General features: G+C 41.5%; 4 protein-coding genes and 1 pseudogene across 10 annotated transcripts in view; 4 read left to right on the forward strand and 1 right to left on the reverse strand.

Moving 5' to 3' along the window:
- Positions 1–9,579: 9,579 nt before the first annotated feature.
- UBAC2 (UBA domain containing 2) lies at positions 9,580–195,407 on the reverse strand. The gene is made up of 9 exons (XM_079779148.1): positions 195,252–195,407; positions 164,590–164,717; positions 160,716–160,835; positions 159,682–159,791; positions 85,474–85,597; positions 81,808–81,855; positions 61,119–61,364; positions 28,052–28,174; positions 9,580–10,780 (listed from the first exon to the last, which is right to left on the reverse strand). Exons 1-9 carry the CDS (start codon positions 195,280–195,282, stop codon positions 10,673–10,675), a joined length of 1,038 nt encoding a protein of 345 aa, XP_079635274.1. The 5' UTR covers positions 195,283–195,407; the 3' UTR covers positions 9,580–10,672.
- GPR183 (G protein-coupled receptor 183) lies at positions 91,064–103,829 on the forward strand. 2 transcript variants are annotated; one of them, XM_079778971.1, is made up of 3 exons: positions 91,064–91,229; positions 94,379–94,541; positions 102,100–103,829. In XM_079778971.1, exon 3 carries the CDS (start codon positions 102,118–102,120, stop codon positions 103,201–103,203), a length of 1,086 nt encoding a protein of 361 aa, XP_079635097.1. In that variant the 5' UTR covers positions 91,064–91,229; positions 94,379–94,541; positions 102,100–102,117; the 3' UTR covers positions 103,204–103,829. The 2 variants fall into 2 exon arrangements, with proteins under 2 accessions (XP_079635097.1, XP_079635098.1); XM_079778972.1 differs by lacking the exon at positions 91,064–91,229 and having other exon boundaries at positions 94,306–94,541.
- On the forward strand, positions 146,215–155,855 carry GPR18 (G protein-coupled receptor 18). Its single transcript, XM_079779147.1, has 2 exons — positions 146,215–151,070; positions 153,495–155,855. The coding sequence occupies exon 2, from the start codon at positions 153,507–153,509 to the stop codon at positions 154,521–154,523; it is 1,017 nt and encodes a 338-aa protein (XP_079635273.1). The 5' UTR covers positions 146,215–151,070; positions 153,495–153,506; the 3' UTR covers positions 154,524–155,855.
- On the forward strand, positions 188,576–189,597 carry LOC307104300 (protein SET-like; annotated as a pseudogene). Its single transcript has one exon. The product of its transcript is annotated as a protein SET-like (transcript).
- Positions 195,408–242,473: 47,066 nt separating the features above from the next.
- Positions 242,474–288,358, forward strand: part of DOCK9 (dedicator of cytokinesis 9) — a 286,418-nt gene continuing 240,533 nt past the window's right edge. For 4 of the 5 annotated variants that reach the window (XM_079779189.1, XM_079779191.1, XM_079779192.1 and 1 more), the window contains exon 1: positions 270,944–271,382. In XM_079779189.1, coding sequence (XP_079635315.1) covers positions 271,254–271,382 — 129 coding nt within the window. In that variant the 5' untranslated portion in view covers positions 270,944–271,253. Of the gene's footprint in view, positions 242,654–270,943; positions 271,383–288,358 lie in introns of those variants that run through there. The other variant, XM_079779188.1, reaches the window with a different exon arrangement.

Below are 288,358 nucleotides of genomic sequence, written 5' to 3' on the forward strand. Positions count from 1 at the left end.
GAGGCAGTGAGGGGGGAGGCCATGCGGGGGAGTCTGCCCCAGGCCTCTCCCAGCGTCCGCGGCTTTGTGGCAACCCTTGGAGTTCCTTGGCTCCTGGGTGCATCACGGGCTCTGCCTTCGTCTTCACCGCGTTCTCCCTGTGTCTGCTCCACACGGCGTTTCTGTCTTTCTGCAAGGACGCCAGCCATCTTGGATAGGTCCACCCTCAGGCCCTCATCTTAAGGTCATTAAACTTCATTAAACCCGAAAAGACCCTAGTTCAGGGCGTATGTGCAGGCACTGGGGGTTAGGACTTCAGCCTACATTTTGGGAGGACAACATTCAACCCATAACACCGACCTGTTTCTGAGCAGCCCTCCTTCCAGACACTCTTCCTGGAGTCTCAGCCCATCCCTGACCTCCCAGCCCTAGCCCCCACCCTGCCTCGGAACCCCCTGGGAAGGCGAGGCTTGGGAGAGGGAGTGAGAGGGGTCGGCTTTAAACACTAGTTGGTAAAAAAAAAAAAAGGTTACATGTCATGGTTCGTCTTTCAGATCCTATCCAAATAACCCCACGCCACCACGGAGGCCCCGCCAAAGGGTGTCCTCACCCTCCCTGTGCGAGCTCCGTCCAGAGGGAAGTCCACGGGCCCAGGGCAGCCCTGAGGTCAGGACTCTGTGCCCAGGGCTCCCAGTCCCACCCTGGGGGTGCACAAAGGGCGCCCCACCCGAAGAGGAGTGCGGGGATTCTGCCATTGGGTGGAGGGTCTCCTGATGACTTCTAAGAATTTTAATCACTTGACATTTTAAGGGGGAAGAACAGAGAGTTTCGTAAGCCAAGTTCGTGGATACCCAAATGTTCCCGGGCGCTCGGCTTTCTCCAGAAGGCACATCTCCACCGAGAACCACCGCTCCTCCCGCATCGCCGCACACCACAGGCGAGCCGCTGCCCAGCTTCCTCTGCAGTTTGCTTTCTCACTTCACCCGGTGGCTGTGTCGGGGACAGACAGCGCCTGAGAAGCTCCCCTGGCCTCTGTGGGTCCCGGCCCGGGGTGCACGGGTCCGATCGCACGTGGGCAGCACGGCGCTCTCCTGGCTCAGGTGCCTGCTGCCTCCCGTGGGAGCCTTTGCCTAAGGCCAGCCGTCCTGCAGACACTGCGATTCCAAGGAGCCGGGGCCTACTCGGCTCTGTCGCCGCCAGCAGCTCCGCAATGGCACAGGCAGCGGAGGTGGCTAACGCCTGGTCCACCCATCCCCTTGGGCAGGTTGCGATGAGGTGCCATGCGCCGAGGTAGGCACAGGGCAGAAATGCAGTCCGAGTCAGCACTCACCAGCTCAATCCATAAGCGTGAAGGGCTGCTGCCCCTAAAACCGGGAGGCCCAGAGAGACCGAGTTGTCTCACACACACTGTCCCCGGGCCCCCGGGGGCTGCCTTAGCCACCGGCCCCCTTCCTGCCCCAGCAGCGTCACCATGGTGGAGTGGTGTGTCCCTTCGTCAGCAGTAGTTCCTTCATTCCACCCCCAAGGGATTTGTTAGGGGATGTGTGTGTCTCCCCGAAGTTCACGTGGTCCCAACCCGAGTGCCTCTGAATGTGACTGTAGAGCAGGCGTCCTCACACTGCGGCCCGCGGGCCACATGCGGGTGTTTTTGCCGTTTTGTTTTTTTTACTTCAAAATAACATATGTGCAGTGTGCATAGGAATTTGTTCATAGTTGTTTTTTTTTTAAACTATAGTCCGGCCCTTCTGGAAGGTTTGCGACGCAGGAAACAAGACACAGAGTCCAGGTGATGGAAAAAGGGGGGAGGTTTTAATCTTGCGCTCCCGGGCGAAACTCACCGGTCGACCAGGGAAGTTCGCGCCAAAATGGGGCTTAGGTACTTCCTTTATACAGCTGTTTCATGAGGGCAGGGTGGAGGGCATGAGAGGTGTGGAATTCCTGCCTCGGGCAGGGGTCTGGGAAGGCGCCAGTTATCTTTGTCACCATCTACCTTGTGGATGCTTGCATGGCTGTGGTCTTTCCCCCCTGCCTCGACCTAACACCTCCAACGGGTCTGAGGGAGGACCCCTGCTGTAGAGGGTCTTTAAAAGAGGTCCTTAGGGCGGGACTGGCATCCTTACCACAGGAGGGCCCTAGGACACAGAGGCAAGACCACGTGAAGACAGAGAGAAGGCACCATCTGCAAGCCAAGGAGAAGCCTCCCAGGAACCCAGCCCTGCTGCCATCCTGGCCTGACTTCCAGCCTCCAGAGCTGTGAGGAAATAAACTTCCGTTGATTAAGTCCCCCCATCTGTGGGATTTAGTGACGGCAGCCCCGGCCCACTAGTACAGTATTCTTACTCTCCCTCCCCCATTTGGGTAAAATAAATGGATCCCGCTCTCTCCTTTGAAACACCGCACTTCCCACAACCCGTTGGGAGACTGACAGAAGCCCAGGTGGAGCGAATGTTGTCTTTCCCCCCTGTTTTCTCAGGCACCTCTGGAGTGAGCGTGGGGGGATGCTGGAGAGTGAGCCCGCGGTCCGGTCTCCTCGGTCAGGGAACACCCACGGGAAGGCTGAGCGGCGGCTGGGGCTGCAGGCGGAGCGCGGGGCCTGCGTGGTCCTGCCGGGTCACCGCGTCACCGCGTCACCGCGCACTCAGTACAGTTCTGCTCTGCCTTTCCCCCAGGCCAAGGTGATGACAGATTCGGGGAGCAGCTTTCATGCCCAGACCGCCCGTCCTTCGGCCTGAAGAGGATTTCCCCAAGTGTTAGGTACTTCTGCAGAAGTCTGCTAATCTGATCTCTAGTTTATCCACATGCTGGTCTTTCATATTCACAGAGTGCTGCCACGTGTGGCTGGTGACTGAGAAGACCAGCGATAAGCACCGGGCTTTCCGTTGCCTCCCTGAGGTCCCCTGCTCAGGCACAGCTGTGAATGCAGCCACTTCCAGCCCGATCCAGGGAACACGAAGACGGGGAAGGAGGTGAGAGGTCACGTACTGGAAGCTCCTCCCCGAGAGCGCTGCCTCTTTCCTCAGTTTTACAAAGTAAGCCCACCCCGGCACGTGGGCTCCAGGCCTGGGGGAGAGGGGGGTATTGGCCCCGGTGAGTCACTGGCGGTTCCAGACCGCTCTGAGCGTTGTGATTTCTTCCTGTGAGACCGGTTAGTGGAGCCTGGTTTTCCATGAGTTCATGGGCTTCCCCACTATCTGTCCTGTATCTTTCCTGGCTTTCTTTTCGTGTTCGGTGTGGGTGGCCTAACTGCGATCTCCTGTTTTGCCTCTGGCTGGCGTTCACTCTCCTATCTAGTAAAACACCATGTTGGAGGCAGAAACCCGAAAAGAGAGGGGAAGGCCCTAGCCGGTTTGGCTCAGTGGCTAGAGCATGGACCTGTGGACTGAGGGGACGAGGGTTTGATTCCAGTCAAGGGAATGTACCTCGGTTGCAGGCTTGAGTGTATACTCAAGGTTGCAGGGAGTTAAGCAATCGATGTGTCTCTCTCACATCAATGTTTCTCTCTGCCTCTCCTCCTCCCTTTCACTCTCTTTAAAAATCAATGTAAAATATATCCCCAGGTGAGAATTATAAATAAATAAATAAATAAATAAATAAATAAATAAATAAATAAATAGGGAAGGAAAGAAAGGAGCAGAGCCAGGGAGAGCAACATGAGGAATACTGGCTCAGGGGCTCCCAGTCAACTGTCCTGTGCACCTGGATTCATGTCCTTCCTTTTAAAAAAATCCTCACCCAAGGATGTGTTTTTATTGATTGTTTTTTTAGAAAGAGAGGGAGGGAGAGAGAGAAAGAGAGAGAAACATGGATGTGAGAAACAGATTGGTTGCCTGCCGTAGGCACCCCAACCTTGGATGGAGCCACAATCTCGGTATGTGCCCTGACCGGGAATCGAGCCCACAACCTTTTTGGTGTCCGGCACAACGCTCCAATTCACCGAGCCACCAGGGCAGGGCATGGATGTCCTCCCTGACACTCACTGTGTGAGGCAGGGGTGCTGGGAGCTGGGAGAAGAGGCTTGGTTCCTGGGGGGCTGAGCAAGAACCACTGTCCTGAGATGCTGGGACCAGAGCCAGTGACGTGCTGTTCCTCATTTGTTCCTGCCCAGGGAGGTTAGGGGCCTATCTAGGAAGTGGGCTAAGTCAGGGGCAGAGGTCCCCAAACGCTGCCCTTGGGAGACCTCCTTGGCGGGTCTCCCACCCTGAGACTCCACGGTCTGACGATTGTAGTTCTGAGAGCACTTCAATGAGCGGCTCTGCTCAGCCAGCTCAGGGGACCCGCGGGTCCCAGGTCGCCCCCAGCGCTCAGCCTGCTGGCAAGCAGCTGCTGGCGGCTCCCCGCCCGCCCTGTCCTTCGGTCCCCACCAGGAAGTGCCGGGCTCACCCACAGACAGCTGTGTTTGCTCCCAAAGCTTCCCTGCCAGTGTCCAGATTAAGCAATTTAACCATTTGTTATGTAAACCGATAAAGCATACATTTGAAAAGAAGGAGTGGTTTTAATGCTTTCGAAAGTCCAATAAAGGTGAATTGCTAACGAAAAGCAAACCTGCTGTTAAAATAGGTGTGAGTGTCATGGTTACATTGAGGAAAAACATAAAAATCCAGGATGGCATGTGCTCTTGATTACTCTGTTCTCAGCTAACCTTAATAAAGAAATCCAAACTGGAACTCATAATAAGGGCGTGGATAATGAAAGACACAAAATTCTAATCAGGACAACTATGATTTTTTTAAGAAGACCTTGGCTACAGTGATACCAGCAGATTGGTGAATTAATTATTGTCATGTTTTAACTTCAAATATTTAGATTTAATAATATATTAATATTTAATGTAGTTGATATAGTTAACAATATATTTACTAAATAAATTCTGCCCTTTATCCAGTTTTTAATATGAATTGACTAATGACCAGTCCCCAACCTAGGAAAAAGAGGCTTCTGTGCCATTTGTATCAAAGATCGTGGCCATTCCCAGAGGCAGGGATCAGATTTTGTTAGTATTGTGTACCTACTCCCTCACCCACTCACTCACCCACCCACTCACCTACTCCCTCACCCACTCCTTTACCCACTCACCCACCCACTCCCCCACTCACTCCCTCACCCATTCACTTACTCCCTTACCCACCCACTCCCCCACTCCCTCACCCACTCACCCACCCACTCCCTCACCTACTCACCCACCCACTCACTCACTCACTCACCCCCCCCACTCCCTCACCCACTCCTTTACCCACTCACTCACACACACCCCCACCCACTCCCCCACTCCCCCGCTCACGCACTCCCTCACCCACTCACTCACCCATTCACTTACTCCCTTACCCACCCACTCACCCACTCCCTCACCCACTCACTCACATACACCCCCACCCATTCCCCCACTCCCCCACTCATGCACTCCCTCACCCATTCACTTACTCCCTTACCTACCCACTCTCCCACTCCCTCACCCACTCCCTCACCCACTCCTTTACCCACTCCCTCACATACACTCCCACCCACTCCCCCACTCCCTCACCCACTCAGCCACTCACTCACTGCCTCACCCACTCACTTACCTACTCATTCACCCACTCACTCACCCACTTATCCACCCACCCACTCCCTCACTCCCTCACCCACTCACTCACCTACTCACTCACCCACCCACTCCCTCACCCACTCACTCATCCATTCACTTACTCTCTCTTCAGCCGCAGGGACCATACATGAGGGAAGCCGGGGTGGAGTTGGTGGTGCAACACTTGCCCACAGGGGCCTATGGTGTGTTCAGAGGCAGCCAGCAGAGAATCACTGGCATTGGCCGAATTGCTGCTTACCTGTCAGGTTCACTCAGCTGGGTTCTGGAGGGTCCCTGGAGGGCTGGGGCTGGTTCCTGCCCATCAGGCGCTGGCCCCGGGACCAGCCTCTCCCTCAGCCCCAGCCCATCTGTACCCTGCACCCACCTGAGGCGGTGCTTGACCCCCTCGTGGCTAAGCTGGGAGCATCAGACATCGGGACTGAAGTGGATCAATTCTCACCCAAATCACAAACCAGGCAAGACAGCACAGTCCAGGGGTGGCCCAGGTCTGCTGCTCTTTGGGCAAGAAAACGCCTCATCCATGGTGCATCCTAAGCAATGCAGTGCTCTCCGCAGGCCCAGCAGGGCTCTGCCAAAGTGTCTTCCCTGTGGAAGGAGAGGAGTGGGGTGAGAAGTTCCCCGAGGCACGTCTACCCCTGGTTCCAGCACCCCTGGGCTGTAGTCACATTCAGCTAGGGGGCGTGGGGTGCTCCCAACAGAGGGTGCACAAGGGCACTCCGGGCTGAATCTCCAGAAGACGTTGGCAAGCCCTTAAGAGGGGAGGTGAGATTTCTTTGAAAGGTTTCAAAACTTTTTATTTAATATCTATGTCAGATATTAAAAACAACAGTAAAGCAGACACTCAATACGCCCGTGCCCTCCCCGACCCTATTCACTTCCTTCTTCTGCCCCAAAGCAATCTGATCCCCACACTTGTGTTTATCGTTTTGGAGTGGGTTTGAGCTCTCAACTTAGAGATTTCCTAAATATTCTGAAATGGTCCCTTTCACCGGCCATCAGCAAGAAGGCTGGGCGGGGGCGGGACGTGGCCTTCCCTCCATTCTGCTCCCATCTCAGGCAGAGGGTCTGCTGCTCCGCGGAGGGGACTGGCTCTTCCCAAGACGTGCCTGACTCACTCTGTTACTGAAACAAAGTGAGTGCACCGCCCCCCCCCCCCCCCCCCATTTAAACAGGTCCCTCAGGCAGCAGCAGCCGCTGGCGTCACATTCCTCTTTGTGCAGGTCTAACTACCACATGGCCCTGCCAGCTGAGGAGGCCACACTTACCGGACACCTGCTCTTTCCAAGGTGCAGACTCTGCCTGGTTTACAGACCTCTGTGACCCTGGCAGCTCTGTGCGTAGGAGAGGCTGGGGTCAGTCACAGGTCACAGAAATAAGGGGGTTACAACATCTGCATAGATATGCTAGGCCGAGCCGTTTCCAGATACAATGCAGGACCGCTGTTGTACATCATTACATAATCTTATAAGGTAAACTCCATGCACAAAACCGCCAAGACGGCAGAAGAGCAAAACTGACTGAAAAGAAATGAAATGGCAATCTTAAGACAGAAAAGTCAGCCACCTGGGCTTCTGGACTGGGCTTCCCCCACTGGGGGGCGGGCACAGCACTTCTCTGAAGGGGGGAGGGGCACCAGAAGAGACCAAGTGATGCCAGGAGTTGGGACCCGCTTTCCCCACACAAACCGCTTTGCCTGAAATCCCAGCTCTACTAGAGGCCCCAGCATGTACTCACGGGGTTCTCCATCAGATACTACTGTACCCAGCAGGCTCACACAGTCACAGGATGTTGTCAAATGTTCTTACACACAGACTGCAGTTTCAGAACTCAAGTTTTAGTCTGAGCCAGAAAGCTGGTTTTGACATTTCTGGTCCCTCCCTTGATATGGACTAGGGCAGTGGCCGGCAAACTCATTAGTCAACAGAGCCAAATATCAACAGTACAACGATTGAAATTTCTTTTGAGAGCCAAATTTTTAAACTTAGACTATATAGGTAAGTACATTGTTATTAACTTAATTAGGGTCCTCCTAACCTGGCCTTTGCTAAAAACTCAAGGGGCCAAAGAGCCGCATGTGGCTCGCGAGCCGCAGTTTGCCAACCACTGGACTAGGGGACTTCGAAGAAAATAACCTTCTGATTCTCACAAATTAAATATCACTTAAGCTGCCTGATTAAAAGAAAACACTTAAGTTTATGGTTTATACATTTTCATTTCTATTCAGAACAACTGTTGTAGGAACATAAACCCAGGGATTCAGAAAACATTCTAAGGGACACTGGAATGTGTTCACAATTTTGTGTCCATTTCCCTAAAATTTTTTTCCTTTCTAACCCCAAACTCAGTCTAGGTTTATGACTCAGGACTTCAGAGTCAGGTTTTCCTTTATTTGGGGAGGCGGGGTGTCACTATAGACAATGTTTTCCTTCTTCCTCTTTCTATTTCACAACTTGGAATCTGCTCACTTGAAAATTAGGCCCAACCTGCTACCATTTGCACAAAATCAAAAGCCTAAAGGATCTTTTCTAGACCTTAGGAAACCAGACTAAATGGCTCGTCGATGCACGCCTCTGGCATGCGTCACTATGCGTGAAATACAAGGGTTTCCTTTAGGGGTCCCATCAGCCTGAAAGGTTTCTGGGTGTCTTGACCAGAGGTGTGGGTGTTCTCGGGCATTCAAACTCCTGCGGTGGGTGGCTGCAGCGTGCCTCAAAATCTGCAGGAGGCAAGAGTGGATCAGGCCCTGGCTTGTGTGCTCAGTGGTTAGAGCGTCAGTCTGCAGATTAAAGGGTTGCGGGTTCGATTCCCGGTCAAGGGCACATACCTGGGTTTTGGATTTGATCCCCAGCTCCAGTCAGGGTGTGTGCAGGAGGTGACCAATCGATGTGTCTCTCTCACATTGATGTTTCTCTCTCTCTCTCTCTCCCTCCCTCCCTAAAAAAATCAATGGAAAAATATCCTCAGATGAGAATTAACAAAAAACAAAACAAAAAAAATTGGACCAGGGCTGGGAACTCCAGTAAGGCAAAGAAACGTGCCCAGGAGTGAGACGCCTGACACGTGGCGAGTGTGTGTATGTGGGGCAATAAGGATGTTCTAGAATAGCAGTCGCCAAACAGTGGTCCGCGGGCCACTGATGGTCCCTGAGGTCCGAAAGGTTGGTGACCGCTACTCTAGAGGGTGTGACTGATGAAGGGGAGAATGAAGGAAAGTAGGGCTCCCCACTGGGGAACTGAGAAGGAGGCTGAAAGAAACCAGGGAGAGCCTGAGGGTGCCCCGCTACTGTTGGGGGCATGTCCTGTGGCCGCACCCCGTGCTGACCTCTGCTCCTGTTCTCTAGTCAGAGGGCTGATGTGGAGGCTCACCAAGGCTCTTCGGCAGGACCAGGATCTCTGAAAGGGAATCCCACTGAGGAGGGAATCCTGCCCAGAAAGCAGTCCTCTCAATGCAGGGCTCACACTGTGCTCCCCGCAGCGGGCTCTCCGCGCTCCCTTCCTGGGGGGAGCAGCAGTGAAGCGCGGTCAGCGAGCATTTCGCCCCTGCTTTGGCTGTACTGTGCTGGGTGCCGTTCGAGGTGAGAAGGAACCTAGAGGTGGCACGTTTTTGGTTGTGGTTGTTCTTCCCTGAGACCTTCTGCATGGGAGACGCCTCACAGGTCACATGACCACAGGTCACACACTCAGGCTGTCTGGTTCCTGCCCTTGGTCAGTGAGTGCCGTGGAGGACAGCCCCACTATTGCCGACTGTCCCTGCAGCCTGTGCTTGGGACCAGCGGGGCTCCCAGTCACCTCAGCCCCCATTCTCAGCAGCCAATGGCCCCAATAAGCCTAAGAATGAGGCCTCTCGGGCCAGTACTATTGGCAGAAACAAAGAGCTTCTCTCACTTCAGAACAGCACCCAAATCTTCTGAAGGAAGACGAGCAGTCAGGCAATTTTTTTAGGGGAGTGAGTGAGGTGGCATGTAGTATAGCCTAGAACCAAGTTTCATTTAGGTAAGTCTAATAAAAAATACCAAAAAGTAATGCACATTAAAAACTTTATTGTAAGTATCATACATGTCCAAATTTACATCAATTTGATACATTTCTGCTCATTTTGCAGAACACAATCGTTGAACACTTTCCTTAAACCTTGAGTCACCTGTGTTAGGTCTCTTCAGCCTCGCCCGCCTCCGGCCTCCCCACCATCTCCACGCGATGACATCCCCCTCAGGTGACTGCCTCGTGCCCAGGTCCCAGTCCGCCCTGGGCCAGGAGCGCCTGCCTACTGCCCCCGCCTGGCCACCGTTCTCTGTTCTCTCTGACCCACTTCCCCCCTAACCTGAGTGGATAACTGTGGATACTCTAAGCAAAGTTCACTCCAGGTAAGTGTCATGGAGTATTCCAGAACCTAGAATCAGTAACTGATTTTCATTACTTTTTAATGGAGGTGGGGAGAAGGAGTTGGGAAAAATTCCCTGGACAGGAAAGGGCTGGACCAGGGTAGGAGTTAGTTCTCCGTCTCTCCCTCATCACCTAGGCCTGGCCAATACTGCGGGCAGCAGATAGGTACCCCCTAGGAAGTGTGGCCAATGAACAGCCACTAGGGCTTGAAAACAAATTTGAGGGGAAAAAAATGGCGATGAAAAAAGTCCCTAAGGGATAACCTGACATGTCCTTTCTGAATAGCATTCCCCTTTCTCCTTTCAGGCATTTATGATGAGACATAACGTAGGATGATGCATTACAAGAAAAAGGATAATATTACCATAGCAGTAATTTCCCATCTGGAGTGCTATTCAACTGCTTGCAGACAGCTGCAATTTTAACGCATTTTAAACACATGAGGAATGAGTGATGATTCTCCGAACTAGGGAAAACACACAATAAAAAAGTAAAGACAGAAAATACATGCTAATTTAATGGCAAACTTACTTTAGAGTACGGAAACTGATTTTCGATACCCGAACAGTAACGACCTTGGAATCAGGGAGGGAGCAGCGGGACCCACCCTTTGCCCGAGAAGATACCGAGAACATCCCTGGGCGCAGGAGCCTGGGGCTGACCCGGGAGCAGGGGTGGCGCCCGCTGCGGTCAGCGGCTCGGCCAGTCCCAGTGCTGTCCGCGGGGACCGTCAGTGCTGCAGCAGGAAGTTGGTGGCCACATTAAGGTCATTATTCGAAGCTCTCAGGGCTTCCAAAGCATCACCTCTGGAAAATCCCATCTCCATGAGCCGGGCAACCTGGGCAGAAACAAGACCAGAGACCGGATGAGGCTGACGGCACTGTCCCTGGCCCACCAGCCCCAAGTGCTCTTCATGTGAAGGACACAGTAAAAAAAACACACACAAAAAAAACCAAAACGCCCAAAAAACTAATTTTCATTTCAGTGTGAAATCTGATGTTCAACAAACCATAACAGGCACAACATTTTAAAGTGCTTAGTACACAGAGCCGATAGATAGGCATTCTCCCACGTAGGCCTCCTTTTAGAGATGAGGAATGGGGCACCCACGGGTCCAGCGACCTGCCAGAATGAGCAGCGGGCGGCTGGGCCCGGGGGCTGGAGAGCAGGTCTGTGGAAGCAGCCGCCCGCTCCCCACGCTCCCCAGGGTCAGATCTGACTCGGGAGGAATGACGGCTCCGCTGCACTTCCTTATGCAGGTGAACAACTGTTTAGCTAGAGACTCATTCCCGATGCTGGCGGACGCCGACCATGAAAATGCCTTTACATTCTCGGGGTCACCCTGTGGAGCACGTCCTGTGCGTGCCCACACCGTGTCAGCATTTCACACCAGTCACAGGTTTTGCTGAGTCCGGCCGGGCTCCGCAGGCAGCAGCAGCCCTGTGCGCGGAGGAGGTGGGTAAAGCCACAGGGTAGGGAGGACGAGGCTTGCATTTTTTAAACCACAAATCCTGAACCTGTGAATATATGGGTTTCCTGTTCTTTTACCTACAGGCAGTCTCCAATGTCAAAACTGGCAGAGATATTAAAGATTATTCGTAATGGAGTTTCCCATTTTAAAACGCATGATAAAAATGTCTATGACGCTGGGGAGCCACGAGCATCTGCTTTTTTGTACTGATATTAACATGTACCACATTTGCAATAATATGTAGCAGAAAACGGTACTCTTACAAATGCTGAGATTTTCAATGTGCTCATTAAAGCGGCTTCTGTGGGCCGAGTGACGTAGTCACCACTGTGATCCTCTTTCCTGTAGAAAACTGGGTGCTGGGCGCTGCCCAGTGGAAAGAGAACGCCGACCCTGCCTCTTTCCCTCCCTCCCCTGCCGAGGGGAGTCAGTGTGTGGGAGCGTGGGGTGGGCGGGGTGGTGGTGGAGAGAGCAGGGTGTGGGAGGCCTAAGCGATGGGGGAGAGGGAGAAGGTGCAGAGTGCGGAGTGAAGTGGGCAGCTGGCAGGGGAGAGGAGGGGGTGGGGGGAGGGAGAGGGGTAAAGTGGGGGCACTTCCTCAGGAGCCCTGGGAGGGCACACAGGGGAGGCTTCTCACATGGTTGGCCAGATGTGAGTTCCTCCTCAACGGGTTCTGGCCAGCGTTTTTCAAAATGAGACTGCGACCCCTTGTTAGTGGGTCATGAACAGTGAGTCGGTTAAGACTAGGGTTAAAGGTTGCATGCAGTGAGGGACTTCCATAAGCTTCATTTCAGCCCCTTTTTCACACACGTGAGCAGTGTGTGCGGGTCCCCTGGGGGCTGTGGTCATGGCGGCCCCTTATTCACACACGTGAGCAGTGTGTGCGGGTCCCCTGGGGGCCGTGGTCATGGCGGCCCCTTATTCACACACGTGAGCAGTGTGTGCGGGTCCCCTGGGGGCCGTGGTCAGAAGCCTTGGACAGCTATCTTCTAAAGGAACGGCCGGCCTGCAGGCACGTCCAGCTCAGCTGCCCAGGGCGATGGACAGTGCGGACGGAACAGAATGGCCGGGGTCTCTGAGCTTCATTCCCACTCCAGGAAAGAAGCAGCTTTGCAGAGGATCAGGCACAGTCTCCCCTCATTGGCCAGATGTGAGTTCCTCCTCAACGGGGCAGCACCTGCCGCTCACTAGTGTCACTCGTGGGGCAGCAACAGTATTTGCCCTTTGGAGGAACAGAAAGCAACCCATTCCCTTTTCTGCGCGAAGCCCTTGGAGCGTCTGAGGGCGGCCCACCTCCTCCCCTGAACCCCCTGGCGTCTCTAGGCCAGCACCCCACTCCCGGGGTGTCGCAGGCACGCGCGCCGTCTCCCACAGTCACTGGAGGTGTTTCCTGCTGGAAGGCTCTTCCCTGCGCCTCTGGCCTGGTTACCTCCTCCTCATCCACAGGATCTAGGGGTGCTTGGCCCTTTTCCATGTCTCCAGACGGGGAGGAACCCAAGTAGAAGTCTCGTGGTCCCACTGACCTATCCTCTCTCATGACTGTGTCTGTCCCCTGTATTTACAGGGTCGACTGCCTCTCCCCACACTGCCTCTTCTCACGCCTGCTGAGAAGAGTCCTGGCTGTGTTTGTTCACCCCTGTGCCTCAGTGTCCAGCACCCTCCAGGCCAGCCTCCCTGTAAATGCTGCCCATTTATGCTTTCTCAGAACAAAGTATCCAACCCGAGTACAGGACCCAGCATGACCTGATGGGGCAAAGGGCAACTAGACTGCTGTCTTCCTTTGACCACAGCCCTTGCTATAGTAGAGGAATGCTTTAGTAGTATGCGTACGTATGTGTATTTGTATGTACTCATGCCCTTTTATATGTAGCTACATCATACTATAGTGGCCAGTTAAGGTGGGGCCTACTAAAAACCCTCCGGTATCTACATTAAATAAGAGTAAGATGCAAATTGACCATACCTTTGCGACACCCACCAGCCAACCAGGAGTGAGTATGCAAATTAACCCAATAAAGATGGCGGGTTAATTTGCATACACAGGCATTGAGCGGCTGGGGGCGGGGTGGGACGCTTGCGTCGTCGCTATGGTGACAACACAGGCGTTCCGCACCACCCCAGCCGCTCCGGGCCTCTGGGCAGCGTGGGACGGCGGAAAGGCGGCTCTGGCAGGAGCGAAGGCAGTGCCAACAGCCAGGGTAAGGAAGGCCCATTCTTGCACGAATCTTCATGCATCGGGCCTCTAGTTTTCACATAAAATGTTCTCAAGCCAGGCCTCTCACACCCCACCTGTGAGTTTATACTTGATCTTCCAGGTTCAGGAGCATACACTACTGTTACATTTCCTCTGACCACTGAGTAGCCAACTCAAACTACCTCCAGTTTAAAGTCTGTGCCTACTATGTGAATCAGCCCCTCAAGCTGGAGCATCCCCAGATTTGATTAGCAAACCTCTACAATGGCACTCCAGTTATTGCTGATGAAAATGCCAAGCAGGTCAGATCAAAGGTAGGGCCAGAGCTCACCAGAGACCTCCCTTTCCAGTCAAGGGGCCAATCAACGTCTTGTTAGAGATTTTTAATGTTTCAAACCCACTCTGTATTATCACCCATTGCGCGGGTCACCGACATATCTCTTAGGGTGAGGAGATACTGTCAAATGTCTTGGCGACATCCTGTGTCAACAGGATCAGATTGGTGCCTTCAGACCACAACGCTCTCTTTAACGCTCACAAGCTATCTGTTTGATAATCTATCTTAGACTTCTGCCAGACATGAAACATCCCTTTTTCCTGTCAATTCTCAGAATCCACACTTTCCTCTTTCCTTGGGGCATTTCAAACGGAGTGCCACCTTGCTTTCTCCACCCTGATCAGGACTTGTGCTGAACACATGTCACCGGGGAAGAAACCACCTCACTGGTCCAGGTACTCGGAAATAACCCTGCATGATGCTTGTTCTGGTTACTTCAGTTAAGGATTGCCCTTTGTGGAGTCGATGAGCGGGGTGAGGAGGTGGGCAGCTCCACCTGGCCTCCCTCTGTTACCCAAGGCGGGGCAGCGGCAGGCCCTCAGGTCTGGGCGTGTCCCAGGTCGGGGAGTGATGTGTGGGTGAGGAGAAAAGCTTTCTCTGTGTGTGAGGTTTCTCCTGAGCTCCCCTCCCTCTCACACAAACAACCACACGTGCCGGCCGCTGGCTCTCCCCAGGTCTTTCGGACACTTTCTCAGAGTCTGTGCAGTTAGAAGCCAAAGCGCTGGCTGCTGGTTCGAAGCTGGTGATCAGGCCCCATTAGCCACAGCTGGCCTCGGAGCCTGCTGAGCTTTTCAGGGGTGAGAAGACAAGTGTGATTACAAAATTTTATTGCTGGTACTTGGACCAGATGAAGAAACGTATGAAGTAGAAACAGTGTTAACACAGTGCTTCTTTTCGAACACTGAATAATTACACTAAGAAAGGGTGTCTGTGAGTTTCCCCTGGTGTCCGATGCTGTGAACATCATGGAAAAATGAAACTGCACGTACGGGCTGGGGTGTGTGGATAATCATTCGCCAGAAAAGAGGAGAAGTAAAGAATGAGTAGTGTTTTCCGACTGCCCCAGCCAACAGGGCAGGGCACCACCCTCCGTGGTGGTTTGGCGGTTCACGGGCCGATGACAAGGACCGGCATAACCCACAGCACCGAGAGCAGGTCGGCAGCTCTCCTGGCCGATGCTAACCATCACTGCTGCGGACCTCACTGTTTATCTGTGCTGAGAGGCCCATCCTGCCCAATCCGAGTGCAATTCGTTACTGTCTGTGAAATGCTTAGCTCGAGTTTCTGTGCTCAAACAGCAGAGAGAGGAAAATCAAGACCCTTGCAGATCTGTGGTCAGGTAGGCAAAATAGAGACAAGATTCCAGAAGTTTACAATTCCTTAAAATAAAAACACAGGCTAGACTGGCAGCTGGTTGGATCTGACCCAAGTGCAAAAGGCTCATCCCGGCCACGGCCGTTGGAAGGTGGAGATGCGGCCGATCAGTGGCAGCGCTCCAGTGGCCTCACGTTGACAGTGTGACCCCAGCTAGGGGACCAACACCTCAGCTCCCAGCTTCCTCAGGAGTGTGAGAGGCCCAGAGCAGTGACTGGCGTAGCAGGTGCTCAGTGAGCAGGACCTCTTCCGATAATTAGTACCCTACTGGACAGCGACTGGGCCACGTGTGAACAGCCCGCCCTCTGAACCTCTCAGGCCTCAGTCAGAGACTGACAAAACCACCCTCAGGTTTTGTTTTCGGCATTCACTTTAACTGCTTCCACTTCACTAGTTTTATATCCTTCGTTAGTCAAAGAACTGACGTGTCTTTTACGAAGGATCAAACACAGGCTGTTCTTGGGGAGGGCGTGGCTGGCGCGGGGAGGCTGGGAGGAGGCTCAGAACAGAGAGCCGCCCCTTCTGGGCCTGGGTCACTGCCACGGAGGGAGCACCCACGGTCCCCCAGGTGACAAGGACCTGCGTAAACGTGGCTGCACCGCCAAAGGCGCCCACAGGTGCACCCACCGCCTCGGCTAAACGCAGTCACGCTTAAAAACAGATGCAAGCGAATTCTGCGACCTATTTCTAGGGCTTAATAGCACACAAGAATGGGCCTAATGTGACCAACGAACAAAGTCAGAAGGATAGGAAAAACCTTCTTTTTAAAGGGTGAGCATAACATCCTAAACAAAAAGCCCGAATTATTTTAGTGACTCTTACAAACACCTTACTTTATATCTGTATACATTCTAGGAAACTGTCAATTTGAATAATTATATAAATAATGGTGTTTATAGATACTCAGTTTACCATCCTCCCCATCCAAAGCACATATATTATTAAATATGTTAATTCACACTGAAAACCTAACCTGTTTTCTCTGCAGGCTGTTTCCTGTCATTTTAGTTCATCTATTGTAACGAGAACCACCTGCTACCGACCTGATCAGATCTAACATCCAAAGGAAGAGAAAGTTTCAATGTAAAATCTCTTGGCATTATTTGACCAGAAGATAAAAATACATCCTGATGGGTTTAAATAAAGTTGCGAAAGTATAGGAATGTCATTAATTCAACGACTATTCACAGACTATCTCCACTGCTCTAAGTCCTGCCCTAAGTAACCACAGTCGGTTGGGTTTTGTGACTTGTGGGTTATTTTCCCTGGCAGACGTGAGCTCCGTGAGGGCTGGTACCACGTGTGCCTGGTTTCCCACCCAACAGAGCGTGGCACAGAGAAGGTGCGTGGGCAGCAGTCAGAGAAGGTGTGTAAGTTTAGTGATGTAAGTTCTTTAAGGAACTGACAGTTGTTGGGGGACGATGACCAATAAACATCTTGGGGACAAAATGAGAAAGCTAGTAAAACTCTTAGGACTCTGGAGAAGATGCTAAGATAGAGACACTGTCTAATTTAAGGGAGTCAAGAGCAAGGCAAACACATCTCCATCAGCCCTGACGGGCGGGGTTTGCAGAGGTCTTGCAGCCTAAGCCCAGCAGCTGTTTTTTCCTTTCTATAACGCAAGTGCCCAGGCGCCCGCCCCAGCGATGGCTATCTGGAGTAACCGCACTGCCGGCCACACGACCAGATAGAGAGCCAGGCTGCCTTCCGCCAACTGAAGCCCCTTTGTCTAGACTCAGAGATCTGGGTTGATTTCAATAATTGACTATTTGGGCCACATGTTTTCCTCCCCCGCACTTTAAATTCCCACTTTTACGTTTTAAATTCACCAATAAAGAGTGAGACTGTAAAACCCCAGACCCCTACCCTTGACCTCCATAAAAATGAACCCCAGGCCCAAGCCCGAGCCCTTTTCTCCTCCAACCCCACCCCCACCTCTTCCTCTTTTGCTCTCTATGTAGGTCCAGGTGTGCTGTGTAATTCCCAGGTCTTGTAAGTAATAAACTTTTATTTTTTCAAAGTTTCCTGATGATTATTGCTGAGCTGAGACCAGCACAGAACAAGTCTGTTTAGAAAACTTTAAAAATGCCCCACAGGAATTTTCTGAAAAGCATTTCCGTCCACATTCCTTCTGTTTTAAAGCACAGCAAGTACCTTCCTCCTTTGCTTATGTGTCCAGAATATTTGTCTAAACATTCTCACCACAAAACAGCAGAACAGAGTTCATCTTGGTTTCTAGTCTAAAAACCTAAACCACCCTTTTCTCCAATTGCTTTAGAAACCAGGTGTAGTTGAATTAATAGCCAAAACGTGTTAATGCTTTTCCTGTCTTCCACATTAACTTTCTTCCCCGAATGTACCCTCTCCAATGCCTGTTTGCTCTCCCTGAACACGTGAGTTCCTGGAGACAAGGATCAGAGTGAATCAGACTGAAGGGATAGTAAAGGAGAGCTGGGTACGGAGATTCCAGCTCCGCCTTGTCACTGGGATGGAGGCACATCTGTGACGGCCCCTCCTCATGACCTGCAGCTGTATCCGCTGCCTCCCGAGGCCCCCGTGCCACCCCCCCCCCCCGAGGTGGCCAGCCCGAGGTGGAGGTATGGGCCCTTGGACAGGAGTGGGCACCCCGGACAGCTCTGTTGCTGGCATCTGACAGTGTTCCCAAGATAATACGCTTTTCAAAAAGAGGTCACGCTGAATGAGAAAAGAAACCTATAGAGATGGAGATAAATCTGTATTAGTTCATTCCTTTTTTTTTTTTTTTTTAAATAAAAAAGAGAACATCCTCTGTGATTCGGACATGTGTTCCCTACTATCTCAAGATAATTCGCACTTTGGCACTCTATTTGCACATCAACTACCCTTTGAGACAAGTGCAATAGGAGTCATTCCAGTGAGATTTACAGCGATTCCTCTTAGTGATACTCCTCGGCCTGTTTTGTCAAACAAGACTGTGGTTTTAACTTCCCTTTAGCTAAGGGCGTCAAAAACAAATGTGTTTTTTTTTTGGTTCTTCCTTCCCAAATTTTGACTCTTGCAACAAAGTGATGCCCACCTAGAAGGTGGCCCAATCCACTCCCACACCGGGTGGCCCATTGGGGACACATGCGCTCACCCTGTGAGCTCACCCTTCCCTCCCCTTCGGTTAACTGTTACGTGTTACCCCTCAGGGCCCAGCTCCTCTCTCACCCCACTGCTGACACGAGCTCACCGTCAGATCTCTGCGGTCAGAGCGCTCTTCCCCGTCACCTGACCGCTCTCCTCAGACTGCTGAGCCCCGCGACTGCATCAGCCGAGCCCACTGTTTCTGGTTGTGCCCGGCCCGGCCACAGGCTGCCCTTCCCTTTGCTCTCTCCTGCCTGGCTCAGGGTTTGGTACTGAGAAGGCCCTGGCTGCAGGCAGACGAGTGCCTTTGCTTACAGCTTGCACAGTGTCCAGCAGAATTAGGCACCCCCAAAGTTGGTTGCCACCCAATGTTCCCTTCTAAAACATGTAAACTTTGGTATTTTCTTAGAAAACAACATTGCCAGTCTACAAGCAGTGGAGACGGAGAGGCCTGACATGGTACCGCTCTGTAGCCCACTGAGAGAGAAGTCCACTGCCACCCCTTCTCCACCTGCCGCCGGGCACCGTCTCTGTGTCGGGCTCTGGGCTGGGGGGGACAGGAGAAATGGTGTCAGCCCTCACGGAGCTCACTGTTTATCAGGGAAAACACACAATGTGCCTGCCGGTCACCAGACCAAAACCCAAGTGACTGCAGTTAGAAGTATTCAGAGCAGAAGCACAGCATCCCTCAAACACGCACACGTCAGTGAGGAGACTGCTTTATCCTGGAGTCCAGTGGGCTCTTCGGAGACCGTGGGAAGAGAACCTTGCTGAGGGTTAGATTCTCTCATACTAAATACATTTTGCTGTTCATCAGCTAAGATAGAAAGTGTCTTGTGTGCTTTGCAGTCATTCTCTCTCACTTGGGCCAATGGATACTGCAGAGGACACTACTGGTGTGCACACGACGGGTCTCATGTATTATAAACTTACTCAGAGGTAACAAGTCTCCTCTGGGCAAGCGTCTCGTAAGCACCCGCACTGTAACCTGGGCAGGGAAGGGGAAAATTACATACTAGTACGTGGTTATGCTTAGAATATGTCCCTTCCTCCATGTCTAGTTCATCCTCCAGGGAAACTCGGTGATGTAATTCCCTGTTTAAAACCCTGCCACGGTTCCTAAGGCATAAAGCAGAAGTCACACACCACCTAGGGCCACTGGGGAGCCTGTCCTGCCCCCTCCCCAGGCAGTGCTCTGTCCCCCTCGTTACCCTCCATTACACTCTCACCCACCTGTGCTGCCCCAAATTGGGTGCACTTTTCAGCATGCCTGTCTTCCTGTCTTTGAATTATCTCTGTATTTCAGAAACCTAGCCCAGTGGTTAGCCCGTGACAAGCAGATAGTAGATAATTGTTGGCTAACTAAAAGGCAGGGCAGATGTGAATGGAAGAGAGGGAGTCAACATTTGTAACAGCCCATGTATCTTCCTTTTGTGAAGTCTCAGCTTTGGTTTAATCTTGTTTAACTTCCTTGTCCAGTCCCTTAAGCATAAACTAAAAGGTCACTTTCTAGGCTTGGGGAGAAGTTGAGAGAGACCAACTTGGTAAATCCCCCGCCCCGCCTTGATTAAAAATAAAAAGTAAAGCCAGTATGACAACATTTCATTATTTGTTAATTTTGAGTATGGGTATAGTATAAAAATCTCTCGTTGAAAAGAAAAAAGACAAGGAGAAGGAAAAATAGAATGAATAAACGTGTGTGTGTGTGTGTGTGTGTATATATATACACACACACACACACAAACAAATATTTATTTTCAAGATAATAGAAATATGACTACATTTAATTATTTTTAAAATAAATCTTTATTGTTCAGATTATTACAGGTGTTCCTCTTTCTCCCCCCCCCCCCATAGCTCCCCTCCACCTGATTCCCCACCCCACCCCATGCCCTTACCCCCCGCCACTGTCTTCATCCATAGGTGTAAGATTTTTGTCTAATCTCTTCCCGCACCCCTCACACCCCCTTCCCCCTGAGAATTGGCAGTCCACTCCCTTTCTATGTCCCTGATTCTATTATATTCACCAGTCCATTCTGTTCTTCAGATTTTTTTATTCACTTGATTTTTAGATTCACTTGTTGGTAGGTATGTATTTGATGTCTTTTTGTTGTTCACAATTTTTATCTTTACCTTTTTCTTCTTCTTCCTCTTCTTAAAGAATACCCTTCAGCATCATTTCATGTAATCCTGGTTTGGTGGTGATGAACTCCTTTAGCTTTTTCTTGTCTTTGAAGCTCTTTATCTGACCTTCAATTCTGAATGATAGCTTTGCTGGGTAGAGTAATCTTGGTTGTAGGTTCTTGCTGTTCATCACTTTGAATATTTCTTGCCACTCCCTTCTGGCCTGCATAGTTTCTGTTGAGAAATCAGCTGAGAGTCGTATGGGTACTCCCTTGTAGGTAACTGTTTTTCTCTTGCTGCTTTCAAGATTTTTTCTTTGTCTTTTGCCCTTGGCATTTTAATTATGATGTGTCTTGGTGTGGTCCTCTTTGGATTCCTCTTGTTTGGGGTTCTGTGCACTTCCTGAACTTGTAAGTCTATTTCTTTCACCAAGTAGGGAAAGTTTCCTGTCATTATTTCTTCTAATAGGTTTTCAATATTTTGCTCTCTCTCTTCTTCTGGCACCCCAAAAATTCAGATGTTGGTACGCTTAAAGTTGTCCCAGAGGCTCCTTACACTATCCTCATATTTTGGATTCTTTTTTCTTTTTGTTTTTCTGGTTGGGTGTTTTTTGTTTCCTCATATTTCAGATCTTTGGTTTGATTCTTGGGGTACGTTGATCTACAGTTGAGTTTCTTTATATTCTTTATTTCAGACAGTGTATGCTTAATTTCTGACTGGTCCTTTTCCATTTTTTTGGCATTCTCATTAAGGTCCTTGAAGGTCTCATCAAGTTTCTCAGTGGTTTTTAGAAGATTCTTGAGTAACCTTATAAATGTGGTTTTGAACTCTATGTCGTCCCATAGTTTGCTTTCCTCCATTTCTTTCATTCATGACATGTTTCTGTGTCTCCTCATTTTGGCTGCTTCCCTGTGTTGATGGAGTGGCTTTGTGTGGTAGGTGACCTATAGGGGCCAGTAGCTCAGCCTCCCCAATCACCTGAGGTGGACGCTCTTGGTACAACCCTTTGTGGGCTGAGTGCAAAGTCTTGGTGTAGTTAAGCCTTGATTGCTGTTGGTACACTGGGAGGAATTGACCTCCAGGCCAATTGGCTGTGAGGACCCGCTGTGTTTATAATGGAAGAATTGGTGCGCTAGAGACATGCTTATGGTGCAGGACTTGTTTCAGTGGGGCTTTGGTGCTCACTGAGTCTGCTTCTTGAATGTGTCACTTATGGATGTGAGCAGTTGAAATCTGGTGTCTCACACTGACCACTAGGTACACTGGCTTCTGGATCTCCAATGGGGTGCAGGTCAGCTACTGTCTGAGGCCACCCAGCAGGAGCTACAGCGAGAACTACAGCTTTCTCCTCTTTGCGTGGGTTTTGGAGGTTTTGGAGCTGTCTGAACAGGGTTGCAGTTTGCTAGTTTAAGCTGTGATAGGGAAGGCCATTCATATGCAAAAGCCGCTGCTTGAAGCTTGGGTGGGTTTGTAGGTTGTGTGGGGTGGGGTCTCAGGGTGTCACCAGGCTAGGGCGTGGCAAACAGCGATGGCTGCCAGCCAGCCGTCTCCGCGCCTCCGACCGTGTCCCCGTGTCCCGCGCCCCAGCGCAGCAAGCAATTATTCCTGTATGCAGCTCTGCAAGCAAGTCACTCTCACTTTCCGACCCGATGGCAGACAGTCCAGCTTCTCCCCGTAGGAGTTTGGGTCCTGCGCATCTCCCCAGAAACTGGATTTCAGAGAAATTGGGAGCTTGTCTCCCTTCGGGTTGAAGAAAGCAACGCCCGCCGCCAGCCTGGATTGCACGCACCTCCGTACCTCAGCTTTTCAGCGTTTGTGCACTGAATGCTCTTTTCTCTTTCCTTCTAGTTGTAGAACTTCCACTCAGCCAGCTTTCCCATGGTTCTGGGTGATAGACGTTTTGTCTTTTAGTTGTAGTTTTGAAACTGTTGTGCAAGGCAGCAGTTTAGGTGTTACCTACGCCGCCATCTTGGATCCTCCTCCCCTACATTTAATTATTAAAAAATTTTATTGCATGGCACTTGAGTTTGGCATATTCGTAAAAGGGGCTGGAATATCATCTGCAAGGGGTGCTGAGCAGGCAAAGGGGCTGGGGTCTGCTGAAAAACAGTAGGACTGGACAGTGAAGAACTAAAAATCCAGAAACTGAACAACAGCAAAAATACAAAAAGTGACAAAAAATTTTTGTGGCTATTACTAGATTTAATAAGGGATGCACATTCTTTCTTAGAATTTTTTTTGTTTTCAAAACATATCTTGAAATTCTTGAAGTATTTATTTACATCAGAAAAAAATCATTTATATTTTTCTTGGTTTAGAAAATTACCAAATTTCTTAATGTATTAAAATTATGGCTCTGATATTAAATACAGAATACGTAGCACATTTAATTGAAAAATTAAGCATAAAAACGTTTTGCTAATTCGAGCTATCTTAATGTTACCAACAACTATTATTTTAGATAATGTCTAGCCTAACAAAAAATTTAGAAAGTCAATGAATAAGGAAGCATATGTTAAAAACAAGCTTTCATGTAGTTACAGCTTTTCACAGTAGATCAAGGAAGAAGTAAATGCTGTTTTAAACGGTTATTCACAACATGTTAACCTCACTGTTATCATTCTGGGAGGATCAAGGAAAATGATTCATTAAAGAACCTTAAAGACTTCAATTTCACAGCCTTGTGTTATCACCTTTTGACACTTTTTTTTTTTACAAAGTGACAAAACTAAGAACTATCTCACCTTTAAATGCCTCACATTTAATGGCTGCTCTGTGAAGAATGGGACTTGAGGTTATATGAGGTAAACAGTACTAGAGCAGAACTCTATTTCTTTTTACCTGAATTTGAGAGCATTAGCTTACTTTTTGTTGTTGTTTTAATGTTTTTATTGATTTTTAGAGAAAGACGGGAAGGGAGAGAGAGAAACATCCATCAGCTGCCTCCTGCACATCCCACAACCTGGGCATGTGCAATCGAACCTGCAATCTTTTGGTGCATGGGACGAAGCTCAACCAACTGAGCCACACCAGCCAGAGCTTAGCTTTCTTTTTAATGTTACCATAAATATCTTACAAATGCTGTGTTATTGGATTTTATTTTCTTAACGTGTGGATAACCTCAATTCCCATTCTTCACAGAGCAGCTGTTAACGATATGAGGTATTTAAAGGTGAGATAGTTCTTAGTTTTGTCACTTTGTAAAAAAAAAAAAAAAAAAAAAGTGCCAAAAAGTGATAAACTGTGTGGAATTGAAGTCTTGAAGGTTCTTTAATGAATCAATTTCCTTGATCCTCCCAGAATGACAACAGTGAGGTTAACATGTTGTGAATAATCGTTTAAAACAGCATTTACTTCTTCCTTGCTCTGCTGTGATGCTGTGAAAAGCTGTAACTACACGAAAGCTTGTTTTTAACATATGTGGATATCATTTTTCTAGAAACTGTCTAATGGCAGTGAAATAGGACTATGAATTAGTCCACCTCTCAATCTTAAAGAGTTGCCGAAATTATTAGTTTGAACGGAGAAGCTGCCAGGGCAAGGGGAGGCTGGATCAATTCATCAGGCACAGTCAACTGGTTTCTTTCAGAAGCATTTTTCGTGGCCTCGTCCAGGGTGGCAGTGGGAGCCCTGCCCAGGGGCCCCTCCTGGGCTCCAGAGAAAGTCAGGACACAGCTTTGCCCCAGAGACTGGGTGACTTTGGTCTGAATGGTGTTTTACTTTGGGGCAGGGATGGAGGAGGTGATGCCCTGGAGGTGTGACCAGTTATGAAATGCTGACCTTGATTTGCATTCATAAGAAAGCATCGTATGCGGAAGGAAATGTAAAAGTGTTATTATTGTAATACTGAAAGCTTAAATTGTTATAGATTTAAAAAAACTCTAATTTGAAATAATTTCAAACTCACAGAAATTTTTCAATAATAGGACCGAAAACCTCTGATGCCTTTTCATCCGGACTTAGCCACTTGTTATTTTGCCACCGTTGCTCTCTGTCTGCACACACACATTGTCACACTGTTTTCTGAGCCCTTTGAGACTAAGTTGCACACATCATGTCCCTCGACCCCTTAGTACTTCAGTGTGTATTTCATTTTCTAAGAACAAGGATATTCTTTTTCCTAACCACAGTAGTATAGATACCAAATCCTAGAAACTCAACTTTAATAGACAACTATTAACTAATCCACAGTCCAATTTCATCAGCTAACCCCCCATTTTCCAGCACAGACTTCATTCCAGGATGGATCACGTATGCATTTAGTTCCCACACCTCCCTGGTCTCCTTCAATATGGGCAGTCTGTGACGTCAGCATTGCCGAAGAACTCAGGCCCCGTATTTATGGAATGTCTCTTAGACGGGGGTTGTCTGCTTTTCCTTTATGAGCAAGGTTATGTAGTTTTGTAACACACGACGGATGTGTCCTTTCCGGCTATGCCCACAATGCTCTTTGTTCCATTACTGGTAATGTTAATTCTGATAAGGTGGTTAAGCTAGGGTCCAATTTCTCCACTGGATAGTTACTATTTTCTTTTGTATTAGTAAATAATGAGTAACATGTGGGGAGAGATTTGAGATTATATAAATAGCCTGTTCTTCATGCACTGATGGTTCTTCCCTGAATAGAGTTTAATTCTGATTATTCAAAACTGTGATTTTCCCATACCATTATTTTTTCTATTTATTACTTTATATTTTACTGAAAGGAAAAGCATTTCCCTAGCCTTTGTGTATATATATACAGTAGGTCCTTGGGTTATGTCAGAGATCTGTTCCTATGGCGCAACGTAACGTGATTTTCGCTGTAAGTTTGAACCTACCTACATAAGCACCTACTTCACTCACATGGAGCACATACACAGCAGTAATGAAGTGAAACAGTAAAAAAATTTAAAAGAAAGCTAACAATTCCTGGCCTTTACTTGTGGTAAATAAATAATAAAAAACATAAAGCACATATGCACATACGTCAAAATGGCAGCACTTTTTTTTTTTTAATAAATAAATGGGAGATGGCGATGTAACCATGAAACGATGTAGGACAAGTCCGACGTAACCCCAGGACTGCCTGTATGTATATATCCTATCTAATAATAGAGTAACATGTAAATTACCATCACTCCGCTACGCCCACAATTGGGCGGCAGGAGGCTGGGGGGCGGGACACGGGGTGGCCTATCTGGCCATTGAGAGGCACGGATTCGCTGCCACTGAGGGGGGCTACCCTGCTGTTGAGAGGCGCAGGGGGCGGGAGTCCCGCCCCCTGCGCCTCTCAATGGCCAGATCCGAGGCCGCTAAGGAGGCCTGCCGTGGACACCCAGCTGCGCCTCTCAATGGCAGGGTAGCCAGGTGTCCGCGGCAGCCCCCCTCAGCGGCCGTTGAGAGGCGCAGGGGGCAGGAGTCCCACCCCCTGTGCCTCTCAACAGCAGGATAGCCTCCCTCAGCGGCCACAGACCATCAAAAGTGGGGGAGCTGGGTGCCTGTCTGCTCCGGCACCAGGTCTTTCAGAAGCCTCCGCCGAGCCGGAGGCTTCTGAAAGGCCTGGTGCACCAGTGGACAGGCACCCAACTCTACCGCGAAAAGCAAAAGCGTGTAGGGGACCCTACACGTGCATGATTCAATCATGCACTGGGCCTCTAGTTTATATATATTTATATAAATATTTAGTTATCCATTAATATCACTATGAACTGATAGATTTCCCCCATCTCCCCCATGAATGGATTCTATTACAGTGCTGTCCTTATTTAATTTGGTGCTCAAATCTGATGTCTCAGGTTTGATCAGTGGGACTGCCTCAAGCTGGCTCTAGTATCGCTGTGGCATGCCCTTCCAATCCAACCCCCCCAGGGTTCTTCCTTGTCTTCCCCTTGTACTGTAGTTTTATTTTCCTTCTTCAACAGTAAGATCAAGCTATTTCCTCATTTGCTCAAATATACAATACATACAACATAATTTCAGAATTGCTGTACATGTACCATTACTGAAAAATAAATCCACAAAGAGTTTAAGATTTCTTTGCAGTTCTTTTTTTCTTTTCTATTTATTATTATTATTTTTAAAAATCCTCACCCAAGGCTATTTTTCCCATTGATTTTTTTTTTTTAGAGTGTGTGTGGGGGGGGGGAGGGGGAAGGGGAGAAAGAGGAGAGAGAGAGAGAGTGAGAGAGAGAGAGAGAGAGAGAGGAAGGGAGGGAGAGAAACATCAATGCGAGAGAGACACATTGATTGATTGCCTCCCTCACATACCCCGATCAGTGCTGAGGACTGAATCTGTAACCCAGGCATGTGCCCTTGACAAGGAACTGAACCTGTGACTCTTTGGTCCATGGGCTGACACTCCAACCACTGAGCCACACCAAACAGGGCAGTTCTATTTTTCTTTAGACAGAGGGCATATTATGTTCAAAAGTTACTGTAATTAATTCTCCCCTCCCCTATGATTATGTTATTCATTTAAAATACAGTTGGATCATTCATTTCTGTTTCTTTTTAGTTTTACTGTTGTCCCAATCCATTTGCTTTTTGAATAGGTAATACATTCACCTGACTCTAAAATCAAAACCATACAAAAGGGGTACTCAGAAAAGCACCACTCCCTCCCCATCCATCCGCCTTCTTCTCTCCCTCTTTCCCCTTGCAGGGAACCAACTGCAATGGTTTCTTGTATATATGAAGTATTATAGATCTTAAAATAAATGATCATAATGTATTTGTTTTCAAATCATGCCTTCCTCAAACTCATAAGACCCAGAGTGGACAATAAAAGCCCAAAGTATCTATCACTGCTATAGGTGGCAGGTTAACTGCTATCAAAAAATCTCTGTATTTATATGCGACTAGAGGCCCGAAGCACGAAATTCGTGCAAGGGGTGGGGGGTGTTGGTGGTGGTGGTGGTGGTGTCCCCTCAGCCCTCTCCAATCCGGGACTCCTTGGGGGATGTCCAACTGCCGGTTTAAGCCCGATCCCAGGGCAATTGGACATCCCTCTCACAATCCTGGACCGCTGGCTCCCAATCGCTCACCTGCCTGCCTGCCTGGTTGCCCCTGTCCCCCCCTGCTGGCCTGGTCCCTCCCAATTGCCCCCCCTGCCATCCTAGTTGCCCCTCACTGCCCCCCCCGCCAGCCTAATCACCCCCAATTTTCCCCCCTGCCCGCCTGGTTGACTCCAACTGCCCCCCCACCGGCCTGGTCGCCCCCAAATGCCCCCTCCTCCCCGCCCTGCTGGCCTGGTCACCCCACGCAGCCTGCTGTTCAGTCATTTGGTCATCCCTCACTAACCCCCTTGCCAGCCTGGTTGCCCCATGCAGCCTGATGTTCAGTCGTTTGGTCATCCCTCATTAACCCCCTTGCGGGCCTGGTCGTAGGCAGCCATCTTGTGAGGGTGTGAGGGTCAATTTGCATATTACCTCTTTATTATATAGGATTTCTTTCAAGTGTAGTTCACTTAAATTGCTTGAAGTTTGAAGCATTGGTTTAGGATAAGTCCCAGGTGTTACTGATTACCTGTTCCTCAGAAACCTCTAGAGGAGGGGATGCTTGTTGTTCAGACCGCCGACCTTCCTGATAGTTTATATTTCGTCGCTGACGTAAAGGAGGGAAAAGTCGATTCCAATTGATCATTCCTCCCTAAAAAGAGATCAATACACAATGGTCAGACACAGAGGGGCAGAACTGTCACAACGCTTGGGAGACCTTTCTCTTGCAATGCTGTCACATAAATAGACTGAGAAAAAAAATGTCATTCTGATCTGCTGTATGCAAGCAATCTACATCCTAAAGTATCGCACCATCCTTCAATCAATAGGGTAAAATCAATAGAATGCAGGAGTACAGAGAGAAAAGAAGGTAACGAGTCCCGCCAACGTTAATTGTGCAATTTGGCTCCAGAAGGCAGAGACGTTCCCAACTTCAGCCCCACTGTGTCCCTTCTGCCTCAGTCCCACCTGCTGGCCCACCTTCACCGACCCTGAGGAGCTCAGGGGCTTTCTGGGTGTGATGGAAAAGAAGGCCTGGAGAGGAGTTGAATTCACTGCAGGCAACCAGAAACTGGACTTCCTTCAGCAGCTCTTCAAAATGCTCCTCTTCCTTTTATTCAAGTAAATTCTGTGCATGCTCAGTGGAGGGAGACTGCAGGTGGAGATAAAACCCAGGTTGAGGGACAGGCTAGGGAATGTGAAGGTAGCCCTCACACACAAGGACAAGAGGCTCAGATGCCGGATCAGAGCTGTCCCCCTGAGTGGCTCCATGGATAATTTAAGATGGATGGCAATGTCACTTCTTGCTTATTCTATGTTATCAATTAAAAGAAAACCACCATGTGAAGGAAAGCATTATATGATGCTTTTTAAAAAATTCACATTTTTAGCTAAATGCCAATATTTTAATTTATCAAATTAAATATCTATTTCTAGATTTAGGAAAAAATACAGATCGAGACAACCTGAAATTTTACAACAAGAATAAGTAAACTAAAAAATATTTCCCATGTATTGCTGGCCGTAAAATGAAGCAATAGAGGCCTGAGGTGCCAGAAACAAGCTCTGGGAAACAGCAGCAGCAGGCAGGCAAGCTACCAAGGACAGGGGTGTAAGAGTGAGCACCTCCTGCCAACCCAGAGCCTCCTGGGTTGTACCACCTATTTGGGTCTGAAAGAGGTAGTGATTTTGAGCTCACTACCTAGTTACAGGCACAACCCTCAAATGGCAGCGCCCTCAGTGAAAGAGAGGACAAGAAAAACTAACCAAAGGCTGACCTTCCACAGCGAGAGAGCAGGAATCGTGGCCTGTGTGAAACTTGAGAAATGAGGAATTTGGGGTTCCAGTTGCACTACACATGTGCTCTAAAAACCCATAAAATTGGTCCTGGGATGGAGATGGATATAAATAAGGAGCCAAGCAGAAGCAAATATAAAATTACTCTGGAGACACACCCTCCTACCCCAGGACTACATGTGCTTTACAGATATAACTCCAGTGGGGAAAGATTCAGAATTCAAAACCCATCACAAGCAAGAGTCAGTGTGTACAATAAGTAAGAGGATTAGACCCTCAAGAACCTAAATTTAGAACAATCTTAAAACAACTATAAAATCAGAAACAACCTAAGTGCCCATCAACAGATGAGTGGATACAAGATACAGAGGAAGACTAAGATACAGAGGAAGACTTAAAAAATACATTATAAATTTTTTTTTGAAAAAAAAATTAAGGAAATGAAAAAAATAAATATATTATACAAAAAATTTCTGGAGAAATACTTACAGAATTAAATTCAAATATATTAGTGATCACAATAAATATACATGGACAAACTCACCAACTCAAAGACTGAGATTCTCAATTTTGAAATCTCTCCTATCCTATCCCCAACCCCAACAAAAGACAAACTAAAATATAAAGACACAGACAAGTTGGTGTAAAGAGATGGAAAAAGGAATATCAGGAAGGTACTAACCAAAGCAAGCTGATGTTGCTATATTCATGCCAAATAAACAGACCTCATGGATAAAAAAGGCATTGTTAGGGATAAAATCAGTAGAATACATTGATTTTTAAAATTTTATTCATTGTCTAAAGTTTTACATATGTCTTTTTCCCTGATTGACACCCCCTCCCCCCGCCCAGCCATTCCCACCCTGGGCAAGCCCCCACCACCCCAGTGTCTGTGTCCATTGGTTATACTAATATGCATGCATACAAGTCCTTTGGTTGCTTTCTAACCCCTCCCCCCACCTCACCTGCCACTTGTCTCTGGATCTATTTTTGTTCATCAAATTATGTTGATCATTATATCCCACATGAGTGAGATCATGTGATATTTATCTTTCTCTGACAGGCTTATTTTGCTTAGCATAATGCTCTCCAGTTCCATCCATGCTGTTGCAAATGGTAAAAGTTCCTTCTTTTTTATAGCGGTGTAGTATTCCATTGTGTAGATGTACCATTGTTTTTTAATCCACTCATCTGCTGATGGGCACTTAGGTTGTTTCCAAATCTTAGCTATTGTAAATTGTGCTGATATGAACATAGGGGTGCATATATACTTTTTGATTGATGTTTCTGGTTTCTTGGGGTATGTCCTAGAAGTGGGATTACTGGGTCAAATGGCAGTTCCATTTTTAATTTTTTGAGGAAACTCCATACTGTCTTCCACAGTGGCTGAACCAGTTTGCATTCCCACCAGCAGAGCACGAGAGTTCCTTTTTCTCCACATCCTCTCCAGCACTTGTCATTTGTTGATTTGTTGATGATAGCCATTCTGACAGGTATGAGATGGTATCTCATTGTTGTTTTGATTTCATCTCTCGGATGATTAGTGACTTTGAGCATGTTTTCATATGTCTCTTGGCCTTCTGTATGTCCTCTTTTGATAAGTGTCTATTTAGATCCTTTGCCCATTTTTTTTGATTGGATCGTTTATCTTCCTTTTGTTAAGATGTATGAGTTCTCTGTAAATTTTGGAGATTAAACCCTTATCTGAAATAGCATTGGCAAATATGTTCTCCTATCAGTGGGCATTCTTGTTGTTTTGTTGATGGTTTCTTTTGCTGTGCAGAAGCTTATGTGGTCCCATTTGTTTTTCTCCTTAGTCTCCACTGCCCTAGGAGCTGTATTGATAAAGATATTGCTACGACATATGTCTGCTATTTTGCTGCCTATGAAGTCTTGTAGGAGTTTTATGGTTTCCTGCTAGGGCCTTTCTGCAGCTAGGGTTCAGGAATCTGGAGAAGGGGCTGCGCATAAATGAATTAGACTAGATATGAAATATAAATTTGGGAGGCATGGGTGAGCCAGGGGAGGTTCCACTTTCTAGTGAAGTGGGCTCTCCGAATGTCTGGACCCACAGCTTTTTATCCCCACATTTTTCCCTTTAGCAAAGCAGATATACATATAAAAGGTAAGGTTTGGTAAACAATAAAGGACCATCAGGTTGGGAGAACTGCCCTCAGCTGTCTGGCAGCAGGCAATAATATGCAGATCTTCAGCCCTGCTGAAGGTGTCCATCAGCCTTCTGATGAACTTCTCGCATAATTATGACCTGCTGGAATTTGCTTCCAGCAGTTTTATGTCTTACATTTAAGTACTTTAGCCATTTTGAGTTTGTTTTTGTGTATGGTGTAAGTTGGTGATCTAGTTTCATTTTTTTGGATGTATCTGACAAATTACCCAGCACCATTTATTGAAGAGACTGTCTTGACTCCATTGTATGCTCTTGCCTCCTTTGTCAAATATTAATTGAGCATTAATGGCTTGGATCAATTTCTGGGTTCTCTGTTCTGTTCCATTGTTCACCAGTACCAGGCAGTTTTGAGAATGATGGCTTGGTAATATAGCTTGATACCTGGTATTGTGATCCCTCCAACTTTGTTCTTCTTTCTCAGGATTACTGTGGCTATTCGGGGTCTTTTTTTATTCCAGATGAATTTTTGGAGAGTTTGTTCTAAATCTTTGAAATATGCCATTGGTATTTTAATGGGGATTGCATTGAATCTGTAGATTGCTTTGAGTAGTATGGACATTTTAATGATGGTGATTCTACCAATCCACCAACATGGTATGTTCTTCCATTTGTTTATGTTTTCCTCTATCTCTTTTTTCAATGTCCTGTAGTTTTCCGAGTACAGGTCTTTCACCTCCTTAGTTAAGTTTATTCCTAGGTATCTTATTTTTTTGGTGCAATGGTAAATGGGATTGCTTTTTTAGTTTCTCTTTCTGTGAGTTCATTATTGGTGTATAAAAAGGCCATAGATTTCTGGGTGTTAATTTTGTATCCTGCTACATTGCCAAATTCATTTATTAGGTCTAGTAGTTTTTTGATGGAGTCTTTGGGGTTTTCTACGTACAGTATCATGTCATCTGCGGATAAGGGCAGTTTTTCTTCTTCTTTTCCAATTTAGATGCCTTTTATTTATTCTTCTTGTCTGATCACTATGGCTAGCACTTCCAGTACTATATCGAATAGGAGTGGTGAAAGTGGGCATCCCTGTCTTGTTCCCATTCTTAGGGGAAATGAGTTTAGTTTTTGCCCATTGAGTATGATGTTGGCTTTGGGTTTGTCATATAAGGCTTTTATTATGTTGAGGTATGATCCCTCTATTCCCACTTTGCTGAGAGTTTTTATCAAGAAAGGGTGTTGGATTTTGTCAAATGCTTTTTCTGCATTGATATGATTATGTGATTTTTGTCTTTCAATTTGTTTATGTGATGTATCACATTTATTGATTTGGGATATTGTACCATCCTTGCATCCCCGGAATAAATCCCACTTGGTCATGGTGTATGATCTTTCTAATGTAATGCTGGATCCGATTTGCTAGAATTTTGTTGAGGATTTTAGCATCTATATGTTCATCAAGGATATTGGCCTGTAGTTCTTTTTTTTGTGTGTGGTATTTTTATCTGGTTTTGGAATTAGGGTAATGCTGGCTTCATAGAAAGAGCTTGGAAGTGTGCCTTCCTCTTGAATTTTTTTTGAATAGTCTGAGGAGGATAGGTTTTAGTTCTTTTTTGAATGTTTGGTAGAACTCCCCTGTAAAGCCATCCAGACCAGGGCTTTTGTTTGCTGGAAGATTTTTGATCACTGCTTCAATTTCTTTGGTAGTTATCAGCCTATTCATGTTTTTTTATTCTTCCTGATTGAGTTTTAGGAACTTGTATTTTTCTAAGAATATGTCCATTTCATCTAGGTTGTCCATTTTGTTGGAAGAGAATTGTTCATAGTATTTTTTCATAATCCTTTGTATTTCTGTGGGATTGGTTGTTACTTCACCTCTTTCATTTCTGATTTTGTTTATTTGGGTCCTCTGCTTCTTGGTGAGCCTGGCTAGAGGTTTATCTATCTTGTTTATCCTTTAAAAGAACCAGCACTTGGTTTTGTTGGTCTTTTGTATTTTTTTTTGGTCTCTATGTCGTTTATTTTTGCCCTGATCTTTATTATTTCCTTCTGTCTGGTTACACTGGGCTTTTGTTGCTCTCTTTGATTTGCAGGATTAGATAATTTATTACCATTTTTTTTCTTGTTTTTTTGAGGTAGACCTATAGAGCTATAAACTTCCCTCTCAAGACTGCTTTCACTGTGTCCCATAGATTTTGTATTGTGTTTTCATTGTCACTTGTTGCCTTGATATTTTTTTATTTATTCTTTGATCTCTTTGGTAACCCAATCATTGTTTAATAGCATGCTATTTAGCCTCCAGGTGTTTGATTTTTCCCCCATTGTTTTTATTGTAGTTGATTTCTAGTTTTATGCCATTGTGATCTGAGAAGATGCTTGATATGATTTCTATCTTCTTGAATTTGAAGAGACTTTGCCTGTGTCCCAATATGTGGTCATCTTTGAAAATGACCTGTGTGCATTTGAGAAGAATGTATATTCTGTGGCTTTGGGGTGGAATGTTCTGAAGATGTCAATTAATTCCATCTGATCTAGTGAGTCATTTAGGATTGATGTTTCTTTGCTGATTTTTTGTTTAGAGGATTTGTCCATTGGAGTTAGTGGGGTATTAAAGTCCCCTACTATGACTGTATTGTTGTCAATCTCTCCCTTGATATTTTCCAGAAGTTTTTTTTATGCATTTGGGTGCTCCTGTATTGGGTGCATATATGTTTACCAGAGTTATATCTTCTTGTGAATTGCCCCCTTTAGTATTATGAAGTGGCCTTCCTTATCTCTTGTTATGTCCTTCATTTTGAGGTCTAATTTGTCAGATATAAGTATTGCTACCCCAGCTTTTTTTTTTTTTTCATTTCCATTCACCTGAAAAACCTTTTTCCATCCCTTTACCATCAGTCAGTGTGAGTCCTTTGTTCTGAAGTGGGTCTCCTGTAGACAGCAGATACATGGGTCAAGTTTCCTTATCCATTCAGCTACCCTATGTCTTTTGGGGCATTTAATCGATTTATATTTAAAGTTATTATTGATAGGTACTTGTTTGTCGCCATTTTTATTCTTTATGTCTGTGTTCCTTTTTCCCTTCCTATTTCTTCTTTTTATAGCAGACCCTTTAGCATTTTTTGCATTGCTGGTTTGGTGGTAATAAGCTCCCTTAGTCCTTTTTTGTCGGTGAAGCTCCTGATTTCACCCTCAACTTTGATTGATAGCCTTGCTGGGTACAGTATTCTTGGATTCAGTCCCTTGCTTTGCATGATTTTGTATATTTCATTCCATTCCCTTCTGGCCTGATGTGTTTCTGTTGAGAAATCAGTTGATATTCTGATGGGAGATCCCTTTTAGGTAACTTTCTATCTCTCTCTGGCAGCCTTTAAGATTCTTGCTTTGTCATTCGTGTTTGCCAATTTAATTATAATGTGTCTTGGTGTCGGCTTTATTGGGTTCATCTTGTTTGGGACTCTGTGAGCCTCTTGGACTTGTGTGAGTTTTTTCTTCCCAATATTAGGGAAGTTTTCCGTCATTATTTCTTCAAACAGGTTTTCTAATCCTTGCTCAGTTTCCTCTCCTTCTGGCACCCTATTATTGGGATGTTGTTTCATTTTGTGTTGTCCCAAAGTTCCCTTAGGCTCTCCTCCTATTTTTTAAGTTTTCTTTCCAGTTGCTGCTTTGCTTGGGTATTTTTTCCTACCTTGTCTTCTAGCTCACTGATGCGGTCCTCCGCTTCTTCTAGTCTACTGTTGATGCTTTCTATTGTGTTCTTTATTGCAGTTCTGCCAATGTTCTGGTAGTAGGGCATGTGAAACCCAGGAGAGGCCTTAAAGCAGGCGTGCATCCTTCCTTACCCCTTCCTCCCTCCTGGAGCTCAGGCAGCCAGCCTGGGCAGAGGTGGGAGCTTCAGGCTGAGGACAAAGCAGCAGCCAGAGAAAAGGATCCTGGGGCTCAGTAACCTCATGCTGCCACCCTGCCAGCCAGGGGCTGTCAATGTCTGTACCTCTTTACATGAGAAGCACACTTCTACATGTTTAAGATTTGTTATTTTGTATTTTCTGTCATACGGAACTAACCTATTCCCAAGTGCTATATATTCAAAATTCAAACATGTGTGTGTTTTGGTAGACTAGGTAACTTGAAGTTAAGGGTCAAAACTAGACATGAATATTTTGAAGAAGTATAATAAGGGAGGATTTTTCTCTACCACTTATTAGGACACACTGTTAAACTGTAGTAATTAAGGTAGAGTGGTATTAGCACATGGTAGATAAACAGTGCAAAGAAACAGGAAGGAGTCAAGGAATCAGAAGTAATAACACTTGGTACACGATGGAGGAGGCATCACAAGTCATCAGGACAAGGACAGACCACCTAATGAATAGTACTAGGATAACTGGATATAGATATGGAAAAAGATAAAATTAGACCTTTACTTTATGCCACATACAAAAATAAGTTTATTTAAAAATAAACTCCATAAAGACTTAAGTATGGAAAGCTAAATTGTTAAAAATTGTAGAAGACATAAGAGAATATTCTTTATGTCACTAAGATAGGAAAGAATTTCTGTAACAAAAATATAACAAATAAATCATAAAAATTATTACAAGTAAGAACTTTTATATGACTAAATAATAAAGTTGGAAGACAAAGTACAGATTAAGAAAAAATGTTTGCAACATATAACTGACAAAGAATAGTATCTATAACATATAAAGAACACTTAAAAATAATGAGAAAAAAATGATTCAAGAGAAAAATGGATAATGTATATGAAGAGACACTTTCCTATACATTAGAAGAGGAAACCCCAAGTCAATAAACATAAAGATGTTGAACCTCACTAGTAGTAGGAATGTACATTAAAACAGCAATAAGTTATATCATACCTAAAGGACTGGCAAAAATAAAGAGTCTAACAATACCAAGTTATGGGGATGAAGAAAATTGGAACTCTACATATTGTTGATGAGACTATACACTGGAACAAAATTTTGGACAGCAATGTATCAAGATCTAGTAAAATTATGACCCAGCAATTTCATCTCCAGGTAGCTATGAGTTCCTAATGGGGCAAGTCCATAAGTAGGGAAACAAACAAGTGGTTTCTATTATATAAAAGATTATTATATGAACAGCAAGAATCTAGATGCACATGGATAAATATAAAAAATACTATGTTGAACAAAGAAAGTTGTACATGAATATGTATATACAATAACATTTATATAAATTAAAAAATACTTAGAACAATAGTGTACTTTTTAAACTATTTAATGGATATACATTAGTAATGATTTGCCCTTCCCCAGGGGATACTTGACATTTTTGGTTTTCTTGTGTGTGTGTGGGGGAGGGAGGTGTAGGTGGGGAACCGGATGGTGATGCTGCTGGTATCTGTGAGTAGAGCCAGGGATGCTGCTCAGCATCCTATAAAACACAGGATAGACCCCAAAACAAAGAATGGCCTGGACCAAAATGTCCACAGTGTCTAGGTTGAGAAACCCTGACACATATGCATGTGGTAAGATGCAAAGGTGCGTAGGCATTAAACATGACACACCTGCTACAGGACAGTGAGAAGGGGAAGGAACCTTTGAATCTGTAACATTTCATTTCTTCAAAGGGAGTGAGAGTGAAAGAATAGGCAAAACAAAACCCCAATTTCTCTACTCCTGTGATAGTAAAAAACTGCTGAAAAGGCAGAAAGGCACAGGAGCTCTAGGATGTTTTGACACTAACCTGCTCTTTAGGGTTAAATGTGAGCCTCTACAAACAGGAAACGTTTCCTTCACTTTGTCTTCTTCAAAAGCAATAACCACATATTTAAAAGAGGAAAAAGGAAATAGCTTGCATTTTGAACAGTCGTTTTATGAAATATCTATTAGTTGGTAAAAAAGATTTTCAAATGAAAGAAATCTTTGTGTGAAAATAAACGGCTGGTTTTCCAACATTTGTAACACTTTATCAAGCAGAAGTTACTGGAACTCCATCACTAAAGGCTTTGGCAGCTGTGGGAGGATCGGGCAGTGTCTACACTGAGAAGTGTCTGCACCACGAAGCTGGGACAGAAGAGCTCTCTAGTGGCTTTCTGGGGGCTCGCAGCTCCCACAGGAGGGTAGGAGCAAGGTGCACGGTCTAGTCTTGCTCACATGGGGCTCCTGATCTCCTGGGGAGAAGGCAATACATGCAGAAACAGAACAGTCTGCACATGGTAAGATGGTATATAATGAAAAAGGAAGCTGTGCGGCATCAGGTAAAGAGCTAGAAAGGCTCAGAGTGGGAATTGACCAATTGCAGCCAAAGCACAGGGATAAAACTGCAAAAGATGGGCGCTGAGCTGAATTTTAGAGGATGAGGATGATTTCAACAATGGAGAGGAGAACCAGGCATTTTTCTCAAACTGTTAAGACAGGGTACTGAGAATGGGTCACTTTAAAGGTCAAAGCAATGTTAAAGAGTAATGAGAGAGGGACACAGTGGTAGAGGAGACAGAATGAGAACAGTCTCTAGAGCCAGAAGACCTGGGTTCAAATCCCAGCTCTGCCACTTACTGTGTGTCCTTAGGCCTCAGTGCTTTAAAAACTTCTCTTGAGCCTTGGTTTTCTCATCTGTAAGATGGTTATAATAACTACACTCACCTCATAAGGATATTATGATAAATAAAAAAAAAAGTAAAGCATTTAAAACTGAGCTTGAAAACTTCTAAAAGCTTATTCTATATTAACTATTATTATCATCTAATATTTGCATTATGCCTTACAGTGTCATTTCTTGTCTTCCCAACTGGACTCCAGGATCCTGGAGGGCTGCAATGGGCATAAAATTTGTACGCACTGCCCAGGTGGCCTGGGCGGATTCCCAGCCAAGGAGCTGTTCTGTCCAAGAGTGAGACGAAGAACCATCACAGAGTACGCACATGGATGTGAGGGTTTAGAGCAATTAACACTTTTTTTTCTCAGAGCATCCTTCCCCTATTTTTAAAAAGTTAGTCACTGGAAAAGAATTCATCTCTGATTTTCAGTCTCTGGCTATTTGAAAGCCTTTATCAGGGTGCTAGGTTTTGAAGCGTAAGGCACGTAGGCAGGCTACCTCCACTGCACTGTCTGTCTGTGGTTGCCTGCGGACCAGGCTGGGGAGATTCTGGGGGAGGGTGTGGGTTCATTACAAATGGAGTGAGACTACTGTTTGGTAATACCTGCCTTTGGCACAGAGGAAGCGAGGCGACAACTAAACAAGGAATTATGAACCCTGCTATAGATCATGGTTTTGCAATGTCCTTCCCATCATGGCACAAGCAGAAAGATACACTTGTATGACACACAGGACAACCTAAACTACATGCTATCAGCCTGGCAGCTTCAGGCTCTTCCCAGCTGCCCCAGGGGCCTCAAGGATCAGTATCTAAGCTCAACTGTCACCATGAGACAGTAGTTGGGAAATTCTATCCAGACCCTAAGGAAACACCTATATCTACAATGTGAGCAGTTTACAATGGGGATGACACACTGCAGAGTTCAGGGGCAGAAAAAACTGATTGTTTCAGTTTCATCAGTTAAGGTAAAATCGGCAGAATTATTGAGTGACTACTAATTTACCTGGTGGTTCCTTAAGCAATGAAGCTAGAATGAGGATTAAGACATCTCCCTGCCTTCTGGAAGCTCAAGGTCTGGTAGTCTAACAGTTTTCTTCCAGGTTACCAACAACACCCTTTGCTTGATGCGATGGAGCCCCCTCAGCTCTCTGCCTGACCTCTGGGGGCACTGGGCTCCACTGACCACTCCCTCCCTGACACCCTGTCTGCATTTCCGTGGTCACACACCTTCTTGGTCTCTCAAGCCCTCTGGCCATGCCTTCTCAGTGCCCCTCAGCACTCCCTTCTCCTACTTGTCTCTAAATACTGGTGCTCGTGAGGTTCTGTTTCGGATTGTTCCTCTTCTGTGTCCACCTTCTGTTCCCGGGTGCTCCTGCATTCCCAGGGCTTTAGTTTCCACGCATACGCTGTAGACGCCTAAACCCTCTCTCCCATCCAGGTGCTACACTGCAGAGCCGCATACCCACTGTCTCCTGGACACTTCTTAGTTTTCTAGACTTAGTTTTCTAAACAGAACATGTCCCAAACAAAACTCATCTGCATCCCATATCTCTCCCTGTGTGTCCAATCTTGGGGAATGACATGAACACCCATCCACTGCCTAAGCCGTATTGCCAGGCTCTGTTAATTAGAACTCCATCCATTTCTCTCTACCCTCACTCTCACCAGCAAGGGTGGGGGTGGCTTCAGAGTGAATTTCCCAAGATATTCTGTCACTCCTCTACTTAAAAACCCTTCAATGGTTCCCCATTTCCTTTTAATTATCTTAAGATATTTAGTAATTTATTAATAGCGGTCACCAACTCATTACTTGCTAATGGTACCTTCCAAAACAGAAAAGAGTTATGAGAAGAATATTATTGTTTTCTATTTTTGACAATCTCTTTAATGTCCGCCTTAATAAAAGATAGTGGGATTCTCATATCTGCTTCTGCATTAGTTTCTGTTAGATGTTATTTTGGCTTGTGAAGTACAGAAAAAAAAAATCTAGCCACACACAAATATAAAGTTAGGGGGGAAAAAGTGGAGTACATTAAGAGCCGTTTCAGATAATTGCAGATATTCTTTTTTTAAAAATATGCTTTTATTGATTTTTAGGGAGAAGAAGGGACAGGAAGAGAGAGAGAGAGAAACATGGATCAGCTGCCTCCTGCATGCCCCCTACTGGGGATCGAGCTCATAACCTGGGCACATGACCTGATGGAAGAACTGAACTGGGAAACTCTTGGTTCATGGGTTGACACTCAACCACTGAGCCACACCAGCCGGGCTGCAGATATTCGTTGATACTACACAAGTCCCCATTTCAGATATAATTTGAATTTCATACCATATCCTGCAGCCTCCTGTTTACCACTCTCATGGTCTCTCTCATCACTCCCCCCTCACAGTCCAGACCCTTCCTGGCAGCCTTCTCTAACCCCGAGTCTGGGGCTTCATGCTCCTCTTCTGTGCTGTCATGTCTCACTGTACCTCTCTAGGAGAGAACTTGGTACATACACTTCAATTATGTGTTGGCTGGTTGGGATATCACAGCAGGCTATAAGCTCCACAGGGGCCAAGACTAACTATCTTGCCCTTATCTGTAGAGTCAGCTTCACGTGCCACCTGGCATATGTAAGTACTTAAGAAATATGCAACGAACAACTCAATAATGGACAAATGCACAGTAAAGCATAAGGCCGAGTTAACTTCTATGAAATTTTCTTCAGCAAGGATCTCATAGTTAGTTGTAAGATGGGGACCTAGGTGGTAGGTTAATAATGAATGCTGGGGTGGAAGGGGTGGGAGGCAAGGAGGCTCAGAGAACAAAGCACATGGTTTATACATTCTTTAAGGACACGAGACACCATCTCTCTCTAACACAGGAACCAGTAGTTACAAAGAACCACTGCTGGGAGACCATGGTGGTGCCAGAGAAACGACAAATGGTAACTCGTCCTAAAGAGGGTATTTGTGATCCTCTGTACTGCTTCCCAGCGCTCTTGGGAAGCTCAGCTTGCAGTGTGAAAATAAATATGCTTAGTGTCACTCATTTGTCCTCTGCGTGCAGTGCGCTACACTGGGGCCAGGTGAAGAGGGCTGTGACAGGCAGAGAGTGACTAATTTCCCACGGCCCGGAAAGAGCTTAGCTGAGTTGACAGTACAAAGGTACATTAAAAAACTAAACATGCACTTGTCACACATACTAAAAAACTGGAACGATACAGAGAAGATTAGCAAAAACTAAACAAAAGCACTGAGGATGCTGCATGTGCTTAAGGACTGAGACGTATCTTATTAGACTTAGAACTAATAATAAGCACTACTAATATAGAGGAAAGAAATACCACTGGAGGTGGCTGTCATCACCAAAAACTTCATGGCAAAACTGGAAAAAGAAAAAAAGAACAAAACAAACGAACCCCACTGTCACTGCCACACATACAAACAATAATCTGTTCATTTATCATTTAGGTAAAAGAAGGAAGGTGCAATTATGAGGCTCCGAATAAGTCCTAGTACATATTTGGAAAACAATTCATTGGTAATGCCTTGTGAAGAAATCAGCAGAGAAATGCAAATTAAAACACAATGAGTTATCACCTCAGATGACAGTCAGAATGGCTATCATCAATAAATCAACAAATAACAAGTGGTGAGGATGTGGAGAAAAGGGAACCTTCATGCACTGTTTGTGGGAATGCAGACAGATGCAGCCACTATGGAAAGCAGTATGGAGTTCCCTCAAAAAATTAAAAATGGAACTGCTTTATGACTCAGCAATACAATTTCTGGGACTATATCCAAAGAAACACAAAACACTAATTCAAAAGAATAGATATACCCCCCGCCCCTCATGTTCATTGCAATGTTATTTACAATAGCCACGGTTTGAAAGCAGCCCAAGTGCCCATCAGCAGATGAGATAAAAAAGTGTGGTACACACAATGGAATACTACTTAGCTGTAAAAAAAGAAGGAAATCTTACCCTTTGCAACAGCATGGAGAGTATTATACTGAGTGAAATAAGCCAGTTAGAGAAATACAAATACCATATGATTTCACTTACATGTGGAATCGAATGAACAAAATTAACTAACAAACAAAATAGTAACAGACTCATAGACAGAGAAAACAGACTGACAGCTGTCAGAGGGGACGGGGATTTTGGGGCTGGGTGAAAAAGGTGAAGGGATTAAGCAAAAAAACCCCAAAAACCTCATAGACAGACAACAGTATAGTGATTCTGAGAGGGAAAGGGGGGTGGGGAGATGGAAGAGGATAAAGGGGGGATAAATGGTGATGGAAGGAGACTTGACTTGGGTTGGTGAAAACACAATACAATATACAGATGATGTACGACAGACTTGTACACCTGAAACCTATATAATTTTATTAATCAATGCCACTCCAATAAACTCAATAAAAAAGAAAAAAATATGAAGACTGGAAGCACAGAGGAGCCTGAATCCAATCATGTCTTGTGAAGGGTCACACACCCTTACATTCGTACAGCGTTATAAAAACAGTATATTACATCTTTTTTTGGGGCTGCTCAGCAGCAAGCAGTCTTAGTAGGACTTAAACAAAAATCTCAGGCTAGATTTATAGCTCTGTTTCACTTTTTCTTCGTGGTTTACCCTGCAGACCAGTTTTGGGGGCTTGGGAACTGTATACCATACCACTTTTCTCAGCAGACAGAAAGCAGTTTCCACAGTAGTGAGGTCAGGAGGTGAAACACACCATTTTGCTGTTTTTAGAGCCGTTGGCATGGGAGGTAAGAGTTTCCGTTGGCACTACTGCTCTCTGCCCCACCTCTTCTTCCTTTTTCTTGCTCTGGTGGCTAGAGTTCTGAAGGCCATGGCTTTGCCTGTCCATTCCCTTCTTGAGTTGGGAAGTCCAAGTCTAAGGGTGCTGGTCTGAGATGGCAGCGAGGAGAGGTGCGAGGAGGCATCTAGAGCCTATGTCAGGAGGCTATGAAATGGCCTAGGATGCAGGTCAGCTGCATGGCTCCTGCTGCCCCCCACGAGGAACACTTCACCTGTGTGGGAGCCAACGGATGTGTGTCCTGAGTGTCGTGTGTCTGAGTGACACCGTCTCTCGAGAGGCCTGTGACTCCTACCACAGCTGATCTTACTTCTCCTGAGATAAGGTACAATTCTAACAACAGGCTGAATTAGTTTCCACTTTAGCTGCAAACTCAAGAGACATTTTCCCTTTGCTTCAACAAAGCACATGGTGAATCCCTGTTGGGGCCGTCACAGTGGGGCAGGGGAAACACTGTAAAAAGAACAACAGGATTCAAGTTTGGCCTTACTCTTCACGCTGGCGACAGGCTCTGGGTAAACTGTTTCAGCTCCCTGTGCTTTGGTGGGTGAGGACCAAGTATGCTGAGATTGCCGTGCTGAGCCATGGAGTGAACACTCACACCTGCTGTTTAGGAAAGGCTGGTGGATGAACCACTCTTTGAATGTTGGCCCTTCCATCCAGAGAGAGGATTTAAGACGTCTTCACCTTTTTTTTTTGGGGGGGGGGGGACTTGTCTTTTATTTTGGTAGAGAATGGGACCACTCAATCTTTTTTTGTGAGGAGGAGGTGAGGGGTGGAATGAGGGAGACAGTAGGCTCCCTACATGCCCAGCCTGAGGTTGGGGACATCTGGCATAGGAAGATGAGACTTATCTCTTGCTTTAGGCCCTTTTACTCTTACAAGTTATGGTAAGGATTGCATATGGTAAGAATTTCAATATGGTTTCCTTGAAATACGAATAAAAAAGCATCTTTCAGTATGGGGATTATTGATTTCTGTATTATATCTTTTGTTTCTCCCCTCCTTTATCTGACAATTTTTTGGTAATTTATTTTTCCTTCTTAACTTTATTTTTTATTTTATTTATTATTTTTTATTTCCTCACTTGAGGATTTTTAAAAAATTTTATTTTAGAGAGAGGAAGGAAATGGGGGTGGGGGGAGAGAAATATTGATTGGTTGCTTCCCACATGTATGCTGATCGGGGATCGAACCACAACCTAGGTATGTGCCCTGACCAGGAATTGAACCTGGGACCTCTCAGTGTATCAGATGATGCTTCAAACAATTGAGACACATCAACCAGGGCAGTTTCCTCCTTGACTTCAGCTCTGCACAAAAATTATTAAATAAAGTAAAAATTAAAATTAGTTCTGGTACTTGTTTCCAGTATGTGTTCTGACTAAAGAGGTGAAATTTGTTATTAAAAATGAGATTGGAGATTAGTCAAGGTTTCCGCTCTCTTTTTACATCTCCTTCCCCACAGAGGTCATCCATTTTCACGTCTTCGGTGATCACCTCTCATTCCCCTACTTGTGCTTCAACAAGCCGGTGCCGGGCGGACTGCGACTTTCCTGTCAATATTAGGTCAGCATTGCCCGAAAGCCTGGAGACTCTTTTGGTCTCAACACACCACTCACTGTCACTTAAAATGTATAATTTTTAAAAATCTCAGTACCGATAATCTGTGCTCTTATCTAGGGCAATTCTGAAGAGCCACTGATTCTTCCTGTGAAGGGTGTCTGTCACTGTATGTCCTTGTCCCACTTTGAGATTAAGCTGACAGCCGCTCGAATGACATCACTACCACTAATATTGCCCCAATTCAATCTGCACACCACTGCAGGCGCGTCTTCATTATGAGCCCTTCCACAAAGCCACGGCCTCAGCTGAAAATCGTACTGCATCACATCGATTCTATACTGTTTTGAAGGTCCTCCCAAACCAGCCCCGTCGTAAATTGTTTCTGACCTCTCCCCTTCCTGCTCCTTCCACTCACTGTGTCCCTCATGTATTGTGGACAGCGTCTGCTCAAACTGTGCCTGTCACCCAAAATACCCTCCTTCCCTATTTCTTCTGACCAGCCGCCCCTTGCCAGTTTGAACAGGGACCAGCTCTTGTTCTGTATCTGTAATTGGCTTCTTTCTGGACAATCCAAATCCTATTGCTCTCCTCCCTACCCGAGCTCAGTCAAACTGTAAAACGGGAAGCTGGACTAGATGATCCTTAAACTAATGATGATCTGCCTCTTCCTAATCAATATATTAAAGAATCTCCTAAAGCCAAGCAGTTCTCTCTCAAAAACAGATCTTTACTGTTCCAGCAGGAACCCTGTGGCCACCACCAGAGCTCCTGTGGGAGGGATTCGTAGGCAGACACTGGTCTGGACCACCTCTATTTTATACTCTCTGTACTACTCACTAGTGTTACCTGCATTGACTAAGGTCTTCTAAGGAGCCTGGAGCTCCCTGAGCAACCATCCTACTAGAACTGCAGCACTGGGAAGTTTATAAATTTGGAAGGCCGATAAGGAGAAGTGAGATGCTGTGCAGTGGCCTCTCAGCTCAAAGCCCCAGACTGTGCCTGTACCTGCCACTCCCTGAGCTGGAATCCAGTTTCAACATGTGCACAACACACCACTCACTGTCACTTAAAATGTATAATTTTTAAAAATCTCAGTACCAATAATCTGTGCTCTTATCTAGGACAGGAGATCATGACTCACTACTTCAGAAATTCCTGGGCTCCTGCTGCTTTATTCACAAACCACGTCTGTAACCCACAGCCTCAGGCTGCAGTGTCTGCACCTGGGGTTGTTCCCTGAAAATCATGGATTCTCAAGATGATCAGAAGAATTTTCCTGAGAAACTCAGGGGTACCCCAAGTCTCTATCCTGCACTAGAATTGTTTTCAAAACCCATAGGAATGGTTCTTTTGGGGTCAGAAAACTTGTAACATAATTACGAGGACAATTTTTCTTATATACCCTGGTTTAACATTTTATCTGCTTCAGGTACATTTCTAAATTCATTCATAGTTTTAAAAAGTGATAAGGGAAAAAATTATAAAAGGCATTAGGATTGCTTACACCTTCTAACGTCTCCAAAAACCAAGCCCATCATCACTTACTTGCTTTCTTAAATACCATGAGATTGTACCACACTCTTCTTTCTCATGAAGACACCCAGGTAGGATGGAAAATAGAAATGATTTTCACGAGGTCACTTAATGAGTCAGTCTTGGAAAGGGATTAGAATTTAGACTGATCCTATCTTTGTCAAAAAGGTCACTATGATCAACTACAAGAACACCAAAAAGGTAACTGTAGCTTCTGCAAGGAGGTACCGATTGAGATAAACAGCTCACCTTTAATTTCACTTGAAAATAGAGTCCTAGCACCTGATTTTCATTTAGTTTGCAGATTTTTATCAACTAAGCACTATTATTCCACACATGATACTATGCACTTCATATTTATAAGAGAAAAGAGTCATAAAAGAGCTAGCTCTAACTGATTAGATTGCTTTGTTGACAAGGCAGCACAACAACTTGACGATAACTGTTTTTAAATCAAATTGCACCAAAAAGTGAAAGAGCAGACAAAGCTAAAAAGGAAAAGTGCTGAGAAGTGTGCCACATGTTCGCATGCTGTTCTTAAAGCAGCTGGGATTCATCTAGACTGAGAACATGTTCCTCTGGATTCAAGGTGGACTCCTTTGCTTCTCTCCCTCTCTCTCTCTCCCTCTTCCTCTCCTTCTCTCCTTCTCTCCCTCCCTCTCTCCCTCTCCCCCCCCCCCTCTCTCTCTCTCTCTCTCTCACACACACACACACACACACACACACACACACATATGTAGGTATATGCATAGTTTTCAGGTTCCACTTGGAATGTACTTCCTCCAGATACGATTTCTTGACCCTCATGGCTGGGTCAGGTGCTTCTTCTGGAGCAACACTTGTAATATTTTACTGTAACTGCCTCCTTGAGAGAAAGGATCACACTGTCTTGTTCATTGTGGTGCTCCCAAGAGTCTGGCCGGACATTAAATATCTTTTGTGAAAAGGGTGTTAATGGAAATTATTTGTTGGCAAGGTCAAGAGGTAAGAAGCTTACTCAGAGATCTAGCTGGATGAAGTGGCAATGACAGAAACTGGTTCGACGGGTTGGCACCTACTGCATAAAGGTCTACTAGGTGGGCCTTGCTATTTAAACACATTGAGGGACAATCATGCATGCTGCAGCATGGATGGACCTCAAAAGTACGATGCTAAGTGACAGAAGCCGGTCAGAAAGAACAAGATAGCGTATGATTCCATTTATTTGAAATATCCACAATAGGCAAATCTATATAACAGAAAATAGATTAGTGGTTGCCCAGTGCTAGAGAGGTGGAAGTATTGGGGAGTGGTTGCTAATGGGTACAGTTTCTTTTTTGGTAGAAAAAGGTTCTAAAATTGAATGCAGTGGTGGTTGTACAATTCTGTGCCTATACTAAGAATCACCGAATTATATTCTTTAAGTAGGTGAATTATATGTTATGTGAATTCTATCTCAAGAAAGCTATTTAGGAACCTAAAAATCACACTGAGTACCTGAGAGAACTTTTCATATACTAAAAATATTTTACTAAATTAAAAATACCTAACTAAAAACATTTGATTAATAATAGGAACTCTCATGATTTAGAAGGCAGATATGACTCATAATAATGCATATGTTAGATGTTACCTAACAACTGTTACTGGGGTGGATAAAGAGAGAAACAATTTTCACAGCCACAAAATGTTACTAAGAGAGGGTGAGAGAATATAGCTAACTCAGTTCAACCCAATACAGAGAAAATAACTGAAATACACGTATGAATAACGGTGAGCAGGTCAAACAGACGGCTCAGTGATGATCATTCAGGAAACTCTGGGCCACCCAGGAAGTGAAGAGGTAACGCAAAAATTAGCACCAACTGACTTCATGGCTTTGACAAAATTCCCATTGGCTCGTACCAAGCATGGTACATTCATAGTGGGCTTCAGCTTAATTCTACTTCTAAAGTAAATGGGTATTTTACAGACATACCTTATGGGGAGTTTTATCACCAAGTTTCTGTTGTCGTGTATACAGGCATATCTCGCAGATATTGCCGGTTCAGTTCTAGAGCACTGTATAGTAAAGCCAGTATCGCAATAAAGAGAGTCATTATCTTTTTGCCAGTGGAGGGTCATGCCTTCAATTTGTAAAAAATGCAACATCTGAGAAGTGCAATAAAGCGAAGCTCAATAAAATGAGGTATGCCTGTAACGCCATTATCACTGTCAACCAACAGAGAAGATGGTGATCACACAGAGAGAATTCAGACTTCTTGGTAAAAAGCTGCTGGCTACATAATGTCCTAGAGCAGGGGGTTGGCAAAGTTTTTCTGTATAAGGTCAGATGGTAAATGTTTTAGATTTTGAAAACCAAGTGGCATAATCAAAGCTATTATGTACGACTTGAAGAACCACTGAAAATGTAAAAACCATTCTTAGCTTTGGGTTTGGCACACAGCCCACAGCCAACTGACCCTGGTTCTAAAGGTTGTAAGTTTTTAAGTGCAATAACCATCCGGTTAGCTTCTAAATCAGGATTCTCTCAAACTCCCTGACAGCCAGAACTCAGATGCCCAATGGGATCATAATAACTAATATTTAACAGATCTTTCTGGTATATAAAGTAATTATGAAAACCCTATTAGCCTTTTGCACTCGGATGTCGAGTGTGACTCGACACGGTTAGCATTAGAATAAAAGAATTGAGAAAAAAGCAAGCGAGTGCAAAGGGTTAAATAGTATAAAGATCTCTCTCGCAACCCAGGGTTGATCTCATAACGACAAATTCCTTGCCTTTTCATTTTCATATCCTGCCACATTTCTGCTGTGAGCATATGGGTTTCTACCATGTGACTAGCAAAAGAGGCAAACATGTGCTGAGAAGCTGTGGAGACTCATGCAGCAACCATTGCTCAGATGGTCATTATTCTAGGTGATTCCAAGGACTGCTCTGGAGGTCAAATGCGCAGAGACTCTGCAAAGCTTGACTGTGGCCATTTACTATCACTCAGTGAGTAAGCAGGTGCCACCTCATCACCATGAATGTCTTGAAAACACCGGGAATCCTCAGCATCTTCTAACTGGTCTTCTTTCTCCAGTATCATCTTTTCAACTGATTGTTCAGATTATGGTCAAAGTAATCTTTCTTAAAAACAAATCTAACTCTCTTGCATAAAAGGTTTCAGTGACTTACTGGTTTTTGCAGGACAAAGGGAAAAAGAACTCTCTGTGGCATAAGAACCCCATGTCCTGACCTCGGCTTTCTCCCCAGTTTCATCTTTCTCTGCCTCTTCCGTAAGAAAACCCTGAGCTTAGGCAAATGTGTTTGAAGCCCCTGTGCTTTTCCCTCAAGGTTCCCTGGGCCTGAAATGCCTACCACAACGTGGGCCTCTTCAGGATTCCCCTCAACCACACAGGGCTTCGCGAGTCCCTCGGGGACAGCTAGAGCTCTCTTTTTGCTGTATACAAACGCCCATAGAAACCTAGCACTGAGTACTGACTCATCTACCCTCCCCTGGTGGCTGCAAACTGCCTGAAGGTCAGGGCAGTGTCACTCTCTCAGCCTGTACACTGAAGCAGAACTAAGAGAGACATAAATAAGTAAAACACACAGCTCCTGTCCTTCAAGAGGTCATATATTACTTGATGAATGAATAAAACACAAACTCTGCAAAGTTATGTAACGGCCCCGGCAATGGAAAAATAACCTGCAGCTGCTGCAAATACCCAAATGACTCTGAGATGTCACCAACCATGGAGCCAGTAACCCAGTTAGTGAAGGAGGACTGACTCTGAGAGCAAGGAGCTGTTGAGAGCAGAGTTAAAATATATCCAACACACTGCCCCACATGAATTTACAGAAGAATGGGAGAACTAGGGGTGTGAACAGAGATGAGAAATAGAAGAAACTCAGATTTTGTCACCATGAGTGCATGAGACAATCACCCAAGAGCTCCTGGGTAGTTAACTACTGTGTTCAGAAAGATCACATCACTGTGCTTGAGGACGAACTTAAGGACCCCGCACGCTGACCCTGTCAGCGCTCTGCCCTCAAGCTCTGGATGAAGCAAGATCTATGGAGTCTCACACTGTTCATTGTCCTTTAGAGCCATGCACTTTGTACTAAGGTATATGCTACCGAGCATATTAAAAATGTTTTCAGTGGTGCAACATCATAGTTGACTTTAAAGAACGTAGAAGTGACTACATATAGCTGATCAGAAGAGAAGTCGTGCTTATTCTTGCTCCACTTCCATACCATTACTTCTTAATGTGTTGTATTCCCACTGAATTGTTGGGAGCAATTCAGTTGTATTCCCACTGTATTCCCACTGAAACTCCCCTTCAAAAGTGAACCAATTCTTGCCCTGGCTGGTGTTGCTCAGTTGGTTGGAACGTCATCCCATGCACCAGACGCTGTGGGTTTTATTCCTGGTCAGGGCACATGCCTAGGTTGTGGGTTTGATCCCCGGTTGGGACACATACAGGAGGCACCCAATGGATGTTTCTCACTCGCATTGATGTTTCTCTTTCTCTCTCCCCCTTCCTCCCTTTCTAAAATCAATTAAAAAAATTTTTTTTAAAGTGAACCAATTCTGAGTCTACTGGTCTTTTCCTAGTCATTGTCTCATCTTGGTTTTTCTGTGCATCTGAATCTGTTGAACACTCATTCTTCCACTCTTCCTGAAACATTTGACTCTCCAGGCTCCCTTGCCACTGATCTTCCTGGTTTTCTCCTCCCCCACCTCCCCAGAATTCCTTTTCTTCCTCCTCTTTGTACTCTCTAAACACGGGTCTCGGGCTGTCTTTAACAGTTCACTTTATACTTGTTCCCTCAAAGGATATCTATATACTTTCCAGCCCGGACTGTTTACCTGTATCCAGCCAGCCTCAGTATATTAATTGTGTAAATATTTATTGTACACATACTTAGTCATTAATTCCTCAAATATGTGAGTTCCTACTATGTGCCAGGCATTGTTCACATACTGGCAGTACAAAGCAAAAAGTCTCCAACCACCCCAGGACACACTACTGGTCAAGGGGCAGGAACAGTGAGTGCCATGAAAGAGACACCCAGGGGCTGTAAGAACAGAGAGGAACAGATCTGACTGGAAGACTGGAGAAGGCTTCCCAGACGAGATGATATTTGATGTGAATACTGAAAAGTGAACAGGAGTTAGGCAAGCAAAAATTGCGTGTGTGTGTGTGTGTGTGTGTGTGTGTGTGTGTGTGATGGGGAAGTTGGGATGAGGAAGTTTGTTTTAGACAAAGAAAAGGGCAGATGTGAAGGCAAGAAGTGACAAACAAAGAGCTATGAAAAACTGCAAATAGTTGGCACGGTTAGCCTGAGGGCTGCACATGGGGCCAGAAATGTGGCTAAAAAGAAGGAAGGAGGAGAAACCAAGATGGTGGCATAGGTAAACCCCTGAACTACTGCCTTGCACAACAATTTCAAAACTACAACTAAAAGACAAAATGGACATCATCCAGAACCACAGGAAGGCTGGCTGAGTGGAAATTCTACAACTAGAAGGAAAGAGACTCACAGGAGCTGCGGAAGGCAGAGGTACGGAGGCACGCGTGGAGAGGACTGGCAACTGAGTACGCGGCTGGCTTTCTCAAGCGGGAGGGAGACAAAAGCTCCCGATTGCTCTGAACTCCAGTTCCGGGCGAGACTCTGGGGACCCAGACTCATACAGGGAGAAAATGGACTGTTCGGCAGCGGGCGAAACTTGAGGGCGGCTTTCTCTCAGAGGTGCTTGCAGCGATTACCGTGGGACACTGAGACCCAGGGGCCTCGTAGGGCAGGCTGATGGGAAGCCATTGCAGTTTGCTCCACCCTGAAATCCCGCCCCACAAAGCCATTGCTGCTTGCTCCGCCTTGAGACTCCATCCCATCCAAGCTGAGCGCAGAGGCTTTTGCATATGAATGGCCCGGTCCTTTGAATTCTAAACTTACCTAACAAACTGCAGCTGAGTCAGTGAGACGCAGAACATCCAAAAGAAGGCCCAAGGCCCCGCAGCAGCTTGCATTGCTTCACAGCTGGGCCTCATCTGGGCACCTCCAAAACCCAAACAAAGAAGAGGAATCTGCAGATCTCTCTGTAGCTCCTGCTGGGTGGCCTCAGGGAGAGGCTAAATTAGCACCTCCTTGGAGATCCAAGAGCCAGTGTACCCAGGGATCAGAGTGAGACCATCCAGATTGCAACTCCTCAGATCCATAAGGGACACACTCAGGGGGCAGACTCAGTGAGCACCAATGCCCCACTGAAGCAAGTCTTGTCTCATAAGGGTGTCTCCAGCACAGAAGTTCTCCCATCATAGACACAGCTGATTCTCACAGCCAATTGGCCTGGAGGTCAATTCCTCCCAGTGATACCAACAAAAATCAAGGCTTAACTACAACAAGACTGTGCACACAGCCCACAAAGGGGTGCACCAAGAGTGTCCACCTCAGGTAACTGGGGAGGCTGAGCCACTGGGCCCTATAGGACACCTAGCACACAAAGCCACTCTATCAACTCAGGGAAGCAGCCAAAATGCGGAGACAAAGAAACAGCTCACAAATGAAAGAAATGGAGGAAAGCAAACTACTGGATATAGAGTTCAAAACCACAATTATAAGGTTTTTCAAAAATTTTCTAGAAAAAGCCGATAAATTTAGCGAGACCCTTGAGGATATGAAAAAGGACCGACTAGAAATTAAGCATACACTGACTGAAATAAAAAATAATATACAGAGATCCAACAGCAGACTAGAGGATCGCAAGAATCAAGTCAAAGATTTGAAATACAAAGAAGCAAAAAACACCCAACCAGAAAAGCAAAAAGAAAAAAGAATCCCAAAATATGAAGATAGTGTAAGGAGCCTCTGGGACAACTTCAAGCGTACAAACATCCGAATTATGGGGGTGCCAGAAGAAGAGAGAGAGCAAGATACTGAAAACCTATTTGAAGAAATAATGACAGAAAACTTCTCCCACTTGGTGAAAGAAATAGACTTACAAGTCCAGGAAGCGCAGAGAACCCCAAACAAAAGGAATCCAAAGAGGACTACACCAACACACATCATAATTAAAATGCCAAGAGCAAAAGACAAAGAGAGAATATTAACCCTACCAGACCGCTGTACCGATTTTTCGGTACTTTGCCTAGTATGTGAAAAAATGCGTCACAAACTAAAAATAACCAACCAATCGTGGTCAAACCTCATGGTTAGCCATTGCAAATGTCTGCCCCCAGGTGTCTGAATTGACTTTGTGTGGTTTGACATAAAATAATTCTGAAAATTCACAATGAAATGAGCGGCTGATGAACCAAGCACTTCAACAGGAAAGCGAAGTAGGTCTAGGCTTATCATAGTCCAACAGGTGATCAATACTTTGGTTGATTCAGACTCTGAGGTGGAATATTGGCGCTAGATGAAAGGTAGACCTATTTTCTACAATGTCTCCAAGTTCCATCTTATTCTAACCACTTGTTTGCATGTAACTAACATTTTTCTATATCATGTTGATTTTTTCTCTTTAATGCTCAGGAGCCCAGGTATAGGGGACAGTTAGGTTCAGGGCCTCAGGTCTGGCAGGGTTAAAAGCAGCAAGAGAAAAACAGTTACCTACAAGGGAGCACCCATACGACTGTCAGCTGATTTCTCAACAGAAACTATGCAGGCCAGAAGGGAGTGGCAAGAAATACTCAAAGTGATGAATAGCAAGAACCTACAACCAAGATTACTCTACCCAGTAAAGCTATCATTCAGAATTGAAGGGCAGATAAAGAGCTTCACAGATAAGAAAAAGCTAAAGGAGTTCATCACCGCCAAACCAGTATTATATGAAATGCTGAAAGGTATTCTTTAAGAAGAGGAAGAAGAAGAAAAAGGTAAAGATAAAAATTATGAACAACAAATACATATCAACAAGTGAATCTAAAAATCAAGTGAATAAAAAAATCTGATGAACAGAATAAACTGGTGAATATAATAGAATCAGGGGCATGAAAGGGAGTGGACTGACAGTTCTCGGGGGGAAAGGGTGTGGGGGGTGCGGGAAGAGACTGGACAAAAATCGTACACCTATGGATGAGGACAGTGGGGGGAGTAAGGGCAGAGGGTGGGGTGGGAACCAAGTGGAGGGGAGCTATGGGGGGAAAAAGAGAAACAATTGTAATAATCTGAACAATAAGGATTTATTTTAAAAATAAAAAAAGAAGGAAGGGGCCTGTGTAATGAGTTGTAACTACCTTGAAAGCTAAGAGGGCTTCTGAAGGATTCTAGTAGATGTGAACAATCAGATTTGGGTTTTCAATGAGATCACTCTGTGGGCTGAACTATAGAGAGAGGGAGACAGTTGTGACAATATGGTAGTAGAAATCTGGTAAGTAGTGAGATGGTCTGAACTAAGGCAGTGGGATGAAGAGAAGGAAATGGCAGATTTACATCAAGAAGGAAGACTCTATGGTACTTAATCAGGGGAGGGGGAAAGAGGGTTATGAATGCATAAGGAAAAAGTCTAAGATTTTATGGTTGGGCCTTTGGGTAGATAGTGGTGCTTCTCACCAGGGTAGGAAGTGAGGAGAAGCAAATTTAGCAAAGAAATGGGAAATTTCAAGTGCCTGTGGAACACAAGTGGAGATGTCCAGTAGGCAGTGGGATATGAAGATCGGGAGCCAGGAGGGAGGGAGGTCTAGTTCATAGACCTAAATCTGGGAGCCATGAGCCTGTTACCAGTGCTGACAGTGATGGACTGGGCGGGTCACCTGCTGGGAGGTCGAGGGCAGAAAGCTCAGGAGGCTGAGGAAGGTGTGGAGCTTGGGAAACAACACCGTTGAGAAGCCAACAAAGGAGCTAAGTGAAGAGACTGCCGTTACCCTAGCCAAGGCTTTCGTACTGCTGACAGCTGGATTTAAAAACGATCTTCTACTTGTCTCTTACTCTTGCTCTCTCCTTTTTCCTATCCATCTTATACGGCAATATGATGGATTTATCTGAGATAACTGTCCTGACTTTATTAGTAACTAAATCATTCTTCACTGCTTCTAGTGTCAACACCTAAATCGATTGAGAGGCCTAAAAATACCTCCCTCTATTACATTTTCTGAGTTATTTCCCATTTCTCACTTAAAAAAAATTAAATTCTTTATTGTTTAAAGTATTACATATGTCTCATTTTTCCCCCATTTACCTCTCCCCAGCCGTTCCCACCCCCCAGCACATGCCCTCACCCCCTTACTGTTTGTGTCCATTGGTTATGCTTATATGCATGCATACAAGTCCTTTGGTTGATCTCTTACCTCCCCTCCTCCCTCCAGAGACACAGAAGCATTGAACAGACAGTCAAACCATTTCTCACTTTGTATCCTAGCATTCTTCAGTCAGACAGGTCTCCCTGAGTTCTTTCCTTTCCAGGGCTGCCTTCTCACCTCCATGCCTCCCTCACTCTTGCTGCTCCTCTCCTCTGGGATAATTTGCTTCATTCTCTCTGCCCATCCAAATCCTGCCCATCCTTCTAGTCCTAGAAACCTCTTTTCAGGATATGGGTCCACACTGAGGGTGCTTTTCTTGGATATCTTCCTGCTCTGGGTACTCCGGTCAATATTTCAGTGTTCTCAGATGCTTATCCAATTCAAGTATATCTGCCCCACCTTCCTGAGGTTAAGAAAAGGACATGTTTTTCACTCTTTTGTGCCCACAGAGTACCCACCAGTCTTGGTCAGAGTCTCAAGTATCAACCGACAGACTGGATGTGACACCAGAGCCAAGTGAGGACCACAGGAGGTGGGTGACAGAGAGCGCGAAGCACCTTCCAGGCTGAGAGATGAAATATGATAGAAAGCAGTAAAAAGAAATAGAAAGAAATACATTGAAACAACACTTTAGCATTACTTTAGAATACTTAAAATTACAAACTGCAGACAGATTAATCTAATGTAAGTAATTAATAACTGTAAGACTTTCTGATCAAATAAACTCAGGGTTCTATGAAAAACATCTGAAAATCAACAGTATTTATTAATTAATTATTTATCCTCACCTGAGGATATGTCTATTGAATTGAGAGGAAAAGTGAGAGCAAGGGCAAGAGCAAGAGAGAGAAAGAGAGAGAGAGGGAGAGAGGGAGGGAGGGAGGAAGAGAGAGAGAGAGAGAGAGAGAGAGAGAGAGAGAGAGAGAGAGAGAAAGAAACATCAACTGGTTGCCTCCCATATGCACCTGACCAGGGACTGAAACCCAAAACCTAGGTATGTGTCCTGACCTGGACTCAACCCCGAACCTTCTGGTGTACAGGACGACGCTCTAACCAACTGATCCACCAGGCAGGGCTGAAAATAAACAGTTTTTAAACAAATAACAGATTTATTTTAAATATAATAACAGAATTTGAGGTTGCCTACAATAAAAGATACAAGGACATTAAAAAACATAGAGAGATATTTTAAAAAACATATAGAAGATGGAAGCAGAAGTTCTAACTTTGGGTTAAACCGTTAATTTGATTGAACATTAAAATAAACTTGGCACTGAGTTTTTTGCCAGCCAAAGCAAAAAAGGAAAGAAAAGAAAATCACTAAGGAGCTCTCCTAACTGGGAGGCAGCCTAATGAAGCATCAGGGGCAGAGGCCTTGTGGTTGGACGCACTGAGTCCCAACCCTGCACTACAATTGGCAGGTGTGTGTCCCTGGGCAAGCCAGCACCCCAGGCCTCTGGGACACGAAGGAACTAGCTATTATATCTCAAGGCCGATGTTTGGAATAAATGAGGGGGGACCGAAGAAACAGTGTGCTCTTCACTCTCAGCAGACCAGTCAACTCCTTCCTCTGGCAGTTAGGAGTCCAGGTGTAGGATTCTGAACCCCAGACCTGGTGGGGGCAAGACCCACCTTGGAAAGTGGAGGAGCCTGACAAGCAGAGGGCAGAGCCACAGACCAGAGGGCATCACTGCATAGTTACCTGATCACATGTACTCTCTAGGGATTTTGATCTGATTTATTTGCTCTATTTCATGGATTACTGTGCTGTACAACCTGGCAGATCCTGTGGTATTCAAAGCGTCTGTGGTGGGGAAAGACACTGTGGAATTTGCAGCAAGCCACAAGGGGAAAACCATGGGCTAGATCTTGGAGCAGGAGTGTGCAGAGAATGATACACTTTTGAAAACCTGCTGCTAGACCCTGGGGACAGGGTGTGCTTGATCCTGGGCATAAAGGAAATGTGGTCAGAAGTACGAGACCTACCAAGGTCAGATGGACCCAAAGAAATCCATCCTCAGATGGAAGTGGCACAGGTGAGCTGCAGAGGCAGGTATGCCAGACCATCATGTCAGTCACCTCTGTTGCACCAAAACCTCTTTCTCAGTTCACACCTCCTACTGCATGGGGGTGGGGCCCTTATGACCAAGTGACAGAGAGGAAAATGGCCAAATTTGGTTCATAGAAGGGTTGGCTCAGTAGACGAGTGAAAGCTGAAAATGGACTGTGGCCGGCACTACAGCTCCACTCAGGGGTGATTTTGAAAGACAGTGATGAGGGGAAATCCTCCCAATGGGCAGAGTATTTATTTGGTCATCCACTTGAGTGGAAAGAGAAGTAGTCTGAGGTAATGACATATATGGATTCACTGGACATGGTAAATGACTTGGTTGACTGTTCAGGGGACTGGAAGGCGGAGGACAAAGAGACCTGAGGAAGAGGCATGTGGACCCGGTTAAAGGAATGGACATGAAGCGTGACATCTGTATGAGTGGTCAATGTCTACCATGGATGTGCAGTACAGAAGAAAAGGACCGAACGACTCAGCTGGTGGACACTGGCCAGCCATCGGCCACCATGGTGCTGGCACATGAACAGAGAACCATGGTGGCAGGGGTGGAGGCTCTGCACAGGCCCCACTCTCTAAGGAGAATGTAGCTACTGACAGCAACAGAGACCAATGCTGAGCCCCAGTACACCACCATCCCTCAAAGAGAATGAGCACCACTATCTGTGCGTTTGCAGAATGCTTGCTCTACTGACCAGGGTGCTAAATCACATCACATCAGACCACAAGGCCCACTTACAGCGAAGTGGGTGCAGCAGTGGCAAGACTGTGGAATACAGAAACCCTCTCACGTACCAAACGACTAAGGAACTGCCAGCTTGCCACACTAGTGAGACAGCCATTTGAATGTGTCAGTGAAATACCAACTTGGAGATGACCCTACAAGATGGCACTCCAGGCTCTAGCATTCAGTATAAACCCTAAAAACCCTGCTAGGTCCCCAAGAGTAAGAACATGCGGATCTTGGAAATAAGGACTGGAAGGAGAAGTGACCCTGAGTACCCTCTCTCTCAGTGCCGTTTGGGAATCTAGGCTTCTTACCCCTGCAGCTCTAAATTCCACAGGTTTACGGAGCTTGGCTCACAGGAAGGGAGCCCTTCCATCGGGAGAAAAAGCAAGAATACCGTTACACTTGAAGTTATAGCTGTTAACCAGTTATTCTGGGCTCTTGTGCCAAATACCAGCAGGTAAGAAAAGAAGTCATCATCCTGGCAGCAGTAATTAACCCTGATCAACAAGAAAAGGTGTGGCTAGGGGCACAAAAACAGAGAGGGAAGACTATGTGTGGCACCCCGGTGATACACTAGGGCCGTGGTCGGCAAACTGCAGCTCGCGAGCCACATGCGGCTCTTTGGCCCCTTGAGTGTGGCTCTTCCACAAAATACCACGACCTGGGCGAGTCTATTTTGAAGAAGTGGTGTTAGAAGAAGTTTAAGTTTTAAAAATTTGGCTCTCAAAAGAAATTTCAATCGTAGTTCTGTTGATATTTGGCTCTGTTGACTAATGAGTTTGCCGACCACTGGCCTAGGGTGTCTGTTGTTACTTACTCCCTTGCTCAGTTTTACGGTAATTGGACAAGGGCAGCAGAACCAGAATGAGAAGGGCCTGGTGACCAGGAACTCAGATCCCACAGGGTATGTGTGGGTATGTGTGACTTTCAGCAACTAAGCCTTCCAGCCAAGAGTGAGGGGACTCTCCGATGAACAGTAGAGGAATGAGTTGATGATCAGTGTGATCGTGAGACCTGCTGAGGCAGAAGGGGATGTAGTTTATCCTACTAACCTTCCTCTTGAAGTTTTCTCCAGGAAAGAGTGCCTCTGGAATCTTGGAAGAGCTGCTCCAAGAACTTAGGTAAACCAAGAAGATCCGAGAAGCACAGGGGGTGGGTGCTGTGGTCTGCTGTCCCGATCCCCCACCTCCCTTGCAACTGAAGTGCTCAATCTTCCTGCTTCTGGGGGTGCTAGAATGCCACAGTTCTCAAGGGACATGCCCCCTGGGGATGGTGTGCATTCAAGGAGAGCCAGTCAGCCCAAGGTTTGCAATCTGCACCCAATGACTGCTTGGTGGAGGTTTAGTTTCAGCTCCTGTCTGAATTTGAGATAACCTGTAGGGGCTCTCCCAACTCCACAGCTTTCCATAAAATTATCTCAGGCCTTTTTTGTAACTGTCGTTCAAAGTCCACCTCTGTCCTCACCACCCCTGCCCCAGAGACTCCGATCTTGATAGTGTTCTCAATAAACTTCATGCATAAAAAATCTGCCTGGGGACTCCAATCTGAGAAATACCACTTTCCTGCCTTGTTCATGAGCACAAGAGCCATAACTATCTAATGGGGGAGCTCCTCCCAGATATTCTCAAGGTAGCTCAGTCATACATTCCCCCAAATCTGCTCTTCTGATGTTGGTGAAATGGTGCTGTCACCGATTTATCCAGTTATCTAAACAAGGAATCTATGCTACTAAACAAGAATCATATGGTACTTTGTTCTCTCCTTCATAGCTCTAGGTTCACTCTACCTGGAAAATATTTATACTCACCATTACTCAGTTTTTCAGACACTGATCATTCCAAGTTCTCATACTTTTCATTCTTCCCTGTTTCCTTGAAGGATCTACCTTTTCCTGCTAAATATAAGACTTAGTCTATAGCCTATGTTCACCTTGGATGTAATTCTCTTACAGAACTCACCCAGCAACTTGCTTTCATCTCTCAACCCTACAAAGTTGACTCCATGATCTACACCTCCAGCTTTGACCTAAGAGAGATGACTGTGCTCCATATTTAACTACATCATGGGTATCTTTATTGTAACGTTCCAGATTCACCAAATTCAAATACATCTGTAGGGAATAACCTTCCCTTCCCTTTCACCTGTAGACTCAGCCAATTGATAAGGGGCTCCCTTCTTCCTACCCCAGACATGAACTCTGAGACCTACATCTCCAGTGGGACACCAGGAGTGTCACAACGGACTTCACTTCTGCAGACCACTGTGAGGTCTGCAGACCTACATCTCACACCCAAGGAAGGAAGGAGACAGGGAGATGGTAAGTGAGAAGACTATGCCCTCTCATATCCCAGAGGACAAAGAAGACAGGGACAAGAAATAAAGAGCCCAGCATACTGTATCATAGAAGTGTCCAAGAAAGATCAGGTTTGAAGTCTGAGCCTGACATAGAGTGTGGGGTAAAAGTAGGTTTACAGTTGTGAGTACATGAAACACAGGATTCACTCTTATATTATTATTTACTAATTATTGTATTATTTCCCATACAAACAACTGTCAACCTATGTTTGCCTCACCCAGTATAGTAACCCTTGAAAGGGAAGTGTGGTATCGGATTGCTTGGATACAGCAGTTTATTGTAGACAGTGCTCAATATTTCCTAATGATTGATGACAAGGCTAAGAAAACACAGCATTTATTTGATTAATTCATGGGTTGTTCCCTTGAAAATTTTCTTACCTTCATAGTCTCTCTATTTCAACCAAAGAAAATTAAGAAGTTTTATATTTGCTCTTCACTCTAGAGCACATGATAATAAGCATTTTAACAGGAAGACACTGTGGCTTTTACAAGATTTTAAAAACAGATAAATATCACGTCTTGTTAACTAGGTTGGTGTTTCTCTAAGAAATAGTGCTTATCTAATAGAAGCGGAACAAGAATGTCCAGTTTGACCAGTCTTTTGGCTGCAATTTACTCTTTCACCTTAAAAAACAACAAACACATCACTAAGAATAGGCACTAACAGAGACCTACATTCTATTTGGAAACTTGTCAAATACCTACACTGCAATGCACAGGAATAAAATGTAGTCTCTACCAGACATACAGTCACAGAGAAGAAGTTTACTTAGGCCATTGAGTATTTCTGAATTTTTAATGATTATTATTATGCTTACCTGCTGCTGTCTTTGTCGCCTCGCTTGTGCAAACTGCGAAAGCATCAGCTGCCGATCGAGCAGTTCCATTCTTTGCTGCCTCTGGATGTCTACTGTGGCCCCCATCCCGACTCTGGCTTCGGTGGTAGGTTCTGAAGATGAGAAGATGGGCTCAAGCGTCCAAGAACAGAACTTTGCCATCCAGCTTGGGATGTACAGCACCTGATGAACTTGTAGTATTTTGCTGTTGTAGCAGATACCGGAAATCTAAAAGAAAAAAGTCCAACTAGATTGTTTAAGTGTAATAAAAATTTAAAGAACACATTTAACATAGAAATCAATAACCACAAAATACTTCAGATGGTATTTTTCTTCATTTTAGCCATTAGGTGATAACCAAAACTCCTACCAAGTTGCAGAATAGCTGTACAAATCAACAAATAATTTCATTTGCTGAGTAAACAAGTTTGTTTGTTTGTTTATTTATTTAGGAGAGGTAGCAAAATCCTAACCATTAACACTCAAAGTATTGGTGAAATGTTTTTAAAACAATGTTTTCATTTTTTAAAAAACCACAAAAGATCTGATTATCAAAATACTTTCACACTAACTCTGTGGTTACTCTTATTGGCATATGGCCATCAGAGAGAGATATTGGCAGAAAACAACTTTGATGATCAATGATGTGACCCAGCCATATAATAAATTTATCAGAAAATAAAGGCAATGTAAAATTTACATAGTGTTTTAATAAAATTTTCTGTTGATTTTTAAAAAATCCTTGCCAATAGTTAGCAATTAACAATCCTATTTGCAAACAAGTCTATTTTCATCTTTAAGGTAATATATGTGGCAAAAGAAGTCTAAAGATGGTCTATGGTTTTCTAGGTGAAAATGAATGAGTATGGCTATTCCTACTTTGTAAAATCTTCAATTTTGTGAATTTGATTCTTAGATAAGAAGTTATTCATACCAAATTAGAACATATTTGACAACTTTCTATCTAGAGAAAAGTACACTTTAAAGTTTTATTGATAAAATTAATTAATTAGGAAATAATTTATTGAGCATCTGCAATATACCAGGCATTGTTCTAGATACTTAGAATACAGCAGAAGACAAGATCAAGGTCCAACTCTTATAGAGTTAATAGTGGTCAATATGGAGAACAGACAGTAAACAAGCAAGCACACAAAACAACTCCAAGCAATCTCTATGAAGGAAAGAGAAGAAAGTGACTTGGAGCAAGGACTTTCTTTAGGTAGGGTGGTCAGGGAAGCTTCAGAGGAAGTGACACTTGAGTGGAGATCTTAAGGATAAAGGGGTGCCAGTCATTTGAAGAATCGGAAGAAGACCATTTCAGTCAGCAAAATAATAAATGCAATGCAGAAATGAGTTTCGAAGAATTTATTAGAAATCTTAGTGGAGATATCAAATGAGTAGCTGAATATACAAATCTGGAACTCAAGAGAAAAATTAGCAGAGATAAAAATTTGGGAGTCACTGGTATTTGATGGCATTAAAAGCAATGAGAACCTATAACAGAAGAGAGAAGAGGCCCTGGCTGGGTGGCTCAGTTGGTTGGAGCATTGTGCATACATCAAAAGGTTGCACGTTCTATTCCCAGTCAGGGCACACGCCTAGGTTGCAGGTTGGATCCCTGGTCGGGCAGTGTATGGGCGGCACTCCATTGATGTTTCTCTCTCTTTCTTACTCTCTCTCTCTAAATCAATATAAACATATCCTCAGGTGACGATTGAAAAAAGAAAAAGAAGAGAGGACTTCACCTTGAATCCAGGGTACACCAATATTTTGGGGATGAACAGAGTAGGAGAAGCCAGTAAAGAACCTAAGAAGAAACAGAAGGAAAACTAGGACAGTTTAGTATCAATGAAGCTAAGAGAACAGTGTTTTAAGATGGGAATACTAGTTATCTATGTTTAATGCAGCTCAGAGTTCAAGTGAGACAGAGAGGAAAAGGACCATGGCATTTGGCAAAATGGAAGCTTTGATGACCTTGTTAGAACACTTTTGGTGCAGTGGTGGGAGCAGAGGACACACTGGAGTACGCTAAAGAGTGACTGCAGAGGACTTTTGGTACAAAACAAAGAAATCGAAAACAGAAACAAACTTCACATTTGATGAAACTAAAAAGCATCTGTAATCCCGACCCACATTAACAAAATGGAAAACACATTGTGTAACTGGAAACCACTTAGTATATGGGAAGAAGGGTAAATCCAAATGCCAGCAAGAGGATCCCCTGGAGCTCAGACAAGGCTCAGGCATTAGAAGCACCAGGTACTGTGGAAGGCCAGAGCGAAGTGGAGGGTTCTTAACTCTGTAAGGAGCAACCCCATTTCCTCCCCATACTCAGCACAGTCCATATCTACCCTCTGTTTCCTCTACAGCAAGAAGATAAAACCTCTGAAGGGCATGGATCAAGGAGGCTCTGAGGAGGGTAGAGCAGGCCCAGAGTCTAGGGCTCTGGGGAGGTCTAGGGATCTCCACAGGTGAATTCCATAAAGCAAGAACTATAGAATACTTAGGAATAAATCTAACAAAAATATGTAAGTCCTTCATAGAGAAAACTACAAAACTGTGTGAGACATTAAAAACACACAAAACAACCCAATTCTAGAAATAAATATAGGAATCACATCCATGAATGGGAAGGAGCAAAATTGTTAAAATACCAATTTTCACCAAATTAATATGTAAATTCAATATAATTAAAAGTAAAATATTAACAGAGTTTTTATTGGTGTTGTTATTGGAATTAAAATGCCAATCCTAAAATTCATATGGCATATTTAAGGATTAAATTTTTAAAAACATACTGCTGTGAGAAAGAAGCCACGCATGAAGACTGCATACACTATAATTCCCCTTCTGTAAGTGAATGGATCTGAACTGTATATTGAGTGGGAAAACCATGAAGCCAAGCATGAAGGTAACTACATGTCCCAGGAGAGCTGCCATGGGAGGGATGGGGCCTTGGGGGCGGGAAGTTCTTTGATCCTATGTGGGATTACATGGAGTGTTCACTTTATAGTGATTTGTTTGGCTTCATGACACTTGTAGTTTATGAACATTTTGGTATGGGTTACATACTACAATAAAAAGATTTAAAAATAAGGAATAAAGGATACAGAAGAGCCAAGGTAATTTTAAAGAAGCATAATAAGGCCTATTAGATTTCAAGATATGCTATAAAGTTTAAGTACTTAAAATAGTGTGAATAGCTCTCTGTAGAGCTACTCAAACAGACCTAAAGGGCAAGAACACAGAAGCAGACTCTTAAGTACAAGGACACTTGGTACACAGCAGAAATGGGTAAACCAGAGGGAAAAGGATACACGAGCTACACATAAGGATAGAAACAAGGCTCCCTTCCTGACACCATACATGTGAAATCCCAATGGATTAGGGACACAAATACAGTGTAATTTACAAAACTGTAAATGTTTCTGCACAAAACACAGGAGGAACATCTTTTTGGCAACGGGATGGGGAAGGATTATTAAATAAAACACAGAAAGCACAAACTAAAAAAGAAAACATACTTTCATTTACTTTACAATTTAAAAGCTACAGTATGCCAAACATTACCATAAATGAAGTGAAAAGACAAGCAAGAGTCTGGGATAAGGTACTTAGAATTTCTGTAGTCTACAAAGGTAGTGTTCAGAACATATAACTCTGTTCATTTATAAGAAAAAGACAATCAACCCAATTTAAAAAGCAGACAAAATGGCAATTCCAGTAGAGGAAACTCAAGTGGCCAACAAATACATGAAAAGATGTTTGTTCTCAGCTGTTTTTAGGGAAATAGAATATAAAATGAATAATGTTAAATATAATAATATACAACATGTCAGTAAATAATGTTTGGTGAGGATGAGAACTGAGAACTCACACAGTCCTCGGGGAAGGGGAGTGGTACAGCCACTGGAGAGCAACTTGGCAACACAGTCCTCCCTCTGCTCCTGCAGGAGGACTGGGTCCAGGACCCCTGCGGATTGCAAAATCTGAGAATGCTCAAGTCCTACAGAAATAATGGTGTAGGATTGGCACATGACCTATATTTGCATACAGGCCACGTTGGGTATGCCTACACATCATTTCATTCTTGTGGATTCAGTGTAGTACTCAACATGTGGCAAATTCAATTTGTGATTTTCAGAACATTCTAAGACTTCCCTTCCTCCCTCCCTCCCTTCCTCCCCTCTCCCTTACTTCCTTTCCTCCTCCTTCTTCCCCCCCCTCCCTCTCGCTCTACTTATTTATATTTTTGATCTGTGGTTGGTTAGATCTGCAGATGCAAAACCCATGGATACAGAGGGCTGAGGGCTGACTGCACCTAGCAAAGCTGGAAGAATGCTTTAGGGAATATTCAATTGCAATGCTATCTGTAATAGCTAAGAAATGGAAATGTGTCCCCAGTAGCGAAATGGCTAAACAGTAGTTTAGTCATCTAATGGAAGACTAAATAGGACTTAAAATAAATAAACTCAGTGTACATGTACTAATAAGTTTTTAGAAAGGTACCATCCTATATAATAAAAGGGTATTATGCAAATTGACCCTAACGGCAGAACGACCAGAACGACTGCTCAACTAGTACTATGAGGCTCACTGACCACCTCTCGGTTCCTCCCTCCGGCCAGCAGGCTCCAATCGCCCGATAGCAAACAGGGAACCGGGGGTGGGTAGCAGCAATGGGTGGGGCAGGCTGCGGGCAGCCAGGGAAGATGGCCCTGATCACAGGCCAGGCCTAGGGACCGGACCTGCGCATGAATTTCGTGCACTGGGCCTCTAGTATATTATATTCATCTTTTTACAAAATTTCAAACACAAAATCTAGTATTTACTGTTTATGGGCACATACTTAAGTAGTAAGTACAGATCCAAGGACAATGGTTTCTTCAACAGCAGGATGAGGGGGGAGAGGGAAGAGGAGGTGTGTGTGAGGTAGGACTACCTGTAACAAATATACCTTTTTTAAAAAAAGAGAGAGGAAGTAAATATGGCCAAAAAAAGTATAAATAAACTGGAGGTGAGAAAGTAGAAATTCCTTTTCTGAAGTTCTGGGTAGGGAGAAAAACAGAAAATGAGGCTGTAAAATGGCAACAAAATACAAAAAAAAAAAAAATGATCAGAACAGTGAGATTTGAATTAAATAAAAAATTAAATGTTTTCATTTTCACCTCAAGGTATGAATGTAACCATGATTGTGAACTTGTCCATTTCTCCCTTTAGTTCTGTTTGTTTTAACTTCATGTATTTGGAAACTGTTCACGTATGTGGAAGCTATTAGCATATATACCATTATAATTGACCCTTTTATTGTAACAAAATATATCTCTATTTTTATAATACTCATATAAAAATCTATTCTAGTCTGATATTAACATGGCTATTTAAGCTGTTTCCATGATTTATCTTTCTTCATCCTTTTACTTTCAACCCTTCTGTCTGTGTTCAAAGTGTGTCTTATAGATAGCACATAACAGTTTCATGTTTTAAAATCTAGTCTGACAATCGCTATCATTTGATTGAAGTGATTAGCTATTTATATTTAAAGTACTTATCTTGATATAGTTGGTTTTGCTATTTGATTTCTATTTGTCTTACCTGTTTTTTATTCTTCGTTCCTCCTCTTCTATTTTAAAAAGTCTTTTGTGTTAAATAAATATAAAAAAAAATTTTTTTAGTAATATCGAGGCACTTTTTTTCTTGTGTTTGCTCTAGGGAATTACAAAATGCATCTTTAATTTATCACAACGTGCCCAGAGTTGATACTGAATTACTTCAAGTAAAATATATTGTAAGAATATAATTCCATTTAACTGATGTGCTACTATTTAGCCTTACATATTATACTTATACATAATAAATCCATCAATACGGTGCTATTTTTTGCTTTATGCAATTATGTCTTTTAAATAAATTGGGAAAAAAATAACTAAAAAGCATGTTGCTTGTACTTACGGAGTTCACAATTTAGCCCTGGCCAGTGTACACCAAAAGGTGGTGGGTTTGATTCCTGGTCAGGATGTGAGCAGGAAGCAACCAATTGATGTTTCTCTCTCTCTCTCTCTCCCTTCCTCTCTCTAAAATAAATTTTTTAAAAAAGTGTTCACAATTTAGTAGAGGTTCTTAATTTTTTTTGGGGGGGCAGGATAGGTTATAGATTTCCTCAAGAAACTGATGAAGGTTAAAAATTGTCCCTTCCCTGCCCATATCTACCCCTGCCCCCACCATCATCTATATGCTTACAAAATGTGAATTCAATTTTAGTCAGACGATATCCGATGAAGAATTAGAATATCCTATCCAGTAATAAACAAATACATTACTGCAAGTTCTGGAAGGGATAATACAGGGCTTTTGTGCTCATTTGCTTACATTTTGATCCTAAAAGCTGCTTCCTATTTGAATGTACACTCTGGAAGGGGAAGAATTTTGGTCGGTTTTGATCACTATTTGGCCTCTGTGCCTAGAACAGCAGAACAGCACCTGGCACATACTAACTCCCCCATGTGTATTTGCTGGGAAAACAGCAAGTGAATAAATGCTCCACAAAGATAAATATGTTATCTTAGATATTTTAAAGGGAAATTGGAAAGTTGCCAGGAGACATACTTTTTTGATCCTACATTTATACTTTCCCATATGACAAAAAGGTAGTGTTCACCTGTCTATGCCTCTGGTACCCCAGCAGGACCTCAAGTTGTGAAATAAATGAACTGCTATTGTAAAATGTTTTAGGTACTAACAAAGTATTAAAGTAGAAAGAGCTTAAAGAGTTTAGCTTTCCATAAATATTTGATAATCACACCACCTTACTCAATGAGAAGATGGGATAAGAATAAGAATATTAAATTTTACCTATTATATCTCATTACTACCAAAAGCTTCGAGATAGTATCAATTACCATATACTACCTTACATTTACACATTACTTTTTACTTTCATTTCCATTATTTCATAAACCCTTCTCATAGTGGGAGTTCTGAATGAGAGTTTTCTAGAAACTCAAAGTTTGTGAAAAAAGAGGCTTTAAATATAGACCATCTGCTCCGATTTGCATGTCATGCTAGGAGGAGCTCTCACCAAGGGGGTCTGGCAGGCCTTCAGTGCCGGGAAGCCCACGATCCAGCTGAGAGGCCAGGACAAGGGAAGCAGCAGTGGCAGTGGCCGGTGACAGGCAGGAGTCAGGTTCAGGACGACGAGACACAATGAAAAGGAACAAGTGGCATGTGCCTGGGAAGGCCGGCTAGCCCTGGAATCAGAACATCTAGCAGCAGGGATCAGGAACCCCCCCAGAGGGCGGGCAACCAGGACTAGAAAGTGTCATGCGCCATGTGCAGTTGAAAGCCTGGGCCAAAGAGCCAGGCCACAGCTCTGGGTTAGAGCTAGGCGCTCCCCATAAGCCAACAGGAGAAGCTATAACCTCACAAATCTCACTGAGAATGTAAAACAACAGGGAATTGTTTTCGTTTAGGCCATTAATAAAAGTGGACATCAATTACACACTTACTCCAGATTATCAGTCCTTTTAGACAGGGAATCATGAAATATGGCTCATTACGCAAACAAAGAATTTAATTTGCTGGGTAGAAAACATGCAAAACACCCTTAATTATAGACAGTAAACCTCACTATCCTCTCATCTTGTTCAGTATTAGTGTGAAACCACAGCAAGCAAAGATGAGAAATCATGACCTGACAATGACTCCAGGTGTTTGTTGATCTCTTTCTCCAGCCAAGTGTGGCTGAACAAAAGCCACAGAGCAAACTGCACTGCCAGGGTCCTTGAGTGCCATGGCTCCAGCACTCAAGAAACCTATCATCTAATGGCCTATTAGGACACACACAAGAGGTTGTTTTCCCAAGGGGCAAAGTAATGCCTTCTCAAGACAGGGAGGAGCCAAGAGAATAAATGGCCCCTCACACCTGGACCCTTTTATACAGATTTCATTTTGCACTCAAGTCCTGAGGAAACCAGATCCACTGAGGCCTCATTTATTTATTCAACACATACTTACTGAACATCTTGCATGTGCCAGGTTGTGTTCTAAACACTGGGATGCAGCAGGAGCAAAAGAAAGAAAATCCCTGCTCTTATGGACCTTACATTTTCCTATCACTCTTCTTCACTGGAAATGCTAAGAAAGAAGAAAGGAACATTGGAACATGTAGGCAAACTAGGAATGCCTGAAGTTATTTCTGCCATTTGCGATGAATTTTGAAATGATTCCGTTCATGGCAAACAGAATCATATGGCTTTAGCACTTATTGAAAGAGTCTTACTATCTTGTTCTTTGTCAAGTTCAAAAGTGACTCAGATGAACTCCCTATAGCTCTCTTATCTCTTTCAATAAAATTTGAAGTATCCAATTAAAACACTGGATATCCTTCTGATTCTTGGGTACCTGAGTTGGAATAGGGACAGAAGTTAGAATAATCACACACTATTTTTTCCTAACACATGGTCTTAGAAAGCTGCTGTAAGCTTTCCTTTTTGTAAAATTATATACCAGGAGGATTTGGTTAACTGCATAAAGCAGAAAACTGCAAATAACAGTGGCTTATATACAACAGAAACTTATTTCTCCCTCATGTTAAAAAAAGCTCCAACTACCTTAATTGCATTCCAGGCAGTAGGAAGAAAATAAGGAAGGAGAAAAGAATAAAAGGCTACTACTTTAAGAGGCCTCCCCAGAAGCTCACCAATATGGAAGTTTACAGCTTAATGGATGCCAATATTTAGTGTGATGGCTATACCTAGATGCACAGAAAACTCGGAAATAAGATGACGGTTTTGTTTCTAAGAAAAAACACACAGGGAGACAACTCAAATCTCTAGCATATAGATTAAGCCTTGATTGGGTATTTAAAATATATATATATATATATAATATTGGTGTTTTTACAGAGCGGAAGGGAGAGGGATCGAGAGTTAGAAACATGGATGAGAAACACCGATCAGCTGCCTCCTGCACACCCTCTACTGGATGCCCGCAACCAAGGTACATGCCTTTGACTGGAATAGAACCCGGGACCCTTCAGTCAGCAGGCCGACGCTCTATCCACTGAGCCAAATTGGTTAGGGTTTAATTGGATACTTTTAAATATCTCTTTTATCAAGGAGACGATCCCCCTTTAAAATTATATTCATTTTAATAAGCTGATTCAACAAACTAAAGAGGAAAATATGTTTATGTTGAAACCTGCTTCTTACATTAGACTAAAAAATGATAAACTAAAAATGAATGTGAAGATCTAAAAAAACTTGCATTTATAAGAATAAATTCAGTGGTGAAAAACTCAATGCTTTCTAAGACAAGTATCAAGGCAAGGATGTTCATTTACCATTTTTATTTAACACTGTACTACAGACCTTACCTAGTGCAATAAGGCAAGAAAAATAAAAGGCACAGATTAGAAAGGAAGGAATAAACATATGAACAAAACATTTCCTGATGATGTGGTATGTAGAAAACCCTAAGGAATTCACAGAAAAGCTATCAGAAATAATAAAATTTAGCAAATTACAGGATATAACAGCACTATACAGATAAACTTAATTGTTATATGCTAGCAACAAACAACTGGAACAAAAATTATATAAACAAGTTCCACTTAAAATAGTATCAAGTCCACAAACCCTTTGGAATACATTTAATGAAAGAGTGCCAAAGGTAATTAAGCTCCAATTAAGTTTAAAGCAATTTGTGGTCATATTTTAAAGTCATCACAATGGCAATCCTTCCTAACTGATCTATAGTTTCAATGCAATCGCAAGCAAAGTCTTAACTGTTTTTTTTCCCTTTTCTGAAGAAATTACAAGCTGATTTAAAAATGCACATGGAGCCCTAGCCAGTTTGGCTCAGTGGATAGAGTGTCAGCCTGCGAACTGAAGGGTCCCAGGTTCAATTCTGGCCAAGGCCACATGCCTGGGTTTCGGGCTCGATCCCCAGTGGGGGGCGTGCAGGAGGCAGCCGATCAATGACTCTCTCTCATCATTGATGTTTCTACCTTTCTTTCCCTCTCCCTTCCTCTCTGAAACCAATAAAGAAATATATTTTCAAAAAAATTAAAATGCACATGGAAAGTCAATGTTCCTAAAATAGCTAAACCAGTTCTGAAAGAGAGAAACAAAGTTGGAAGACTTATATACCTGAAGACTTACCATAAAGCAAAAGTATTCACGACAGTATGATACTGGCGTAAGGATAGACATATAAGTCACTAGGATAGAAAAGAAAGTCAAGAAACGGATCCACAGTGATCAACTGACTTTCAACAGAAGTGCCAAGGTAACACAAAGGTGATAAAACAACTGGTTATCGGTATGGAAAAATAAATCTTAACCCTTATCTAACAAGAAGTACTCTCAAATAGGATCTTAAACATAATGTAACAGCTAAAACTATTAAATTCTAGAAGAAAATATAAGATAAAATCTCTGTGATGCTAGATTAGTAAAATTTTCTTAAATAAGACATCAAAAGTACAAACTGTTTAAAAAACTGAAACCCTGAATTAATCAAAATTAAAAACTTTGCTCACTGAAAGACATATTTAAGGAAACAAACAGGCAAGCTGCATGCTGGAATAAAATTTTTACAAAATATATTCAACAAAGGGCTTATATTCAGAATATAAAGAGTTCTTTTAACTCAATCAGAAGACAAATGAAACCCAATGAACAAGTGGGTAGAAGATTTGAACAGGTACCTCACAAGAGAGATATACAAATGATCAGTAGGCACATGAAAACATGCTCAATATCACTAGTCACTAGAAAAATTAAAATCATAAGATACCATTACATGCCAACCAAAGATAAAACAACTGACAATGCCAAGTGTTGGCAAGGATGTGGAGCAATTGGAACTCTCATGTATGGTGGTGGAAATGCAAAATGGTATAATCACTTTGTAAAATAATATGGCAGTACCTTATGATGTTAAACATACATTATCATATGACCTAGCAATTCTTCTCCTAGATAGTTACCCAAGAGAAGGTAAAGCATATGTCTACATAAATATGTGCGTACAGATGTCATAGCAGCCTTATTTAAAAAACTCAAACCTGGAAGTAACCCAAATGTTCATCAACTGGTGAATGGATAAACAAATTGTGGTGCAACCATACCATAAATTAATACTTACAATAACAAGGAATGATGTATTAATAAAACACAGATTAGTCTTAAAAACATCATCTTAAGTGGAAGAAGTAAAACACAAAAGACTTCATACTATAAAATTCCAATTATATGAAATTGTGACATAAGGAAGATCAGGGGTTACGTGGGGAGGGCTGTTGAGTGAGAGGACAGAGAGCAAAAGGAATAAAAAAAATGTTCAGGGTGAGGGGACAGTTTTCTATCCTGATGTGGTAGTGGTTACACAACTGTATACCATTACAAAAATTCATCAAATTGTACCCTTAAAATTTGTGAATTTTATTGTATGTAAATAAAACTTTCGTAAACAGAAAAAATATTTTTTTCCATAAAAAAAGTGAATGTGAAGATCTAGAAAGATATGGACATTTCTAGACACATAAATCTTTTTAAATTCTATAAAAGAGGCAAGATTTTAGCAGATTAAAAACAATCTTTAGCAACAAAAACTTCTGATGCCTTGAAAACATTTCCAGCTAACATAAACTAACATGAGAAGACTTTGATAAGCTATGCTATTGTTTATAAATAACTAGTATACTCCAAATAACATGTATTTATTTTACCACAGTCCTTTCCTATATATTATTATCAAGATAGATCAGAAATATCAACACAATCAGCCCCAAAGAGAAAAAAACATTGGACACTTCCATTTTTAAAAAATCAGTTTAAAGAGATTAGTTCAAGGGTTTCCCTCTCGGTAGGAGAACAATGTGAAGACCCCTGGGGAAATGCGCTATGCTGCAATTTACATGATGATCTACCAGTAACCATCTAAAACTAAAAAGGATGGCTGTTTTCCTGACAACCTCTTCCCTATCTTTATTTCTTTTTCCTTTGACCAACAGCACTACTGAACTAGCTAAATATATTTTAAATTATCCTTTAAACTTTCTCAAAGCCATTCTTTACTTCATTTTCTTATATACGACAATGAGAGAAACACCGATGAGTTTGTTGAAGATAAGGTTTGATCTGAATCTTTAATCCATTAGAAGGAGGACCAGTTAAATATTTTGATGAACTGAGGAGAGAAAGTATAGCTAAAAGTAGAGGCTGCCAATGGGACAAAGTTTTCTTGGATATTGGTTGGCCCACAAAATTCATAGGGAAAGCTGCAGAAAGCTGTCATTGATATGTGTCCTTCAGCACCTCTGCGTGCTTTTAAAATTTCTTCATATCCAGGATCTCGCTCCAGAATCCTGTCTCCATTGATCATCAACAGGGCCTCATCTCACTGATATAGCAAAGGGAAGATCTAAGAACAGCTTTGTACATAAGTGTCTTGAAGTTGAAGCAGACATGGATGAGAGCCTTGAAAAGTGCACTGGACCAGGAGGAGAGCACCTGGCCTTTGGTCCTGGCTCTATCACCTACCAATTGTGCAACCTGGTCTTTAAAATGGGAAGTCCCGGTGCTCCACCTCTGTAGCAATGGAGTCAAGAACCTAGTAAGGCAGCACACGTTGAAAGCATCCTGACAATCACGAAGTATCACAGTGTTTTATAAAACAGAGATTATTTTGATAATATTGAATTTTGAAACTCAACAATTATATACAGAATGTAGACAAATGCCAGACATTGCGCTAGGCACTAGGGATTATAAGAAACTAGAGGCCCGATGCACGAAATTCGTGCACTCGGGGGTGGGGGGATTGTGACGTACCTCAGCCCGGCCTGCGCCCTCTTGCAGTCCAGGACCCCTCGTTCCTTACTGACCGCCTGCAGCGGAGGTGGGAGAGGCTCCTGCCACCGCTGCTGCGTTCTTCACCTGTGAGCCCAGCTTCTGGCTGAGCGGCGCTCCCCCTGTGGGAGGCACTGACCACCAAGGGGCAGCTCCTGCGTTGAGCGTCTGCCCCTGGTGGTCAGTGCACGTCACAGCGGCCAGTTGTTCTGCTGTTCAGTCAATTTGCTTATTAGGGTTTTATTATATAGGACTAGAGGCCCGGTGCATGAAATTCATGCCCAGAGGGGGGTTGTCCCTCAGCCCAGCCTGTACCCTCTCCAATATGGGACCCCTCGAGGGATGTCCGACTGCCCGTTTAGGCCCGATCCCAGTCGGCAGTCGGATCCCTAAACGGGCAGTCGGACATCCTTCTCACAATCCAGGACTGCTGGCTCCCAACTGCTTGCCTGCCTGCCTTCCTGATTGCCCCTAACCGCTTCTGCCTGCCAGCCTGATTACCCCCTAACCACTCTGCTGCCAGCCTGTTTGCCCCCAAATTCCCTCCTCTGCCGGCCTGGGCACCCCTAACTGCCCTCTCCTGCAGGGTTGATCACCTCCAACTGCCCTCCCTTGCAAGCCTGGTCCCTCTCAACTGCCGTCCCTTGCAGGCCGGGTGCCTCCCAACTGCCCTCCCCTGCTGGCCATCTTGTGGTGGCCATCTTGTGTCCACATGGGGGCAGGATCTTTGACCACATGGGGGCAGCTATATTGTGTGTTGCAGTGATGATCAATCTGCATATTACTCTTTTATTAGATAGGATAGAGGCCTGGTACAGGGGTGGGGGCCAGCTGTTTTGCCCTGAAGGGTGTCCCTGATCAGGGTGGGGTTCCCTTGGGGTGTGGGGCGGCCTGAGCAAGGGGGCTGTGGTGGTTTGCAGGCCGGCCACGCCCCCTGGCAACCCAAGTGGAGGCCCTGGTATCTGGAATTTATTTTCCTTCTACAATTGAAACTTTGTAGCCTGGAGCGGAGCCAAGCCTGGGGCTCCCTCCGAGGCCGGCAGCCATTTCTGTTGGGGTTATAATTGAAACTTTGTTGCCTTAAGCGGGTGGGCCTGGCCAGGGTGTGCGGAAAGCTTTGCTTCCCCTGTTGCCGGCGGCAACCCTGGCCTGCTCTCTCAAGCTCCATTCTGCCGCCATTTGTTTGAATTTGTTTACCTTCTATAATTGAAACTTTGTAGCTTGAGTGAAGGCTTAGGCCTGGCAAGGGCAGGTGGAAAGCTTGGCTTCCTCTGTTACCTAGGAAACCTTGCTCTCTGGGGCTGTAGCCATCTTGGTTTGGGTTAATTTGCATACTCGCTCTGATTGGATGGTGGGCGTGGCTTGTGGGGTGTCGGAGGTATGGTCAATTTGCATATTTGTCTATTATTAGATAGGATAATGTCTAATTCCTAAACTGGAGGACAGGGCTTACTCAGAAAAAACTTCAGAGTTGGGACTTAAATGAATATGATTTTTTTTTTCCTAGGAAAAGAAGGGACCTAATGATGAAAGAAGGAATAGAGTTGAAAGAAACTGCATGTGGCTATGCAAAGCTTTCTCTTAACAGCATAGACACTAAAGCTAGGGAATCTGCATTTGAATCGTGTCTCCACTACTTATCATCTTATATTCTTGGCAAATTACTTAAGTTCTCTGTACTGCTGTTTCTTCATCTATAAAATGGGGATAACAATCCCTACATCATCAGCCTTTTGTGAGAACTAATTAAGATAATATTTGTAAAGTGCTTAGAAAAGAGCTATATTAGTTTGCTTTTTCTAGGTTATACTGTATAACAAATTATCCCAAATTTCAGTAGTTTATCACAAAGATTTATTTCTATGGAGGGACCCAGTAGAGGGGAGCATCAAATATTTTGAACAAACAGAAGTATTTGAAAAAATAACATAATCCATCACAAATGCCTGCTATGTAGTGTGTTTGTTAAAGAAAGTAGTTGCACAATGGCACAGAATCCTGTTTACTTGGGAACAGTAAAATGTTCAGGGTCATATCATACAATTATATGTATGATACACAGAGGTGAGAGGTACCGGAAGAGGCCACATTTAGAAAGAATTTGAAAGGAGGCTAGGTTTTTTACTACAGGTTAAAGATATGTTGCAGTAATAAAAGTGTTTATGGCTATATTTTATAAGGCACTTCTGTGCCAGTTTTATCAAGACATTGGTGTAACTTCATTTGTTTTCATTGAACATTTAAAAATCAAAGTCTACTAGTCACTCCCTTCCTTTGTAATCCCTGTCTAATAAAACATTCCTTGTCAGTCCTGGATTGAGTTGCAATTGCCTTGATAAGGCAGAGGACAGGTTTCTCTCAGTAGGCCAGGCTACCTAAGTTCAGGATAGGGGAAGGGGACATAGAGAAGGAAAGGGCGGGTAGACAGAAGGTATGAGTGAATCAATGTTAGGGAGGAGGTACAATGTACCGATAAGCTTTATATATACTATTTTAGTTACAAGAAGGTGAAAGCAATCTCTAAATAGGAATGTCTTCTAATGTCTTCACAAGCTCAACCAACCTCACAACTCTAAACAGCCTTGACTTCCTTCTTCAGCATCTGTCCTCATTTTCAATGAACTGCTAGAAATATTCTCAAACCCTAAAATTCAACCGAAACCCCTGGGCATCAGATGTGTTATCTGACCTGCTACACTGTACCCTTCTTTGGTCAACCTGGAGAAGAAATGTAAGGGAAGAAAGAATAAGTAACAGAAGAAAAGGAAGCATGAAGAGAAGAGAAAGACATGAAAAGCAAGGGAAGACACAGAGGACCTAACATCCCATTCTCATTCACCAAGGGAGCTCCAAAACTTACTCCAAAGTAGTTCAGATTTCCACAGATTATGCTAGTCCTTAATGTGATACCATGACTTGGAAAGCCAAAAAACATGAGGTTCTGTTTGGTGCTTTTTCTTTTACAGGCACCACAGGACAATGTTCTATTTTGTCTGTAAAACTACTGGGCAGGGGTGGGAGGGGAGGGCGGGCGGTAGAGAGAGAGAATAGCAAATCACAGCCTACAAATGAGCCATTCTGACTCCTTCAAAATTGCCCATTTTCCCCTTCTCCTTCTCTGACTTAAAAACCCTAGTAAGACTTCTATAATTTTGTACCATCACCAAGTTTTTTATTTGTAAAGCTTGAAAGATCCCCACTACCTACATAAAAAAATACAAATTCAGACCACATTCAAAGTCCTCTAAGTAATCTGGTATCAATCTATGTTTCTAATTTTATTTGGTAGGACAGATTTTTTTTCTTCACACTAAGGTTGCTTAATCACAAGAAAATAAAAGTCTGGAATATTGTACAAAACAGGTACAAACACAGGAAACGGGCAGAATGTAAAGGGATATATTGAAGGGGAGAAGCCTGGAGTCTGAGAAATATAGGCCTGCTTGTTAATTCACTCAAATAGCTTGAGAGAAAACCGAATGATGAGAAATATGTGAATTGTAAGAAAAGAAAATCTGCAGAAGCAGGCCCTTTCTGTTTTAATCATGCCAGAATCAGCTCAGACTTCAGCTTTTGAGAATTAGGGTACATCCCAGTGGTAATGACTCACTATTATGATTCATAAAAAATGGTAGAAAATGAAGAAGTGCAGACATATGGATGACCCAAAGTCTCACTGCAGAACCACAAACAGAACTTATTTATAAACTTCAATAAGTAAGAAATATTTTCTCAAAGGAAAAAAAGTATTAATGTGTAACAAGATTAGTGACAATGAAATATATAAGAGAGCACCTATATTTTTGAGGGTCTCTCACCAAAGACATTAAGAACAATTAAACATCATGGTGAGAATATGAGGGAAGTAGGTGTATACTAACGTTTTTAAATTTCTTGCTTAAACTGAAATATTTCACTTGGCTGCTACAGCCAAGCTTTCCAATCACAATTTTGCAACGTTTCATGAAAACAGTAGTATTTTAAATATTAAATGTTGGTATTAAAAACCAGAATTGCCAATGAGTGCAACATAAAAACAATGTAACTTAAAAACATGTTGTCAGTGATACATGTGAATAATCTCAAAGTAATCTTTAAGCAAAACTGAATGCCCTTACCCTTTCCTAAAGGAAAGGTAGCAGCTGGAATCTCTGCTGGAGTGACAGCTGTCCTAGGCAAACTAATTTATTACCGCCCCTGGTAAATTAACCACTATTCCCCCCTCTCAACCCAGGAACAAATTTTAGTCCTTTTTCCTTTCTGTGATACCATTGAAGACAGAGTGTTGGATCACATCTAGTAAAATATGACACTGATGCAATTTATCAACCTCCTCCTCTTTTAATCAGTGGGGCATTTTAAAGTTATATATTCAGAAACACTTATGATTATTTAAGAATAACTGACACAAGGAGCAAGAAAAACTAGCTTAACCCAAATAATCCACCAATAACTAAAGAAAATAAGCTTAATTCAAAGCTGGCAGCTTTCCAGAAAACATGAATAAAGTTTTTGGTTTCTATGACAGCAGATAACATATGACTTAGGTTTTACACAAATGTCTTTTTTTTTTTTTTAAAGCTCTTTCTCTAAAAAAAAACAACAAAAACAACAAACCCACATAATTTCCAGATTGAAATAAAATTACTTCCTTAACACAGAGAGTATATTAAGAGAATTATTGGCTATAATGCTAAAAGGAGAAATTCCATCAACAGGTTTTCTAACATTCCCCGCAAACAATGAATACCATCTGAGCATTTCTTTTTAGTAGTAAGAATTTTATTTTATTTTTAGTATTTTATTTAGCGTTAAAACCATAAAAAGGGAAGTCAGTTGATATACATGGGGAGAGGAGAAGTCACATTGAGCAACAGACATCTGGGACAAGCCGAGGCTTTGTGAATCTTAGATTTTGATCCTATAATCAGTGGTGCGTAAACCAAATATTCACAAATAATTTTAATATCCTTTATAATTATCCTTATCTAAAGTATAGCATATTATATTAAATATGTCATAATAAAATGTGTTTTTATGGAAAAAAGTCAGAAATATTAAGTTCAAAACAAGCACTGATATATGGTACATCATGAAGAAAAACTGGATATGATTTTTTTCACTAATATTAATCATTTGAAATAAACATAGTATCATCTGATTATGGTGGAATAATAATCAGATGATACTATGAAGATTTATCAGATTTGTGTTCATGGTGAGAGGTCAATAACATTGGCTGAATTAATTACTGTAAAAAGTGAAAATTAATTTGGCTCAGAAGTGTTTATTAATAGTGGGATTATTTAAGTGCTAAATTTATCTGGAAATTATATTCCAAATACTGTGTAATTCTATATATTCTTCTGAAACAAGGGAATTTTATGTTAAAAATTTGTTAAACTTCTGATTAAAAAAAAAAATTAAAACAGCACTTATTACCTGTTAAGCATGTGTACTGAAAAAAACCTGTGCCTTCACATGTGTATTTTAGATTTTAAAAAGATTAAAAGAGATGCAACTGCCAATTCTAGAGTATTGAATGTCACAAAATGAAACTATCTGAGGTGTCAGCAAGCTCTTAATTTAAAACCAGGAGTCTGAAAACAGAATTAAAAAAAGACAATGAGATATCTTAAAACTGAATCACATAATGAGTTATTAAAGAAGTATTTGGATAATGAGAGCAAATCAATCAATAGTAAATTAACATGATGAAATAGTATACGATATGTTACTTCACAAATTCTTTTTTTTAATTAATTTCTTTATTGATTAAGGTATCACATATTTGTCCTCATCTCCCACTTCACAAATTCTTGAATGTTTTAGAAAAATATCCAAAACAGGAGTGAAACCATCACTGCTAAGAGAAAAAAAATGTATCATGAACAAAACAGTAAATTCTCATGCTGCTTTAATGATGAAAGCAATGAGCTATCTATTTCCACAGGCTAGTTAAGTAGCTGTCTATCATACTAGTAGTTCAAGTGGAATGACATTAGACTAGGGAGAGCCTGGCAATTGTGCCCATGGATTCATTCTGACGCCAGGCTGTCTTTAAGTCACCACAAGTCTTAAGAATACCAGGTGGCTCAGATGGTTCAAAGACCTCACAGTGGAGTTCAGTGCTGTGGTCCTAAAGCAAATCAGGTATCTTATGGAGAGGGAAACAAAGTGACTTCAATACCCAGAATTTTGGCTGGAAACTGGGGAATGAAGGCTTAAATTGTATATGAAAAGAATAAACATAAAGGAATATACATAGCATAAAGGGGAGAAGTGATCAGGCTTAAAGTAATGACACGTAGCCCAAAATACCATTCACCAGGAAACCAGTTATAGTGATAACTCACTTAAAATGAAAATGTCTATAGTAGAATGCATAGTTATTTCCAAAGGTCTCTTTGATGTTTATATATTACTATGAATCCATTTTATAACTTTATTTGATGCTTCCCAGAAAGAAATTAAAACTATATTCCATCCTATCTAATAATAGACAAATATGCAAATTGACCGCACCTTCGCCACGCCCACCAGCCAAGCCACGCCCACCAACCAATCAGGACAAATATGCAAATTACCCCAACAAAGATGGCGGCTAATTTGCATATCAAGACAGCGTAGAAAGAAGCCAAGAGCTGCAGAAGGGAGCAAAGCTTCAGAGAAGCAAGCAAGCGGGGGTGGGGGGGAGGAGAAGGGAGGAGCGGAGGCGGGGCCGGGGGAGAAGGGAGGAGCGGAGGCGGGGCCAGGGGAGAAGGAAGGAGAGTGGGCTGGCAGAGAAGGCGGGGCGGGGGAGAAGGGAGGAGTGGAGGCGGGGCCAGGGGAGAAGGAAGGAGAGCGGGCTGGCGGAGAAGGCGGGGCGGGGGAGAAGGGAGGAGCGGAGGCGGGGCCAGGGGAGAAGGAAGGAGAGTGGGCTGGCGGAGAAGGCGGGGCGGGGGAGAAGGGAGGAGCGGAGGCGGGGCCAGGGGAGAAGGAAGGAGAGTGGGCTGGCGGAGAAGTTAGAAAAGCAGGGGGGCTGGTGGAGAACGTGGAGAACGCGGGGCGGGGGACAAGGGAGGAGAGCAGGCAGGGCTGGGTAGAGTGCAGCAGGAAACCCTATTGCAGGATTTTTCCTGCAACGGGAACGCTAGTATAGTTATAAACTTATAAACATAAATATAAATTTGAGAGTTCAAATTTAAGTCATGGATGAAAAGTAAATTTGAATTTTATGTTCTAGATGTCTCTTTAAATACCTCATAAGTAGAGCTTAAGACAAATGCAGCATGGGGATGGATGAGGTGAAGACATTCTAGCACAAAGAATGAGGACACCACCCCAATCCTCAGGCTCATTCACTTCTCCCTCTCTGGCCGCACACCCCAATGAATCTTTTGTCAGTTCCAATCCACCTGACTTTCCACTTGGCCTTGTTTTTTTTTCCCTTGCATGACAAAGTCTCTTAACAAAACAAGAAGAATGCCTCTTATTATTTTTAGTAAACCCAACTTCTTCATTTTCTTTTTCTGTCATTTCTTTCCTACTATGAGTTCAACTACTAATCTGATTTTAAAATAACACTGACAAGAAACTCAGCTAAAACTTGCATCAAAGTTACCTTGAAAACTAAGACAAATAGGCCTCCTTCACCTCAACTGTCCATGTAATCAGCCATTTTTTATCACTAAGGAAGTAGCATTGAGACAGAACCCAATATGGTTAAAAAATGTTGGAGATAACTGAATATGACCAACAATCTAAATATGACATTTTCCCTAAAGTTTCTTCAGAAAAGAGAGGGAATAGGGAGGGGAAGGAATCACACTTACAAGTCCACTTATGGCTACAATCCAGATGTAGGAACCAGAGGTGAAAAGCTATAAAAGAAAAAAAAGGCAACTAAAAATTAAATTCAACTGCCAGTCACAGCATACTAATGTTTACATAATTAAAATCATAACCATTTATGTTAAGAATTACTTATATATCATAATATAAATAGAAAATTAATAAATATCAATTTCATTATTTAAAAGAAAATAATACATTAATTTTTCTCTTTTTAACCAAGACCTCCACTTTTCATAGCTTAAAATGCATTGGTTGAACCTGACCCACTCCCATGAAAAGAAAAGTAAGTAAAATTCATGCATATTCTCATTTACAAATGTAGATTAGTTAAGTAAAATACCACATATAAAGGAATTATTAGAAATAACAATATAAAAAATAAGCAGTCACATCCAATGCTTGATGTTAAATGACATGCAATATTAGCTCACATAATTTTCTCATTTTAATTTCTCATCACTGCTACTCTAAATTTAGATGTGAAGATCTCAAGTATATAGGTCCATGTTCAATGCTACTCTGTGTAACAGTTGATATTCTCATTCCGGTTCCTCCAAGGAAGAGCAAACTAAGTAGTGATATCCAAGTTAATTAATGGCAAAAGTAACTAGAATTAAACCTCATGAAATCTCTCCCTTTGCTTTCTAAATCATTTACATCCAAGTGTTGTGCTCAGGGTTAAAAAAAAAAGTCGTAAGACATCTTTAAGGATTCCTGCAAGCAAGTAAAGACTTGTAACCTAGTATTTGTTCACATTTAAATCTTTAGCTCAGGAATTTAAGTACTTCTGCTCAGACAGAAAGAGCAGGATACCCAGGTTCATTGCTGAGACTGTGCTGGATGGAAACCTCAAAGTTCTACACATTTATACCAAGATACACGGGGGAAAAAAAGATACATGGAAAAAAAATATACATAGAAAGAAGACAGACACAAAGGTAAACAATGACAAAGCACAAGTCAAAGGCCACAAAGCACAAGTCAAAGGCTTTGCGCTTGCTAGTTTAAGTAGAAATGAATGCTGGTTGCTACTTTAAAATTAACCCCTTGATCTAAAATTTAATCCTTTGATCTACCACGAATTATTTTTCAGTTTAAATGACTGATAATAACAAGGATGAGAATTATTTTATTTAAAAGAAAATATTTTTCTGTAGTTTTCTTCTAAAAAATATAAAGAATAATAAAATAGTTAACACTTTCATAGCAATTTTGTGCCAAGCTGTGATCTTAATGCTTTTCATACATTAAACTTACTGAATCCTCCTAATTACCCTGAGTGGTAAGTTCTATTATTAACTCTATATTACCCATGAGAAAACAGAGAGGTTACATAATTTGCTGAAAGTCAAAGAGCTGGTGGGTGGTGTAGCTGTGAATATATACCCCAGTGGTCTGGCTCAACAGCCCTGTGCTTATGATGGCTCCATGCTACTATGGCTCATACATGAGAAAGATGAATGTATCATTAATTCTGTTAATAAAAAATTATTTCCTTTGGACTCTTAAACCCCTCATTTTATTGCTTTTTTAGTCCCAACTGAGTCTCTGTATGTTTTGACAGTGTGTATGTTTTCTCACTCCTCAACTACAGGTTATCACAATTCACTTCATTTCATCCTCCCCAGTCCCTAGCATACGGCATTACATGACTGCCTCCCAAGCCATTTGATACTTAAATAACTCATCACAAACATTTTTGTACTTCTGATAGTGATTAAAGTCATTCATTCATCAAATGTCTGTGGCTCCAAGAAGCTGTGGTGTGGAAGACAGAAAGGAACAGAAACAAACATGTGCAAAGATTTAGAGGGGAGTGAGGGAGAGAGGAAATAAGAACTTTGAGAATAACGGGTTGATACTCACTTCAAAGGAGGGGTGGGAGTTTATACTGGATAGGCAAGAAGAACCCTGATACCATTCATGTTAAGGACTTCAGAGTTTATCAAAACGCTACTAAAGCATCTACATCTCTACTTTCTGATACCAACTTCTACCTCACCAAAACAAACAAACAAAAAACACACAAAATAATCTCAGAACACCAAAGGTGGTAGCTAGAGAGACATAAATTATTAATTAATAAGAACCAATGGACTTAGTTCTTATTATCTGTTCAGATTACCCTAAACACTCAATACTATTATCTCTAATCTTTCAAATGACCCAGTAAGATAGATATAATCCCCACTTTACATATAGGAAAATGGGGGCTCAGAAAAGGTGATAGACAAAGCAAATAATTATCAGAGCAAGTAATTAAACCAAGTCACTTTGGCTCCAAAGACTTTATACAATGCTCCATTGAATTTCTACTCCATAATTAATAAAACAATGTTTTTCACTCTCAAAGATGGTCTATAACATTAGAGTTGGAAGGAACTATAGAGTCAACATGAGGCTCAGAAGACTTCTATGACTTGACCCAAGTCACAGGCTAGTGAGACACATTAGAACTAGAACTTGGGTTTCCTGCCCCAGGTCCAGGGCTCTCTTCTACCACTGCTTTCTGCCTTCTGATGTAATATCGTAAAAAAGAAAAAACAAAACAAAACAAAACAAAAAAAACACCCCAAAACATGCTACAGCACATCCTAGTAACTGCAGAAATAAGCTACTAGGTTATATGAATATTAGGAAGGATAGGGAGACTGTAACACAATGCAGGTTGAGAGATGAGGAATAAACATATTTCATGAGAAACGGTTGTAAAAGTGATCAAAAGAACACCTACCCCAGATGAGCCATTGATAACACGTGAGAGCAGACTAGAGAAGTTAGAGGAAATGCTAAAGGTTAAAAGGGGAGGGAGGAGGGCATTTTACAGAGACACTACTTTTCGGTTTGATATATGTGGGAAAAGGAATGTTATGAGTATTAAGAGTGGATCAAAAGGCCAAGCTACACATGGTACCACAGAAAATAGAATAATGAAAGTTTTATATCAAAAGCTGTGAGTGCAAGAAAAGTGACAAGTACTAGTATTACAGGTAGAAAACTGAAAATCATAGGTATCAATGGGCCTGGAGCCCAGAAAAAAGTAATCAATATTTTGTGAATACTGATAATAATAACCTTTTTCAATTTAAGTCAAATAATAAATACCCTAATGGTCTTCATATCAAACCATTTAGCAGGTGGTGACATTGCTGTTATGCCTATGCGACACAGAAGTTGTAAAGTTGACAATGCTTATAGCAAAGCCCAAAGCTTGAGTTAGTAAAGCATATCTGGTTTCTTCTTCGGAGCTTTATTTGTGACACCATATTCAATAAATTAATTTTGAGAGTGATTTTCCACTTTCCATCTTTTGACGCTTCTCATTTGTTTCCACTTCATACTATGATTTTGAGAAAGTACTTATACGCAATTGTACAATTAAAATATTTTCCACTGATATGAATTACAGTGAAAGCTCTTATCAGATTCTAAAAGCTATGAAAGTATTCTAGTACCTTATATACCTTGATGTTCTCATTCGGTAACACTTCCTTTGAACATTTGATATAGATCATAAAGCCAAACTTATGGGAAAAAACATTGTTTTCAAGGAGATCAAATGAGAAAAAGACCAAAAAAAAGAAGAAAAAAAGAAAAAAAAAGATCTGGTTAAAGAAATGTGAACATAAAAATGCATACTATACCTGCAGTCCCAATATATAAATCAATGTCTTGTTTGTGATGGACAACGGGCCCAGAATATGTGCCACTTGGACTCTCGGTATGGAGCAGTAAAATGGTACAAACAGAGCAAACACAGGTGCCAAGCTATGCAAACAAATAAAGAAAAATCACTATAGTATAACACTCCATTTAAAAATACCAATGGCTAATATGTATTTGATGTAACACTGCTTAAAATTTTACTTCAGTATGAAAGCATGGTCTTAGATAAACATACACAATTTGCCTTCTATATGGGCATCATATCTGAAATAATTTGCACTGTATATAACATTCTTTAAATTTAATCCTTGTCAACTATCCCAAAACTATTGCAAAAAAGTGGTTTAGCATCTACTAATTAATTGTCAGGCATTGTGAGAAAATGTAAAGTTGGTGCTATGATTCTTCCCATGAATGACTTAAAATCTAATGAAAGAGACAAGAAAAACCAAAAGCAATACACATTATAATGCATCGTGATTAAGTCCAAAAGCCTCACTTCAGACTTTGTCCATATATCACCACAGCACTTGACATCCCTTTCACTCCTGCCCCCTACCTTCCTCAAATTCCTTCCTCATTTTGACTTAAACATTGTTTCTTGCTGGTCTCCCTAAGTTTCTTCTACCACTCTTATACCCTCTCTAGGGTTCCCTTATAGTCTTTTCTTCTTGCTCCAGTCTTTGCTTGTATAATCGCAAGCCTCTATGGCTAGAATTAAGAAAGTGAAGTGAGTCCCAGACTGTCTGCCTGTCCCTTCACCTGGGTTATGAAACTCAATTTGATACCCTCACCTGGACATATTAAAAAGTCACAAGCCACGAGACTTAAAAGTCTTCGCTCTAATCCATCTCTTAACATTAACAGTATTTTCAAAACACAACTCCGATCATGCCACACACCTATTTAAAACACTTTCTTTCACAGACACCCAGTATCCAAAGAGGAAAGTGAAATATTAGCATGAAATAGCAAAGCCCTCCAATTCCAGTGTAGTTTCCCACAAGTGAATCCTCTCTGTTCCCCTAATCTGGCCCCTCCCTCTCATTCTCAGCCCCCACAGGTGCTCCCTGGGCACACTAGGCTCTTTTGACTATTCATTGATTTAGGTTATTCTTTCAACCTAAATGTCCTTCTCACTTTCCAGTTGAGGACACTCAACTCTTTTCAGCGATTTCTCCAGTTCCTCTTGGTGGTGAGTAGCTCTCTTCTTTGCCCTCAAAGCTACCTCAGTTTCACTGTTTCAATGAATCACCTAGGCACCCTGTGAGAGGCAGTGGGCCAGGTACAGGAGCTCCACTTATATCTATGAGTAAAAAGCAGTCGCTGACCTCAAGGAATTAGCTCCAGGACGGCAAACTCACATTCTTACAAGGGCTAGGCAGACAACACGAGTGCGTTTGGACACACACTAGCACCCATTATCCATTAAACACCTGGCTTAATTACTCTGTCCATTTTTTATTTTCCCATTTTTTGGGGTGTGTGGCATCAGTATAACGAACTATTTCTTTACCATAAGAAAATGCAAGAAATAGTCTTCACTTCCACAAAGAAATGTCCTCACTACACTTTCTGTAGAAACACAGGACTCTCTTGGCCTCTTGTACATTATCTCATCATTGATAGAGATAGTATTATTTAATAAAAATCATTCACTGTTCTCTCAATTCTAATGTTAAAAACAAAACAAAAGCAAATGTATACTGCAAATGTGACTAATGGCAGCAGCATCAACAGGCATCTACAACAACAAATGCTGAGAAAACCCCAAGCACTAAACACCCAAGTGCCAGATACTGGGTCAGGTCTGGAGACACAAAGATGCATAAGATGCAGCCTCTCGCAATCTTGTGAGGAGGACGACAGGGATAGGGCAGCAGAGGTATGTAGCCAGCACAACGGATCAGTCATGAATGCCTCACTCATTTGGTCCTCCTTCTAGACTGAGCATACCTCATGGCAGGGAAGGAAATGCATCCCTTGGTCCTCCTAGCATCTGGCTCAGTGCTTAACAGAGCATAGGAACTCATTAAATTAGGGGCAATGAAATTACCCTTATTCTTGAACAGTTGTATGATACAGACTTGAACTATATAGGGTTTTAAAAAAACTACCATTAGATTATTAATTCTGTGAGAAAGCACCATGTTCTATTTAGTGTTGCATCCTTCCCTAGTGCCTAATATAGACCCTCATTATTTGTTGGGTTAAAATAAATGAACAAAGCAATTTAATAAGCAGAGATTTATTTAAACTGTCATTCTCAATTCTACACAAAAGAACTGTTTGGTCCCCCCTCCCCCAATTCAAATCATCTGAACCCAAACACAGTTGACTAAGCAGCTATGCATTCTTTTCATGAAAAAGTATAAATTAGCCATTCCTCCAGTGATTCCCCACCCTTAAGTAAAAGCCAAAGTCAGGACTGCATCCCACCTCAACCCTGATCTTCTACTACTTGGTCTCCCTACCACTCACTCTTGCTTATCCAGCCACATGGGACCAGGGTGCACCTCACTCAAGCAGGACTAGGCGTTCGGTGCCCAGTGCGTGTGCATGTGCTCTCCCCTTCTCCTGGCCCACTTCACACAGATAAGGACATACTTACTCCCCGCCACCCTCCAGGTCTCTACTCGAATAACACATTCTGAGAAAAGCCCTCCCCAACCACCCCATTCCAGACTGCAGCCCCTGCCACACCTCACAGCCCCATCCCCACTGGGCACGCTCTATTTCCCTTTCCCCATAGCACCTGTAACTGGCTACTCTGCTATGTGACTTGTTTCTCATCTGTCTCATTGACTAGAATGGGCTCCACCAGGGCAGGGATTTCTGTCAATTTTTTTCGCTGTTTATCCCCACGATCTAGAACATTGCCTGGCACAAAGTAGTTGCTCAATAAATATTTGCTGAATAAATGAATTTGCCTTTTGCTTAAAAAAAAAAAGAAAAAGCCCCTTTCCTTGTTTTATTGTTCTTAACAGGATTAAAATACATGATTTCATATATATGCTCAAAACATGGCCTGTTGGTCTCTTGGCAATAATAAGAGAACTCTATTTTGGTTACATTTGAGATCTCTCACCACAGAGCATGTTCTTTAAGTTACAGAAATTCTTCTGTTTACATTCAGCAATAAAGTGTAAATAGTGATGTTATAATAAAAAATCTGAAGCAGAGTTCTTGTTTGAAGTTATATTTTAATGTAAACTAAAAAAATATGGATAGGAATTTTAATGACCACAGTTTATGTCTTATATACCAATAGAAGTTTTAAAATTCCTTAGAAGTTATTAATCACTGTGTAGTTTTCAATTATGACTAAATACCAGACCACATACACCCATAATACAGAAGCACACATTTCAGACCATGGTCATATAGGTTGTTTTGTAGAAATTTTCCATTGCTATTTCTATACACACAGACTTCACAAAATATCATGCTATTAGTCATTGGCCAGTTTTTCTTTTCCTTATTTTATGACAACATCTGTTCTTTATACTGTCAACAATGAATTCAACTTGACCTTTTTCACGTTGTGAATAGCTAACTTCTGGAAGCCCTATCTGGCTTAAGCATGTGAGGCTAAAGTATAGAAAAAAGGAAAACAGGTTATAAAGAATCGATTCACTTTTCCACTAATATTTGTTATCTACTATATACTCACAACTATACTCAACAGAACAAACAAACAGTTCAGATCACAAATGTCTACCTTTTCTCTTATACAGAAAAGGACGTATATGTATAAGAAAAAGTTGTACTTTTATAGTACAACTAAAAAAATCCTGGTAACTTTCAACAACAATAAAAATATTAAGTCAACAGGCATCTACAACAACAAATGCTGGGAAAACCCCAAGCACTAAACACCCAAGTGCCAGACACTGGGTCAGGTCAGGTTTGTGAACTCATGAAATTATCTTACCCTGAAACTCAACAGCATCTTGCAGGACAATTACTCTATCACCTCTTCTTTATATACTTGACTATTCTAATACCAAAAAAGATGTACATCCAGTTTTCTAGGTACATTTACCTTACCTAGGTGAGTTATTCATTGTATAACAATGTTTTACTTAATAAAAATGATTTCAAAATTAAAAACCAACACATCCCATCAGAATGGCCTTTCAACAAATTCAAAAACTTCAAGTATTCTCCAATCCAAAGTTTAAAGGAACTATATTTTATCATATTTATCCATCAAATCATAAAATCTCCTCTTTCCCCTCATTGGATCTTTTTGAACTGGGAATTATCTTGTTGACCATTTTTAGTTCAATGATTTTTATTTTATAGACTGTGGGGCAGAGGCCCAAAGAAATGTTCTGTTTGACAAGGTTTCTCCACAGTTCTCAGCATTTTAGAGCTAGGAAGAACCTAATTAAGCTTCTAAATTGAATAATACCTCTGAGAGGCTATTTTGACAGATTCTTAAAAAAAAAGGGGGGCCTCTGAGGTCACAGAGCCACAAATTCCTACCAAATGATTCAATACTCTCTACAGAATCTTTCAAAATAGTCATCCAGATTATGCAAGCATCTACTAGTAAATAAGAAACAGCCTACTCCATGTTTTTATGATGCTAACTTTTGGGAACTAAACTCATATTTTGATTTGAAGATTGTCTCCAGTAGTTTCTTTTTATTGGCTTTCCTTCTCTGGAGTTAGGAAGACTGACATATGCAACCTAAACCCTTTTCTACAAGACATTTTCCAAATGCATGATAACAGCGATCACATCCCTTGCTAAGCCTAAACATTCTCAGTCTACTCAATCATTTCTCCTAAGACCTAGGATCCAGACCCCTCAGATCTCAGGCACGCTCTAAGTCATCTGTGCCCTTTGTAAAATGCGGCACCCAGAGCTGAATGAGAATGGCCAGATTGGTCCTGGATAAGTGTAAATATCACCTCTTTTGTTTTGAGCACTATATTTTACTTAATTTAGCTTACAGATAGATAGCCATGTTATACTGTTGATTTAAACAGTCAACTAAAACTAAGGTGGACAGCATAGGTCTCCTTTACCCTGTTCACAAGAGGCTGAATTTTAACTGCAAAATGCCCCCTTCAACTTTTCCCTTGTCATTCCTGTGTCCATGCAGCCACTGCTTCAGTCAAGTTAGCCTTCTGCCTAAAAACATTAACTAATCTCTGTATATATGCAAAAGAGCATCTTTCTCCTACTCACCACAAAAACTTGTTTCTTTCTCATAAGCTGTTGAGCAAATTTCTCATAAGCTTAGACAAAACTGTCAAAGTTGACATTCTTTCCCCCTTAAGACATTTAAAAACTCATAATTTTACACTGACTATAGATATAACATCACCAGTAACTATGATTCATTGATTTTCCTGATTAAAGTCTACTGCTTCAGTCTCTTTCACATAATTTTTTAAATACTTACATCTTTATAGAAAAATTTATAAAGTTCCATAGATATCAGCAATTCATAAATTCCAAGGGGTTTTTGGATAACTATTAAAAAAAAAAATCACTAACAGAAAAATTTCACTTCCCATTTTTTTTTAAAAAAAGTGTACACGCACGCACACATGAGGCTAAGTTACTATGCTCAGTCACAGGGTGACAGAAAAAAAGTCACCACCATAAAAGGATGTCTGCATAATCTCTCTGAGAACAACATGCCAAGGTTAACCTACTTCAGTTTGATCAAATCCTGACTTCGACTGCACAGGGGCCCGAAAAAGTCACCGAGAGGTAAGTGCTACAAATTTTGCTTTTGCAACAAAATCTTTTGAGTTATGAAAAACTTTGCAAGCCTACTTAAGGTACAGGTAAAGGGAAAGAATCTATTCAATAACAAGCTATAAACATTTCTAGCAAAAAATGATTTATTAATATAGTTTAAACTCTCTAGTGACTGGCAGTTCTGATCAGCTAGTATTAAGCTAGGTGAAAGCAATGGATTGTGCCAGAAACATCTTTGCCAAAAAATAGGCTTACTTTGCATTTCTGTGTGAACTCACAATTACAAAAGAACAGTATCAAGTAAATATTGGCAAATAATGCCAAAACTTCAGGATGCTTTAATACGAAGGGAAAGGAGCAAAGCTATTTTAAGATAAGATATCCCTACGCTTAAATGTATTGTATATATAAAAGTTATTCAGCACAATTTAAAAGAAAAGAGTTGTAACATTTTACTATTTGGCCACATATCTACATACAAAAAGTCTTTTTTATATACTTCTATTATTTCTTTTGATATAAACTGATGTTTTTGGTTTATAAAAACATTTTACCAATTTACCCTCTGATCAGTGGCAGTTTGGGCTTCACTGTTTCAACTCTAAATATAAACCATTAATCTGATAAGTAAAAAAAAAAAGAATATCTCTGTTGTTTGCTTTATATTCATTTGATGATCAGTAAGGCTAAACATGCCTCCATATTTTTTTCTAAAACTTGTATGTGCTTAAAAAAAAAATCACAAAACAATGAATTATATGCAGTGTTTTGCCAATATTTATGCCCAGGTTTGGAATGAAGGTAACAGGAACTTTTAACAAATCTAAACTATGAGGAAACTTCCTCCAAAGGAGGGTGTGGTTTTGAGTTTTCTTGAGGTGTCACTGTAAGCATAATATAGTGCAGGGGTTACGAGCCCAGCTCTGGAGTCAGGCTCAAACCTGAGCTGTGTGGCCTTGGGAAGTCATCGGACATCTCCGGCACCAGTTGCTTCTTTTGTAAAGTGTGGAGTAATACCATCGCCAAGTCCTTATAACGCTGGCTCTCAGACTAACTGCTAGGAAACTGTCTGTATCACTATTCTTCCTCCTTCTGCCCATCAACTGCTAAAGGAGGACTCCAACAGGCCAAGTTTCCTGGCCCTATCACTTCTGTGAGAAGCATTTTTTGAACTTATTTTCAGGTCTTGATGGAATATTTTACACACAGACTGAGTCTATGTACGGTTATAAATCTAACTGCGCCACTGTCTGGACTCTGCATTGGCTAGTATTATTTCAGTGCATGTTTTCTCTCTGGGGTTTAATTGTCCTTTTGAACACAACACTGCAGAGAGCACACCACTCTGCAAAGCATCCTCACACACATGCTCACCTAACAAGTGGTGGTGGTGGTAATTTCTTTATAAATTACTTTCAACTAGCTTCCGAGAACTTTTCAGTAATAACATGACCAGACATTTAATGGAATAAATATTAACTCAGGTCACTATATGACTTTCACTCAGTTATGTATTCCATAAGCATTTATGATATCTATTATAGGACAGTTCTGAAACACTCTATGGGATGAAAGTGTTGTATAAGATAAAGCCATCCTCCTTAAGAAGTTTACATTTTAATAAAGAGCTGAGCACCCAGTAAAGGAGTGTACAAACCATGCTGTTCTCCCTGCTACAGTTAAGGGCCTGCTGGAGCTGTAACAGGCCCTAGGGTGTGGTATGTGCTGAGGATGTGTAGTACCCCCAAGTCTGTTCAGTTTCTTAGCCTCCCAAGAAGTCTGCGAAATATAGGCTTCAGCACAAGACGAGATAACGCATGTGAAAATCCTGTGAACACTGTAGAGCTAACAAAGATCCTTGTTGTGTCTTAAAAGCCCAAAGAGAAGAATAAAAACATTTTGTCAAATATCTGCAAATACTTTAAAAGTACTATAAAAATAAATTAATAACATAAAAGCTATCTTGGGTAGCCACCATTTTCTTTCAACAGAAATTTCAGTCCAAATGGCTTCATAGAAATATTGTTAAAAATAGTAAAATCTAAAATCATTTCTAAAACCTTTACTTATTTTAAAATATGCTACAAATTAATGAATTCCTTTATTTAAGTCAACTTATTCCCCCCCCCCCCCCCCGCCTGCCCCGCCCCTTCTTGTCTCCCTAGCCCTCCTCTTCTCTCTTGCGGTAAAGTTTTGAGATGTCTTCCTAGTTTACTTGTGTTCTACCAATAACATTAGATCATCCTGGAAATAGGAGCCAGGAAGAAAATGTATGGCACTGAGCGTGATTACTGCAGCCAAACTGCCTGGATTGATTCTGACACTTAACAACTCGATCTTCACAGAAGTGCACTGTTTCATCCATTCAAACTGATCTGAGAAAGTTTTGTGAGGATTTATGCGAATATATGTAGAGTGCCCAGGGCAGTGCCTGCAGTAGTCTGTGCTTAATAACACTGGTTACTGTTATTAGTCAAGAGCTTACGTTAATCTAAAGAACCCTTGACTGAGGATCAAGAAAACTGGGGTTTTGCTATTCTTCTTTTTATTTTTTTATTTTATATATATATTTTTTTATTGATTTCAGAGAGGAAGGGAGATGGAGAGAGAGATAGAAACAATGATGAATCGTTGACCAGCTGTCTCCTGCACACCCCCTACTGGGGATCGAGCCCGCAATGCAGACATGTGCCCTTGACCAGAATCGAACCCAGAACCCTTTAGTCCACAGGCTGACGCTCTATCTACTGAGCCAAACCAGCTAGGGCGCTATTCTTCTTTTTAAAAAAATGATTTTAGAGAGAGGAAAGAAGAGGGAGAGAGAAACACCGATGTGAGAGAGAAACATCAATCAGTTGCCCTCCGCGTGAGCCCCGACCAGGGATGGAACCCTCAACTTGGGTATGTGCCCTGACCTTATTTTAAAATATGCTACAAATTAATGAATTCCTTTATTTAAGTCAACTTATTCCCCCCCCCCGCCCCGCCCCTTCTTGACCGGGAACCCTCAACTTGGGTATGTGCCCTGACCCTTCAGTGCATGGGACGGCGCTCCAACCAACCGAGCTGCACCAGCCAGGGCTAATGGGTATTTATTGAGCATCAATTATGGGTCAGCTAGAGAGACACAAAATTAACAATATGGTCTCTACTCATAGGACTTCACTGACCAGTGGGAAACAGAAAAAAAGAACCCAAACAACGCATGGTATTGCAGAACAGTGCCCTAGCAAGGATACCTGACTCTGCCTTTCTGCGGGTGCTGCGAGTGAGCAGGAGAGAATAAAATCAGAAAAGCTTCCAGGAGCAGCTGATTTTGAAGTAAGTCTTGAAGGAGAGCAGGAAGTAAGATTACACGACAGAGGAGTGGAGGCAACAAGACAGAAGGAAGAATGTCAGAAAGGCACAGAGTTGTGCAAGAATACAGGGCATCAAGGAATTTAGTGTGGCTGGAGCCAGGGCATCATAAGAGGGACAATGGCCAGAGACACAGTGGGAGAGGGAAGTGGAGCCCAATCATGAAGGAAAGTGTGTCGCAACAGAAAGCTTTCCGTCCGTCACCTGAAGCACATTGTGGGAACTGCTGCAGTGGCTGCAAACAGCAGTGAGGGCTGCCTGAAGGCCAGCAGAGGTGGTGCGAGTCGTACACACAGGCAGAGGACAGACATAACCATGGGTGCAGAGGAGGGTCAGGAGGCTGCAGGCACAGGAAATGCTGGCTGATTGGAGATAGTGGGTGAGGGAGGACACAAGAGTCCTGGCCGCCTCCATGTCCCTGACTTGGCGCCTGTACTGAGGGACACCTAATTCTGTTTGTGCATAAAATAAGGATATTTAATGTTTCTAATTTCTATGAGATAATGGAGACAAAACCCAAAACTTGAAACTCCCTGGAACTTTAAGGAGAAAAGGTACATATTATTTCTAGAAACATTTTGGACTCAGAGGATAAAGATTATACAGACTCAGACCTTCACTATAAAGAGCATTTTTAAATCACACAGCTAGTTATCCTGCATACAGGTCAAATCATGCCTCATGAAAACAGTATTTGTCTTCCTTACACTGAAATGATTATGGTGGGATTCTTGTTTCTTACAGTTCCTAAATGTTATGTCATAGAATTCGAGTCCTTAGGATTACTACCTCCTTTATCTTCAACTTTGACAATTTTCATAGCAGCCTAGTCAGTACTAAAGTTACCGAAAGCCACACAAGGAATAAATAATCAGTGAAAGGTGAAAGAAAAATAGCTGGAACATGTGAAACCCTCGATGTGCAAGTGGGTGTTTAACCAAATAATTTAAATGTCAGGCACCTTTCACTGTCCCATCAATTCCAACGTGAATGTTTACAGAAGCTGGAATTGGTCTTCACTGAGTGTCCACTGAGCTCAGGACACTAGAGGCACGAAGAACTGCAGACTGGCACCCACTGGCCTTGAAACAGTTCTCTGTGAATCGTCCTGTAGATGGGCCTCTGCAGACCCCAGAACCAGACCATGCTGTGGTGGCAGCTGGGTCACATTTCCACAAGCCAGAAAAAGTGAGCTCCAGGGAGGCAGGGCAGTGAGGTCCCTTCAAACACACTGACCAGGGACAACTCTCGACTATAAACACTCGGGCACGTGTGAGGTTCCTTTCTGAGAAAGGACAGGCAGCTGCCAGTGGGTCACCTTTCTGAACAATATTCCCTATATCCTTCCAAAAAATGCATCTAGGACACAGTCTTAGCTATTAATGCAGGACTCAAAGCTGGTTAGGAAAAAAAAAAATCACCTAATAGTGTAGAAAGGTTTATTTTACTAGGTTAACTGGGCTGTGTACTATTAAAGCAGTTGAGTAGCAGCGCTATGAATGTCAGTCCAACTTTGCCAAAGAAGTGAGTGCTAAGAGGCAGTGCCTGTGCTGGTCACAGCCTGTCTGTGCCCTGGGTTTCTTCCCCACAATCGGGAGTTAATATTTCCCACCTGTCTATTTCAGTTAGTCAACTAAAAAAAGATGGGGGAAAAAAAAATCATTGGTTCAGTGCTAGACCCCAGTATGTGTGACACTGGACTGAACGCTAACATCCTGTTGGCTCAGCTTCAAGAACAAGGAGGCTTTGTCAAGTAATTGGCAAATACTTAGAAAACTAGGAAAAGAAGAAGCAGTGATTTCTTTCTTCCATGACTTATGTGTGTCTTCAAGGGCACTAGACAGGGCCTCAGCCTGCTGTCCTGATACATCTGTGCTGGCCTATTTCCTCAGTAGACAGAATCCATCTTATTCCAATAACTCTGAGCCTGTGTCGGCCCCCTCCTTTTCTAGGGATCTGATTGTTCCTCACTCTAGAATATTTCCCTGAATCTTATCTCTAAAATAGCCAAAGGACAGTTTATCAACAGAAATTGGAGAAAGAATTGGACCAAACACTCATTCTTTAACAATATTCAAATATAATTCATATATATATATGTATATATATCCACATTTCCGTGGCTCTCATGGTTGTTTTCGAAAGTGTGCTCCTGAACTTCCTCTTTGGTGCATGCCACTGTGGACACTTTGAGTCAGATCATCTCGATGTGTAAACATTCTTGAGCAGACTTCACCTTATAGAGAAATCATCTCCTATTTATTATCATTTCAGCATGACTTCACCCATTCAATTCATTGCTGAGGCCTGAATATAAACAAAATCACCAGAAGATTAACCCTTTTTCATTTAAGGTGTATGATTACTAAGAGAATAAATACTGGGGGTAATGGTGACTTTTCAGGAATCTTAAAGCAAAAATTAAAGCTGGTATTATAGCACTTATGAAATCTTTGAATATAGTGAAGTTTTATTCTGTTTCTGCCACAAATAAAAGCTAAGGAAATAATTGCCAAGCAATTACTGGGATTGGGATTACAGAAAGCTTCTATGTGTGCCCTGAGAAAAATCACAAAAAGGCTCCAAGTTGGTGTCTAGCGTAAATATTTCCAGAGTACAGGTTACACTAGAGCTTAGACACTTTTCTTAACTATTAATGAATGAGTTGGGGGGAGGGGGCTTTTATTTTTTCCTTTCTGTGGCTAAAAAAACTTGCCGGTTCATGTCAACATGTCCGGTTATGCAAAAATGAGATGATAGTGTCTTAAGAAATATTAGCTACTCTATTAGTAATGAACTCAACTCCAGAGAAAAACATACATAGGCAGCTTCCAAAAACATAAGTAAAAATACTTTGGAGGGTATTTCCCTGTGGAATAACTTGTTTTATGCATGTTTGGATAACAGTAAGTGAAAGGATTAATATTGTATTTCAGAGACAATCCTGAGATGGTTTCCTTTGCTTATTAACAAAAGTGGCAGAGATTGTTGCCAGAGTACCTGCCAGGTACTTTAATTTTAGGAGAAAAGGTGTTCCTCTGGTGGAACCTGAATTAAGGACCCACATTTCATGCAGCCCAGTTACTGTCAGTGCCTTCAGGGCAAAGATTGCAGTCCTTATTTATGTCCCTCGGGGTGGGGCATTAAGGATAGCTTAGGGACCACGCATATGTTCTCACTAGAAAGCATTATGAGGAAATTATAATTCTCAAAGTATTCTAAGGAAAAAATACCTAGAACAAACACTTCGTGCTTTTCTCTATGCCATAAAATGACAAGCAATAGTATTTTAAAGTACAACTTGGTATATCTACCCTAAATAACATGTCAGAAGCTGTTGCCTAATAACTATGAAAATATGAAATACTTAAAATATATTCTAAAGTAAATAAATTAGAGAAAGGAAGTTAGTTAATGAGTTATGAAGAAAAGAGGAATGGCTAAGAGGGGGATTTGCAATCCAAAGGCTGGTTAAGGAGCACTGTAATGAAAAGAGCAAGCAGAAGCCTGGTGTGTGTGAGAAGAAACCACAGCAGAGAATAGTGAGATAACACCTCATACAGATAATAGCACATTCCAAATATCATACGTTCATCTTTCAGTTTTAGGCCCTCGGATATTAAAAGATATCATATCTGTATTTCCAGGACCTCACATATAAAGGCATTAAAAACAATTACTGGTGAACAAAAAAATGGAGTAAGTCGAGGTTCAGGAAAGTAATACTGAATTCTAAGATGATTAAAGAAAAGTATAAAATAATGTCTCTGAGGGAAGATGATAATAAATTGGGAATGACTGACATAAGAATAGGATAACAATAGTCAAATACATGAAAAGATTTTTCTGTCAATTTGGAAAAGATAAAATTAACTAAAACTATAGCATTAATAATATAGATAGATGTAAGCAAGAAATAAAGTAGTATACTAGAGTTGTTGACTAATGAAATCAACCTTTAACAGGTTACTAAATATCCAAATAAACGTATTTCAAAACAGCCTACATTCTTCTTTACCTAAGAGCATTTCTGAAGCATGACATTTACATGACCAAACTATGCAAGGCCTTTTTTTGATTGACATAGGACTAGGGTGGGTAGCACAAGACTCCTCAATGGTCTTCCATTACAGTTCTATAATGTGGTGTCCACAGGTCTGGCTTCCCATTTGGAAAGTCACCTCACATGGAAGTGGGAGCCCTGTTGTCCTGAGGAAGAATCATTCCCCTACTCAGGAGAAGCTGGGCCACGTGGTGCCCAGGCTGTTAATTTACACGTAAAGATAGCCTGAAAGCCTAGGCCGCTTTGAAGGCACAAACTCTCAGCATTTCCAGGGCAGGATGAATTAGCTGACCCTGCCAAGGATGGGAGAGGGTGCAGGCTGGGTTGAGGGACAACGCCCCCCCCCCACCAGTGCACAAATTTCATGCACTGGGCCTCTAGTCTCTATAATAATCACATGGAGAATGATCAGACTCCCAATGTATTTTTTCCCCATTATGTATTTTAAAAAGAAGTTCCCATGAATGTGCTTGGAAATATTTCTCAAAATAACATGTATCTGTTGAGATTTTCAGAAAGCAATTTTTTTTTTTTTTCATAGAAAGTAGAAAAATAAAAGAAGCTCTTGCTGCTGTTCCTAAGATGCAGCCTTTGCCTGGAATTTTCCTTTCTCCCTCGTGTCTAGTCTCAGTTCTTGGAAAGTTACTTCTCACACAAACTGGATAAAGCTTTTTGCTTTTTTCTACATTTATTCCACAATTATCATTCCCATGACTTCCTTTTCAAGAATCACTTCACCTTTTTCTGTACAAAATACAAAGTCCATATTTATTGTGGGGTTTTTTTGTTTTTTGTTTTATTTTCTATTTCATTAATTTCTGCAATTATTTTTATTTGTTTTTACCTTCTTTGGGCAAACTCAGTTCCTTTCTAGTTTCTTGAGCTATATATTTAACTAACCTATTTCAACCTTTTAAAAATAAATACATTCAAGGCTTTGCATTCATCTTCAATGAACTCTTTAGCCATATCCCTCAGTTTTGGCATGTAGCATTTTTGTCATTTAGTACTAAGCACTTCAAAATTTGCATTGTGATTTCTTAACCCAGGCATTCCTTAAAAATGTATTTTTTAGATTCCAGATTTATCCTTTATCTTTTTTATTGTGGATTTATAATTTAGTTACACAGGAATCACAGAAAATGTGAGCTGCCAGATGATGCTTTTTCTGGAAGTTCTGAGATATCTCTGATGACCTTGTAACATAGTCATATTTGCAAATAATGGTCATGAGCCTTCAGCACAAATTCTGTTAGCTTTGAAGTCATGTGGGTAAAGCTACGTCCATAATCTCTTTTTTATCTGGGATATTTGTTTTTTTGTTAATCCTCACCTGAAGATATTTTGCCTTTTTTTTTTTTTTTTTTTTTTGAGAGAGTGGAAGGGAGAGGGAGAGACACAGAAAGAGAAACATCAATGTGAGAGAGAGACATTGATTAGTTGCCTCCTGCACATACCCCAGCCAGGGCCAGGAATAGAGCCTGAAACCAAGGTACGTGCCCTTGACTGGAATCGAGCCTGGGACCCTTCAGTCTGTGGGCCAACACTCTATCCACTGAGCCAAACCGGCTAGGGCTTATCTGGCATATTCTAGTTAAAATCTCGCATTAAGTTTGTGAATTTGCCAATTTCTCTTTTAAATTCTGTCAAATTTGTTGTTACATGCACAATCATGATTATTTTTATGTTCTTTGTAAACTATTCTTTTAACTTTTGTAGTGACCTTCTTTATCCCTATTAATATTGAATGTGCTTTGGATTCTATGTTTTCTGATGTTAATATTGCTACTCTAGCTTTTCACACTATTTGGTACCTGTTCTGCCAAGCCTTTCTGAATCACTTTGAGTTATATCTCTTCTAAGTAGTATAGAACTGGATTTTTAAAAATCCAAACTGATAGTCTCTGTCTTTCAATGTATAAGTCCAACCCATTTAAATTTGCTGTAGCACATTTCTACCCTCTTATTTTGTGTTTTCTATTTACCATTCTCATTCTATCCTTTCCCCCGTAAATCCCCTTTCCTGTCTTCTGTTGATTGATAAGTTCTACTTCCATTTCTGTTCCCTTTTAGTTTAGGTTGTATTTCCGTATTTTAACGATTAACCTATCAACACTGTATTTAATGCACACCTGTAACAATAGTGCAATCCTCTGGTAACCCTGATTGTCTGTTAGAATCACTGTTTTAAGATTGTTAAAAATAACTTAGCAGAGATCCAATTCATTTAATACCACAGTCAGAGAAGCAGATTTGCAGTCAGTGCCTTGGTAAGGCTAGGGAGAGTCCTTTTCCTTTAACACAGAGAATCATCATCACTAAATACACTGAAAATTCCCCTTAACTTTGTGTGACTTTCAGATAAGATTCATGCACATAGATAGTCCTACCAGAAAATTATTTTTCATCTAAAAATAACTTCACAGAACTTATTGCCCAACTCTTCCTTAGTTTTATCAAAGCCTAGCCTCATACACAGAGTTTTACTGTAGGAATTTTTTATTCTTCAACTTAGGACCTGAAATTTCATCCTAACATTATTTATAACAAGCATTGGAAATAATCCAAATGTTCATCAAGGAAATAGCTAAGCAAATTATACTGTAGAATACACATCAAATATCTACATAAAATTTACACATATGACAGACAGATTATACTGATCCAGGAACATGTTAAGTGAATAAAGCAGAACACAAAATACCACATATGTAATGCTTGCTACTATGTGTGAATGTATACTACATGCATGAATGGGGTACCTGAGAAATAATACAGTTTAAAATTAATTTGAAAATTGTCCCTTGAAGCAGCTTAAGTTTTTCCTCTCTCTTTTCCTTTTCTTCTTTTTGGTCAGTTTTCTCATGTTTGTTGTGGTCATCTTCATCATCATCATCATCTTTTTCTTTCTTTTAAGAAAACCTAACTTTCAGTTCCTAACAAAACCTTGTCTTGTTTCTCATACTTTTTTAGGTTAACACAAATCAGATCACTGTGGTAAGTTCACATTTCACTACATAAATGTGTGACTGATTTCATTTCCTGGCAGTGATATGCACTTGGGGGGAAGTCCATTAAAAGCAGGCTTTTATGCTCATCTGAAATGTGGGGTGCTTTACATGAATTTATTCTTAACCAGACAATGATTCACAAAAAGAAGGGGAAAGTTCTGCCTAAAATCTTACTGCACTCCCTCTTGTCACAAAAAAGAAATCCGTCCTGTTTAAATGGTTCTAGTTCCTTTCCCAGGGCTTTGCCAAAATCACCAAATTGTGATGTAAAAACATGAATCTTATTCTGTTCTTCCTGTTACTATATATGTAACCATATTACCCATCATAGATTTTTTAAAAGTATATGAATCTTAAAAATTTTAAGTTAGATCTATAAAAGGTAGTTTATATTGCTTTGAGTTAAATCTGCTTTTCATTAGACTTAGCCTTCTTGTTTTTTTTCTAGAGACCTTGAACACCGCTGATGGATATAAAAATGGACACCAATTTTACTACTCCCTCTACAACTCCTCCGGAAAATGACTGTGACCTCTACGCACACCACAACACAGCCAGGATAGTAATGCCTCTGCATTACAGCATTGTCTTTGTAATTGGGCTTGTGGGAAACTTGTTGGCCTTGGTTGTCATTGTTCAAAACAGGAAGAAAATCAACTCTACCACCCTATATTCAACAAATCTGGTAATTTCTGATATACTTTTCACCACTGCTTTGCCTACGCGGATAGCCTACTATGCCCTAGGCTTTGACTGGAGAATCGGCGAGGCCCTGTGTAGGATAACTGCTCTTGTGTTTTACATCAATACATATGCAGGTGTCAATTTCATGACCTGCCTGAGCATTGACCGGTTCTTTGCCGTGGTGCACCCTCTGCGATACAATAAGATGAAAAGAATTGAACATGCAAAATGTATTTGCATATTTGTCTGGATTCTAGTATTTGCTCAAACACTCCCACTACTCATAAAATCTATGTCAAAGCAGGAAAATGAAAGGACAACATGCATGGAATACCCAAACTTTGAAGAAACAAAATCTCTTCCCTGGATTCTGCTTGGTGCATGTTTCATAGGATATGTGCTTCCACTCATAATTATTCTCATCTGCTATTCTCAAATCTGTTGCAAACTCTTTAAAACTGCCAAACAAAACCCACTAGCTGAGAAGTCTGGTATAAACAAAAAGGCTCTCAACACAATAATTTTTATAATTGTTGTGTTTATTCTCTGTTTCACACCTTACCATGTAGCAATTATTCAGCACATGATTAAAAAGCTTCGTTTTCCTGATCTCCTGGAATGTAGCCAAAGACAGTCATTCCAGATTTCTCTGCACTTTACTGTATGCCTGATGAACTTTAATTGCTGCATGGACCCTTTTATATATTTCTTTGCATGTAAAGGGTACAAGAGAAAGATTATGAAGATGCTGAAACGTCAAGTCAGTGTATCAATTTCCAGTGCTGTGAAGTCAGCCCCTGAAGAAAATTCACGCGAAATGACAGAAACTCAAATTATGATACATTCCAAGTCTTTAAATGAAAAATAAAAGGGAATTAAATCTTGGATTTATAGCAAAGTAAACTGTATGACAAACTTTGCATGACTTTTTTTATAAAGCAAAATGATTATTCAACTTCCAATTAAGATTCTTCCAAATTCCTTTCTTTGGGCACTATTTCCCACCTTTATCTTGGAAGTAAACTCAAGTTTTTTACACTCAAGAGAACGACATAAAGCTAAGATCTAATTTGTAAATGGAATGTAATACCAAAAGGAAAGCAATTTTAATAACTCTCAGTATAAGAGAGTTTTATGTAAATGAAAAATTTAATCATTAACATTTCCTGCCAACAATTTGGCAAAAGAAAAAAGACTGTTAAGATTGTATATTGCCAGTGTAAAAATGTTAATATTGTAATATATTTCTTTTTTTGATAATGTATTTTTTCAATCCATGTTTTGTTTTATTCTAAGACTTTATTTCCTCAATAACACAGCTTTCTGTTTTGTTTTGTTCTGAGTCATAAAATTTTATTTCAAAAAACTCTTTTGGAATAAAGAACAGGATTCTACAAAATTATGAGTATGCTCTTCAATGGTCACTGTCAACTAACAGCAGGAGTTACAAGAACACTATAATTTAGCAGTAGATAGATTTGGAAAGCAACATTATAGTGCATGACGATGCTGACAGAGGCAATGAAAGTATTGAGCTCTTCCTCCAGACAGCCCGATAGTGTTTAAGAGCCAATGCTCAGGAATATGACTAGGGGTCTATGTGGAGGTACTAATTGGGAAGAGGGTCCACTTGCTAAATTCTTCTTGGGAATAAAAAAATATATACAAATATACTTGGTTTTTCTTGTGTATCTAGGGGATCATTTCTCTTTTTTATTCATAGATACCCTGTGCTTTTCAGTGGTCTGGGTTACCAGAAAGGGCAGGAAGGATGAGCAGCAGGTGGTGGTAGAGTTGCTGCTTGCCTAAAAAGATAGGGAGTAAAATGCAAAATTATAAACACAGACTTCCCAGGATTCTTTGCAAGGTTATAATGTATATTTGCTCAAGTGAGTAGCTTAGTATGAGTAGCATGACCTTTGTAAGTATAGTCACGCTGTCTGCCAGCTCAAATTTGTTTCACTCAATCCTGAACTACTGCAATACAGTATCTGTGTTAGCAATGACATCAATTTTGGTAATAGAACACAAATAAATTAAATGCTGTATTATGAGTCATACTTTAAATTTTTATTAGGTTTTATATCCTGAAAATATTTTAAGTTCTTATCTTACTCATTTTCAATTTTTAACCTGTAAGAAAATTAATCTTAATGGTTGATTCAACATCATTTGCTGAATACTTTCAGATTTGTATTGCATTAACTTCACAAAGAGCTACCTGACCTTATAGCCACTGACAAAAACAGACACTGATCTTTGAAACGCTTTATGGAGACAGGTGAGACCACATGCATGGAAGTCAGAATCTTAGCGCCTTCCCTTCATCTGTAAACTTTCCCAAGTGAAAGAGAAGAAAGAGCAACACATTAAATTTTTATGCATGCAGTCATCTGAGTTGGGTCCCCAAAGAAAAACAGTGAAAGCTACTGAAGGAAAACCAGAAATAAAGCTTCCTTAATTCCAGAGTATCTTTATGATACACCCATTCTATGGCTACATTTGAGCATACACTATTGTATGTATGAACCAACAAGCTGCTTCATAGCAGATGAAAGAGTCCTCTCAGTGCTAATGGGGTCAATTCTTAAGATCCTTGAAACATAAAAGTAAGTACCTATGTCACTTGATAAAGGAATTATGTATTCTTTTATCTGTTTAGTTTTCTTCCTTCTTTCTCCACTATACCACACATCTATAGAAATGACTTTATCCAATCATCAGTAGCCATATTACCAAAATGGTAAATTGTAACCTATCTCCAACTAATCTTTTTTTTTTAAGTCTATGCTCCAGTGACATGCAGCTATTCACTCTCCTTCAAAAGGCCCATACTGCCTATTTCATTCATGAAGCCACTGTTCACACATGGCCTTGGGGCACCTTCCCATTGTCTTGTATAATTAGTAGGCTTTACATTTATTTCCTGTGCATTTCCCTCACAAATAGGTAATGTAAACTAGGAGAACAGGAACAGTGCTGTATAACTTATGTATTCTGTTACAGAACAAAGGAGGTGGCCTTATTTGAAAATCACACCACCATAAGTATTTTCTATATGAATCAGGTGATATATTATTAACAACTTTAAAAATAATAAGTAGCGAGAAAAACTTACCTACGCAAACTGATAGTTATATGGCATTTAACCATATTTACCTCTTTCATAATTGTATGTTTATTTCCAAAAGGCTCATTTGGTTAATTTTTAAAAAAAACACCTCAAAGCTATTTAGGTTAGCTATTTATTGATGCTTCAGTGGTAGCACAGAATAGTACAGATAGTATAGGATAGTACAGATAGTAAATGTTATATGTTAGAAATGGTATCAGGTATATATGAAGAGCTCAATAATTTATAAAACAGTCCATACATTATATGATGTCTTTCTTTAAACAATCCTGTGAAACAGGACGAGTAGATGGTATCGGCCACCCTTTATAAATAAACCTAAGAAAAGGCACCTGGTAAATTAGAGGCAGCATAAGGAATGTAACCCTAACTCCAGAAAGAATGCAGAACTGAATCACATAGACCAAAAAAGTATTAGAAGGTTTGTTTCATTATATACCATCAGATAATCTATCCTTAAATAGGACAAATAACCAACAGTAGGTAGATTATAAACTCAGCTAGGCTGTGGGTTTGTGAGGATGACGATGTTGTCTGTTATATACACAGCATGACACAAAACCTGGCACACAGAAGCTTCTCAAATATCCATCTCATCAGACAGCACCTGTTTTGTACTATTACTAACAATATTCTAAACTCCTACTGAAATATCTGAAGTTCTTCATTTCTGAATGAAGTGAAAAGAAACTCCATAAATGCTTAATTATATGTTAGAGCATATGTTATCCTCTAAGACCCTGCAATTTAAACTAGACCTATTAAAAGATAGAGCTAACTGCCCAACAAGTAGATACAGAAATATGTTTTGCTTGGAAATAATTTTTATATTTCAAGAGGCAAAAGGCAGTGACACCCACCAATCAGTAAAAAGAATCAGACAATTTTAAAAGGGGAAGCATCAATCTTAAATTAGCCTTTAAAATGGTCTATTCTGGTCACTTTTACGCCCATTGTAATTTGTTATTCTTTGCAAAGCTAAAAACATTTGTTCATTGACTATTCAGGTAAGAGTGAAAAAATGGAAGGCTGATCTGTGACAAGTCCCATTCTTCTGAATCCAGGGAGGACTAAATGCGCTCTGAGAACTGCTGCCAATGGAAGTCTGTTTTACACAGAACTCTGAAAAACTGATCACTTGAAAGATAATCCCCAAATTTCTTTTCAAATAAAAACTCAATTAGCTAAGAAGGAACAATTATTATCCATTTACTACATTCCACTTTTTGGAACACTTGACAGGTATTATCTCATTTAATACTCACCACTTTAAGAGATGGGTACAATTATCTCCATTTTGCTGATGAGGAAACTAGAGTGCTAGGCCACATGCAGAGGTGGAGCCAGGAATTAAATCCAAACCATCTGACCCAGTGCCTGTAGCCTGACTTGGAAAAGGAGGGTGTCACCACATTAGAAACATGTCCATTACGAGGTGGCTGTATTCCTCTACTTGCTGTGGCCTCCTCTGCCTTGGACATTTCCCATCACCACACTGGAACTTCAGCTCATCTTCTTTCCCCATGGGGACCCCCTCAATTCTTTGCAAACTCAAGCTTCTTTCTCTCAGTCACCCACACCTGACCATCCTTCTCTCATCCTTGGTATTTAGCCAGTGAATCTTACTTGGGTTTTCTCCTCTTGCACTCTCTCTTGCCCATCTTTTTCTTTGCCCAATATCATCATCCTAGTCCAGATGCTGGTGTCACAGACATGTTACTACAACTTCTTTCCCACGTGCCCCCTCAACTAGAGTCAGGAATGTTTGCCTTCCTATCAGAGGCTATAGTGGAAGCAAGCAGATTAATGATAATACTACATAATAAAGCAGTGGTATGCAAATTGACCATCACTCCAACACACAAGATGGCCGCCCCCATGTGAACACAAGATGGCTGCCACAAGATGGCCAGCAGGTGAGGGCAGTTGTGGGCGATCAGGCCTGCAGGGGAGGACAGTGGGGGCGACCAGGCCAGCAGGGAAGGGCAGTTGGGGGTGACCAGGCCTGCAGGGGAGGGCAGTTGGGGGCGACCAGGCCTGCAGGGGAGGGCAGTTATGGGTGACCAGGCCTGCAGGGGAGGGCAGTTGGGGGTGACCAGGCCTTCAGGGGAGGGCTGTTAGGGGCAACCAGGCCTGCAGGGGAGGGCAGTTGTGGGGGACCAGGCCAGCAGGGGAGAGCAGTTAGGGGCGACCAGGCCTGCAGGGGAGGGCAGTAGGGGGTGACCAGGCCTGCAGGGGAGGGCAGTTGGGAGTGACCAGGCCAGCAGGGGAGGGCAGTTAGGGGCAATCGGGCCGGCAGGGGAGCAGTTAGACATCAATCAGGCTGGCAGGGGAGAGGTTAGGGGGTGATCATGCTGGCAGGCAGAAGCGGTTAGGGGCAATCAGGAATGCAGGCAGGCGAGCGCTTGGGAGCCAGCAGTCCTGGATTGTGAGAGGGATGTCCGACTGCCTGTTTAGGCCTGACTGCCCGGGATTGGGCCTAAACAGGCGGTCGGACATCCCTCCAGGGGTCCCAGATTGGAGAGGGTGCAGGCTGGGCTGAGGGACACCCCCCCATGCATGAATTTCGTGCACCAGGCCTCTAGTAACAATAATAAATGCTTGCTAACAATTACATGGTACAGTGCTCTAACACATGTGTGTATGTGTGTGTGTATGTGTGTTTCCTCACTCAAGCCTCACAACTCACAATAATTCTGTGAGATTCTTTCCATTACAATTCATGTTATAGATGAGAAAATTATTCCCCAGCAAAGTTGAGTAACTTGCCCAAGGTCATCCAGCTAGTAAGTGGGAGAGCCCGACCCTAGACTCTGGCAATTCCAGGGTCTACACTTTTAGTCATTATATCTCTTAAACAAGTAGAATTTATACCCAGTTCCTCAGAGAGCCTTGGAAGAGACACTGCTCACTGAATACTCTCACTTGAGGGGCATGTGTGACTACTTTTGGCCAGTGGGTGGGAGCAAAAGTGACATGCCACTTTTAGGCTGAAACATTAGAGAGCAGTGAGGAATATTCTATCCCGCTCTTCTCTCCTGCCATAGTGACCAGATATGTTCTAGGACCTTTGTTAGTATAGGTCCTTGAATGAGTAAATGGAGAATTCCCCACTCCTGCATCCCATCCACCTGTGTTAGTTAAGTAGTGCAAACAAGAAATACACTTATGCAGCAATTTTCAACTGGTGTGCTGCAAGAATTTTTATTTAATGTTATTTAATTTTTCCTTTTATTGAATTTATTGGGGTGACACTGGTTAACCAAATCATACAGGTTTCAGATGCACAATTTTATAACACATCATCTGTATACTGTAGTGTGTGTTCATCATCCCAAGTCAAGTCTCCATCCATCCATCACCTTCCCCTACTCCCCACTCTCTAGCAATCACCACACTGTTGTCCATGTCCATTAATTTTTCTTGTTTTTTCTTTTTTGCTCAGTATCTCCAACCCCTCACCCAGCACCACCCGCCCCCACCCCTGACAGTTGTCAGCCTGCTCTCTATCTATAAGTCTGTCTCTATTTTGCTTGTTAGTTCATTTTATTCATTAGATTCTACATATGAGTGAAATCATATGGTACTTGTCTTTCTCGGAATGGCTTATTTCACTTAGCATAATGCTCTCCAGGTCCATCCATGCTGTTGCAAAAAGTAATATTTCCTTCTTTCTTTCTTATTTATTTATTTATTTTTAAATATATTGTTATTGATTTCAGAGAAGAAGGGAAATGGAAAGAGAGAGAGATAGAAACATCAATGATGAGAGAGAATCATTGATTGGCTGCCTCCTGCATACCCCACACTGAGGATCGAGCCCGCTACCTAGGCATGAGCCAGTTCAAAACATGACCTCCTGGTTCCTAAGTCTACGCTCAACTACTGAGCCAGGCTAGCCAGGCTCTTTTTTTACAGCCAAGCAGTATTCCATTGTGTCAATGTACCACAGCTTTTTTTATCCACTCATCTACTGATGGGCACTTGGGTTGCTTCCAAATCACGGCTATTGTAAATAATACTGTAATGAACATAGAGGTGCATATATTCTTCCAAATTAGTGTTTTAGGTTTTTTTCACATAGATTCTTTAAAACATGCAATACCACCCTAATCGGTTTGGCTCAGTGGATAGAGCGTCGGCCTGTGGACTGATTCGATTCTGGTCAAGGGCATGTACCTTGGTTGCGGGCACATCCCCAATGGGGGGTATGCAGGAGGCAGCTGATTGATGTTTCTAACTCTCTATCCCTCTCCCTTCCTCTCTGTAAAAAATCAATAGAATATATTTTAAAAAATAAAATAAAACATGCAATACCTAACTATTTAGTCAGGAGCACTGACTTCTTTTCTCTTAGACTGTCAAATAAAATTATGACAACCGGTAGCCATCTGATATGAATGAATGAATCAAAATTATACCTTTTTTTTTTTGTCAAATTGGCAACAAATATATTTTTTGGTGTGCCGCAGAATTTTAGATATTAGTTTATGTGTGCTATGAGATGAAAAAGGTTGAAAATCGCTGCACTTATGTATTCAGCCACTGAGATTTCAGGATTAATTTGTGGCTACAACATAAGCTAGCCTTCTGATTAATAAAGTGTTTAACCTACTTAGAATGAAACAGACCAATACACACAGTGTAAGAAAAGAAAAATGCAGACACTATACAGTTCTCCTGGCAAATAAACACATCTTCCTTAATCCCACTTTCATTGTGTCATTTCATGCTCAAGGATTGAGAATAGTTCCCCATGTTCTACCACATGAAGTCCGAGTTCCTCTCCTATACTTTCAAGCTCTTGCCACCCAATTTCCCCCCATTGCCCAACATACACTGTTCAAATTAGCCTAGTTGGTTTTGTCTCTGTCCCATGAATATAACAAATATTTGGTTCTCACTACTTCCTCCATTTATTTTTTACATTCACATCCTAATCGTACCTCTTTCTTTAATTCTTCTTTGACTATTCAAAGCCACTTGTCTTTCTTTCCTCAACTGACTTGGCTTTTATACAGTTTTAACTTTAGAATTATCTTACAATAAAGGAAAAGACACACTGGCCTGAAAACCTGAGGCCTGGTTCTGGTTTGAAGGCTAGTCAGCTACATCACCTCTGTTCAGTCTTTTAGCCTTCCTACATTTGTGGGGTTTATTTTTTTTAATCAATGAATTAACAGTGTTATAGAATATGTGAGCTCTCTGCCAACCATCGTACAGTATATGGGCTATTATTTCATGTGCATTACTCTTATACCCATCCACTGAAATAGAGGCTCTCCTGGGGCAGAGACCTTGACTATTACTTCTTTTCATTCTGGGTAGTTCCCAGCACAGCACTTTGCATATAGATAATGCTCAAAAAATGTGTTGACTATAGATAATCAAATACTAGCTGATGATACTGTGTGATTTGTGTTATTCAAGTATGACAGATGAGAGGTTTTATTATTGAGTGTCATAATTTGTTAGGCAGCAGTAGGTAATACATGCTTGGTACTGAAATGTTAATCATGGAAAATATATTAAATTAGAAACTGGAATGACATTTAAATCAGTAAAGATTTCTTCTCCAGAGAGAATGTTTTCAGTTGAGGAGTGCTAGTAGCTTTTCTTCTTCCTTCCATATACAAAGAAATAGCATATGACTACAGTACCTTTATTTACTAGTAATCTATCTCTGATAATGCATATTCAGACTGTTGAAATTTAGAGAAATCTCTGTATCACTGTGTTGTTAGAGAGAAGAAACTATAAAAAAGTAACATGTATGGGAAAATACAATACATGATTTTATTTTATTTTTCAACAGTTGATATTCTTCAAAAAATTTAAAGACCTCTTTCGCTTTATTAGCACACTTGCTATGTAGCTTCTCGTTGTTAATAATGCTTTTTAGATGTCTTGTCTACTTAAGTGAACTGCAAGCACTCATAGGCAGGAACCATATTACTCTATGTTCCACACAGTACCGACTGCAACTGACACAAACCAAGAACTCAAATAATTTTTGATTGGCTTTTATCAGTTTTCTCAGAGTGTGAGAATATTTATTTTTAGTGTCTGTATCTTGTAAGACTTTTCCCATGCAGGTTTAAGAAGAAAAAAGTGTGTCAGAATGAAACTACAATGAGGCTACAAAAATTTTTAATCTCACTCTAAAAAAGCAACATTTCGATGTGTTCTTATTATTTGAGGGCAGTAATTCCATTATTTTCCCCCTTAAGTCCTATAGTGAAACATCTGCTTTTTAAAAATATACATATTACAAATATATGGGGTTTAAAAATAAATATTATCATGTATTGGTTCACCATCCTCTCTAATAAAATGGTAATATGCAAATTAACCATCACTCTGCTACATAAGCCACGCCCACAAGCCAATCAGGGCGAGTATGCAAATTAACCCAAACCAAGATGGCTACAGCCACAGAGAGCAAGGTTTCCTAGGTAATAGAGGAAGCCAAGCTTTCCGCCTGCCCTTGCCAGGCCTAAGCCTCCACTCAAGCTACAAAGTTTCAATTATAGAAGGTAAACAAATTCAAACAAATGGCGGCAGAATGGAGCTTGAGAGAGCAGGCCAGGGTTGCCGGCGGCAACAGGGGAAGCAAAGCTTTCCGCACACGCTGGCCGGGCTCACCCGCTTAAGGCTACAAAGTTTCAATTGTAGAAGGTGAATTAACTGCCACAGAAATGGCTGCCACCCGGAGGGAGCAGCAGGCTTGGCTCTGCTCCAGGCTACAAAGTTTCAATTGTAGAAGGAAAATAAATCCCAGATACCAGGGCCTCTGCTTGGGTTGCCAGGGGGCGTGGCCAGCCTGCAAACCACCACAGGCCCCTCGCTCAGGCCGCCCCATGCCCCAAGGGAACCCCACCCTGATCCGGGACACCCTTCAGGGCAAACCAGCTGGCCCCCACCTGTGCACCAGGCCTCTATCTTATCTAATAAAAGAGTAATATGCAGATTGATCATCACTGCAACACACAATATAGCTGCCCCCATGTGGTCAAAGATCCTGCCCTCATGTGGACACAAGATGGCCACTACAAGATGGCCAGCAGGGGAGGACAGTTGGGAGGCACCTGGCCTGCAAGGGAGGGCAGTTGAGAGGGACCAGGCTTGCAAGGGAGGGCAGTTGGAGGTGATCAACTCTGCAGAAGAGGGCAGTTAGGGGTGACCAGGCTGGCAGAGGAGGGAAGTTGGGGGCAAACAGGCTGGCAGGGGAGCAGTTAAGCATCAACCAGGCTGGCAGCGGAGTGGTTAGGGGGTGATCAGGCTGGCAGGCAGAAGCGGTTAGGGGCAATCAGGAAGGCAGGCAGGCAAGCAGTTGGGAGCCAGCAATCCTGGATTGTGAGAGGGATGTCCGACTGCCCGTTTAGGCCCAATCCCACCAGGATCGGGCCTAAACGGGCAGTCGGACATCCCTCCAGGAGTCCCAGATTGGAGAGGGTACAGGCTGGGCTGAGGGACAACCCCCTGCTGTGCAAGAATTTCGTGCATCGGGCTTCTAGTATATTATAATTCGAGAGAGTATTGAAAGTATTGCAAATGCTATCTTATGTATTATTGTCTATTTTCCCCCATTAAGGGAACAAGAGCAAAGAAAAGGTCATGAGTTTGAGTGTTATTGGTTTTACTTAAAGGACAGCTGTTAAGAGGACGGCATCATCAAAACAGATTCAGAGACACAATACCCACATATGACGAGAAATCAAAGCAGTTCCTGTTTTTAGTCCCCACAAGCTGTACTGGCTTACCTGAGCCATGGCCTATGACTATGCTTGTACCCATGTACTCAGGTCTCTGAAGAGACCCAGAGAGAGACTGGTCAGTCAGAGGCAGGGGCAAGGCTAAGGCTACTATAGGTCTTGGTCATGTAGAATTTAGGAAGCAAATGGTAAAATAGAAAGAAAAAAAGTGCCCCATTAGGATCCAGTTGTCAAATTATTTGAAGTTTGAGTGTTTGACAAAGTTTGATAAGGTGATGGGTACATGGTAGGCATTATACTATTCTCTCTGCATTTGTGGATGTTTGAAAATGTCTGTGATACATTTAAAAACCGGTAAGTGTAGTCTCCAACACATTCTCCCACTCTTGTTACATCAGGGATGAAAGCAGAAATTCAGGGACTGATTCACAAAGGACTAAGAGAGAGATGGCAGTGGATATCACTTGACTGCAAGTCTCTGTCTCTAACCAGTTAGCTGCAGCCACCCCAACCATACGAGAAGACAGAAAAGGGACACACCTGGCCACATTCATATCTAAGATCCCATGGAAGGGTAGTCTCAACAGACCTTCAAGAGACCTAGTAAGAACAAAGTTTTGGTAACAAAGTCACCAGCAAAGAACACAGACAATAAATCCACATGAAAAGATTGTCAGGGTTTTTCATAACTATGTATACTAGTATATACATACAGGCATAATGCTCCCTGAGTAATCTGATCTCCTAACACAAAGGGCTACTTCCTTTTCCTTAACCATGTCCCAGTTCAAATATAAATATCTCAGATATAGATATACCGCTTTATATGTATATACAGTTGAAGCTAAATATAGATGTTACATTCTTTTGATTACCAGCTCTGCCAGCTAAGATTCATTTATGGATAATAGAACCCTCTCAAGTTATTTTAGGCAGAAAAAGATTTCACACAGAACTTGATTGCTTATAAAATTGATGGAAGGGCTAAAAGGGCAGATCCAGTCTATGCCTCCAGGAAGACACTCCTAAAAAAATACATAAGGACTGATCTACCCAGACTGCTTCCTCTGTCATATTCAAGACCCTAGGGAATTAGGAAGTCATTAGATCATTCCAGCAGAGTTTAGGGGTCAGGAAGTTGTCTGAACAGTAAGCCCCAGAGCCCTGCTGTTCTGCAAAACTGAGTCAACAAAATGGTATCTCATATGCTACACCCTTGGCTCACACTGAACTCCAGCACCACACAAGTCCTTCTGATTGGTGGAGCCTAGATCAGACCCATAATTCTGATGCAAGGGAGTTAAGAAGAATGTTCCATTTTCCAACCTCTGATTTATGTGGAGACACACAAGGAGGACCCTGGAACAGGACCCATGAGCAAACCAATCTAAGCATATCCATCATATCACATAAAACATGAAAATACTCTACCAAAAGGGAGGGAAAATGCCTAATTTTAAAAAGATAAATAAGAAACTTAACAGACATGGCGACCAAATGCAAAACCAAATGTAATTGGGCATTTTCAAACTAATAGAAGAAATTTAAATATAGTTTTGGTAGTACATAAGAGTAAGGAAATATAAAAAATTTTGTTAGGTAAAGTAATATTATCTACACTAATAAAAGAGAAGCATGCAAATTGACCATCACTCCGCTATGCCCACCAACCAATCAGAGCGAGTATGCAAATTAACCCAACTAAGATGACGGCCGCCATGGAGTTGGAGCAAGCAGGAGGCTTGAGTTGCCCCCGGCGATGGAGGAAGCCAGGCTTCCCGCCCACCCTGGCCGGCCCTGGCCTCCGCTCAAGGCTACAAAGTTTCAATTATAGAAGATAAATAAATCCCAACAAAGATGGCGGCGGCTACAGAGCTGGAGCCAGCCAGAGGCTTGGGTTGCCCCCGGCGATGGAGGAAGCCAAGCTTCCCACCACCCTGGCCTGCCCTGGCCTCCACTCAAGGCTACAAAGTTTCAATTATAGAAGATAAATAAATCGCAGATACCTGCTTCCAGCCGGCCCTGGCCTATGCTTGGGTCGCCGGGGGGCGTGGCCGGCCTGAAAACCACCACAGGCCCCTCGCCCAGTCCGCCCCACACCCCAAGGGAACCCCCACCCTGATCCGGGACACCCTTCAGAGCAAACCAGCCAGCCCCCACCCGTGCACCAGGCCTCTATCCTATCTAATAAAAGAGTAATATGCAAATTGACTGTCACTCCAACACACAAGATGGCTGCCCCCATGTGGTCAAAGATGGCTGCCCCCATGTGGACACAAGATGGTTGCCACAAGATGGCCAGCAGGGGAGGGCAGTTGGGAAGGACCAGGTCTGCAAGGGAGGGCAGTTGTGGGCGATCAGGCCAGCAAAGGAGGGCAGTTGGGAGGGATCAGGCCTGCAGGGGAGGGCAGTTGGGGGCGATCAAGCCTGCAGGGGAGGGCAGTTAGGGGTGACCAGGCTGGCAGAGGAGGGAAGTTGGGGGTGACCGGGCCTGCAGGGAAGGGCAGTTGCGGGGGACCCAGGCCTGCAGTGGAGGACAGTTGGGGATATCCAGGCTGTCAGGGGAGGGCAGTTAGGGGTGACCAGGCTGTCAGGGGAGGGAAGTTAGGGGCAATCAGGCTGGCAGGGGAGCAGTTAGGCATCAATCAGGCTGGCATGGAAGTGGTTAGGGGGTGATCAGGCTGGCAGGCAGAAGCGGTTAGGGGCAATCAGGAAGGCAGGCAGGCGAGCAGTTGGGAGCCAGCAGTCCTGGATTGTGAGAGGGATGTCCCAGATTGGAGAGGGCGCAGGCTGGGCTGAGGGACACACACCCCCGTACATGAATTTCGTGCACCCGGCCTCTAGTTTCTATATATAAAACCATAAGTAACAGGTTGACCAGTCTACCATTTGACTGGTCACAATGATGAGCAATGACCTCCAGGGGGCAGACGCTCAACACAGGAGCTGCCCCCTGGTGGTCAGTGCATTCCCACAGCAGGAGCACTGCTCATCTGACTGACGGGTGCACCAGACGCCGGGCTCACGGCTGTGCTTGGCAGCACCAGCCTCTCCCGCCTCTGCGGCAGTGCTACTGAGCAAGTGGCAACAGGGGCAGCAGGCCAGGATGAGTGGGAGTGGTGCAGCACCTGGCCTGGGCTCAGGCTCCTCCCCAGCCACCTGCCACTTCCACACCCTACTATATCCCCCGAGGAGTCCTGGATTGCGAGAGGGCACAGGCCAGGCTGAGGGACCCCACTGGTGCACAAATCCATGCACCTGGCCTCTAATGGCTATATAAGAAATGCCATTTTTACAGCTTACTTAAAGTATGGAATAAAACCTTATGATGGTGAAAATGCTTCAAAATACTTACTTTTTTAGGGGAGAAGAAAGGATGGTAATAATGTTAATTATTAGATCTATTTTCTCTTCTTTTGTGATTAAAATTTTTCATAATAAAAAGCTTTAACAGGTTATGCCAAAGAAACATGGGAAGTACAAATTATTTTCATCTAATGCTTCTTCAAAAACGTTAATTCTACCACATTATTAAAATAAGGTTCATCTTCTATAAAATAACTGGTTTATATCCTTTAAACTATCAAGATGATAAAAGACAAAGACAGAATGAGGACTGTTCCAGATTAAAGACTAAAGGGACATAACAGCCCTGGCCGGTTTGGCTCAGTGGATAGAGCGTTGGCCTGCAGACTGAAGGGTCCCAGGTTCAATTTCGGTCAAGGGTATGTACCTTGGTTGCGGGCATATCCCCAGTGGGGGGTGTGCAGGAGGCAGCTGATTGATGTTTCTAACTCTCTATCCGTCTCCCTTCCTCTCTGTAAAAAAATCAATATATATATATTTATTTATTTTAAAGGGATATAACAATGTGAGATGTAATTCTGGAATAAACCATAGTTTTTTCCCTTTTGCTATGAAATAGGTCATTATTTGAACAATTTCCAAATATGAATAAAATAATATATATTGATGTATTTATGGGTAAAGAAGCATACATCTATAACTTGCTCTCAAATGATTCAGGGGAAAATTATATATGGAGACAAAGAGAGAGAAAGCAAATGTAAAAAAATGTTAATAATTAGGGCATCCAGGTGTGGGGTATAAGGGAGTTCTTTTGTCCTATTGTAACCTTTCTGTAGCCTGAATTATTTAAAAAATTTTAAAAAGTATAAAACATAGTGGCAGCATTTGGGAGCTCTGAAGAGAAATAGGACAGTTTCTTCTGTCTATTAAAATAAAAATTAATAACTAAATAACTGAAGGGTCATGTAGATAGTGCTTTTTCAGATACCATTCTATAGGTATTTTCCTCCATCTGAACACTTTTGGCAACATGTTATTATTTTGTACTTCTCATTTTAGCAGCAAAATTTGAATGCAGTCATAATATTGTCTTTATACCCTAGCATTTACTTTTAGGAACATATGCAAAACTGCAGTTGAAAAAATGAGTATATAGGAAGCCTTGGTTTGATAAGTATATAGCCTCAAATTAATTTCTAGTATAGTGTACAGAAGAACTAGAGTTTTCACATAAAAAAAAGAAGGAAAGAAAGGAAGTAGCATTCAGGCTGTCTTGCACAAAAGACAATGTCTGAGCTAGGTGTCAGACAGGCATGACTTAATCTAGGCTCTGACACTTAACAGACATGATCCTAGTGACTCAGTTCTCAGAACCTCTGCTTTCTCACAAGGGACAGAGCGATATCAAGATCTACTCTTGCAAGACTGTTGTGGATGTTCATCTAAAACAGGAACATATGTAAGACAAGGTTTTATGGTACAAAATAGTTCTTCAAAATGTCCCTACCAAGATTTCTTAAGAGAAAGGGTAAATTCTGCTACCAAAAAAACTCCAAATAAAATGTATAATATTAACATTTTATAATGCTACTCTGTATTGTTTCTCCATGTTGTTGCCAATATTAACAAACATATCCTTGGTCAAATAATTTATTTATACACAAGTATTTATTAAGGGCCTACTACAAGTCAGGCACTGCTCTCGGCACCAGGATGAGAGCTGAAAATAATACAGGTCAAATTATCCTCATGACTTTCATTAAGCAAACAAATAATATCAGTTTAGGAGAGGGGATCATTTTGAGTGTTATTCTAGCTTTGGTCTGTGCCCTCCCAGTTATTCTCTGAACTACTTTAATAATAAAACCATCTTTCTGTTAAAAAAGCCAGAGTCAGTTTTATTAATTCAGCTAACATGCATGCCTGTGCTCTTGTAACTGAGAAAGCCTTTTTTCCTTTGACCTCAGATAATAAAAGCACATTAGCTACTTCAGACCTCAACATATATCATATTCAAAAAAATCTAACCCTAAGATAGATAGGTATGAGATTATTTATATGTGTTGTATGTTTTTCTATGGTTACTAAGACGTGGTTAGCATTTTGAATTTTTTTTTCTTAGAATAATACAATGATCTGAATCTAAAATCTTTCATAAGGTGCAACTTTCCAATGATAAACAAGAACAGGAAGTGAATCTCAAACACAACCAGACACCTAGTTCCCTTCACTATTATGTTCTCTGATTTTGTCTGCGCCTGACTTCACAACATTAAACTCCCACCATCTTATCCTAATTTAAAGTTATTAATATTTTAATTTCTGTTTGAGAAAAACATGTTTTCTATTAACTAGAAATTTTGACATATACTCAAGTATTTTAAGTTCTATGAGGAAGACAGCTTAAAATAAAGGAATTGAGTAGCAAAGGAACTTACAAAAGCAGAAATGAAAACAGATGTTAAACTGCTTTGAAACAAATTTTTTGCTAATAGCCTCAGCCAAGCTATTTCAGTCAGATACTAGAAATATTCTACTCAGTCAAAAGATCTCAACAAGCTTTATGGGTCATCAGCTCCTCCAGGGTGTGGGTTAACTCTTTTCAAGGCTCTATTTCAAGGCCACCCAGCCCCGTGGATGTTTATATTATGAGATTTCAAAGATCTGCAACAGCTTTGTTTACGTCACCGGCCCTCCATCCTGGGCGATTTTGTCCTCCAGTGTCACGTGGCAATATCTGGAGACATTTTTCGTTGTCATGACTGATGGAAGGTGGGGGCATTGCTGCTGGCATCTAGTGGGTAGCCAGGGACATTGCTAAACATCCTACAATGCACTGGATAGCCTCCCATGCCAAAGAACTAAGTAGGCAAAAGTGCTGACCCAGCCCTGCCTGGGTAGCTCAGCTGGTTAGAGCATTGTCCTGATACGCCAAGGTTGTGGTTTCGATCCCGGTCAGCGCACATACAGGAAGCAATCCATTAATGCATAAACAAGTGGAATAACAAATCGATGTTCCTCTCTCTCCCTCCCTTTCTCTCTCTCTCTCAAAAAAAAAAAAAAAAAGTGCTGACCCAGGTTGAGAAAACTCTGGTTTAAGTCAAGTATGCCATTGCCCTTCACATTCAAATATAAAATTGCTAATCATGTGGCTTCACATATCCTCTGACCCTTTCAAACAGGGTACATTCAATCTTCCCCCCGGGAAAAACACTCTGGCCACTGAAACTGGCACTGAAATCCCTGCAGGTGAAAAGCCTGAGTGTCCTTTCACAATTAATCAACAATCTCCAAGGGTAAGAAACTCTGTATGCTATTTTATTTGGTTCTCAAGACACTGACTGGCCTTCAAACATTACTAATACCTAGATTATACTGAGAAGCAATCTTGTTTTTAATCATTCCTCAGTCAATGCCAAGTGCGTAAGTGAGGCAACAAAAGCCTCTTCCTCTCCTTATGTATCTTTTCAGGTCATAAATTTTCCTTTTTCACTTTACAGAAAATGTTGCTCAATGTTTCTGAGCCTATTTGCTTAAAGGAGATGACAATTTGTACTGTACAGGGTTATTCTGAGTATTAAAGTGACATCAATGTGTACGCTGAGTGCCTGGGACGTAATGTGTACTCACTAATTCCTAATAGATAATGTCACACACACAGTGTTATACACCCAACTGATGGAAGTTTGAGAACTTGTTGGTTGGAAAGAGATACTCTGAGAATATAAAAATGAATGGATTATATATTTCTCTCTAGGTACAAAAGAATAACTGAAGTAACCAGCTTGTGCCAGACCAAAATTTCAATCACAGCCAGATCTCTTTTGGATTAAAAAATACTCTTTTCATTACTCTGTGCTGTCTCCCAAATGCTCCATGAGGGAGCTACAAAAGAGATCCTCCCTTTAAAAGGCATCAAGTTGAGAGAGAGGTCAGTTAGGTAAATAATTACAAAACCAAGTAATAAATGTTATATGTACATTTTTTTAAAAAACTTAAAATGATCAGTGAGCACAAAGAAAGGAGTGATTAATTGTAGTTGGGATAGGATTTCATATAACAGAGATATTCAATATGAGTCTTGAAGGATAAGCAGAAATTAGCCAAACAAAGGGAGAAAGGATGTTGTAATCAGAATTGTCTGCATGAATAAAATGAGAAAGTAAAATGACACAGGAGTGATGGGAAGTGGTGAATAATGTAATTTAGTTGGTGTGTAAAGTACAAGGGGGCGAGAGAGGGAAGTGATAGAAAATGAGGCTAAAGAAGTTGGTTGGGTCTCAATCCAGAGATGCCTCACTAACAAGTTAAACTTCATAAATTAGCAGTAAGAAGTCACAGGTTTCTGAAAGTATCTATATACATAAAACCCTAATATGCAAATAGACCAAACGGCAGAACAACTGAACAACCAGTCGCTATGACATGTGCTAACGACCAGGGGGCGCGTGCGGAACATGGTGGGTATCAGCTGTGGCAGGATGGTGGAGCAGATAAGCAGGGGCGCCAGACCAAGGCGGGGTGCTGGTCGCTGTCATCGGGGTGAGCCTCTGGTGGTTACTAAAAATTCTTTGCTCGGTGCTTGCACCTGCTGCCGGCACCAGCCCCGCTTGCATCCACTGCCAAAGCCAGTGCGAGCAGCGGCTGCCGGCTGTGATCACCCCTGAGGGTTTCTCCACCTCCCCCTGCTCCTGAGGGGCGATCAGAGCAGCAGCCACTGTTTGCACCCACTGTTCGCACCCACTGATGACACAGGCCCCACTAGCACCCACTGCTGGCCCCAATTGCTCCATGCCGTCAGCAGGTGCAAGTGGGGCCAGCGCCATCAGTGTGTGGGAGCAGCGGTGGTGGCGGTGGGAGCAGGGCTACCAGCAGACAGGGGACTAGGGGCAGCCTCGTGGCCCACAGTTCTTTTCAAGGTGCACGAATTTGTGCACTGGGTCCCTAGTAAAGAAATAAGATCTCTGGAGTTAAAATAAGGGGTTGGGACAATGCACACAATAGCTTTGAGATGGTGACAGGGAGAACAGTTAGAAGGCTACTGCAATAGTCCAAACAAAAGGAGATGAAATGGAATCAAAAGACCAGTAACTTTTCATTCATTAATTTACTCCATCCATTGACCATCTCTTCACGCATCCATCCAACATGTGCCCACTATGTGGGAGCCACTATGCTAACTGGGCATGATCAATACGTAAGACTGGCATGGTCTCCTGCTTGCATAAAGCTTATATTCTAGTGGAGGAGAAATATATTAAACTATTTACTACACAATGGATTATCTAATTTTTATGGTGATAAGTACTATGAGAAAGTTCTAAGGAAATACATCACTGTGACCTAGTCTGAGGTTGGGATGGTCAAAGAAAGCTTCTGTAAGAAGTGACCTTAAGCTTTTCCTAAAGCCCTTGGGCCAGGACTATTTATTACCTCATACCCCTTATCCTAAATAAAATTTTGAGAAATTCCTCTTTCATTAGTCAACTTTACTAATGCAATCACCTTTAAATACCTATTTACTAAAATCTCTGACAGGTCTAATCAAACCAGTGGGTATTGCTGGAAGGAGCAAAGAGGACTGGGGATAAGCAGAGATGGGTGGAAAGAAGTTAAGGGTAAGGAGAGGCAAAGAGAGAAGTGGTGGGGAAAGAAGGTGATAGAGGACAGAGCTCAAAATCTAAAGTCTTTAGCTACACAACAGAAGACTTTATAAAGAGGAACTCATTAAGGAAAGAAAGTCTAAACATTTGTTGTGATCAATACTGAGAAACAATTCTCTGCATATTAATAAACATGATGAACCACCAACCTGTCAACTTCTACTACTGCTTGACTAGGAAGCACTCTCTTTTTAAATTTATTTATTTTTTACTGATTTTTAGAGAGAGAGGAAGGGTGAGGAAGAGAGAGAGAGAAACATCAATGTGAGTGTGAAACATTGATCAGCTGCTTCCTGTACACCCAATAATGGGGATCACACTCACAATCGTGCCCTGACTGGGAACTGAACTAGCAACCTTTTAGTGCTCAGGATGATGCCCAACCAACTGAGCCACACTGACCAGGGAAAGGCACGCTCTTTTTAGAATGAAGTATTCTAGGTCAAAATTCCAACTCTGTCAACTGGATTTCTTCATCTCTCTGAGAATAAAATTTTATACTAGTAAATTAGATATAATCATACCAATTTCAGAGAGTATTTTAAAAAATAAATATCAAAGGAGAAAATATTTAAATATCTAGTAGTGCAACTCATCGAATCTATTATTCTAAATACATTATTAATGTGATCACTTCAAATTTGGAGGCCCTGATGACTATCTTTATTTTAAGAAATATCTTTTTATTTCTAAAGGCACTGATCATCATTCAAGCTGTGAAGATTTATATATTGAATATTTAGCCCAATTTCAAACCATAGGGACAAAAAATTTAGAAAGCTAACTGACACTTATTGTTAACTTTGCCCACAATACCCACTTCCCTTAAAATTTCCCAACGGTTGATATTCAAGATGACCACAGATGATTATAGGTGCACTGCTACTCTCTAATCGGCACTCAGCTCTAGAGAACCTAATCCCTTAACACTTTCAAGATTAAAAATTACACCACCTCTGGGCACCAGCTCTGTTGCCACAGAAACACTGTAGCCCAAATGAAAGTCTAACATAGAGCTACAACATTACGAAAGGATAACATTAAATACCTGTGACTGACTCTTTTAAATAGGTCTAAATAACCAAATTAGTTCACCAAACAATTACGGTGGCACCATATCTGTTTCTTAGCCTCCCAAATAATCTGTGCCTAGTACTAGAAAGTTTTACCCTTTGCAATGCCAAGAGGCAGAATTAGAAAATTTAGATAAAGCAAGATCTATGTCAAACATGTAATCTGATCATCAAGAACAACTGCTGGAAGTTGGGGGTTTGCAGAAATTAGAACATTAAATTTCTGTAGGCATGAGACCAAGAACACTCCTTGCTTCCTTCACCACCACCACTCTGGCCGATTACAGAGAACAGTATATAGATGCCTGAAACACAACCTGCAAAGAAACAAAGAATGAGCCTTGAAGAGATGCTCATGGTTGCTGGGAATGGGTGAAAACTGGGATGAGATACAATTGACTGAAATACTAAGAGACTAGGAAACAAGCTCATAGAAGTAAGACAAGGTAGCATAGTGACTACAAAGCCTATTTTATTACTTTCTAGTGAGTTTATATGAGAGTAGGGGACATAGTATTACAGATGTCCTACATAATGTCTATTTTGACTAAAAGAATATTATTTGAGAATTACCTGACATACAATTACCTTAATAAAAATTTTGACTGCTAGTAGAGGTATCTGATACAATCAATGAAAAGAAAATAATTTGATTTCACAATTGTCACTGTTCTTAAAACACACACACAGTTTAAGAAAAATGTTTTTATTGATTTTAGAAAGAGAGAGGAAGGGATAGAGAAAATCATCAATCGGTGATTGTGCTGCCTTCTGCACACCCCCTACTGGGGATTGAGCCCGCAACCTAAGCATGTACCCTGACCAGGAATCACAACCAGTGACCTCTCGGTGCATGGGACAACGCTCAATCAATTGAGCCACATGGCCAGGGCAAAACACACACTTTTAAAAAACAATACTGTCTTGATCAATGGTGGATTAAGCACATGTACTTATCTCCTCTGTTCTTTCCTAAAACCTTGTAAGAATGGCATTAAAAGATTTTTTTTTTTTAAGGCATAACCCCACAAAGGTAAAGAAGAGTTGACAATTATAAAAATTTGTCTAAGCTGGAAAACGGGAGTAGAGTGGTAACTAACCTGGCAAACCTGAGAAAACTAAATACTAAACCAGCAATGGTGAAATCTGAGAAACAAACTGACTAGCACTCAAACTCCCCAGGGGCTAGAGGATTAGCAGCACTATATTTTTCTGGAACTGCTAAGGCACAGTAAGAGCACAGATCCCCTCCCCATATTCAGCCCACCCACTGACTACTGCTCCCCACCCCCTCACTGAAAACTGGGGTTTTATTATCTAGAAAAGGTAACAAGGAGTGTCTTGGGACTGGGGGACTCCTATGCACAGTTGAGAGTGCAAATACAATACTAAATATCAAAGTTATATACTAAGTGAAAGTTCATATAAGAAATGTTGAGACTCCCAGACTTATACATACCCTACAGGTAGTAGATTGAAGAGTATGCTCTGGGGAATCTGATAATTCATGAAGTTTAGAAAAAAAGTCATAAATTTACAGATCCTGATATTGGTAATTCCTAATAAAACATCCCAACCCAGGGATGCTAAAATGAAGTCCATGGTCATTCAGCCCCTTTCACATAATCTATTTCTTCAATCAGCTTTCTAAAAAGCTGGCTCTTACATATAAACAGATGGCCAAAGACTCAGAGATATTTAAGGAATAATCCTAACAGTAAAAGCAGAAAACAAGGAGGAAAAAAGAAACTCAGAAGAAATAAACTATTCAGGGAAATAAAAACCTTTGGGGGGTAGGCAGGAGAGATTATCCTCAATATTATGAAAGATGTAAGAAAAAATACTGCATCCATGAAAAAAAACAACCCACCACAGGATGCCAAAAGAAATGAATATTCAAATAATAAAAAAGAACCACAGGAAATTAAAACTAGGATAGCAAAAAATATTTTTAAGGAACTTAATAGAGGAAAAGGTGTTTAATCTCATCAGTCATCAAGGAAATGCCAACTAAACCACAATAACAGATCACTCTGCATCCACTGGAATGACTAAAATTAAAAGGACTGCTAACTCCCTTGGATCACTCCCTCTGGGGCAAGTTAGTCATCCTGTCATGTGGATAACCAAGCAGCTTCGCAGAGAGGAACTGAGGCTTCCCGCCAACAGTAACGTGAGTGAGCCATTTTGGAAGAGAGCCTTCCAGTCAAGCCTTCAGATGATTGTGATCCCTGCTGACATTCTGACTCCAACCACATGAGAGACTCTGGGCCAGCATCACCCAGCTAATCCCTTCCCAACTTCCTGATCCACGGGAAAATTGGCAATATAGCCTAAAGCCAAACATATGTACACTGTACGATTCAGCTCTCAACTCCCAGGTACATACCCAACAGAAATGTGTGCATATTTACAACAAAAGATGTATTCAAGGATGTCCACAGCAACAGTATTTATAATAGCCCCAAATAAGAAACTATCCATCAACGTAGGAGGGATAAAGTAATAATTCATACAACAAGACACATCACAATAATGACAAAGCATGAACTACCGAGACATGCAACATAAATGAAACTGCACTGAGAGACACTAGACACAGAAGTCTACATTTTCATTTACATGAAGTTTAAACTAGGCAAAAACAACCCAGGGTGTTGAAAGTCAGGATAGACTTTGGGGAGGAAGTAGTGACTGGGAGGCAGCAAAAGCGAGTCTTTTAGGGTGTGGGTGATATTCTATTTCTTCATCTGGACGGTGTTTAAAAGGGTATTACTTTGTAAAAATTCAATGAGCTCTAAACTTAGAAAATGCACACTTTCCCATGTACATGTTGCACTTTAAAAAAAGTTAATTTAAAAATATTAATTAGAAGAGTTGGAAGACAGAGCTTAAGAAATCTCCCAGCAAAATCTCCACTGAATTTGTCAACAGCAAGGAGAGAGAGAGAGAGAGAGAGAGAGAGAGAGAGAGAGAGAGAGAGAGAGAGAGAGAGAGAGAAAGAGAGAGAGATTAAAACTAGACCTGTCAAGGAGGCTGAACATGCAGATAAAAGGATTTCTCAAAAAAGAGAGAACCAAGAAAATGGAAAGGGATATGATCAAAATGATTCAGGAAAAATTAAAAAAAAAAAGGAATATACAAATTTCCTGATTGACAGGGCCCACCAAGTGTACAACCAAAAGACATAAAAACACAATCTGACCCGGCCGGCGTGTTGAGTGTCGACCTATGAACCAGGAGGTCACGGTTCGATTCCCGGTCAGGGCACATGCCGGGGTTGCAGGCTTTATCCCCAGTGAGGGGCGTGCAGGAGGCAGCCAATCAATGATTCTCTCTCACCATTGATGTTTCTATCTCTCTCTTCCTCTCCCTTCCTCTCTGAAATCAATAAAAATATATTAACAAACAAACAAACAAACCCCCCCCCCCAAAAAAAACGAAAACAAAATCTGTCCAATGCATCTCATTACAAATTGTCACAAAGTATTAGCAATCAGATCTCCACTGAATTTGTCAACAGCAACACTGAGAAGTGGGTACTGGTGACAAGAGGTAGCATTCCCTCCACTATTTCCTCCTCTATGCCTTTCCTCTCCCTGCCCCAGGGAAATCACCATATGGAGAAACTGCTTCTTTCCAATATTGCTTATTTCTAAGAATTTGAAGGTGAATCCCCAACTAGCCTACTTGCCTGATGGAACATCAGTAAACAGGAGTGGGTAACTACTGGTTCTGTGGTGTCTGGGGTTTTCTACCCTAAGGGGCTCTCTCCCCCTCTTATCTGACCTAAAGTGGAAAACATAGTTTACTACGCCTCAGGGGACCATGAGTTCAGAGGCCAAAATAACTAGACATCCTTAGAATACAATCACAACGAAAGAGAAACACTAACTGAACAATAATACTAATGAAAGTAGAATTTTTAGAATAGCTAAACCCCAAGTTACAATATATATTAATAACAATACTAATATAAGAGACAAGAGAAATTATTAAAAATATGAAATCAGACTATGTGGAAACATTAAGTAAGAAAAAGATAACAGATGGGATACACCGTTGAAGAACAAATTACCAAACTAGAAAAATAAACTGAGAAACTCTCCTAGAAGTCAACATAAAAGGTTGAACAGGGAGAGGAGATGGAGAAAATATTTTTAAAGAAATAAGTCACTTAAAGAACACAAAAATATTTTAATCAAAGGTCTCTTAGCCATTCAGTCTAGATAAAGATAACCTATATGTAGACACTCTGTGGTGATATTTAAGAAAGACAAGGGGAAATTCTAGAAACATCCAAAGGCAAAGAATAAACAAATGATAAAGGAACAAGATCAACCTCAGATTTCTCAAAAACCATTGGGGTTTAATAAGACAATGCAGTAATACCATTAAAATATTGAAGAAAAAAGAACTTAAACCTAGAATTTTTATACATTCAAGTTATTACTATAAACAAGTGATAGCAAATGAAAAAATATCTTCATGTATACAAGGAATCAGAGCTTTACCATACACAGATTAACTTTGAAAATACTTGTGGAGAAAATACTCCATTAAAAATTAAGGAGGAAATGACAGAAGGCTAAAATTAAGAATAATCATAAAAGAGAAATAGACAAATCCACCATTAGAGTTCAAGTATTTAACATTCTCATTCTGTAACTAACAGAACAAGTAGACAGAAAACCAGAAGACATAAAAAATACATCAACCAACTTGACCTAATTGATATGCATAGAACATATCATCCAACATCAGAATACACTCCTTTTTAAAAATTTATTGATTTTGGGGGGGGGGGGGGGGAGGAAGTGGGTGTGGGGAGAAATGTCAATCTGTTGTTCCACTTATTTATGCATTCATTGGTTGATTCTTGTTTGTGCCCTGACAGGGGATCAAGCCAGCGACCTGGTAATTTTCTAACCAAGTGAGCTACCCAGCCAGGGCTGCACTCCTTTTAAATGCATATAGTATACTCACTAGACTAAACTTCAACAAACTCAAAAGAGAACTGGAATCACACCAAATAGGTTCTCTGACTACAAAGAATTAGATTAGCAATCAGTAAGAGAAATATATTTAGGAAATACTGGAAATTAAAAAACACTTGAAAAATTCGTGAATCAAAGAGGAATTCAAAGAAATGTCAGAAATAATTTTAATTGAATGAAAATAAAACACAACATAAAGTTGGTGGGGTGCAGCTAGAAGCAGTGCTTGAAGAGAAACATATAGCACTGAATATTTATATTAGAAACGGAAGGTCTCAAATCAATGGTCTAGGCTTCTACTTTAAGAAAGTCAATAAAATGATCAAATTAACTCTAAAGCATGCAGAATGAAAGAAATAAAAATGATAGAGCAAAAAATCAATGACACTGAAAACAGAAAATAGAGAAAAATCACTGAAACTTATTTTTTCTTTTAAAGATGTCATTCTTTCTAGAGCAGTTTTAGGTTCACAATGAAATCGAAAGGAAGGTACAAAAATAACTCCCACACATGCATAGCCTTTCCCATCATCAACATCTCCCACCAGAACATTTGTGACAATTTGATGAATACACACAGACACAACATTATCATTCAGTCCACAGTTTACATTGCTAGTCCCTTTTGATGTTGTACACTCTCTGGGGTTGGACAAATGTTTAATGACATTTATCTACCATTATGGTATCATACAGAGACTATTTTCACTTATCTAAAATCCTATGTGCTCTGCCTATTCATCTTTCCTTCTCCTTTAACCCTTCACAACCACTGATAATTTTACTGTTTCCACTGTTTTGCTTTTATCAGAATGTTTTATTGTTGAAATCATAGTATATAGATAGCCATTTCAGATTGCCTTCTTTCATTTAATAATATGCACTTAATGTTCCTCTCTGTCTTTTCATAGCTTGAAAAATAATTTCTTCTTAGCACTGAATAATATTCTAGTATCTGTATGTACCACAGTTTTGTTTATCCGTTCACATGCTAAAAAATATCTTGTTGCTTCCAAGATGGCAATTATAAGTGAAGCTTCTATAAACTTTCATATGTATATAAACATCTTCGTGTATGTAAAAACCCCCCATAGTTCTGTATAGTTATTAATATGTAAAAAAAACTAAATTCATAAAGAGAGAAACCAAAAAAGAGTACTCCAAGTCCAAATGGCTTCACTGGCAAAGTCTACTAAATATCTAAGGAAGAAACCACTCTAACTCTGCTCAAACACTTCAAGAAAATAGAAAAGAAGGCAACATGTCCCAGTTAATTTTATCAGGCCAGATTATCTTAATGTCAAAACCAAAGACATTACAAGAAAAGAAAACTATATATCACACATAAATATAGACACAAAAAATTCAACAAAATTTTAGCAAGTCAAAAAACTGTTCACCTAAATATTCATTGGTGTATCATCAGATTCCTTTTATAATCCTAAAATGTTATTTCCTTAAAAAAAAATAGCAAATCAAATCTAGAAATATATAAAAGGGATACTATGCTACATGGAGTTTATCACAGGAATGAAAGGTTGACTTACATTTTTTAAAAAATCAATGTAATTCACCATGTAAGTAAATAAGAAAAACTGTAGACCGTATTAGTAGATAAAAAAATTATTTGACAAAATTCATGATATATTCATGATAAAAACTCCAGGCAAACTATAAATTGAAAGAGAATTTCTCAACCTGATAAAGAGTATCTAAGAAATATATTTGCTAACATGGTTAATGATGAAAGAATGTTTTCTCCCTAAGATCTGGAACAAGACAAAGATGTCAACTCCACCAAGTCACCACACTGATGTCCCTGCTAGTTCAATAAGTCAAGAAAATTAGTAAAAGGCATACAGATTGGAAAGGAGCAAACAAAAATGTCGCTGTTTTCAGACAATATGAATATCTATAATAATAAAAGTGTTAATATGCAAATCAACCAAAAGACCAAACAGCAGAACGACCATCCGGAATACCACGCTATGACACACACTAGCACCAGGCCAGCCAAGGCGGTACGATGCGATTGGTTGGCGCCCTCTCCACTCCCCCATCCCCCCCCACCCCCGCCAAAACCCCACGATCGCCCCAAAGAGGGAGGCCCAGGCCACCAGCTGGCAGCTGGCGGGGCAATCAATCGAGGGGGAAAGGGAGGGGGATGGCGGCAGACGTGGGAAGTGCCAGGCCAAGGCAGGTGTGGGCGTGGGGCGGAGGGAAGCCCAGGTCCTGGGTGCCAGTAGCCAGAGGGAAGCCAGTGCTGGCAGTGGGGGTGGGGGTGGGGGGGGGAAGGAAGGTCTACCCTTGCACAAATTTTGTGCATTGGGCCTCTAGTCTATGTAGAAAATCCAAAGGGATCTAAGAAAACAAGTTATTACAATAGCTCTGCAAGAAAGCAGAATGGTAGGTACAAAGGGCTGGGGAAGAGTAGGGAATGGGGAATGGTTTTTCTAATGGGTATAGTTTCAGTTTTGCAAGATGAAAAAGTTCTGGAGATCTGTTGTACAACAATGTAAATATATTTAACACTATTTAACTGCACACTTAAAATGGTTAAGATGACAAATCGAAATGACAGATACCACCCAACATCCATTAGAATGGCTAAACTTTTTTGAAAATTAATACTAAAAAAATGACCTGAGGATTGGAGTAACTGGCTCATACATTGCTGACCACAGTGCAAATGTAACAAAAATTCTGGAAGTTTAGCAGTTTCTTAAAAAGTAAAACATATACTTACCATGCCACCTAGAAAAATGAACAGAATCAATAAACGGGAGCGTTCAATATGGTTGCCAAATGCAAGATCAACTTACAAAAATCAATAACATTTTCTTACTCCAGCAATAAAATAACACTTAGGAAACATAATAAGTGAATATAAGATCGTTTGCCATAACAAAATCTATATGGTATCTAGGAATACAAAAGGTCTGTACAAGAAAATTTTTAAATCTAATAATCATAGATGTTATAAATAAATGGAGAAATATTCCATGCTCTTGGATGGGAAAACCTAATAAAGGATCAGTTCTCCCCCAAATCAATCTATAAATTCAATGCCATCTCAAATTTCAGCTGAATTTTTAAAGATAATAAGTCACTCTAAAATGTATATGGAAGGATAAAAGCACATGAATAGTTAGGCTAATTTTCAAACATATGAACAAAAAAGTGATTTGTTGTACTAGATATTAATTAGACTAAAAAGCAAAATAATTTAAAGATATTAGCGTATGGGGATAAATGGGCCAATGGCATAGAATAGAGAGTAAAGAAGCACACACACACACTCACAACTCACCCCCTATGGCCTTACATTTCTGCTCGTGGCTTTATTTGCGAAAGAGATTTGATCACAGTTTCACTAGAATCACATAAGTGTGAGTGAGGATACAGATAAAACAAGATGGCCATGCGCTGATCATTGTTGAAGTTGGGTGATACTGAAACATGGGCTCACTATAGTGCTCTCTTCACTTTTACGTATGTTTAAATTTTTCCATAATAAGCCCAAATTTCAGAACAAAGACAGAAATCAAAACATGCACTGCTTCAGTGTCTCTCCCCCTCGCCGCCCACCCCACCCCCCACCCCAGGACTGGACCTAGCTTTAAGCTGCTGGGGTTGGGGCTAGATATTTAGGCATAGTCAGAGATAGAAGACATGGCCTCAAGCTGTTAAAGGAGAAAGAGCTAGGACTGAGCCCAGATGCTCAAAGACCCCTGCCTTTTACAGAGAAAGCTAAAAATATTCCATTAGCCTGCTGAGGCAGTAAAGAAATTTAGCTTACATGAAGGGCTTTGTGAAAGAAAAGTAGAAACAGTCTCGGCAGATAATTAAAACCCAAGGCCTATATTATACCTAAATTTGTGGTCAAGATTTATCCCATTTGAATGGTATGGGAGCTCTGAGGTAAGAATATAACATAAAAACTAGTCCACAACAACAAAAATCCCTCAGGATCCAGCAGTAAATACAAAGTCCCTCTGTGGGGATAATTTCATGAGCTAGGAGACATGGTGGCCCCAACAGCAAACAAAATCCACTGAAAATGAGTTCACAATAAAAAATCACAAACCACAAGAAGCAACAGACTTCCCTGAAGGAGAATTTGATAATCTGAGAACTAGAAGTAATAGAACAATGTGTAAATGTGTAAAATGGTTGCATACTTTTTTAAAGGGAAAAATAGTACAAACCAATGTACCTCCATCTCCCAAGGAATCGTTAATGGCTCTCCACTGGCCTTAAAGCGCTGTGACCTCTCTTGCTTCCAGACTCCATCTCCTACTATTCCCCCTGGCTCACTCTGTTTCAGTTATCCAGTTGCACTAGGGTCTTTGTGCTAGTAGCTCCTTACGCCTGAAATACACTTCCCCCAGATCACGACATGGCTCACTCGATTCTTCCAGGTCTCTGTTCAAATGTCACCTGCTTACTGAGGCCATTTCCTGTCTACTTCTTAAACTGCAACCCCACTCATACGTTGGTATTCCCTTTCCTGGCTGACTGGAGGGCTGGCTGGCTGGCTGGTTGGTTGCTTGGTTGGTTGATTGGTTGACTTACTTTTATGCAGCATATATCATCATTTGACATACTGTGTATTATGTTACCTTGTCTATGGCTTCCCACCTCCAATTATAATATAAATTCAATAAGAAAGATTGTGTCCTGTTCAGTGCGGGATCCTTACAGCACAGAACAGTGCCTACCATAAAGCAGGTGCTCAATAAATATTTGTTGAATGAAGAGCGAGGAAATCAAAGGGAGTTGATCATTCTTGTAAAGTATGAGATAGAATTTTCTCATTCATTCATACATGTAAGCATGCTGAAACATTTACTACATGGTTACCTTACATAAGAAAATGTCAAGATGTTCCTTTCACCAGTGTGGAAATTCTTCTTTCTCTTCCTAAAAAATGACTAACACTGACTATTCAAAAAATAATTTACCACAAAGAATTAGTACATTTTATAAACTATTAAAAGGACACAGACAGTATAGTAAAAATCACCTTTCACAATTCAGCTTCCTGTTCCTTATTTTTATCCTTCCTTAGAACTCATATATGTATGTCCACACCATCAACCACCAATTTCTATATAACTGTATGTCTAAGTATAAACTCTTGTCTCCTGCTTACTCAGTTTATGGGATTTGAGAATATTCTACTTATTACTTATACCTATTCCATTTGCTATTGATATAGAAACGTTATGAAAAGCTGGTTCTGTTCAAGATGGCAGTGTAGGTAAACTTGAGATTCACCACCTCCCACAACCACATCAAAATTACAACTAAAAATAAAAGAACACCATTCAGAACAGCCTGAAATCTAGCTGAACAGAAGTCCTACAACTAGGATATTAAAGAAGAAACACATCGAGGTTGGTAGGAGGGACAGAGATGTGGGGCAGAATCGTGGAACCATCTGGTCCCACACCCATGTGTGGTGGTTTAAAATCAGGAGGGATATATTGGTTGTGGATGTTTCCCTGAGGAGTGAGAGGTCCCAGCCCCACACCAGGCCCCCCAGCCCAGAGTTCCAGTACCAAGAAAAGAAATCCCACAACTTCTGGCTGTAAAAATCAATGGGCATTGTGGCTGAGTGACATGGAGGCTACTGGCCCCAGGCAGTTCCTCTTAAAGGGTCCACACATGGACTTACTAGGGCAGTAGCTTGCAAGGAACTTGGGACATTGGGGAAGGAACTAACTTGTCTGGAATCAGGATAAGACCTGGAGGAACAGCTTTCTCCAAGACAGAAGTGCCAGCAGAGGCCATTGTTCCTTTGCTGAGCCCTTTCCACCACAGAGTCAGCAGATGGGGCACCATATCTGAGACTAGGTCAACCTGATTCATACTTTTCACCCTGCCATGATGAGACCCTCCCAAATTGCAGGTTCGTCCAAACCATTTCAAGTGGCTTTTCCATAACTGGCCTCTCTTGCCTCATACTTTGGACTTTCCTAAAATCTTTCAAACAAGCAGCAGCTGACCTCAGCATGCCCCATACCTCTCAATAAGTGGTCCCAGGACTGGCACTAGCAGCAGGTTCATAGCTTGGTTCATAGCTTGGCCTATCTTAGTACTTCCAAGCCCATCACAAGTAGCAGCCATCTGCAGATGGCTTTGTAGCTCATGCTGGGTAGCCTGGGCAGGGCACAGATAGTGGTTGACTTTGAAACTCCGGGGAGGCTCCAGAGCAAGTGCACCTGATGGTCAGATTCTACCATGCTGGATTACAACCCTTCCACTACCATGAGTGACACACTCAAGGGGGAGACTCAGTGAGCACCAAAGTCCCACTGAAGCAAGTCCTGCTCAATAGGGTTGACTCCTACACAGCATCTCTTCCACTTTAGTCACAGCCAATCCTCACAACTGATTGGCCTGGGGGGTCAATCCCTCCCAGTGATGCCAACATCAACCAAGGCTCAACTATAAGAGGGCAGTGCACACAGCTCACACAGGAGCTCATCTAGAGAGGTGACTAGAGAGGCTGAGCCCCTGGGCCCTACAGGACACCTACTACACAAAGTCACTCTACCAAGTCTGGGAGACATAGCTGATCTACCTAACACACAGAAACAAACACAGGGAAACAGCCAAAATGCAGAGACAAAGAAACATGTCACAAATGAAAGAACAGGAGAAATATTCAAAAGAACTAAATGAAATGGAAGCAAGAAAACTACCAGATACATAGTTCAAAACAATGGTTATATGGATGTTCAAGGAACTTACTGAGATCTTCAAGGAACTCAGTGAGAAGTCAACAACATAAAAAAGGACCAGTCAGAAATGAAGGATACATTAACTGAAATAAAGTATAATTTACAGTGAAACAACAGTAGAGTAGAGGATGCCAAGAATCAAATCAGCGATTTGGGATATGAGGAAGCAAAAAATATCCAATCAGAACAACAAAAAGAAAAAAGAATCCAAAAATATGAAGACAGTGTAAGGAGCCTCTTGGACAACTGCAAGCGTACTAGCATTCACATCATGGGAGTGCTGGAAGGAGAAGAGAGAGAGTAAGAAATTGAAAACCAAATAATGACAGAAAACTTCCCCTACCTGGTGAAAGAAATAGACATACAGTCCAAGAAGCAGACAGTCCCAAACAAGACGAACCCAAAGAGATCCACACCAAGACATAATTAAAATGCAAAACGTTAAAAGACAAAGAGAGAATCTTAAAAGTAGCAAGAGAAAAGCAATTAGTTATGTACAAAGGAGCATCCATATGACTGTCAGCTGATTTCTAAACAGAAACTTTGCAAGCCAGAAGGGAATGGCAAGAAATAGTCAAAGTGATTAAAAGCAAGAACCTATAACCAAAATTACTCTACCCAGCAAAGCTATCATTTAGAATTGAAGGTCAGATAAAGAGCTTCGCAGACAAGAAAAAGCTAAAGGAGTTCATCACCACCAATCAGTATTACATGAATGTTAAAGGGTCTTCTTTAAGAAGAAGAAAAAAGATCAAGAATAGGGACAATAAAATAGCAATAAATACATATCTATCAACCACTGAATCTAAAAATCAAAATAAACAAACAAGCAGAATAGAAACAGACTTATACATAGAGTGAACATTTTAATGGTTGCCAGTTGGGAGGGGGTTGGGGGATGGGTGAAAAAGGTGAAGGGATTTATTAGTACAAATTAGTTAAGAGCCCATGGACACAGACAAAAGATAGGTGAAGGCCTGGGCTGGGGAGGGAGATGATTAGAGGGGGGTAGAGGGGGGAAAATGGAGGACATCTGTAATACTCTCAATAATAACTAAAAAAAAAGAAATGCTAAATGCTATTAAAATCTACCACTCAAGAGAACCTAGAAATCAACCCAAGCCATTATCCTCAATTAATAGTTGATAATGGAGGCAAGAGCATACAATGAAGCAAAGACAGTCTCTTCAATAAATAGTGCTGGGAAATGGACAGATACATGCAAAAAAATGAAATTAGACCACCAACTTACACCATACACAAGAATGAACTCAAAATGGATAAAAGACGTGAAACCATTAAAATCCTACAAGAAAACGCAGGCAGCAAAATATCAGACATCTCGTGTAGCAGAATTTTCATAGATACATTGCCTAGGGCAGAGGTAGGGAAACTTTTTTCTGCCAAGGGCCATTTGGATATTTATAACATAATTTGCTTAATATAATTCACTTAAGTTTACTAGAGGCCCGATGCACAAAATTTGTGTAAGGGACTCAGCCCTCGCAGCCCTGGCTGCCTCGTGGCCTGGGCTGCCTCACAGCCCCATCTGCCTTGCAGCCCCGCCCACCGGTCATTCCAGAAGGTTGTCCAGAAGGTTGTTCCTCCGTCCGGTCTAATTAGCATATTAGCTCTTTACTATATAGGATGTTGCTATGAAAAAAGCTCCCAGATTTATTGAATTTTGAGTCCCGCCTGCAGTTGCTTTGGCAGGGCCAGACCAAATGATTTTTTCGGACCTTATATAGCCCGAGGGCCAGAGGTTCCCTACTCCTGGCCTGGGGCAAGAAAAACAAAGGAAAAAATAAACAAACGGCAATATATCAAATTAAAAAGCTTCTTCACAGCAAAGGAAACCAGCATCAAAATGAGAAGGGAACCCACTGTATGGGATAACATATTGCCAAAGATACATCATCTGATAAAGGGTTACTATCCAAAATATATAAAGTACTCATACAACTCAACAAAAGGAAGACAATCTGTTTAAAAAATGGGCAGAAGACCTGAATAGATACTTCTCCAAAGAGGACATACAAGTGACCAAGAGACATGAAAAAATGCTCAACATCACTAATCATCAGATAAATGCAAATTAAAACAACAAGGAGGTACCATCTCATACCTGCCAGAATGACTATCAACAATAAATCAATAAACAACAAATAGTGGCGAGGATGTGGAGAAAAAGGAACCCTAGTGCACTGCGGTTGGGAATGCAGACTGGTACAACCATTATGGAAAACAGTGTGACGTTTCCTCAAAAAATTGAAGATGGAACTGTCATTTGTCCCAGTGATACCACTTCCAGGAATATATCCTAAGAAGCCTGAAACACCCATCAGTAAGAATATATGCACCCCTATGTTCATAGTAGCACAATTTACAATAGCTAAGATCTGGAAACAGCCCAAGTGCCCATCAGTATAGGAGTGGATAAAAAAAACTGTGGTATATATACACAATGGAATACTATGAAGCTATAAAAAAGAAGCACCTCTTAACCTTTGAGATAATGTGGAGAGACCTGGAGATTATTATGCCAAGTGAAATAAGCCAGACGGTGAAAGACAAGCATCACATGATCTCACTTAAATGTGGAATCTAATGAACAAAATAGATCCAGAGATATGGAAGCATGTAACAGACTGAGGATCCTCAGAGGGGAAGGGAGGGATGGGGGGAGGAAAGAGATCAACCAAAGAACTTATATGCAAAAATGCATAGCCCATGGACACAAACAATAGTAAGGTGAAGGCCTGGGGAGGAGACAGGGGTGGGAAGGATAGGGTAAGGGGGGGGGGGGGGGGGTAAGGGGAACATCTCTGTAATCCTTTCAACAATAAAGATAAATTTTTAAAAAATAGTCACAAGGTATCCAAACTCTTCAAGCAAAAATTATAATACTTCTCTCTTATTCATTTAATTACAAAATTATTTCATTGTTTGAGCCTCATTTAATAACTTTCTTAGTAAGGTCACAGCTTTCATCAAGTTCTGCCTAATGCTGCCATCTCGTGGTTCAAAGTGTAACTGCAGGAAAATCCTATTGAATGGTTGATGTGCCCTTTCAGAAAGAGAGCTGTGGAAGCTTAAATAGTCCACATTCAAGTTCTATAAGAATTGTTAGTAATATATAAAAATATATAAATTATTTGGATACTTTACTTTATAAATGTTTATTTAGATCTTATCATCTTAGCCTTATTTTAAAGTTGTCAAGATTTTTTTCATTCTGCTTCTCTTTAAGGATTTATTAAGTATTCTCTAGAAGTATATACATCAAAGATTTTACAATATCCTTTGCTCATAAGAAAGCAAAATCAATCATTTATATTACGTAGAAAAAATAAAATATCTTCATTTTACAAATAGTTTGCTAGTATAATAACTACATTGCAGTGAACTATGTCCCAGTTATTTTATTTTTATTAATTTATAATTGGCATAAAACATATTAATTCCAGGTGTGTGATAATGATTCACTATTTGTATATATTTCAAAATGATCACCACAATAAATCTTGTTAACAACCATCCCCAGATATATTTACCATTTTTTCCTTATGATGAGAACTTTTAAGATCTACTCTTTTAACATCTTTCAAATATGCAATACAGTATTATTAGCTACTAGAGGCCTGGTGCACGAAATTCGTGCAGAGGGGTGTGTGTCCCTCAGCCCAGCCTGCACCCTCTCCAATCTGGGACCCCTCAAGGGATGTCCGACTGCCCGTTAGGCCCGATCCTACCGGGATCTGGCCTAAACGGGCAGTCGGACATCCCTCTCACAATCCAAGACTGCTGGCTCCCAACTCCTCGCCTGCCTGCCTTCCTGATTGCCCCTAACCACTTCTGCCTGCCAACCTGATCACCCCTAACCACTCCCCTGCCAGCCTGATTGATGCCTAACTACTCCCCTGCCAGCCTGTTTGCCCCTAACTGCCCTCCCCTGAAGGCCTGGTCACCCCTAACTGCCCTCCCCTGCAGGCCTGGTCACCCCCAACTGCCCTACCCTGCAGGCCTGGTCCCCCCCCCCACACACAACTGCTCTCCCCTGCAGGCCTGGGTCCCCCCCAACTGCCCTTCCCTGCAGGCCTGGTCACCCCCAACTTCCCTCCCCTGCCCACCTGGTCACCCCTAACTGCTCTCCCTTGCAGGCCTGGACCCTCCCAACTGCCTTCCCCTGTTGGCCTGATCGCCCACAACTGCTCTCCTTTGCAGGCCTTGTCCCTCCCAACTACCCTCCCCTGCTGGCCATCTTGTGGCAGCCATCTTATGTCCACATGGGGGCAGCCATCTTGTGTGTTGGAGTGATGGTCAATTTGCATATTACTCTTTTATTAGACAGGATAGAGGCCTGGTGCACGGGTGGGGGCCAGCTGATTTGCCCTGAAAGGTGTCCCGGATCAGGGTGAGGGTTCCCTTGGGGCGTGGGGCGGCCTGGGCAAGGGGCCTGTGGTGGTTTGCAGGCCGGCCATGCCCCCTGTCAACCCAAGCGGAGGCCCTGGTATCTGGAATTTATTTATATTCTAGAATTGAAACTTTGTAGTCTTGAGCAGAGCCAAGCCTCCTGCTCGCTCTGTAGCCACAGCCATTTTTGTTGGGATTTATTTATCTTCTATAATTGAAACTTTATAGCCTTGAGTGGAGGCTGGGCTCGCCAGGGTGTACGTACTACCTATGGCATCCACAATAGGAAAGCTTGGCTTCCTCCATTGCCGGGGAAACCCAAACCTCCTGCTCACTCCATGGCCGCAGCCATCTTGGTTGGGTTAATTTGCATACTTGCTCCTGATTGGCTGGTGGGTGTGGCTTGTGGGTGTGGCTGAGTGGTGGTTAATTTGCATATTACTCTTTTATTAGATAGGATAGTCACTATGCTGTACATTACCTCTCTGGGAATTATTTATTTTTATTTATAACAGGAAGTTTGTACTTTTTGACCCCCTTCACCCATTTCGCCCACCTCTGACCATCACTAATCTGTTCTCTGCATCTATAAGCTTGGTTTTGCTCTGTTTTCTTTTAAAATGTCATATATAGTGAAATCACACAGAATTTGTCTTTCTCTGTATGATGTATTTTACTTAGCATAATGCTCTTAAAGTCCATCCATGTTGCTGCAAATGGCAGGATTTCCTTAATTTTTATGACTGAATAGATATTCCAATGAGTGTATATATATTTTGTATATACACCACATTTTCTTCATTCATCCATTGATGGACACTTATGTCTTTGTTATTTAAAAAAAAAAAAGGAAAATGAGTTCTGCTGTACTGGAACTGGGCTGCACAGAACTTCCTGGGGAAATCTGCTGGGCTCATTATTAATTTCTCAAGTTTTCTAAGCCTTCAAGTGAATCCCAGAGTAAAGAAGAGTACAGAATCTGAGATGCTCAGGGACTAAAGAACTTTCACAGGGATGCCATTCCTGCTGCTACCCAATGTGTGGATTTCCTGGACAACATCCCTGCCTGGTGCTTTCCCAGCCACTGCTTGCCTATCTTCAGTGTCTGAAATTCAGCACTTCCCCAGGAAATCACTTTACCTTGAGACACAGAGTTATTCCTTACCAAGCCCCATAACTTCCTGTAGCATCTCTCTGCAATCTTAATTCATCCTTGGCCATTCCCCCCAACCCCCGCCACTTTCAACTCCTCTTTCATAGAGAAGCCCTTTCAATAGTTGAAGACTATTCTCCTGCCCCATCCTCTCCCCTCCAGGATAAACACTGCCTGCTCTCAACAGTTTCTCGCGTGGCAGGTCTGCATCTTGCCCCTTTCAGGGTCCACGAGAGTCAGGCTTGCTGCCCTGCAGTACTACCTATGGCATCCACAAGCACATGTGTTAACAGGCAGTTGCATCATGGTCCCACTTCACTGGCTTTCCTGGCTTTCCCAAACACATGACTGCCCAAACAATGCCGCCGTTCAGTGCCTCCCTAGTTGATTTTGAGACTGAAGAGAAAGACCGGAAGCTCTCTCTTATCGGTGTTATATATGTTGATGGCAGAGCCCATAACTCCAGCCTGCTAAACCAGCTAATGGGTTATGGCTATTGCTCTTCGAAGGCAACTGCTAGCAGTTCCTCCCAAATCCATTTCTCCTTACCTCCAGGGATTTGGCTGCCTTGCTAAGAACCCAGCCTCCCCTGTAACTAATTGTGTCTACATGACCAAGTACTTGTTAATGGTGTATGAGCAAGAGTGACATTTACAACTTCCAAAGCACTGGTGAGAAAACAATTCCTTATCCTAGACTTCCCTTCTCATCCCTCCATGTTGGCTGGAAGTGGGAACAATGGGAGCCAGCTTGGAGGGCACAAATTGAGGATGACAGAGCTGCCCAGCCAGCGCAATCTCTGACGAATTCCTAGGACAGTCTCGCCTACCCACCAGGGATATTATAAAAGAGACACAGACATCTGTGTTCTTTGAGCCACTTGTGCTCAGGATTTCTTTGTTACAGAGCGTAGCCTCTGCCATGACTAAAATACCCTCATGGCTTTTGTAATCTGCAACTTTGGTAAGCAAACACGCTATATTTCCAAAGTAATCACAGATAAACATTCATCAGAATAAGCAGAGAACAAAAAAAGCTATAAAAAAGTAAATGTTATCCTTTCATGTCATATTATTGTAATAAAAGAGAAAAACAATTTTCAGAGTACAAGAAAGAAGCACTAGTAAGTGGAAGGCTGGGAGTAGATTCTGGAAGAGAGCTTGCTTCTGCCTGCCCTACTTTACAGCCTCCTGGATGTAGGAAAGGTGTAGAGCACTGGAGCTAAATACTCTGCAAATTAAGTCATTGGGAAAAGGCCTTAAAGGACACTCAGATTTTACTGAGATAAATCTATTCTATTTTACCCAAACATTTAAAAAATTAAAGCTTTTCAAATCTACCTTATCATGAGATTATGATAAATGTATGAACCTAAAACCATGCCCCCCCAAAAAACCTTCTGTACATCAAAGGACATAATCAGAATAAAAAAGAAAACTATAGAATAAGATAAAATATTTGTAAATCATACATCTTATAAGAAGTTATTACCCAGAAAATATAAAGAACGGGAATCGTTGTACATACATTGCTGTGGGAATGTGAAATGGCTTAGCCACTATGGAAAACCATATGATGGTGCTTCAAAAATTTAAAAATAAAATTACCATATGATCCAGCAATTCAAATTCTGGGTATATGCCCAAAAGAATTAAAAGCAGAGTCTCAAAGAGATATTTATATACAGATGTTCATAGCAGCATTAGTCACAATAGCCAAAAGATGGAAATAATTCAAGTGTCCATCAGCAGAGGAATGGGGAATGGATAAAATATCTAAATATTTCATATCTATATCTAAATATTACTCAGCCTTAATAAGGAAGGAAATTCTGACATATTCTATAGCATGGATAAACCTTGAGGACATTATGCTAATTGAAAGAAGCCAATCACAAAAGACAAACACTTGTGATTCCACTTACATAAGGTATCTAGAGTAGTCAGATTCACAGAAACAGAAAGTGTAATAGTGGATGCCGAGGGCTGGAAAGAGGAAAGTGATGAGGAATTGTTGTTTCAATCTGGGAAGAGGAAAGTTCTGGAGATTGGTTGCAAAACAACGTAAATGTACTTAACACTACTATAAAAATGGTTAAAATGGTCCTAACTGGTTTGGCTCAGTGGATAGAGCGTTGGCCTGCGGACTGAAGGGTTCCAGGTTCGAGTCCGGCCAAGGGCATGTACCTTGGTTGAGGGCATATCCCCAGTAGGGGGTGTGCAGGAGGCAGCTGATGGATGTTTCCCTCTCATCGATGTTTTTAACTCTCTATCCCTCTCCCTTCCTCTCTGTAAAAATCAATAAAATATATTTTAAGAAATGGTTAAAATGATAAACTTTATGTTGTATATTTTATCACATTAAAAATTTTTTTCAAACCATATCAAATTTGTTCCAAGGTCACCTTTATTTTAACTCTTAGTAGAATATGAGGCACAAATAACATTTAAAGTGAAATTGTCTCAAGACCATAGCCCAGGAATATGTAGTCCTACAGTGGTAAATGATTTCCTAAAAAAATTAGGCTGCTTCCAATGAAGGTAAAAATGGTCTATAGCCAAAATGTTTGAGGAATGAGGACATATTTATACAAAATACTACAAAATACAGACATATTTAGAAAATGACAGTAAATATTTTATCTTTCACTAATTAATAGTTTCTTAAAAATTTATTTTAATCTTAACAAGACTTCAAATCAGGTAAAGAGTTCCCAGAAGGGCTAATCACCTGTAGGTGGCAGTAAAAGCACAGTGTCATGTCAAAGCAGCTTTGTCAATCCGTATGGGAAAACTAGATAACATACACGAGCAATCTAAAATTCTTTCATGCTCAGTTGTGTAGTTCTCCTACATTAAATACACATACAACAATTGTTTATCTGGCCTAAACACTTTCACCCTGGCCTCTACCTAGCCAACCCTAATCTGTCTCTTCTTTGTCTTTCCTCTGCTTGATATCTTTGTGATTTTATCTACCTAGAAACTTGGGCATTCATTTTTGGGATGTGGCACAGCTTTCTTTCTTACAGAAAAAGAAACACACAGACATTAGTCAAATCAATAAGCCTACCAGTACTTATTGAGGCCTACTGTGTGAAGCACTATGCTAGGTGCATTGAAATAAGTGAAGATGTGCTGCTTCCTTGTTAATAAGACAGACACAAATGCAAAAAATAATATGGGAGATGAGAGTACTTTCAAGGGACGAATTACAATACAACTGTAAAAGAGAGAAGTCACAGATACCTCTAACTCCTAGTTCTAAAAACCTATGATTACTGGTCCTAAATAAAAAATTACATTAATGTTAAGAGATTAATTCCTATACTAGAGGCAGGATGAAGCAGACCAAGCACAAGTCCCTCTGTCCAAACACACACACCAGCAGGTTGCCCTGCAGGTCTGAGGGTGGTACTACCGACTTCTTTCCCTTTTCTGTTAAGATCCTATTTAGACTGCATGATTTGCTGCTGGTAAAAGGCTGTAAGACCCAAAGTCATAGACTTCTCATGAAGAATGTCCATATGAAAAGCTTAGCAATAAGAAGATAACATCATTGCAAAAATTCAACCGATTTGTCACTGGTGCTAGATTAATTTTTAAGCATAAGAGGGAGAGTTCTGGTAAGCAGCTTTTTTGAGTAACTCCGCTCAGGGCAGTTTTATTATCAAGGAGGGAAAAAGCCTGCACAGTTTTTATGTTTTCCTCTGCAGGCTGACTATAATGTCTCCAAGCTGTTCTCTGCCACCAAGAGTGACAGCTCTCCTGGGAGGGTTGTGGGAGATCAAGAGATTAAGAGTGGACCATTTTGGACCCAGCCCATTCTCACAGTTGCACTTCCTGCTTACCATATATCAATGTAATGGTTAAAGGAAAAAGAGTTAAAAGCAGGTAGGCAAATTAGCTGAAACAATCTAACATCACCAGAAATGGATAAATGTCTTAATCAAACATATGAAGATGAACACACTGACATAAAAGTAAATTAAAAATAAGGTGAAAACATACACACTAAAGAACAACAGCACAATAAAAGACATGAACGGAGGGTAAAGACCAGGAGCTAACAGGACCCCTAGGGCTCTGAGTACTTTGAGTTCAGAATAAACCCAAACACCAACACACACATTCAGGGCTCCCAGGGATGAGGTTTCGTTAAATGATTCCTGAATACATAAAGGTTTCCAGGCAGAAGCTGTTAGGGCAGAGAGTCCCAGGTCCTATCTTATATCTCTCATCTCCAGTCCTACACAAATTCCAGGAAAGACAAAGATAAAACATGCGCTGCAAGGGGAGCAGTTGCTCAGAAGGGTGGGGAGCCTTTCAAGAAAGCCTCGTGCAACTTCCCATTCCTTCCAGTTGGGGGTAGTGGTGATCAAAGAAATGAACCAACTTTTTACAAAAGGTAACTCCAGTAACTAATTAGTCGCACAGGCAGAGCTTCCATTCCCAGTCTGAAAATTCTCAGGAAAATTTTAAATATGATGCAAAGAAAAAAGGGGACAGACATACCAGGAAGGAGAGACAAGGAGAAATAACATAGGGTGTCTGAAACATGTATTTTACACAAGCTGTAAGAAATGCAATGATTCATAGATAAGAACTGAGGCTGAAGGTGTTTTAAAAAAATTACTCATGGAAACAGCTTACAAGAAGCAGTTTTCACAAATGCAGTTTTCACAAACTCAAAGCCCAAAGGTGGCTTTTACTGTTGTTTGTTTTTGTTTGTATTAAAAACAACCTTTATGAATATGCAATGTAACACAAACAGAAAAGTGCAGCATGCTGGACAATCCATTTGCTTCTTCTCCCTTCTCCACCCTGCTCTGTCCCAGAGGCTGAGGGTACAGAGGCCCCCTGGCTTCCACTGAGTTCTGCTACCGGGAGCCTCGGAGGAGGTTTAGGTGAGGAGGGGCCTGAGGCCAGAGTACTTATTTCCCAGGTTCTCTCCTTCAAGGCGACCTCATTATCCCCCTTCCCATAAGGGTCCCTCCTTCTAGGTTCTAGTAACCTCTCCCTTCTTAGTCTTTCTGGGCTTGATAATGGTGGGTGCAACAAGGTTAACTGTCTTGCCAAAGGTTCCCTTTTTGTCATTAGGTTTCATTCTTTTGTCATTAGATCCTTATAAGTAAGTCCTCCTTGAATCATTCGAACTTAACCCTTTGCACTTGCTTGCTTTTTTCTCGATTCCTTTATTCTAATGCTAACCGTGTCGAGTCACACTCGACATCCGAGTGCAAAAGGTTAAGTATGCCATCTGTTATCTATTGAGGCCCTCACAGATACAAAGACAAAGCATAAATATACAGCTTAGAGAATTATCACAGAACAAACACTAGAGCAGTGGTTCTCAACCTTTCTAATGCCGCGACCCTTTAATACAATTCCTCATGTTGTGCTGACCCCCAACCATAAAATTATTTCCGTTGCTACTTCATAACTGTAATTTTGCTACTGTTAATGAATTGTAATGTAAATATCTGTGTTTTCCGATGGTTCTACATCAGCGGTTCTCAACCTGTGGGTCGCAACCCACAGGTTGAGAACCACTAGCAGGGTCACCTAAGACCATCGGAAAACACAGATATTTACATTACGATTCATTAACAGTAGCAAAATTACAGTTATGAAGTAGCAACGAAAATAATTTTATGGTTGGGGGTCACCACAACATGAAGAACTGTATTAAAGGGTCGCGGCATTAGAAAGGTTGAGAACCACTGCCTAGAGTAAATAGCACTTGGGTCAATAGTGGAACTTGCCTGAATCCTAGAAGTTCCCCCCAGGTGCCCCCTCCTTACATGCTCCTGCAAACCACCAAAAAGTTTTATCACCTGAGCATACGTCCCTAAACATTTTATTTGTTTGGTCTGCTTTTGAAATTCATATAAATGGAATCATACAATATGAATTCCTTCATGGCTGGTTTTTTGCACTTAACACTATGTTGTTGCAGGTGCCTTCTATATGATTTTGTTTGGGAAAAGCATTTAATTGTGTGTCTACACTATAACTAATTTATTCATTCTGCAGATGCTGAACATGTGGGTTGTTACTAATTTGAATTTATGGAAATAATGCTACCAGGAACATTCTTATCTATGTCTCCTGGTGCAGAGGAACATGCATTTTGATCTAGAAGTGGAATCTGAGTCATAGGACACATATATTTTCATTGTACTACTTAATATCCAACTGTTCTTCAAATTAAAACTTTCCACCAGCAATGCATAAGAGTTCCTAGTTGCTCTATAACCAACACTTCGTGCTATCAGTCTTTTTCATTGTAGGCATTTTGGTATGTGGGTAGTAATATCTTTTCATGGTGTTAATTTTTGATTATTTATGAGCATATTTACATGCTTACCAACCATTTGGATATACTCAAAGAGTTTAAAAGTCTTTGGCCCACTGAATGGAAGAGATCTTCCCTGGCACCAAAATTAAATTTACAGGCTGATAGAATGCAGCTACCAAACCTTTCCTTTAGTGAGGAACAGGGAAAGGATGGCCTAGTTCCTCTGCAGACTTTTCGCTAAAAATAAAATTACTATCCTAATGATTCACTATTAAGTAAGACCAACTTCAATAAAAATTACTAAAACAAAGTATAATACCATAATACAGAAAGAGCAAAACACAATCTCAGAATCTGAGAATCAAGAGTAAATAGCCCTGAATTACATCATACATACTACTATGGTGTCCTCAACATACTTTGCTGTTGGCATAAAGATTAAATTCGATGACGCATTTAAAGCACTTAGAACTCTGCCTGACGATTATTCACCTCTGATTACCTCTGATAATACAGATAAGAGTAACTGCAAAGATAATGAAAAAATCCTAAATAACTCTTCTCAAACCAACAACCTTCAACTGCATAGACATGTAGTTACTTCTTTGTATACAGATGCTTGTATACTGAAATCCTCAATCACACACATACTAGTATACAGGTTTTGGATTTAAGTAAGTCAATAACATATGTGTTTCTTTACCAATCCTGACTCTCCACAATACTTTTTTCTTCTAAACTGCTACTTCCTCACATTACCAGGTATTTTTCCCTACACACTCATCTCTCTCTCTGTATATATAAGAGTAATATATATATATATCACTCTCCTTTAACTGTGAGACCAGAGTCCTCAGGAGGTGGCCATGTACATCACAATAACCAGAGAACTCTACTCAAGTCACCTGTCCTATCCCAGAGACTCTGGATTACTAGTCAGTCTGTGAAACGTCACTGCAAATTGACGTTTGTTGGCCTGGGGTCCTGTAGGATTTCAGTGAGTCCAGGGCTGACTACACTGCCATGCAGAAGTCTTCTCCTAAGATCCTCTAAGTGAGAGAATCTTTAATATCTTTAGGGAACTCTACTTTCATTGCTGATTTAGATCTATTTTAACTTAAATTATCTGTCACTTTGCATATCTGGGTTCATCTTGTTTGCAAATTGCCAAGGAGAAATACAATTCAGGAAGTCAAGTGGACAGGAGGTTCATACTAACTGGACTGTAAGATTATAGCTATAAGTTGCTTTGGTAGAGAGAAATATGTTAAGAACAGGAAATACAATTTTATCTGTGGCATAGACAAATCTCTAACATAGGAGCATGTTTTATAATGGGGATTTACTGTGTAAATCTATTAACAATGTCCTTTCTAAGAAATATAAAATTGCCTTAACTAAATTAAATTTTTATATTCACTCAAACTGGACTCAAGCACTAAAATGAAAATCCCTTAGGGCTTTCAACATCTAAACCAAAATTCAAAATAGAGCTAAAAAGCTAAAACAGGTTATTTCATAGAATGAAGGGAATTCTGTAGCCCCCCAGAATATGTAAGATCCCTCTTTTGCAAGGTGAAAATTTTCTCTTTCACTGGATTCCAAATAAGTGAGGAAATTAAAGCTGCATGAATGATCCCTAAATGAGTTAAGTTCTTCTATTTGAATAAAAATTAATTAGGTTCAAGTATTAAAGAAGCAAACTAGATACTACAAAAGTTTAATTCTTGATCCACTGTTTACTTCTGCCAGTTTGGGGAAGATTGTTTTCACTGTAATTCTTTTCCAACAAAATAATTATTGTGAAGAGCCAGGAACACAGAGAATAAGTGCTATCGGGGCATGAAGAGAAGGAGAGAAAGGTCCCGGCCCCTCCTCCCCTTGCCTAAGTCTCTACATCTGATTTGTTATTGGCAGGTCCCTCATATAACTGGTTAAAGTGTCCCTGATGCTAACACCTGGTTCAGTAATTTGTCCATGACTCCCTCAACCCTCCATTTTCTTACCTACTTTTCCAGTCGCACACTCAAGCAATATTTATTAAAAATATGTAATACCCATACATATATAATAATGCCAACCCTCAAGGACCCCAATTTACTACAGGACAAAAGGCAAGTAAATATGCAATGATAATACAAACACACTCCACTACAGGGTAAGTACCAAGTGCTAAGGAACCTTACAGGGGTGAATAAGCAACCCAGCTTCAGAGGTCAGAGAAAACTTCCTAGAAAAGGCATCGTTGAAACTAAAACTTTAAGTATCAGTAGCAGCTGGTCAAGCCAAGAGGTGGGAGGGAATGAGTGGTAAGGAATGTCACCGGTTGGAAGAGCATGTGAAAGGTAAAGAAGAGTACACGCAGAAGGTCCCGAATGGCTACAATGGAAACGAAGTGGGAAGCGAGTAGCAGCAGAGCCACCTCAAGCTGTGCTATAAGGACTTCCTATCTGGCCCCGTCCTTCCTTTCTTGGAGACACTGGCAGGTCAGAGGAAATAATCTCCCTGTGGATGACAAAGAACTCAAGACTTAACTCGATATGCCATCAAATCTCTTGATTTTAGCAGCACAGGGAATACTAATCAATACTTAATATCAGTAACCTTGTCACAGGCTAAATGAAATTAAGGTAATGACAAGATTGGATTCTACAGATAAAAGGTTCCTATCTCCTATCAAACTCTCCTACACTGCATATGAAATATAACTCCATGTATAAAAAAACTGATTAATGTAACTCGGCAATGAACAGATCCTGTCTAGTGAATAATCAATGTAATCACCTCATAACGAGAGCTTATTACATCAGCTAGGGCAGAAATGGGAGGAACTCAGCACCCGAAGAAGCTGGGCCTGTGGGCTGTTTGTTCTTCAGCAAGTCATGGCCTTCTTCTCTGAGCTCAAATCTTCATCTGCACAAGCAATAGTTGCTTTGGTTGTTGCCTACACTTCTAAAACTCATTATTCTGACAGGCTATCCCAATCCAAAGTAATCACCAAAGGCATAGATTTAAATAAAGTTTATAAATCAAAGACTTACTATGATTTTGTCTGAGGGGTGAAATAAAAACAAAAAGCATGGGCTTTCAAACTGTCTTAAATTAAAAATACAGTTCCTTTTAGTTCATGTACTTTACAGAAGTTGACTAGTCAAGTATAACCAAATATAAAGATAATTAAAATTTTAGGACAACCAAATGAGATGATGATTTCTTTTTTTAAGAAAAGAAAAAGTAAAAACTTTAATATAACTAGGCAGGCAATGATTGGATGGCTCACTTCCCTCTCCACTGGTTTCATTTCCCTGCTTAGGTTAAAATACTCCTAACATGTAAATTACTCCACTAAAGACTGTCATAGTCCCTTCTTAGCAGTTTGCAAGGATATTTATGCAAAAGGAACTATTTTTAGACTTCCACGTGACAGAAAAGGGATATAAAGCACTGGGACTTAAAAAATAAAGCATATATGTATATGCAAAGCAGAAGTAAATAACTAAGTATCCCAATTTAACCATTTAAAAATGTTTTAACAGTAAAAAGTGGATATTTTATTATTTTAGGAACTTTGTGGTAAAGGATTAACTCTGTTTAGGAGTACCTAAATGCCAGGTATTAAGTTAAACTCTTGGGATTTTTCTAGTTTCAAGTCCTCACAATCATATCAAATGGGTATTATCTCTATTTTAACCATATAGAAACTAAGTAGGAACAAAGGCTCAGAGTGGGTAGGTAACCAGACAAAGTTACACAGCTTAGAAAATAAAAAAGCTATACTATGAATCCCAATCTACTCAACATCAAATCTCATACTCTTTCAATAGATGATGAAGACTTGAAGCATCAAAGTAAAAAAGTAAAGACATTTTCCCCTTTTCATATAATTCTCTTAAATGCATAGTATCATTTCAAGGGAAGCTTATGCTCAGCATAGCTTCACAAACAAATCATTTGTGAAAGAGAAAAACCACATCCAGTCAGAAGCTAAAAAAGCCTTATTTCAGAGAGTACTTCCTGAAAGAGACAAAGCAGCAACGAGTAACAACTCCTATAGCAAGAATTATATTTGAGACAACATTTTAAAGCAACAGAAGAGCCTAAAACAAAGAAATATACCATTACTTAAGTATATCACTTCCAGAAAGAGAAGCAACTCAAGCATACCTCTTTTATAGACCTGAATATACCGAAAAATGTTCCTCTCTAATACAGCTTTTTGATGGACAGGAGGTAAGTTTCATTTAATTAACTTCATCGCAGATTATCGGAAGTAATGCTGTACTTACTAAATTTCAAAATCATTGTTTTATTTTAATGATACATTACTGAAAGCGTGCTGGTGAAGAACCTTGAAATGAGTTATGCTGTCATCTTCCTGCATTATTAATACGATTTTTCATTTATTTTCAATTTTTACATTAACAGTAAATGTAATTTTGTTCAACTTAAGGAAAATGTTGAAATGATAAATCATAAACATATTTAAGAGCCATCACTTGGTTTCAATTACAGTGTTTCACAAAATGTACTTAAAGGCTTTTGAGAAAAGAAAGACCATAGATAATCATGGAATGGAAAGCTTTTTAAATGTTGACTTAAAAACCAATTGCTTTTCAATATTTATCCAAAAATATTTCTGCATGTGCAGAGCACAATCTATATTGGCAATGCCTTTAAAACACATGCATCATGCTTAATTTTTCAACCTTAAGCAAATGAATACAAGTGTTGGTGACATACAAGCAGTTTGAGCCCATTGAAGGGGGGGTTACTAAAAAAATGGTTTGTAAGTACAGAATTTATATGACAAAATTTGGGGATAAGGATGGGTGAAGTATTAAAAGAGAAAAAAGGATACAAAATTTCATTTACATTACAATTGCTACTATTTTAAAAATCACTGAAAATTAAAAATAAGAGTTAAGCCTCTAAAATTATTCTCCTTTGTATGATACTGAAGATTTAGTTTTTCTATGTAGTACTCTTCTCATCTGATAGAAATTAATATTCTAGTCACATCAATATTTGGATATTTTAATTAATATAGGTGTTTACCAGTAAACATATAGGAATCTATCCCAAAATAATATTTCACCTAGATATTTGGCAAACTAGCTGTAATCAGGAAGAAAGGGAGGGAGGGAGAAGAGGAGGAAGGGGGGAAAACAAACTCATATCAGCAAGTATTCAAGTTATTTTTAAATTATCAACAGCCCATGATGCCACCGACCACACTGCTAACCCCCGCAACAGGTCTGACTTACAGACAGCCCACTCTGCAAAGTGACATTTTTGAAGGAAACTCTTCTTACACCTCTGTATTTCAAGGGGCTGCCACAAGGTTCCATTTCTTTGTAGCGACTCTATTTTTAAAATCCCTGGTGTTAGCACTGCATCATGGGTGATGGAAGTTTCACATTGAGGGGGATCAGTGATATATACCATCACTAAACTCCTTTCCATTAGAAATGAACTATTTTTTGGTGATGGGAATTAGTTTTTGCATACACATAAAGTTATTGAGTGATGTCTTATTAATAACCACTTGTGTTTAATATTCCTTTTTAAAATTTAATTTGACAAATAATACTTAAACTTCTGTATCTAGGTAGAGTGAGGACATGAAAGTTACTATACCAACAATACCTCATTCTCAAGGTGTTGCTTTCTGTGCACCACTACAGCAGTGAGATCCACTTCAAAGACACTTGTAAACACCATCTGGAAGACTCAGTTTTAGACACACCCAACTGTGCATTAGAAACTAGCTCATCTATTGCTCTAAGAGTAAAGTTGTTAATCTGTACACCATGGCTCAACACACTGCTGTCTCAAGACCTATGAAATTTATAGAGAACCTAATACTATGAAGAAGTATTTACCACTTTAAAAAACAAAACATGGTTTAATGGCCAACTAAACAAGTCTTCAGTGACAAACTAGAGAGTAGTTCTTGAGGGTCACCTCATCAAGGGTTCCTTCCTTCACTCATCCATCAATTCAGTAAATGTTTACTTTTTTAATAGCTACAACTTACTCAATAGGCTATAGGGATATACCAGTAAAAAGGGAAAGCTTCTGATCCCAAATGAGAATCATTGTGAATATTCAGTAATTAACTAGTTATATAGTTCCTTTATTAGTTTTTCTAACACATATTTTATATATTAAAATTGTACTTAATGAGTTAAAATTCATTTTTTGATATTACTAATCTGGATCACAAAATATTTAAACAGAATGAAGATGATTAAAAAGTGGCAAAGTAAATTGTAAGATTCAAAATTCAGAATGGCCTTTTCCCAATTAGTCCTAATCAAGGAATGATTATTATAGGAGAAATAGCTATCCAATTTTAGGGGAAAAAATCATAAAGGTTATTCCTCAGGGAGAAGAGAGGTGGGCAGGGAAAGAGAAATGAGTAAGTTTGCCGGTGCAAATTACAACACTCCATACCACTTTCATCGGTTAGTACAGATTAGTATTAATACCTAGGAAGTGTATTTATTAATAAATATTAAGACACATCTATTTGACTCTACAATATAAAGTACTCCCAAAATTAGAATCCACTGCATGCCAAGTATGAGAATTCTAACATTTATTTTTCAACCAACGGTTTTATTCCTCCTAATATTCTCAACTGTTTTACAGTTTCCAAGTGTCATGCCCACCAACAACTATAAGATGACCACCTCTCACAATCAAGCTCAACCTGGCTCTTCTAACAGCTCATACCCAGATGAATACAAAATTGCAGCCCTTGTCTTCTACAGCTGTATCTTCATAATTGGAGTATTTGTTAATGTCACTGCCTTATGGGTTTTCAGTTGTTCCACCAAGAAGAGAACCACTGTAACCATCTATATGATGAATGTGGCATTGCTGGACCTAATATTTATAATGAGTTTACCTTTTCGAATGTTTTATTATGCAAAAGGTGAATGGCCATTTGGCGAATACTTCTGCCAGATTCTCGGGGCACTCACGGTGTTTTATCCGAGTATTGCCCTATGGCTTCTTGCTTTTATTAGTGCTGACAGATACATGGCCATTGTGCAGCCGAAATATGCCAAAGAACTTAAAAAAACATGCAAAGCCGTGCTAGCATGTGTGGGAGTCTGGATAATGACCCTGATAACCACCATCCCACTCCTACTGCTCTATGAAGACCCTGATAAAGCCTCCACCCCTGCCACCTGCCTGAAGATTTCTGACATCATCCACTTAAAAGATATTAACATATTGAACTTCACTCGACTTATATTTTTTTTCTTGATTCCTCTGTTCATCATGATTGGGTGCTACTTGGTCATTATTCATAGTCTGCTCCATGGTAGGACATCGAAGCTCAAACCAAAAGTCAAAGAGAAATCTATAAGGATCATCATCACCCTCCTGGTGCAGGTGATCGTCTGCTTCATGCCTTTCCACATCTGTTTTGCTTTCCTGATGTTGGAAGGGGATGAGAACAGTTACAATCCCTGGGGAGCCTTTACCACCTTCTTGATGAACCTCAGTACCTGTCTGGATGTGATTCTCTACTACATTGTTTCAAAACAATTTCAGGCTCGAGTCATTAGTGTCATGCTATACCGCAATTACCTTCGGAGCGTGCGAAGGAAAAGCTTCCGATCAGCTAGTTTGCGGTCACTAAGCAACATAAACAGTGACATGTTATGAGTAGTAAGTTTTTTGTCTTCAACCTCCTTAAATTCACTTTACTAATTACCCTAGAGTCAGTGGACATTTTGTATATTATCAAGTCCCTTCTTTCCTGAAATAAATAAATAAATAAATAAATAAATAAATAAATAAACCTTAAAAACTCTTTTGTGGGATCTTATTGTGGCAACATAATTAAATATTCTAAAGTATTCTAATACATTAATTATTTTTATTGTTAAAACTCATATAGAACATTTTCATGAAGTACTAGGAGAAAACATCCAATTTATGTTTCATATTGAAGCCTTATCTAAATATATAGTTGACTTAGTTTTTTGGATTTAATTCTATAAGCAAGTGAATCATGATGTCAATCAATGCAGTAGGCAAAGAAAATCCAGCTACTGTTTGAAATAATTTGATGAAAGTATTTTCCATCTACATATAGCTCCCTTTGGTTTAATTTATACTCAGGATTGGTGGTCCAAACCCAACATTCTTTTGTTTGAAGTTAAACTTCCAGGATCCTTACAAAAACAACTATATTCATCTCATCACTATTATTTGCTGCAGAGCAAAATTAGTGAGAGCAAGCATTTGAGTGAGCCTGTGGAGATCATGGCTATCAGCCCTTCCCTACTCTAAATTCATTTTCTTTTGGAAACAGCCTAAAATAATCCAATAAACACTTACTGAGAACCTTCCTAGCAAAGACTCTACTTAAGACCAATGGGGGAAACCTAACCCAAGACCCTATTTCTGACCAATAATCCAAGTTTTTTCCTGTGACATGTTTCTGCTATTTGGTAAAATACCTTTCTCCAATATAAAGAGTTGCTCTTCTTATGTGATTAAACACCACATTACAAAAGAGATTAATTTTTTTTCAGGTCATATGTCACAGTATAAAAAGCACTAGTCAAGGACCTTGCCATTTAATTTTCCCTAATAAAGTAACAAACCAAGTAACTTCTCCATTTAAAAAAAAAAAAAAGGAAATCCTATATAATAAAAGGGTAATATGCAAATCGACTGAAAAGCAGAACAACCGGTTGCTATGATGTGCACTGACCTTCAGGGGGCAGACGCTCAACTCAGGAGCTGCCCCCCTAGTGGTCAGTGCGCTCCCACAGTGGGAGCGCAGCTCAGCCAGAAGCCCAGAAGCCGGGCTCACGGTTGGAGAGCGCAGTGGCGGTGGCGGGAACCTCTCCCGCCTCCGTAGCAGCACTAAGGATGTTTGACTGCCAGCTTAGGCCCGTTCCCCTAAGCCGTCAGTCGGACATCCCCAGAGGGCTTCCAGACGGCAAGAGGGCACAGGCCCGAATCTCATGCACCAGGCCTCTAGTGAACTATATAATCTATAAAGCCTATATTCTAAATATGTATCCAAATGAGTTAACTATTAACTTCCTCTCTGCTAAATCACTTTTATTATTCTTAACATAATCACCTCCCAATAGGACTTAGAATCAAATGAATGCATTGGTTATCACTTGATTTCTATAATTAACATAGATAAATTAATATTCTTTAAAAAATAAACACAAAGGAGCCTAAAACAGCATTTTAGTACAAGAAGATCCCTTAGATGATCTGCTGTTTTAAATGTAAAGAAACTAAGGTCCAAAAAGGATTATAAACCAAATTCAGTTCTCTTTTTCATGTTAACCACCAGTGTTTTGTTTTTTTTAATAATAAAAAGGAAACAAGCTTACGGGATTTAAACATTCTCATAGCTACATAAGATAAAGGAGTCAAGATTGATGGTACCGAGATGTAGTTTCTCAACGAAGAGAAAACTACTTGAAGTTTTTAGTTTGAATAGTCAAGTAAGCAAGATACTTTAATAAATATCTTTAAACAAATAAATACTTATAAAACAATGGAAATAACTCCTGTATATGTAGGGTTACAGTACGTAAATATAGTCATAAATACTCTTAAACTACATGGATTAATCTGCTCTTATATAATTTATTAAATGGCAAGTTCTCTGTAATAGCTTTTCTTGATGAGAAAAGTTTAATTTGAGAGCACAAAACACAAGAAAAGGCTTTGTTACCACAAAGACAACAAAGTGAAAATGTATGTCATGGTTCTCACAATAAAATTGTAAATAATCTAAACCAGTTAATTAAAAATAATTTTATTCAGCATTGTAATCAGATACATTTAAACAGGATATATAAAAACCTAAAATTCCACTTCTCTGGAGGGGTTTGATTCTGGGAAGTAATGTAACATTCACATGTAAATACTAACAAAAAATAATAGGTATATAAGGACAGGCATGTGTGACAGATGTGTGACAGGCATGGGTTACTGAAAGTACCTAATATATATAGCTTTTGTAATGTACCTATTTTTAATGTCAAAACTTTAATGGCTACTATTTCTAAACATGACTCTAGAAAGATCAGGAAAGAAATATGGACTGGAAATAGAGTGTTGGGAAACAAACCACAGACATTAACTGTAGTTGAAGTCATGGGAGTGGACAAGATAGCCCAGAGGAAGCACTTGAAATAAAGTTGAGAAAGGAGCGTAGACAGTAAATAAGGTCAAAAAGGACCAGAAGAGAGTATATGCTAGGACTCAAGGGGCGTTTATTTTATTAAATAATGGGAGGTCAAAAGTATTTAATGTGCTATTGAAAGGTCAAAGACAACTGGAAATAAGCCTCTGGCTTTAGAAATTAGTTGGATACTGCTGAAATATATTAGAGAAATTTTAAAAGTGGTAAGGTTAGAAAAAGGGGGAAGAGAGAGAGAATTTAATCCGAAGTCAAGAATTATAGAGAGGGCAGATAAATTTGGCATTGATAGCCACAAAAAAGGAAACAAGATGTTATGTGAAAAACACTGCAAATTAGAAAGCATGTTGACCAAGAAAAGAGAGAGAGTAGTTTCCTTTCCTGAGTTTGTGAAGCCTTGCTCTCATCAAATAAAAGATATATTTACAAAATGCAAAGTTTATTAATTTTTTTAAAAAATATGTTCTTATTGGTTTTTAGAGAAAGAGGAGGCAGAGGAATAGGGAGATAGAAACATCAATGAGAAACATCATCCATCAACTACCTCCTGCACACGCTCTACTGGGGATCAAGCCACCCTGGCATGTGCCCTGACTGGGAATCAAACAGGTGACCTCTTGGTTCCTGGGTCAATGCTCAATTGCTGAGCCACACTGGCCGGCCAAAGTCACTTTATTGAATTAAAGATTTATGTTCCAAGAAGTCTATGTCTGAGAAAGCTTCAAGATTCTAAAATGCCATACTCTCATGTTTCATTATTTGAAAAGGGAAAAGAAATACATTCCTCATTCAGGGGAATGGATGAATTAACATTTATATTGTCTTTCAAAGGGGATCCTGTAATTTTTTAATTTACTCAAGTTTGAACCAAGATTTAAATATTCCTGCTTTAAGAATAAATAAAAATATTCCCAATTTCAAAACTGAATAAATCCTCCTTATAAGAACCAGTTAACAGGATTTCATAAAGAAATAACTGTCATTCAACTCTATGTGCAATAGGAAAAAAGGTCATCAGACAAGGGGACAATCTAAATAAGAGTTAAAAGCTATATTACTACCCATGCCCAAAGTTTATTCTGAGACAAACTCACATGATACATATATACTGTTCTATATAACTCAGTAGGCCTTATAGATAACTAAAGATAACTGGCCTGAATGAGAAATGTTTGAGAAAAACCTATGATTCAGTAATGTTGCTGCTTTCCTGAATCAATATGAAATCATTCCTGATAACTACACTCTTCTCCACAATAGCAGAATAGTCAACTCAAACTTCTCAGTCTCATTACAATTACAATCTGTGTACCTCAACAAAAACTGTGTGATAATTATAACACAAAATTTTGTCTCCAATTATTATTCAGAATCACACATTATTAACAATACTCATGCCCACTGTAAGTAAATCTCATAAAGGACAGCTACAATGTAAATTAACAATGTAAGCATGAAAGCTATTAGATCATTAACTGCATTTTTAAAATAGAGATCCAAAGTGAACTTGAGTCAAAATACATACAATCATCTAATAGTTTTCAAAAACACAAATTCAAAATTAAAATAAGGCTGAAGTTAGTCACACAGAATTTTAAATATCTGGTATCTTAATTTCAAAGTATCTCTCAAATGCAGTCTCCAATATATAATTCAGAGATGCTTTAAGGTCACTTATATGTGCTAACAACTCTGCTCCTAGATACTAAATCCTATATAATAAAAGCCCACCAACTGGATGGCAGAATGACCAGAATGACAACTGACCAGTCACTATGACACGCACTGACCACCAGGGGGCAGATGCTCAATGCAGGAGCTGCCCCCTGTGGTCAGTGCACTCTCACAGTGGGAGTGCCGCTTGGCTGACCGGGATGAGGGCTCCTGCTGCTGCAGCCGCTCGGCTGACCAGGATGAGCAGTGCTCCCACAGCAGAAGCAGCCACTCAGAGGGCGGGTCCACAGCTGCTCAGCTGATTGGGATGAGCAGCACTCCCAAAGTGGGCCAATCCCCACAGGCCACGCCCCCCACCAGTGCACAAATCCCGTGCACCGGGCCTCTAGTATTTCATAAACTAATACACATTTTTTTGTTTTGTTGTTAAAAGAAGATCAACACCATATGAAAGCATATACACTCTGAGTTAGATTGACTATTGCAAGTTTGGCTAAAAATAACTTATATACTGACTTTGTTTTATCTTTGGTGGAAGTATTAAACAATAACAATTTTTAAAAACATCATTCTTCAGAAGCTTAACTTCAAATTAATTTTCCCCTAATCTAATCTAATTAATTAAACTTTGTATTTTTGTGTTTAATTAGTTCACAAAACTAAATAGACAAAATTTCACTATAAAATAAACACATAAAACTAATTCTATCTTCAGAATTAGAACAGGAAATTCATTTAAAATTCCCTAAAACATGAAACTTCAAAGCTGAAAAAAAGTGAATGTAAAATAAATTTTGTTTCAAGAACATAATGAGAATATAAGTATACACTGGATTTTTTAATACATAAAATCAATTCTACTGTCTCTAAAAGTTTAAAATATGCTTTTACTGACTTTCATGTACACCACTACTTTAAATCAGAAAAATTAGTTATAAAATAAGCTAATCTTTGAGAGCTACTTACAATCCAGACGGCAAATTCCTGGATGCAGTGATACCAAAGGAATACCACATAGCTTCAACAAGGATGAAGTCAACCAAGGCTGACAAAACCCAGGAACCCAGCAAAAAGGACTAAAAACAAAACAAAGCATTATATAGAGGAGTCTCCTAAAAATAAATTAACATTTATTTAATTAGAACCAGTTCAAATATATATATATAGTCTTTTCTAATAAAAACAAACTTAAAAAAATATATATGTGTGTGTGTGTGTGTGTATATATATATATCTTCAAAATGAGAGAATAAAACTATATTGGTCAAACACATTAATAGCATGACTTATTTTTAACAAGTAACACACAAACCATTAAGCAAAATAAATAATTAGAAACTTATTAAAGTCAAAATCCTAATTAAAATTGTTAATACCCACTCATACCTGATATTATTACCTAGTACCATCATCATTATTTTATTACTAGCAGCCCGTTTGCACGAAGATTCGTGCAATAGACCTTCATTCACCTGGCTGCCTGCACCAGTTTTCTGCCGGCACCGGGGACCCAGGCCTTGGCTGTGGCCACCGCCTTCTGCCTTCTTTCAGGGTCGGGGCTTGGCCCCGGGCGGCGGCCTTGGGCTCTGCTTCACCCCAGCGTCCCTGCTAAGGATCGTAGGAGCCGACCCCCTGGTCGTTGCCTACGATCCGTGCAGGCTCCCCGCTGGTGCCCAAGGCCGGGAAAGCCTCCGCCCGAGGCTTTCCCGGCCTTGGGCTCTGCCGCAACCAGCGTCCCTGCAAGGGTTTCCTGGTGGGCGTGGCTTGTGGGTGTGCGAAGGTACGGTCAATTTCATATTACTCTATTATTAGATAGGATGCTAGTGACTTAAATTTAAATTTTTCTTTGGTTAATGTCCATGTTCCAACTCAGATAGAGGATCATGTAATTAAAAGGTAATTGTTAATAATAACAAAATAAAACTATTTAAATATAATAAAAAACAAAAAAAATGCTTTTCTCTAACCTAACAGCAAAGGGAAAATGCATAAAAACTTACTGCAAATTTTCTGCTTCCATATCTTCTTTCAAATATCCTAAAATTATAAATAAGCAGACTACTGCAGAAACTATCTTTCAAATCAAGGCAAATTATTCTTCCACATATCAGCCTCCAAATCTAGATGGGGATTTAAAAAAGAACAATAAATAAGAGTGAGATCTGTTCAGGTTGCTCCTTAGCAAATTTGTTACATTTACTTTATACTGCTTTTTTTTTCTTAATTTCTTTATTGATTGTGGTATTACATATGTGTTATACTGCTTATTTTTTAAACTCTAAGCAAAATAATGATGCATACAGAAAAGGAAAACACATACATGTTTTTCCTAAAAAAAATGAGCTCTACTGTCTCCTGCTAAAATTCTTTTCATATAACGGCACAAAGGGTACTTAAAATTTTTTTGCTTATATAGTAAGTAAAATTCATTCTCATTCAGAAAACAGAAAATTTCCTGTAAAACATCTTAAGACTATATTTTGTACAATTTAAAAAAATTATATACGTGAGCTGGAATGAAAGGCTAATGTTCGTTTTTATGCTATTTAATAAAACAGGTGTAACTGAAAAGCTATTTAGGGATAAACTCAATAATATCCATTTCTAAGCTTAATTTTAATGCTCAACCTAATTCATACCAACCCATGTACAAGGCAAATTATGGCAACTGTTGCTAAATATTACTAGGTTTAAATTTTTTTTAATAAGTTAACTTTTAATTTATGTAAATCAATTTCTCCTTGTGTGAAAAATATATAAGGGAATATACGAAGAAGAAAGAGCAACTCGAAGGCTTGTTTTGAGACTTCTTAAATATTTTCCAGATATTTAAAGATAATCCCAATGACATTTGTAAAACATTCTGATATTATTTCCCTTTCACAATTATCTTATAAGATAGGTACAAAAAATATTAACCTTTTCTTTTGTATTGTTTTTATTTTGGTAAAATATACATAAAATAAAATTTATCATTTTAACTATTTTTAGATGTATAATTCAGTGGCATTAAGAACATTCATAATGTTGTATCCCCACTATTTCCAGAATTTTTCACAATCCCAAACAGAAACTCTGTATCCATTAAACAATAACTCCCCATTCTCCCCTCCCCTCAGCCCTTGGGAACCATTATTCTACTTTATGTCTCTAAGAATTTGACTATTCTAGGTATCTAATATAAGTGGAATCAGACAATATTTGTCCTTTGTGTCTGGCTTATTTACTTCACTTAGCATTATGTCTTCAAGGTTCATGTTAAAACATGTATTGGAGCTTCATTACTTTTAAGAGCTAAATAATATTACACTGTATGTCTACACTACATTTTTAAAATCCATTCATCTGTTAATGGACATTTGAATTGCTTCCACCTTTACGCTATTGTGAGGAATGCTACTATGAACATTAGTAAAATTAACTCTATTTTAAAATAAGGAGAATATGCAGAGAGAAAGTGTTTTACTTGTCTGAGGCATATGACCTTGCCAATAGAAATTCTTGCAAATATAATCATAATATGAATGAGAATATAGACTATACCAACTGTCAAAACATTTCACTTCCGTCTCAGTTCCAACCAAGACAGTCTTTGTCATCAGTGTACTCCAAAATATGGGGGCACTGGCCTGGTTTAGGGATGGCCGTTAGAAGTCATTTCACATGCCCATCTAACTGAAATGGGGATGGCTGCCAATAATGCTGTGTTAAGGTCACAGCTAGGTGTAAGGAGAAACAGCACCATCATCAGTTAGCAATGACCATAATGGGCACACATATGGAACACAGGTGACACCTCTAAACTAAATTTCTTTTCTCCCTCAGAAATTCCATGACTGCACCAGAATCACATTGAATCTTTAGGCCAGCATATACGACCATCACCGTGATCAAATGAGAATGCTTTGTAAGTTATTTAGTGCAGTGGTCGGCAAACTCATTAGTCAACAGAGCCAAATATCAACAGTACAACGATTGAAATTTCTTTTGAGAGCCGAAAACCGACTTATGCGCATGGGCCATGAAGTTTCAATCGCACTGTACGTGCGCGCCCATACATGGTATTTTGTGGAAGAGCCACACTCAAGGGACCAAAGAGCCGCATGTGGCTCGCGAGCCACAGTTTGCCGACCACTGATTTAGTGCTTTAAAATATAAGATGATAATGACTGTCACCTTTGCAGATATATATTCTATTCAGGGCAAAGCCCTGAGAGCCACTAGGAAATTCTGGGGGATTAAGGACATTAAGACTTTACAATTATTTAAATCTAACAAATTGGGTTTATAGAACCCCATTTTTTGTTGTTGTTTTTTTAGTTAATGACAAATAAAACTAGAAACTACACTTTTAAATAATTTTGTAATTTGTCCTATGCTTAAGGACACAAAAACCTGTGACCTGGTATAAGAATAAATCATTGGGGATTACTATAAGGTGCCTGCTCCTTATAAAAATTGATCACTGACTTGCACTCAACAAAACACTACTTCTGCATTCAACCTGAAAAACACTAGAGGCAGGATCTCTGCCTTAAGTGTCAAAATGTGGGAGATTCCACACTTGCAAAAGAAAGCCCTTCACCAACTGTCCCTCCTCTCCTCATCCAATGTAACCCTGCACTCGTCTCCAACCATGCCTCCTATACAGCATTCCTAACGGTTTGAAGTACATATTGCTTTGGGAAGTAAAATGTTCTTCTCTCTCTACTGCTAATAAACTGGCATCCCCTCCTTCAGACCAAATGGAAAATTCCTATCTTTACGGCTCTCCAGAGCTATTCCATTCTTTACTGGTCCCTACTTCATTTATCATCCCTGAGGATTTCATGTACACTTATGTCTTATGTATGTGTATGTTTAGATTTCCCAAGGCAGAACTGAAACTTCTTAACTCTGTAGCTGCTCTTATAAAAGCAAAGTGAGAGCTTCTTAGGAGATTCTAACAGGAGAGTGTGCCTATTCACATTCCTGAACAGAAGAGTGGTTGTCCTCTTTATCTTCCCATAAAGTGATGAAGTGGAAGGGGATGCTTGCCTACTTAGCCAGATTAACCAAATTAACCCCCCAAATCAGGAAGATGCCAACTTCAGTCCCTTACAGCAGTGGTTCTCAGCCAAATTGAGAACCATTGCATTATAGCAACTGAACTAATGCAGAATCTATACTATATTCTAACAGAAAATAACTGAAAGACCTTCACAGGAACTTGGTGAAACTAACCTGAGTGGTATTAATTACATTATTATGATGTACAGGTGGATTATTGTGGATAATTAAGTATTTAGCAAAGAAAAGGTGGCAGGTTTATACACCACAATTTGCACTAATACTCCAACTCACAGATAAGACCCAGCACCAGTATGTTCCATGAAATCAGCCCATAAATCTTGAAAACCATAGAATTCTGCTCTTCCCAGCAGCAAAAACCCAAGAGAAATTTCCTACTTGGTTTAACCACTACTATAAAAGTAATTTGTAGATTAAACAATCTGTTAGAGCTGAAAGAGCTTAGATTATCCAATCAATATTCAAACTGATGCAGGTTTTTAAAATGTTACGCATACATACTAATCACTAAAAACCAAATTTAACATTGTTTTTAATTCTCTTGAAATTAGAAATTGCATTTTCATGCGTAAAAAGTGTGACTGAAAAGAGGTGGTGTCTAGTACTGCAATTGCTTCATTAGAATCTGCTTTGCTGAAAACATCAATAAATAAAACTAGAGAACTTGTTCATAGACTATTAGTGATAAATAGTATTTCTTGCAAATTTAGAGGCTTTGAGGGACTAAGAGTAGCAGAAAGAAAAGGCAAATCTACGGAAAAACCTGCCTTCTCCCTTCCCAAAGGCCAATGAAGCAGAGCTCACCTGAAAGTCATCCTTGACTGCTTGGAGGTCATACAGGAAGAACCTCTGACAGTGTGGCAGGAGTAGAGTCAGCAAAAGAGACAGGGCACTGGGGACCAGTAAAAGACTCTTAGATAGAGGTGCCTTGTCTGGAGGGAAAAAGAAAACCGCTTTGAGAATTAATGTTCCTAAGATTTAAAAAAGCACAGGAGTGAAAAAAGCAAAGAGAATTTATTTTTTAAAACAAATGAAAATAAACTGCACAAACTCTGGAATTTAGTTCTCATTAACATATATTTCAAAACATCTACCTACAGAGGTAAGTGACCAAAGGGCACTGAAAAACTAGTGGAATTTACTGGCAAGGTTTTCACTGTCAGTTGGCTTTTAGGTGAGACTAAACCAAGTTTACAGCCAGTAACTTCCATAAAATACCTTTCATAACATGGTCACCAAAGTGCAAAGAAATAGAGAGAAGAGTATGCTTTCTATCAAATTGACCAGTTAGCTTTTGAGCATGCGCAGCATTCACATACATAAACACATTAAAAATAATTAAAATGTGGTTAAAAGTGCTAACATTACTAACTGCAGTGGCCTACTGAGATTATCCACCATGAGTATGACTGGAGCCCAAGTCGGTTTTCCATATAGAGCCTTTTCTAAACATTATGCAGCCTTCAAATTACACCATTTCCACTTCCCTTTGTCCATCTCAGTGAAGCATTTTAGCCTGAGGAGCCTCCTCCCACCCCTCCCCCCTCCTCTGCACGCCTGTTTCCAGGGACTATTTGAATATTCAGGATTTTGTACTTGTTTTGCCTTCCGAACTACATTAAAGATTTCTAAAGAAAGGCCACCTGCTTTCTCTTCTCTCTATTGGCAATAAAGCCCAGCACAACCCTTTGCACCTAAGAAAGGTTCAGATCAACAGGATAGACCCCTGGTCAGCAAACTGCGGCTCGCGAGCCACATGCGGCTCTTTGGCCCCTTGAGTGTGGCTCTTCCACAAAATACCACGGCCTGGGCGAGTCTATTTTGAAGAAGTGGCATTAGAAGAAGTTTAAGTTTAAAAAATTTGGCTCTCAAAAGAAATTTCAATCGTTGTACTGTTGACATTTGGCTCCGTTGACTAATGAGTTTGAAGACCACTGTCCTAGGCCCTGGGGTATAGCAGTAAGTGATAGACAAAATCCCTCCCCTTTTGTGGTGCTTTCAGTCCAGACAAGAGAGAAAGGAAAATACACAAACCAAGGCAACTATGCATTATGTCAGATGGAAATAAATACTCTAGAAAAATTAAGCAGGCCAGGCTGGTGTGGCTCAGTAGTTGAGCAATGACCCATGAACCATGAACCAACTGTGGTTCAATTTCTGGTCAGGGCATATGCCCAAATTGTGGGCTCGATCCCCAGTAGGGAGTGTGCCGAAGGCAGTCGATAGATTATTCTCTCGCATCATTGATGTTTCTATCTCCCTCTCCCTTCCTCTCTCTGAAAATCAATAAAAACATATAAAAAACAAAAAAAGAAAGGAAAATTAAGCAGGGTAAAGAGTATGGCTATATCATCCATCATAGATTACCGGGTTTCTTTTAAAATACGTGATAGGACTGCCACACACCCATTCCCCATCCCTAACTGAAGTTAGGTATGGCAACATGACTCACTTTGGCCAAGTCAGTGATAGACATTACTTCCAGGCAGATACTTGAAGAGCCAGTGAATGGACTTTCCTTCTGCCAATACTCAAGATGGTGGCCATGCTATCACCCAGATCCTCGAGTTAAAGACAGTGTGAAGTGGACCTCCCAGGTGATTTGCCACAGAGGGATACCATCAGTGAGAAACAAACCTTGTCGTTTAGGCCATTGCTATTTTGGAGTTGCTTGCTGCTTCAGCACAACTTAGCTTATCCTAGTTTAGTGGAAAACACAGTGCTAGTAGGGAAAGAGGGGTGCTATTTTACATAGGGTGTTTAAAAGGCCCTTCTAATAAGATGAGATTTGAGCAGAGACCTGTGGAAGTAGGCCAAGCAGATATCTGGGGGAACAGTATTCCTGATAGAGGAAAGAGCATACACAAATGCTTTGAGAGAGGAACATACTCAACATAATAAAAAACAACAACAGTAAGACCACCAAGGCAGCTAAAAGCAGAATAAGCACAAGGCAGACAAGTAGGATATAAGGTCAAATATGTGGGAGACCAAATAGTGTAGAGCTCTGTAGGCCATCAAAAGGACTTTAATCTTTCCTCAGAGTGACAGGATCAGTTTGAGGGATTTAAAGCAGGAGTATCACATGATCAAACATATTTTCATAGGACCACTTTGGTTGCTAAATTGACAAGACATCACAGGAAGGGGAGTGTAGAAGAATGGAGACAGGTAAGGAGGCTATCATGATGATCCTGGCATGATGATGGCCAGGACCAGAGTAGTTTAGGTGGGGATGGTCAAAACTGGGAGATGGTTGGAAGGTACAACAGGCAGGATTTGCTGGCTGACTAAGTGTAGAAAATGGGCAAATGGAGAAGTCAAAGATGACTCAAGTTTTTGTTGAGCAACTAGAAGAACTGCTGCCAGCTACTAAGATGGAAAATTCTGTCACCTTTGCCCTTACTATGCCTATAAGATCTGAGCCCATTTTGCAAAATGCTCCCTAACCCCCATGTTTACCTCCATCTGCCAGGACTCCACCCTCTACACCAGTGCTATTCAAAGTAGCCAGTTCACAAGCTGCTACCAGTCCATAGTGAAGTTTGTGTCAGAATATGAACCAATACACTGCATCCTTCAGGGAGGAAGTCCAGCTATGAAAAAAATATCATCTGAACTGAACATGTGCTCTGCTCCAATATCACATTATTTGTGAATAGTCCTGTGACTCTCTATTCCCTTTGTTCTGGTTTATTTTTTCATAACACTTATCAACAAATGCCTTATTAAATAGTGATTCATCAAATTTATCATTCAAACTGATTGTAAGAGACACCATTCTTTTAGGTGTCACTAAAAAAGCAACAGTGACAAATATAATTCTAAATTGTCATAAATTATAAGGTACACCCCACTTTCAGGAACACTAAAATGTGAAAAAATTTCATTTAGGATCAAGAAATATGTTTGTGTATTGTCCATCTTTCCATCCTCAGTCCCCAATAAATATAAGCTCCCTGGAGGCAGCAACTTAGTCTAATATGTTTACTGTTGCAGCATTCCCCATACCTATAACCGAATCTGGCCCATAAGGGCAGTCAATAAGTGTTTATGTAATAAAAAGTGACTGATGTATAAAAGGGACTCAATAAATACTGATGAAAGAAAAGCCCAAGTGTCCAGCAATGGATAACTGAACAAACAAAATGTGATATGTATATATATATATATATATATAATGGAATATCTATTTACTCTTAAAAAGGAAGGAAATTCTGACACAAGCTACACTATGGATAAACATTTTGGACATTACCCAGGGAGAAATAAACCAGACACAAACAGATAAATACTGTATGACTGCACTTATATAAGGCACCTAAGTAATCAAATTCATAGAGACAGGAAGTAGAATAATGGTTGCCAGGGGCTGGGGAAGGGAAGAATGAGGAGTTATGGACAAAAATTTCAGTTTTGCAAAATGAAAAGAGTTCTAGAAGTAGATGCACAATTTAATGCCATTAAACTGTACACTTAAAATGGTTAAGACAGGCACTAGCCAATTTGGCTCAGTGGATAGAGCATAGGCCTGCAGACTGAAGGGTCAAAGGTTAGATTCCAGTCAAGAGCATGCCTCGGTTGCAGGCTCGATCCCTAGCCCCAGTCGGGGCACATGCAGGAGGCAACCAATTGATGTTTGTCTCACATTTATATTTCTCTCTGTGTGTGTCTCTCCCCTTCCCTTCCACTCTCTCTAAAAAAAAAAAAAAAAAATCAATGGAAAAAATATCGAGTAAGGATTAACCTAAAAAAAAGGGGGGGGGGGGGGCGGGAGAAAAAATGCTTAAGATGGTAAAATTTGTTAAGTATCTATCTTACATAATAAAAAGGTAATATTTAAATTATCATCACTCCGCTACGCCCCTGATTGGGCCAGCAGGTGACACAGGGGGCGGGACTCGGGGTGGCTGGGGTGGTGATTGGGCCGGCAGGACACTGAGCTCGCGTTGCCAGGGGCGACGCAAGCTCAGCGTCTGCGCCATGGCTGTGCTGCGGCACAGACAGGCCTCTGGGGCAGCGAGCCGAGCCGGCGTTTTTGAGGTTTGGAGGCGGCGGGCGGTGGGCGGGTGGCGCGGCTCCCCGGGGAGGAGTCTGGCGGCAGTTGGGCCGCAGGAGCTCGTGGCAGGGGCCCCAGCCTTCCTGGGTGGGAGGCAAAGGCAAGACCCCGGCCTGGGCTCCTGCGCAGGAGGACCACGCCCCCGCCCCGCCTCGCCCTAGGGGCCCAGGGACTTTGGAGCTGCCGACCAGCGGACAGACAGCTTACACGTGCATGATTAAATCATGCACTGGGCTTCTAGTATATACATAAAACCCTAATATGCAAATAGACTGAATGATGGAACAACCAAACCAGTCGCTATGACGTGCGCTGACCACCAGGGGTTGTGCGCGGAACATGGTGGACATTGGCCAAGGCAGGATGGTGGAGCAGGTGAGTGGGGGCACCAGACCAAGGCGAGGCACCGGTCGTTGTCATCGGGGCAAGCCTCTGTGGTTACTGAAAATTTTTTGCTCCAGCACACCACGGTCCCGCCCAGCACTTGCACCTGCTGCCAGCACTGGCCCTGCTTGCACCCGCTGCCAGCGCTAGAACCATCGCCCAGGGCCGGCCCCGATCACTCAGCGCCATCAACAGGTGTGAGCGGTGGCTGCTGGCCCCAATTGTCCCTCAGAGCTTCTCCACCTCCCCCTGCACCTGAGGGGTGATCAGGGCTGGCAGCTGCCTCTTGCACCTGCTGCCGGCAACAGCCCCGCTCACATCTGCTGCTGGTGCCAGCCCCAATCACTCTGCGCCATCAGCGGAGCTGCGGGCAGACAGGGGACTGGGGGCCACGGCAGGAGGGTTCGGGCAAGGGCATGGAGGATGGGCTGAGACCCGCCCCTGTGCCCACCGCAGTCTCGTGGCCCACAATTCCTTTCAAGGTGCATGAATTCGTGCACTGGGCCCTAGTATTTTATAATAATTTAAAATTACGATTAAAATAAATAAAATCCTTACTGGCCCCATTTACACAACCATTTTAATTCTGTCCAGGACTAAACAAACCCCTAACAATATAGAGCTGATAACTTAAATCAGATAATTCTACTATTAAGTATTCTTCTTAAGATGACCAAAAATCAGATCCCAAAATTTTTTAATTGATAGAACTGAAAAGAGAAACAGATAAATCCACGATATAGTTGGAGACTTCAGTACTCCTCTTTCAGTAATTGATAATACAAGTAGACAGAAAATCAGGTTGTGGACTGAATTGCCTCTCCAACCTCCCGCCTCTCCCCCTCTCTCCTGCCAAATTCATACACTGAAGCATTAACCTCCAATGACTATATTTGGAGATAAGGCATTTAAAAGATTATTAAGGTTCAATAGATCCATAAAGGTGGGGGCCCTGATCTACACATACAGAGGAAAGACATGTGAATTCACAGGGAGAAAATGGCTATCTATATCCCAGGGAGAGAAGCAAAAAACAAATTTGCTAACACCTTGATCGTGAACTTCTAGCCTCCAAACCTTAAGAAAACAAATTTCTGTTGTTTAAACCATCCCATCTCTGATATGTTCAGTAAGAATACAGAACACTTGAAAAACAATCACTTGAAAAAACATTATCAATCAATTTAACCTGGATGATATTTATAGAACACTCTACCCAACAACAGCAAAAAACACATTTTTTAAGTGCTTATTCTCCATGGTAGGCCATATTCTGAGCCATAAAATACACCTCAATTATTTTTTTAAAAAATTAAGGTCATGCAAAATATGTCCCTGACTACAACAAAATTAAACTAGAAACAAAAACAACAAAAGATGGATGGAAAATATCCCAAATACCTAAAAATTAAACAATATATTTCTTAACATATCTGGGTCAAGGAGGGAGTCACAAAGGAAATTAGAAAATATGTTAAATAAAATGAAAAGTGAAAGTACAATCAACCAAAATTTATGGGCTGCAAATACTAGTAAAGCAGTGCTTAGAGGGAAATTTATAGCATTAAGTGCTTATATTGGAAAAGAAATGGTCTCAAATGATGATGTAGGATACAAGCTTTTAAAAACTAGAAAGAGCAAATTAAACCCTAAGAAAGCAGATAAAAAGAAATAATTAAAATCAAAGCAGAAATCAATGAAATAAAACAAAATATAATAGAGAAAAATCAATGAGACTAAAAGCTTACTCTCTGAGAGGATCAATAATATTAATACACCTGTAGCAGATGATCAGGAGGAAAAAAGAAGACAATTAACAGTGTCAGGAATGAAAGAGGGGACAGCACTACAGATCCCACAGACATCATTAGGATAATAAGAGTTTGCACAACATTGTAAAATATACTTGATGTCATTGGACTGTACACTTAAAAAAGGCTGGAATGGTAAATTTTATGTATGTACTTTTTATCACTAATAAATATTTTAAAGGGATAATTAGAAACAACATTTGCCCATAAAATTTGACAACTTAGATGAAGTAGACAAATTCCTTGAAAAATATAATATACCAAAGCTCACTCAAAAAGAAACAGGTAACTTGAACAGTCCTATAGAAATGAACTCATAGTTAAAATTCTTCCAACAAAGAAAACTCCAGGCCTCATGACTTCACTGGAGAATTCTATCAAGCATTTAAGAGAAAAAGAATACTAATTCTAAACAAACTCTTCCATCATATAGAAAAGGAAAGAACACTTTCCAAATCATTTTTATGAGGTCAACATTACACTGATACCAAAACCATACAAAGACATTGAAAGGAAACAATATACCAACATCTCTTAGGGACACAGATGCAAATTTTTCTTCAACAAAATATTAGCAAACTGAATTGCACTATACATAAATAGGATAATACATCACGACCAAGGGAAGTTTATACCAGGAATACAAAGCAAAAATATCAATGTAATTCCCTATATCAATAGAGTAAAGAAAAATGTTCTGTATAACTCTATTCACACCCTGCACAATGATCTGCTTATTCTATGAAGCCAATTTTTGTCAATTCATTAGGCAAAACTTGCCACTTACTGTGCAGTCAATGATAAGCTACTGGCTGTGTAGTCAGTGGTAGGCTACCTCTTCGATCAAATCTTATTAATTATGATCAACATTTACTGAGCATTTTCCAAGTGCAAAATACCATACACAGTACTTGTATGTACTACCATACTCCTGACACTCACACCTCAGGCCTTTACACCTGCTACTCCCTCTACCCCAAATGTTCTCCCCACATCTAGCTTCTCCTGATCATTCAGTCCGCTTTTCTAATAGCATCTGAGAGTGGCTTTTACTCATGATTTTATTGCTCTGGAGCACATCACCCTGCTTATTTCAAAGCATTTTTCACTATTTGAAATTATTCTCTGTTTACTTCTTTGTCTCTCTTATCAGAACACAACAGTCTTGCTCACTGTTATATTCCCATCCTCAGAATAGCACCTGGCACACAGTACTGGCACACAGTATTTGGTGAACAAATAAATTATATGAGGTAGACACTACTTTCTACAAATTTAAACACACAAAAAAACTGCAACTCAGCCTAGGTTCCACTGAAATGGAAAGGTAAGACAAAAGGTTGGATACAGGTAGTTTACTTTGGAATGTGATCCCAGGGAGCTGAAGTGAAGAACACAGAGAGTGAAACAGGGAGGGAGTGTCAACACACGGTTTCATTAGCAGTTGGACACTGCTCTGAGTGATAGATGTTTCTGACAAGTGCTTGATCCCAGGGGATTTTCTGAGAAGGCTTGTGGATGTATTCGCAGAACTATCACCCAGGGAGGACACAGGAAAGCAATTTTATCCATCATCCCTCAATAATCTAGAGTGGCCAAAGAAAAGAAGCTCCAATGGAGGGAATAGAGATATAAGCATTACCAAACCAAACTGGTTTACACCAAACAAGGCTGGAGAAACAGATGGAATGAATGAAAGGTGAGGCCGAGCACACCAAAATGCTGTCTGAAGTAATGGTGAGGAAATGGCAGAACCAAGTTCAAACCCTGAAAATCGGACCACAAATAAAACTGCTTCTCATGCTGCATTGCCACAGAACTCCATGGTCCAAAGTGATTTTCACCTGCGTGGTAGGGTTTCAAGTGAAAAACATTTTTAGTCACAAATAGCAACCACAGAAATCAAAGTGGTACCCTGTATAACAAAAATAAATGCAATTGTGAATGGGGATATAAAAGAGCTGAAGTCTTGGGAGGGTGCAATACAGAGTGGGTATTTATTAAATGCTAAACTGATAAAAAATTTTTTAAATAGATATAAATCCTCTGTCCCCAAAACAACATCTGCATCTAGGAATTTAGCCTAAATTATCATGGATGTGTATAAATTTTTTGCTATAAAAATGGTCATCACAGCCTTGTTTATGACCAGGAAAAGACTAGAAACAACATGAATGTCCAATAAGAAAATGGGTAAATTATGTTTGATCCATTAAAATAATAATAAATTTTAAGAAGTAGGTTGTAGAAATAATATTTCATGCCTTGGAAAAATGTTCCTACATAATAAGTGCAAAATATTTCTAATATGTAATTAGGTATTCTAGTAAATCAGCAATACCTTTTTCATTTCATGACACATAAACTAATTATTAAAATCCTCCAACACACCAAAAAAAAAAAAAGTATAATTTTGATTCATTCACACCAGATGGCTATAGTTGTGTTGGCTTTGTCATTTTTTATTTGACACCTAAGGGAAAAGAGATCAGTGCCCCTGACTAAATAGTCAGGTATTGCATGTTTTAAAAATTCTTGCAGCACACTGGTTGAAAATCGCAGTAGTAAATAAATAAAATGTTATATACTACTTCTTTAAAAAGTAGTATATAAATTCCTGGGATTTTTTTAAGCACTTATAAAAATATTAACTGATAATCTCTGAATAATCTGTTCATGGGAGATTTTAGTTTTTTATAAAAATATTTTTTAAGGATTAGAAAAAGTAACTTTTGGTGGACTAGTTACTAATTCAGTAATGTCACTAAATCCTTATGCACTGAAATAAGGCCAGTCACAAGCAATTTTATGACCTCGCTGTGAGTAGAACCAGGAAGTGGTTCATACATGAAGAACCCAAGCAGTGATCAAATGAAAAGTTAAAAACAATTGTCACTTGTCTGCAACAGGTCCTGTTACATTAGAAAATAGGGATGTTACAAATTTTGATAACAGACAATATATTAATCCAAAAGTAAAAATATAAAACATCTATGGCAAAGATAACATAAAACACCAAAATTTAAGACATTTCCTTTTGGGTCATCTCCCTTTTGTTATTGCCAAAGTACACAGCCATCTCTGTGGCAATGAAGAGCAATCAGGCTTTGGTGACTGTGTATTATCCTAAAATAATTATTACAGTATTTGTTGATTATGCCAGGCACTGTGCTAAAAAAAGCACTTTCTGTGTAATACCATCTCAGTGAATACTTACAGTAACCCTGTGGCAGCAAAGAGTTATCTGCATGCTCTAGGTAAAAAATAGATTACGAAAGGTTAACTAATTTGCCTAAGGTCACAGCTAGTTATTAGGAGGGCTGAGATTTGAATCCAGTTCTGCCTCACCCTAAAGAAAAGTTTTTCTAATACATAACAGGGAAACATGATGTCTTATATCATGGTCCATTCTAAAGAGATTTTCACCATTATTTTTTAGTATTTCACATGTATCTTTTTGGTTTCTCAAAAAAGTTAAACATAGAATTACCACATGACCCAGCAAATCCATTCCTAGTTATATACCAGAGAACTGAAAAACAGATGTTCAAACAAAAACCTGAATATTCATAGCAGCATCATAATAGCCAAATAGTGGAAACAACCCAAATCAATAGATGAATGAATAAACAAAATGTAGTATATCCTTACAATAGAACATTATTCAGCCATAAAAGAAATGAAGTACTAATATATGTTACAATATGGATGAACCTTGAAAACATTATGTGAAGTGAAAGAAAGCAGATATAAAAAGATACATATTGCATGATTCTATTTACATGAAATATCCAGATTAGTAGTTGTCAGGGGCAGGGAGGAGGAGGAGGATATGGCCAGTGACAGCTTAGTTAGTACTAGGTTTCTTTTGGGGGGATAAAAATGGTCTGGAATTACAGTGGTTGGTGATGATTGCACAACAATGTAAATGCACCGGAAGTTAATAGTTGTATATTTTAAAATGGATAAAATGGTAAATTTTATGTCACATGAATTTTACCTGAATAAAAATATGCATCTAGCCAAAGCCTGTTTGGCTCAGTGGATAGAGCGTCGGCCTGCGGACTGCAAGGTCCCAGGTTCGATTCGGTCAAGGGCATGTACCTTGGTTGTGGGCGCATCCCCAGTGGGGGGTGTGCAGGAGGCAGCTGATCGATGTTTCTCTCTCATCGATGTTTCTAGCTTTCTATCCCTCTCTCTTCCTCTCTGTAAAAAATCAATAAAATATATTTTTTAAAAAATGCATCTTTTATGCAATGAAGACACTCACCACAGGTCTTGCAGAGATTAGCCACATTGGCTGTTTCAGAAACGTTGTAGCTGAAGATAGAAGCAGGGGGTGGGGATGAGACAAAGAAAAAGGCAGCAAACCCAGCAACAGTGCCTGTTCCCGCAAGTCAGCCGTGTAAACATACACTCGTCAAAAACCCCAGTGTGGTTCACACCACTGAGAGGAGTCACCATATCCTACCATATGGGTTTTTCTATTTCTGACTACTTAACTATTTGGTAAACTTCTCAGGGTTCCCATAAAAATGGGATGATTTGGTGTCTCATGAAATAACTTCCCTAAAGTTTTTTTATCAGTAAGAGGCTAATCCAAAAACAAGTGTGGAAGTTCACAAAAGTGCAGTGACTGATGCATTGCAAGGGATACCTTCTGTTCCCACCATGATTTATTCTTCAGGCCTACTAGCTTCCTAGGAAAAAAGTTAATGAAACTTATCTTCAGTGACCAAGTCGGGAGGAGGGAGTGCCTTCTGGTGATCATCTCAACAAAGACGCCCATAAAAATGCCCAGGAATCAAAAGGTCCCAAGTGTGTTGTTGTTACTTATCCTCACTTCCCTACGATGTTTAGAAGTAAAATGCTCTAAGCCATCCATGAATCTGCTCTTGTTCCTAATACACCAGGAAGACTTCAATGACACTGGGCACCTGCCACACTGATGGCTCCTCACACAAGTCACCAAACAACTCAGCAGAGTGCTTGCCTCGTGAGGGCAGCCAATAAACACTTGTTACTAGACCAATCCTTGTAAAATGTATCAGGAAAATGAACAAAAGAAAAGACTAAGAAATTTCCAGGAAAAAAAAATGGCATGAAGGAAGAAGGCTTGCTTTGTAGATACAAAAATTTAGGGGTGCGGGGGGAGGGGGAGCAATTGAAAACTGTAAAAGGAAGCTCTAAAACAGAGCCTAACATAAAGGCTTGTGTGCCAGTGAAAGTGTGTCACCTCTGCAAATTATCAACAATGCATTGGGCACCTATACGTTTATTTTGGTCCTACCGTTATGCTGGACTCCAGTTTATCCTCCTTAGAAAGATTTTATACAGCCGAAACCGGTTTGGCTCAGTGGATAGAGCATCGGCCTGCGGACTCAAGGGTCCCAGGTTCGATTCCGGTCAAGGGCATGTACCGTGGTTGTGGGCACATCCCCAGTAGGGGGTGTGCAAGAGGCAGCTGATCGATGTTTCTCTCTCATCGATGTTTCTAACTCTCTATCCCTCTCTCTTCCTCTCTGTAAAAAATCAATAAAATATATTAAAAAAAAAAAGAAAGAAAGATTTTATTCAAACATTAAGTCTTTCATTTAGCATGAAAAACAGTAATTGTTAAAAAGTGCTAATTAGACAAGGGATACAATTATAATGAAATAATAATTTTAAAAGCCAAAAGAAGAAAATTATCAATGTTGCACGTAAATACAGGATAAATTATTCAACAGTAGAAACAATTTAAAAAAGATGAATCAGGAAGCTTGTTGATAGTACCAGACCCATGTGATAAACTGTAAGAGGGAAAAAAAAGTAATTTTAAAAGGGTAAAATGAGTGATTATTGGCAACAAAATCTGTTGTAAATTCAAGGGCCTCAATGGGCTAGGCAGGTATCCGTGAAACAGGGAAAGTAGATGGCAAAAGAGCATGATCAGTAGATTTTTTTGTCACCTAACAATTCAGCCCTGGTGTTGCCAGACAGTCACCTCAAGAGATAAGATAAATCTGGATTTCTGTTTGAAATACTCCAAGTTTAAAAAATGTTGGAAGGTAACTCTCCTTCCACCCCTCTACACTCACCATCAACACATAGATCAAACAAAACTCATCTGTGTGGCCTGTCAGTTTTCAAAGTCTGGCCTAGAGAATCATCACTGAGGTATTTATTAGAACAATGTTAATTTAAGACAGGGCTAAGAGTCATAAGGCCAAGAGTGATGAAGTGTAGTTGGTAACAGCTTCATGAGAAGCCAGGGATGGTCCTATATGTTCAATGACCCAGTGAATCTTGAATCAACCCAGGTAGGTTGACAAGTAAGGATACTATAGCTACAAAAACATCCACTAGAACATCTGAGAAAATAGACAGGGCAAGGAGTTATCGGCTCAGCAGATATTTAATGTAGAAGTCCTAGTCTAATTTTAAAGCCTTGATGAACTAAGGAACTTCTTCCACTCCTGTTCGATAGAAAAACATAAGAAAAACAGCTTAAAATCCTTTTAAGTTTGGATGTGCACATGGCCTTTTAGCACCTAATCTGTTTGTGAATAGAGATGCTACTAAACATCTCTAACCACTGGTGCTGAGATTGCCTAGTTGATGGGGAGAAAAAGCCTCACTTAAACTCTAAACACTAAAATTAATTCAGAAAGTGTTAAATAATCAAATAAAAGCAATGAAACAAAAAAGATAGCTAGATAAAATTATAGTTCAAGACAGCAATCTTCTACCCCTGTCCACTTCTCCCTTCCAGTCATACTGAAATAAAAGAACCCTCAAAACACCAGAGAAATGTCTCCTTCCAAATGAGTCCAGGGAACTAATCAATAAATACCAAGATCTAGGGAGGGACATGAGCAATCAGAATAATCTAAATTATTCATTAGATTCATTAGAAATAATTATTCATCTAAATTATTTCTCAAACTTCAATCATTCCCATTATAGCACCACAATTTTTGCTATATCCCAGTATCACCTATCCTATTCTTTAATATTTTTCTTTAAATCACCTATGATTTAAATTAACATATTATAAAGGAAACTTTATATCACTATAGTAAGTGGAAATTGTCACTTTGTCATCAGTAGGTGGTAACTATAAAAATAAACACACCTTATTATATTCTAACTAGAGGCCCGGTGCACGAGATTCATGCACTGGGTGGAGGGGGGAGGTCCCTCAGCCCAGCCTGCACCCCAAGCTGGCAGTCAGACATCCTTAGCGCTCCCACCACTGCCGCTGCGCTCGCCAGCTGTAAGCCTGGCTTCTGGCTGAGCAGCGCTCTCCATGTGGGAGCGCACTGACCACCAGGGGCAGCTCCTGCATTGAGCATCTGCCCCCTGGTGGTCAGTGCGTGTCATAGCAACCGGTCGTTCTGCCGTTGGGTCAATTTGCATATTAGCCTTTTATTATATAGGATATTGTTGTTGACAGAAAAATCTGGGCCTGCCTCCTATTCTGTTACAACAGGAAACTAGATGCTTTTAAGGAGGTATTTCAGACTAGCACCAAATTGAGACTTTCTCTAATACAATCAGGATGAAAAGAACAGAAAAGGGAGTCATTACCTTATGTTTATTTCAATTGCACTTAATGTTGGGCCCACATCCTGTTCAAACCATTCCCAATAGTATGAGCTACCCCCGTACTTGTGACAGCTGGGCCAGTCAGCCCTTCCACAAACCCCCACCCACACCCCCTGACACAATCTCATATTCTTTCTCACACAGATCCATTCATTCAACCATCCCAGCTGAAAAAAAGACTTGGTCCCCAAAATAAAATCCAAGAAATGCTCTCCAAAGAAAGGGGACAATCTACTTATAGAGAACATGAAGAGGGTTGGAGGACTGAGAAAAAAATAAAGAGCTTGGGGCAACTTTAAACTTCTAAAGGAGATGACAACCTTAATAACATGGAATGAGGGGTGAGGGATGGGGGAGAGGATAGGTAGAAGGGTGCCCCAGCCAGCTGTCCCGTGCACTGAAAGGTCACCAGTTTGATTCCCAGTCAGGGCACATACCCAGGTTGTGGGTTTGATCCCCCGTCAGAGTGCGTGCAGGAGGCAACAGATGGACGTTTCTCTCTCACATTGATTTATATCTCTCTCTCCCATCCTTTCTCCCTAACAAAAATCAATTAAAACCATATTTTAAGAAGAAGAAGAAGAAGAAGGGCAGCTTTACTCAGGAGTGAAATTCACAAGAAGAGCCAAGCCCATCTCACTTTGCCACCGCAGGGGATTTTCACTGTCCTTGGCCCACCACCTTTCCCCCACCTCTGCACCCTCTCTGGAAACAAGCCTATTCACATGCTCTGCAAACTTGAGAAGAACCTACAGTCAGCCCTGCCTTTTAAGGTATGAGCCTTTTGAGGACAACGACCTACCCACAAATCAAGAGGAAACCCACACCAGCTATTTGCTAATCCAGTCTTTCACTATGTACAAGAATGGCCAAGCAAGCATCAGAAAGTTCACCACCAGTGTCCTCTACACAAAAAAGTTTACTCCAGAGGGATGCCAGGGAACAAAACAAAGACGAATCCAAGAAGAAAATAATGCAAAATTCAAGAAAGAGCAGTATTTGCGTGTGGAAAAATAGTGAAGGAATGTCGCAAGAAATTGGGAGACTCCCTAACAGCACAGGTTTTCTGACCTAGGGCTCTATTTTCTTCTAGGCCTCTAATCACACACCTTGGTTCTACCGTATTTACACAACATAATAATGTAAATATAGCTATTGTTTTGTTTTTCTATATAAAATCAACCTATGGACAAAGTATGGAAGGCTTAATTATCATTACAGAACAGATTGTAAACACACACTCCATATATGCAAATTCCTCATCTAATCTACAAACAGAACCTATAGTTGACAAATCAATAGAGGCACAAATATATCATTTAAAGTTATAATAGTCTTTTTTCTTCCCTGGCTGCTTGAAGACTGGCCAACATCACAAACAACACAGTAACTATCTGGACCAGGAAGTTCATAACCAACAGGCTACTTCAGTGGAAACAAATGGTCACTGACTTCTTCACCCTGGGAAGGCAACAGCACCTAAGACAGAAATTTGGCAAAACTAGCCAAAATGTGTAGGACCCCACCAGATGACATCTCTGTATTTGGATTCAGAACACATGTTGGTGGTGGCAAGACAACTGGCTTTGGCATGATCTGATTCCTTGGATTATGCCAGGGCCATTTGGATATTTATAATATCATTCATGGCCATACAAAATCATCAACTTAAAAACTAGCCTGCTATATGTGGTCAAACATTTAATTAACTCACTCCTAATGCCTTGCAGGGCCAGATCAAATGATTTTGCAGGCCTTATATGGCCTGTGAGCTGGACGTTCCCCACTCTTGGTTTAAGGCATCCACAGGAGGTCCTAGCACAGTATGCTTTGTGGATAAGGGTAGCTACTATACATCTTTCCACTGTCATGCTACATTCAAAGGACTAAAGTGACATAAACACTGAAAAATTAGAACAATGGCAACACAACTTATAAAGTCTTGAGAAAACTGTCTGGAAAAGATTACCATAATTTAAATGAAGGCTAAATTACAATTCTCATGTATAATCATAATTTAAATGAAGGTTAAAACTTAAGCAATGTACAGCATGGTGACTATAGGTAATAATACTATATTCTATACTTGAAACTTGCTGAGAGTAGATCTTAAATGTATTTACCACACACAAATAACTATATTAGGTGATGGATATGTTAATTCGTTTGACGGCAGTAATCATTTCACAAGTCTGCTGTAAATATATACAATTTTTTATTTGACAATTATACCTTAATGGAGGGGGGGAAATACAATAAACTGTACAATACAAATTTTTGTTTAAAAATAAATATAAAACAATTTTTAATTAAAAAATATACTTGCCCGACTGGCGTGGCTCAGTGGTTGAGCATGGACCTATGAACCAGGAGGTCACAGTTCGATTCCCAGTCAGGGCACATGCCCAGGTTATGGGCTTGCTCTCCACTGGGGAGCATGCAGGAGGCAGCCAATCAATGATTCTCTCTCATCAATGATGTTTCTATCTATTTCTCACTCTCCCTTCCTCTCTGAAATAAAAATATTTTTATAAGTAAATAAATAAACTTAAGGAGAAATCACAGTACCAGTGTTACACCAAAGCACAATTGAAAAAATGCTAGAGTAAATTATCTACAAGACATTCTTTTTCAGGTTGTATCCTATCTAATAAAAGAGTAATATGCAAATTGACCATACCTCTGCTACACCCACAAGCCACGCCCACCAGCCAATCAGGAGCAAGTATGCAAATTAACCCAACCAAGATGGCTGCAGCCACGGAGTGAACAGGAGGCTTGGGTTTCCCTGGCAATGGAGGAAGCCAAGCTTCCTGCACACCCTGGCCGGCTCTGGACTCCACTCAAGGCTACAAAGTTTCAATTATAGAAGATAAATAAATCACAACAAAAATGGCTGCGGCCACGGAGCGAGCAGGAGGCTTGGGTTTCCCCAACAATGGAGGAAGCCAAGCTTCCTGCACACCCTGGCCGGCCCAGGCCTCCGCTCAAGGCTACAAAGTTTCAATTATATAAGATAAATAAATCCCAACAAAAATGGCTGCGGCCACGGAGCAAGCAGGAGGCTTGGGTTTCCCCGGCGATGGAGGAAGCCAAGTTCCTGGACTGTCCTGGACTCCGCTCAAGGCTACAAAGTTTCAATTATAGAAGATAAATAAATCCCAGATACCAGGGCCTCCGCTTGGGTCGCTGGGGGACGTGGCCAGCCTGCAAACCACCACAGGCCCCTCGCCCAGGCAGCCCCACGCCCCAAGGGAACCCCCACCCTGATCCAAGACACCCTTCAGGGCAAACCAGCTGGCCCCCACCCGTGCACCAGGCCTCTATCCTATCTAATAAAAGAGTAATATGCAAATTGACCATCACTCCAACACACAAGATGGCTGCCCCCATGTGGTCAAAGATGGCTGTCCCCATGTGGACACAAGATGGCCACCACAAGATGGCCAGCAGGGGAGGGCAGTTGGGAGGGATCAGGCCAGGAGGGGAGGGCAATTGTGGGTGATCAGGCCAGCAGGGGAGGGCAGTTGGGGGCGATCAAGCCTGCAGGGGAGGGCAGTTAGGGGTGACCAGGCTGGCAGAGGAGGGAAGTTGGGGGCGACCAGGCCTGCAGAAAAGGGCAGTTGGGGGGGACCCAGGCCTGCAGGGGAGAGCAGTTGTGGGGGACCAGGCCTGCAGGGGAGGGCAGTTAAATTTAAAATTTCAGAATTTTCTTTGATGCACATCTGTTTATAATAACAAAATCAGTTCATTTAAAACAAAAACGTAAATGTGTGGTTGGGGGGGGGGGGGGGAGATGAAGAAAATTAACTGAAATGATTACAGTGGTTTTTCTTTATCTTCCAAACTTTCTATAATATGATTAATTTAACTTTCAGACTAAAAAGAATCATTGTTTTGAAAAGTATTCTCCCTTAACAGCCCAAATGGCTATCAGTAGATGAGTGGATTAAAAAAGCTGTGGTAGGCCCTAGCCGGTTTGGCTCAGTGGCTAGAGCGTCAGCCTGTGGACTGAAGGGTCCCGGGTTTGATTCCAATTAAGGGCACATGCCCAGGTTGTGCACATGCCATCCCCAGCAGGGGGCATGCAGGAGGCAGCTAATCAATGATTATCTCTTATCATGGATGTTTCTATCTCTCTCTCCCTACCTCTCTGAAATTAACCCTTTGCACTCGCTTGCTTTTTTCTTGATTCCTTTATTCTAATGCTAACCGTGTCGAGTCACACTCAACATCCGAGTGCAAAAGGTTAAAAAAAACACAAAAACAACAACTGGCCGAAACCGGTTTGGCTCAGTGGATTGAGCGTCGGTCTGCGGACTGAAAGGTCCCAGGTTCGATTCCGGTCAAGGGCATGTACATTGGTTGCGGGCACATCCCCCGTAGGGGGTGTGCAGGAGGCAGCTGGTCGATGTTTCTCTCTCATCGATGTTTCTAGCTCTCTATCCCTTTCCCTTCCTCTCTGTAAAAAATCAATAAAATATATTTAAAAACAAAAACAACAACTGTGGTACATTTACACCATGGAATACTATGCAGCAGTAAAAAAGAAGGATCTATTACCCTTTGAGATAGCATGGAAGGACCTGGAGAGTATTACACTAAGTGAAATAAGCCAGTCAGAGAAAGACAAGTATCACATGCTCTCACTCATATGTGGAATCTAATAAACAAAATAAACTGATGAACAAAATAGATCCAAAGACACAGAAGCATGGAACAGACTGTGCAATCTCAGAAGGAAGGTGGGGGAGAGGGGAAAGGGGAACATATGCAATACTTTCAACAATAAAGATGCAATAAATTTTTAAAAATTAAAAATAAATAAAGTATCCCCCCCTTAAACTTGTTCTTCCCTAGTTAATTCCTGTCTTTACTTCTCAGCTAAAATTCTTTTTATTATTAATATTTTATTAAGGTATAATTGACACTTAGGTTGTTTCCATATCTTGGTTATTTATATATATAAAAGCCTAATATTCAAATTGTCCCCTCGGGAGTTCTACCAAGAGACCAGGAGTTCGATCGCTCATTATGACGTGCACTGACCACCAGAGGGTGGTGCGGAATGAAGGAAGGCCCTGGACGGCAGATGGAAGGCCCCAATCAGCCTTGATCGCCAGCCAGGCCTAGGGACCCTACCCGTGCAGAATTTCGTGCACCAGGCCTCTAGTTGTAAATAATGTTGCAATGAACACAGGGGTGCATATATCTTTCTGAGCTCATGGTTTTGTTTTTTTAGATAAATTCTTAGAAGTGGGATTGCTAAACCATATGATAATTCTATTTTTCATTTTTTTGAGGAATCTTCATTTTGTTTTCCACAGTGGCTACATCAATTGACATTCCCATCAACAGTGCAAGGGTTCTCTTTCCTCCACATCTTCTCCAACACTTATTTCTTGTCTTTTTGATAACAGCCATTCTAACAGGTATGAGGTGATATTTCATTGTGGTTTTGATTTGCATTCCCCTGATGATTAGTGATGTTGAGCATCTTTTCATGTACCTGTTGGCCAAATGTATGTCTTTTTTGGTAAAACGTCTATTCAGATCTTCTATCCATTTTTTAATCAGATTGGGTTTTTTTGTTATTAAGTGGTATGAGTTCTTTATATATTTTGGATATAAAACCCTTATCAGATTATGATTTGTGAATATTTTCTCCATTCAGTAGGTTGCCTTTTCATTTTGCTAATGGTTTCTTTTGCTATGCAGAAGATTTTAGTTTGATATATTTTTGCTTTTGTTGATTTTGCATTTGGTGTCAGATTAAATAATGGTCGCCAACACCTATGTTTTCTTCTAGGAGTTTTATAGTTTAAAGTTTAATGTTCAAGTCTTTAATCCACTTTAAGTAAATATTTGTGTGCTAGAGGCCCGGTGCACAAAATTTGTGCCCAGGGGTGGGGGGGGGCGGACCTCTGGCTCCTAACCACTCGCCTGCCTGCCTGCCTGATAGCCCCTAATCACCTCTGCCTGCTGGCTTGATGCCCCTAACCCCTCTGCCTGCCGGCGTGATTGCCCTGTAACTGCCCTCCCCTGCCGGCCTGATCACCCCCTAACTGCCCTCCCCGGCCGACCTGATTGCCCCCTAACTGCCCTCCCCGGCCAGCCTGATCACCCCTAACTGCCTCTGCTTCAGCCCCACCACCGTGACTTTGTCCGGAAGGACATCCAGAAGACGTCTGGTCTAATTAGCATATTACCCTTTTATGAGTATAGCTAGTGTAAAATAGTGGACCACTTTCATTCTTTTGCATGCGGCAGTCCAGTTTTTCCAGCACCATTTATTAAAGAGACTATCCTTACCTCATTGTGTATTCTTGGCTTCTTTGTCATTAATTAATTGATCATACATGTGTGGGTTTATTTCTTGAATAAAAAGTATTTCCCTTAAGAGTTTCAAAGGGCACATACCTAGGTTCAATTCCCTTCCCTGGTTGCAGAACATGCAGAAGGCAACCAAACGATGTGTCTCTCTCACATTGATGTTTCTCTCTCTCTCCCTCCCTCCTTCCCTCCCTTCCACTTTCTCTAAAAATCAATGGAAAAAGTATCCTTGGGTAAGGATTAACAAACAAACAAATAACAACAATAAAAATCTTCAGAAATGTGGGAAATAGCTAGCCTCCAAGAATCAAGCATCAAAGGCAATTATTCAGGGCTTGAGCAACTCAGGCCTACTGTTAATCCTTTAATGCAACAAAGAATGAAATTAGAGCAGAAATAGATACATTCTAGTCACTTTTTTTTCAATTATTTATCGTTTAAAGTATTACATATAGTATTACATATGTCTCCTTTTTCTCCCTAAAGAGGCCAGCCAAATGATTCTTGGCCCCCAAAACAGAAATGTACCTAAAACAAGATATTAAAATTATAATTTCCACTAAGGTGCCATGGACTGTTGTATATCAAATAGAGGTTCCATACCAAAATTCAGAATTTACAAAAAAAAATTAATCAAAGAAGTCACATGACTCAAACTTCTCTCAGTCAGATTATAAACATAAAAAGAGTGAATGAAACAGTGAGAGTTCTCTACAGTGAAGAAAGGACATTAAAATTTGTAGAGTGAACTATCCAAGTGCTGAGAGTATGACCATGCCTTCACAGCAAGCTGAGTGAGATGCTCATGGGCCTATTCAGTGAGTAAATATGTGACCCTTGAGGTGAGAACACAGTGGATTTCCACCCTGAGAACTCTAGAGAGCAGAAGGAAAAGCCATGTTGATCACTGACATTAAAATGCACAACCAAGGCAAAATTCAGCAATTCCAGCAGAACAGAGGTAGGCTACATACAAGAGCCAACACAAGGGTCACCTTTGGTTCAGTCCAACAGTGCCCCCCAAACAAGCCAAAATTACTCCAGAAGGAGGAAATTGTAGGTGGACCTAAGTTCCTAGGAGCTAAGGAAGAATCACCAAATAAAGCCTACAAGCATAAAGACGACAATGTAGGTAAACATGGTACTCACTACCTCCCACAGCCACATCAAAATTACAACTAAAATGCAGAACCATCATTCAGAACCATCTGAAATCTAGCTGAACAAAAGCCCTACAACTAGGGAATTAAAAAAGAAGCACATCAAGACTGGTAGGAGTGGTGGAGATTCAGGGCAGAATTGCAGAACTGCTGGTCCCACACCTATGTGTTGTGGTTTAAAATTTGGCTGTGGAGGTTTCCCTGAGGAGCAAGGGGTCCCTGTCCCACAACAGGCCCTCCAGCCCAGGATTCCAGTGCCCCAAAGAAAAAGCCCCAGAACTTCTGACTGAAGGGATTGTGGCTGAGTGACACAAAGCCTGCAGGAGTCCTAGGCAGTTCCTATTAAAGAGCCTGAACATGGACTTACTCAGACTCACTCCCTCTGAGCTCCAACGTTGGGGCAGCAGCTTGAAAAGAACCTGGGACATTTGGGGAGGAATTAATTTGTCTGGCATGAAGGAGAGAGCTGGAGGGGCAGCTTTCTCCCAGACAGAAGTGCTGGCAGAGTTCCTTTGCTGAGCCCTCCCTGCCAAAGAGCTGGCAGATGGAGCACCATATCTGAATCTCCATCAACCTAGCTCATACTTTTCACCCCACCCTGGTGATTCCTGAGGCCCTGCCCCTCCCTACTTGCAGGCTCATCCAAGCCATTTCTAGTGGCTTTTCCACTCTTGCCTCATGCTTTGGACTTTCCTAAAATATCTCAAACAAGCAGCAGCTGACCTTAGCATGCCCCATACCTCTTGATAAGTAGCCCCAAGCCAGGCACTAGCAGCAGCCCAACGTGGTTCAGAGCTTGGCCTCTCCTGGGCTCCTCCAAGACCAATACAAGTAGCAGCCATCTGCAGATGGCTTTGTAGCTCATGCTGGGTAGCCCTAAGCAGGGCACAGGCAGTGGGTGACTTTGCACCTCCCAGGAGGCTCCAGAGCCAGTACACCCAGTGGTCAGCTTTGACCACGATGGATTATAAAGCTACTACCTCCATGAGTAACACACTCAAAGGGCAGATTCAGTGAGCACCAAAGCCCCACTGAAGCAAGTCCTGATCCATAGGGTTGACTCCTGCACAGCAGCTCTTCAGCTGTAGTCATAGCCAATCCTCACAACTAATTGGCCTGGGGTCAATCCCTTCCAATGATGCCAACATCAACCAAGGCTCAACTACAAGAGGGCAGTACACACAGCTCACATAGGGGCTCACCTGGAGTGCCCAGCTCAGGAGACTGGGGAGGCAGAGCCACTGGGCCCTACAGGACACCTACTAAACAAGGCCACTCTATCAAGTCCAGGACACACAGCTGATCTACTTAATACACAGAAACAAACATAGGGAAGCCACCAAAATGTGGAGACAAAAAACAAAGTCACAAATGAAAGAACAGAAGAAATCTCCAGAAAAAGCACTAAATGAAATGGAAGCAAGAAAACTACCAGACATAGAGTTCAAAACAATGGTTATATGGATGTTCAAGGAACTTACTGAGAACTTCAAGGAACTTACTGAAAACATCAACAACATAAAAAAGGACTAGTCAAAAATAAAGGATACACTAACTGAAATAAAGTATAAGTTACAGGGAATCAACAGTAGAGCAGAGAATGCCAAGAATCAAATCAAGAATTTGCAATATAAGGAAGCAAAAAAAATCTAACCAGAAGAGCAAAAAGAGAAAAAGAATTCCAAAATATGAAGATAGTGTAAGGAGCCTCTGGGACAACTGCAAGCATATCAACATTCACATCATGGGGGTGCCAGAAGTAGAAGAGAAAACCTATTTGAAAAAAAAAAAATTACAGAAAATTGATGTTGGTGAAAGAAATAGACACAAAAGTCCAGGAAGCACTGAGTCTCAAACAAGATGAACCCAAAGAGACCCACATCAAGACACATCATAATTAAAATGGAAAATGTTAAAGTCAAAGAGAGAATGTTTAAAACAGCAAGAGAAAAGCAGTTAGTTATCTACAAGGAAGCACCCATAAAACTGTCAACTAATTTTTCAACAGAAACTTTGCAGTCCAGAAGGGAGTGGCAAGAAATATTCAAAGTGATGAAAAGCAAGGACAACCAAGATTACAACCAAGATTACTCCACCCAGTAAAGCTATCGTTTAGAATTGAAGGTCAGATAAAGGGCTTCCAAGACAAGAAAAAGCTAAAGGAGTTCATCACCACCAATCAGTATTAAACAAAAGTTAAGGGTCTTCTTTAAGAAGAAGGGGAAAAAAAAGATAAAAACATATGAACAATAAAAAGGCAATAAATACATATCAATCAACAATTGAATCTACTAGTAAAAATCAAAATAAACAAACAAGCAGAACACAAACAGACTCATGGATACAGAGACCATTTTGAACAGCTGCCACATGGGAGGGAGTTGGGGGTAGGATGAAAAGGTGAAGGGATTTAAAAGTACAATTTAGAGTGCTCAAATCACCTTCGAGCCCGGTGACTTCCCAGCGTTCAGATCCTCGGACTTTCCTCACAGCATGGCCCCCAAACGCCAGTCCTCACTCCCATCTCAAATGAAGAAACCAAAACTGCCTCCAGCCCCAAAGCCGGAGAAGAAGCCGACCCCACAGGACGTGCCAAAGGGAGAAAAAGAACAGCAAGAAGCGATTGAACATATTGATGAAGTACAAAATGAAATAGACAGACTTAATGAACAAGCCAGTGAGGAGATTTTGAAAGTAGAACAGAAATATAACAAACTCCGCCAACCATTTTTTCAGAAGAGGTCAGAATTGATCGCCAAAATCCCAAATTTTTGGGTAACGTTTGTCAACCATCCACAAACGTCTGCACTGCTTGGGGAAGAGGATGAAGAGGCACTGCATTATTTGACAAGAGTTGAAGTGACAGAATTTGAAGATATTAAATCAGGTTACAGAACATATTTTTATTTTGATGAAAATCCTTACTTCAAAAATAACGTTCTCTCCAAAGAGTTTCATCTGAATGAGAGTGGTGATCCATTTCAAAGTCCACTGAAATCAAATGGAATCTGGAAAGGATTTGACGAATCATTCAAGTCAAACACAGAATAGCAGGAAGAGACAGCATAAGGAACCAGAAAGCTTCTTTACCTGGTTTACTGACCATTCTGATGCAGGTGCAGATGAGTTAGGAGAAGTCATCAAAGATGACATTTGGCCAAATCCATTAGAGTACTACTTGGTTCCTGACATGGATGATGAAGAAGGGGAAGAAGAAGATGATGATGATGATGAAGAGGAAGGGTTGGAAGATACTGATGAAGAAGGGGATGAGGATGAAGGTGAAGAAGATGAAGATGATGATGGGGGGGAAAGGAGAAGAAGATGAAGGAGAAGATGACTAATGAACACTGAAATATTCCAACCTTTTTTAATTTTCTCCAGTCCCTGGGAGTAAGTTGCCGTCTTTTTTTTTTCCTCTTGTGCTCAGTTGCCCTGTTTTTTGAGGTCTCTTCTTTCTCCCTTACACTATGGTTCTCACCTTATTCCGGAGGGGGGGAGCGGTGGGGGGGAGGGAGGGAAAGGGTGTACCTTGAGCAGAATACAGTGGGAAAAGAATCTTTGCCCCTTTCTGTTCCAAATTCATTTTTATCCCTTCCTATCTCAAGAAAAACTTAATGGAATCAACACCACCTTGCTCTGTGAAAAAAAAAAGAAAAAACCTTCTGCTCCCTTAGCTCTGTGTAGTAGTGCATAAAATTCTAGCTTTTTTCCTCCTTTCTCTGTATAGTGGGCTCAGAGATTACACTTTGTCTCTATGATTATAGACAGTTAGCATTTACCAACATGTGTCTGTCTACTTTCTCTTGTTTAAAAAAGAAAAAAAATTTAAAAGGGGGGGTTATAGAAGGTCAGCAAAGGGTGGGTTTGAGATGTTTGGGGGGGTTAAGTGGGCATTTTGACAACATGGCTTCTCCTTTGGCATGTTTAATTGTGATGTTTAACAGACATCCTTGCAGTCTAAGATGACACTTTTAAAATAAAATTCTCTCCTAATGATGACTTGAGCCCTGCCACTCAATGGGAGAATCAGCAGAACCTGTAGGATCTTATTCGGAATTAACATTTCTCTATTGTAATTTTGTTCCTGTATACTTTTAAATTTTCTTTTTGTTTCACTGGAAAGGAAAGATGATGCTCATTTTAAACGTTAAAAGTGTACAAGTTGCTTTGTTACAATAAAACTAAATGTGTACACAAAGGGAAAAAAAGAAATACAATTTAGTAGTTCATAGTGTAGTCATGAGGGTCTAAAGTACAGCATAGGGAATATAGTCAATGACATATTGACTATGTACGGTGTCAGATGGGTATGAGATTTTTCAGAATGACCACGTACTAAGTTTTATAATGTCTAATCACTGGGTATATACTTGAAAATAATATAATATTGTATGTCAACAATAATTGAAAAAAAATTAATGATTAAAAAAAAAAAGCATTCCTCTAGGTCAGGGGAGTAGCCTGGATAGGAGTCTCCCAAGAATTTCTAAAGAGCCCACAAAACAGTCACCTTTAATCATGTGCCAAGCTCAGAGAGCCACATATGAATCATCCTGGTTCCTCACTATGGCTTCCTCCTCCCACTCCACCCCACCTAGAAGCCAGTAAGGTCAGAAACAGGAAATCTAAGGAATAGAGATCTAAGCAGAAGCCAATCACACACCTTTCTCTCACAGCAGGTGGCTGCCAACCAGAAGTCTTCTGGGAAAAAGTGTTACCTTTGAGTGAAGACCAAAGTGTTGATTAAAATACTGAACTGGATACTTTTAATTTTTAAAGTGAGTCTATGTTTTATAACTTCTATTACCTAAGATTACAGCAACCTGAATGTACCCTCTGTCTTTTATTTACTGCTGAATCCCAAGCACCTAGAAGAATGGATGGCTCACAGGAGTGCTCATTAAATAGCTGTTAAACCAATAACTTAAAAGTGAGCCAAGAATAGAGCCATGCCACAGTGGGTGACCATCAAAGAATAGCTCATTGATTGCAGAGGCTAAAGTGTGAAGGAAAGTGAAAAAGTAAAAAAAGTAAAGATCATCTTTCAAGAAGCTTGGATGGAAGAAGAAATAAAGTGGTCAACAGTGGGAAGATTCAGAATAGGGTCAATGGAAGTGTTATGCTTCAGCATTTTTAAGACTCAGGAGAAAAATCCAATTTAAAAAAATTTAATTCTGGTCCTGGCCAGTGTGGCTCAGTTAGTTGGGCGTCATCTTGTGCACCTAGATGTTGCTGGTTTGATTCCCAGTCAGGTCACATGCCCAGGTTGTAGGCTAGATCCCTGGGGGGGGGGGGGGGGGGGCATGCAGGAGGCAGGCGATCAATGTTCTGCTCTCACATTGATGATTCTCTCTGTCTCTGTCTCTTTCTCTTTCTCCCTTCCTTCCTCCCTCCCTCCCTCCCTCTCTAAGGATCAATAAATAAACAAAAAAAATTAACTCTGATTAGAAGCTTTACACATATCAACTCTTTTAATCTTCACAACAATTCAATAATACAGAAAATATTATCTCCTTTCCATAGGTAAGGGATCGGAAATACTCTAGGAGTTTCTGAAGGTCCCACTAAAGCACCCACAGGAGAAAACATCAGCTCTAACCAGGTGTCAGGTTCATTCTCTCACAAGAGAATAAAGCATTGGTACTAGAAAACGCAACAAAGAATGAGTTAAGAATAGGTTAGGGTGAGCCTCAGTTAGGAAAAGGATGCTTCATTATTTTATTTTATTTTATTTTATTTTATTTTATTTGTTTAATATATCTTTCTATTGATTTTAGAGAGGAAGGGAGAGGGAGAGAGAGATAGAAACATCAATGATGAGAGAGAATCATTGATTGGTTGCCTCCTGAACACCCCACACTGGGGATCAAGCTCGCAACCCGGGCATATGCCCTAACCAGGAATCGAACCATGACCTCCAGGTTCATAGGCCAAGGCTCAACCACTGAGCCATGCCAGCCAGGCGCTTCATTCTTTTAGATTGGGGGAAAGAAACAAAGTTTGTATATCTGACAAGCTCTTACTCATCCCTCAAAAATCAGCACAAGTTATCACCTACAGTGGGAAGTCTTCTTTAACATTTGTTAAAGTGTGGAGATATGAACAAGTTAGGGAGAGGGTAGGCCCAGGTAATAGTCCTTATTTTTTGGACGGGTTAAGAGTGAGATGGGTAGAGGCGGGGAATAGTCTTGAGGATAGGGATGAAAAAGGAAGAGCATAGGGAGATGAACAAATCCCAATTAACTGAGCAATCATGCCAATAACTCAGCTCAGAGTCACCATCGATTAATATGAGGTTGGGGTTTTGCTAGGTGAGCATAGCAGGACAGCAGCACCAAGTCTCTGAGTCTTGATGAAAATTAACTATAGGTTTCAGACTAGATATGAAAGATGCCAGAAGTGAGCTGTAAACTGGAGACAGGGGATCAAGAGTCTGGCGGTCAGAGTCACTGTGATGAAAGATAATGACGACATTGTTTTATTTATAACAAAAGAGAGCAACTCAAAAGGCCCTTCCCTGGGTTTATTGTCCTTGTGGCCCCTGCTTTCTGTAGTACCTTGGAAATGCCCTGCTATGCCTGTTTCAGAGTGTTTGTGCTTGCAATTCCCTTTCTGCAAAACGCATGTTTTTCAACAAACTAATATAGCTGGCTCCTTCTCACCATTGGGGTCTCGGGTCAAATGGCACCTTCCCAGTTATCTTCCCTGACCACAAATGCTAAAGCAGAAGTCCACCATAACCTGTCCCTGCCATTACCTTCTTATTTTCTTCATGGCACTTATCACTATGTGAAATCACATTGATTATTTATTAACCTATTTGATGTTGGTCTCCTTTATCCTGCTTACCACTTCATCCTCTGTACGCAAACAGGGTGGCTTGTATGGGTACTCAACAGACACTTCCTGAATGAATAAATGAACTGGGGGAGCAAATGTAACACTAAAATACCATTGCCTACTAGTCACACAATGTGGGAAATATGCAGGTAGTAGGAAATGGCAGGGATTTTTCTCTCAAGAAGAGAATGTTATTCACTACCCATGGGGGCAAGGGTAGGCAGATTACTCAGAACTCTGACTTACCAAAGAGCCACACTTCTCACCTAAAGGATAGCACTTCCCTCTCGGTGGGTAACCTTGCAAAGAAAAATTTTAAAGCAGGGTAACTGCTTGCACCCCGACGTGCCAAAAGACCACTCCTGGAAAAACTGTGCCTAAATTCCAATTTAAGCACTGTAAACACTGGGACCAAGACTTGTTCAACGCTGCATTCCCAGCATCTAGTAGTTTTTGACCCAAGGGGATACCCAGAATGTTTGTTAAATAAGCACTTAAGACATGATCTTCTGAGGAATGGCCATCCCATTAACTCCCACGCCTTGGATAAACTTATTTTAGAAACAGGGCAAGACAGCTAAGGAGCCCTCGGCCTAGGCCTCTCCCTGGGCAGCAGTTCGGTTCCTAGAATTCAATACTCATCCATCCTGTGCCACAGGTCATCAAGTATTACTTTCCCCCAGAGTCGCCATGTATCACATTGGTGTATACTTGGCCAATATAATGATTAATACAGTATAGTAACCAATAATGGATTTCACTTGCCTCTTTAATTTTTTATATGTATTTAAAAAATATATAGCTCAGGAAGGATAGCTCAAAATAATGAAAGAACTGAAATTGAAGAATTCTACCATTTTGTATTCACCAGTGTATGGCTCACCATAGGACCCCAGGAAAATCATATCACCCTCTTTACTCTCAGTTTCATCAACAGTCATAATGTTCTTTATCCAAAGGGTAGCTCGGAGAAAATTAATTAGCTAGCATTTTGTTGTAATGTACTCTGAGGTCAATGCTTGGAAGATTCCATAAATCAAATTAATTATGAAACAAGGGAAATCATAATTAAGTCCACTTCAAAACCTGAGAATTTGAGAAGTGAGAAATATTTAAAATGTTGCCTGTGGCTCTGATTCTAACTCACCCTCACACTAAGACATGTATTCTCAAAAAAAGATTCCTAACATTAACAACAGACCCTTAATATTTGGAAATGTCAACTGCCCTGTACGCTGGCAAGATTAACTTTACATGTATAAAATTACGAAGTACTAACGGTGACAAGCAATTGCAAAATTACACCTGCTCAAACAGTTCAGTGTTGCTGTATCAGTGCCTAATCTCAGTGCTGTTTAGTTAACATACAGGCCGCCTTACCCAAAGTCAATTCATTAAACTATTTCAGTGAGAAATGGTTTAAAAGGCTATCTGTACTGCTCAGCCCTCTGTCTGCTGACCACGGCTGACACTCAGGTAAAACATCAGAGCAACAGCAAGCCACAAGGTCCACGCTGTCCTACCACACGACTTCCTAACTTCCTTCCACTTTAAAAGTACTTGAATCCGTTAGTGAGACCCTAAGGTTTGGGAACTGCTGTAATCGTTCATAAAGCGCTCTGAAGTTTTAAAAAGGCAAAGAAAAAGAAAAAAGACCTTTTACTTATTCATGTTCAATTCTGCAAACATTCTTTTTTTTTTCCCACTTTTTAAATTACTCAGCTGCTTTATTTGTCACCCTTTTGGGAATTATTCATCTCTTCGTGAGACTGGGAAAGAGAGAAATCGAAGTAAAACTGACAAGTCAGTTCCTGAACCAGAGGTTGGAATTTACATCTGGGGGAGAGCCAGTTGGTCCCACTTGAGCCTCAATGAATGGAGCAAAGGTGACGAGGAAGGGGGGCAGGCTTCCAGCATCGCGTCCACCTGGGCAGCCTCTTCTTCAAGCCTGACATCCGCCCCGCTGAGGGCGCGGGGCCGGGCCAGGGGACCACCGGCACCCCGGCCCACCTCCGGCCGTCCCGGAGCACCGGAGCATCGCACCTGGGGCGCAGAGGTGGGAGGCCGGGCCGGCGGCGGGACCAAGTCACCACTCGCCTTTCCCAGCTGAAGCGAGGGCGATGCCGCCCACGGGGCAAGGAACCATCAAGGTGTGGGCGCCGGGATGGAGGATCGGCCCCCAAACCTCCAGCAACCCCGAGGGCCCCCGCTGCCTCCAGCCTCCTCAAGGAGGTGCGCAGCGGGGGCGTGTAGGGGACAGCCAGGATGGCGGCGGCCGGTACTCACAAAGCCCACTGGAGCCGGTGCTGCTGAACATGGTCCCGCCGGACCCGGAGCCCCCGCGGGGGGACTAGGGGGAGGGGAAGCCGAGGTGGAGAGACTGGCGACCGCGCAGGCGCACTCCCGGCGGGGGCGGCGAATCCGGCAACTGGATTCAGGGGCCTCCAGTGTACAGCGCATGCGTGGCCTGTGGGGCGCTCCGCTGCGTCCTCCCCGCTCCCTTCCTGCTCGCGAAGGGAAGTGCGTCCGCAGAGATAGGGTCCACCTCTCCAGGTTTTCTCGATGGCTGTGGGCGCCCTTTGGAAAAAGGAATGGGATGGCGTGGGAGGGGCGAAGGTGTAACTCCTGGGAGCCGCCCACTAGTGCTCACCTCTGCCAGCCTGCCTGCCGGGTGGGTGCGCCAAGGCAACGGATTCCTCCGGACCTCTATCGTCTGCCTGGACGGGACGCCCGGTGTGTTCTGCGCATGCTCAGTCATTCTTAGGCAGCTCCCCAAAGCTCTTCCAGTTGTCAATTATTTGTGTTAGAGGGACCCCAAGACCCTAAGGTTTGAGAACGGCTGTAATGGTTCATAAAGCGCTCTGAAGTTTTAAAAAGGCAAAGAAAAAAAAAAGACCTTTTACTTATGTTCAATTCTGCAAACATTCTTTTTTCTTTCCACTTTTTAAATTATTCAGCTGTTTTATTTGTCACCATTTTGGGAATTATTACATATCTTATGTCTACAATGCTTCTGATCAATGAATATTTAGGCACCTAAGCAGATATAGAATGGGTTGACTGCTTTGATAGCATTAAACATTGATGAAACATATATTTTCACAGCAATGATTCCAACATTTGTATAAATAATAACAGATCTATTTCCCTAATTATCTAGAAAAACAAAAGCAGCAGTGAGAGGGTGACAGAAATACCAAATAAGTTTCACTTACTAGGTGGATCATTTTCGAGTGTCAGGTTTTTTGTTTGTTTTGTTTTTTTAATGTGAATAATATTATGTTAATTTATAGTATCTATTACCACTTTAAAAAGAAGAATATTTGAGCAAGAAACAATGTGGAGCCTGACCAGTGTGGCTCAGTGGTTGAGCATGGACCTATGAACTAGGAGGTCACTCACTGTTCAATTCCCAGTGTGGGGCCTGCAAGAGGCAGCTGATCAATAATTCTCTCTCATCATTGATGTTCTGTTTCTCTCTCTCTCTCTCTCCCCATCCCTCTCCCTTCCTCTCTGAAATCAACAAAAAATATATTTAGAAAAAAAAAGAAACAATGTGGATGAGACCTGAAGCATGTTTTCAGATTATGTCGTAATTTCCAGAGCTTCTTTATATATTATGGATGGTGCATGTTTTTTAATATACTCCTCCACAGATATATCACATAGTTTGATTTTATACAAAATATATCCTGCGATCCAAGCTTAAGTGATTCTACATTACACATTTGTTTTCACAGTTTAGTATCTCTGAAATCAAGATCTGCCTTACAATTGATGGCATATCACTCTGATTGGCAGCATTTTTTACAATCAATGTGATCTTTTTTCTTTTTATTAAATTAATTGAGGTGACATTGATTATAAGATTATACAGGTTTCAAGTGTGTATTTCTATGATACCTGATCTTCCATTTCATTGTGTCTGTTTCAATCTTTTTATTTTTTTTAATTAAATCTTTACTGCTAAAAGTATTACATATGTCCCCTTTTTCCCCCCATTGAGCTCTTCTAGCCTGCCCTCACCCCAGACCTTCACACCCTATTGTCTGTGTCCATGGGTTATGCATATAAGTGCTTTGGTTGATCCCTTCCCACCTAACCAAACTCCCTCACCTTCCCTCTGAGATTCAACAGTCTATTCCATGCTTCTGTCTCTGGATCTATTTTGTTCATTAGTTTATTTTGTTCATTAGATTCCACATATGAGTGAGATCAAGTGATGGTTGTCTCTCTGACTGGCTTATTTCACTTAGCATAACACTCTCCAAACATTCTTAAAAACTAAAGGTATGATAATATGATATGCAGACCTTGCTTAAAAGTATTTTCAATGATCCAGACCTTGAGTGTACATCTACTCTGTACTCTTAAGGACCTGTACGTATTGACTGGTAGAAAGCTGTAGGTTTGTCTTCCAAGAAGCAAGTGTTGCCCTTGGATGGCCCTGCCCCCGCTGTGGGTCACCCTCTGTGTGTGGGGCAACCAGCGGGGTAGGGGCCTTGGCCTGGTGCCACCCGCATCCCTCACCACCTACCCCTTGTTCCCCATTCGTCATCAGACAATGGGAGCCTGCCGACCTGGGGAAAGGGACTAAGAGGTGGTCAGTGCACCTCATAGTGACTGGTCGAGCAGTCGTTCCACAGTTAGAGTCAATTTGCATATTACCCTTTTATTACATAGGATAGTACTGGAAGTCCTAGCCACAGCAACCAGACAAGAAGAAGAAGAAATAAAAGGCATCTAAATTGGAAAGGAGGAAGTAAAACTCTCATTCGCAGATGATATTGTACATAGAATACCCTAAAGACTCCACCAAAAAACTAATAGACTTAATAAATGTATTTAGCAATGTAGTGATACAAAATCAACACCCAAAAAATTTATGGTTTTTTTATAGACCAATAATGAATTTTCAGAAAAAAAAAATGAAATAAACAATCCCATTTACCATTGCAACAACAAAAAAATTAAGAAACTTAGGAATAAACTTAACCAAGAAGGCAAAAGACTTGTACTCCGAAAACTATAGAATATTGAAAAAAAGAGATAGAAGGTATAAACAAGTGGAAGAATATACCGTGTTCATTGATTGGTAGAATCAACATCACTAAAATGTCCATACTACCCAAGGCAATCTACAGATTCAATGCAATCCCTGTTAAAATACCAACAACATATTTCACAGATCTGGAACAAATACTCCAAAAATTTATATGGCATTAAATGAAAAACAAAGTTGGAGGAATCACAATACCAGATTTCAAGTTATACTACAAAGCCACTGTAATCAAAACAGCCTGGTACTGGCACAACAACAGGTATATAGATCCATGGAACAGAATAGAGAAACCACAAATTGACCCAAGTCATTATGCTCAATTAATATTTGACAAAGGAGGCCACAGCATACAATGGAGTCAAGAGAGTTTCTTCAATAAATGGTATTGGGGAAATTGGACAGATACCAGTACATGCAAAAAATAAAAATAAAAATAATGAAACTAGACCACCAACTTAAACCATACACAAAAATAAACTCAAAATGGATAAAAGACTTAAATGTAAGTTGTGAACCATAAAAATCCTAGAAGAAACCATAGGCAGCAATATGTTTACGGATGTATCTCCTAGGGCAAAAGAAACTAAGGAGAAAATAAACAAATGGGCCCTAACCGGTTTGGCTCAGTGGATAGAGCATTGGCCTGCAGACTGAAAGGTCCCTGGTTTGATTCTGGTCAAGGGCATGTACCTTGGTTGCGGGCACATTCCCAGTAGGAGGTGTGCAGGAGGCAGCTGATCAATGTTTCTCTTTCTCTCTCATCAATGTTTCTAGCTCTCTATCCCTCTCCTTTCCTCTCTGTAAAAAATCAATAAAATATATATTTTTAAAAGACAATAAACAAATGGGATTACATCAAAATAAAAAGCTCCTGCACAGCAAAAGAAACCATTAACAAAACAAAAAGGGAGCCCACTGTATGGGAGAACATATTTGGCAATGATACATCTGATAAAGGGTTAATATCCAAAATATATAAGGAGTTCATACAACTTAACAAAAGGAAGACAATCATATTTAAAAATGGGCAAAGGACCTAAATAGACACTTCTCCAAAGAGGACATACAGATAGTCAAGAAACATATGAAAAAATGCTCAAAGTCACTGATCATCAGAAATATGCAAATTAAAATGACAATGAGGTATCACCTCACACCTGTCAGAATGGCTATCATCAACAAATGACAAGTACTGGTGAAAATGTGGAGAAAAAGGAATCCTAGTACACTGATGGTGGGAATGCATACTGGTGCAGCCATTATGGAAAATAGTATGGAGTTCCCTCAAAAAATTAAATATGGAACTGCCATTTGACCAAGTGATCACACTTCTAGGAATATATCCTAAGAAACATCAATCAGAAAGAATGTATGCACCCCTATGTTCATAGCAACACAATTTACAATAGCTAAGATCTGGAAACAACCCAAGTGCCCATGAGTAGAGGAGTGGATAAAAAAGCTGTGGTACATTTACACCATGGAATACTATGCAGTAGTAAAAAGAAGAATCTCTTACCCTTTGAGACAGCATGGAGGGATCTGGAGAGTATCATGGTAAGTGAAATAAGTCAGAGAAACACAAGTATCACATGATCTCACACATATGTGAAATCTAAGTAACAAAATAAACTGATGAACAGAGTAGATCCAGAAACATGGAGTCATGGAACAGAGTACGGAATCTCAGAGGGAAGGCGGGAGAGGTGGGTGGGTGGGAGGTAATCAACCAAGGATCATGCATGGCCCATGGACACAGACAATGAGGCGGTGAGAGCCTGGGGCGGAGAGTGGGGGCAGGCTGGATGGGGTCAATGGGGGTAAAAAGGGGACATATGTAATACTTTCAACAATAAAGAATTATTTTTTTAAATAAAATAAAATAATGGGCAGGGGACCTTAACAGACACACCTCTCCCAAGAAGATATATAAATAGACAACAGATATATGAAAAGATGCTCAACTTTACTACCTTTTAGGGAAATGAAAATCAAATTGATACTAAGAGTTGTGAAAGTGTGAAATTATTAAAATAATTTTACAGGAAAACTTTTTCTTTTTCTATATCACTGTGCAACAGATGGAGCAGCAACCATGGTCAGCTAGTGAGAAGAGTAACAACAGCCATGTTTGCAAGTCATTAAATTATTAACACCCTCAGTCACCAAAAATTTAGCACAAAGCCCACAAATCAATGAATGATATCAGCACTAATAATAAAATTAAAATGTATGCATTTTATAAAAGATCATTTTGTAATCTTTGCTGTGACTTTAAAAGGAGTTTGCCTTATCCTACATATGGAAGTTTAATAGCATTCCAAAGGAAATCATTTTTAAATATTTAATGTATTCTTTAGTACTGACATGCAATATTTGTTTCAATCAATAAAAATTAAATAGTGATAGCAAAATATTATGAAGTTATTTGATACATATTCCACATGTATTAGAAATGTTATATGAAGTCCTTAAATTGCAAGCAAATGATATTGATATTATTAAAGAAGGATTATCATGAGATTTTTCAATAAATTTGCATCATTTCAAGAGCATTCTTGGCCAGAATTTTTACAGTTGTTTTATCTGTAGCAGATAAAACTAGATGTAAGTTACTAGTTTTGAATTATATTGCTAATTCTGATGCTATTTAAAAACATACAGTGATTAGATCTAAAGATCAGTTTGGATTTATAATATCAGATTAGGTGATTAATACACTTGAAAATTATGCAACATATTAGTCAATGTTTGCATAAAATGTTAATTGTGATAAAACATGATTTGGGTGACAAAATGTATCATTTAATCTAATTACAAAAAGTTTTTAATTTGCTTAAGATTTTCATTCATCTTTCTTTAACATGGGAGCTACATTATTTAGTACTAGAGGCCCGTTGCACGAAATTCATGCAAGGGTTGGGGGGTTCCCTCAGCTCGGCCTGTGCCCTCCCGCAATCCGGTACCCCTGTGGGATTGGGCCTAAACCAGCAGTCAGACATCTCTCTCACAATCTGGGACTGCTGGCTCCTAACTGCTGGTGTGCCTGCCTGCCTACCTCATCGCCCCTAACCATTCACCTGCCTGCCTGATCTCCCCTAACTGCCTCCGGAAGGATGTCCAGAATGACATCTAGAAGGTCATTTGGCTGTCTGGTCTAATTAGCATATTACGCTTCTATTATTATAAACTAGAGGCCTGGTGCACAAAAATTCATGCACTTGGGTGGGGGGGGCTCTAAGCCTGACCTGTCTCCTCTCACAGTCTGGGAGCCCTCAGGGGATGTCCTACCCATGGGGAGCGGGCCTCAGCCAAAGTCTGGCCTCCCTCTGCGTGAAGCGACTGGGGAAGGCAACGCCCCCATCATGCCTCTGCTGCTGCCACTGCTTGCTGTGGTTGCCTGAGCCTTGGCCCTCACAGCCACCATTGCTTCCCGAGCCTCTGGCCGGCCCTGGGCAGCAGCAACTGCCATCCTTGGCTTGCCTGAGCCTCAGGCAGCCGCTGTGGCTTTGTCCGGAAGGACGTCCGCTCTAATTAGCATATTACCCTTTTATTAGTATAGATAGTATTTCCAACTGCATATTTAGTGAAAAGGATTTAGTGCAGTGAAGCAATTCCAGCAAAACCAACAAAATGTAACAGAACATTTGAGATTTCTTTTATCAGAATCAGAACCTCATTAAATCTCATCAATCAAAAATTTAAAAATATTTCAGATTATCATCATATGTTTTAGTTTGGGTCTCCCCAAAAGCAGACTCTAAGACAAAGTTTCAAGTTTTCTGGGAGTGGTCCTAAGAAAGACCAGTGTGAGAATGGGGAAGTGAGACAGGGAAAGGAAAGGGGAAAGACAGTAGCGCTGAAATGTCAAACAGATTCAGTGCTAACTGTGGGTAACTGGAGCCAGTGCCCAGCATCATCCCACCAGAGGGCAAGGCAGCTGGAGTATATATACACTGGCTCCTATCAATCATTGAGGGCTACCCCCAAGCAGCACAATTTCCCATCACTTTCAGCCCCCCATGTGTATGGACAGAGGCTCTGGTAGCAGGGCAAGCCCACAGGCAAAGAGCTGCAGTTGGGAAGTATGCCCTGACTCAGAGGATAAGGCAGGACGCTGACAGTATCGCCTACACCACTCTGCCTATGGTTTTTATAGCATAATGAGAAAGCTGTGCTGAGAACATTACATGTGGAAATCATGGTTTGGGGATTTTTTTAGAGAAGTGATGGGGCTGGTTTGCATTTTGTTGTTCAGTCTTCCTCCAGGACCCACCTTAGAAGCCCCCAACATAATTTCTCTAGGGCTATTTCTTCTGATTCATCTCTGTTTCCTATCACATATCAAAGGATGTGGTCTCCAGGGTCTGTGTTCTAGAGATGGAGCATATGTGGTGGGATTTCAGAACAGAAGATCCGTTTTCTGTCAAACTTTATCACTACCCCTTTAAAACATGGGGAACTATTTTTAAACCACTCAGCTGGAGCTTGTCACATTAATGAGACAATCACACTTCCCCATCTTCTTCACCCTGACCATCTGCTCTTTCTTGGAGGCCAAGTTAAAGTTACTTCTCTTTCTCATGTCACAAACAAAACATGTCTGGTATGTTAGTACCACACATGTACTCACTCATCCTACACTAGTTTGTATTTTGGTCTTTCATTTTTCTATACATCCTTTGTGGCATCACTTCAGATCTTATTACTTGTTTTATATACAAACTAATATATATGTTTAGGTGGACGCATGCATTGTCTCCTAGTATAGTCTGAACACCTTACAGATCAAAATATGTATTATTTTAACATAAATTTATTTTCTTTGTTTTTTTTATACCAAAGTAAGGGTGTTATATTGCTTATTTAAATTATGTATAGCATATTTTCCTTGAGTTTAATTTAGGATATTAGAGGCAGAGTTAAAGAATATTTGTTATAAAAAGGAGAATTGGGTCTCCCAGGATTGAGAACCATTAGACTAGATCAGTGATGGGCAACCTTTTGAGCTTGGTGTGTCAAACTTCGCCAAAAAACTGAGCATAACTCGGGTAGTGTGTCACTCTGAGGAAAAAACTAACTCCAAGACTCTAGTCGCAAATGTTTCATCCTCCGGAGCAGCAAATGTTTCATCCTCGGCATGCGGCCACCTCAGCGGCCGCGTGTCATCAGAAATGGCTACGCGTGTCAGTGCTGACACGCGTGTCATAGGTTCGCCATCACTGGCCTAGAGTGTGGGGCCTTGACTTCATGTAGGAAAGATTTCACAACACAAGTCCAGATGGGTCTGAGAGTACGTTTAGTAATGCTGGGGACAGTGAAACAAACGAAGAGATTAGGGGAGGAGAAACAGCAGGGGGGAGCCGAGGCGGTGCTCTGCTTTGGAATGTTATAGAAGTGAGCCAAGGCAGGGGCTGCAGTTAGCTCATTGGGAAGCGAAGGTCACAGTGACAGAAGTGAGCTGAAGTGGGGCTGCTAGCTCACCAGGAAGTCAGAGGAAAGGGGGTCTTAGAGACAGGATCAGGGGGTGAGCACAGGTTGAGCTGCCACTTCCCACTGGCTGCAAGTCTCGTGGAGACCCTTCAAAATAAAAAGTTCAAGCTCAGAAAGGGGCATGGGTGTGCTCTAAAGTGTGCCCACAATGAGTCTTTGTTCTGAGGGCTTTTAATCCTCCCCCCGCCCCCCTGCCCAAGCCCCCCGCAGGTGAGAATCTTAGGGGAGGTTTTCAGTAGAATATTCATCAGCTTTCCAGATGCATTTTTAATATGCGGATGCATCAAAGTGAGCATATAGAGGAGTTTTGGATTATTCTTTGGTCTGTTTTACTGTTTTACTTTTATTTTTGGCCTGTCTGGTTTTAATGGAGTTTTTGTTATTTGTTCCCAACTTCATCTGTCCTTGGGTTTAGCTGGCACAAATTGCATTAATTTGGTCTTTGTTCTCTATTTTTCCAGGCCAGGGTGATTTCAGCTACGTATTTTCTGGTTAGGAAGGAGGGTATACACCATTTGCTCTCAAGTGTCCTTGGTTAGGGGAGATAAGGTCTTGCAAGCTGCCGGAACTGTTTGGCCTTGTTTAATTCTCTTGTCTCAGTTTCCCCATTCCACTTGCCCAGGAATCTTCCTAACTTCATACTGTCCTGCTGCACTAGAGCCCTCTTAGAGACTGAGTAGAACACACCTCAAAACTATCTCACCAATGGGCAAGGAAGCAGAGCTCTTTGCCTACCAACTTCCTTCCCTCATTGGATGAAGGTTGCTTCTGGGTGTTCTAACCCCCACTACCCTGCACTACCCCATCCAGAGAAAGCCCTCAGGCGGAGGGGTGGTTGTATGAAAATTGTCCTACAAAAGCTAGTTGACCTCCAGGGTTGGTGAAGAGGGCATGGTTAGGACACCAACAATATCTGCTGAAAGTGGAAAGAAAGAAGTGAGTCCAAATTGCCAAGTCCTCTTATCCTCTTACACTTGGTCCCAGGGAAGAACATTTTTGTGGGGCCAGCATTTTCCTCCCTTTGATGGATGTGGCTAGCCATCAATGCTACATAAGTGACTTCTTTTGGATCATGACAAAACAGCTTTCCTTAAGAAGACCTCAACTGACGAGGAGGGAATTCTGCCAGCAGATGGCCTTCAGAATCAACTGCAATATCAGCTCTTCCCCTAGACTCCAGTCTGCTGGTCAACCTTGCAGATTTTGGACTGCAGGCCCCCATAATCACATAAGCCAATTCCATAAAGTTAATCTATAGATAGATAGATATGGAGAGATAGATGATCCTATAGTAAATATATAGTTATACATTCTCCTGATTCTATTTCTCTGGAGAGCCCTAATACACCATCCCATCCCCTTCCAAGGACCAACAACCTGCCTGAGAATGCCAGATTCATCAGCTCCCTTGCAGACAGATGATCCTTGTCCCGTCGCCATGTGCCCTGACAGACACTCCCTGTTGCTGGTTGCACCACTTCCCTGATCATGTGTGCAGCCTGCCTAACTAGACTTGCCCTCAGCCTTTTACAGTGGTCACTCGGATCTGGTTCTGGAACATGAGACCTCTGTATTAGTCATGTTTGTTTATTTGTTTATTTTCTATACTTTATGGTGCTTTCACATACTGGGGCCTGGAGAGACTGCAGGGCTAGCTAATTTCTAGAGATAGTAAACAACTAGCCTGTGAACATGCTTTCCATATACAGATCAACCAATCCAGGGCCCGGGCCCCCAGCTGCCTCCTTTATCTAGCTCTCAAACACCAAGCCAGTATTCCTCTGCCCCGAATCACTCAGGGCCAGGTCCCAGACAACTAGAGATTATCCTTATAGCTCAGAGCCCATGGAAATTATTCAAACTATTTAATCCTTAACTTGCTTAAATTTGTCTACCCTTCCTCGCTCATTCAATCCTGCAGAAACCACAATAAAGGCTCTGGGCCATGCTCTCACCTCACTTCTGCCTGGTGCTTCCCCATATGACCCTGTGTGGCCTGACCTGCTTCCTCCTCTTGGGAACTATAGTTAGTAAACTTTTCTTCAAAGACAGATGTCTCCACGTCTATCATCACACCATACCTGATTGAAACAAATCCCAGGTACAATTCAAGACAATTCCATCTCCCTCCCTACCCTCTCACCCTCCACTTGCCTTCCCCTACCAAGTATGGACACAGGATTTCCGAAAGCATTGTAAAATAAGTTATGTTCTGGGATAGTCTCAGAAAGTCTGCTGGTAGAACTGCATAAACAGGGGGATTTAACATTCTCCTTTATGTTGTTTCAGCAATAAATGTATAAAAACTGAGGTTGGTCAAACAGTGAGGTGATTGTTCTGATCTGGCAATTATTTATGTCCTTACGCCGGCTGGAATTGGAGTATTTATAAGGAAATTATTCAGCAATGAGAGCCCATCAATGGCCAAAAAGAAATGAAAGAATAACCACCTGGGTTTTCTGAACCAGCTGATAGCAGTCTGTCCTCATGTGCAGGCCAAGCAGGTTTTACAATGTGCACACATGCCAGGCTGACAGACTGGCACTCAGGTGGACCCTGCATGAGGAAGCCAGACTCCAAGGAGGAAGGGACGCCCACAGTGGTGGTGGGATCCTGATACTGACCTTGGACAGTCCCTGAGACCATATGTCCCTGTGGCTGAGTAATGTTTAATACACCACTGCCTTTGTGCTCCTACCATTCTGCCCACAAAAACACGCCCTTCCTTGGTTATAACCCTGACTTCTGGTGCTCATGCCCCTATTTTATTCCCTTATGGTTGCTCGATGTAATATCCTTAGCCAAACCTGCTCTACCAGTTACTAGAACATCTGTTTAATATCCTCCTGATTTTTTATTCTCTTTGAAGTGAGTTTTTCAAACACCGTCAGCCCCTTATCTCCAGGTTAAATATTTCTGTAACTTTTCAATCCTTTTATATTTTTACTAGTAGCCCTGTGCACGAATCCGTGCGCCAGTAGCTCTCTGCTGCCCTCCTGTAGCTCTCCACCCACTGCCCCGCCCTCCTGTATCTTCCCCCACCCCCCTTCTCCTCCCCCTCCCCATAGCTTGCTGTCCTGCCCCCTCCTGTAGCTTTTTGCCGCCCGCTTGTAGTTTGCTACCCCACCCTCCTGCAGATCCGTGATCTGGTCGTTATGCGGTTGGTCATTACGCCTCAAGGCTTGGTCGTTACATCTCAAGGCATAATGGATAATTAGCATATTTCTCTCTTATTATATAGGTTTCTATTTTTGAATACTCTCCAATTTTCCATATTACACCATGGAGTTTAAGTGGTATATAAATAGAGGCATTAAATATCATTAATCATGATGTATTTGTGAAAATAACTGACAAGGTCGAATCTCTAACTCCAGCTTTCCTAAAGGAAAGGAAAAGAGATACTAACACAATCTGCCAACAAAGCCAAGAGTTGGATTGATAAGGAAAACAACCCCCCTGGATTTTTAAGATTAAAAGTATCATTTTAAAAAGTATTCCAATAAATTCACAGCAGAACAACATTTCCCCCAATAGTTTACATCAATTCCAGCTAACAGCTCATCATGCCAGTAATGAAAAGGCCAAGGCCTTTATCAACAACTAGAGGCCCGGTGCACGAAATTCATACATGGAGGGGGTGGATGTCCCTCAGTCTAGCCTGCACCCTCTCCAATCTGGGACCCCTCGAGGGGTGTCTGACTGCCCGTTTAGGTGGGATGGGGCCTAAACAGGCAGTCAGACATCCCTCTCACAATCCAGGACTGCTGGCTCCCAACTGCTCGCCTGCCTGCCTGCCTGATTGCCCCAAACCACTTCAGCCTGCCAGCCTGATCACTCCCTAACCACTCTCCTGCCAGCCTGATCAACACCTAACTGCTTTCCTGCTGGCCTGATTGCCCCTAACTGCCCTCCCCTGCCAGCCTGGTCATCCCTAACTGCCCTCCCCTGCCAGCCTGGTGGTCCCTAACTGCCCTCCCCTGCCAGCCTGATTGTCCCTAACTGCCCTCCCTTGCAGGCCTGGTTGCCCCCAATTGCCCTCCCCTGCTGGCCCGGTCATCCCTAACTGCCCTCCCTTGCCAGGCTGGTCACCCCTAACTGCCCTCCCTTGCCAGCCTGGTCTCCCCCAACTGCCCTCCCCTGAAGGCCTGGTCACCCCCAACTTCCCTCCTCTGCTGGCCCAGTCACCCCTAACTGCCCTCCCCTGCAGGTCTGATTACCCACAACTGCCCTCCCCTGCTGGCCATCTTGTGGTGGTCATCTTGTGTCCACATAGGGACAGCCATCTTTGACCACATGGGGGCGGCCATCTTGTGTGTTGGAGTAATGGTCAATTTGCATATTCCCTCTTTATTATATAGGATTCTATTTAAAAGAAATGATTCATATATTATTACCATATATTATATGTTTGTTATCACCTTAAAATGTGAACACGAATGTGCTGTGTACATTAAATATAAATAGGTAATTGTCTTCAGTGATTTTTATGGCACCTTGATCTATTAGAATTAAACAACTCTAGGCATCTATTTAACTTCTGGGAGAGCCAGGGTAGTGTACTGTGGTGGTGAAGTGCTCAGAGCCTGGAGAATGGCTTCAAATCCCAGCTCTGTTCTCCGCTAGTGTAGACCTCCAAGTAGGTCTGCCTAACTCCTGGGTACCTCATTTCCTCATCCATAAACAGAGAATAACAGTAATAATAATACCTGCCTCTAGGGGGTCTTTTGAGCATTAAAATAGTTAATTCATTTAAAAAAAACACACACTAAGGCCCTTGCTGGTTTGGCTCAGTGCATAGAGCATCAGCCTGTGGACTGAAGGGTCCCAAGTTTGATTCCGGTCAAGGGCACATGCCCAGGTTTCGGGCTCTGGGGACATGCAGGAGGCAACCGATCAATGATTCTCTCTCATCATTGATGTTTCTATCTCTCTCTCCCTCTCCCTTCCTCTCTGAAGTCAATAAAAATACATATATTTTTTAAAAAGACACTAAGAACAAGTCCTGCCCATAGTAAGTTCTTGCTTTTATTATTATCATTTTAGCAATTATACTCTGATCATTGGCAAGGAGGTTAAAACAGTTCTCGATATCAAGTCTGTCTATTTGTGCCAGAACACTCATGATACAGTTTGTTCCTAAAGTAATTATTAGAAATAAAAAACTAGAAGAGTGATCATGCAATTTGATGAAGGACACAGAATGCAGGTTCTGGCTTAGTCCTGCCAGATGCTGATTCCTGGGGAACTGAGCTGCAGCCTCCATAGTGTCCCCAGGGTATGCTGAAGCACAGGGGAGAGAAGATTCATTCTCTCCCCTTCTCCTTGCAGAATCCATCTTTGCTCTGTTTACCACTGCAGCTACTCTCACTGGCCTGAGGTTCGGGCCATCACTGAGGGAAGCAGGCTGGGTATAAGCAATCAACAGACATACTTAGCTGGCATGTTAATCATCCAATAATATTCTCCCACTTACACAAATAAATGTGTTCTCTCCCAGTTTTTAAAAATACAAGATTGCTTGATTAATCGTTCATTTTCCCACTTTGGATAGTGACCCAGATACAAAAAACTGGTTGTTCCGAAGGACTTGTATGCATGCATATAAGCATAACCAATGGATGCAAAACTCTGGGGGGTGGGGGCATATATGGGAGTGGGGTGTGGGGAGGGCAATGGTAAGATATGTACACATATAATACCTTAATAAAAAATTGAAAAAAAAATAAAAAAAATAAATTACTTTATTGATTAAAAAAAAAACAAAAAAAAAAAACAAAAAACTGGTTGTTGTTGTTTTTCCTGTAAAAAGTCAACAGTACAGGCATAATAGCAGCCCCTAAAGTGTTAGGGACAATAAGGAGTGGTAGAGAATGTGGTGAACTGATCAGCACACATCCTATCTGAAGAGTTGAGCCACTTCTAAATTCTACACAGGAATGCCAGGAGGTACTGGAAGATATAGAAATGCAGCCCAGAGCTTTGGACTTGAATGGAGAATTTGGCTCATATTGATATATGTAGATCAATCAAAATAATGCCGAAGGAAGGCTCACTCCACAGCTCATGGGGTCCGTTAACATTACAAATGAAATACAATATCAACGGTGACTCCGGAATTGTGCAATACAGTGGCATGGGTCCAAATCACAGTAAATCAGGAGTCTCTATGTGCTTGAGCAGATTCTCTAAGACACTGTTTTTTAGACTTTAATTTGCACAAAACTACTAAGATGCTTGTTTAGATTGCATTACCTGGGAATCTGAGGGGAAGCTCAGGAGTTTACATTTTTTTAAAAACCAAACATTTTGTTCATCTGATAATGTCTGTAAATAGCACCACTTTGATTACAATAGATGTAGTATTATAATAAATTATTTAATGGGGCTGATGTGAAAAGCTATTCAAGTTAATTGATGTTTACACCTCAGGGAAAGTCTTGTGTTTAGCAATATTTAAAGACTAGAGGCCCAGTGCACGAATTCGTGCACCAGTGGGGTCCCTTGGCCTGACCTGTGGGATTGGGCCGAACCCGGCTCTCTGCATCCCTCGAGGGGTCCCAGATTGCGAGAGGATGCAGGCCAGGCTGAGGGACCCCACTGGTGCATGATTGTGGGCCAGGGAGGGACGTGGGAGGTTTGCCAGCCGGGGCAGGACCGCAGGAAGGCTCCAGGGCATGCCCGGCCTGTCTTGCTCAGTCCCGATCGACCAGACCCCAGCAGCAAGCTAACCTACCGGTCAGAGTGTCTGCCCCCTGGTAATCAGTGCACGTCATAGCAAGCGGTTAAATGGCCTTAGCATATCATTAGTATATTAGGCTTTGATTGGTTGAATGGATGACCGGACACTTAGCATATTAGGCTTTTATTATATAGGATAATGTTACTATGACATTTATACTGTCTTCTGAAAAGCATTGCAATAGCATTTTATGATATGTATCAATCTAATCTTACATTCAGTGAATTAAACATACTAATTAAGAAAAATAATAAAAAACAAACATTTTTAGTAAACAGTATTTTTTAGAAAAGCTTTCAATTTATAGAAAAATTGATAAGATAATACAAAGATTTCCCATAAACCCTACCCCTAGTTTTTTTTGTTATCAACATCTTATCTATAATAATAAAAGTGTAATATGCTAATTAGACCAGACATCCTTCCAGACATCCTTCTGGGATGAAGCCAGGACTGCAGCTGTGGGATCGAGGCAGCTGCCTTGGCTGCGAGGGAGGGATCCAAGCAGCCGCTGTGGCTGCGAAGGCCTACTCTTGCACGAATTTCATGCATCTGGCCTCTAGTTGTATTAAATTTTCCAATTAATAAACCAATACTGGTCCATTATTATTAACTAAAGTCCATACTTGATTCAGATTTCCTTAGTTTTTACCTGCTGTCCTCTTTCTGTTTCGGGATCCCACGGTGGGCACCACATTGCATTTTAGTTGTCACGTCTATAGGCGCCTCTTGGCTGTGACAGTTTTTCAGACCTTCCTTACTTTTGAGGAGTTCCGGTCAGGTATTGTGTAGATTTTGTAGGGTATTCCTTTATCGGAACTTCTCTGATGTTTTTCTCATGATATGATCAAGATTATAGGTTGTTGGAAGACCACAGAGGTAAAATACCATTTTCATCACATCATATCAAATGTGCATACTATCAACCCGACTCATTACTGCTTATGTTGACCTTGAATTCCTGGCTCAGGCAGTGTTAGTCAGATTTCTTTCCTGTAAAATGACTGCCCGCCCCCCCTCATACTGTCCTCTGTGAAAGGAAGCCACTAGGTGCAGCCCATGCCTGAGGGGGAGCTATGTCCTCTCTGAGGACAGGGTATCTATATAAATTCTTTGGAATTCTTCTGCACAGGAGGTTTGTGTCTTCTCCCCCATTTACTTACTCAGTGATTCATTTATATCAGTATGGACTCATGTATATTTATTTTATACTTTAGGTTATAACCTGATATGTACTACTTTTTTTCTTGCTCAACTTGCCCCAGTTTGGGCACTGGGTGCTCTTTCAGTTGGCTCCTGTGTCTCTTTGACATACTCCATCAATGTGAGCTTTGCATCAGCATTTTAACAAGCTCCCTAAGCAATTCTAAGGACCACACTGTGAAAATGTGACCTGGGGTGTGTTGTGAGCTCTGCTAACTACAGATTCCCTGCCCACTCACTGATTCCTTCAGCAAGCAGGTAAAGAGTGACTTCTGTCTATTTTATCCATTCAGCAAATACTTACTGAGTGACACTTCTTGCCAGGCACTGAGCTTGAGGCTGGGAACACAGAGCTGGTCCGGAAAGTCAGACTTGGGGATGGATATACAATAGGGGAAATATGGATGTGGTTAACAAGGAGGAGGAAAAGATGTCCCTACCAATCCATTAACCTGTATTCTGTCAGCTCCCCAGAGACGATGGAAAAGAGCATGTGAAACATTGGGAGAGGATATGTATAAGGGACAGAGCAGGGTCTCAGAAGATATGGGGGAGGGGAAGGGGATGGGATCAAAACCACCTATGGAAGATTTGGAATTACACAGGGAGAAAATGTTTTATTATTTCAGACTGAAGAAAATAAAATTAGCTATAAAATTTTTATAATTTGGGTGGTGGGAAGGTATGTTTATGGTCACCTATAACAGCTTTAATTTTAGGAATAAAACTGGAGGCCAGGTCATCTTTGCTAGAGTGAGGTGACTGGGGTTAAACATGCTGCCTGGGAGAACATTAAAGGGTTGAAATGGTGGTTGGGTGGTGGTGGTGTATCAGTTAGAATTCGTTCAAGAGACAAAACCACAGCAATAACTTGAAAAGAGAGAACTAAATATAAAGAACTGTTAACTGCATGAAAGTTAAGAGAGAATTGCAGCCTGGCCGGTGTGGCTCAGTGGTTGAGCACCGACCTGTGAACCAGGAGGTCACGGTTCAATTCCCGGTCAAGGCACATGCCCAAGTTGTGTGCTCAATCCTCAGTGTGTGGCATGCAGGAGGCAGCCAATCGATGATTTTCTCTCATCATTGATGTTTCTATCTCTCTATCCCTCTCCCTTCCTCTCTGAAATCAATTTTTAAAAAAGATATTTAAAAAGAGAGAGAGAATTGCAAGATAGCACAGAGGAAACAGCTACCCCCTCTCAAGCTGGGCAAACAAGGCCAGTGTCTGGAATTATTGAAACCTACAACTTAGAAGAGTGGTCCCATGGGCGTGGGGCCCAGATCTCGGAGCGGGGCTGCTGGCTGACTAGTGATGGCCAGGAGCAACGAAACTGTCTCTGCAACTGAAAACAGGATTCAGCTGCTGCTACAGGAAGGCATTGCCCCTCCTGGGTGAAGAGGCATTGCTGGGGGTGTTGCTCAGAGGAACCGCAGTAGAAAGGAGGTTGCAGCCTTCCTCCTCCAGGCTTGCAGCCTTCCTGTTACATCCCTCATTGATAGAGCCCAACATGGGGTTTGCAGGGTCTCAGCCCAGCATGACAAAGCTAAATAGAGAAGCATGGGTTTGGAGCTGAGAGGCAGTGACTGTCGTGGGCACTACACAAAGCCCTCAACTGTGTGAGTGACATTTAGGGACTGTATACACATGTGTGTCTCTATACTGGCTGAATTTTCTTTCCTCCCTTGTCTGCAAATAATTTTTGTTCTCTTAGGCCCTTGCCCTACTGCAGGTTTTGCCTCATTCCAGGCTTAACCTCCTCCAGAAATGCTTGATGGACTACCTGGTTCGAAAGAAACTAAACAAGGGTTACAAGTGTCCATGGAATGATGAGAGGATAAAATGTGGTATATACATATGATGAGATATTGTTTGGCTTTAAAAACGAAGGAAATTCTGGCACATGCTACAATATGCATGAACCTTAAGGATATTATGACAAATGAAATAAGCCAGTCACAAAAAGACAAAGACTACATAATTCCACTTATAAGAGATACCTAGAGTAGTCAAATTCATAGAAAGTAGAATGGTAGTTGTCAAGGGCTAGGGGAGGGAAGAATGAGGCGTTAGTTAATGGGCACAGAGATTCAGTTTTACCAGGTGAAAAGTGTTCTGTGGATGGATGGTGGTGATGTTTGCACAATAATATTTAAGCGTCAATTCATGAACCAATAGGTCACCGGTTCAATTCCTGGTCAGGACATGTGCCTGGGTTTCAGCTCGTGTGTGTGTGTGTGTGTGTGTGTGTGTGTGTGTGTGTGGGGAGGGGGGGGGGAGGGGGAGGGTGCAGGAGGCAGCCGATGGATGATGTTTCTCTCTTATTAATGTTTCTATCTATCCCTCTCCCTTCCTTTCTCTTTAAAAATCAATACATACATATTTTTAAATGGTTAAGATGGTAAATTATATATTATGTGTATTTTACCATAATTTAAACATTTTTAAAGGAACTAAACAAAATTTATAGGTGGAGGATATGGGTGGGCGACCCCTAGCCTGATGTGTCACACACAGGTCTCCATGTTCCCATGGTGATTCATTCTTCAACTCACCTTCATGAGCAGCATTTTCCAGGCTTTGCTTCATAAGTTCCACTGCATTTGTGTCCTTGTTTTCTCTGCTGCACCCCCTCCCCAAGATGTACATGTATGTGCAGGGGCAGCCTTACCCTCTAGTTTTCCTGTGAATCATACATCATTTCAGTGGATGATAGTGATAGCTCATAGCAATTGACTATTTCCAATATGTCAGGCACATGTATTATTCACAACAAAACTCTGTTGTAAATAGTGTTCTCATCTCCATTTTATAGTTGAGGAAACTAAAGCTCAGAGGGGTTGTGACTAACGTTTATCTGTAAAGTGGAGAAGCTAGGACAGATCTGGTCTCTGACTCAGAGCCCCTGCCCTTAAATTCCGTACTCCACCGCCCCCTAGTGGATCCTCTGGTCTTGCCTGGCCTCACTAACACAGCACTCAGGTAGAGGCCCCGGCTTCTTTCCCACTCAGTAAGAAGTCAGTTCACAGTCGTTACTTGACGCTTCCAGTGCAGCCCTAGCACCCCACTGGCTGTATCTCGGCAGTGGCAGCAGAGGCTGAGTTTTGCTGCACGCCCATGAGAGGCACAGATTCTCACCTCCCAGCAGCATCCCTGGTGGCTTCCAAGGCTTGTGCAGGATTAACGTGTGTTGGTTACGACAGCCCTGTTCTCTCTGCAGGAGCATCTCTGATAGATTTAAGTTCTCCTAAGCCTCTCTGACTGCACTGATCCTTTGAACGGTGAAGATTTCCATTTCTCAGCTACATGAGAATTGGGGTAAACAACTCTCCCAGTTTCTCTACTGATCTGAGTGGTCTCCGTGGGGTTCTAAGTGGGGGATCTATTCCATGAGAAGTGCCTTTTCTAATCCACAGAGTCCACTGTGGATGTCTTCAGGATTTCCGGCAGCTAAGTGTGGGTGTACTGGGTGATGCTGATATATTTTGTTGTTTCATCCAGGACTCAGCTGAGGTTCACACATTGGATTTGATTGTTACGTTTGTTTAGTCTCTTTTAATCTGGAGTAATTCCCCCTGCCCTCACATTTTTGTGCTGCGTTTTTTTGTTTGTTTGTTTGTTTGGTTGGTTTTGTGTTTTTTTTGGTCACATGGAACTTTTTGGAAGATTCCAGATGTGTTAAGATTGTCTTCCCATGCCGAATTTGTCCGGTAGTTTCTTCATGATTAGAACCAGGTTAAGTAACTTGGGCAAGATTCCTTTCTAGATGATGTTTTGTACTTCTTATTGCCTCATAGTAGGAGGCACATAAAACCTCATCTGGGAATTGCAGACGCAATACATATATGTTGAGTGTGGTGTGTGGTATGCTGAGCACGCTCGTATGCAACGAAGACACATGGGACCCACCGGTACAAGTGTGAGATGAAGAGATAAGGAAAGCAGAAGTCCAGGCTTACCAATGGGGAATAGATTTGCCTGCACATAACAGAAAACTCAACTCACAGTAGCTGTGCCAAATAGAAGGTTTGTATTTCCTTGCATAGCTACAAGTCAGGAGGCAAGCAGTCCAGAGCTGATGTGATAGCTCCACCATATGCAGGGCCTCTTTTCTCTATCTGCCATCATTAAGGTATGGCTTTAACTCCCAGGGATCCAACATGGTTCTTGCCCCTCAGACATTGTGATCCCTTCCAAGCTGGAAGAAAAGGGGGCGTGACCAGTGACTCTGCACCCCATTGAAAGAGCTTTTCCAGAGGCAGCACCCAGTGATTCCGCTCACATCTCATTGGTTAGGACTGTGTCACACGATGAATCCATATGCAAGGCTGTGTGGGAAATACAGTTGTTGGGAACATTGCTCTCCTTAACAAAAACAGATTCTGTTAGTAAGGAAGAAGGGGAGAATGGATATCAGGTAGGCAATTGACAGTCTTTGCCATGCAGGATAAGGCAGATTTTGAATGCCTGGAGAGACAGCTACACATATTATTCATGACAACTTAAAAGTTCCCATAAACCTAGGGGGAAAAAAACCTGATCCTTCTGTAGCCATGGCAACAAGTAGCCACCAGAACCAGTTTTACATCTGTTAAATTGGTCAATGACAACTTGCCTCAATGAGCACGTTTTTATAAGCTAACCAATCAGATGAACTAACTTTAATAAACACACTTCTGCATGCCACCAATCAACAATAGCTCAACCAGCAACCACACCGCTACAGGTGATATAGATACACCTCCACCTATACCTCTGACAGTCTTTCAATCCCTGAACTCCATGTTCCCAAAACCTTTTCATAAGTATTCTGCTCCAAAGACTAAGCTTAACGAGCCTAGTTCCCCCTAACCATAGTAAACAATAGGATCAGCTTGGTTTTCTTATTTCTAGTATTACATGTGGTCCTTTTATAATCAAACCAGAATCACATTCCTTAACTTCCTTACATTATCCATGGAGGGCTCATTCCCCAAGCAAAGCCTTCAAGCATTTCCATCTGTAGCATCAGTGGAGTAGGCTCTAAAACATGCAGAAATGTCAGCAGCCTGGGCTGATGGAGAGAGAGACAAAATGGGGACCCAGTGTGCCTGGGGAACCATCCATATGTTGACAGGTCATCTGGATGTTTAGAGCACATCTATTGTTTATTGTTAAGGGGATTACTTAACCTTAAATACCTCTTTAAAAGCTCTTTTTCCAAAAACAATCACAGTCAGAGCTACTAAGGGTTAGAGCTTCAACACATGAAGTTTGAGGGGACAAAATTGAGCCTAATACAGGGCCTGTACACCACTCAGGAGATGCCAAGTCTTTACACAGCAACCTGTGTTGGAAGTGAGGAAAGACATATTGATGTGCTCCTGCCCTCATAAATAATGGCTCAGAAACTGGGCAGGCCTTGAGTCTGATAGTGGAGAAAACTCGCTGTCCTAGGGGCTTGCTGAGGACAAGTGTTAAAGACTTCCTTTTTGACACATTGTATTTTTATTCATTAAAAGTTAATTGCAGAATTTCCTAGATTTTTTTCTTATAACAATAAAAAGAAAAGAAAACCCAGGATAATTTTAGCAGCAATTAACCTGAATTCACATAGGAGTGCTTTGCCTTGCTGAGAACCAGCTTTCGCAAAGGTGCCCAGCCCAGATTTTTCTGCTGAGAATTCTGCTCCCACACCCCTCTCTGTCTGAAAACATCATTACCACCCTCACCCCGTCCCTGGTTATCTCTTCCTTATTTCAAGAGGCACAACTAGAGGACGCCTTGAAGGAACATGATCAGATACACTTTGGGGCCGAGAAATGACCTGTCCCTCGGTGCAGGAGGGTGGGGCCAAACTCATGTCACATTTCTTTCCTCTCTCTGGCTCAGAGACAGAAAAATGCTATAGTTTCTGACATGGAAAAAAAAGTACACACACACATATAAAAAAAAAACCTAGCACACAGGTTCCCACACTTCAAACCCCCCACTAACAGAACAAGAATAGAAACTTTAGAACAATAATTTCACATAGACTGACCTTGTTTCATTTTAGGACACTGGAACAGATTCTAGTCAGATGAATTTAAGGCAACAGAGATAAAGGATCCAACTGCAAGAACTATACTAAAACAAGCCTTTTAAAATACCATAAAGCTAGCAAAATGTTTCCAGTGTCCCAAAACTGGTTTGGAGAATGCAGAATTGTTTGTTTAAGGTAGTGGATTTTAACATAGTAGAAGAAGCTACTTCCAAATTAGGTTGAAATACAGTAGATTATCTATCTATCTATCTATCTATCTATCTATCTATCTATCTATCTATCTATCATCTATCAGCCTACTATGCAAAGTGTCCACTCGGGAGTTTGACCAGGAGAACAGGAGTTTAATCACTCGCTATGACATGTGCTGACCACCAGGGGGCAGCGCGGAACATGCAGAAGACCAGCGGGTCACTGAGGGAGTGAGGGAAGCAGGAGGCGGGGAGGCAGGGAGGTGGGGAAACTGATCGGCCCTGATTGCCGGCCAGGCCTAGGGGCCCTACCCATGCATGAATTTTGTGCACCAGGCCTCTAGTTAAAAATAAAAGATTCAGCCCTGGCTAGGTGGCTCAGTTTGTTGGAGCATTGTCTCATGCACCAAAAAGGTTGCAGGTTCGATTCCCGGTCAGAACACATACCCAGGTTGTGTTGGGTCCCCAGGCGGGGGCGCCCTGAAGGCAACCAGTAGATGTTTCTCTCTCACATCAATGTTCCTCTCTCTCTTTCTGTCTCTCTCTTCCCTAAAATCAATAAACATCCTCAGGTGAGAATTTATATATATATAAGTAAGTAAGTAAGTAAATAAATAAATAAATAAATAAGATTCAGACGACCAATGTATAATTTCAAATACTTAAAGCCATTAGGAAGATAATGCCTGTTCTACTTGTATGTACAAAGCACTCCTTTCCTAAATATCCTCTCTCCATTCTTTGTTCCCTGTAGCTGTTGTTTTCAGCAGCATTTCTCATTATCTCTCTTTGATTACATTTTTTTGAACTCTCCATTTCTCACCAGTTTTGCCTAAGTTAGACCGCATTTGTTTCTCTTGATTTCCAGGTTCAATATTTTCTCCCATTTGGATCTCACGTTTCCAGTGTAAGAAAGTACCAGTGCTACCAAAGTTTAGTACTAGAATTAGAATTTGGTGCATCAGGACAGTTGATCTAAGGGCATTAATTCTGTCCTTTGAGTATTCCCTAACCCAGGGGTGGTCTCTCACATGGTTGGGTGACTTCATACAATGTTTGGCACTTAGTATGTGTTCAGCACTGTTAGAAACTATTATTGTTGAGACAGACTGGACCTAGCAAGACTTTACGGGATGCCAGTGGAGAGGAACACGCAATTAACCATGGAGAATATAAGGAATATAAATAAGCCTGTCTTAGAAATAAAACTGTAATGCCACCATAGCTTTCCTTTTGTCTTCAAGGCTCATGGTCCATTCCCTTTGCCCATGGCATCCCAAAGAAAGTGTACTCCTGGCCTGTCTCCCTAGATGGTCCCAGCTGATTTTTCATCACCAGGTTCCTCCTGGACACCTTAACCTCTTCATAATTAAACCCAAAAGAAAAGGCCTCTTTTTTGTCATTCAGGGCCTCTCTTCCAATTCTAGTTCTGGTTAGAAAGATATACTTTTCTCCTAGGTATCTGACATCATGAAAGGATTCACCTTTCTCCCCTATTTTCCATTCTCAGGTGTGGTTTCTAAGTATAGAGATGGTTGGATCCAGCTCTAGCATTGGTCAAATTTTACAATATCTTGACCACATGACATAAATGACCAATATAACTTACACCTATACAAAAAAAGAAGGGTGGCTCTTCATAACCAACCTCAGCATTCACCATGAAGTATAATATTAATACCTGCCTTCCAAGTTGATTGAAATTGGGTTGAGAACATGTCCACTAACTTGTCCTAAGGACCTCAAATTCATGGAATCACACATGTTTGAGGGAGGAGACACCTAGATATTCCAACTCAGAACTTCAACTATGGAATGGAATTAAAGTGCCAAAGTTCCCCAAAGGGAGCCATGTGAATTTACTAACCTCTTATACTTCAGTGTGATTTTGTTGTCTGATATCAAATTCTGAAAAGTTGAGTCTGAGAAGAGAATATGAAGAAAAGAAGGAGAGAGGACCATAAGGACAAAAGGATAATCAAAGGGTGGCTCCTGGAAACAATGTATCTGCTCCATAATTTTGTCTTCATCCCTGTCCTAAGATCCCAGGGATGGTTTTGATGTCTTCCACATGACCAATATTATGATGAAAGTCTGTGCGCTCTAGTCTCTTGCATGAAGACTACTGCCCACCCAGCCTTGGTGCTACCACTCTTCTATGAATTACACTGAGTGACCAGATTATTATGACCTCTGAACACATAATAATCTGGCCACTCAGTATAGACTGACCACAGAGTTGGGATTTTAAAATAAGGTTTCTCCATGTATAAGAACTGCATTGTGGGTAGTTGGAAAGAAGCAGAGGACTTACTAGCCAGAGGCTGGGGGCCACTATCTCCTGGTCCCTTGACATATCAAGATTTGCAAGCTTTCCATTATACATAAATAAACTGAGTAGCCAGATTATTATGTGTTCAGAGATCATAATAATCTGGCCACTCAGTGTATATCAATATATAATTTTTGTACTCTTTTAAAAATATATATTTTTTAGTGATTTCAGAGAGGAAGGGAGAGGGAGAAAGAGATAGAAATATCAATGATGAGAAAGAATCATTGATCAGCTGCCTCCTGCATGCCCCACACTGGGGACTGAGCCTGCAACCTGGGAATGTGCCCTTGGCTGGAATTGAACCTGGGACCCTTCAGGCTGCAGGCCAACACTCTATTCACTGAGCCAAACCAGCTAGGGCAATTTCTGTACTCTTGTCTAAAGCCAACTCCTTCATTTTTGAACTATAGCTCTTCATCTAAACTATTCAAGAATACAGTATGTGAAATTCTCACTTGTTTCTGCTGAAACAACTAGTATTTTCACTTTCTTTTAGATCTTCAAAATACATCCTGTCCAAAAGAGGTATCTTTTTATTACCATTTTGTGTTCATATTATTTTGTCTCTTCCCCTTTACAAAGAATCTCAGAGTTGGTGGTACTTGCTGTGTCCATTTCTTAACTCCTAATTCTCTTCTTAACCCATTTGAAGCAGGCTTTTCACCCCTGACTCAGTGAAATTGTGCTCTTTAGGATAATCAATGACCTCTACCTGGCGAGATTCAATGATCAGTCCTTATCCTTAGCATACTATAAGTAACCTCTTAGCATCTTTAGACAGTCAATTATTCCCATCTTTTAAAAAAATATGATATTATTCATACATTGAAAAGATATAGCATGACCAGCATATCTCAGTGGTTGAGCATCAACCTATGAACCAAGAGGTCACAGGTTTGATTCCCGGCCAGGGCACATGTCTGGGTTACGGGCTCAATCCCCAGTAAGGGGCTTGCAGGAGCCAGCCGATCAATTATTCTCTATCATCATTGATGTTTCTATTTCTCTCTCCTTCTCCTTCCACTCTGAAATCAATAAAATATACATTCTTAAAAAGATATAAATATTAATATAATAAATACCAGTTGTACCCATCAGTCAAGTTAAAAAGTAGAACATTTCCACAGAAACTCTCATGTGTCTTTCTCTGATTGCTTGTCCCTTCTTTTTTTTTTTAAAAAAAAAATATTTTATTGATTTTTCACAGAGAGAAAGGGAGAGGGACACAGAGCTAGAAACATCGATGAGAGAGATACATCGACCAGCTGCCTCCTGCACACCCCCCACCGGGGATGTGCCCACAACTAATGTACATGGCCTTGACCGGAATCGAACCTGGGACCTCTCAGTCCACAGGCTGACACTCTATCCACTGAGCCAAACTGGTTTCGGCAGCTTGTCCCTTCTTATTTCCTGGATGTAGCTACTCTCTTAAATTTTGTGCTTATTATTCCCTTGCTATCCTGCCTTGTTCCATTATATATGTTATCTCTAACAATGAATTATTTAGTTTACATTTTATGAACTTTATATAAATGGTAACTTAGTGAACATATCTTTGTAACTTTTCTCTCTCAACATTATTTTTATGAGATTTATCTTTGATGTTACTTGTATCCATATTTCTTTTCACTGCTGTGCAGTAGTATTCTTTCATATCCTGTATTAGCTATCTATGACTGTGTAACAAACTACTCCAAAACTTAGCAGCTCAAAACAATGATAAACAGTTTCTATAGGTCAGCAACTTAGGAGAGGTTTAGCTGAGTTGTTCTAGCTCAGGGTCTCCCATGAGTTTACAGTCATGATGTTGACTAAGTATGCAGTCATCTGAAGGCTTGACAGGGGCTGAAGAATTTGTTTCCATTATGTCTCACTCACAAGACTGAGAATTGGTGCTGGCTGTTGGAAGGAGGTCTTGGTTCCTTGCCATGTGGATATCCCCATAGCACTGCTTGAGTATACTTACAACATGGCAGTTGGCTTCTTCTAGACAGAGTTATCCAAGACAGCGAGGCAGAAGTCACACTGACTTTTATGACCTAGCCTTGGAAGTCACCTACCATCATTTCTAAATTGTCCTATTGGTTACACAGTTCAGCTCTATTTGGTGTGGGAGGGGACTACACAAAGTACATGAATACCAAAACTTGACCCCAGTGGCCATCTTGGAGGCTGGCTACCACATGACTATATCTCAATTTATTGATCTATTCTCATGTTCATGACATTAATGTTATTTCTTTTTGTTTTTGTTATTATAAACAACTAGAGGGCCAGTGCATGAAATTCGTGCACTGGGGGAGGGGGGAAGGTCCCTCAGCCCAGGCTGCACCCTCTCTAATCTGGGACCCCTCAGGAGATGTTCGACTGCCAGACATCCCTCTCACAATCTGTGACTGCTGGCTCCTAACCACTTGCTTGCCTGCCAGCCTGATCGTCCCCTAACAACTCCCTTGCTGGCCTGGTCACCCCCAACTTCCCTCCCCTGCTGGATCTTTTGGCAGCCATATTGTGATGGCCATCTTGTGACGACTGGGGGTGGCCATCTTGTGGTAACGTGAGGATTTGAGGGCCACCTAGGCTTTTATTAGTATAGATGCTTCTATGATCATTCTTTTTCAGACTTCCTGATGAATATGAGCAAGAGTTTCTCTGGAAAGCAACTGCCAGACCACAGGGTTTGTGGATCTTCAAATGTAATTAAATAATGACAAAATTGACCCAAAATGGTTGTACCAATTTATACCCCCACCAGCAATGAATAATGTTTCCCTTGCTCTATATCCTTGTCAATGCTTGATATTGTCAGATTTTTAAATGTATGCCAATCTGGTGGGTGTAAAATGATATCTTTTGCAGATTTAAATTTGCATTTTTTCCAAATTCCTAATGAGGTTGAACGTATTTTCATATGTTTACTAGTATTGTCCATTCAGGCTTCCCCTAATGAAAAAAATGCCTGTTTATGCCTTCTGCCCATTTTTCTATTGGGTTATGTGACTTATCAATCTGTAGGAGTTCTTTATATAATTTGAATTATTAAGAAGCTCTGCTGATTATATATACTGCAAATGTCTTCTCTCAGTTTGTGCTTTTTTTTTTAAAAAAATATTTTATTGATTTTTTACAGAGAGGAAGGGAGAGGGATAGAGAGTTAGAAACACCGATGAGAGGGAAACATCGATTAGCTGCCTCCTGCACGCCCCCTACTGGGGATGTGCCCGCAACCAAGGTACATGCCCTTGACCAGAATCGAACCCGGGACCCTTGAGTCCACAGGCTGACGCTCTATCCACTGAGCCAAACCAGTCAGGGCAGTTTGTGCTTTTTTATTTTATTTTTTAATACTGTTCTTTACTGAATAGAAATTTAAAATGTATTCATTTTTTTCCTTTGTGGTATGTGCTATTTATGTCCTTTCAAAGACATACTTCCATTGACTGAGGTCATAAAAATATTTACATACTAGAGGCCGGGTGCACGAAATTCGTGCACAGGGGCAGGGTGTGTGTCCCTCAGCCCAGCCTGCACCCTCTCCAATCTGGGACCCCAGGACTGCTGGTTCCCAACTGCTCGCCTGCCTGCCTTCCTGATTGCCCCTAACTGCTTCTGCCTGCCAGCCTAATCACCCCCTAACCACTCCCCTGCCAGCCTGATTGATGCCTAACTGCTCCCCTGCCAGCCTGTTTGCCCCTAACTGCCCTCCCCTGCAGGCCTGGTCCCCCCCAACTGCCTTCCCTGCAGGCCCGGTCGCCCCCAACTTCCCTCCTCTGCCAGCCTGGTCACCCCTAACTGCCCTCCCCTGCAGGCTTGATCGCCCCCAACTGCCCTCCCTTGCAGGCCTGGTCCCTCCCAACTGCCCTCCCCTGCTGGCCTGATTGCCCATAACTGCCCTCCCATGCAGGCCTGATCCCTCCCAACTGCCTTCCCCTGCTGGCCATCTTGTGGTGGCCATCTAGTGTCCACATGGGGGCAGCCATCTTGTGTGTTGGAGTGATGGTCAATTTGCATATTACTCTTTTATTAGATAGGATAGAGGCCTGGTGCATGGGTGGGGTTGGGGGCCAGCTGGTTTGCCCTGAAGGGTGTCCCGGATCAGGGTGGGGGTTCCCTTGGGGCAAGGGGCAGCCTGGGCAAGGGGCCTATGGTGGTCTGCAGGCCGGCCACGCCCCCTGGTGACCCAAGTGGAGGCCCTGGTATCTGGGATTTATTTATCTTCTATAACTGAAACTTTGTAGCCTTGAGCAGAGACAAGTCTCCTGCTTGCTCCGTGGCCACAGCCATTTTTGTTGGGATTTATTTATCTTCTATAATTGAAACTTATAGCCTTGAGCGCAGGCCAGGGCAGGCGGAAAGCTTGGCTTCCTCCATTGCTGGGGAAACCCAAGCCTCCTGCTCACTCCGTGGCGGCAGCCATCTTGCTTGGGTTAATTTGCATACTTGCTCCTGATTGGCTGCTGGGTGTGGCTTGTGGGTGTAGCAGAGTGATGGTTAATTTGCATATTACTCTTTTATTAGATAGGACACTTCCTTCAAAAACTTTTAAAGTTCTGCTTTCATCCGAGGGCTTTAGTCCAAGTGGAGCCTGTTTTGTAATGTAGGGAAGGTGGGGATTTCATTATAACACTTGTTTCTGTGTGGATAACCACTTGCTCAAGCCCCCTTTGTATAGCACTTCCTTCCCCTGGCTTCAGGGGCATCACGTGCTCCAGGTTTTCCTCCCACCTGACTCGTTGTTTTTTCTTGGTCTCTATTGCTGGCTCTTCTTCCTCTTTGAATCCTAAATGATGAAGTGATTTGGGAGTGCCTCTCTTCTCTTGTCTATCTAGTTTCTCTCAACATTTTCTCTCTAGTGATCTCATCCAAATCCATGGTTATGAATAACATTCATATGCTGAACACTCCACATTCATCTCTTTACCCCTTCCATATTCCCACATGGCTCACTCCTTCCCATCTCTCAGGGCTCCCATCAAATGTCACCTCCACAGAGGGGCCTTTCCTGACCATACCATGTAAGAGAGCAGCCCCTGTAACTCTCTATACATGTACCTTGCTTTAGTTTATATCAAAGTATCATCAGTCACCTCCTGACCTTCTATTAAAAACTATTATATATTGCCTGCTTAGAACTAGAATATATGTAATAATTCATGGACTTTGAACTGTTCACTGATACATCTAACTGAGTAAGAATGGTGTCTGGCTTACAATATTATAGATGCACAATAAACATTTGTAGTAAAAGAAGCAATGATAACTGTCATTTAATATAGTGTTTCATAGCTTATATAGATCCTTTATATACAATCATGTTTCAGTTTAATCCTCAGAGGTGTGATTTTGCCTACATTTGTGAATATCAGAGCAATAACATCTCCTTTAGAAGTCTCTTAAAAAATTTTTTTTACCAAGAACCCTTCATTTTATTCCCAGTTCTATGCATTATTAGGTGTGTGATTGAATGACTTCTCTTAGATGATTTCGGGCCATGCAACATGTCACTTAGTTCACATAAAAGGAATGTAGTTCTGAGAAAGTGACAAGCAATTTAAATTCATTAAAATGTTAGTCTAAAAAAATTCAGGGCTACTTAAACTAGTGGTTCTCAATCATTTCTTTTCAACCAAAATACATGACCATGGGCTACCTTGATTTTTATACAACCATAAACATTTTTGCTGGAAGCAAAATATTATAAAACATTCTTATTCGCCACAACTATCAGCAACTAACTCTCAGAACCACAGCCCGCATTTACATACAGTGTTACCTAGTAGACATGGTCTTTGCATCTGGTTCCCTCCAGGAGGTGTGCAGACAACAATATGCAGACCTCTGTCTGTATTGCATTAAGCCAGTTAGTCTATGTAGCTAAGTCCATAAAAATATACATTTAGCAAATTTGAGCAGCCGGCAAAATTCATTCACTTACTAGGTCTACTGAGGATTTTTGAGCTTAATACTTGAGAATTTGGTCACTTGTGTCAAATGACTAGTTTGCACTCTGACTCATTCCACAATACAAATAGAATGGATTTGTTCATATCTCTCCCTGAGGAGACAAAAAGAGAACTTGAGGCTGATGTTAAAATAGATTTCTGATTCTCCGGGAATTTGGTAGACTGATTATGTCATAGAAAGTTATGGCCCTGTGTGCTGACCGTTCACAATCTCCAAGCCCATGTTCGAGAAAATGTGGGAAAGATCCCAGGCACTGAGAGAGAGAGAGAGAGAGAGAGAGAGAGAGAGAGAGAGAAAGAGAGAGAGAGAGGTGGTGGTGGTGGTGGTGGTGGTGGTGGAGGGGGTGGGGCGGGTTGGTGAAGTTCTAAAGCTGTTAATAGAGTTGGTGAAGACAGGAGTGACAAACTGTAAAGTAGTGAACCCTGGAAAGTCAAAGCCTGTTATCAGCAACAGAGCTAACTGTCCGCATGGAAATCTCCTGTGAAGGTCATTAGACTGGTTGACACTGATTGACAGCGAAACAAAACTAAATCAAGAGGAGGGGCTTGCCTGGGGCACTAAAAGAGCACAACACCAATGTCAGACAGATCCAAGAGCAGCAGTTGTGTCCAGGTGGGTGTCACCTATGGAGTCAGCAATTTCATCAGAATGTAAGAGGTATGATGTATATTATTCAGGGGAAGCTCACTGGAATAACCTACAGTAGCTAAATCTAATTCACAGAAAGAAGAGTCACAATCCAATATAGATTGTGGTCAGGCAAAGGGTTCAGCCTTCATTCATCTGGTGGCCCTTCTATCCTCTAGAACCCTGGAGTCCTCAGAAGATTCTCTGCATCCAGCCAACAGACAAGGCAAGTGGGACACATGGAGAATCCAGGAAGGATTAGGGGCCACATCTGGAAATGCCACACATTACTTCCCCCCACCTTTTATTTGCCGAGACTAGTTTATGATCACCCCTAGACCACGGGGACCTGGGAGGTACAGTCAGGCTGTGTGACCAGGAAGGAGATGAAAGCTTGATACTGGTGAACACTAGCAGACTCTGTTACAAACAACTCATAAAAGAATGAAGTTCAGTTGTGAAAACAAATGTGTTAAATTTAAGAAAAACCAACACGGGACTGACCTTCAAAGCAGGTTCTATGAGACGTCATATATTTAATTTAAGTAGTGCTGTCTGTTTTAAAAAATGTTCTTTGGACCAACTCTCTTGGAATTTCCTTCAGAGACAGAACAGAAGCTCATTTTTTCATAGTCACGCTGGTTTAAACCAGTCCACAATGGATTGAATTTATCCATCATTTGAATACTATTGATATCCTTCAATTTAATATTTAATTCTAAAGAAAATGCCCTGAATTACTTAGATCTTACACAATCAGAAAGTATAACTAAAATAATTCTTGCCTGGCCAGTGTTGCTCAGTGGTTGAGCATCTGAGGTCATGGTTTGATTCCCTGTCAGGGCACATGCCTGGGTTGCAGGCTCGATCCCCAGTGTGGGGAGTACAGGAGGCAGCCGATCAATGATCCTCATCATTGATGTTTTTTTTCTCTCTCCCTCTCCCTTCCTCTCTGAAATCAATAAAAATATATTTAAAAAATGAATAAATAAAATAAAATAATTCTTGCGAGGTCTGAATGAACAAAGATAGATTAATCTTCCCAGGTGTATTCTCATTCTTTAAAAGGGGACCTGTGGATTGACATCAGCAAAATGGCTGAATAGGAGTTTTCTACTGTTGACCCTGAGAAGGAAATATGCACCAGGGAGGACTCCTCCTGGTTAATTGCACTCAAAATCATAACCAGAGTCTACCAGCCATTACTAAAGGCCTCTCACACACACACTGCATTTCAGGGAAAAGCCACAGACTGAGCTGCAGCCTCCTACACTGTGCTCCTGTAAGCTGAGCAGACCTTTATAAAAAAGTTGCTGAAAGCGGGAGATATCTGTAATACTATCAACAATTAAAAAAACAAAACACATTTAAGTACACACATAAAAAAGTTGCTGGCATCAACTTTCAACCAATGAGTTGAGCCCTGCCCTATCCATTTGGAACTGCATAGCAATATCTTCATTTGCATCCATCTTTACTGACCAACCAGAGCAGCTTCAAAATGACTAATCAGAACATGCAGTTCCAACCAATCAGACAGTGATATTTGGACCAATCAGATTGTGCAAATTTGGATTCCTCATTTGCATAAAATGAGCCAATCAAGGGTCAGGGCAGGGACTTCATAAAAATTGGTCTCACCTTTGTCTCAGCGGAGCACACTTTCCGTTTCCATCAGAGGCTATATTTCCCCAGTATGCAAACTGTTTACCTGAATAAACTTTCTCCTCTTTCTGCACCCCAGATTGGAGACTCCTGTTGATATTAGATTAGTGGCAGCAAATTTTGTTGACACTGCCGTCTTTCCTCTAAATTTTGATGGTCTCCCACAGAAGAGACGGTAGTTTTGGAAGTCCAAGAGTACCATAGAGAAGTTTCAGCACATCATTGGGGGTGGAGGTGGAGGGAAGGTGGGGGACTGAATGCATTGAAGTTGGTAAGAGGAATAGTTTCATTTTATCCTTGTCACCCTTCCCCCAGTGTGGTACAGCTGGGTGCCAAGAGAGACCTTTGCTGCTGGTGATTTCTCCTGAAGAAAGTGAGGATGTGTGAGTGAGCACCTGGCTTCTTCAGCTGTGCAGGATATCCCAAAGAGGACCACCTGTTTCTCACCCCATCCAGAATACTAAGGTGTGCTGCATGGCTCAGGAGGGGAGGGGCTGGGTGAACAGCAGCCAGTGCTGTTGGAGGGCATCAAAGGACGCAGATCCTACTACAGTAGGTCCTTTGGTTACATCGGAGATCCATTCCTACAGTGCGACGTAATGTGATTTTCTCCGTAAGAAGGAACCCACCCACATAAGCACCTACGTCACTCATATGGAGCACATACACAGCAGTAATGAAGTGAAACAGTAAAAAAAATTTTAAAGAAAGATAACAATTTCTGATCTTTACTTGTGGTAAATAAATAACAAAAACCAGAAAGCACATATGTACACACGTCGAAATGACGGTACTTTTTTTTTTAATAAATAAATGGGAGATGGCGACGTAACCACGAAACAACGTACGTTGAGTCCAACGTAACCTGAGGACTGCCTGTAATTGCTTTTCAGACTCAATCAGGAAGCCCGCCCATGAGCCACTGGGCTACCTTGCCTGCAGATCCATACAGATACTGTAGTAGTGGCAAGGAGACCTTTTAAAATATAAGCAGAAATAGAAAAAAACACTGGCCTTTAAATCCAAAAAACAAGGGTGGGTTCTGGCCCAAGACAAGCCAGTGGCCACATCTATGAAATGAGAACTAACCATTTTCCTATACAAAAGGTATTTTCCTTTTTATATCAACACAGCAGAAGCAGGAAGCTTCTAGCTCAATCTTCCTAAAACTGCCTCTAGTCATGTTCTTTCATGTACAAACACCTTCAAGGGTTCTCCTTGTCTCAGTATCTGAGGGATTCTCAGAATCTAAGGTCTCCATGCTCCTCCCCCAACCAGCTTTCCCAGGCTCACTTCCAAGAACTCTCCTGCCACCATCTTGAGTTCCCAACAAACCTGAAAATCTGGTTTCTGCACTCACTCCTCACTCTCTGCATCTGTGCTCTCCCCACTCTCTCCACCTAGAATGTTTCTCACCTCCCTCTGTCATATTTGCAAGCGGAAATCTCATCCATTCTTCAAGGTCCAGAATAAATACCTCTTCTTCTGTGAAATTTCCCCTGATCTATATGAATCTCTATATTCTTGGGCACCTTCTCTTATGTGAAATACTTCGGTTTTTTAATGTAATTGTTTTCTCCCCTCCCCTTAGAAGAATTCATCTTTCTCTCAATGGTGTATATATCTCCTTCAATGTTCAGTTCCCCCATACAGCCTTGTAAGATGACTTTTACCTTGTAAAAATACACTAAGTATTTATTACATATTCATGGGATAAGATCAAGCAAATTAAAGACATTAACATTGTCAAATTAAAAAACAACTTTTATTAAGCAGTCACTATGTATTAGACCCTGTCTTAAGAACTTTTCATGCATTATATAATTGTCATGTAGATATTTCTGTATAAATAATACTTATATATAGTTTTAGTTTGCTTGGCTATCTACACTAATAAAAGAGAAATATGCAAATTGATTGTACCTTCATGGCGCCAACCAGCCAATCAGGAGTGAGTATGCAAATTAACCCAACAAAGATGGCAGGTTAATTTGCATACACAGGCGCCGAGCGGCTGGGGGTGGGGTGGGACACTTGTGTCATTGCCATGGCGATGATGCAGGTGTTCCACACTGCCCCAGCTACTCTGGGCCTCTGGGCAATGTGGGAAGGGGGAAAGGCGGCTCCGGGACTGAGCAAAGGCAGAAAGGCGGCTCCTGGCCCAGAGCGAAGGCAGTGCCAGCAGCCAGGGGAAGGAAGGCCCATTCTTGCACGAATCTTCGTGCATCGGGCCTCTAGTTTTATAATAATTTTGTATTTGGCTATTTTATGTATGACACTTAACAATTCACTGATTTGTAATGTATAAGCTCCAAAATTAAGTAAAGTATCAGGAGAAATGAAGTATAGCTTTCTTATTTAGGTAGTGATGTTTAGAAATTTACTATTTAGGTGGAGTGATGTTTAGGAATTTCATATTTTTTAATTAAAAATGGCTTTGATTTAAAGTACATTGGTAGTTAAAATATCAGTGCATATTAGTCAAAATGATGGGAGGGCAACAATTAATAAAATCAAAGAATGTATTACTTGTAGATTGTGCCCATCACAACAACAATTAAAAAACCACACATATTTTTTCTCAATAGGTCATGACTACTCACTATTTAAAAAAAAAAAATACTGGTCTTTAAGAAGAAATTGCAGAGAATTCCTGCTCTGTGAGAAGAATTCTTTTCCTGCCCTACATGCTTCCCATTGCTAACATAGGGCACAGGTCAAATTTTTGACCTCTTATCCTTAAGAGCATTCTCTTAATCACATTCTTCCTTATTCTGTCAGTAAGTCAGAAAATAGACTTATAGGGAGGGGGATTGGGGGCTGGATGAAAGAAGGCAAAGGGATTAAGCAGAAAAGACACACACACACACACCACATAGACACAGATAACAGTGTGGTGATAGCCAAAGAGAAAGGAGGGTAGGGGGTAGGTGGAGGTGGGCAAAGGGGGTGATATGGATGGAAAGAGACTTTGCTTGGGGTGATGGACACACAATGCAGTGTGCAGATGATGTACATTTGAACACGGAATGATTTTGTGAACCAATATCACCCCAATACATTCAATAAAAAAAAAGAAAATAGACATATTTTATAATGAAAACCACTGCAATACTCCTTGAAGCTGTTGATTTTTATACTCAGTCAGGCCTAATCATCAAGCTCATTGTCTGGTCATTGCCAAGGAGGTGGTGTGACCTCCTGAATCACTCATTATAGCTAAGGTTCTGCAGTAAATATTTTTTATTATGGTAAAATAAATGTAACATAAAACTTAACATTATAACTATTTTAAGTATATGATTCAGTGGCATAAAATATGTTCATATTGTTGTGCAGCCATCATTACCATTATCTCCAGAACATTTTCTTCATTTCAAGCTCTGTACCCATTAAACAATAATTTCGCATTTCTCCCCTCCCCATAATCCCCCACAACCACCATTCAACTTTCTGTCTTTATGAATTTGACTATTCTAGATATCTCAAATAAATAGAATCAAGCACAAAATATTTTAAAATAATCTATTTTAAAATTCATGTATTATATGTCTTAAGCATCTTAGATTAAGCAAATTGGCTTCTTTACTCAAAAGCCTAAATAAATCTTTTTTCCAGCCCCATCAAGATGGGATTGCAAAGAAGAAATTATTTAACTTGTATGTGGCTCAAAACTCTTCATCACCCTGGCCGGGTGGCTCAATTAGTTAGTCCTAACACACCAAGGTTGTAGGTTCCATTCCCGGTTGGGACAGATACAAGAGTCAACTGATGAATGCTTGAGTGAGTAGATCAGTAAATCAATGTTTTTCTCTCTCAAATCAATAATTTTTAAAAAAATTAAAAAATAAATAAATGGATCTTCCTTTAAAAACAACAACTCTTTATCAACATGGGTTGGTGCCATTGGGAATCTGAAAATGTTTCACTTCTCAGGTGTAGGGAAATATCCCAAGAATTCTGGCATTTCTCCAATCTCTAAAAAAGGAGAAGCTCAAGCTTTTCTATTGTTAAAGTAAAAGACTTTGGTCTTGATTCTTTCCAGTACCTATGAGAGAATATCTGCTGAAAGGAGCACACGTTTTGTTTTGTTTTGTTTTGTTTTGTTTTGTTTTGTTTTGTTTTGTTTTGTAACATCAAATCAAATGGCTAAAGTTAACTGGCTAATTCTTTTACAGGTAGTTTAGTTTTACTAAAAATGAATGATTGATTTTTAGTTTCATTTGAAAATGTGTAACAATTGTATAGATGTTCCGTTTTAGCTTCCAAATGTAAATTTAGGCAAATGGAGCTATTTGCTTTGGCTCAAACACCTTTTTTTCCTTCAGTGTTGAAGAGGAAAATATGACACAGAGTAACATTGGAAACTTCATGAGCACAGACAGCCTCACAGCTTGGCTCCCCTTTGACCTCTGCAGCCGTGTGGCAGACACAGGCTTCCTGCGGTTGTCACTGGCAGCCCCTGACTAAGCTCCCCCCCAGCACTTCCCACTTTCTACCCTGGAAAGTGTCTATTTGGCACAAAGGTATATGCAACCTGTGGGTATGGAGGTATCCTGGTTAATTTTATGTGTCAACTTGGCTGGGTCGTGGTACCCAGTAAAATAAAGATACTGTGCTTAATCTTGGAACATATACATTACAAAATAGTGAATTATTAAAAATTATACATAGAATAGTCAATTATAAAATAACCAAGCAAATGGGAAAAAGTATATTATTTATGTAAAAATACCTACATGAAAAATGATGTAAGTAATGATCAAACATTATTTTGGATGTTTCTATGAAGGTTTTTTTTTTTTTTATGAGATTAACATTTAAATCAGTGGATTTTGAGTAAAGCAGATCGCTCTCCCTAATATGAGTGGGCCTCATCCAATCAGTTGAAGGCCTTAAGAGAGAAAGACTAACTCTCCTCTGAGCATGAGGCATTCTGACAGAAGATGGCCTTGGGACTCAAACTGCAAGTCTTCCCTGAGTCTTTAGCCTGCCAGATATTTCAGCAGATTTTGGACTCTAAGTCTTCACAATTGTGTGAGCCAATTCCCTAAAATCTATCTATCTATCTATCTATCTATCTATCTATCTATCTATCTATCTATCTATTAGCAGACATTTGATCCTGTCCAAAACATCCATTGAGACATTTGGTCCACGCCAAAAGGTCCATGATATTTGGTGGGAAAAATAATAGGAAGGACATAGGTTTGGGAAGAGAGATCCTGAGTTAAGTTTTGGATGATCCTTGTCCTCTATCTACTATTTGTCTCTTCCTGAGCTTTATTCCCTCAGACTCATGATGATCTATTTCTAAATCCTTTACCCCTGATTACTCTCTAGTTTCCTTCCTCTGCATGACTCCTACTTTCCAATTTCCTTCCTAAGCAAGACCATAACTATAAGCCAGGGGCTGTCTTGCTCAATATGGTCCTCATCACTCCCCTATGCTCCCAACATGGCAATCTGCAGGGGACCACCTGTCCTGTCGACCTAAGGTAGGCTTGGCTGCTTCTTTTCATCACTAGTCACACGGCTACTAATAAACTTAATCTTACTCAAATATTACTGCATATCAGGAAGTAAGATAGGCTTCATGAGAATAATGATGGGCAAAATGATAGCAAAAGAGTTAACAATTCACCCCAGTAGCTGAACTAAACTGTTAGATGGCAGCTGCTCTTTGGCATGTCCAATAATTTTACTGTCAAAGACATATATAACAAAGAAGAGATTGGCCTAGCCGGCCTAGCCAGCATGGCTCAGTGGTTGAGCATTGACCTATGAACCAGGAGGTCACGGTTCCATTCCAGGTGAGGGCACATGCCTGGGTTGTGGGCTTGATTCCCAGTGGGGGACATGCAGGAGGCAGCCAATCAATGATTCTCTCCCATTATTGATGTTTCTATTCTCTCTATTCCCCTCCCTTCCTCTGTCTCTAAAAAAAATCAATAAAAACATATTTTTAAAAAAGAGATTGAAACAGATTTTCAGAAATTTCCTTGAGATTAGATTAAATTTCCAGAGAAGATCATCCCACAACATTGTGGTTTTTTTTCTCTTTCAATAAGATTTTCTTCCTATTATGTGCCAACACCCATTAGGTTGCATAGAAGTATTAATCATCTGTGTGGAATTTTAAATTTTCAAAGTCTCTTAAAAAATCAACTCTCTTCCTCCACCCCCACTAACTGAGCTTACAGACCATGGCCCTTTGGACATGTACAAACTGATCTGATTTTTTTTGTTATTGGGTTCCCAGTCCACGTTGCTAAACTGACTAGACTCGTCAGTTAAATTGTAAATTCAAGACAAACTAGTCAGATTTATTTAAATCAATTCATACACAGAGGCGTGTCAGTGTTTCCCATTGATAGCATAACTGGTGTTCAAGTCCCCAAAAGAGATCGAAAGCAGACACTGAGTGAGGGGATGACCTTGCAGGTATAATGTTAGCTCTCTTGGGCTCTAAGTCACTACCTATGAATATATGCAACCTAGAAATGACGGTTTCTGACATGCTGACTATATAGCTTGACTCAGCATTTCACTTTGATGGAAAGAATCTCAGTAGACAATGAGTGGATGTTATGAAACTAGGCATGTAGAAGCATGTTTCTAAAACAGGTTAGAGTTGTTACTCCTAAAATCTTGCCCATCTCAATCAGTTCTATCATTGTCCACCTGGTTACTCAGGCCAAAAGTCTCAAAGTCATCATCTCTTCCCCCCCCCTCCCCTCCCCACTCCCCACTACCATATTTAACCCTTTGCACTCGCTTGCTTTTTTCTCGAGCTGCAACCGATGCTAACCATGTCGAGTCACACTCCACATCCGAGTGCAAAAGGTTAATACATCAGCTAAGCTCTAGCTTCACAATATATATATATCCTGAAACCTACATCTTATCACCACATCCACTAGCATCACTCTAACCCAAGCCACCTAACCCTCCTACCTTGAGAATTGCAAAAGTCTCTCCTACCTTATTGGTAGATTTAACCACTGGTCACAGGTTCTAGACCAACCTGAGGAACTTTGCCTGTAGGCAAGTGGAATCCAGTAAGTAAAAGGTTGTTTTTCATAAAAGTGCATGCAGTATATGTTGTTTGTTGAAATCAAAAGCATTGAAAAGAGGGAAAAAATAAAATGGTAAAAAGGGATGCAAGGGAATCAAAGAAGAGTGATAGCATCATCCAACATGTCAAATGATCTAGTTTGTAATATCTAGGATCTCTCTCTCTCTCTCTCTCTCTCTCTCTCTCTCTCTCTCTCTCTCTCACACACACACACACACACACACACACACACACACACGCCTTTTTGCACACATTCCCTATCTTCCTCAACACATCATCTAACTTCTCTTGACTTTCCACCAAGAAGTCTGGTTTAAATGACCTGGAATTGCCTCCTACTCATTGGGTTGGTTTATTTGTTGCCACTTACCTGATCCTTACCTGGCACCGACTTGCTCATCACAGCTCCTCCACACTGTACGCTCAGAAGCACTTAACGCCCAGCATACTCTAAGGTTTGGAAATTATGTGCTGGCCCTGACCCTTTAAAGAAAATTAGAATTGACTTCAAAAAACAAACAAACAAACAAAGTTTGTTCCTTTTTACTTAGTCTTTTCAATCTTTTCCCCATAGAAAGTTTTAAAAAATATGTTTTTATTGCCTTTTTTTTTGAGAGAGAGAGAGGAAGGGGGAGGGATAGAGATGGAAACATTGATGAGAGAGAAATATTAATTGACTGCCTCCTGCACACCCCCCACTGGGGATTGAGCCTGCTACCCGGGCAAGTGCCCTGACCTGGAATAGAACCTATGACCTCTTCGTGGGTTGATGCTCAACCACTGAGCAACATCAGCCAGGCCCCATAGAACTTTTCCAGTGAATTTCTAAGTTAGTTAAAATCTACTTAACCAAATTCTGTGTTCTTCACAGGACTGATTTTTCTCTTCCTTGCTCTTTCACTGCTTTGGATATGAGAGCAAAGGGTCAAACAGCAATTAAAAAGTAAAGTAAATACATTTAATACCTCTTTCCTCTTATTAAACTCTGTCTCACCTCTTCGTTTCTCTCCCACTTCCCCTTTCATATTGGCTAGAAGAGCTCTCCTGCATTTTAGCTGCCAAAGCTCTGACTTCTGGGGCTTTCATTTCGAGTCACAGTCATTCTGAGCTTCCCAGCGTTAGGTCTGTCTTCTGAGAGGGGGTAGGAGGGAGTAAGGGGTTGATGGCAGCCGTTCTGTTCTCCTCGGGCCAGTGTGTCACATACTTACACGCCGAGCCTCCTCTGGCTTGAGAGCCAGGAGAATCTAAAGTTACGATTGAACTTTATACGATCAGACTGAGCACTGGCAAAAAGTCCATGCACAGTTCCTTGGGGATTTTTTCTGTTACAGATGAACCAAACTTGTTTCTCTCCCTTTGAAAATGTTGTAAACCACAAAACAACAATAGAAATCGATGTCCCAAACTGTTATTTGGTACACCAATCTGTTACCTTTAGGTTCCCTACTCTACTCCTCTTGTTAATATTTTAGTGAGTGTCTGCTAATCAAATCAGGAAAGATTTGACTTTTAATCATGGACATTTTATTGTCGGTCTCCCGGTGGTCAGCTTTAACTTTCAATCTAATGGTTTATTTATTTAGACATTGGCTGTTTTGTATATTTTGTTTGTGACTCATGTCTCCAAGGCTCCATTCTTTTGAAATGCTGAGGCACAAATAAGGACAGTTATATAATCAAATGCTGATTTGATAACAGACACAATGAGCATCAGCCATTAACCATGCATTCAAAGATCAGATAGCAAGAAAGACAGAAAATAGACTGAAAAAAAGAAGTGAACAGAGACTCAGGCACCTGAGGGACAATAACTAATGATCTAACATTCTTTGTCCCTGGAGTCCCCAGTGAGAGACAGTGCAGTAATGAGAGCTGGAGAGTAATTCCTAGTGTTCTGAGAAGCCTTTATGAGGTGCAGTAGCTCATACCACCCGTCAGGACGGGGCCAAGCACCCCTTTGTAACCACTTTTCCTCCTTCTCTGCCTTATTCCCATTTCCCTCCCTGCTGCTTCCCCATGACCAGGTCAGCACAGAAAATCGGACTATTTTCTAGCAAACCCGTATCTTTTTACCTTTCTATAATCCTGTTATTTGTGTTTTTTTTTCTTCTACTCATGCTTTTTTAGGGTTATTTTTTTCTCTTTCATGATTTCCATTACTTTATATATTTGTTCTGTCTTGTAAGCCTTTTTCCTGCTTGTCTTTTATGCCACCACATTGGATCCTAACCATGACTATTTAATCTTTTAATAATTTAGTTTAAAATGTATTTTTTTAAAAAACTTTAAATTTTATTTTTCAATTACAGGTTATACTTTTTTTAATATATATTTTATTGATTTTTTTACAGAGAGGAAGGGAGAGGGATAGAGAGTTAGAAACATCGATGGAAGAGAAACATCGATCAGCTGCCTTCTGCATACCTCCTACTGGGGATGTGCCTGCAACCAAGGTACATGCCCTTGACCGGAATCGAACCTGGGACCCTTAAGTCCACAGGCCGACGCTCTATCCATTGAGCCAAACCGGTTAGGGCCAATTACAGGTTATACTTAATATTATTTTGTATTAGTTTTGATGAACATCATAGTGGTTAGATAGTCATGTACTTTATAAAGTGTTCCCCTCTAATCCTTCCAGTACCCACCTGGTACCATACATAGTTGTTACAATATCATTGACTATATTCCCTATGCTGTACTTTACACCCCTATCTCATGTCTCCAAGGCTCCATTCTTCTGACATAATTTTACAACTACCTAATTGTACTTCTTAATCCCCTCAGCTTTTTCACCCAGTCCCTCAAACTCCCTTCCACTCTGGTAACCAGCACTCTGTTTTCTGTGTCTCTGAATCTGTTTCACTTTTGTGTGTCCATTTATTTTGTTCTTTGGATTCCACATATAAGTGAAATCACATAGTATTTGTCTTTCTCTGACTGACTTATTTCACTTAGCATATTACCCTCTAGGTCCATTCATGCTGTTGCAATCCTAAGATTGCATTCTTTTTCATGGTTGAGTAATATTCTATTATATATATTCTATCACTAGTTTTTTTTAATCCTCACCTGAGGATATGTTTTTAATGGACTATTAGAGAGAGAGAGAGAGAGAAATATTGATGTGAGAAACATTGATTTGTTGCCTCCTGCACTTGCCTTAACTAGGATCGAACCCACAACCCAGGTATATGCCCTGACTGGGAATGGAACCACAACCTTTTGGTGCACAGATAATGCTTTAACCAACTGAGCCACCTGGCCAAGGCTGTACCACTATTTTCTTATCCACTCATGTATTGATAAGCACTTCAGCTGCTTCAATAACTTAGGAATTGTAAATAATGCTACAATGAACATAGGGGGGCTTATATTCTTTTGAATTAGTGTTTTGGGTTTCTTTGAATACCCAGCAGTTACATTTTTAAATTTTTGAGGGCCCTCCATACTGTTTTCTATAGTGGCTGCATTTTCATCAACAGTGTACAAGGATTCTCTTTTTCCCTACATCCTCACCAACCCTTGCTGTTTATGGATTTATTGATTATAGCCATTCTGACAGGTGTGAGGTGGTACCTCATTGTGGTTTTCATTTGCATTTCTGTGATGTTGAGCAACTTTTCATATTGGCCATCTGTATGTTTTCTTTCCAGAAGTGTCTATTCAGATCTTCTGCCAACTTTATCATTGGGTTATTTTTTCCCCCCTGGTGGTGTTAAGTTGTTTGAGTTCTTTATAAATTTTGGATGTTAAACCCTTACCAGATACATCTTGGGTGAATATCTTCTTCTATTCAGTAGGTTGTCTTTTAGTTTTGTTGATGGTTTCTTTTGCTGTGCAAAAACTTTTTAGTTTGACAGAGTCCCATTGGCTTATTTTTCTTTTGTTTCCCTTGCCCAAGGAGTCATATCAGGAAAAATATTGCTAAGAGAAATGTCAGAGATCGTACTTCCTAGATTTTCTTCTAGGAGTTTTATGGTTTTGAGTCTTTCATCTATTTTGAATTTATTCCTGTATGTGGTGTAAGAAGGTGTTCTAGTTGCATTTTTATCATATATCTGTCTAATTTTCTCAACACCATTTATTGAATAGACTATCTTTACCCCATTTTATGTTCTTGCCTCCATTGTCACATATTAATTGACCATTTATATATGGATTTATTTCTGGGCTCTCTCTTTTATTAATTTTTATGTCTGCTTTTATGCTAGTACCATGCTATGTGCTTTTTAAATATTAATTTGAGAGAGAGAAACATTGACTTGTTGTTTCACTTATCTATACATTCATTGATTGATTCTTGTATGTGCCTGACCAAGGATGGAACTTGCAACCTTTGAGTATTGGTATGATGCTCTAACCAACTGAGCTATCCAGCCAAGGTCAGTACCTTGCTGTTTTGATTACTATGGCCTTATACTATAGTTTGATATCAGGTAGTATAATACCTCCAGCTTTGTTCTTCTTTTTCAAGATTGCTATAGCTATTTGGGGTCTTTTTTGGTTCCATATATATTTTTGGATTACTTGTTCTAGTTCTGTGAAATATAGCCATTGGTATTTTGATATGAATTGCATTGAATTTATAGATTGCTCTGGGTAGAATGTACATGTAAATGATGCTAATTACTTGTATCCTAAGCACAGTATATGCTTCCATTTATTTGTATCTCCATTTGCATGATGTATCTTTTTGTCCCTTTACTTTAGTCTATATGTATCTTTTGTTCTGAGGTGGTTCTCTTGTAGCATATATATGGGTCTTGGATTGGAGCATTTCATCCATTTACATTTAAAGTTATTATGATAGGTTGCCATTTTATTCTTTATAACTATGTTTCTCTTTGTCTTTCTTCTTCTTAAAGAAATCCCTTAAACATTTCTTGTAATACTGGTTTGGTGTTAGTAAGCTCTTTTAGCTTTTTCTTATTTGGGAAGCTCTTTATTTTTCCTTCCATTTTAAATGACAGCCTGGCCTGGTAAAGTGATCTTGGTTGTAGGTCCTTGGTTTTTATCACTTTGAAAATTTCATGCCAATCTCTTCTGGCCTTGAATGTTTCTTTTGAGAAATCAGCTGACAGTTTTACGGGAGCTCCCTTGTAGGTAATTGCCTTTCTCTTGCTGCTCATAAGATTCTCTCTTTGTCTTTAACAATTGGCATTTCAATCATGATAAGTCTTGGTGTGGGCCTCTGGTGTTATCTTGTTTGGGACTATCTGCGCTTCCTGGTCTTGTGTGTCTATTTCCTTCACCAGGTTAGGGAATTTATCAGTCGTTATTTTTTCAAATAGGTCCTCAACCCCTTGCTCTCTCTCGCCTCCTTCTGGTGGGTGCTGCTACATCTGATGTTGTCCCAGATGTTCCTTAAACTATCCTCATTTTTTAAAAAATTATATTTTTCTTTTGCTGCTCTGATTGGATGTTTTCTGCTACCTTGTCTTACAAATCACTGATTCAATCTTCTGCCTTATCTAACCTGCTGCTGATTCCTTGTAGTGTATTTTTCATTTCAGATATTTTAATCTTCATTTTTGACTAGTCCTTTTTTTATGAATTCTTTGTTCTTTTTTATGTTAACTATCTCTTTTTAAGTTCTCACTGAGCTCTATTCTTCCCCTAAATTCCTTGGGCATCCTTATAATCATTGTTTTGAACTCAGTACCTGGTAGCTTGCTTGCCTTCATTCCATTTAGTTCTTTCTCTGAGGATTTCTCCTGTTCTTTCATTTGGGGTGTGTTTATTTGTCTCCCCATTTGGCTGTCTCTCTGTATTTGTTTCTGTGTATTAGGTAGATCTCCTATACCTCCCAGTCTTGGTATAGTGGCCTTATGTAGTAGGTGTATTGTGGGCTCGCTCATTGGCACAGTCTCCCTGATCACCTCAGGTAGGTGTTCCAGAAATGTACCTTGTGTGGGTTATGTGAATCCTTCTGTTATAGCTGAGTCTTGATTGCTGTTGGCCTATCTTTGGATCCTGACTATAAAGATCTACCCCTACCACAGTGTATGTTCTGCTGTGTGGGCTGACCCCACAAAGAGTAATTCACCCCAGAAGGGTCTGATGCCTACTGAAATCTCCCTTAGAGTGTGCTGCTTGTGGAGTTAATTGGGTTGTGCTCTGATGTGGTCTGAATCCCGTTACCAGGTGTGTTGGTTCTAGGGCCTTTTGGGGAGCACTCCGATGCAGGTGATTGTCAGGTGCCGCCTATGACCAGCCCCAGGTTATCTGTTTGGAGCTACAAAGTAATGCACAGTTTGTGGCTGCCTCTGCTGGGCCTGGGAGAATGTAGGAAAAGCTGCGCACCACGGCTGGCTTCTGCCAGCACTGAGCCTGGGCGCAGGTCAGCAAAAGGCCCACGATCCACCTCTGCCTGCCCACTGCCTGTTAGGTTCAGTCACAGAAAGAGCCTTTAGTGGTACGCGGATTGTGAGTTGTGTGTGGTAGGTTCTCAGTGAGCACCCAGGTAAGGCTAATGGTGTTCATCAGATTCAGACATATTTAAGCTCGGTGTCAGAGCTGGGTCAGTTTCAGGCTACCCCAAGGCCAGCCACCACCTGCCAGGTGCATATGGACTTTTGTGGTGAGGCAGGGTCTCAGGGTGAGGCCAGCAGGGTTCGTCAGGCCCATACAGACCAAGATTGGGCTGTGTGAAGGGAGGGCTCTGCGCTGGAATGTGGCACCTGTCAGGCATGCAAGGGGAAAATGGCTCCTGCCCTGGAGCCACACAGTGCAGTCTCTTCTTGAGTCTGACCAGACCTTCCTTCTCCAGAGTCTCCCAGAAGAGCCTGCACTGCTAGTCCAGGCTTGTCACAGTCAGCTGACAACACCGCAGAGCTGGAGGGTGGCAGGGCGGAGCCACCAGGAGTTGAAAAGGTGGGGATAGCGGATTTCCCTCGGTGGGGCTAACGGGTCTCCTGTGGAGGTTTGCGAGGGAAGAGGGAGAGGAAATGGCCCCCACCCCAGGGCCACACAACTCGCTCTCTGACACCCATGAGTTCCCCCTCAAGAGCCCTCCGAGAAAGTGTACACCACAGGCCTAGGAATCTGACTCCTCCTCGAGGCGTGAGCTTGGCAGGGCGGGGCCCCAGGGAGCTGGGAGAGTGAGGCTAGTTGGGTTCTCCAAGCTAACGCGGTATGGAGGGGAGTGCTCAACGCAGAAAAGGTGGCATCTGTGGGAGAACTAAGCACAGGGGCCCTGGCCGCTTCTCCTTCAGCTCTCTCTCTGAAGCCATACAACCCCGTTTTTCCCTGCAGGACTCCAGTCTGCTCCGATTCGCCCTTCCTCTGCTGGAGCCCAGGGTGAGTGGCCACCAAGGAGATGTTGTGTGTCAGCTTTGTAAGAGGGCACCCGGGTTTCTCGGAGACGCCCATCTCTCCCTGGTTGACAGACTCCCAGCTGATCTTCACTCTGGTCTGGTGCTCCCGGCGGGGGAGCCCGGCATGGGGTGGGGACCCACACGCCTCCGGAGGAACCTTTGCAGCTGAGCTGTCCCCCCAGATGCTCAACCATCGTGTGTGGGTGCGGGGCGAATGCGTTTCAGGTCTCCACCTTTCCTACTAGTCTCCATGTGGCTTCTTTTGTAAATCCTCGGGTATAAGGCTTCTGTTCAGCTACTCTTCAGGTGGTTCTTCAGGTTGATGGTTCTAGAATTTAGTTGTAATTCCAGTTTGGACCTGGGAGGAGGTGAGTCTAACTTCCACCTACTCGGCAGCCATCTTGGAGCCTCCTCTGTATTTTCCTCAAATTGTTTTTAGTTCCAGAAAGTCTGTGAGTGTGTGTGTTGTGATGAAATCTTACGTGCTCTTCTTATATTTTACTTCAAGTTTCTGTCTGTCTCTTCCAGCAATTTTCCCCCCTAAATTCATATTACAAATACTGTAGGTGACGGAAGATGATTTGACTTTGAGTGGTGGGCACACAGTGCAATATACAAATCTTATAACTTAGAAATCCACACCTGAAACCTCTATGGTCCTATTAACCAATGTCACCCCAATAAACTTAAAAGGAAATAAAAGGGGGAAAAAAGTACTCTAATGGTTGTTTCTCTCTGGAGGTTCCAGGGAAGAATTCATGTCCATGTTTTCTCCAGATTGTAGGGCCTGTCTGTATTCCTTGACTCGTGGCCCCATCTCTATCTTCAAAACACTCACCCCAACCTCGGTTTCTCTGACTGACTGTCCTGCCTCCCTCTTATAAGGATCTTTGTAATCACGTTGGCCTCATCTGGATAGTCCAAAATATCCCCCCATTTTAAGACTTGTAACTTAATAATATCTCAATATCCCTTTGTCCCTGTAAAATAACATATTCCCAGGTTTCAAGGCTTAGGATATAGACATCTTTGGGGGAGGGTTATTATCCTGTTTATCACATTACTTAAATTGAAGTCATTCTTTGAATGAGGAAAGCAAGACAATGCTTGCCCCGGTGGGACTGTTTTATAGCACTTAACATGTCATCAGCTCTCTATTGTGACACTGGGAGAAGGCTCCCTGACACCTTAGGTTCTCAGCTAAATGGGTTTAGGTTTTCAGCCTCAGCAGTAAAGACACATTTGCCTCCTTCTCTAGCCTTTTCTTTTTTTTTCTGCAGTGGTTTAAAGAATTTTATTGAGAAACTTCTTGGTGTTTTTGATAAGTGTCCACAAAGGACACAAGAAACTATAACTTAAAATTTTTAATTATAAATGTGTTACTTAAGGCAAATATTTGTGAGGAATCATGTGCTGGGCAAGACTGAAATTTTTTACTATTCTACTTGATCACCAATTGCTTCTATAATGATCTCTCTCTCTGACATGAAACATTCTTCCATGAAATGCTTTTCCAGCTTCTTGGAATTCAGGAAGACCAGTAGATTCTTTTGGAGTTACCGTTTCACTCAAGGGTCTATGATGGTTAACATCATGTGTCAACTTGCCTAGGCCAGTTTTCAGATATTTGGTTAAAGGCTAATGTAGATATTGCTTTGAAGTTATTTTCTAGGTGAGAATAACATTTAAATCAGTAGACTTTGAGTAAAGCAGAGTACCCTCCAAAATGTGTGTGGGTCTCATCTAATCAGTTGAAGGTCTTAAGAGAAAAAAAACTGAGATTCCCCAAGAAAGAGGGAATTCTGCTTCCAGATGGCCTCCACATAAGTTTCAAGATCAACTCTTCATGGGTCTCCAGTTTGCTGGCCTGCCTTGCAGATTTTGGATTTGCCAGCACCCCCTCCCTACCCACTCCCAAGACACACACACACACACACACACACACACACACACACACACACGCACACACACTTGTATGAGCCAATCCCTTAAAAATCAATCTGTCTATCCCTCTCTCTATTTATACACACACATTTTATTGATTCCATTTCTCTGTAGAACCCTACTGTTACGGGTCCTTAGATCTTCACAAGCCAAACCCTCTCCAAGGCGTCTCTGATTTTTCTCCAGGATTTGGCCATTGGTCCCATAGCACCTCTCTGACCCAGTGAGGCAAAGTCCTGGGCTGACTCTAAGAGAATGGTGGCAGAGGCCAAGGCTCTCCTCTCACCTTCTAGATTCCCCTAGAGTTGATTGGAGTTGGGAAGGGAGTAGAACATGGGGATATTTAAGACAGCTTTTTCTCAAAATTTTTGTCAGGATTCTTTTTGAAAAAAATATATGTTTTATGGATATATTTTTCTTTTTAGAGATACAGAGGAAGGGAGAGGTAGAGAGAGGGAGAAGCATTGATGAGAGAGAGAAACATCAATCGGCTGCCTCCTGCATGCCCCCTACTGGGGATCAAGCCCATAATCCAGGCATGTACCTTGACCGGGATTCAAACCGGCAGCTTCTGGGTGCGTGGGATGATGCTCAGCCAACTGAGCCACACTGGCCAGGGCTGTCAGGATTATTTTTTAACCTGCTTTTATAGGCCAGAGTTTTGCTAGCTTCCCAGAATTTTACCATTTTCTACTTTGATAACTATGCATCTTATGTCTTTATCCAAGGCATTGATAAATACATAAAATAGATCAAAGCCAAAGATGCATCCCAGAAACCAACTCTTTAGGAGCCTCCTCCCCCTTTTTTTTCATTTAATCCCTCATTTTCCTAAGGCCCTATTTTTAAATAATAAATTTACTTTTGTTCTCATTCTCCTTTGGAGAACTTGGAGGCCTTTTTATCATGGGTTTCAATTTTAAAAAGAGGGGTACCACTTCCCCTTTGCTTTTTAGAAATCAAAGTTTTTCTTCTTAGGGATTACTTATAATATGGTCTGCCAGATCCCCTGCCTTTGTATCTGTCCCTATGGTCTAATGAACTAACATTCTTCCCCCTCCCCCTAGCCCACACACAAGGTCAATGAACAGCTCCCCCCACCCCCACCCACTCCAGCTTTGGGGCCAGCTGTGTCGTTAGCTGCAGGGACTTCAAAGTGTATATCAGTAGATAAGTCCTGATTGAGTTTACCATGTCATGGGTATCCTTACACCTTGGTTCTCCTTCTAGTGGCTGATCACCTCCACACCCTGCCCCACCCCATTTAGTACTCAGTTCCAGTGTCTCTTGACTTCCAAGATTACTTTTGTAGCCCAACAAATGACTGCTGCTTTTATTTATTTTTTTAAAGGTATGCTTTTATTGGTTTTAGAGAGAGAGGAAAGGAGAGTGAGATAGAAACATTGATGAAAGGGAAACATAGATGGGCAGCCTCCTGCATGCCCCCTAGTGGGGATCCAGCTCACAGCCTGGGCATGTGCCCTGACCGGAAATTGAACCAGTGACTCCTTGGTGCATAAGACCATGCTTAACCAACTGAGCTACACTGACCAGAGCAATGACTGCTGCTTTTAGTCAGTCGTGTGGCTGCTAGACGTTACTACCTGTCTGTATTAACCCTCTCCCTGCTGCCATGCCTCAGTGGTCTGCAAACACCAGCATACTACTTTCTGGACTTGGGAAGTGCTGAGCACTGCCCAATTCATTGGCAGCCACAGTCCTCTCACCAGGTGATGCGCTGTCTGACTCTCTCTAAGCATCTGTCTTTGCCCCATGAGTATGTCTAGACTCCAGGTGCAAACCCCTCCTGGACTGTCCTCTCCCATCCCACCCCTTCTAGCCATATGCTCCTGTCTGATAGAAGGGATGTGGAGTTCAGAGACTTCCCAGCAGGGGAGCTCCATGGAGAGGGGGACCTCATTTTGCATGTGCTCAACTATATTGAACTCTGAGATGTTATGGAAAAGAATCTGATTTTGCTCAACCATATTAAACTCTTACTAGTCATAGGGGGAAATAATCTGATTTTCACATTCTCATTTTACTTCCAAAATTATATAATTTTATCAAACTCCTTTTCACAAATGTCTTTTATGTAGCTCATTACCACAAGGTTTTGTTCTCTTATAAAAATGTATCAGAAAGATGTGAGGGTCTGAAACTGTGATGAAAAGCCCATGTTGGCTTGAGCATGTAAGAAGAGTGGACAGGAACATTTTCTCCCAGCTCTCCTAAGACAGCAGCCGTAGAGTCCTCAGCACATTCTTTTTATGGTTTTTGTGACTCATTTCCTCATTTGTAGCACAGAAATACTAATGCAGTGCCAGCCAACCATGAAAGAGTGTAATGAGAATTCTGGTCGTAGAGTAATTAACATTTTATTTCATATACCATTTTGACCTTATGTATTTATATTCTAATACTTTTGGATTTGAATATCTTATATTATTTTTGGCTTTGCTTGCTGTGACTAGAAGCTGTGAACTATATAGACCATGATGGGAAATCACCCTACACAGTACCCCGGACGGCAGCGTCCATAAAAGGCAATGTGCTGGCTCGAGAAATTAAATGATTTCATACCTAACCTGTGATGCTTGTCTCCCCGCTTCTGAAAGCACATTGGCACATCTGAAAGCACATTGGCACATCTGAAAGCACATTGGCACAGAGAGGAGAAAAGTCTCTTTTTTCACATGTTTTCATCTTACAGCTCCTTTTCCAGTTCTCCTAATTGGAGAGACAATTATTTCTACTCAGGCAGATTATTGCTCCTGGAGGAATTCTTCGTGCTCATATAGTGTAGCCTCTCTCCCAATGCAGAAATCCCATCTACAACATTGACAGATGACTTGCCAAGGATTAATTAATTATTTATTTGTTGAGTGCCTACTGTGTGCTTTGACATTGTGCCAGGCCTCATTGACAGACCTTGAGATAAAGATTCAAGTTCAAGTAGTTTATGTGAGAGAGGGTCCCAGGAAACACTGGAATCATGAACATAAGTCAGGGAAGGGATGAAAGGCAACAAAGCGTTCATTATCAAGCAAGTTACCATTGTGGGCGAAGAGAGCTCAATCGTAGGGGGGAACTCTCAAAACCATGGCTCAGAATTAATCCAGCCAAGGGGCAATTCTCCCCTGGTTCAGGGTGCTTTCAGGGTAATTAAATGTGCGGCATTTCTGGTTTCCCCATGCTGGGGCACAGTGTTCCCAAGGCCAGAGAAAGCCTTCAAGTGGAGATTTTCAGGGTCAGCTATAAGCAGCCTTTGGTTTTGGAAATGAATCCAAAAGGAACACCTGCTATACTTCCTGGTAGTAGGAAGAATTAAGTCCCTCTCCCTCTTTTGACCTGAAGGAGGGAATATGACATTCATTCCTTAAATCCAGTAGTATCCAAGGGGAAAGGGGTCCATTTGAACAGGGGAAAAACACTGCAGCAATGGAGGTGGCAAGTTTGAGGGAGTATGTAGAAAACCTGAGTCATAGTGGGGTGAAGATGAACAGTGAGAACAACAGTTCCTGGGGACATCAGGCTACGACTAGTCGCTAGTGGCTCCAATGATGAAATTGTCAGGAATGACATAGAAATGCCAGCCGCCCTGCAGCTGTCTGGCTGAAGTATATAGGTGTTCCTTTAGGGGGAAAAACCTGACACAGAGCCAAACCTGGGTAAAGAGGTTAGAAGGAAATAGGCGAGCTGGGCAGGGCTTCCAGCTCTTCCTCCTGTGGGGAGAGCTAGATGAAAATATGTGTCAGGGAGCCAGGCAGGAGGGCCAGCAGGCCAGGCTAATCTGGGGCATGGAAGGGGCAAGGCTTGGACTGCAACACTTTCACTAGACCTGGCACTGTTTAACACCAGTTATTTAGGGCAATGCAAGGGATGCCAAGCCTGGCTCAAGCCTACCTGCTTGCAGGGAGGAGTAACTAATATTCAGCTGGACTATAGGCTGTTTGGGTTATGAGAGGCGTGAGGGCCGAACCCATTCAAAGTCAAAAATCATTAAGGGGTGCTTCTGGCTGCTGTGGCTGGTGGGATGACTTTCCAAGATAAGAGAGCTTGGAGTGAAGCACTCCAGTTTTTAGGACTTTTTTTTTTTTTTCTGGGTTGGACTGAAATGTACCTCCCTTGAACTTTTCCTTGGTCCTAATGCTGTCGTTTGAAATTCCTTGATCAGTCCAGAAAGTTTTTGTCAATGTAGTGCCTCGCCCATGGCAGCCAATAAAAGCTCCCATTCGGGTAGGTGTTTGTGCTTTGTGAGATATTAGGAAGGTTATGACAAAACCGTGCGGCCAATACCCACTCCCCTAGTTTGGGCGAGACTGCTCCACTCTAGATATTTCCAGGGAAAGCAACTCTGCCATGGACACACGTGGGGCTTTACCGCCGGGCTCCGGTCTCTAATCTACTTGCCATTTCAGGCTCACAGTTCAAGGCGCTGCTCAAACAGCAATGTCCTTCTCCTTTTCCTTTGGTCTGCCGTTATAAGGCCATCACTGGGATTTCTTCTCATTGCGATGCTCATCCTCTTACAGAATTGTAAAGGCACTCAACATTTGTTCAGTTTGACTCTCATTGAAAGAAACATATTTTGCTACCCTGTCAACCTATGGGTCGAGAAGGGCTTTAATTCATTTTATGTTGTCTGAAACTTAAAGCATTAGATTTAAGAATGAATGACAATGATGCACACATATTGGTAAGTCTGCCTGTGGTCACTTCGGCAAATTTGTATAAATGATACTCTTATATCCTAATTAGGATGTGAAACATTGCTCCTTTTATGCATTTATTTTTATTTATTTTTTTCATTGATTTCAGAGAGAGGAAGGGACAGGGAGAGAGAGGTAGAAACATCGATGAGAGAAAAACATTAATCGACTGCCTTCTGCACGCCCCCTACTGGGGATTGACCCCACAACCCAGGCATGTCCCCTGAGCACCTGAGATTGAACCGTCAACCTCCTGGTGCATGGGTTGATGCTCAACCAACTGAGCCACCCTGACTGGGTGAAACATTGCCCCTGTTAAAACTGAATCAAGGCTTTGCTTTGTAGTACCACCCAACTTCTGACAAGAGATAATTAAATAAACCTACAAGTTATAGAAGGGAATTGAAAAGTTTGGCTACAAGACATTGTGTCTTTTGAGCTAAATGTTTTCTTTTTTTTTAATATATTTTATTGATTTTTTACAGAGAGGAAGAGAGAGGGATAGAGAGTTAGAAACATCAATGAGAGAGAAACATCAATCAGCTGCCTCTTGCACACCCCCCACTGGGGATGTGCCCGCAACCAAGGTACATGCCCTTGACCGGAATCGAACCTGGGACCCTTGAGTACGCAGGCTGACGCTCTATCCACTGAGCCAAACCGGTTTCGGCATGAGCTAAATGTTTTCTATTTTAATTACATATTTATGAATTTTTGAGAAATGAAAAAATTGAAACCTAGAAAATTTGCATATACACACAAATCCTCCTTCAACTTTACGTATAAATAAATAAACACTTTCTTTACCTTAATATCATTTCCCTGAATCTGACTGTATGTGTATTTAATGTGACTGTTAGAGTTGCCAAAGAAGGAACGCACGAGGCCGAAAAGAGTGAAGAATTATGAATTTATTAGGTCATCTGGAAAACCAGATGCGTTGAGCCCCAAAATGGTGCCAGCCTCCAAAGACGGGGAGTCAGAGGTTTTTAAAGGACTCTAGGCGGGCTTTTTCTGGGTGGAGAATTCTCTGTGCACATCTGGATTCTGGGAAAGTCCAGAGGGGAGAGATAATGGTCTTAGCAAGTGGAATGTGGTCTAAGCAAGTAGAATGTCCATTGTGAAGCAGCCTAAACGTCAGTTCCCCGGAGAGTAGGTATCGATTCAATTATTTGATCAGACCTAACAGTGACTATATTTTTTTCATAAATGATCTTTTTTCTTTTCCCATTTTTATTGGGAACTCCATTTCCATTCATTTCCAACTTACCAAAGAAGGAACCATTTTTAAAGTTAGGTTAAAATATTTTTTTCCTGTCTCTTGATCCTTCTTAATAACTGACATAAAAGTACGTTATATCCTACTTCAAGAAGAGAGCCTATGTATGGCGAGGAATACATGGGAAGGGGGGGAGTCCTTTGTCATTCTCTATATTCAAAAATATTGAAAATATCAAAACTGAAATTATCCCTATATAGGATTTTGCTTCCTTTGGAGTTGTGTGGATTTATGGTGAAACTTAAATCCTAGAAAAAATATAATGACTGTTTAAAAGGAAAAACAAATGTTTCAAAAACATAAACAGAGTAAACTCTGGTAGATTTATAAATGAGGTCAAAAAGAAGAATATGAAGCATCTGTTGCTAATATGCCTTTAGTACATACAGTAAAAGTTTCCCAATTAAATAGATCTTAACTTTTAAAACTTACTCTCTGAACTTCCCCTGATAGGCAGAAGGGGGAAAGATCAGACATCTCAGCAAACCATTCTTATCTCATCATTTTTTCTGACTCTTTTTGTGTAAGATAAGATTTTTCTTTGACCACAAGGTCAAATACATGTTTAGATTTTCTAAAGCAGGAGTTTAGACTGAGGTTTCTGGGGTTGAGGCCTGGAATGGAGTCATCATAGAGTTGGGGAGAATGTTAAAATGCATCTATTAACCCTAAATGCCTTATAGACATCACTTTCTTAATTTTTCCAAACAATCTTTTAAAACAGGTATTATCCCTATTTTACAGATAAGGAAAAGTGAGTCTTAGCGAGATCAAGCAACTTGCTGGAAGTGGAACTGGAATTCAAGCAGAGGTCAGCCTGTCTCTAAAGCTGAAGTACCAAGTGACTCCCATTTAGTGTTAAACAAGCTGATAGAAATAAAGGTAGAGAAAAGGATAGGAAAATAGAGTTTAAAAAGGGGCCTTTTCCTCAGAGGTGTTAGTGATTGGATTGGGGAGTTAAAAATTTGAAGTAGGACATAGGGTGACAATTGAAGTAAATCATTAGGCTAGGTTTCAATATAAGGCTGGCGTTGGAGTTAGAATTTTATCAAGAGCTTTGAGGTTGGGACAGCCTCTTTATTTGAGACTGAAAGAAAGTTTAGATTCGGAGTGGAATTTGCATTAAACACTGGGAAGGGATTGGCATACAGCCCTGTTAACTAAACTTCCTTGATGACAAGAATCACCTGGGCAATTGTTGGAATACAAATTCGGGGTCTCACTCAGACCTACTGAATGCCCGGCTCCTGGGGAAAGAGATACGGTTCACACAGTTCACAAAGGAACCCAGCATGGAGTCTGATCATCAGGAAAGTAGGGAGAGGCCAGGCATTGGTCACAGCTCAGGCTTCCCATTAGAATCATGTGAAGAGCTCTTTGTAAATACTGATGCCTGGGCCCTACCCCTCAATTAAATCATAATCTCGGGAGGGGATTATGTTTATAAAACTCCCCAGGTGAGTGCTTTCCCTGAAACCATTGGGAAGCCAGGGTTGAAATAGCATATGGTTAGAGATGAAATTAGTTAACTCTCTTTTCTGAATCCATAAAGCTCTTCAACAACCTTTTTATTGGCAATTTTTGCATACTGATTTATTAGTATTTGTATACATGTTTTTACAATAACACTGTAATCTTGAAGGTCAAAGACTTATTAACTGTATCACCCCCATATTTAGCACTGTGATACTGAGTAAATAGATATTGCTCTGTGCGTATAGGCATTCAAAGGACACCCTTGGTAATTCTGCTCAAGGACAAGAAATATACCATGTGCACTACATGCAAATTCACCCAGTGAAAGGCACTTTCCACTCTATTTGTTTTATGAATTATCAAGACTCACTCAATGCTAAGCAGCTTATTCATTGATTGGAGTCTGGGGAGCCTTGGCTGTCCAAGTCGTTATCTTATCCATAAGCCATTCCTGGCACCAACCCTTTCTAAGCAGCTCCTGCCTTGACCTTTCCTGAACGCAGGCTGGCCCTCAGTGGCCTTTGGGACTTCCAATGCTAGATTGTAGGAATTCTTGCAGCTGTGTTCTGGAGCTCTGGGATCCTTCATGGAGCCCTGAGCTGCCACGTATGAGACCAACGTGCTCCAGAGAATAGACAGAGAGTCCCCGAGATTACATGAAAAGCACTTCTAGACAAGAGGAGTGTCAAAAGATTTAAAGGCCTCTTTAATCCAGCAAAGCACATCATTTAAAAAATATCACTATGATTCTCTAGCTATAGTATAAAGAAAAAGAAAAGTTAAACAAGTTTTAATAAACTAATATCTATTTCAATATTTTAATGCCTCAGGTAAAGCACAAAGTAATAGTCAGAAGAAAGAATGTATGTGTCTGAAGAATCACTGGAGAATACAAAACTACAAATGCAGACTCATATGGGTGTGTTTTGCTGGCCAACAGCACAACCCAAATGCCATCCATGGGTAGTGTTGCCTTTGGTGACTTTAGAAGATGATGAACACATTTCTATATAGTTCTAAACAAAATCAAATACAGTACCTCCTGATTTTATACATTAGGTGCATTCCTGGAAAATTCAGTATATTTTAAAATAGTATAAAAATGCCTTGTGCTTAGGAATTCTGGTCCTAGGTAAGATGGAGAAAGCATATTCTACCCTGTCTCTCACTGAATGCAGCTATGAAATCTGTGTGGAGCAGTTATTTGAGGACTCTGAAAAGTAAATGGAGCAGATGGATTGAGAAAGAAGACCAGAATTTGTACTACCAATAAACTGGAAGTGAATTTCCTATTTTTGGCCCTTCCTGTATCTTCCATACCTGGATTTCAGGCAGTCTGAAAGCTGGAAGTGGATCCCAGTCATGGACTTCAAGAGCTTTCCTGGTTGAAGTGACTGGAAAGGGAACTCCTAATCATCAGAATTTGGCAGAAGCTCCCCTCCCCTCCCCTCCCCTCCCCTCCCCTCCCCTTCCCTCCCCTCCCCTCCCCTCCCCTCCCCTTCCCTCCCCTCCCCTTCCCTCCCCTCACCTTCCCTCCCCTTACCTCCTCTCCTCTCCTCTCCCCTCCTCTCCTCCCTTCTCTTTCCCCCTCCCCTCTCTTCCTCTCCTCTCCTCTCCTCTCCTCTCCTCTCCTCTCCTCTCCTCTCCTCTCCTCTCTTTCCCCTCCCCTCCTCTCCCCTCCTCTCCTCCCCTTCCATCCCCTCCACTCCCCTCTCCTCCCCTCCCCTCCCCTTTCCTTCCTAAACTTCCTTTTTAATCACAGGAGCTGTGATCTCAATAGGGGGTACAAGTTTCCAATGTTTTTTCTCTCTCTGTCCTCCCACCTCTTGGTCCTGGGCATGGACACTGTTCTGAGAAGTGTGCAGCAGACTTGGGGCAAATATTTTTAAATAACATATTGAACAAAGGATTTATATCCAGAATATGTAAAGAACTTTCAAAACACAACAGTAAGGAAACAACCCAACTTGAAAATGCACAAGAGACTTGAACAAGTCATTAAAAAGGATATATGCAGATGGTAAAAAAGTATATGAAAAAGTGTTTAAAGTCATTAGCCATTAGAATAATGTTCCCCATTTTATAGAGAAAGCATTCAGTCTTCTACCATTAAGCATAATGTTAGATGGAAGTATTTTGTAGATATTCTTTACAAGTTGAGGAGGTTTCCTTCTATTTCTATTTTTCTGAGAGTGTTTTTAAAAATCATGAATAGGTGTTGAATTTTGTCACTTTCTTGTGTTAGTTGGTGTTATCATTTGATTTTTTCTTTATTTTGTTAATATGACAAATTATATTGATAATTTTTTAAATATTGAACCAGTCTTACACTCCTATAATAAACCTCTTGGTCATGGTGGCTAAGTCTTTTCATACCATGTTAAATGATCTTTGCTATTATTCTTAAATGTTTCTTACACCTATATTCATGAGGGATAGTGGTCTTTAGTTTTCTTTTTGGAATGTCTTTGTCCTTATGACAATACCACACAGTCTTGTTTGGCATAAGGACAGACAAGCACATTACAAAAAAAAAAAAAATCTTGTAACTTCCTAGTAAGTTTTGAAATAAAAAAACGTGAGTTCTTTAACTTTGTTGTTTTCAAGATTATTTTAGATATTTTGGGGCCGTTGAATTTCCCTATGACATTAGAATCAGCTTTTCAATTTCTGAAAAAACAGTAATTGGAATTTAGATAGGTATTGTGTTGAATCTGCAGGGTCACTTATTTTTGTAAGGCCCATAAATTCAGAATGATTTTTAGATTTTGAAATTTTTGAAACGCTACTAGAAGAATAGTATTTTATGTCAAGTGAAAATTATATACAATTCAAATTTACAAGTGTATAAAGTGTTATTGGAACAGAGTTATGCTCATTAATTAGCATTTGTCTATGGCTGTTTTAGCAATACAATGACAGAGTTGCAACAGAGACCATATGGTCCACAAATCGTAAAATATTTACTACCTGGTCCTTTACAAGAAAAGTTATATTACAGCAAAGACTGAATAAATTGTTGCCTGAAGATTCCAGAAAAATCAATCCTAGGACTATGACCATGGGATGGAATTTCCCATTCCTATTCCAAGGGGTTTTCTTGAGCTATGTTTAGACCTGATGATACTTGGTCTTTAATTTTTTTTTTTTCTTCCTGTGGTATGTAAAAGCAGACGGAGAGAGGCATGGACTATATGCAAAAAAGGAGAAAGGTGACACGATGAAAGATGAGCCCTGGCTGGTGTTTCTCAGTGGTTAGAGTGTTGGCCTGCACACCCAAGTGTCACTGGTTTGGTCAAGGGCACATACCTGGGTTGGAGGTTCAATCCCTGGCCTGGATCAGGCATGTGTGGAAGGCAATCAGTTGATGAGTCTGTCACCTCTCTCTCTCTTTCTCCCTTCCCTTCCATGCTCTCTAAAAATGAATGGAAAAATATCCTCAGGTAAGGATTAACAACAAAAGATGAACACTGTGGACATTAATAGAGCAATATAGAATTCATGTTAGAATTGGAGGAACCTTAGCTATCCTCTCAATTTTACAGTTGAGGACAATGTGACTTAGGAAGTCTTTTCCCAAATTATATTATCTGATTTCCAGTCTTATAGCCTTTTGACTATCTTGTCTATCTTAAGACAGTTATATAAAATACATACTTATAGTCTAATGGATGCTATTCTATTAATTTCTAATTAGTTCACATTAGTAAAAATAAGTTTATTCATCTTTCTCCGGCAACTGTTCAGGGCCTCAACTCAGCAGACTTGATGTTGAAGCTTAACAAGAGAGCAGGGGTGGACCTAGAGAGAATTATGTTAAGTGAAATAAGTCAGTCAGAGAAAGACAAATACTTTATAATTTCACCTACCAAAATAAACAAATAGACAAAATTGAAACAGACTCATAGACACAGATAACAGATTGATGTTTGCCAGAGGGGAGGATTTGGGGACTGGGTGAAAAAGGTAAAGGAATTAAAAAGTGAAAATTGGTAGTTAAAAAATAGCCACAGGGATATAAAGCACAGTATAAGGAATATAGTCAATAATATTGTACCTGAGGGAGAGAGAGGGGTTGGGGGAGGTAGAAGAGGGTAAAGTAGGGATAAATGGTGATGGAAGGAGACAACTTGGGGTAGTGAACACACAATACAATATACAGATGATGTATTATAGAATCATACAATGTCACCCCAATACATTCAATTAAAAATAAATACATTGTGAAGCCATGGCCCGTGTGGCCTCGGGTTCAAAGACTTGGAGAAAGGGCTGACGTGCAAATTAATACACAAGACAAGAAATATAAATTTGGAAATTATGGGGGAAGCCAGTTGTGAGCTTGGTACAAGGGACCACGTTCCACTGAATCTCCGTTCCCATCTGCTTTTATTTACTAGAATACACAATTGCCTTTCAGGAATGCAAACAGATATATCAATGGTAATGTTTAGTAAACAGTAAGATTATCAGGTTGGGGGAGTTTGCTTTAGGCCATTGAGACATTAGCAGTCAGTAATAAAATGCAGATATTCATCCCTGTGAATATCAAAAAGCCCCATTCAGCCTTCTGACCGGACTTCTCACATTTATATTAATTACTGTTGATCTTGGTTCCCAGCAATCCTATATAATAAAAGGCTAATATGCAAATCAACTGAACAGCAGAACGACTGGTCACTATGACATGCATTGACCACCAAGGGGCAGATTCCCAATGAGGGCTCATGTCTGGCCAGCACAGTGGCGGTGGTGGGAGCCTTTCCCGCCTCCGCAGCAGCGCTAAGGTTGTCCAACTGCAGGAGGGTGCAGGCTGGGCTAAGGGACCCCCAGAGTGCACGGATTTCGTGTACCGGGCCTCTAGTACATAAATAAATGAATACTATTGTAACACCTATGTATGGTGCCAGGTGGGTACTGGAAATACTGGGGAGAGACACTTTGTAAAGTATATGATTGTCTAACTACTATGCTGTAGACCTGAAACAAATACAAAATAATATTGAATGTAAACTATAATTGACTAACAATATAAAAAAAGAAAAGAAAATGAAAACAGCATACCAGAATTTGTAGGATGCTGTTAAAGCATGCTTGGGGAAATTTATAGCACTACACACCTACGTTAGAAAAGGAGAATGGTCTCAAGTCAATGATCTCAGCTTTCATCTTAAGAAAATGGACAAATAAGAGCAAAGTAAACTTAACCTAAGAGAGGAAAGAAAATAACAAAGATCAGATCAAACATAAGTGAAATTTGATACAACAACAATAACAACTAAAACAACAGAGGAAAAGTCAATGAAGTCAAATACTGCTGGCTCTTTGAGAGAATCAATAAAATTAGTAAACATCTAGCGAGACTTATCAGGGAAAAAGAGAGAAAATACAAACGCCTCATAATAGGAATGAAGAAAGTTATATCACTACAAATTCTATTGATTCTAACAGGATAATACATATTATAAACAAATGTATGTCCATAAATTCGACAACTTAGACACAAATGACCAAAACCCCACCAATTATTAGATTGAAACCTTCATGAAGTTCACTGAAGTATCTAAGCTTTGGTTTCTCTGTCTGCAAAATGGTAGAATAGTTGTGAGCAGAAAATGCACATCAAATTCTTAGCTGCTGTTATTATTATTATCATCATCATCAAGATGATATTAGAAAGAAACAATGTGATCCACAATCAGCTACTGTAGGAACCAGTTGATTTGGTAAACCACTGCCTTTGGATCCTGATCTTGTTCAGTCTTATCTTTTTATTTTAAAAATTCTCCTGCTCACTAGAGACTACTTACTGGTGCCTTGTGCATTGAAAAGCTGACCAGCTCTAGCCTCCTTGGCTCAGCGGATAGAGCGGCAGCCTGCAGACTGAGAGGTCCCAAGTTCGATTTCAGTCGAGGGCACATGCCTGGGTTGCCCGCTCCATCCCCAGTAGGGGGCGTGCAGGAGGCAGCCGACCAACGATTCTCTCTCATCACTGATGTTTCTATCTCTCCTTTCCTCTTTGAAATCAATAAAAACATATTTAACAACAACAAAAAAAGCTGACCAATCATTATCAATAAATTGTTCTGATAAAAAATTAAAACAATAAATAAAAGTACAAAAAATTTTTAAAATAAGAGTTCTATGAGCAGGCTACTGTTTGAAATGATCACTTCGTAGTATTGAGAGTGTAATTCTATTTTACATATGCTAAAAGCTGTAATTATGAGGTGCTGATGATGCACCTGACAGTTTGAATGTCAACTCATTTTAGAGGCTCATGCTCCTGAATCTTCAGCTCACTCATATGATACACGGAAAGGCAAAGAGGGTCCGAAAAGATACACGGAAAGGCAAAGAGGGTCCGAAAATTGAGATCATATTTGGGGCATTCTAAGTTGTATTGTTATTTTCATTGGTCAAAATAGATTCTCTTCGTGTGAACTAAAGGGGCGGCGTGCGGGGTACGGGGTTGTATTTCCATTGACTGTCACCCACTGACCCGCTCTCACGGGCAACATTGGCCACCGCAGCTCTGGCTCAGTGTAGACCTGAGCTGAGACTCTGCACCCTGGGAGGCTGAGAGGAATCTGGCAGCAGCCAAAGGAAGGCCTGAGAAGGAGAAACATTTCCATCAGGTTAATGAAATCTGTCAGCAGCCGCAGGGCTCCAGAGCATGATTTCCCACAATGCAAGAGGAGTGGAAAGGCAGCCAGCAAGAGGAGGAGGAGGGATAGGAAGAAAGGAAGTCTTCATTAAACCCAATTATAGCAGGAGTAGGAGGAGTTTGACAGGAGCTAGTCATGAAACAAAGGAAAATTAACCTATGGTTCAACAATTAGCAAACTGATGGACATTATTTCTAGGGTACAGCCCTATTGGGGCTGGAGGCAGAAGCGGGTTTGCCTAATCTTTAGGGCCCCGGTGTGCATTGCTCTTTCCAATACGTTGGAAGGGGCCCTAGTCATGTACTCATATGGTCTTACATTTTTTAAAATTTATGGAATCAGGGTATTTTAACTGCAGTCTTTTAAGCCCACAGTGTCTTTCCATCTCGATTTCCTTCATGGACAGTTTTGAGATTTGCTAAAGGAAAGTTAAGTTGGGTATATACCATATTAACTGCAATTTAGAAAAATGTTTTGGAACATTTCAATGAAATAATGAGAAACTATAAACTATTTAAATGTACATAAAGGTAGCTTATTTTCCATTTCTTAAAATTAATGGAAACACAACAGTTAAGAGGAGTGATGAAGTCAATAGAAGGTTTATGGGATCAGAAGGAAAACATAACACAAAACTTTCAGATCCTGCTAAAACCAATCATTCACTATGAGGAAAGGGACATTCTATGAGGAGAAATAGATGGTATTTGGATTGTTTGAAATCCGATTAAATGAAGAACTGTGAATTATAATCACTAACTGGAAAAGAATTTTAAGTTCTTATGAATTAAACAGGAAATATTGACATTGATAAGAACATAAAACTCTTAATACTCCAATACAATGAGGACGTTGATGACAAACTAGCTATTGAATACGGCCAGTTGGAAGACATTGACAACAATCTTTAAAATACACTGAAATGTTACAGCTCTTTTATGAAAGAAACTTCTTACTTCTTGGAAATTTGACAAAATCCAAGAGAGTTACAAGACATTACTAACAACTTATTGCAAAGCTAAAAGAAACTGTTCTAAGTTATCAATAATAAAAATTCAATTAAGGATGCTTAAGAAAGACTGAATTTTCTTTCTATTCCTTCTTTTAAAAATATTACAAAATCATTGTCTTGAGACTATCAGGGTGTATGCAGACAAAAATTGAAGGGAAAAAAAGCATTTTATAGATGCATAAGGACATTAATTAGAAATACTTAGTTTTCTGGATTTTGTGATATTTATGGTATCTAGTAGCTTTTAATAAATTGTAATTTGTGTAATTTCTCTTATTCTAAATATGTACTTTTGTATCCAATTTAATATTTATAATTTTGTATTTTTTCTCTAAAAAGGGTCCCTTGAAAGTTTAAAAGTTTCATATATATTTTTAAATTGTGGTAAAATATACATAACAAATTTTACCATCTTACCCATTTTTTAATGTACAGTTCAGTGGCATTAAGCACATTCACATATTGTATAACCATCACCACCATCCATCTCCAGAACTCTTTTCAACATCCCAAACTGAAGCGCTCTACCATTAAACTCTAACTCCTCCCTATTCCTTATTCACCCAGCTCCTTGCAATCACCATTCTACTATCTCCATGACTACTCTACATATCTCATAACCTGGAATTATACAATATTTGTCTTTTTGTGATTGGCTTATTTCACTTAAAATAATGTCCTCAAAGTCCATCCATGTTATTGCATGTGTCCGATTTCTTTCTTTTTTAAGGCTGCATGATATTCCATTGTATGTATAGAATACATTCTGCTTACTCATTCACCTATCATTGGACACTTGGGTTGTTTCCACCTCTGGGCTACTGTGAATAATACTGATAGGAACATGGGTGTACAAGTATCTCTTTGAAACCCTGCTTTCAATTCTTTTGTATATATACCAAGATGTGGAACTGCTAGATCATATAGTAGTTCAACTTTTAATTTTTCAAGGCCCCACCATACTTTTTTTTCACAGCAACTGCACTACTCTCACCAACAGTACACAGATTCCAATTTCTTCACATCCTTCCCAACACTTGCTATTTCCTGGATTTTTTTTTTTGTGCAGGGAAGAAGAGGAGGTGCCATTTTAATGGATGTGAAACCTTAATATATTTTTAAGATATGGCTGGGGATTTGGTTTTGCTTGGCAAGCACACAGTATTGCTTAATCAATTCCCCTCTTCTTATTTATTTACTAGAGGCCCGGTGCACGAAATTTGTGCACGAGGGTGGGGGGTGGGGGGAGTGTCCCTCGGCCCAGCCTGCACCCTCTCCAATCTGGGACCCCTTGAGGTATATCCGACTGCCCATTTAGGCCCGATCCCAGTAGGATCGGGCCTAAATGGGCAGTCAGACATCCCTCTCACAATCCAGGACTGCTGGCTCTCAACTGCTCGTCTGCCTGCCTTCTTGATTGCCCCTAACCGCTTCTGCCTGCCAGCCTGATCACCCCCTAACCACTCCCCTGCCAGCCTGATTGATGCCTAACTGCTCCCCTGCCAGCCTGTTTGCCCCTAACTGCCCTCCCCTGCAGGCCTAGTCACCCCTAACTGCCCTTCCCTGCAGGCCCGGTCACCCCCAACTTCCCTCCTCTATTGGCCTGGTCACCCCTAACTGCCCTCCCCTGCTGGCCATCTTGTGGTGGCCATCTTGTGTCCACATGGGGGCAGGATATTTGATCACATGGGGGCAGCCATCTTGTGTGTTGGAGTGATGGTCAATCTGCATATTACTCTTTTCTTAGATAGGATAGAGGCTTGGTGCACAGTTGGGGGCTGGCTGGTTTGCCCTGAAGGGTGTCCCGGATCAGGGTGTGTGTTCCCTTGGGGTGTGGGGCAGCCTGGTTGAGGGGCCTGTGGTGGATTGCAGGCTGGCCACGCCCCCCAGCGACCCAAGTGGAGGCCCTGGTATCTGGGATTTATTTATCTTCTACAATTGAAATTTTGTAGCCTGCAGCAGAGCCAAGCCTTCTGCTCGCTCCGTGGCGGCAGCCATTTCTGTTGGGATTTATTTATCTTCTATAATTGAAACTTTGTAGCCTTAAGTGGAGGCCTGGGCCGGCCAGGGAAGGTGGAAAGCTTGGCTTCCTCCATCTCCAGGGGCAACCCTAGCCTCCTGCTCTCTCCAGCTCCATGGCTGCCGCTATTTTTGTTGGGATTTATTTATCTTCTATCATTGAAACTTTGTAGCATTGAGTAGAGGCCTGGGCTGGCAAGGGCAGGTGGAAAGATTGGCTTCCTCCATTGCTGGGGAAACCCAAGCCTCCCTCCTGCTCTCTGTGGCCGCAGCCATCTTGGTTGGGTTTATTTGCATATTCGCTCCTGATTGGATGGTGGGCGTGGCTGGTGGGTGTGGCGGATGTACAGTCAATTTGCATATTACTCTTTTATTAGATAGGATTGATTTGAGAGAAAAAGAGAGAAACATCGATTTGTTGTTCCACTTGTTTACTAGTATGCACTCATTGGTTGTTTTTTGTGTGTGCCCTGAAAGGGATTGAGCCTGCAATCTTAGCACATCTGGTCATGCTCTAACTAACTGCTACCTGGCCAGGGCCTCAATTCTTCTCTTCATGACTACTTCCATGGTCACAGTTAGAACACAGCTCAGTAATGTATTTCAGTATTGCTGCTCAGGATTTCTTTATAGTTTGGTTTCTCCTTTTTTCTCTCTTGAAGTCCTTGGTATCAATTTATTCAAACTGGCTTTTGGGTGATATCACAGGTACCATCTTTATGGGTTTATTGTTTATTTCTGTTTTAGAGTTTACTGTACATACACACATTTCTATCCCATTGGACAAGAGGATCTATTCTACATACTTGTTCCTTCTGCCATCTGTCAGAAAACTTCAAGGTCAGTCTGTAAAGATCATTTCCATATATACTCAATGGTGGTGCTCTTTCTATATCTGACTGATGTTAAAACTGATATAGTTGGTACTGCAGAACCTGTTGCTGAAACTGAACTGTGTCCTTTTTGGCTGATAAATAGCCACTCCCTTGTAACTCTGAGCACCTTCCTACCATCTTGGAATCATACAAAGCAAGCATGTCAAACTCGTGACCCATGCGGCCCAGCCAATATTAACAGTATGTAAGAAAGTTTTTTTTTGTGTGTGTGTTTTTTTTAAATATGTTCTATTGATTTTTTACAGAGGAAGGGAGAAGAATAGAGAGTTAGAAACATTGATGAGAGAGAAACATCGATCAGCTGCCTCCTGCACACCCCCCACTGGGAATGTGTGCAACCAAGGTACATGCCCTTGACCGGAATCGAACCTGGGACCTTTCAGTCCGCAGGCCGACACTCTATCCACTGAGCCAAACCGGTTTCGGCTGTAAGAAAGTTTTAATTAAAATTTTGTAACTTAATTTCTATAATATCCTGTTATACATAATCTATATATATAAAAGGCTAATATGTTAAGTGTCCCTCCGCCCATCTGACTGGACGCTATGACACGCAATGACCATCAGAGGGCAGATGCTCAACACAGGAGCTGCTGAGCTGCAGTGACTTGGCAGCAGCAGTTCTTGGGTGATGCACCCCAAAACCAGAGAGGAAGAAGCCCTGGTTTGCTGCACACTTGTGTTTGTGTTCCACACCCTGTACGACAGCAACTTTGCAGAACTTTGCAGAGTGCCCTCTCACACTCCGGGACACCTGGGGGGATGTCGGAGAGCCGGTTTCAACCCAATGCTTTCTTTTTAAGACCTTCCCTGGCCATACTACTTACATTTTAATCTGCCTCATCCACGATAAATCATAGTCCCTTCCTTGCTTAATTATCTTAGCCCTTTCCTTTGTCAAAATATGTTTTGCTTATTTGCCTATGTATGGATTGTCTTCTGCACTAGAAGGTAAGCTCCACAAAGAAAATTGATCTTTTAAAAATCATGCTATATCTTCTGTACGAAGAATTGTGTCTAGTGCATAGTGGATTCTCAGTAAATATTTGTTGACTGAATAAATTTGTGTCAATTAACAAAAGATGAGGATAAATTTAATGTTTTACAGAGATGGCTATTTCCTAATGCGCTCTCTAAATGTCATTTTAAGAACATTCCTTATGTGAAAGATAATAGAATGTTTTCAATTTGTACTTTGATGATAGAAAAAGACAGATCATTCTAAATTATCTAAGCAATATTTCAATGACTGAGGAAAGAATAGAGTCAAAATAGAATAAAAGGAAAAAATCTAAAGCAAGAAGTATCACGTGGTTGCCCTGTTCTCTGTCCCCAGATCACTTACTTTAAAAAAAAATCTTTATAATTTAATATAATCCTTTTACTAACAATTCCTTACATTTTGTTTATATATTACAGTTTAACTATTCCTTTACTTTAATGGTAAATTTAATTTATTCAGAAGGTCTGTTGATGCAGCTGGATTTTTATCTCTGCCTGTTGGATGCCAGAAGTATTGAGAATGGGTGTCAAACCAAGTTTTGAAGAGAGAACAGATTAGGACAGGGAGTCTGGTTATGACACCAATAGCTCAGTGACTGTTTTACTTCTTCCATACCCTCATGATACAGCATAATGAGGGAAGAGTTTGCATGTTTAGAAGTTTATGAAGAGATAAACTACATAGGAACCAAAACTGTGATTGGGTTTATTGCTGGGTAAGGTAAAAGTGATCCCAAATGAAAAACTTGGGATGGAAAAAAGAATGGTGAACAAATAAACTAATAAATATGTGAGCATATTTAACCACATAGTGACTATATCAAACAAAAATAGCAATGCCTAATTTGTGGGGCTTAAATCAACCCTAAATATAAAAAGCAGGATGGTGTTTATCAGGAGAGTGCTGACGATTCATATTGTATCTTTTCTGTGCATTTTTTGGTTATGGGTTCTGTCCATTTTACTATCGAGTGTTTGGTTTTCTTTCCCCTTAAATTTTAAAGGACAATTGGAGGATTTTTTTTCATTTTTTATCCAATTCCAGAGGTTCTGCCCCGCCCCCCTCCCTTTTTTTTTTTTGCTTTCTCAGGCCTTCCCCCTAATGAGTCCAGCCTGGGCCTTGGCTTCCTGAACACCTGGGTTGACAGGAGCCAGTAACTGGGTTGTTGTGCCCATATTCTAGATGCCAAAACTGAGGCTTAGAGAGGGGAGCAGAGGTCCCTACTCCCAGCCCACCTCCTCCTGAACTTAGCTCAGCTCACAGTTGGCTCACCCAACTGCTGCCTGGTTGCTATGGTGTTGGAGGAGGAGTGCTGGGGTTCTTGTTCTGGCATTAAGAAGGGTTCAGCAATCTGGAGAAAGGCTGTGTGTAACTGAAGTAAGAGTCCAGTGATGAAAGATAATTTTGAAAGGCATTGGGGGTCAGAGGAGCCTAGCTAAAGGAGCTAAGTTCTCCTTGTCTCAGGACCCCTTGCTTTTTATTAACACAAATTGTCCTAAGGCAAGGTGGAGATATACACTTCAAAGGGTAGGGTTTAGTACAGAAGCATTGTCAGATTGTAGAATAGCCTACGGCTGTTCAGGTGTTTGGCCAGTAGGAGGCAATAACATGTAGATTAAGATATCCTGAGCTGTCTGGCAGCAAACAATCAATTTAATGCATCCTTTTCAGGTTTGGGGAAATGCCTTTAGCCATTCCCAACAGGCAATAACATATGTGACTCAGCCCTTGCTGAGTCCCCAAGTTCCATCAACCTTTCGATGAAACTTGCAATTATGACATGCTGGAACTGGCTTCTGGCAGAGGAGAAGGAGGAGGAGCCAGTTGGAGGATTTTTTTTTGTGGAGGAATTTTAAGGGTCTACAGTTTGTCCTACTGCTGGAAATAGATGTCTAAATGCTTGCCACTCACATAATGTGGTCTGTGAACCAGCACCTGCATTTGTGAAGAGTTTGACATCACCGGGGAGCTTGATAAAACTGCAGAATTTGGGGCACCACACCTGACATTCTGAATCAGAACTTGTATTTTAACAGGATCCCCAGATGATTTATATGCCTTATAAAGTTTGAGAGGCCCTGGTCTCAATGATCGCTTAAAGTCCACATATTTCATCTCTTCTAGGAATCTCTTCTGACTAAAATAGAAGTGAAAGAGGGGGTTATATTCCTCCAATACTATTAACCCTAAGTGGTGTCTGTAAACTTATGTGTTAGATTAATTGCATACCTTTCTCCAGATGCCTTATCTTGAAGAAAAGGTTGTGTCTTCTAATGATGTTAGTAAAATTTTAAAAAGCTTGCTTTCTAAAATAAATTAACCAAAGTTCTTAGAAAACAAATATTATGAAACATGTAGAAAATGAATTACAGTGTAATGGTTCCTCAAAAAAAAATTAGACATAAAATTACCATATGATCCAGCAACTCCATTTCTGAGTATATACCCAAAACAATTGAAAGCAGAGACCCAAACAAACATTTGCTCACCCATGTTTATAACAACAGCGTTATTCACAATAGCCAAAAGGGGAAACCCTAGTGTCCATTGACAGATGCATTGATAAAAAGAATGTGGTATGTAAACACAATGGAATATTGTTCAGCTTTAAAAGGAGGAAATTCCAAGAAATGCTAAGTGAAATAAGCTATACACAAAAAGAATTATATTGTATGATTTCATTTACATGAGGTACCTAGAGTAGTCAAATTCATAGAGATAGAAAATAGAATGGTGGTTGCCAGGAATGAGGAAAGGGGAAATCACTGTTTAATAGGTAGACAATTTCAGTTTGGGATGATGAAAAAAGTTCTGGAGATATATGTTAATAATGGTTGTACAACAATACGAATGTACTTAATGCCACTGAAATGTACACTTAAAAACGGTTAAAATAGTAAACCTTACATGTATTTTACCACAATAAAAACCCCAAGTCTATTTACCATTAGCTTGCAAGAAACTTCAGAATTTTATTATTATAAATTTTTATCTCTAGTAATGCCTTATATACAACAAAGTTCATCTTTTTTATAGGTTTAACTTTCATAAGAAAAATAAGGTATAAAAATAATAGATGCTTATTTTAAAAATGCAATTAATGTAGGGATAAAATAAAGAATGAAAGCCTCCTCTGCACTTCCTTGGATGCTACAATCCACAGGCCTGACTAATCTTTATAGGTTACTTTTTATTTATGCTAAAAACAGATGTGCTCTTTCAAGATATGCCTGGAAAAGGTTTTATACTAATTATGTATCATTAAGACACATATAAATCCTATAGCAACCCTAACAGGAAAACAATGCCGTAAGTGGCTATTTAAGCATACATAATGTTTGAATTACAAATATTTGAGCATAGTGCAGTCATTTATATGCAAATTTTCAAAACAGGCTGCAATTGTATCTCATCTCCACTACCTACTGGTCTCATCCTCAACTAAAGGAAAACTTCCTTGTTATAGTTTTGGGAAAACCAAGACTGGATTTCTCCTCAAGCTAAAGTGGATTGGTGTATCTTCGAACACACCATGCACACCATTCATTCCTATTTTACTAAGCGCCTGTGCCTGGAGCTGCTGCTCCTTCTGTAAAGGTGTGACTGCCTCTCTCCAGGAATAAGAACTCCCCCAATTCTAGTTGGGGATTTAAAAAAAAATAGTCTTCAGTAAGTGTATTGGTTTCCAAAGGTTACTGTAATAAAGTACCACAAACTGGGTGACTTAGAACAACATAATTTATTCTCTTACAGTTCAGAATCAAGTGTCAGCACAAGGCCATACTTTCTCCAAAGGCTCAAGGGGAGAATCCTTTGGTTCAGCTTCTGGTGTTTGCCAGCAACCCTTGGTGTTCCTTGACTTGTAGATGCAGCATACCAATCTCTGCCTTTGTTACCACATGGCCTTCTCCCTGTGTGTCTATGTCTGTGTCTCTTCTCATAAGGACATCAGTTATATTGGTCCAGTATAAACTCATTTTAACTTGGTATCTGCAAAGACCTTATCTATAATAATAAAAGCATAATATGCTAATTAGACCAGAGGAAGTCAGGGCTGCGAGGGAAGCCCGGGTCCAGAGTGCCAGAGGGAAGCCAGTGCCGGCAGCCGGGGGAAGGAAGGCCTACTCTTGCACAAATTTTGTACATTGGGCCTCTAGTTTGCAAATAAGATCATATTCACAGGTACCAAGATTAGGACTTCAATATGTATTTTGAGGGGATACAATTCAACCCATAACAGTAGGACCAAGTTTCTGTTGAAACTTAAACATGAGAAATGTTCCATTTGTTAACAGCACACTTTTACCAGGAAGGAGGGTCTCAACTCCAGGTTGCTGGAAAAATCAGTCTTTCTGGGCTTAGTTTACATTTCCATGTCTCCTTCTTTGACTGTAAGAGCTTGCATTTGGTTAGACACTGCCAGTGACTCCTGTCAGCACTTTAAGTGCCATCCCCTGCTTTCTAAATGAAAATCTGCCAATTCTAGAATATAACGAGTCAGGTAGCACGCACAGAATTCAGAGCTGGTAGAGATGAGGATGAAATTAGAAGGTTGGAGCCGATCAATGATTCTCTGTCATCATTGATGTTTCTCTCTCTCTCTCTCTCCCTCCCCCTTCCTCTCTGAAATAAACTAAAAAAAGAAGAAGGTTGGGGAGCTCTTCACTTTCCACTTACTTGTGCTCTTTTCTTAAACAAAACAAAACAAAGGGAAAGGCCCTGATCAGGTAAGTGTGATCGGGATCCATCAAGGCTACCGGTCTGATCCCGGTCAGAGCACATATAAGAAACAACCAATGAATGCATAAACAAGTGAAACAACAAATCGATGTTTCTCTCTCTCTAAAATCAGTAAATAAAAAAATTAAAAACAAATTAAACCACAATAGCTAAAATTTAAAAACAAAAAAGGAAACCCACAACCTTGTGTACTTTTTGTTGTTGTTTTTAATATATATATACATGTTCTATGGAAGTAGATACTGATTATTGACCTGAGTTAACATAGTGGGTAAAGGTTTGTGCTGTTTGGGACTTCTTCAGAAGTCAGAAACTCAAAGGGAAATCTTAATTTAGAATTCTCATACTAGCATCTGGCAGTTCTGGTAAGAAGTGAGCTAACGTACACCAGTGCAGCTCAGAGGTGTAAAGTTGGGGTGTGGATGGTCATATAAAACAGCATAGGGGCCCCATGAAAGGCAGGGTGGGGCTGGCCTGTACCTCCCTATACTATTGGGGTAACCCAGTCTATTCTTGGAACAGAGAGGCCTGGGAACCAGGGGTGGGAAACTTTGGGCCTGAGGGCTATATAAGGTCCACAAAATCATTTGGTCTGGCCCTGCCAAGGCATTAGGGATGAGTTAATTCAATGTTTGATCAAATATAGCAGGCTTTTTCTTGAAATATTAATGTTTAAATAGATTTACTGGGTATATTGTAAAAAAAATAATAATTAAAAACAACAACCCCCCCAAACCCCCAACCCCCCACACACAAATATAGCAGGCTAATTTGTAAGTTGATAATTTTATATGCCTTGTGAATGATGTTATGGATATCCAAATGGCCCTTGGCAAAAAATGGTTCCCCACTCCTGCTCGAGGTCATTCCCTGATTTCATAGAGGAAATAGGTTACGGTGTGATTGTTTTTATTATCCACACATTATTTGTTTTGTTTATCTTCCAGTCTGTCAGGCTCACTCAGTGCCACATCCAGCGTTCCAATCCACTAGGAAAACAATCTAATCCAGCAAGCATTTATTGAGCGCTGATTGCATGCCCGACTTCCAGTCTTATGTGCCAGACCTGCCCATTAAGTCCTGAATGGTGGTGTTTTGTTTCAAGCACTGGATTGGTAGTTTTCTCTACCACTTTAAGACTCCGCTTTAGGCCAAGTGTTTGATTTTCTGGCAGGGTGGGTCGCAATGGGGCCTCCTTCCCCGCAGTAACAGCGGCTCCGAGGCCCCTGGACACTTGGGCTGGAGGAGCTGCCAGGATTCCCCTGAACGCCGGGTGCGGGCTGCCACCGCGCGCGCCCCGTAAGCCGATCTGGCAGGTAAAAAGCTGTCCATCAGCAGGCTATGGGCGTGGCCTGCGCAGACTGGCCAATCATCAGAACCACTCTTAAAGAGGTTCCCTGCCCCCGGGATCCGCCCAAACCCAAACCCAAACCCAATCCACTGAGCATGCGCTTAGGGCCCTGTGCAAATCCTCCCTCCTACGCGGCGGGGTCAGGGTTAGGCTGCTGAGAGTATCCTCCAAAAAGAGGGGACAAGGAGGAGAGGCGGTGGGTGTCTCTTAGGACGGAAAAGCGGCAAAGGCTCTGTGAAGAAGTTCCTCAGAGTGGGAGCTGTCGCTAGCAGCCGCCAGCTCCTGGGTCACGTTGGGTTCGCAGACCCCGCGCTTCAGGGTTCCCTGGGCCCCGCGCTTTGCAGCCCGGCCAGGCCGCGGAGGGGCGGCAGACAGGCGTTTCGTGTCATTTAAGCCTCTTGCAGATTACGGCCCTTAGTTTATAGAAGAAATATGAGAGGTTCAGAAGTTCTGATCCCGTCCAAGGTGACGCTGCAGGTCGCCCTCGCCGGCGGAGGTCTGCGTGACTCGGTAGCAATGGTCCCGGCCTACGACGTCCTCATCCCGGGATGCTCCTTAGGCTCCCAAGGCTTCCCACAGTTCGTTCGACCCCTCGGGGGTGAGATGGTGGATTTAGGCCAAGGAGCGCCACCAAGGGGTGCCTGCGGCGCTCCGTCCGGCTCCCCACCACCACAGCTTTGGACGGCCCAGTGTTCCCTGGGTGCTGCAAAAAGGCCACTTGGTGCTGCAAAAAAGGCCACTTTCCTGAAACTTCCGACCCCCCAAGCCCTAGGCGCACAGGGGGGCGTGGTGCCCCCCCGAACCTGGACCCTGAGGGTGACTGGAGCCCCCAGGATGCTGGGGGCGCTCCACAGGCAGGGGTCCCAGAGTCCCTGGGTACAGGCGCCAGTTCCCGAGTCTTCGCCCTTCTCCAGCGTGCGCGGCCCTGGCCTTGGGCAGTCGGGCGTGCGTCTTGGGGAGCATCGGACCTGAAAGGAGGCGCCCCCTGAAGTCCCCACCGGTCTCGCAGGGGGCCCGCACGGCTCGCTACCTGCGTCCAGCTGCCTCGCTCCCGCGCCGTGCCTCGCGGGCTGGACTGCCCTGCGGGGCCCGCCCGACCCGAAGCGCCGGCCCCGCCTCCGCCCGCCCCGCCCCGCGCCGCGCCGGACACCCCGCCCCGAGGAGGCGGCCCGGCGAGCGGCCGCGGAGGGAGGCTGGTGGCATGGGGGAGCCGCTGCCGCCGCGGCCACACGCACGGTTACCCCTAGCCAGCTCCGGCGCTGCTCCGGACGCGGGGAGCTGCGGACGCCGAGGGGGTCGCCTCGGAGCGTGACAGGGCTCGGAGGGCGCGGCCAGGGCTGCGCCAGGGGACGCGCGGCGGGGGAAGCAGGCAGCGGCGCTGGGAGCCTCGGGCGGACGGGCGGGCGGGGCGCCCAGGGCGCACCTGGCGGCGGCGCGGCCCGGCCGGACCTCGGGAGGTGGCGCGGCGGCGGCGGCGGCGAGGATGTCGCAGCTGTCGCTGCTCCCCGCCTCGGCGGAGACTCGGAAGTTCACCCGGGCGCTGAGTAAGCCGGGCACCGCGGCCGAGCTGCGGCAGAGCGTGTCGGAGGTGGTGCGCGGCTCGGTGGTCCTGGTGAGTGCGGGGCGAGGGGGCGAGGGGGCGAGGGAGGTGGGCGGGCGGCGATCCCCTCCACGCTCCTCTAAGTTGGTCCGGCTGAGGTGGAGCAGCCGACCCTGCTGGGTCTTAACGATTAAGATGCGGTGGGAAAGGGGGGCGGGGGCGTTGGTCAGGGGAGAAGGGACGGTACTGGAGGGGCGGTGACTTCCAGACCCCTCCCTGTGTCCGGGGGTCCTCTCCCACTGCTGTCCCTTCTCTCGGGGTGAGATCGCCACTCCCCCCTCCACACCCCCCTTCCCCCCGCCAGTTTACCTCCTCTGCCCCCTGGGAAATGACTCTCCTTCCCCCAGCCCCCCCAAGCCCTCCCACAGCCCGCTCTTCCCTCGGTATGAGGAGGGCCTTGGCACCTGTAGCCTGGAGGGTCGCAGGGCCGTGGAGATGGGGGCTTACTTTTCCAGTCCGCAACCCTGGGTTGGAGATGGCCCTGCGGACCCTTTGGATGGGCCGAACTCCAAGTAGGGAAAGGGGTTCTTCATCCTTTTCTCCATCCCCTTCTTCTTAAGCCGGCATCCTGATGTTTGGTCTCTTCTTAGGAAGGGATAGGGGGCGTGATGGGAACCCTTGGTAATTTCAGTTTCGTGTAAATTACTACGAAGTTTGGGGATTGGAAGCAAGCGCAGCAAGCAACTCCGAGATTTTAATCCGGTTGTAGCAGAAGGTCTTTAGAGAACAGGCCCGTGGATGTGAGGGAGATGAAGTTTTAAATCAACTTCCACCGGCAGGGCTGGTCCTGCTGTGTTTGGAAATGCAGTCAGTATGCCTGATCACTTGCACGGTTCCGGAGAGGAGCGAGCGACGTTGGAGCAGCAATGTGCTCTCCGGGGCAGCTGGAAAGTTTTAGTAGCAACTTGCCCTGTCACTTTGGTTTGTTTTCTTGAAAGGGGCTTGTTTGTGGGTGGGTGATTTGTGGTGTTTGTGGGAACAATGCAAGAAGATGGGCCTTGGAAGTGATTCTCTGGACTTTGGTGGCACCGTGTGTGGGGTATTATCAGGATGGAGTGCCAGGTTCCTTAACACAGGGGCTGAGGCATCTTTTTGATGGCAGATAGACCACTTTCCTGGGCAGACACAGGATGCCATGGATGATGGTTGTGGAGATTGGAGATGAGGGTTCGCTGATATCCAAATTCAGCTTGCTTGGTTTGGTTTTCCTCTCAATTGCCAGCTCTGCCAACTCACTCCAGATTCTGCAAACTCCAATTTGTTCCATAATAAACAGGGATTTTTTTTTTCTTTCTGTTTTACTGAAGTTGATCTGCTGATGGTAAGGAGCAGAGCAGGAGTTGGCAAAAGACCATAACCTGGCATCTCGTCCATAATCCGAACTAACTTACGTTGCTTTGGCTTTTAAGTAGGATGTCTGCGTCTTCCCAACTTCAGCCAAAATGCATATGTTAAGGATAAAGCCCGCAAACATCTGTGGCACCTTTTCTGTTTTCACACGAGACTTAGTTCTTTAAACTGGGGCTACTGTCCTCATCAGGGACCTGAGGCAAAAGAAGAGTAAATAAAACATGACTGTGCCATAATTTTCAAAGTGCTGGAGACCAGGATTGAAGAGGAGGTATTAGTTTAATAAGCCATTAGGTTGAGCACAGAAGTGCCAACAGAGATACAACACTGCTAATTATTGATGTTCGACAGTCCTTGAATATCTGATCTTCCTTTTGAAGGATGGTCTACTGATAGTGACTCAGTGCTCATACCTGTGTGTGACATACTTCTACTGTGTTACCTTATGACACTTTTAATAATATATCAGTTTTCCCTGGATACCCTCAGGCATGAACAGCCAGGAGCCTGGCTGTTGTCTCAATCCCTAGGGTTGTTTATCTGTGATCACTTGTCTGATGAAACAAATGTAAAATGCAGAAAAGTAGGTGGGCCTATTCTGGTGAGTGCAAGACTCCCCCTGAAAGGGAAATGCATTGCAATGGTTCTGCATTGCAGAAGGAGGAATTTGGGGTAACTTACAGATACTAAAAATTACCTTAAACCTCACTTCCCTCCCCCCCAGCCAGGTACTCTGCCTCCCTCTTGCTACTCCCCAGTGTCTGCCAGGAAGCCACAGCTGGTGCATCTGCCGCACAGGTTCTGGCTCAGAGGATCTAAGACAGTAACTCTGATCCATGCAGGAAGCAGGCCACAGCCAAGCCAGGCTTTGGAATCCTGTGGTCCATTGATCTATGCTTGGATGGAAATATTACTCTGCTCTGTCTTTGACGACTTGTGTCAGCGCTAATACAACGCCTCCAGCATAATAAACACTCATTAAATATTCTTAACTAGCTGACTAATTTGCAGATGGACTAAAAGAAAAAAAAACGAACAGGATATTGATTTAACTAGCTCTTCCCATGCTTCTAGTATTGATGAGTGGCCGGTAGTGAGTTCAGAAACAACAAAATTAAATAGTTCAGTGGGTTATAAGGGCTGCCTTTTAACAAACAGACTTTAAAATGTAAAAGTGAGATGTGCTCATAAATTTTTCATTGCCTCATAGCTTATTTTTTATATGTTTAGGTTGTGGACCTTTAAAAATGGTTTTACATGAACTTATTTGAAAATATAAAGTGGTGAGAATAGTATAATGAACCCTCATGTTCCATCACCCAGATTCAATAATTATCAAGATTTGCCAGCTGGGTCAGTGGTTGAGCATAGACCTATGAACCAGGAGGCCATGATTCGATTCCTGGTCAGGACACATACCCGGGTTGTGGGCTCAATCCGCAGTAGGGGGTGGGCAGAAGCGGCTGATCAATGATTCTCTCTCATCATTGATGTTTCTCTCTCTTTCTCTCTCTCTCCCTTCCTCTCTGAAATCAATAAAAAGATATTTTAAAAAAAGATTTGGAAGACTTGTTTCAGCTGTTCCTTTTTTTTCTTTCTTTTTTTTTTAATGTGTGTGATTGTGAGTTCCAGGCCTCCTGTCCTTTCACCCCTACTAGTATGTACCTAATATGTATTATTAAAAATAGGGATATTTTCTTACATAATTACATAATGTCATTATGATAAAGTTAATAATCTGTTGATACACTATTCAGTTTTTCCAGATTGTTTAAGAAACTACTAATTTTTGTTTGTTTGTTTATTTTAATCCTTACCCAAGGATATTTTTTTCATTGATCCTTTAGAGAGAGTGGAAGAGAGAGGGAAAGACAGAGAGAAGCATCGATGTGAGTGAGAGAAACACATTGCTTGGTTGCCTCCTGCACGCGCCCCAACCAGGGCCCTGGCCGAGGAGGAGCCTGCAACCAAGGTACGTGCCCCAACCGGAATCGAACTCGGGACCTTTGGGTCTGCAGGCCGACGCTCTATCCACTGAGCCAGGTCACCTAGGGCAAAACTACTAATTTGATTAGTAGTTTGTTCTGATCAGGCTCTAACATGGTTTGCAGACCTTTTCAAATTTGGTTTATTCTTTTGTGAGCCTTAGAATGATTTATAATGGAGTGAACCTTCGGTGGGGTCAAGAGTCCTGGGTTTTAATCCTAGAGGTTTGGTAATTCCGAGCATGGCCTCTGGAGACACAGCTCCTGGGTTGTAATCCCAGCTCTACCTGTTATCAGCTATGCAATGTCAGGCATATAACTTAACCTTGTGCTCAGTTTCCTCATCTTTAGAGTGGGGATAGTACTGGTACTTAAATTATAGGGCTATTGGGAGAAGACATGTGCTTGGCATATATTCTTCCAGCTACTGAAGTCACCTTGTGCTGTTGCCTAACTTCTCTGAACCGCAGGGTTCCTCTTCTATTAAACGGGGCTTTACAGGATTGTTTCTAGAGTTCCTTTCCCCACTAGCAGGCTGCTTCTATAAGAGTGGAAGATGTACTACTAGCAACATTCCAGTAATATTTACTGCAGGAAAGGTAATTTATGATTTTGGGTAATGAAAGAAGAATCTTCACAGATCCCAGAATTAGCTTTCCATGATTTAGAATTGTCAGGAGGGCAGTATGCTCAAAATATGCAAGCTCAGAAGAAAAACTAGAAATAATTCCCAGAGCAGAGTTGAGTTGTGATTGCTTTTGGACCTGAAGGCATTTTACCTTGGGTCTCTCACTGTATTAAAGATAGCATCAGCATGGCCTAGATCTAACAGTATACCCCTCAAGGCCTAAAAATATCCTTTCTCTGAAAGGTTTAAGTATTGTGACACAGCTCTTTTCGTTGGTTTGCCGACTGCATGCACTTGGGTATTGATGCCCAAGTCATCTGGGAGCCGGCTTCCTTACTGATCTTATCTCAGTATGTTCAGTTTCAAACTCTCCTTCCATGGCAAGCCCCTGCCGGGATCTAACAATATGGAATGGAATGAAACAAAACGAAATGAAACCAAGTCAGGTCATTACTAAGTTTTCCTTTGTGTTACCGGAGGAGGATGGACAGAAGGTGTGGAATGGTAATCTCTCAGAGTATGTGCTTGGGCCTTCCTCGCCCTCCCAGCTCAGTCAGCTCAAGATTCCAGTATTATCTGAGGTAATGTGAGACCCGAGTGGTGTTCTTTGAAATGCTCTGGTAACATAAAACCTCATTTTGGCTGTAATTTTAAATCAGATATGTTAGCAAATCAGCAACTGAACTGGCCTGAGCTTCACCTCACTGTCTTTCTCCACCCTCTGGTGGAGTCCTAACAAACAGAAATATCCCCAAATACAGGAAGCAGGGTGGAGGCCCATCTCCAACTAGATAATCAACAACAGGTTCTATTTCTTTGGCTTCTACTCTTTTTGAATACTAGGAGATGGGAGGGCCTTGGATTTGAAAAGGGAAGGAAGGAATTGTGAAATCTTTATCCACGTTTATTGAGTGCCTGCTTTGTGCTAGGATTCTTCGCTGGGTGCTACAGATATGCTGTTTTGTTAGAGCAGGCCCTTGCCCTGTAGGGTTTATGATCTAAACAGGTGGAAAGGTCAGTCATCTATAAAAGGATGGATAACAGCACAAAGGAGCAAATTTAAAGGGTCAAATGTTTGCTTCTGAAAATTGAGGGAGATGAAATGACTGAACTGGTGTATAGGGAAAAGATTTATGAAGAGTTGAACTGTACCTGGAAGATACAGACATAAAAAGGACTCCCCCCCCCCGCCCCCCCAGAAAAGAATGAGAGACTGAGATAATGCTTAGGATGCCCAGGTAGGCCAAGGCGAAGGAAAGCAGCTTGGGCAAAGAGGGCCAAGTTTTAGGAAAAAGGGAGAGAAGTTTTGAGAAATACAGTTGCCAATTTTAGGAGCAATTTCTATGATAAGCTGAGAACACATCATAAAATATTTTTTCTTATCTTTATGAAATCTATTTTAGGACAGAGGTTCAAGCCACCATATGAACATATGCTTCTTAGAGTGATCTTCCCCTAAGTGTAATCTTGGGGTATATGTGATAGTTTTGTGTCATGCAGGCCCAAGGACAGGATAGAGGTCTGTGGTATGGAAGAGAAAACCCAGAAATATCTGTGTGTGTAAGCATTTAGGGGGTATCATGGGAGGGGTCATCATTCAGTAAACGATGTTGCACAACAACGTTGTTGGAGCCCCATCTTAAATCATGAACTGAAATAAATTATAACTAAGGTAACAGTTACATATAAAACAAATAACAGGAACAGCGTAAATCACAGGTGAATAATCATGTAAGGGTGAAGAAGGATTTTTAAAGTATGAAATGAAGAGGAAAAAGACCAGTTTGTCCTGGACTTGGGAGGTGAGCCGTGCCTTTGCCACTGATGAGCTAAGACCTCTGAGCAAGTTACTTCAACTAAGCCTTAGTTTGTTCATTTGAGAATTGGGATTGTTAGGTATTATTATCTGAGAGAGTTTTTTTTTTAAAAAAGATTAAATAAGGTAATGCATGTAAAGAGCTTATTAGTAAGTGCTCAACAAATGTAAGCTTGTATTATGCTAATAAAGGAAAACGGATCTTGACTAAATATATCTGGAGCCAGCATTGAGTACTTGCTATGTCATAGAATATGTGTTAAGGTAAGTCACATGGGAAGGTAAGTCACCCCAAGGTCACACAGCTGTAAGTGGAGGGTCTGGGTCTTGAACCTGGGCACTGTGGCTTCACACCGTGTGTTCTTAATCTCTGTGCTTACTGCCTTCCCATGTAAACAAACCTGTGTTCTGTATGTCACAAGTACCATAAATGTAAAAGTTAAACAATAGGCTTAGAAACAGTATTTGTACTCTCTATATAGGTATAGATTATATCTATATCTCAGTCATAGTATTAAGTTTCTAAAACTATATAGAGTTCTTGAAAATTAATTTAAAAAAATACTCCAGCAGAAAAATGGGAAAGGGCATTAATAAGGCAGTTCCTTGAAGAAAGGAATACAATTAGCCAATAAAGAGCTAGAAAGAAGTGCAGTCTTGCCCTAACTGGTTTGGCTCAGTGGATGGAGCCTCAGCCTGCTGACTGAAAGGTCCCAGGTTCGATTCTGGTCAAGGGCATGTACCTTGGTTGCGGGCACATCCCCAGTAGGGGGTGTGCGAGAGGCAGCTGATTGATGTTTCTCTCCCATCAATGTTTCTAACTCTCTATCCCTCTCCCTTCCTCTCTGTAAAAAATCAATAAAATATATTTAATAAAAAAGAAAGAAAGAAAGAAAGAAGTGCAGTCTTGCTAATAATTAAAGAAACATTAATTAAAATAAAGTGCCATTTAGCCTGGTAATTTGAAAATGTGCAAAGATAGAAAAGGTATTTGCAAGCATGGGTAAACTGGGCACACTTATTTGCAAGGTTACACCATTCCACAACTTCAGGGGCCCCATTCGCATAGTATTTTATGAGAATCCTGTCTCCTATATATTATAAGATGGTGAATGATATAACCTTTTTGCAGTTGACCTATATGTATCATGAACTTGGAGAAGCTCCTATTCTTTGGCCCAATACTTACATTTGTGGGAATGTCTCTTAAGGACCAGCGTGAAATGTGTATAAAGTGTTTCAAGTCACAGTGCTGACTCTTCAGGGCAGAAAATGTAAAATGCTGACCAACTGCAAACTATCTAAAGGTCTTACTGTATTTTAAAAAAATTGTGGAATGTGGACCATTTGTGATACCTTTACATTTTGTTTTAGAAGAATAATGACTTAAGAAAATTCTTTCCTTACAGTATTGGGAGGCCGGGACTTGGACCTGGCTGCCTGGGTTCTATTAACTCTTTGTTAATAGAACTGTGTGGCCTTCAGTTGCAACCCTGCAGCCTGGCTCCTGTCCTTTGTGTAGGTTGGCTTCTAAGTCCTCCTTTAATTTGTCTTCAGAATGTCTGCAGCACTTGATACTGGCCAGTACTCCTCCATCCCCTTCTGTGGTTCCTTCCTCTTTTGTTTTCTTTACTCTGTCCCCCTGCTGCACTTACCACCCAAGAGCTTTTCTAAAGGGTCTTTTCTCTACCGGTAGTTCATAGAATTTCATCTCCTCCCTTCACTCTGAACACCTTTATTGCAATTTCTAGATCTTTATCTCAGTTCTGATTTTTCTCCCAGCTCAGACCTGGTTTTCTGCTAACCTGCCTGATGTGTAGTTGGCTGTCCTACCAGTTCTTTACCTTCAGCATCTATGAAACACAAGTTGTCACTTTTTATTCGCAAACCAGCCACCTTTTTCATGGTCACCAACTTTGAATCTCGAATTCCTCCTTTATCTCTTCTATTCATCTCCTCTTGCCTCCCTCATTCCATCATCACTACATCCATTATGTTCTGTTTCTGCATCAGACAGTATGGGCTGATGACTTCCTAATCTCAGTGGCTCATAACAGAAAACTTTTATTCCCCCCGCCCCCTGCCCACTCTTCCTTTCCATTGAGGGTGGCTGGGGACCATGTTGTCCATGTCCTGGATCCTGGGTTGATGAAACAGCCACCATCTTGAATGTAGTGGGTCCCTGTGGAGGGAAAGAGTGTGGGGACTCCCTCATAAGCTCTTAGCTTCCACTTCTGGGCTTATGTGCCATTGGCTAAAGCAAGTCTCATGGCCATACTTTAGCCAAAGGGTGGAAAGTACAGTCCCATCTGTATGCCTGAAGGAGAGAGAACTCTGGTGAGTAGCCCTCATGACTGCTGCCACCTGTAAGTCCCTCCCCTCTGTCTCCTGCCCTTACTTTGGTCGTTGTAGTAGTAGAGGATAGGGTTGCCCATCTGGTCTCTGCTGCCATTCTTACTCTGTCCTTGAGGCTTCAATTCTGAATCCTTAAATACACTGGTGCTTCCCACTGCCCTTGATATAGAAGCATCTTTCCTTGGACAGTAAGGTGTTCTCCTTATTGGGCACCACCCTGTCATTGCTCACTGGCCCAGCTTTAACATGCTCTGGAGTTGAGGCTCTCTCATACCCCAGTCTCAGGCCTTTGGCAGAAGCTCTTACCTCTGCCTGGGGTAATCATCACCTCCTTGCCAGCCTCATCATCTGGCAGGCCACTCCCCTTGGTCTTTGGAACTGTACTAACATGGCCTTGCCTATCCACTCAAACCGAAACATGCCCTGCCTGCTCTTTTTGTTTGTAGCAGTTAGCACGTTTATGTATTTCTTTGTATGTGCATGTGTCAGGGTGTATTTCCCCCATTGGAATGTTTGTTCACCATGATTTCTTCAGTGTCTGGTTCAATAAATATTTTGTGGATGAATGAATGCATTCTGAAGACTCTACCTTACATGTTTCCATTTTTCATCCTTTTGTGATTCCGCAATGTCCCTAATTTCTCTCCTCTACACCGTTTCTATTTACTTCATTCAATTCTATCTCTCTCTGCCAGATTAATTTTCCTAACGCACAGGTTCCATTATGTCATTAATTTTTCATTGCCACCTGATAAATTGGTGGTATTCTCGCACGTATCACTTTGGCACTGGCCTTGTGTTTGCAATAGTTTAGAAAAGGCTGGTCAGGTTGTCAGTATATCTGCATCATCTTTGCATAATTTTTGAAAATGGCCACACATTTTGACTCAAGTAACGTTAATTTCCTTTATTTGTTTTCACAACTCTCTGGAGCTCCAGTATGTAAAAGAACACTGATCTATCTCTTCTGTTAGGTATTTAGTAACTCATTAATTTGGGCGGGTGGGGGGGGGGGGAGGAAACTATAAGTACAAATAATAAAAACAATTGGAGCCGCTTTTTATTCATTTAAACCATAAGTTTGCAAACCATCAAGGAGCACTTACTTGGATAGTGAAGTTGTTTTTATTTTTTTACATTTTTGTCACTTTTTCTCTCATGGACTTCTTGGGTCCTTATCAGTGAATTGGTAGCAAGGTCCTTATCTGATCAGAATTCTGTTATGCCAAATGGTTTGTTTGAATCTCCCTGCCACTCTTTTCTTTGAAGTTGGCAGGGATAATTCAATTAAGATAGTGCTTGAGTGTGTCTACTTGGGAGGCTGGCTGGGTCAGTGTATGTGTTTAGAGACATGCCCACTTATTTATTATAGATTGACATTTATTGAATGTTAATCTGAAAGCAGATGTCTGAATTACCGAGGGTCTCCATTGACCAGCTGAAGTTTATTCTCAAGCTCTTATGTATTTAGAGATTCACATACTCTGTTTTCAGAAAATACATTGTCTTAACAGAAAATACATTTTCTGTCATCTGGTTATAGTAATGTTTTAAGGAAGGATGTTTACCATGCTAAGTTAAAAAATTATAAACAGTATGTATATACAGAATGATTCATGTTTTAAGAAAAGTATAAGCAGTATTTTGTTCATGAAAAAGTTTTGTGATTTTACAGATGCTATAGTAAACTATTCTCTTTTGTTGCAGGAGTACATTAAATATCAAATGTTTAGTTCTTGAATTCTAAAACATAGAAAATATGGTGATATATCCAAGTTTCTGTTAATAAGGGTTATTTTCTTGCTAGAAATGACAATAGGGTAGAGTTGATAAGAACTTGCTCTCAGGAGGTTCTAAACCTTGCTCTTCTGAGAAAGCTCTTTACCCTGAAAATGAAAATTGTAATAGCACTTATCCCATAGATCTTTGTGATGATTACATGAGCAGATGCATATAAAGCACTTAGACAAGGGCCTGGCACACAGTAAATACCCAAGAAGTTGCCAGCTTTTGTTATTTATGAATACCATACAACCCTTATAAGTCCTGCTTTGAGAGAATTTTATGACATGGAACAATTATAATGTTGGGTGAAAAAGACACCTAGTATTTGGAAATATGTGTAATCACAATTGTGTAAAAAATAACATGTGTTAAGAAAAATGTTGGAAGGGAATACATGAAAGGGTAGACATATGATTTTCCCTTACATAGTCTAATATTTTCTAACTAGAGGCCCGGTGCAGGAATTCATGCATGGGTGGAATCTGGCCAGCCGGCCCTGATCTGGGCCATCGGCCAGGGGGAGGGGATGCAGGAGGTTGGCCGGCCAGCCCTGCCCCCGGTCAAACTCCCGGTCGAACTCCCAGTCAACTCCCAGTCAAGGGGACAATTTGCATATTAGCCTTTTATTATATAGGATTGTTTTACTTTTAAAAGAAGAGAATGGATAATAACCTGTCAAGAAAAAGAAAACTGGATATAGAAGGGAAATTTTGGCATATAAGACATTTACATTAGTACTCTTTGAAAATTACACTTGTACATCTTAGTTGTGTTTCTTAATGTCAAATGTGTTCCTGCGTGGGACATACACACACGCATCTTGATTGCAAAAGTATTGTCGGCTAGATAGGAGCCCTGCTCATTAAATGCTCATAGAGGAAGGAAGCCCATGTGAAATAATGAAACTTTGCATTTGACAGTTTTATAAAAAATCTTGCTTGAGCCTCTGGAAAATCTAGTCAAACAGGGATAGTTTTTTTTTTTCCCCCTCTGGTTTTCAACTCACTTAAGGTCACCTGGCTAATAGTTAACATTTCCTCCTCATTCAGATGGCTGGGATTGTCTAAAAGATAATTTAAAAATTGAATTTCTTGGAAATTCAAGCACTTTTCTGGAAAGTACCATGAATTCTCTGGGTTGATAGAAATTTGTGACGTGGAAATGAAATCATGCTGTTTAGAGGTGAAAGGTATCTTTAGAGGCCATTTGGTTCAGTTTTTTAATTTTGCAGATGAGGAAGTAAAGTCTTCAAATTGTCTGTGGTCATACAGCTAGTTAGTATTACGGACAAGAACGAAATCTAGTTTACTGACTCCTGGTCCAATGTATTTTCCACTGACCACAGGAAATAATTGAATTGACTTTGTTTACACTTGCACTTTTCATCAAGTATTTTTACAGACCATGGTAATCAGATAATATCAGACTATGAAACATCTATTTGCACCATGGATCTCCTCCCTGCTTGTATATTTCATTAGGCCTAGGCCAGTTTGTAGGTGAAATTGACACATTTTTCCACAAGCCTAAAAGGAATTCTATAGTTCTCTTTAAGGGGTATTAGGTGGGAAGAGAGAAAGAAATAAAAAGCAAGAATTACAAGATTAATCTAAAAAAAGATCTTAATATAAACTTATTGAAGAAGGAAGAATTAATTTAGTAGTCAAATAAGTTATTTAAGGGATGGGAAAATCATGATTTTATGTATACTTTAGTTAAAATAATTATGTGGCTTGAGAGAAAACCTTCCCAGGCCTATTAACCTAAAATTCTTTAATGTAGAATAAACTGTTAATCTATTTGATTTTACCTTGCAAGCTGCTTTGCCTTGGCTAAAGTAAATATTCTGCTATAAATGGCAATTTTGTTCAAATTGTATTATTACAGAAAGAGTTGCATTTCTAAGATTGTTTAGAGAATTTATTTAAACTGTCATTTTAACATATTGCTGTTTTCTTAAGTAGAAAGCGGAGTTCCTATGGTGATAGCAGAGGTGCCATAATATTTATAGTATATTAGATTCATTTGTAAACTGTTATACTAGCTAGAATTTACAGGATATTTAATCTGTTAGGTGAACTTTTTTTTTTCCAGGCCTTTCAATATGTTCATTTATCCATTTTTATTTTCTTTATTCTTTTAAGAAAACCTGAGAGAATGCTAATAATTTTTTTTTCTAAAAGATCAGAAGTAACTGTTGTTACGTGATTTTTTTTCCTTTCAACTGAAGACTGTGTGCGCTCAACTGACTTTCTTGAAGGTAATTTTGTGAAAAACCCAATTAAATATATCAAGTTTTAAAAGGAACTTAAACCTCTTAAAACTGAGAGGGCAAAGGTTCCTGGCATCGTGTCAATTTCTCTTGGAATAGTTAATATATTGGGCAGACTTGAGTAAACACATTGGTGTTGAGGTGTTCATAATGTGTAAGAGGTAGCATGGGAGAGGAGTGATGACCAATCGTAGATGATGGTTTCTTGAATTGAGGACAGTCACATTTAATAAGTCAGATATCATGGTCTGGAGTTTCAAAGCTGGGGAGGAGGAGGCTGAAGATTATGGGCTCTGGAGACCCCACTGGATGGGTGGTGGGATAGGCTCCTTTGGTGTAGATATTATGGGGACTTCTATTTGAGGAATGGGGTTTCAGAACAGCTTCTAGAACTTGAGGTAATCACAGATGTATTTTTCCATGGTTTCAGTAAATTGTCAAATAGAAGGCTGACTTCCATCTTCACAATATGGAGTCGTGGTGTTTGGCTATCCTCTACTCTGAGAAATATGCCCCAAATTAGCCCTACCCCACAAACTACTAGTATATTCCAGTGAGCAGTACATTTCCTGTTAAGAGAACTGGGTTCTGCCTGTGATGCCTACTCGTTGTGGTGTTGGCCTGGTGCCTGGGTTGTGTCACCTGTCCAATGGGGGAGGCCCTGACCAGCCCAGAGTGGATTTAAGCTACTTCTTTCTGATCAAATCTTTTGGTTTGTAGCTGGGCCTGGTGCTGCCCTGGAGCTCGTTTCCATCAGCAGTGACCTCTGATAGGGGAGGGCAGAGGCCAGATGGAGCCTAGAATTCTCTGCTCCAGCTTCTCTGTGATCTTCTTCCACATTATCAGGCTAGGGTGTTGTGCCTGGGAGCCTTCTGAGGATTCAGTGTTCTCCTGTTTATCTTTAGGCAGGATCTTAGCAGGTCTTGAGACATTTTTGAATTCTTACCAATGACATCTATACTAATTAAAGGGTAATATGCTAATTAGACCGGCCATCTTCCGGACATCCATCCAGACGTCCTTCTGGACAAAGCCATGGTGGTGGGGGCCGAGGCAGAGGCAGTTAGGGGCGACCAGGCCTGCATGGGAGGGCAGTTGGGGGCGACCAGGCCTGCATGGGAGGGCAGTTGGGGGTGACCAGGCCGGCAGGGGAGAGCAGTTAGGGGCGACCAGGCTAGCAGGGGATGGCAGTTAGGGGCAAGCAGGCCGGCAGGGAAGGGAAGTTAGGGGCGACCAGGCTGGCAGGCAGAGGCAGTTAGGGGCAATCAGGCAGGCAGGAAGAGTGGTTAGGGGTGATCAGGCAGGCAGGCAGGTGAGTGGTTAGGAGCCAGCAGTCCTGGATTTCAAGAGGGATGTCTGACTGCTGGTTTAGGCCCGATCCCGTGGATTGGGCCTAAACCGGCAGTTGGACATCCCCCAAGGGGTCCTGGATTAGAGAGAGTGCAGGCTGGGCTGAGGGACCCTCCCCTTCCCGTGCATGAATTTCATGCACTGGGCTTCTAGTTACCAACAAAATTGCAGTGTTATTGCAGTGTTTTAAAGCTCTCATGCTTCAGTATTCAGTAGCTTCCCAGTTGTCATTGGCCATTCATTTACTCTAACACTTAAGGACAAACATTTTGTTAAGACTTAGACCTTGTCCTCAAGGAGCATGTAATCTAGAGGGAAAAAGGAGCATAAATGGGACCTAGGGAGCTTTTGGATTGGTTCCCCTTTGAAAGTCCTCTACCACTTGGTTCTTTTGCATCCTTGAAGGAAGAAGAAAGGTTGTGGCTGGTGCAGATCAAGTTCATAGGAGGGTGCTGAGACTAAAGTCAGCTTTCTGGGAAGTAGAAACATACCCGGACCTCCACATCTATTACAGTAAATTGTCAAACAGAAGGCTGACTTCCTTGAGACCCAGAAACCATGTGCAGGTTCATTGTAGGAGTAATGATAGAATATTTTTCTCATGAAGATACTGGATAGGATAAAGGAAACTGATGTCAGTGATGAGTGCAGTGAAGATTGTGCATCAGGGCTCAAAAGAATAGTCTAAAAAGGTGGAGGGAAGGCTTTTTATTTTCATGGTAATGTGGCTAATAACATTCTAAAGAGAACTAAAATTAAGATTTTTAGCTATATGCATGTACTTTACTTTCAAGCTAGTTAGGGAACAACTAGGCATTTAAAAGATTTATTTCTCTTGGTATCTAGAATGTGTACCCTAGTGCAGAGAACCTCAAATTTGCAAGGATTTAAATCTCAATTATGTCCTTAATTAACCCTAGAAGTAATATATGAAATGTATGTTAAATAACATAGTATCATGCTAGCATTTTAAACTTATATCAAATAATATGTGGTATATTATTGTAGTTCTTTATATACTATATTTGAGGGTACAAGAACTAGCAAACCTCCGATTTCTTCAGAACTGAAAATGAAACTGATTTTTGTGGGACTCCAACTTAAAAATAACCTGAATTGGTTATGATAACTGTGTGAGAAAAGAAAACTACATTTTTTTATGTAAAATCATCAGTGACTTCAAGCTCCACGGAACACAGATTTGCATGGTGCTATTGCCTGGGTTTTTAAGTGAATGTAAAAGGTACTGAATACTTAGCATGGGGGTTTTTATAAGCAAGGTGGCATCCTGCTGATTGCAGGTAGGCTAATGACAGCATAACTAAGGTACTGGTCATTGCTTCTAGAAAAGCATTGCTTTTCAATTGCCAAGAAACATCTTTATTCGTAAATACTAAAACTGGTTCTCATGTAAAAGTTCATGTATTTGATTGAGGCTTGGTTTTTGTTTAGTTTTATCTCTTTTTATTTATTGATTTGAGAGTGAGAGACAGAGAGAGACATCGATTTGTTATTCCACTTATTTATGCATCCATTGGTTGATTCTTATATGTGACCTGATAGGATATCAAACCCACAACCTTGGTGTTTCGGGATGATGCTCTAACCAACTGAACTACCCTGTTTTCAGTTTTATCTTTTTTTAACTTCCTGCCATTAAACACATGTGTGGGTCATGTTAATAATCCCATGGGAAAAGAAACAAGCAAGTATTTGATTGACAAATAAATATGCAAGCACATGTATTTTATAGATGTGAAAACATCTGTATTATACATCTGTACATTTGTATATACATTACGAAATAAGCTTCATACATAGAAGACAGTGTCATTGGAGAGTTATAAGTAAAGTGTTAAAGGGACCTACGGAGAGAGAGTGCCTTCTGTCCAGGGAATCAGAAACAGTTTAATGAAGGAGATGGCATTTTGAGTTGAAAGCAGACTTGAGAGATAACAATTGTTTTAGATAGAGGGACCTGTGTGACCCAAGGCCAGGAGGAAGGAAATTATGGGGTGTATCTGGGGAGTAAAGTGTAGGAAGAGTTAGGGATACACAGATCTGGGTTATCCATGGGGGGGGGGGGAGGTAGACAAGGGCCAGGTCGTGGAGTGTTAACTTTGTGTTGTGGGTTTTTGAGCTTGAAGGCGCCTAAATCAGAGCTTTGCTGTGGGAATATGGTGACTGTGTGACTGTGTTGTTGGAGCCTAGTGACTGGGGCATTGATGGGGGCAGAGGGCTGGCTGTTTAGATATCCTATCTAATAAAAGAGTAATATGCAAATTGACCATCACTCCAACACACAAGATGGCTGCCCCCATGTGGACACAAGATGGCCACCACAAGATGGCCAGCAGGGAAGGGCAGTTGGGAGGGACCAGGCCTGCAAGGGAGGGCAGTTGGGGGCAATCAAGCCTGCAGGGGAGGGCAGTTAGGGGTGACCAGGCCGGCAGAGGAGGGAAGTTGGGGGTGACTGGGCCTGCAGGGAAGGGCAGTTGTGGGGGGACCCAGGCCTTCAGGGGAGAGCAGTTGGGGGGGACCAGGCCTGCAGGGGAGGGCAGTTAGGGGTGACCAGGCCTGCAGGGGAGGGCAGTTAGGGGCAATCAGGCTGGCAGGGGAGTGGTTATGGGGTGATCAGGCTGGCAGGCAGAAGCAGTTAGGGGCAGTCAGGAAGGCAGGCAGGCGAGCAGTTGGGAGCCAGCAGTTCTGGATTGTGAAAGGGATATCCGACTGCCCGTTTAGGCCCGGTCCTACTGGGATCAGGCCTAAACGGGCAGTCGGACATCCCTCAAGGGGTCCCAGATTGGAGAGGGTGCAGGCGGGCTGAGGGACACACACACACACACACACACCATGCAGGAATTTCGTGCACTGGGCCTCTAGTTGTTTAGAAAACCCATGCCATAGTCTAGGCAGCAGTTAATAAGGAAGTATTTTGGGATAATGTGGATGGGTACTTGAACCTGATTTAATTAGATTATTTATTTGATAAAGATTTATCAATAATTGTTTGTCCCCCCCACACCCTGGTGAGGTTGGTGTTTCCTGGCTAGGTGAGATTGAAAAGCTGGAGGTATTAAATATAGCCTTAGGTTTCAGGCCTACAAGACCTGGAAGGTGGTGATAAAGAAATCTGAGAACACCCACCCAGGCCTTGAGTGGAGTGTAAATTTATCTGGTCTCCAGCTTTCAGATAAACCCGTTGCAGACAGATTAGAATCTCATCTCCCATTATAAACCACCACCAGAGAAAGATTAGCAGTGAGTTGCTAGGGACCTTCATTTTTTAGAGAGTGTTTTGGGTAGAGCAGGCAGCTTTAAAAACTATCTCTAGTCCTCTTTAAAATAGTCATAATCCGTGTGTGCTAACCATGAAGCCCCGATCAGCTGCTTTCTCCACCACTGTCTGCAAGGCTGCCACTGACTTCATATCGATTTTCTAGGATG

Source organism: Cnephaeus nilssonii (genome assembly GCF_951640355.1).
Source record: "Cnephaeus nilssonii genome assembly, chromosome: 8".
In the NCBI taxonomy this organism is placed as follows: domain Eukaryota; kingdom Metazoa; phylum Chordata; class Mammalia; order Chiroptera; family Vespertilionidae; genus Cnephaeus; species Cnephaeus nilssonii.

Coding starts and splice junctions, on each gene's coding strand:
- GPR183 (XM_079778971.1), top strand. CDS start 102,118: ATGGATATAAAAATGGACACCAATTTTACTACTCCCTCTACAACTCCT.
- GPR18 (XM_079779147.1), top strand. CDS start 153,507: ATGCCCACCAACAACTATAAGATGACCACCTCTCACAATCAAGCTCAA.
- UBAC2 (XM_079779148.1), bottom strand. CDS start 195,282: ATGTTCAGCAGCACCGGCTCCAGTGGGCTTT. Junction 159,792..160,715: donor ATGGAAGCAGAAAATTTGCA/GTAAGTTTTTAT, acceptor TTTTGTTTTTAG/TCCTTTTTGCTGGGTTCCTG. Junction 61,365..81,807: donor TTGTAGCCATAAGTGGACTT/GTAAGTGTGATT, acceptor TTTTTCTTTTAG/ATTTCCGGTATCTGCTACAA.